Genomic DNA, 288,358 nt, shown 5'->3' with positions numbered 1-288,358 from the left:
GGTCTTTGTCACTAGGTACAATTGAGGAAGAGTGGATCCAGAGACCTCTGCCCCAAAGAAAAATAGAGGTTCAAGCTGGACAGCAACTATCTTGTACTTTGAATTACTCTGAATTTATAGTTGCTGATACTAGCCCATAAATATCTTTTTTTTTTTTTTTTTTTTTTTTTTTTTTATAGAAACATCCATAATTTTAAAACCAAGAAAGAGCTATTATGATTATACCATTTGACAGTAACATGTGATTAAACCTCAACAGCAATTCCTGCATAAGTCCCAAATAATTTATTGAAATTCCTCTATATTTCAGAGTTATTTGTCAGTTATTTACAACAAAGAAAACCTCTGGCACAAACATTTTGGTTTCCATGCTACAGGATTCCTAGTATCATGAAATTTTCTGTTTCTGTTTTCAAAGTATTGTGGAATCTGTGTAAATTATTTAAACACTGGCAATGTCCTGAAAACAGAACATGTCTGAAAACTCTGGGTGTCCTTTATTTGAAAGACAAAGTAGTTCAGTCCAATAAAATAGCATCCCAAACTAGTTACATTGTGGCTTGAGATTATTACAGGAGATGATCTAGCAACCCAATGTCTTCTGAGCTGTGTCACTTCAAGATGGACTTCAGTTCTTAAACACAAAATAGAGAACAGTTAGCAGAGGAAAGGAAAGGAATGGCAGCTGTTATCCTTGAGGTCTTCCTGGTAAAGAGATGTTTTTTTTGCCATACACTGATAGGGCCCGGGAAAGTCTTGCTTGAGTTGGAGTTGACAGTTCACAGGCCAGGTTATGTTCTCGGCACTCACAGAGCTATACTCCTTTTGATGAGAAATATGAACCTTAGCATCTTCCAATGATCAGCTCCAATTTTTCTGAAGGGAAAGCATGGAGAGCAGGCTGTGGTAATACTGTGCTTTCAACTTGTCATTGAAAGGATTCCTGTGCAACACTATATGGATTCCAGACTTGTGATTGTCATGAGATAAAACCAGCAACAAAATATGTGTGTGTGCTTCATTCAGGAAGGAAACTCATTTTGCCTCTTCTCTTTCTGTGGACAAAGAAATGGACTGTCTGAACACTGTAGTCCAAGCCACACCAGCAATACATGCAGATATGTCTCACCCTCTCTCAGACAGCTTCTCAGATACCACTCATGGTGTATGGGGGGGCAGATATGAAGCTCAGCATGAGCTTCACAACTTGCCTGAGATGCTAGGTAAATCCTCAGATGACAAATTTAAAAAGAGATCCATGTTGCCATGGCTACAGCTCTGTTACAGTCAAGCAGTCTAGCTTGGAGATGTCTACATAATCTGTGGTGACATTTTTACCTTCTGTGGACATATATGTCCCTCCTTGAGCCAAAGGACATCAGAGCATCTCCAGCCAGAAGAGGTCTCAGACTGGAGCTGAAAAGATGCTGAGGTGAATTGCAGGATCCTACACAGATACTTAACTGTGCACTCAGTGCATGCATCATTATACTGCACAACAGTGTTCTAAAGTATACTGAGGTTGACCTGGGCATTAATTTTTGAAAGACTGACATACAGCTTTCATAAGGGCAGCTTTTTATCCTTCTCTCTTTATGGGTCAGTTGAGTTAAAAGACTTCAGCTACTTGCTTTCTCAAGAAGAAGCCATGTGTTCTTTTCCCTGCACTCCCTCTCTTATTTCTTTAGAATCAGAAATGCATGTCTGATCTGCCATAAGGCAAGCTGAGAATCCAACTGCCTTTAGGATACAGGACCAAAAAAAAAAAAAAAAAAAAATTTAAGATAATGGATAATGGCATCTTAGATTCTCAGCACTGTGTCAGTATGTTTTTGTCAGACCAACACCTAAAAAATAATATTACTGAGATGCCAGAAATGAGCAAGAAATTCAAAAGAAATTCAAAATAAATTAATTAGTTAATTTATTTATTTATTTATTTTAAGGTAAGATTAATACATAAAAATCCTTCCTTTTGTTTAAAATATTTGGAAGTCAGGAATTTTGCCTGAACCACAGTATAATACAGGCATCAGCAAAGAAGCCAAAAGAGAAAAGATGAATTCAAAATCAAGTCCAAACTGAAGTAACAAGTGAACAGAGATGAGCAAATGCTTATTTTGTATTGTTTAAGCAAATAAGTTCTCTGACACCAAGCAGTCTCCTGAAGCTCCTGAAATATCAGTGGTTCAGGCCACAGAACCCTCAGTTTGATGCACATGGAGGTAATGGTGTAAAAGTCTGTGATGGGAAGACACTTTTTGCTCACCAAGAATAAATGTACACAGCTAGCAATCAGATTCCTGTTCAGTGCATGAACCTATTCAAAATATTCAAAAACTGTTCAGAACATTTTGCTGTAAAAATATAAGTCCTTATAAAATATGTATGGTCAAGAACATGGCAAAGCTCTGGCATGGGTAGGGACTTATTAAGGGAGTTGGTGATCATACATTGGTTCTCCACATCCATTTTACCACTCACATCTGTCCACACTTGGCTCAAAGTCCACAGTGTCTCATAATGCACATTTTTCTATCAAATGAGAAATGGGTAAGGGCTAGCTATTGTAAAGAGTTCTCCTATCTCACAGGGGTATTTTTGGAATTTGTAATTTGATTATTTAACTCAGAAACCATAGCATACTGTGAGTATCACACCTAGTATTTCCAATTCTGCTTTTTATTTCCTGTCAAGCAAAGTGCCCAGTTCAATCTCCACTGAAGCTAATGGGACTCTTACTCTTCAGTTTCATTGACTTCTGGATCAGTATATCCTATTCAAGAAGCCACAATCTTATATCATCTTTGAAACTGGTAAGGCACTGTTTAATGGATCATTAATGGCCAAGGGCAGAATAATTAAAGCAGCATCTCAGTGGACTTAAGGAATTAGACGAAAATGGAGATTTATGGAAAAAAATTCACTGGAAGAATGAAAACAATCTTCCTGCAATTGATCTGATATGCAGATGAGTGCACCTTTACTCAAATTCATCTCTCTGCTCTTACTTAACAAAGGACTTGACCCCAAACCCATTAAAACATCAGAAAGACAAGTGTAAGTATATCAGTAATAATTCACAATTTAATTCCACATTCAGCTTTTCTTATTTTCCCATCTTGATCAGATATTTCATTTGGTGAAAAACAGTAATGCCCAGAAGTGTGCATCTTTGACATGCTGTTCAAATATCATGTAATATTGTCCTACTTGTATTACAACATTACTTGTTAGGAAAATTCTAAAAACCTGAGACCCCAGCAGAATTTAGGTATGACAAGTGAAGAAACTAAAATGAGTGGAGAAATGATATGAACAGTAAGCATAGCATCCACTTGCATTGTTATCCCTGATGACATGAGTCTCAAAGTCATGGCAATACATGACATCACCGATGGTGTTACAGAACCTTCAGAGATGTGCTTTATGTAAAGTAGAGTCTGTAACTCAATTAATTATGGAGGAAAGGAATACCTCAGGAATGTTCACTTATTTAGATCTAGTGATTAACCTGACGTGAAAACTGTGGTGCCTGCTCAGTAACTAGTGGTCAGGTGAACCAAAGAAAGCCACAACTACACATGAAACGTACTTCCATGTTCACATCTGCCTCGATTACACACACTGTTGTGAGTAGATTTTGAATGCAGCCAGTGTCTTGACTCAAACTGTTGATGGGAACTTGAGGGGTCACCAACCAAGCATAATTCTCCTGCTTTGTGACTGTGATGTGGGTAGTCAGTGAATGACATATTATGGCACCATGTTATTCAAGACTCAGAAGATGGTGTGGTCTACTGGATACATTAGTTAATACAGCTTTCAAATGAAAACTGAAGAATGAAATCACAAACACGTGGGTTTCTTCCAGGGCAACAGCATTTCTGAGTGCCAGATAAACCACTTAAACCAATCTGAACTAGCCTAGAGGAAGTCGTTCAGTGCATCTGAACTAGGTTTTTGGTCTCTTTAATCTGTTTGGCCTCTCTAATCTACTACACTAAAGCTGGAACTTTCTGAAGAAAATAGTTTTTATTTCAAAGGCTGGAATACTTTGTGCTGCCAGTCATGCCAGCCATTATTGATTGATTTGTGCAGTAAAGAAAACTTAGAGTTGTTAATTGCTGTTTTCTGCTTGTGTGTATTTTTATAGTGTGAGCTAACAGCAGAAAGAAATGGGGATGGTTCTGCTGAAGGCCGAGAACAGTGCGGACTGCTAAGCAGTAGCATGTGTGAGCAGAAATGAATGACTGAGAAAAGAAGATCTAGCAAGATGTAATTAGCTTTGAACTACAGTTTCCTCTTCATTTTCAGTCAAATGTGTTCAGAGGAGTATGTGTCTTTTGTTGGGAAAATGCCAAATAAAGACGGGTGGTAGCATTTGCTCGGCAGTGGAGAATGAAGCTGAGCAGCATTTCTAGGTTTCATTCCAAGATACTTGGACAAACACGAAAAACATTTTGAAAGTACTTATGGGCAGAAATTTTTATTTTTTTTTTCCACATTATAATTTTGCTTATTCTTAGGAAACTTTTATTTTGTTCTAAATGATAGTCCATATCTTTCCTCAGGAAAAAAAAAAAAAAAAAAAAATCTGATAACCTCTAAAATAATGATTTTTCTGTTTTAATTTTTAAAAGTCCAGTGGCTTTAAATGAATGTCAACAGAGAAATATGCCGATGGTCATTCTGATTTTTTTTTCTCAAACAAACCCCAGAACAGATTATTTTTTGGCTTTGTAAAATTGCAGCTTTTCCTTCCTCAGCTTTTCCATATTCGAATCCTCTCCACATTGATTATATTGTACTGAATATTTCCCATTTTTCTCCCTTATTAGGGAGTTTTATTTCAACCCAGTGAATAAAATAACCCAATAAAAGTACATTTGACTATTACATATATACATATATATACATATATATTTGTTTCCCATAGGAAATTATTTTCTTTGCCTTGGGCCTAGGTGATTTTTTTATTTTGCTTTCTTTGATTAATCAGAACATCCTATTTAACCACTGCTGAATATGAAATCTTAAGCAGAATTCAGCCAAAATGATAACATTTTTCCAGCTGTGCTCTGTCTTTCCAAGTCCTCACAAAATGCCTTTTTTTCCCAGATACCATTGTATTCCCCTTTAGAGGGAGGTTATCAGGAATGGAAAACTGTTGACTCCTATTTAGTACATCCCCTCTATTTAGTACATTCTCAGCTGGAAAAAAGAGATGACAAAGACCTTTCTCCAAATCTTTTAGGATCTTCCATTTAATCAGTCTTCCCATATATGATGGATTCACATATTGATGTTATGAGTTGTAATAAATGCTCCAGCATCTTCAACCATGAAGATTTACAAATCTGGTTAAGCCAGTTGCATGAGTCATTATGCTCTTAAAAGCAAGTGGTAGCAAAGAAAAACTTCTGTTCAATTCCCTTTTGACAGCAAATCCATTGCTACGATGCACCACAATGTTCACACAGCCTCGGATGAGTGGTTTTACCATTCCAAACTGTTTAAAACACTCATTCTCATGAAATATTAAACAACTTTGCTTTCTCCTGCTGGAAAGTGGAGGGAACCTTCCTAATTCACTTACACAGGTCTGACTCAACTGCCACATTCATTACATTACTTAATCAATTCCCATACATGCAAAAACTTGTTTCCCGCCAAATGTGTCCAAATTAATTCTACAATTTGGTGTAAAGTACATAAAATCTATTGCATATAAAAGGACACAAGGCATGTGTATTCTGATACTAAATGTATTTTCACAGTATTTTGAATCATTTCCAGGAACTTATATAAGGATTTCGAACATTTTAAAGCCAAATGCTCTAACCAAGAAATTAATGTAATCTGGTTAAATAAAGATTTTAGAAAATATACCATCTAACTCCAAGCAGAGTTTGCCTCTTAGAATAAACTCAACATATTATATGCTGGCAGTAAGTGAGCTCTCTTATTGCCTGAGTTAGCTGTGTCTAACTTACCCACAGGACATGACGTTATGAGTCAGTGCCACAAATCTGATGTAGTTAGGAAATTCTCCATAAAAACTGAAGTGGAAAAGCATATTCCCTGTCTACATAAAAGAATTCATATACCTAATTCAGATTTCTGTTCTAATTTTTATGCCTGAATATTGGCTCCCAGGCCATTTTCTGTGAAGGCTTACTGGCATTTGGATATATTATCCTACAAGGCAGCAAAACTAGGGCCTTATTCTCATTGACTTCTGTGAACTAGCCAAAATCAGCAACAGGCTCAGTTTCAGTCTGGAAGGCTCCCCAGGTGGTCATCAAGTTTTGTCCTTCCTCTTTGGCTTGTAGTGCTGTGATGGGTTATGGAGGATTTGAGCAATGTTTTTAATGAAATCGCCATACCTGAAATTTACTGTCATCTGTTCATTAGTAATGCACGGCAGTTTTGGCTTTACATTTCATTTTGCTGTCCTGTGAAAATAAGGCTCATTTCTGCTTCCTCCCCAGTTACATTTTTTTCTACCTTATATGATTTCTTCTTCCTTTACGCAATAGATTTTTTATTTCTTTGTATTATTGGTATTCATTAAATATTTTAATCCAACATTACTAGCAAATTTCAGGAATCTTTCTCTCTCTCTCTCTGATCCTTCTTCCTTTCAGAATAAAATGTAGATTAGGCTGTACACCAGATATTTCAATATCTGGCATATTGAATGAAACCAAACTCTTACCCACATTCACTTGAAAGAAATAAAGGAAGTAACTCTAAAATTTACACTTTTATTAAATGTTCATTGTTGTTGGACATAAGTGTTTAAAAGTGTCAGTCAATTTAGTATAAGCAAGTTCATCTAAGTTAACAAATATTAATAAGAGATAAGTGTGCCCAATCCATGTATCTCGTGAGACAGTAGATCCCAACAGCAGCTCTAGAGTCACCTGCCAACTCAGCGACCTCTGCACAATGCCAGTTACCAGTTACATGCTTCTCTGCTCAAATACACCCCAACTGCTGCCCATACTGTGCTTCTCCATGCCTTCTGTTATGCCAAGTCTACCCATCTTGCAAGGAGAAGTGGCCCTGCTATTCCTGAGGATGCTGAAAGATGATGCACTGCTAGTCCCACAGCCCTGATACAGAGCTGACCTGGTGCAGGCATGGCACTGGGCTCGAATTATGCCACTGTATTGCTGGTTTGGCATGAACTCATACCAAAGTCGTTATGTATGGTGTCTTTTATGAAGTTACTCAGCAGGAGGTGAACGAACTATTAATAATGCTTTTTTATAGGGCTTTACTGGGCTTTTTTATGAGTCCTGTTTTCTGACAGTCTACTATAGAAAATATTTCACTTATTTAGAATTCAGCCTAAAAAAATGATAACATTACAAAACACAACAAACATCTGGCCTCCTTTCACTGAAAAATGTCTGGCATATCTGTAAATTAAAAACAAACAAACAAACAAAACAACAAATTAACAAACAACAACAACAAACCCTACTTTTGTGAACTTACTCTCCGTTCTTGGTTATTCTTGAATAACCAAATTGAATGCCCAGCATTCAAGAATTCCTATGGAATTTGCTAGGACTCTATCCAAAAGTAATCATTCTTTTAAAAATAAACTCAAGTTAATCATAATCCTTTTAGCTTTGCCACTTTTCAAGAGCAAATATGTAGCAACTTTACAATTAGCTGCCATTTCTTCTCTGTAATATTAAAGGAACTCACAGATCTTCAGTTGCCATTGAAATATCTCTGTAAACTGTGCAACCTTTCACACAAAAGATAATTATGAAAGCGTTAACATTCATTTGACCACAACCAATAAATAATTTATGAACTGGGTGTTTGAAATTATGCAAATATTATAAATACTTTTTGTTGCTTGTACATCTAAGTATGATTCAGAAAAAAAAAAGTGTGTTATGGATTAATAGATTCAACATTTAGCAGATTTGCATTTTTACAGTGTTCTTTTCCTTGCTGTTTCCTACTATCTTTAGTATCATAGCTCAGAAAACAACTCCTGACAATACTGTCTCTAAGCGTATTTGAATATCCTGGCTTCCCGATTCATCAGCCACTTTGATGCTTAAAATATTTTTGCCTTTGTTCCAGAGCTTTTTATAAAGGGAGAAAGAAGTGTTAGCATCAAACTCCTTAAAGGCTTTTGGCTCCCATACCTTTGGTACTTGTTTATGCTATTATTTTTTAATATTTGATATATTTGCTGTTTTGTGTCAAAGCTAGTTCTGGTTCTTCTGTGAAAGTAATGTTAGCCTTCAGTAGTTTGGCTGTTATACTTATTGCTTAAGTACTGCAAGAACATTGATTAATATATTTTAAAACCAGGATAGACCATTAGGGTCAACTGGTCTGACCTTTGGCATCACACAGGTTCTGGAGTTCTGCCCCACAGTTCCTGCAGCACACCCAGTCATATATGACTAATAAACTGTGGTTGTACTAATGACAGTTTTTGGCCACCATCCCATAACCCATGGTCATGCAGAACAAAAGCCCATGCCAATTATGTCTGCACAGAAGAATATTATAGTTGAGTACTTAAGAAAGTTTAGCAAATTCATTTGTGCAGCTTGGCCTATTGCAAAAGTCAAAGAGCATCTTTTATGCTTCTGCAGTATTATGGATAATTATTATTTCATCTGCTGGCCTTCAGTCATACTGACACAGTGGAGTTTTGCATTCTAGTTGTCAAACACAGGAAATATGCAAAAAAAAAGTGCACTTTCAGTGCAGTTTGCTAAGAAATCAACAGAGCTCATGAGTATTATAGTTTTTTTTTTTAACAGATTTGTAATTTTTCTGAGTGAAATGACCTTCCAGTTCCAAGCAAATGCTCAGAACTGTCTACAAAGACTACATATATTCATCGTCCTGCCTAATGCTTTTGCTGCCAAGCTCCAAATCACAGGAAACATATGTAGATTTATCTTCTGTTATAGTGACAAAGAGTATAGCTGCAAGAAACACTAAGGCTTTAAAAAACTACTCAAGTGAGACCGCACTCTCCTTCATGTGGCCACAGGTCTGTTGGTTCTATTTTGACAAATCCATAAGAAATTAATGCCTCTCTTTGGCTGGCTTCCTGTCCCTAGCCCAGCTGGATCCAAGTCACAGTGTGGAAGTCAGTAAGGATGCAAAACGGGCTGTCATTGTGAGAATAATTCACACAAGAGCTGGAGCACTCCAGCTTGTGAGGTCTGCTTCCCAAGAAGCTGGGTGACAGGGATGTGGTGCCTCTGCTTGACACAAACCTTCCAGGGCACTCCTGCTCTGGTGAAGGGGGGTGTCAAAGGTTTTTCATGAATAACATGCTCTGGCAAACAGAAAAATCAGTCCATAGTAGTATGAAATTCTTGTGCAACAGGAGCTCGTTTTTTTCCCAAATCTTCTTGCTGACTCCTATAGAAGCCACCACACTTCCCATACACAGGAGATTTGGTCTTTCACTTAGCAAAGGTCACCGCTCTGTATGGAGAAAAGTGCTGAGGACAGAGGCGGGCCCGACAAGTATAAATAGTTTTCAGCACACATTGGGCAACTATTTGGAGAACAAAAATAGTCTCTGTGCATGGCTGTGGGGGTGGGTGAGGGTAGCACAAGTGCCAATTCAAAGCCGGAGACTGGCTGACCTAGATGGGCTTCCTGACCTTTTTCCATCCGAAAAGCCTCGCCTTTCCTCACTGGACTGGAAGTCGGCTGGCTCTAATTAGGGGCGTCTGCTGCTTTCTCTGGCTTCCTTCTTGTGCATGTTCGTTGTGCTTGGCGTGGAGCAGTGAAGCTGGAGGAGTGCTTGCCCAATTCCAGCATTTGGCTGAGCCAATCAGTGGAAAAAATGACAATACTGTCTGGCATGGAATACAGGTGTTAAAATACCTTTATTAAAATAGAGGAAATAACACCTATTAGGAAGTGACCCTGAACTAACACGTTTTTATTATGGGTGGAAGGAGGCATTTTCCTTTCAGCATACTGTAAATGCTCTTGTTTCTTTCATGATATTTAACAGTAGGAATGGGTGCAATCTATTTTTATTGCATATGATTCTTTTGGAGACTTGTGCAGCACTGAGCAATGACTTAGCAGGATCTTTTTTTTTTTTTTTTGGGGTGGGGGGAGGGAGGAGGGGGATTGAAAATTTAGCCAAATCATAAAAACAAACTTTAAAAACTCCATTGGCCACTTTCCAGCAGCAGTGTGTGAGGTTGTTCCTGTAGAGCTGGAGAGAAGAGGAGAAGAAAATCATCTGTTAGGAAAATCTGAGCTCGACAACCTTCTTTGGGGTGTCTTCATCTCCTTCTGAGAAATGACATTCTTTGCTATTGAGCAGGAATGACGGCACCCAGAAGGAGGGAGAGGAACCTCACTCCTGCTCTTGGGAAACATGTCTATACGGCTGGCTGTGCGCATGCTGAGCTGAGGGTGCAATCATGCATATCAAGCACCCACAACCATACAAAACCGCTTCAAAAGCACAGCCAGTGCCCGCTCCTCCATCTCCAAATGAAAAGCACACTGGGTGATTCAAGATGCGTGTTTCTGCTCTGGGCTTAAACAAGAGAACATTATTTCAAAATGATCCCAAAAATATGTTCCTAATATACAGAGATGAAAGAGTACTTCACATACAAGGAGAAACATTAAAATGTCCATCCATTTTACTTCACGTTGTTAAACACTCAGGCTCTGATTCAGGAAAGCATTTCTGCTCGTCCCTAAGAGCTAATGACTGGCTGGGAGGAATTAGACCTTCCAGGAAAAGGAGACGCAACTTGCAGACACTATCTAGTGTCTGCATACAGGCAGGGGGACGAGTATGTGCATATGTGAGCTCGTACAGATATTATTCAGTGAGAAAGTGAAATGTGGAAAGCAGTGATCCTTAGAAGGCTAGGAGATGAGGTAAATACCAAATTAGGTGTTTTTTTTTGTTGTTTTTTTTTTTTGTTTTGTTTTTGTTTTTGTTTTTTGTTTTGTTTTGTTTTGTTTCAAAATATTTCTAATCAGAAAAGAGAGACTACTTTTGGACTGTATGGGAGATAGAAAAGGAAAAGAAAATAATTCTGTTCTGCATTCAAGCTATTAAGACTCCTCTGCAGAAAGAGGAATAATATTTAGTGCTGCACACAAGAAAACATTGGTGAACTCAGCAGTATTTTAGGAACAGGAAAAAAACACCCAAGGCTTTTGGGGGCAATTTTTTCTAGATAATGGAGACATATACAGCATAGTGCTTGACTTGTATATGGTGACAGGAGGGCAGCAAGGGTTAGCACAGCTGCCCTGCCATGGGCTGTTGAGGGCCAACATCAGGTGTGAAACAATAAGCACAGCTGAGATCAGCCTGTCCCTGAGACATAGCTGGGGTTCAGTAAAATGGTGCTACAACGAAAGGCCTCAAAGCTTTTCAGGATGTACACATTATATATATAAATATATATTTGAGAGTATTTTCACACTTTTGCTTCTGTAAATGGAAACCTTTAATGATAATTAGTTTGTTTATTTGTTTGTTGTTGTTCTGTTTTGTTTTCCTGTTTTTATTAATACTGCTTACCACACTTTTTGGTGCAAACATCTGCTTTCAAGGGGATTTTTAAGTTTATTTTTTCTTTTGGTAGAAACCATGCCTCCACTTTGAAACATCAGAAAGAAACATCAAACATTTCTCACTAAGTATGAGAAAGCACTGGTAAGCACACAGGGTAGGGCTGAGGCTGTAATGCTGGGCACTGGATGTGCTGGTAAGTATTTGTGTCTCTAACACCTATCAGTCTGAGAGATTGTTTTTTGTGGGCTGGGGGTTGGATTTCTTTCGTAGGGAGGGATAAGAAAAAAAAACTCATTTGGAGCTTAGAAATACCAACCTCTGAGTGACCCCTTCTTGCCAATCCCTGTTACTCTGGCACGATTATCATCATGTTTAGCTTAGTTTTTAGAGCTTATCTCTGGAAATGTAATGGAGAAAAAATGATTTAAGGTCAAAGTTCAGATATCTCTACGTGTACCAGATTTGCAATTCAGTATTGCTCAGTTTTGTCTCCTTAACTGGTTTCTTTAAGCTGACATCTCCCCACATATTTCAGTGGATTCACTTCAAAATGTAATACATAAGTAGAATAGTTTTATGCCAGCTGGGCTTCCAGCCTTTCTACAGCTAACCTAGCTGTGCAATGACAAAAAACATTTTCAGGATAAAATATTTCCAAATGACCCCACTCCTTCATTTAGCCAAAAGGATCCAAATTTTGTTTATGCATTTTCAAACACATTTCTATCTGTCAGAGAATGATATTATATCCTCTTTCCTTTAGTAGACAAAAATAATGAAGATATGATACAATGTAAAATTTAATGTAAATTGCAATACAGTCCGCAAGTAAAAAAGCACCTCTGGGGAAGTGGAATTTCCCTAGATTTCAGTGAGATAAAATAGTCTTCTGAAAAATTGACTAGCATGTTTTGGCTGTGAGCAGCAGAAAAAATACCACAAACAAAATATTTGCATAGCTTATAAAACACTCAAGTTGAATATTAAAAGCATCTGTTTTCAAGGAATATACTGTAATTAAAAGGACTTGAAGTGAATCAGAAGTTCAGATTCCCCAAACATTAAGCATGTCATAAACAAGTCAATTGATCGGTTCAATATACAAAGTAATGGATGGCCTGCTACATTACAAGGAAATCATTCTCTCCTGGGGCTGTGTGCCTCACATAAACCACATCAGTAAAGCAGAAATGGTTCACTGGCTTAGCTGACCCTCGAAGACTGCATTAAGCTAGATTACTACTGTAGCATGGTATGGAGGATTACTCTGTTTTACTCTGTGTGGGTTTGTGTGTGACTATGGGTTCTGAAGCTTTAAATATTTCTATCCTGAAGAGAAACCAATATAGAAAATAAAGATCTACCCCATGCAGGCATTATTTCCCATAGGCAGTGGAGATAGTTTGGTGTATAAGACTACAGAAAACTAAACAAAACGAAACAGAAGAAAAGACAATAATAATAGGGCAGCGATCATTACAATACCTTTTTATTGTAATGGGACTTTGGTTTGCACCCTGAACCCCTGTTTTCTTACAAACTCAAAAACAAAAACAAAAACAAAAAAAACCACCCTGTGGATTTTTCATACAGCTCTGAGCAGTGACATTTGTGAGCATCTCTATAAGCACAACTGGCAAATTATATTGGCAATGGAAAGTGACTTGTCGTTACACCACTTGTTACCTGTGTGTCTTCTCTGGATACCCAGAATCCAATGTTTTTTTCTGCCTGACATATTTTGTGGAAGGAAAATTATGGCCTGTTTCCTCACCCCTGAAAAGTAGCCATCCTTATATTCAAAGTAGTCTCAGCTGTGTGAGGTCTGAAGAGGGAGTCATGTTCTTCTACAAAATCTCCAACACTGAAAAAAAAAAAAAAAAAAAAAAAAGAGATCTGAAAGTGGTTTGGATTTTGTTAGGATTTTAGAGTAATTTGTGAAAGGATGAATCCTGAACACACACAAAACTGCATACATAGTTTCAAGAAAGCACCCTTCTTTTATGTGCAAAGGGTGGGTAAACGTGCAAAGGGTTTGTTAGTCACCTGGACAATTCTGAGTCTGCCTTCTTTACCTTCTCTTTCCACTGTAAGCTTTTCTTGTTCGGCTGTAAAACATCTTGGCACTGATAGTTGCAAGTATATTTGGAGGACACAAAGGTAAGTGGTTGCAGTACAGCAGCGTATGTCTAATTCAGGCTAGAGAGCCTAGGGGCTTTCCAGAAACAGCGACTCCAGTTTATAATCATGCCATGACTTGGGCAGTCTTTCTTGCAAGAGTTTTGCAAAGCCTCAATTCACTTTGAAGGGATCTGCCCTCAATTTTCTCATCAGAGCAATCTGAGCATTCACGCAGTGAGAACAAAGTGTCGCTACTTGTAGACAAACTGTGAAGTGTAATGGGAAAAAGGCTGCATCTTACAACTGCCATGCTCCCAGACCCAGTCCTGACAGCAGCCATTTTAAGAAAGCACTGGAAAAGCAACCATTTTGCAGAAAACTGTTTTCTGTGGCAAAGGAGGTAAAGAGGAAATTTTCATTCTTTCTAGGATTTGCAATTAAAGAAACAGAAGTGTATTGAAAGCTTCAGGCAGCTCACAGTGCACGTACAGAGGCTCTTTCCTTTTCAGTGAATTTTGGAAAGAGTCATCAGATAGTGTACAAAGAGAGCAGCTAATTCCAAAATCTGTTTAAATTGTTAAACTTATGTTAAACTTGAAGGGATTCTGTTTCGCACTGAACTCATCCTGCCAGTACCGCAGTTTTTATGCTGCACTTCTAAAGGGTTGTAACCAGCTGTGAGATTATAATGAGTCCACAGTGATTATAGACCTGGATCCAACTTCTCATTGAATTTAGTGGCAATCTTCTTGTTGACTTCAAAGGCAGTTGGACCAAGCCCTAAGTTATGACTTCAAAATGTCAAGTCCTGTGAAGATTCCATTGTAGAAACCAATGATAAATGCAAATGCAGATAATGCACCAAAGAAATGTTTAAGTTGAAGACTTAAACCCCCCAAAAGCAATAGAACTGTAAATTAATCCTATCATAGCAAATTATCCCAGCCCTCCTGGGTGGCACTTGTAGGCTATACTGCAGTCACTTGCTTTTACATTATTGAAATTTTAATTGTATTTCTCTTTTTCCTATTTTCCCTGATATTAAACAATACATTAATTGGCTGCTGAGCAGAGCTTTTGATCTGGCTGACCTTTGGAGCAAACTGACATGTAATGACAGCAACCCTTCACAGCCCAACCAAAATCCACCTGAAATTCTAATGACAACTTTGAGCTCCCTCTCCCTGAGCTTCTTTGATGGCTTTAGCTTGACTGCCAAAGGGAACAAAGCCTTTTTTTTTTTTTTTTTTTTTTTTTTTTTTTTTTTTTTTTGTGAAATACTATTCCCTGCAGGAATAATGGGGAAAAAAATCACTCTTGAAACTCAAGTTTAATTTGATGAGCAAGTATTTACTCCAGAAATTACTTTGAGAAATAGATGACTACTGTGAATCTGCTGAGACAATTAAGGGCTAGTTCAGTCACTATCTGTCTCACAGCTAAACCAGGACTTTAACAAAAAGACACGGAACTACATTTTATGAAGAAAGCCTGTAACATAATATGGCCACTCATTTGACTATCGTCTGCACTAGTTTTGGTGGTACTATAAGGATCGTGACATGGGGTAGTGTAGCCTCATATCACAGGGTTCAGAGTGACCCGAGAGGCAAGTGCCTGCCCTTCCAGGTGTGAAAACACATCTCATCATCTACAGCTACCAACGTACCACCTACACAGACTTCTTGCACTTCAGTTCCACATCCATACAGTGTGAGAAAGGCACAGTCCTGCTCCTCAGGAGGCTTGTAAGATCAAAGAATTTGAATCTTATATATTCCTTGATATTATTTCATAGAGCTACATTAGTAACTAAGATAGATTTGAGGCTTCTTCCTGGAGGTTTTGGAGAAGAGAGCACAGCATTTCCGTCTGTCTTAATGCACTAAACGAAGGGAAGGGTCTTGTCCTAATGTTCGTTCTTATTTGAAAATCTGTTCTTGTGGTATATATCAGCACAGTATGTGCCATTGATAAATAATTTTTCTTGGCAGTGAACCAAAATGTTCAAACTTTTCAGGTCTCTCCATATGATGTAAGTATTTCAACAGGCTAGAAAGACATGCTGTTAGAAGGGCATGCATGACAGGACATATTAGCAATTCATCTGCAAATTATTTGATTTCATCTGAACCCTGTTCTGATTAACCAGAGAGAAAAGCATTGCATTAGATAGAGCATTGCTTGAGACTTGAGCAAAGAATTGTATTAGATAAAATCCTCTTATGCCTTTTCTTTTTGTTCCTTACTAGCTCTTTCTAAAGAATATTAGCAACTACACTGTTATATTATGTTCTTCTGACTCTTTTTGTACTTAACAGTGTGCTAAACGGTGTTACAAATAAATCAAAGGCTACCAGATTCATACCTTTTAACAATAATAACTTATATTTGTCTTCTCTTCTATCGTTTTCTGAAATCTAGATCAATTGACATCATCTTTTTGTAAGTATAAAAGACATTCTGTCCTCCCTCTGGGCTTGATGTCCTTAGGCTATTATTATTATTTATTTGTATTACTGTGGCTGTCAAGACCATGTCAAAATCAAGACCCACCATAATACACACTGAACACAGCACTGTATCAAACACTCCCTTTTCCCAGAAATTTATATTATAACAACTAGAAGAAATTATATAAAATATTCCCCTTTTTAAAAGTGCTATAATAAACTGTGGCTCCTTTATGCTATTTAGGCATTTAATTCTCTTCAGACAAGGATGATGTACTTGATGCTGGGATCTTAGTTGTGTGCTACTGGCTGTGAATGCTGGGGGCATAGAGGCAACTCAGAGCTGTTGCTGGGTAGTACTTGGAAATATCTTAGATATGATGATTAATATGTATACTGCAGCTCAGTAATTTCTGATTTAATGAAATTCTTTGCTCTATTTTCAAAATGACACACTGAATGAAAGGCTTTTTTTTCCTGTTCTGTCTAAAAAGCAGCTGGATTTTAGTAGTTTTCAAATACTTTCAAGAAGCCTGGCTGTCATGTTTCATCGTTTCACAGGAAGGCTGCAGCTAGACTGGACGTGAACCCCTGCTTTATCAGCCCATGTGACAGGAGCATCTTCTTAATATTTTCATGAAAAATATTATCTATTTAACTGACTCAAGGTTAAACTCTTTATAAAAGATTGAATTCAGACTGTCATGGATAAGTAAAAATTTCCACCAAAACATTCAGAAACCTGCATGTCTCCTTCATGTTGGTGGTATGTTATTCTATTGCTACTTTTGCTTAAGAATCCCAGTTGCTGCTGGGCATTTGTGTAGTTCAGCTGTTGCAGAGCTAAGGTGGAAGACAAAAAAGCATGCAAGAGCCAAGGTTTAAGGGCATGGAGCACAAGAGCAGGGGCATAAGGTTATGGAATAACAATGTAAGCCATGTGGCAGCTATAAAGCACACAAAGTACCTTTCTGCCACAGTGACACAAGAACAGATGTAGTGTATACATATCCTGCTGAAGTGGGTAGTCACCTGCTATTGCTGAAGGGCAAGTGTTGCGTGAGGAGTCACTGCTTACATTTGTTAATCAGGATTTTTGATTTCGTATATTGTTTCCTTTGAATAGTTACTTTTTCAAGTAGTCAATAGTTACACGTGGGAACTGGATGTGATTCGGATGGACGGGAACAAGTTCGCCAGATCTCACACATGAAACTCACAGGATAAATTTTCCTCCAGCTCCATCTAACAGAAGCTTCAAGTCTAATGAGACCTTGCTAAGATTTCACTGGCAGGTACTTAAACTCAGAAGGCAAGAGAAAAGAAGTGGTGAGAGCAGTGTAATGTGGAAACTTGATAGAGATGTTTCTGAATCACAGAGGCACAACACTCTCCATCCTCTAACATTTCCCACAGTGGAGGTGAAATGATCTCATGCAAACGTCTGTCAGACAGAAAAAGTTGACATGGTGTACATCATAAATCTGTCCTGCAAAAATGTGACTGCAGAAGGAGTATGACCAAATATATGCAAACTTTTGTAGAAGAGGAATGAGCAAGCAGGAGTCAAATGTATTCAAAGTCTGTTCATTGCATCCAGACCTTCGAAATGCAAATGCGCATCCTTACACCAGCTCACCAACTTGTTGTATCACATTGAATGGGGAGCTAAGGAATAGCACAGAGCATCCTGGCTGCCACAGAGCTCCCTCAGTCCATCAAGATTACCAAAAACATTTCAGGATGGGCATGGATGCTTCCATGTGTGCAGGCACTGCTAATGAAACTACTGGTTTTCAAATTATCTGTGAGCACTGCACTCATCCCTCAGACCTAGTTAAGCAAATAACTCCAAAACTGAAAAGAGGTAATTATTTGTTTTGTTTTGTTTTGTTTTTCCCACAATGTACTATTTAGTTCTCTGACCAAAAACATGACATTTAACATGGTCTATATAATATGCAGTGTATGAGCAAGCTGGTCCTTTTATATAATCACTCCAAAGAATGTATAACACACATGAAACTTTCCCTTTTAGGCAAAGTCTCAGCAGGAGACTTTGCCCAAAAAAATATGTTTATATAAGAGAATAATGCAGGATAAAGAAATAGAACAACCAGAAGACCTTAAACTAAGATAAATTACCAGCACCTTGTAGGTTATACATGGTCCTAGGATCTTGGAGGTTGGACATCATCTCTTATCTTTATCCATAAGTCTCCTGGAGACATAAGGAAAGACTCCATTGTTTATATAATTTTATCACTTTTAGTGAAATAGCAATGATGATAATGTTCTCCTCATCTTTTGTCTTGAATGTTTCAGCTGTGAAATCTTTGGGCCAAATACCATTTCTTCAGGCTATTAGGGTGGAACTCCAATGTACATTCCTGTTTCTAAGAACTCTAGTAGTTTTACCATTTCCTTGCTTTTTCTGTAGATCTTTATTCAGTATGAAGCTTAGCTTATACATAAACTCCTGTCATTCTCCCAGTGCTTCCAAAATATACTAAACACTATCGTTAACATTTTTAAGACCCCGTGAATTTTTTATCAGCATTCAATTTTCTGAAAGCCATCAAAGTACTAAAATATGATGCACAGTATCAGCCTAGATTGTACTAGATCAGAATTTTCTTGAACTGTTTGTTTCGAGCAAAAGGCTATGTAAATGTGATCATTTACTGTTCAAGATACTAGTTTTGTTTCGCCATAGTTACTATAACATGTATCCATGAAAGAAATAATAAAAGATGGGCTAGTGTTAGTTAATTTGTAGAATCATACTGATAAAAAACAGTCAATAACAAAAATCAATTTGGAAAAAGACTCTCTCTTTCAAAGAGAGGATGTGGATATTAGTGGATACTTCTGGATTTTTAGATTACTTTCTCAAGCCCCTGATCTACTTTAAAGGGATCTTAAGAAAATGTCAAAAGAAAAAAGATTTATTTTTTTTTGCTTGTTTGTTTATTGTTTTGTGGAATCTGACTTTGTACCTCCAGTACATCACAAAGGAAAAATGTCTGCTATCTATTTGAACCTTTTCCCTGCCATGTCAGTCTGATGAGAAAAACTACATCTTGAAGACAAAAAGAATGGGGGGTTAAGAACAACACAAGAGATTGATTAACCCTGTGTTGTTATCTAGCAAGTGTCAATAACAAAATGCTACTGGGCTCCTGCATTGTTTCTTGCTAAATTTCTAGTCTCACACCTGTCACATCTCAAGATAACTATCCATCATGGAGTCAAAGTGGCAAACAACTGTGTGGTCCCTTGATAAGGAATAGTGACACAATTTGTCTCCTTCTCCTCCCACAGATTGCAACTAATGGGCTAACAGCAGGTTACAATAGCACAAGATGGATTTGAATGACTGTCAGTGCTAGAAAGCAAGCACAGCTGCAGAATAGCCTAAAGAAACACCAGTTTAGATGAAAATCTGAAGCTATGTACAAAATTGAAACCTAATCAATCCGCTTTAAAAGGATTTAATGGTAGTCTTAAAAGTTAATTATTGCACATATTGGAGGGTTATTTATGACATGCTCTACCCTGTTTAATGGCAAACTATTGCAAAAGCCAAGAGATAGCTCCTGTACAGCAGATAATGTTACAGTAGAGGCAAGCATAATAAGACAGAGAGTATTAAAGACTATAAAATGCCTGTCTGGGATCAAGTGGCATTTTCCAAATGGATTCCACAACATGACATTTAGAAATGTAACATTTGTTATATGAAAATATGAAATCAAATGCACAAGTAACTAAACTAGGAACCTGGAACAAATTCAACAAAGTTTTGTTGGAGTTTATTTTTATTTAAGGTTAGACAATACATTTTCAGAACAACAACTTTTCAAAATTTGTTCAAATCTTCTTCTTTCTCCCATTTTCCATGCCAGAAAAAAAAAAAAAAAAAAAAAAAAAAAGTACATATAAATATGCATTCATAATGAGGAGTGGGGTTTGTGGTGTTTCAGTCAAATAGGCCCAAGGAATAGTTTTAAAGTGAATTGAGAGGTAAAATGTGTATTTGTTTTTTAAAAATGTATATTTGTGTTTTGTATTTGTATTTGTGTTTTAAAAGAAAAACTGCTGCTATGATAGTTATCCACAAACCAAAAATTACAGATGCAGTAAATACAGCCTCATTGTTCTAAAGAGAAAGTCAAATACCTTACAAGATGACAAATACAAAATCAAGGAAGTCAGCCTTAACTCACCACCATGATAAAATCATGAGAAAAAAAATAAAACACAGTCTACCTTCAGGCTCACTCCAGAGCTAATATGATGTGAAGAAGCAGCTGGAGCATTTGTGCTGGTCTCCAGATTCATTAAAATGAGTGCATCCATGACTTCACCCAGGTGAGGATATGTCCCTTAGCACCTACATAAGGGAGGTGGGAAGGGGTTAACTTCGGGGACAAAAGCGTGACCACTGTTAACACAGGAGCTTGGTGCTGCTGCTGGGTCTGTCTCTGGTCCTCATGTTCTCTGTGTTTGGAGCATCCTGTTCACCTGTCTTTTCAGCCTGACTTCAATTTAACACCTTCCATTTCAGACAGAGACACATTGAACAGAAGCCAGCAACATCTGGATTGCATGATACTGACATCCATGTAGGAAGGTGGGAGGCTTAAAAAAATCCCCAGGATAGCTTCACACCTGAAAATGATTGTCCTCCATTTACTAGTCACTCTGATGCCTTTTGTTCTCAAACTACCAAAAACTGCAAATGAAAAGGGTTTCCTTGGTGAAAACAATCTAGTTCAGTTCTCAGAAACATTCTGTGTACAGAGGCAGAATATTGCCAGCTATGAGGTAGGCAGTTGGTTTGAGCATGAGGCTCAGTTTTTAACCTGTTGTGGAGAAGCAAACTAATACAACACCATCTTTCATATTTTAACAGGAAGAACTGCAGTAAGCTGGTACTTTTGCAGTGTACAAAGAAAGAATTGGATGACCTTGAAGGCTGATGAAATTTAATAGTACAAAATGCAACAATATGATCTTGGGGGCTAATAACAGGAATTTGTGCTATCAGCTGAAGTTCATCAATTGGAAACAATGCAGCAGGAGAAAGACCGGTATACTAATTGCACACAACATGATTATGAGTTAGTAATACTGTGGCCATAAAAATTGCTAGAGTGATGCATTTCTGTAGAAACAGAGAAGTCATACAAAGCACTGATGAAATTGCATTTGGGCTATCATGCACAGCCACACAGATTAAAGGTTCCTTGGGTCTGGCACTTGGACAGGGAAACAGAGAGCCTCCCTCTTGAAGGGGAAAGAAGTGGGTCTGACTTCTTTACTCTGCAACACAGGGCGGAGGAGGGTTATGACGGTACCCTATAAATACATTACCAGTAAAGAACAACTTATAGCAAAGTTCAGCACTGGCACAAGAACAAATGCACATAAACTGTAATGAGCAAGTAAGTGTATGCTTTTAATCAGAAGAGAGTTCCCAGCCATTAGAGGGTTCTTCAGACTCTTTCAGTAGGAGTAGGGAAGTCTGGAAACGGAACTGACTTCCAGACAAAAGTTTTTTACTGTTTCCTAAAGCATCTAAATGACCTAAACATTCAATTAGGCTAGGGCTGCTAGTCCGAGACCTGATGGCCCAGTAATTCCTTTTCCAGGGACAAGTCGAGTAGCTGAGCTCTCACCCCTCTTGAACCTCACAAGCAGGAGGTTCACCCCTTTGTCCAGCAATGGGAGTACATACATACACACATCAAGGTATGTCCAGCTCTGTTTCACAGCCTCCACTGCCATTTTTCTTAAGGGTACTGTGTTTCAGATTTTCTTGGTGCTTGCACTTAAAAGTGACAGTAAGACTGTTGACCTGAGCTCTCTTTTCTTCACCTAGTCAAGGTGGGACAGAAGTGTGACAGTGGCAAAATGGGAAAGGAAAAGGTGTCAGTTGGAATTAGATTTTAATAAAAATTGGCATTAGTGGAATGAAATCAACAATCACTTTCCTGTGTGCACTTTTAACACCATGCAGAATAAAATTCTACCTTTTATAGATAATATGATAGTATAATTAGGTAGTGTAAAATCACCAAAAAGCTCAATTTTATTGTGACAAATGAAGTAAACTATGTACCGATTCTCAAAATCAGTATTAATGTTTCATGTAAAATGTGATAATATTTCTCTGATAAGTGGCAGAATCATAATAAAAAATACATCAGAATTTTGGGGATTATTGTGCCAATTTGACCACCTGGCTTTGTCACAGTAATTTCTACTATTCTGCTCATAGAACAACTTCAGACAGACAGCATTTTTAACTGTATGCAAAAGTCATAAACAGCTCTTTTTCCCCTTTTAGAGTGTCCATTATTCTTCCCCAAAGCTGAAAATAATCATCAAATGATACTGAAAAACTACCACTATTAAAATCTGATTTATCCCCAATTTGCATAGTTAAAGAAAGTATTTTAGATCATCAGGGAAGGGAAATAAGGTGTCCTTTTATGTATATTTTTGGGGACCTGGAGCAGCAGACTTCTTTTTATTATTTTTTTATTATTATTTTATTTCCACCTCTATTTGATTTATTTTGTTGGAGTTTCTTTGAGTAGAACTTTAGGATGGTGTTTCCAAGGCAGAAATCCTTGCTAAAGAAGAGCACTTCTATTTTTTTGTGTGTGTCTCATCCTCCCTGACTCTGTGATTCTCTTGTCTCACCTGAGATTGGGGAAAGGATATAAAATATATGAGGCCTATGCAGAATACATAGTATGAATGAGTAAAGATAACTTGTAGAAGTCAATTGCATCTTAGCTATATGTGACTAATGCAGCTATCTATCATACCTTCTTTCTGACAAACTTTTGTATTGCACCTGCTATATTTTTTTTATTTTTTTTTTTCCCCCAGATATTTATGCCCTTAGTGATAGCCAAGTGGGCAGCAAAATACAACAACTACAGTTATGGGTATTATTCTTTGCACATTGTTTGATCAGCTACCTGTTTTATAGACATTGGAAAATTTATAGTACAGTCTTCCAATCCCATTTTATGTTCCGTTTTTCTGCACAGATACTGAAAAACAATAAAAAGTTTTGTTTTGTATTATTTTAAGTGCTATTACCAGTTGCACTGCTAATATCTCCTGTGCCATAGCAACAGAAACTGGAGGAAAACTTATCCTTCTACCTCTTTCTCTCTTTAAATTGTATTTATAGCCTTGTAAAGAGCTTGCCCCCACAGAGCCTGCCCTCCCTGGCTTCCCTGAGGATGGATGATACCATGGTGCTCTCGAGAGCAGCAAGCTTCTTCCCTCTCACATTTGGGAAGTGGAAGGAGCCACACAACATTGGCCTGCATGGTTGGTCAGTGCTTCCATACCTTTCTCTCATGGCGTAGAGAATACAAAACACAAACTGGGGAGGCTAGAAGGGGAAAAGCTCCCTGGAAATGTGCTGGGTGCTGGCAGTGCACAGAGCTTTTTTGTGTCCTGTGGGAAGTATGCTGACAACTGCACCCAATGGCAGGCAAAGCCTAAGAGCAGGTCCCAGGGCACCTTTCTTGAGAGGTGACATTGGTTCTTGAAGGGTGATTAAGCTTCGTGCAGCTTCTCTTAATACACCTGAGCAGTTATTTATTTTTTTTTCTTGCATTTAATTCCTTTGCAATAGCACGGTTGGTGCAGTTTTTCATTTTTGCTCAACCATGAATGGAAGGAAAGTATTTCCCTTTTGCACACTGATAGTCCTGTTCTTTATTTGTGGAGGTTTCTTTCCAGTATGTTTGAATGGTTTCCCTCTGATTTATTTTTTTTTTTCTCTTCCCCTGTCCTCTTCTTTGTTGTGAACCTGGTTCCAGTTTCTGCCTATCTCTCTCTTGCTACCTTTGACCTTTTCCTCTCTATTTCTCTCCTCTCTTCTTTGTCCATGTTGGCAATAGTCTTTAGTTTGTGCTCTTTTATGAATGTTCTGCTTTTTCTCATTTCAACCCTCTGGACCTGATTTGCAGCTGTTGTGGTCTTCCTGCAGCCGTTTACACATGTGCAGCACAGGTGTAAAATACTACCATTTTCATTTACGCTGCTTGTAAATGTCAGCAGCAGAGAAAGAAGAACCTGTCCTTCCCAGAGTGAATCAGCAGACTTTCGGGAGTGTCACATACATATGAGCAAAACCTGTGTGACTCACTGATCACTGTTAATCCATGTCCCATCTCTCACAAACACTCTCATGCTATTGTTTAACTCTGCAGTTTTCCATTCCTCCCAATGGTTCCTTTAATCCAGATCTTTCTTTAAATGAGAGGATGCTTCACTTTTTATTTTTATTTTTATTATTATTATTATTATTATTATTATTATTATTATTATTATTATTATTATTATTATTATTATTATATTTTGTTATTACCTCTTCCAGACCCCAGGAGAACTGATTTAAAAAAAACAAAAAAAAAAAAACAGACGGAGCAAGGTATCCATGTGTTGTATTTACTCCCTTGAGCAGCAAGCAACACGAGAGTGACTGGAAATGTGGAAATGGAAAGAGAAAATGTATACCTACAATTCTATTTAGCAAAAGAAGCTACATTCCATTTTGCTTATTCAAGAGCTTTCCTGAATTCATTAAAACACCTTAAGCCTGATGACCTATTACAGTGAGTCATTTGGGTGAAATTCTAACGATATTTGGGATTTCAGTTGAGTCAGACATACTCCAACTGTTTCTCTCTCTCTTTCTTCTCTCTTTCTCTTTTTCTCTCTCTCTCTCTCTTTTTTTTTTTTTTTTTAATTTATTTGTTTATTTTTCCTGTTCAGCTCAGAAATCTTTTCTGCAACCCCGAGAAGACCACAGGAGAAGGTGGCACACACAAGCAGGCATAGCAAGCTCGTTTTGCCACCATTTCATTGTCAAGCTGTAACATCCTTTTAGATACGTCACTCTTACACGTTTTACCACAGGCTGATTATTCATATGTGTGCCCCTGTGATAAATATTATCAGTGCTCTGCTGGACAGCTTTACATGAGGCAGCTGCACAGTGGCTTTTTATCTGTCAAGTCACCCCCCACCCAAAACAACTTTCTCTCTCTCTTTTTTTTTTTTTTTTTTTTGACTTAATTTATGTTGTGGCATTCCTGTCTGTAGAGGTGGAGTCAGCAGATTGTGCTCCCAGAGGAAGCTTACGTGGAAACAGGGAGCCTGGCCACAAAGTAAAATATGTCTGGGATGAAAGCAATAACAAATTGTGATTAAAAAGTATTAGTGGCTGTCTACTTTTAAACAGCTAAGAAGATTTGATATCTGTTTTCTCACTAGTCTCAATGGTCATGGTCATGGTATATGCAGTTATATTACATGGCAGCTGGACCAATTTTTTCTAATTTTAATTCACTATATCTAAGTGAAAACTGCTCTCAATAACAACTTGATTTAAGAGGACTGCTCTCAGTGCAGAAACCCAAAACTTTGTAATTTTTTTTTTTAATAGTGATGACTTAGTATTTATATTCTTGTATCTCCTATTTTTATATGTCTATTTGATTTTGATCTTTAATGTAAAACAGAATCTTTCCCATTAACAGCAATTTTCAGAATGTTTATTTTGTGTTTATTTCATTAATTATTCATTTCTATAGTTCATACCTCAAAATATCTTCCTGCAAAGTTCCCTGAGGTTTGTCTCCAACAAGGGTGTTTTAACCAGGATTAATAACACTACATTAAAGGTTCTCAATGTCCTTAACAGAGATATTTTTTTAAAAAGCATCTACAGATTTAATTTCACTTTTTTCAAATTATGTTAGTTGTCTTCTAAACGAAAAACTTTCAGACATTCTGTGAAAAGATTTTAGAAGTTACAAATGATTTAAGTTTCCTAAATTTTATTAGCCAAGAAAAAGAAAAATACTAAATATTTGTCTATCCTTCAGATTTTAAAACAATGATTATATAAAGGAACTTAGATATTTAAATAGCATAATATTATTTCTATAGGCATCAACCAGATGAACAACAGTATCTAATTTTTTGAGATTTCATCAAAGTTATGAGGTCATAGGTCTCACTGAACTGAGAAAAGTTTACAATTAATGCACTAAAGCTCTGTAATTTTATAGATATTTTGTTATGGTTTTCTCAATATTGATTTTCAAATTAGATTCCTCCAACCACCAAATATGTACAGCCAAGAGGTGTTATGGCTCTGAAGTAGTATAGCAAAATACATATTCTTCAGGTACCAATATGTATGTATGTGTATACATAAATATATTTAACTCAATAAATATTCCTTTAAAATACCTCAATATTTAGCCTATCCTAGATATGTATTTACCCAGTCTACCTCCTATGTTTACCTAAGTGATTAGAAAAGTCTCTCAGGCAAACAGTGTAGGTTTTATAACCTTCCATGGATGTTTCTGTAAATTTGCTTTTTGAAGAAAAAGTTAACTTTGGCTTCTTGCTCTGATAATTTTTTTTCTTTCCTTTTTTTTTTTTTTTTTTTTTTTTTTTTAACATATAAAATTTTCTTCCTTGTCCTTCAAGTCAAACAGGAAAAATAAATAAATAAAAACTATTCCTCTGTCAGGTTGGTTTTGAACCAGGATTCAGCAAGCAATTTAACAAAATAAAACAAAGCAACAATCAAACAAAACAACAACAATTAAAGAAAAAAAAAAAAAAGAGAGAAAACAAAACAAAACAAAACAGCCCTTCTAACTGCACTGGGAATTGTGATATGCACTTAGGGAAGGCTTTTACTCAATTACCTCGCTGAAACAGGAGCTACACCAATGTCTTCTGCTAGTGGACAGCAGGTAGGTTAAGAGCATGACACTAACAGCAATGAAAAACTAGGAACATTGCTCAAAAAGAGGAAAAAGGTTTCTTTATCTAAGAATTTTACTCCCCTTGTTGAGGGACAGATGCTTTAGACACAGAGCCTAAGTTCATGTGGCTGATTTTTGACGCACGGCATCCTGGAACCATTCTTACTTTCCTTTCTAGTGAAAGTTAGGCCATACCCCGTGGGGAAGAACAAAACCTAAACAAAACAAAATGTCTCTAAACTAGCACCAGATTGAACAAATAAAACATGGGGGCTTGCTGTTCAAAGTATGCTTCAGCAGGAACTGTGGGGAAATGTGAACATATATAGTAATGAACTTATGGTACAAAAGCGGGGCTTACCACAACTCAGTCTCCAAACAATAGCATTTTTTGTGGGCTTGATCCTCAAAACTGCTAGGCACATTAGGCAAGGATATTTCCACTGACTTCTCAGGGAGAAGAAAACCATCAGTACTTCACAGGACCGAGCCACATGTGCAGAGCAAGTATGCAAGAGCCAGCCAGGAGCTCCAGCCAGAAATGCTGGCTGTATCTTGTTAGCCTCAGCAAGAGCTTGGATGTCAGACCTTGAGTGCCAAGCCTATGGTGAGTGTGGAGAAGTTATGGTATTTATGGAAATCAGCCTGGAAACCTTCCCCGGGTTCACCATCAAGCTCTACCAACCTGAGTAATACATGTCCTTTAATGCACTTTGAACAATTGTGGACAATTAGGGACTATGAGCCAAATCTGAAACCTTTTCTTATTCCTTTCTCTGATAAAACACTCAACATAGCTCAGACAGAAAACAACAGGGGGGACTCGGCAACTTACGACAGCCTTGTTTGTTAGTATGCCTTGGCAAAGGGGTTTTTAATAATTTTGGCCTTATCAACCTTTACAAATTGTAGCAGGAAAGGTTTAAATGTCCCTAAAAAATGAACTTAGTGGAGAAAACAAAATTTTGAAAACATATTTGTAGAAGCCTCCAAGAAGGCATTAAAAATGGGTTCTTTTTGTGTGTGTTTGTGTGTGTTCATCTTTTAAAAGGTACAGTATCTATGAGCAATAAAGGAGCAGTTCATGAATCAGGGATATATTGGCAAACTTAACTCTCGGTTATGCTGTCTCTCCGCTAGACATCAATAGGCACTCCGCAGCTCCTGAAATCAGATTATATCCCTTGTAAATAAAAATAATTATATATATACATATATATATATTTTTTTTTTTTGTGAAACTAATCTACAATTCTGCCCTTGTTCAGAACAAGCAGCAAGATTTTTTCTTTTAGTAAACTTTGAGTTACATTCACTGAATTGACAAATATGAAGAACATACATAATTCCAAGTAGAAACCACTGTCTGAGAGCAGAAAGGTCCAGTAAGAACCCTGCTAAGATGATTGCATTTGATTCAGGAAAAAAGTATGATAATATGAATGGTAAGAAACTTACAGACTGTAGGAATAGATGTCAAGCATGTATGAATCTTATTTTCAGAAATATTTTGAGACTTAACCCACTTATGTTTGTAAAGCATTTGTGTGATCCTTGAGTATCAGAGATAAAAGAATACGAAATATTACAGTTAAATGTCAGATATGGCCAAAATGCAGAACAAACATAACACAGAATATTTGCCCTATACTTGCCCCTCTGTAACCAGCCATCTATTTGTGGATTTTTTTATTATTATTATTAATATACATGTGGAAGCTTTCTTCAACAGTGTTTATTTGCAAACCATCTACAGCCTATGATTTCTAAAGCCTAGAAAAGCATGAGAGAGAAAAACTGCAATACACTGATTTCATGGCTTTTGTTAAATTTTCTAACTATGCAGCACAAGGTCTTCAAGTGCATACAGTATCTCAGATGCATCCTCTTAAAAAATAGAAGTATATTATAAACAAATGCAGCTGTGTTTGGAGCCCCTTCTGAGCTGCATATGAAGTCTATAAAGCAGCCATCTTTCACTTCTTGAAAATTACAATGCTAATTAAAAACTGCCTGGTTGATGCCTGGTTGTATTAATAAATGAGGAAGACTTTATTCCACTGAAATGGTTTCTGAGAGATGGCATATATACTCTTGCACAACAGGATCCAGATAGAAGACTCTGAAGTTATTGTCTGTCTTTCCAATATTTCTTTGTTGTTACTTCCAAGATTTTCTTTCCAGTTCAGGACCTTGCAACTTCTAAAACTTTTCAGCAGCATTTTAAAGATAAACAGATTGATTCCAGATTGTCTGCCAGTCATGCTATATCCTGTGTTAAAACTGATGATATATGGATGAGAAGAGTTTCAGGTAGGACCTAAAGCACATATGGTCAACATATCCTGTATTCAAAGGAAATAAGAATTCAAAATTCAGTAAAACACTTTTGCCTTTTGAATCTTTTGGCTTCAACCATACACCCTTCCTCCTTGAAGAACCATAACATTTTATTTATTTATTTATTTTTACCTGCAGTTTTCTATCTGCACAAACAGTGAAGAATAAAAATCATTTAAAGAAAGGTCTGAACATGGGAACTGATGCTTAGTGGTGTTATTGCTACAAATATTTAGGTGTCTCATCTCAGATACATCTCATACAGATATTAGGTGTCTCATCTCTCAGTCTTAACCAGACAGATCTACTCCTTGGAAAGTCACCTGTAGTCATCAGCAAAGCCTATTGGGTATGAGACATTATAGTTTTGCCAAAGTATGTGATCTTGAACTTGTGATCTCATTCCTGCAAAAAGCCATCATATGTCTTCTCTATTAATGCTCACTGCTGTCCATTCAGAACTTGCAGCAGGCCGAGCTCCAATGTACAAACTTTATAATTGCTGTTAATGAATGGATACATATATTTCTATGACTGTTAGAATAGTAGCTATAATGTATTTCTGATTTTATTTATTTATTTTAAATTACACTTCCTTCCAAGCAGGAGCATTTAAATGAATAAGTTCCCAATAGCACATCCGATTTTGAGCACTCTTACAAACATGTTGGGTAGCAGTGGTAACACGTTTACTCTTCATTCACTGATATGTAGGAATAAGAGAGTATGTGGATAAAGAAACCTAACTTTCCACATGAAAAGAAACAGTGGAGTGACTATTTTCCCTTGTCAAAGTACCATGACATCTTCTCCCTCATAATTGAGGCCACAATCATACTTCTTCAAGTAAAAATCATCCACTGTGAACATATGAGCTCATCTTTGACAATCTAAACCATGACTGCATATTTGTAAACTACTATTGGGATGATGCTAAAAGTAACAAATATTATGACTATAATGTCTGAAATAATTGATATTTCAGGCAGAAATGAATTAAAACTTTGTTTCTAAACAAAAGTTCACGAAGTTCATTCCAGAAAATGTGTATAAGACTGAACTGCTTCCTCACGTGGAAAAGGTTTGCTCACATTTTGTCCATATGTTTGCACATTGGTTTTGTTAAAGCAAATGATGATATCATTCACCTATAGCAAGATGAAGCTCTGTTGTATGACAAACAGCTGCTTTTGTGTTAAATCATTCCTAACCTCTCAGAATTTATTCCTGTTGTTTCAAGCCTGTTCTGTTTTCAGATCCATAGCTACAGCATTTCATTCATGAATTTAACCTCTCTAGCACAGCAGAAAGGATGAACTTCATTCTCCTTGCCTAAACTTCCATGAAAGGAGTTGGCTCACTTCCATAAAGAGAAGTTGACTTCAGGGTTTTAGTCAGCAAAGGTTCTGAGTGTCACAATTCACCATAGTCACTGTCTCTCTAAGAAGACTGGGGGTAAACAGCAAAACCATATGGATAATGTTTTGGGGGCAAGCTCTTGCCTTTTCATTAAACTGTCTGTCTGTAGGAAAGGTAGTGATCTTTTCTTCACAGGGTTATTTAGTATTTCAGGCCCCTACTGTGACTGCTGAATTTGGTAACTACTGACTAATGTGATTATTTTTGTCAGTCAGTTCATTTCAACCTGAAGAACACTGGCTTTGTTCTCGTTTGTTTGTTGTTGATTTTTTTTTTCCTCCTTCCTGCAAATGGATCTAAAGTTAACATGGCCACCTTTGTTTAACTGCTTCTGTTTGCCAAGAGAAGCTATCTTAGTACACCAAACCCCCAGTATTTTCATTTCAGAATCTGTGACTATGTTACTGAAACTGTGAGATTAGCATTCAAAAATTGGATATCACTGCAAAAACACAGACTTCACCAGCCATGGTTTTTATAGGTCTTATAAAAACAACAGATTTTTATTAAATATGTTTGAATAACAATAGAATAGATGTTCAAGAATTTTGGTATTTGGACTATCAGAGGTTTCCCATAGTGTTAGGAAAAATAGACCAAGGCCTTTGCACTACTTACTAATATTTCCAGGATTCCTAGTGCATTGACTACATATCATTGAAGTATTCCTTTTCATTTTCCAAGGCTGAAAACTGAACACAGAGTTCTTAAAAGCCAACTTTTTGAACTATGAACTGTGTGACCCAAGCAAAAGATCTGAAATACAGAGCCAAGACAACATTGTGTTTTTTGTTTTGTTTTGTTTTGTTTTCCCTCTTTCCTAATTGTCAATCACCCTGTTCTCCAGAAATTTCCAAATATAGAATTATTTTGTCTAGTACCCACCACCTTTTGGCCAACAAGACAAATTCCTCTCCTTGTAGCAACATTAATGGAGAATGCAATCTTGGCATGTGATGTCAAGTCCCTACCTCATTCTTCTTCTCTTTTAAGTTACTCTCCATACACACTCCAGAATTCAACTAAGTCATTGACAGAGCAATTAAAACCCTTCCAGATAGGCTGAAAGATATCCCACATGGGTGGACATTTGAAAACACATGCTCTTTGATACAGTACCTCTGCATGATGTTTGCTCTCTGCTAGCATATGTATGAACCGGAGCCAAATTTTTCTGCAGTTACTAATCATCTCAAGGGCTCCAGTTTTCAGATGCCCAACTTGAGGCAATTAAAGGTGAGCAATTAAAGGTGATACTTTCTTAGACTTGCTTGTCTAAGAAAGTATCATGAACTCAGCTCCCTCAAAATGGGTCCTTAATATCATTTTAGTTCCTTATAATTATTGAACTGTTGGTTGTACCTGGTGTAGAATTTTGAGGACTCTTCTAGAGAAAAAAGTGGCAAACAGGCAGATGACATCTCTGTTTTTCTATGAAATAAGTGTTTGAGCAGAGAAAAATGACAGAAAATCAAAAATTTGTGTCTTAAGACACACCCTTGATTCCAAAAGATATGAAATCATGTAACAGTTGAATAAATAAAAGGCATTTCTTCTACTGTGTGATGCCTTTTGGCAGCAAGTCTAGTCTCAGGGACTGAGCATTTTCTCCATTCCCTTTTCCAGCCAAGGTTATGCTCTAGTAAAGTATAATTTTAGTTACTTCAGTAGAGATGTTTCAGTTACTCATGTTCACTTATTCTAACAGGCTCTCTGAAGACACTTGAAAAAATAATTAAACAAAAGTTGCTTCTTTGGGGTTTTATTTGGTTAGTTGTTTGGTTCTGTTTGTTTGTTTGTTTGCTTGTTTGTTTTGTTTTGTTTGTTTTTTGTTTGTTTGTTTGTTTTAATTACATCACTAGGAGCTGATTTGGAGAAGAGCCACTGAAACAGCCAAGCCAGCACAACCTTTTCCAGGAAGGTTGGGTGGAGAACTCTTAGAGTTAGAGAGAGGTTCAGGAGAGAGTCCTCATCCTCCAGAACACATCCACCTCAATATCAGCTCACTATCTGAGTTTCTGTTTCTGTGCTCTTACATCAGGAGAAATTTTTAACTCAGGGTCTTATAACAGCAACATACTTATAATAAAGTGACATATAATCTGACATGGTAGAGAAAAGGACATTGAAGAGAGAGGGATCTGTGCATGTCATGTGTGCCAGGCTGCCAGCAGCAATGGATCACAGATATTTCAGACCAGAAGGTTCAGGTCTTTTGCACAGCCATTTGCACTCTCCACTATAATGACTAACATGTTATTCCTGAAATTACAACCTGTTTAATAAATGTTAAGCTCTGGCCCAATGTTCTCTGAAGGTTAAACTTTGCTGGTCCTTCATTGGCACTGGAAATAATCCTTGCTGGTAGGCTGTTTGACAGTTTGGGGCTGTTGCTGCTGCCAGCAGCTGCTAATGGATCAGGCTGATAGGAAGACCACTTTTCATAAATGACAGGTTTCATGACCGTGATGCTTTCAGCTAGAAAAATCTCTTCCTTCCCCAGAACTTTAAACACTGATGGAAAAAAATATATATATTATCCAGAGAGAAAGTATTGGAGCAACTTTCCGTTTTAACTGCCATGAAAGATGACATGTACTATAGACTCTAGTATCAGAGAACATAAGAAATGTTTATGTTCTTAAAAATAACAAAGAAAATCTTAAATGTGTAAAAGACAGATACAAGTCTTGAAGGCTACCCACTGAGTTCAAAACGTTATTTTTTTTTCTAGAAATGTGGCTACTGTACTTTGATTCTCAAGAGAAGGCCCAAAAGGCCTTTCTTCAAAAGTTACTTTTTCATTAACGATTTATTGAGTCAAGACCTTTCCATCACAAACAAGTGTCTATATTTGCTGTACCTGTTGGAATCCAAAAGAATAATGCAGGTGATGCCTTTGAAACTGAAATGTGCTTATTAACACTGTCTCACAAAGCCAGTGAGTGTTGTTAGTATGAAATGACAGTGTATGGCTCAACTGCACATATTCCACTGCTGTCAAATTACTCAGTATAAACACATCGGGCAAAAATGGGCACCCAGCTAAGTGAATTCTTTGCTGATAGGAGTTTCTCTTTTTGTATTTTGTATTGTATTTTTGTATTTATTTATTTATTTATTTATTTATTTTGCAACATGATCCAAAGCTCATTAAAATCAGCAGAAATGCACCCCTCAATTTCCATCCAGCCTCAAGAGCCTATAAAAATGGAGGGCATCAAGCACATATGTAGGATCACATCCCAACAGCAGCAAAGCAAATTATAATAACTGATCTTTTCAATCATCCACCTAATATAGCAGGAGGTAGGCAATTGGTTATTTGCTTTTAAGATAAATCTCCAGTACAAACGGTCAACATCTTTTTGATTATTCTTTTTCTGAAGGAAAAAAAAAAAAAAAAAAAAAAAAAAGAGTACTATTATACCTCTTCACAACTGCAATATAGTCAGAAACCTCGGTATTTGCAGACTGTTCCAACTTGGAGAAGAATAACTGTGCTTCTTTGTAAACAATGCATATTTCTGCTAGATTAAAGGAAAGTGAACAAGAGATAGTAATTTTGATCAAATGCATAAGCTCCATCTTAAGGCATCTTCCCTTTCAACCTGGAATGGTTGCAATACCTTAACTAGGCCATGGAATATATCCTTTTGGTGGCTTTTATTATTCCAGTAGTCACTGTACTGAGGATCAATCCAGCTAGATCATTTCCCCCACTTCCTCCAAAATTAAGTTGTAATAACACAAAACTTTCAATTCTGAACCTCAAAAGGATATAGATGTATTGAATCTGACAAATTCAGTCCTTATGATGGCTTTTTGGGTCTGTTGGGCTTTTGTGGAGCTGTAAAGAGTCTTCATTCATTCTCTTTCCGTTGAAATTATTTTCTTTACTCCTATACAAAAGAAAGAAGGGGAAAAAAAAAAAAGGAAACTGACAGTTTTTGCACAATCAAATTCTTGTTTTCTGTCAAGACCCCATTCTCCATCACTTTGTACTCAAATCAATATTTTTTTCCATTAAGTAAAGGTAGCTAGAATAAGATCTTTTTGAACTATGTACTAAAAGAGATTGTAGCCTTCAAAAATTCTGATAAGACTGCATTGGCTACCACCCAGTTGAAGTACATATCAGAAAAGCAATAGAGCTTTAGAGAACAATAAAAGAACAATTTGTAAGTGTTGTTTTGAAACATGTAAATAGTGCTGTCAGTCGGTGAGGATTTTTTTTTTTCATTTTGTACATTTACATTTTCCAACTGCAGTTTTAGAACATTTCACTGCATGCTACTATCAATCATCCTTAGCCTAGAAATGTACTGTACATTAGTAACGCTTAATTGGCATATTTAAAGTAAATAGCTACTTAGTTTTGCTGTAAAATCTTTGGGAACAATTTTATGATACCACATGGCATTGTTTGTTCCAACAGCAAATATCCAAGTCTTGAATGTTAACTCTGATAGCAGACAATTATAAGTATTGAATAATCAGCTTGCTAGGCTACCATACAACTAAATATAGGTCATTGGGATATTGCCTGCCAATGAAATAAAGGTCTCATACTCTATGCCTAAAAATGATTTGGGAAGTAAGAAGGAAGAGTTAGATTAAAAAAAAAAAAAAAAAAAAAAAAAAAAAAAAAAAAAAGTTTGATTGATCTTTGACATGACCAGTGCAAAAGATAAATATTTATAAAATATGAGACAAAAAAAAAATTGAACAAAAAGGAGGCAGTGAGAACAGTGAGTGGCAGAGCAGGAGAAGGCCAGTTCCTGCTCTGTTACATCCAGGCAATATCATGCACAGGACATGCATGGACCCAACTATGAGCAAAACATGCATCCTGGGCTGTTTCTCATTTGCACCCTGTCAGGTATAAATGTTGCTCCCTCCACATGCAGTTTCAGCATTTTCTGCCTTTTATTCCACATAACCACTAAGCAGGGGTTTTGCCATAAACAAGCGATGTGGAATGAATTTTTTTGGAGCATATAGCCAGTCCACCACCTTTTACGAGACAGATCTTGGCCTGACTCTCCCGTTAGATGTCTTGTAACCAATCCATGGACTGCCTCCCTCCCTCCCTACAAGAAACCCCGCAGCTCTCATGCGTGCTTCGCCATGGACGTGCGGCACATGCAGCGATGTGCACTGGCAGCCGGACCACTGCACGACTGGCAAGCCGTGGATGGCACTCTCTGTACTAAGTGGTACGTGATGTTTCATTTATAGTTGCCAGCTGGCTAATAGTAGCCGAATGTTTGTTGCAAAGAGCAAGTAAGAGAGAAAAATAGCCATATCCTTTGGCACACAGAATAATAATAATCCTCCTCCAGAACAGGCTGGCAGTGCTCGAGCCAGAGCCATCTTTTCGACTCTGAGACACTATTAGATTCTCCACCCTTCTTTTCTAAATTCTGCAGCAGATTGTTTGGGCTGGAGAGAGATGGAGACAAGAGGTCCCATCTGGTACCAGTTCCTCATTTCTTTGTAGCTCTATAATAGCTCCAGGTCTTTTCACAGTTCATTCAGTGGAGGATGTAAAGAGTTGGAGAGGGGAGGCAGTGCCCCAGGTACAATGCAGGCCCATCATCTTTTTGTTTTTCTTCTGTATTTCCCATTTCCTCTCTTATATTTTTTGCATATAGATCGTAGGAAACAGGCAGCTGCTGTCTGACGTTCATGGCTCTGTAATGCAGACCTATCAATAGTTTCCAGGTTTGCTGGGATTACTTTATGGGCAGGACACAACATGGGTCTAGACATATCTGGTGTGAAAAATAAGTTCCAAAGTTAGAGATTAACTTTCTTGTGCCATTTTTGTTTTGTTTTGTTTTTGTTTTTGTTTTTCTTCCTCCTCTGCCCCTCCCCAAATGCCCCTCCTCTCCACTTATGTCTAGGTGTCTTATTTTTTTCACATTGTTTGGAACAGAAGTGGTCATTCTTTTATGTTTTCTGGTCTGACTTTCCCAACAACCTGACTCCATGGAAGACTAAGCCCCATGTCTCTACCACCTCAGTCTCAGGCCCATGACAGTCAACTTCTCCTGCTTTATTGCACATGTAAGGCTTTTGTTCTGCAAATCTGTTTTAACATCAACTATTACCCCACAGGTGGAGGTGATAGAGCAGACTTACAAAATATCAGTGTAAATACACAGCTGCTTTTTCATCCCTCTCTGTTCCAGTGCTGATATTCATTGGTCCTGAATGAACCTGGAGTTTCAGTAACACTGAAACCTGTCACTGCCATTAGACAAGAAATGTCAGTTCCAAAGAAACTTTGTGGTGAAAACAGCAGGCTGTGGGTCCCCGGCTCTGCTGGAAAGCAAAAAACTAGGACCACTACCACCCAACAAAAAACAGGCACAGCGGTGAGGATATCTCAGATTTCTATCTCAGATTTCACAGATGAACTCACAGACACTTCTTCGATGTACACCAGTTTTTAGATTGAATATTCCCTTTTGTTATTTCCCCCATTCCAATGGTTTGAAACAGTGTTGCTGTTCAGACGAAAAGGCTAGACAGACTGGGAATTAGCAAGATTGAACAGCAGATGACTTGTTGGGCTGGAGCTGCTGTTACCCTGCACGTGATCCCCTCTCTGGGTCTCTGGACCATAGAACAGAAAAGAAGAAAGGCTGCACTGTTCCACAGTCTCCTTCTTGATTTCTGTTTCTGTTTAAAACTGCTTTGTGTGGTGGGGAAAAAAAAAAAAAAAAAAAAAAAAAAAAAGTCAGAATCTATTTAATGTGGCAGTATTTAATTACAGCAAGGCATAGTTTCGATATGATTTCTTTGTCACTTAACATTGTGCACTAATTATTCATAAAGGACGTGAGACATCACTTAGATACATTTAAATTAAAAGATGAAAGGCTGAGAACATACTTTATGAACAGGAAATCTAAAACTCTCGTCCCTCTCACATGATTTTATCCTTGAAAAGTAGAAATTTCAATTATTTATAAGCATCATAACAAATATTTTGGAAGAATAAATCATTGCTGCAGTAAGAAAGGATACAGAAGCAAAACAAACACATTTATGTTACAATTCAAGGAACTAATCTGAAAGATGCTGTGTGCATCCTGAGTCAAGCTGAGTGCCCTAAGGATTTTATGGCTTGGACAGGAATTGAAGTTGTTTACTGCACTGAAAAATCAGACTCCAAAAATATATTAATCCTGTGATCCTTATTTATTATCCTTATTATTAATTTAATATTAAAATATTAATTTCTGTGATCCTGATTTGTCAAAAGTTTTACATTTGAACCCCAAATAGTTTCCTTTGATCAAGTGTTCAGCTACACGTGAGATTGCCAGAAAGTGAAAGTTTGAAGGTGACTCCAAATTCTGATTTTAAGTCAAGGCTTTTCTGTTTTCTTGGTTATTAAAAGTGGGGGAAATACAAGCCTTTTATTGTTTTCTTAATTTGTAACATGCATGGGACTGCCATTTATTGAGACCCTGGACAAAGGTAAGAGAATCCATAAACCTGATAAAACTCATGACATGTACATGCCTTTTGATTCACAGCTAGCTTTGCCTTACTTCATGGATAATATTGACTTGCATGTCATTTAAATCATGAAATTTAATTCTGAATTTAAACTCTTATTAAATGATCACTGACAATCTATTAGTGACATTTGCATTGTTAAAGTGAAATACAAAGTAAGCAGTGAGAATCTAGCAAAATTAATATTGTATGAAGCAGCCTAGAGAAAGGAATGAATCTGCATTCATCCTCCAAAGGTGAGTTAAAATCCAAACCAGTTATTCTCTGATTCATAGACACTTTTCCAATGTACCTAATATTCCATCAAACATATCTGATCTAAAATAGTTGAGAATGTTTTTGAAGTGAAAAGGCTAGCTATTGATTATTAAGTGTGCTGTAATGCTCTAAACCACTGAGAGAAAATATTGCTGGGAAACAATAAGAGTCAGAGGGCACCTGGCTTGTGCAAGGGAAGGAGGAGAGGTGTGCCTTCTGCTGCTATCTGGCTTAAATTGGCCACTTAAAAGCAAGGTTTGGGATGCTTTGCTGAAAGGTGTGAAAGAGCTCTGGGGAGAGTAAGGAAGGTGAAAAGCAAGAATAACACCTCTAATGTTCAAAGGGAGTGAACGTGTTGCAAATTGTATAGTGGATATAACTAGAAAGATTTTCATATCTGAAGATGAGCTTCTCTTAATATCTGCTGGTCCAGACGAAACTAAACCAAAATTTAGCTCTCTAAATACTAGCTAATAATGAGAATTTGTTGAAAAAATACTTCTTTTTGGTCACCCCAACTTCATACATCACTCCTTATGCCCCTCCCAACTGGGGAAAAAATAGAAATTATGCTTTCTCTTTATTGTGATTTATGTATGATTGTGTAAGTTGAAATAATATTCTGATACCTTATCAAACAGTTAAAAATGAGCATTTTAATGTAGCATTTAGAAAATTTCAAAAGCTATTCAGATCAAAATAAGTGTTTGTTCTATGCCAGAATTTTGTTACCATGGCACTGATGTTCTTAATAATATTTAAAATCTTTGGTCATTTTTTTTTTTCCTCTGCTCACCCTGGACTGTACACGATCAATGCCCTGAAATTCCCACTGATGTGAAGTGTGCTGAAGTAGGCTAAATTGCAGAAAAGGGCACTTACAGGAGGTGCACAATGCAATAGTACAATTGTCTAAACTGCTCCTAATTGCTCAGCAGATAGAGTGAAGCTATCTTTCAGTGCACACAAACACATTTTAGCTCTAGCACATCTGATCTCTTCTTGCCTCTAGCCTCTGTCAGGAAGATTTGCTAACTATATCCCATGGGAAAAGTCACATGAGTTTGACTCAACTCTAGCTCTGACAACTGGGATTCCCTGCAGTCGCAATTGCTGTCGCTCAAGTCCAGCACTGTGTCTGCCCTGAAGAAAAGATTCACATCTTGCTGGAGAAGTATGAAAATTGCTGACTGATTAAGTCTGAACCTTAAATGGTATCCAGAGAGCCAGTTAACAATGCAAAGTGAGTGATAATGCATACATCAAATGCATGTGCAGTTACCTTCTTACTGGAGATGGACAATGAAAGAGAGAGTCGAAATACAGGTTTCCAACAATGGAGAGCCTGTACTTCCAAATCTTAACTGCCTTGTCTAGACGGCAGTTTATTTACTTCACTGTTTAGAAGCACTAACAGCAGAGTTGTGCTGGTGAAACCCCAGGGAGATCAGTTGGACTCAGCTATGACTAAAGGTTGTCATTCACTGTGAAATGATGAATTGATAAATGCAAGCTAACAATCAAAATTTTAAAAGTTAGTGCTGTACTTTGGGTGAAGTGTATTTCACTCCTCAGAGTGGTCTGTGCAGAAGGTTTCAGAAAGGAGATCTATGAATTACCTTCCCATGAATTTCCCTGTATTTATATATGTATTCTGATATGGTACTTACCCAGATCTCTCTAACCACCAATTTCTCAGACTCAATATTTTCCCTACTTATTTTTCTGTATAGCGTATGTTTTAATCTTTTTTCAAGTAGCCAGGTAACGGTATGTGTCTTTTCTAGAACCAAAATTCTTATGGGGTGTTGATTTTTTTTTTTTTTTTGGTGGTAGTGGTTGTGACTTTCGAGGTCTTTTTTTTTTTTTTTAGCTGAAAAAAAATAGGTATGTGCTCAGTGTTTCACTGTGGTGCAATTTTATTACATGTGTTCCAAGCCCAAGTTAGTATCATACATAGGTTTTTGGATCTTTCCAGATTTCAGTTGTGTAACATCAGTCCTTAAGTGACTCTGCAGTGCTATGTCTGGTGCAGCTGTTTGTTAGGATCATTGGGATTTCAAGTATCTTTCCATATTAAAGTAAGGGGAAGATTTAAAGGGAAAAAAAAAAAAATCCTTGGCCTAATTAAGAAGAGTGAACTAGATTTAATGATGAACAATTTATTGGCAGTTAATAGAGCTCATACATGGTAGCCAGGAGCTAGATAATTTATCATTATAAAGAATCTCCATTACAAGTAAAATCCCTTTTCTCTTGTACAGTTAGCAACTGCACTTCACAATTACCATTTTTATAAGCTTGATTCACTGGCAAACAAAGCTGTATTTCACAGAGCAACAGCAAAACTTGTAGGTGCTGTGAATATTTAAATACATAGGATTCAGTTCTTTCCCAAGCAGTTTATGTACTTCTCTTCCCTCAAAGCTTCTGTGCAGTCATGACCTTGATTTTGAAGCTTTCATAGTTCAGACTCCAGTAACTTTTTTATCTATCTGCAGATCTCCTTAAAATGCTTTTGGTTAATACAGTCAATAAAGTACCCGGTAGGAAAGCAGACAGTGAGCACCCAAGAATGCCCAAGCTGTTTGATCATGCTGTGCTTGCACAAGAGGAAAACTACTGCTCCCAAGACCAAAGTGTCAACTTCCAGGAAGCCGGTGGGAACTGTGCTCACATGGTTCAGGGTGGGTTATGACCAGAATTAATTTGGTTACTTGTTATGTCTTTGTTAGTCAGAAATGGAGAAATTCGTGCTTTACACATTTGTTATCAAGGTTGTACAAATGCAGATGTATCAACAGAGCTGAGTACGAGTCTGCAAGGGTGTCTGTTGGCAGCCATGCAGATACAGACCTGAGCCCTTTTTTTTTGGCAAGCAAGCTCTGGGAATGTGGTTTTAAACCAACACAGAGGGCAGAATCACAAAGACTTTTTGGTGATTCATTAGATGGAACTTTTCCCAGAGAGTTGTAGTCAGCTAAGGCACCAGCATGGTGTTTTGACTTGAGTTCCAATTTGAAGAATTGCATTCATTTCAGTATATGCACAGCATAGCGTTCCTTGCTCTTTTCTTCCACCCCAGAAGTGATACACTTCAGCTGTTGAAAGCTCTGGATGAGCTTCACAAAGTGTCTTCAAATCACCCAGCATCAGGGGAATTATGTACAGAAGGTCATGGGGAAGATTTCCCACTGGAAAACCTACACAAACAAAAAAACAGACACCCAAAGGAGCAGGACTGGGTCCACTGTCTGTGGTATCTGCATTTATTTTCATAAGGCAAAGACTGTTGAAGCTGGAAAGCTGAAGCATTAGCTCACTGTACTGTCTACAGTCCTTATGAATGGAAAATGAAAACATAAACAGTGAAGTTTCTCTGGGAGAAGAAACAATGAAGAGAGTAGTTCTCTTGCCCTTCCATAGATGAGAAGGAGAAAGCAATTCCTAACTTTCCTAGCAGGGGAATCTGCAAATCATTTGAGATTTGTTGACTTTGGGATAGACCTCTTGCTGTATAACAACTTGTAGGTTCAGCAAGTTTTCTGGCATGGTTTCTCCAGGTATTGTCCACCTCAGTGCAACAAAGAAGGCAATTTTACTCTGCAGCCTATGTAAACCTATGTAAGAACAACCTAGGTAACCTATATAAAAGCAATGTAGAATGGTGGATGCTTGTTTTATGTGGACTTTGGGAGGCAATGCCTGGGACAACAGCATACTCCCTGAATTTCATACCATCCATCAGCTTCAGCAAAAGCAACCCAGTGCCATAGTAGAACAGTAGCAATGCCTGTCATTTCACAGTGCCTGTCATGGCCATGGTACAAACAATAGACTTCTAAAAGGGGAGCTAAGGTGTTCAGAAATCTGAAAAATCAGAAACCAGAAATCTTTCTCTCAGCTCTTTGGAATTTATAAGGAGGTTTGCAAGATTAGATTGTATTTTTAAAATATTTCCATACTGAATTTTGAAATGAGAAATAATAATTATATATATATACATTTATATATATATATATGTATATATATATAAACCCTTCAACTCAAAAATACAATTTTTCTTCATTTACTTCATCATTTCCTAAAAATTAAAATAAAATTATCTGTTAATAGGCCACAAGGTTGTTTTCAGAGGGTAACAATTCTAACTTCCTCTGTTATACAATACTGGCAGAATGCACATTTTAGAGAACTAAAATAATCAAAGATAATTAATCTCATCAAGGTAATAATGAGACAAACAGCTGCGTTGATCTATGCAGAGATGAATGATGCAACAAATGAGGTGAACACAGGTCACTCACAAAAACAGTCAGCAACAGCACTGTCCCAGGAAAATTCAGATCTGGAAACATCTGAATCTAAATTTCCAAACAGGCCACATTTTCCCTTTTGCTCTGCATTTAAAAATCTCACTCTTTTAATATATAATTTTACAATAATTTATGAAAATGTAAAGCGATGTAGAATGCAATCAATCATTCATATTTCTGAATGAAAACCCAGAAATAGCAATGCTGTTCTGCAACTCTGTCAAGAACTGCTGCTGACATCATGTTCGTCCTGACATCCTGATGAACTTTTTGCCTCATCAGCAACTAAAATAAGCTTTTACTTCACAAAAGCTTTACATTTAATTGTGGGTTTCAGCCATTTTTAGAAAGGGAGGGAGGAAATATGATTTGAAAACATATTATAAATCTATGATAATTCCTTCCTTTGATCCAGTTCAACACTGCCTTCAATGGCAATGGAATAAGGAAAAAATATATAATACTACTACTTATATTAATTGAGAAATAGATAAATAAAATAAAAAGCAGGTTACCCTTAAAAAAAAAAAAAAAAAAAAAAAGAAAAAGAAAAAAATTCTTTTCCCAATCTTCTTCTTCTTCTTTTTGGAAAACTCCAGAATATTTTCTTCTGAAATTTGTAATTGAGATGTCAGAGAATCACAGAATCATTTAAGTTGGAAAATATATCTAAGATCATCAAGTACAACCATTAACCTAGCACTGCCAAGCCTACCACTAAACCATGTCCCTAAATATTGAGAATTCAGATAAGGTTAAAGAGAATGTACATTAAACTGTTAGCATTAAAACTGTACACTGTAAAACTGTACATTAAGCTATGTTTAGGAGGAACATTAGAAGAAACAACACACGAAGAAAACCCAATAATAATAATTTCTTTCTTTTTCTTTTCTTTTCTTTTCTTTTTTTTTTTTTTTTTCTCCAAATTTTGACCAGAAAGGAATAGGAAATCTTTCATTTTGTTTTGACTCAGTTCCTTATTTTGCTGTTTTTTTTTTTTGTTTGTTTGTTTGTTTTTTGTTTTTTGTTTTTTGTTTTTTTCTTATTTCTTCTACCACCCAGAAAAATGATATGTACTCTCTTTTATAGTTAGTGAAGAAACATAGATGCCATAATCCTACTAAGTTTCCCTGACGAAATCCAACACGGCAAAGAAAAGTTTGAGGAACATCCCTGACATTTGCAGGAAGAGATCAACTGCAGTGGTGAAGAGGTGAATAAAGGTGGAAGTGACAGTAATCCAAAGATGACATGTCGGCATGGACACTTTACAGATCTCTTTCCTTTTGTGCACAGCAATAAAACACATGCTCTGGAACAGATTTGCCATGTGTTCACATTTCTCCATCAAATCCCAACCCCTGAAATATGACTAATGGACACCTCACACAGCACCATAAAGGAAAAAGGTACTGTGGTGAAACATTACCAAGTGTCTCATGTGAGGCAGGCACATCACCCATACAGCACCCAGCAGTTAAGACAAACCACAAGGACATTTCCTGATGGATTTCATGCTGCAGATGAGTACAGATGAGTACAGTTTTCAGACAGCCCAAACTTGGGTTGGTTTTGAGACCCAATCTCAAAATAAAGAGACCTTCTTAGATAACAGAGCTCTGTCCTTCAATGTATCCTGTCAATCTGAAGCTAGTGAAGATTTTCCATTGGCAGGGAGTTGTTTTGAAACAGGCTCTGCTTGAGAGAAAGAAAATCAGAGCCTTTGCAGTTCAGGGAAAAAAAAAAAAAAAACAATCTGTCTGAAAAGTAGTGCACTCGCATCTTGAGAAATGCTATAATCCTTTCGCAGTTTGCTTGGACTGATGCCATTTCATTTCACTTAAAATCTACCATTGGATAGACGGTGCTCATGTAAACAGAAGTGGGTTTTTTTGTTTGTTTTGTTTTCCTGCATATTACTATTGATCTTTTTCATTCACAATTTTCAAATCGTCTTAGTTGAGTAAATTACTTTCAACAGTCTAAATTTTCCTCATATTTCTCCGGCTCTATAGAGATTTGGCAGATCAATTCTTCATAAGATCAGTGTCTTGCCCTAACTGACTTCCAACTCTATATATTAGGTTAGTGAATGCCAAAAAAAGAAACATTCACAAAACTCTTTTGTTGATGATCTCGGTTTAGGAGGTTGATGGAATGAAGATGTGATACATGCTTCCAATCTTACTCCTACAAAGTAAGCAAATGTATCAGCTTTTGATGAGCAGTTTAATGATGTGATTGCAAAGCAAACATGGTTAGTTTGAGTTAGTCCTTACATAAATGAAGCTCTGCTTTCTAGGGAAGAGGGAAAATAATGTTGTCTTTTTTTGTTGTTGTTGTTCTATTGTTGTTTTGTTTGTTTGTTTGTTTGTTTTGTTTGTTTGTTTGTTTTTCTGGGCTTTTATTCATTTATTTATTTGTTTAAACAAGTTAGTTAAAGCTAACTAGCTTCAAATACTAAGCCTAGGTATACAAATAGGGCTAGCAGAAAATTCCCCATTAAATATATAAACTTAATTGTAAAATTGTTTAGTTCTCAACCTTTGGTCAAAACCCCCTGAAGTTATCTAAACATATATGAAGTCAATGAGAAAGAGAAGAAGCAGGGTCACTGGCATTATAGAAAGAAATTTATTTCACTAGATTTTGACAGGAAATTTTCTATATCTCTTGTCACATTTTTCAAAGGAGAAAAAAAAAAAAAAAAAGAAAACCCTATGGCCAATTCTAACTACTGTAATATCTTTATGTTAAGAACTCCTCATGAGATAGGTAAGTGGAATGATTTGGAAGCAAGATGGTATATTTTCTTTATTTAAAAAATAAATTGTAACAGAAAAAGTTCTTTGCCGCAGAGTAGTGCAATAGAAGCTGGGATCAGGGTAGTATGAATTTCTGTGCATCCTTTCTTCTCTAGCACTAGCATTAGACATGTGACACACATGTGACACACTGGCCCTGGAGAAAATATATCTTGCAACACTCCATGATCTCAGAGAAATCAGACTGCAAGATGGTAAAAGCTATGAAGTGGATAGCCATGAATGGAGTTCGAATACCCACCCCCAGAAGAGAGTTATATTAGAAGCAGGGAGATACTGAAGCTGTCATATCCGAATAAGCATCTGGTCTGCTTCCTCGATCCTTTTTGTGAGAGTCTGGAAATCAAACATGCTGAGACAATAAAATCCCTCATTCCACCGGCTTCTGTATAGGAAAACTGAAACCTTTCAGCATGGAGGAGAATAATGAGCAGATCAAAGGGTGACCTGTTAGGAACAGAATGGGGATACAAGACACGTATCACACGGATGAAGTCTTGCCATGTAAACTTTCACTGTGCTGTGCTGTCATGAACTGGCCTGCTGCATAGCACAAGTTCCAGAGGAAGCTTTTGATCTGCATCACTGAGACTTGTACGCAGTGGCCATCTGTAAGGAAAAAAAAAAATGCAAAAAAGCACTCCTTTTTATGGACATATACCAAGGATCTGCAAAACTCATGCTTGGCAAACAGTTATTCCTGAACTCACTCAAATTTCTATGTGAGTAGATATTCAGGGAGCTGTAAGTTCCTTGTTAACTGTGAATTACAGCATTCAACTAATACCTCTTCAGCAGCATCTTACACAGAAAACAGTCGGGGTGAAACAGCTGTCTGTGCCTGTGTAAGGGTCATAACAAAGGGAAAAGCAACTGCATTTACTACACAGTAAATTAGGGCATTGATCCAGGATGGTGTAACATGTGACTCAATTTTATTCTCAGAGTTTTCAATAGTGACTCATGGTCAATGGCATCAAAGACTGGGAGTATAAGAGTTATTACATCTTACTCCATAGCCAAAAAGAGATGATAAACCACCAAAATAAACCCAATACTGAACACCAGCAAAAAAAAAAAATAAAAAAATGAATGTGGATAGAACAAAAGACACTGGTCAAAACTTTCTCAGTCTTCTTTAGAAAGAATAACTCAAAAGAGGAGTGGAACCTGAAAGCTTGAAGAGACCATTTCTTCTACAGGCCACTAGTAATCTCTTACTTTATGGAAACCCTTAATGTATTCTCACATGACATTTTATTCCTAAGAGCATATTAAAAGACGCTGCCAGTAATGTAGCTTATGTTCTATGACTGGAATGAGGAGGCAATGATTCCTGACTCCACCAGTCTACCAGGAGGCCCACAGGTAACACTGGCTAAAGGTCCTCCTGTGAAATCAGTACCTGCAGAAAAGTCTCACCTATTACAGAGGTGGAAAACTCCACGTTCTCTGTTCATATATGGATCCTTCTTTCATGAAGTGTAACTAGCAGTTAGTTTTGAATGTGCCTTATTGGAACAATGGCAGCAAAACTTAGCTTCCCATGTTTTCCAAACACTGACCTCAGATTTCTGATTATGCTGAAAACTTTCACCAGTTTTTAGTAGATCTTGGGCCAGTGTCTTTCAGCTTATAATTGTTCAAATTGTAAATAACAGAGACTTCTTTTTCTTTCTTGGGATCCTGTGGATGCTCAAGATCATGGATGGCAATGACTGGATGAGATTATACAATTTCTTCAATATAGCTCAGTTATCCAACAGAGACCAAACACACCACATAGACACTACTCTCCAAAGCAGTTTGACAGCTGTGTAGTATTATTGTGCTTCTCAATTTTAATACATGTTGTGCATCAGAAGATTGAAAAATAATGCAGCCAGTTGCTGACCTACCCAGTCTCTTGGTTTGCCATCTGGGACTCTAACGTCTGGCTCTTTTACTCTTTCTGAAGTTATCTATAAAAACTTGCAAAATAATCCTAACTCTGACACTACCATACACATCTGCTTCCACTAGAATGAAAACCTCTCTAGGAATCAATGAGGCGCACACAGAGGGTCTAATTAAATCCCTATGCCATTTCCTTTGAAACTGTCAAACTGCAGTTCTTATCTTGTATTCATTCACCCCCAGTGGTGGTGCAGTAATTTTAACAGGGGTGTACTTAAGCAGTAAGACAGGGCAGCATGACAGTCATGCTGAGATTGCACCATACATTGAATTGTTAGATTGAAAACTGAAGACCAGGGACACCAGATCGTCAAGAAGTTCTCGTGCATGTTTGAGAAAAGTTGAAGTGCCTGAAGGAGATTATAAATTAGCCCTGCATGTCAGTGCTCTGTGAAGTTGAAGTCAAGGAGAAGAATGAAATTGAATAACATGAGGTTAAGATATGTTAGCCCAGCACAAGCTTTAGAATATAAGAGGCCTCCCTGGCTCTGAGCAGAGGTACACCTAGCCTGTCACCTACTCTCCATCAAAGACAGGAAATAGGCATGCAGACAGCTAATAAATATAGATGAACATGAGACCTTAACATCCCTGCACACTTCTCCAACCTCAACAGGTGGTGGTTCCAAGATCTTCGGAATCATATATAATGTTCTAGTGACTATTGATCCTGGTCCTAAAAGCCCTTTCAATGCATACATATAACAAAAGTGTTCTGAGACATCTATTTGACACAAAGAGAACATCAATGTCATACAATAATTCAGGTTTAATTTTACTTTTTGTCTAGAAAACTGGCATAGAACCATTCTTTACTAGAACTTTTGAGGAATATTTCCATGCTGACTGTGTTCTGTGAGTATACCACTAATTTATGTTCACATTGCTGTAAATGCATTGCTTTTTTAATGAACTCAGTATTGGAGAACCAGAAGTATTTGTTTTTAAGACAACTCATAGTGTGTTTTACTTTCTTTCCCAATAAAGGTGATATGGATATAGCCATTTTTTGCAGTATTACAAACAGTCATGGTTGTTCTTTTATCCATTGTTTGTGAATCCAGGTGCCTCTTGAGGACAACTTACTACTATTATTTGCTTTATTTTGAATTTTTTGTTTTACAGTTTTATCTGGTAATTTTGCAATACTACTTTTTTAGAACCTCAACAGGCTATGAATTGAAATTTATTAAATACCATTCATAAGCAGCTGACACCTGTTTTGAATGCTCTGTATCATTAAAATAACCAGTAAATTATCTAACCATGTAAGTAACCTGTAAAGCAAATACTATATACTAAGGACTCAAATGTATATTTCTGCGTTTAATATGAAAGCCAAAAATGAGGAAATCAATTTTAGAGACACAACCTGTACTAGAAAATTCGTGGGACTGGCAAGCCTGAAATTTTCTATTTTGCACTGCTTGTTCAAGAAGTCCTTCAAAATTTCTGCCTCAGTTTCCTGCTATGTAAAATTAAGTTATTATTTTTTATCGACCTTAAAAAAATATTGTTTGGATTCTTTATTTCACATATAATACTTTGATAGCCTCATTTAAGGCTATTTAGATATTATAATTGCAGCTAAGGAAATATGGCTCTGAAAATGTTATTAGACACCCTTGACAATTCTGACAGAATAAAGAAAAAGTTTCCTGCTATCCTAGCAGGGAAAAACAAACAAACAAACAAAACAAAAACAACAACAAAAACAAACAAACAAACAAACAAATATGCATACAGGGGCTTTCTAGAAGTACTAGGCCACAAGTGCTTGAAGTTTTGAGAGTCTCACTATGCTTCCAGTAAAGTCAAAGTTAGATTTCACTGTGAACATACTGCTGAAGACTTTTGAGAATTCAGCTTTGGAAAAATAGAAACTAATTGAAATCCTTATAAGGAGAAAATAATAACTATACAGCCATGCAGCCATCTCACATCAGGATCAGTTGTTATTGTCTGCGGCATCATGTGGAATCCTACTGCAAGGAGACATTTGCCAACAACCTCTAAAGCACAGCTCCTAGGTTTGAGGTATTTTACATACCTTCTTCTACTAAGGATCCGTGTATGAATATGGAGTCTAATTCACTGCCACTGTCCTGCAACAGCCTGACTGTATGGAGCTGAATTTGGTGAAGAGAATGTTAAAAGCCTTAACAGAAAATGAGCGTACAAAGATGTAAGCTGGTAATTGCTTAAAAATAATTATGCAATTAGTCTTGGTTTGCCCAAAATGCATGCAAACTACATGCAGATCTCAGCATTTTAGATAACACAATAATTACCTACAGAGAGGTAAAATAATGCAAAACTTGTTAAAAGATCTGTTCTTCTAATAAGAATGTTGTAGAGTACTGAAATATTTTTGGTGTGTTATTCTACTTCTGGCAGAAAAACATGACTTCTTGGCTGAATTCCCAAATATTAAGTTAGAAAGCACTTGACATCATGTGTGACTGGACTCAATTTCAGCACAGTATAAAAGTATTCCAGTACTTATTTTTGCCATATTAATAAAATAACAGCATTTTAAACACGGAGAGCAAATGTCTCTGCCATCTAAAAGGGCTTCTATATCAATAACTAGATTTCACAGAGAAGTTACTGCCTAGTCCTGGTAAAACAAGAGTTTCAATAAATAAATTGAGTAATTAATTAAGTTATTTAGCACAGCTTCAAAAGGTCAAATTCTGACTGATCTATGAGTTTACAGGAGCCGAATTTAAACTTCAAAATAATTATAAAGACTCCCAATATCCATTGTGTTAAAAATTAAAGAACTATTCTACAAAAGGATGAGAAGAGCTCTCAATAATTACTTCCATAATTTTGTTCTGGCTGATCTCCGCTTCTTTAAGTAGTCACTCTCTACCTTCAGACACTGTGTAATTCTACAAAGCAGGATCAGAGAGCTATTTCAGATGTACTACAAAGTGCAACACAAAGAGAGAGTAAAGCTTTAACTCCAAGTAGGGGTGAAGTTTCTCTACCTTTTTTACACCTGGTATCCAATGAGACTGGAACCAATGTGGAAAACAAAACCAAACAAACCCAAACCAAACAAACAAACAAAAACAAATGAGGAAAAAAAAAAAAAAAAAAAAAAAAAAAAGATCTGTGAGGACCTAGAAATAAGAAGGTTCTCCATTAACACTCAACAACTACCTCCTGGGGCAACTGAACAAAATGATTTTTCATACCTTTCACTGAGGGGTTAAGTCACATGTGCTGGACCATGAGGAAAGCAAGGCTAGAGCTAAGACAGTTGTTAAAATGAATCTTCTGGAGTCTTTGAAGAAAAAATATTTCCTGAGACAGATACCACTGTGACAGAGTATTTCAAACTTTTCTGTCTCTGTAGAGTTTAATGTCTATGAGCCACAAGACACACTCAGATCCTAGAGATGATGCTAAAAGTCAGAAGTGCTCAGCACCTCCCAGGAAAGCTTAACACCACAGATTCCATCTTTTCAAGTCAGTTGTACGTTTTTTCACTGTGCATTGATTTAAAGTATAAATATCTATGAGCTCTGACTTCTAATCATGTAAATGAATCAATGTCCTGGGGAATACAAGCTTTCTTCTTTCCACTTACATTGTTTTTTACTGCTGCACATCTATTATTTGACCTTAAATGGGTATAATGGTAACAGGAGAAAAGCAGAAAATATTGAGCTACGGTTACTCCAACAGTACGTATCTTTTGCCTTGGAGGATAAGAAATATTTACCTCAGCTATATTACTACATGATCCTTTGTTTTATGCAGTCACTTTGAAATAATTCCTTCCAAACAAAATCAATTTCTAATCTCTGCAGTTGCCTACTAGTCAGGGTTTGGGATGCTGACAGACTATGGACACTTCTTTGTTTCTACCTCACTTAGCAACAGCTCTTTAAAAAGACTGCTGTATACTCTGCTCCTAAAAATTAAAGTGCTTATATGAGTAGAGCTTTATTTTTGTTTTCAAGTTCCTGTAGTTACCCAGAATTCTTCTGATGATATTTTAATTCAAGTAAATAAACAAGTAAATAAATAAGCACTTTCTTCAGGGAAAAAAATAATAATAATAATAATAAAAAATGTGTGTGTGCATATATTTGTTCACATGAAATTGCTGGGTAGGAAAGACTCTGATGAGCTTCTTGCATCCACCCATGTCTTACACTGTCCAAACATGAATTTTGAGTCCTACTGTTTCGCACACTTCTCTGCCCTTCTTTGAAAAGATTTATGGACATGTCCTATTGTTTCCTTTGCTCCAGAAATGCACTGGAAGAACAATGATGCTTGTTTTCAGATGTTTGGAGGAAATACTGCATGCATGGCATTCAAGTCCCCTGGGGACCTGACGCACATTTGTTTTAATATTGCTAGTGTGTTCCCCATTATCTTAGGCACTCTGCAACGAAAGGAAAAGCTTGCTCCACATCTTTCAGGGAAAACATAAATCTTATGTCTCCACAGAATATCATTGATTTAGAAGATTAACTTTAAAGGAAGAGGAAACAGCAGAATGGGTAGTATGGTGGAGAAGCGAACATACCGTGATGGAGACAGGCTCTGGAGGGTCCCCTCCACCCACAGAGCTCCTTGAAGAAACTTCCCCACAACTTTTTTTCTAAGGCAGAAAGAAAAAGTGTCTACTCTCCCTTCTTCCTCCTCTAGCAGAGATCAAAAAGCCAAATTTTTTTAGATGTTTATCCACTGGGGAAAAAATAAAAAATAAATTTAAAAAATGGAGAATGGTGCTACCTCCAGCAGCTGCTCTCAGTTGGCTTTCCTTGGCTGGAGGTGTGCAGCTCCACGTGGAGCACCGCTGCTGCAACAGCTGGGCTGCAGCATCCGCCTCACACTGTAGTAACACTTCATTAAAAAACATGGAAAATGCTCAAAATATTTCCATGCCTCACAGCCTGTATCTGGTAAACTGATTAGAAAATTAAATGATCTGTTTTCTTTATTTTTTTTTTCCTTTGGATTAAATATCCATCATAAAGTGTGCAAGAACCACTTGAGTGACATTCAGATCCCAAATTCGGCACATGAAGCGTAATTAAGTGTGATAGTTATGAACAGTGATAGCGCTGCATGTTACAGTCTGCATTTGAACAGATAGGAAACAAAAAGAAAAATGTGGCTCGTGTCCTAATTTTTTTAAAGATATGTACAACATCAGATTACATACCACACAGCAATGGGAATGGTGCGAGGGCGTGAAATCCCGATCATTGCTGCAGTCCATGGGATAGACATTTCTCTCTAATGAGCTGCTACTTAACTCACCACCAGCTGAGAATACAGGGTTAAATGTCAATATACTGATATTTCATCCTGACTGAAACTGTAACCTCAAGTTGGTGGATAAGTCCTCGCCAGCACTAATGGAGCCACCCCTTCTCATAAGCAGCTTGCTGTGGACAAGGGGCCTCTGCCCCATTTTTCTCCCAACACAGCTGTTCTTAGAGCCATTTAAAATATTATCTTTCAGTGCAGCAGGTTGGCCTGCCTGCATGAATTCATTCATTTAATATTCACCAACTACTTAAAAAATAGTTTAGAAGAACTTCTGGAAATACTTTTGTTTGCTATTTTATCTAAATAAGATATAAAAATGAAGTGCATCCTCAACGCACTGTCAAGGGCTAAAGAAGGCAATTGTAATAGGGATGGATCTCTTAAAATGACTAAATCAAAAGTGACTTTAATATGCAGTTCAGCTTGCCAAACAGAGTGTAGCTGATCTTTCCAATTTAAATCAGAAAGTCTTTTCTTGGTTATTGCTGAGATCTGCACATAAAAGATGCACCGTTTTCTGAAGGAATAGAGATGCACGTCCTTAAAGGTTGCAGTAATGGCAGTCTTGAAAACGAAGATCTCCTGTTTCTAATAGCAGAGAGTTACAATATCAGCTTGTCATGTCCCCGTTACTCAGCCAGTGGCAATCTTTAGGGTTAACAGTAATGCAATGCTTATGCAAACTCAGCCTGGTGACTTGTATCAAGCAGGGCAAGACAAATTGCTACTGAGCCCAGTCGCTTACAAGCCAGATATGGAAAACCACTCCAGTTTCTGTATCTTTAAGGGCAGATACGTAATTGTCCCCAGTCACATTTCTGTTAGTGATATAAACTTGACTTAATACTACTCCATTTCTAGGAGTAAGGGTTGTATAGATATAACAAATAAAGAAATTAAAAAAAAAAAAAAATAGTGCCCAAAGTTTTTTTTCCCTTTGTTTCTCCCTAGATACAATACAAGATTTAGGGAGGAAATCATCACCAAGAAGTTTTGCAGTAGATCATCCAGTCCCCAATTTGGCCCAGTGGTAGGACTCATCTGTTACTCCACTCCCACAGAGCCTGGTCATTTCCCCAAAATATCCATCCCATCAGAGAGTGGATGGGGACAAAGAGAGCTGGGGACCAGTTTCCCCACACTACTGCACCACAGCCCCAGGGGCAGAGCCACTTGCTGACAGCATAGCTGTCTCTCCATCCAACAGCCCCCTGAGGCCCTAAACCCATTTTGTTCTGGACTGCACATGGGACATTTTCCATCCAAGTGATTTCACACCCAGAGCATCAACCTGTGCACGTTGTTTAGAAAATGCCCTGAAAATAATGAATAATTTGGGGATGTTTGTACTCCTGAGCCTGACAAGACTGCAAGGGTAGAACCCTTAAAGCCTGTGTTACACTAACTGGTGCTCCTTCCACAGCACCATTTACATTATTTTTAAATACCATAAACAAACTATTATCTGAACACACTTCAACTGGCTTCTTTTGTGTGCGATTGAGGTGTCGCACCTGCCTGACGAGGGGTAAAGGAGCGCAGGATGGATCCCATACCCTACATTTTATGTATCTGCATTGCATACAAATTGGCACAAGTATGAGGAAATATGAATATCTCAGCATCCTTCAGTGCCAAATACAGACATGATGCAACATAGTCATTTTCTCAATTCAACGTAACATACAATATGCCACTCTCCATTATGCTACAGCAACTGAAATGTGCTGCAGGCCAATGGAAAATATCCCTAAAAATAGCTATGCTGTTTCTGGGCAAAAAGAGAAGTATTCGACATTTCCTTGAAAATGTTCCCACCTGGATTTGCTGGAACAGCAACACGATCATTCAGTGACAGGAAGCTCTCTGGTAAGGAGCTTTCTCCTCAATATTACCCTGCTTTCCTGAAAGCACTGCAAACATGGCATGTAGCAGTTCTTTAAAATACTGTACATGAAAGCTGTACTAAACTGTTTAAGTGCTCCATTGTGAAGCACTGTATTAGGAGCTTTATGCTGCTCAAGCAACTTCAGATTGTAATGTATTATAATAGTGTGCTATTCTCATAGAGATCATTTTACAAATACAACACAAAAGATTGTCACAGGAGAATCTTCTAAATCATATCAAGGAAAATAAACACCCAGTGCAGAGGGACTTGCTTATTTTGCTAAGACATTTTGCAGCATATTAGCATAAAAATACTACTTCAGCCCTTCAGGTTCACCCACAGGACTGCTTAAGAGCATTAGATGTGTTATAAATACATATTATTTTGGCAGCACGATACTTTGTTAATGCAGATTTGAAAATTGTATATGCTCTTATTCAGCCCTGACATACAACCTGTGTAAATTACAGAATTTTGCCTAACAGAAAGAAGGAAACTGGGGGAAAAAGGTCCCATTGGGTCTTTCACTTCACATACGTGACTCTAGCAAACAAGCTCCAGACACTAAAAGAGCAAAGCTTATCTTGCTAGGCCTTCACTCCTCTGCAGCTTCTGAGGGTCCTGAAGAGGCATATCAAGTTGTTGTCCAGCTTTAGTGATGGATCAACATAGGCCTATAAGGCCACAGCATTCCCAGGGAACCCTCTTACAAGGTATGGGATAAAGTTAATCCATATCTCCTTCCTTTCTTTCTTCCTTCCCTACTTTCTTTGCAAATGTCCTTGCAATTGTTCTCATCAGAGCTGTTCTCCATATCATACAGTCAATAACCTTCAGCACAAAGTAACTGGTATGTCTGGGGTTACAATTGAAACTTCTTGTAGGAGAGATGCTTGATTTTCAGTCAGAGTCTCTTTCAGGTTCATATAGCTTTACTACAGAATGTAAAAGACTTGCACGAGATTAACGCAAAAAAAATATATATATATCCATTTTTATGGTATTTTTAGATTATATTTCATTTTCCAGGCTGCAGTTGGCTTGAACTGGAGCCACAATGCTTGTGACGCTCCAAACACAAAAAAGAATTACAAAATGTGATGATTCTTAAAATGTGTTTCTTGTTGTATAACAAATTCCCACTGTTGTAGATTAAACTAGAGAGAACAGGAGACATAACATGGGGATTATGCAGAATTTCACTTTGTTCTTTGACAAAAAGTTAATGCCTGCCTTGTTCTAGTCAGTAAGTATCAAAGATACTTTACAATGACATAGCACACAGCTTAGCTGATTGGAAATTGCAGGCATGTATAAATCAAAGATTTCACTGCACAGTTTAGTGAAAGCTAATTACACAGAAGTGTGAGGTAGTCCTGCCCCTCATCCACTCTACAGAATTCAAGGCAGGATGACAGCAAAATCCCTTTAATTTTACCAGCTTCCTTCTATTCAGTGTCCCTCCTGATAGCTCGTCCTAGGAAACCTGCCTGTGTACCTCAAAACAAATAATTGAAAATCTCTGTTATAAGCACATTTTCTGTGCTGGTTCCTTAAAACTACACCTTGTCCAAGTTCCTACGTGTGTTTTATACGCAGAATTCTGTTAACAAGAAATTGGATCAAGAGCTGGAAATCACACTTTTTCTTATTACAAAACCAGTCATTTCTCTCATTTAATAGACAGAAGTGCAAGTAGGTAGGAAAGCTGAAAGAGAAGGGAAAGAGACCAGGTACATTTAGCAAGGGCTTTTGGATTTTTACTGGAATGAACTTAAAAACACAGAATGAAGTTGGACTACGGGTGGAAAGCTAAAGCATAGGTTTAAACCCACCCTGCCATGAAGACCCCAAGTCCCTCTTCTCATACTTACTTGTGGGTAGATTCATCTGTCCTCTGAGACTCCCACCAGCTGCCCTACGTGTGCCCACATAAAACAGTCTTCAGAGTCTGGAGCAACTGAACCAAACAAACAATGTTAAATTTTATATTGAATATGGGAATGTTGTCTAGTGTCTTAGACTGCAGGATATTTGGGGTTGAGGCCACTCCTTTTCTGTTCAGCGGTCATTTTGGTTCGACCAAGTTTCTAGCTTGTGAGCACTGGCATTTTCAGCAAAAAATAATACAGCTGGCCACCTCCAAAAGTACCTGGATCCTTTGTTTTGCATCAGTGAAATGAATAAAATAAAATAAAATAAAATAAAATAAAATAAAATAAAATAAAATAAAATAAAATAAAATAAAATAAAATAAAATAAAATAAAATAAAATAAAAAGTGTCTTCAGCAAACAAGTCTCAAACTGCAGTGTTTTCAGTACATGTACTGGTTACTGGATGGGCACAGAGTGAGTTAACAGAACCCCTCCTGAGCTCATTTATGTGGGAAGACAAACTTTAATAAGCTTTTTAAATTCTTGTCTCCTCAAGTCTAGTAAAATTGAGGCTGAGGTGAAACAAGGTGGAAGAACATAGGTTTGACTTATCTTTTTTTTTTTTTTTTTTTTTTTTTTTTTTTTTTTTTTTCCGTCACATAACTGTGCATTTTCTTTAGGAAGCTCTTGTCCCTCTCCCTCTTTAAAGGCATTCCCTGTGGAGGAAATTCCTCAGGCAGAAATATCTGGCCTCTTGGTAAATGCCAGAGGACAGCATGAACAACGTTGAGGTTGGTCTGACCTGTGGTTAGGCTGTTGATGGACTGTCTGGGATAAATCTGGCCACCCATCTAGATTTGCTCATTTTGTGGGTGCTTTACTGCCCTTGTGTTTTTGAAGGTTTGTTTGATTTCCACTGCCCTCCTGTTGTGCTGATCTCTGAAGTCAACAGGCAGCTCCACCTCACATGTTCAGCGTGCGGTGATAGAAAAGCAAATCAAGTGGTTGGGAGGGAAGGGAAAGGCTTTCAGCCTTTGAGGTGTCAGTGCAAAGTGGCCTAGCAGAAAACAAGGAATTGTGCAGGGACCCTCTCTAGGACAGAGAAAACATCAAACCACCAAGGCAGGCAGTCACTCTCAGCAATATTTTGGCTGAATTTAAGTGTTTGTTTATGGAAAAGTCACTCAAGTACTTCTTCCTCATGGAGAGCAGCATTGTATGTTCTTGTAGGCAGGACTTACGTTTGCAGCCTCCACAGAATACAGAGGATTTAATTGCTTTGTTCTGTGGGATCATCTCAAAGCTGTATTCTTTATGTATTCAGCCACTTATTCAATATGTCATTTTAATAACATAGAGAATGATGCAAGTAATTATGTCTCTATAACCCTGATATAGGTTAAAAAGTAACCTTCATTTGATGGAAACACTCAGGGACATATTTATGGTTTTGTTATTATTCTTCTCGTAAGTCCCTCTCCGCTCTTATTTCCTAACAAGACTTAAGAAGCCTGAAGCCTGAATGTTTTTGAAAATAGTTAAGGAACTTAACTCCAGCTGGTGTAAGTTACTGAGTCAATTCAGAAGTGTCTCAACACACTTAAAAGGTGGACGTGTAGGTGTGATGTCTGCTAACAACAGTAAGAGCGAATCTATGGTTACTGTATTATATACCGTCCAAGTTTCCTTGCCTCTAATTTCATTCACGATCCCAAAAGCTGAGAAGTATGTATGTTTCTCAAGAATTTCTGGATGCTGGGGTTTCTGGATGTCTGGCAACTCACTTGGAGCAGAGCTGCACTGATAGCTCCAGCAGGATTACAGGACATGGACATGCAGAAATTTTAAGCAAATGGGCCAACAGCAACAGCACAAAACTAAGGCTGTACCTATAGTGCTAATGCAGTTCTCCCAGGACTGCATTTACCATCCCTGCACAGAAACATGCACGGTGATTATTGCAGTGCTTCCATGTAGCCTGGGACTCACTGCATTTGGTGTGTACACAGAAATACAACCAGGTTTGCCTCCATGTCTGGGTTTTATATGTAATCAACAGTCTCTAGAGAGATTGACACACCTATAATTTTTCTCTGCATTTTGTTTGGAGGGGGAAAAAAAAAAAAAAAAAAAGAAAGAGTCCTTGAAATAGTTTTGGCATGCACCGCAATCAGGAGAAGCTCAATACCTGCCTGAAACTTCTCATTTCTCAGACATTTGTAGTATCTCCTCTCCCACACTTATGTCATGGGATTGGACAGATCTCCATGCATTTTTAATTTGGAGTCCAGGAAAGTTCATGCAGCCATGGAGCAGAGTGTGAACATGTTTCTACACTACTAATTCTATAATCTCAACAACATACATTTGTTATGCTTAAAACAGACTGTAAATGTGCATTAAACTGGGTAGGTATCTTTCTACACAGATGCTGCATTTACCTGCGTGCAGCAATTTTGTGATCTTCTGTTGCATCAAGCAATCTCAGGAGAATATAATGGAGAAGACAGAATAAATTTGGTGCTATAAAATAGTAGAATGACACAGATGGTGCTATTCCTATGGGTTTGTATGAAAACCTTACTTTCAGAGTGACCTTTGAGAGTTTCATAGGAAAATTCCCAGTGTTCTTCCAAAATAGATGTAACAACATGTAAAACTTAAAACAGAAATTTTTATGCATGCATACCTGTTACTCTCCAGTCGATATATAAGTTCCTTTGTGTGTTGCATAAGGAAGGGATATTTCTTCAGGTAAAAGGCAAGCTTTTGTTGCATGTTAGCAGGTTTTCCATCAGAGAACTGTCAGACAGTTCCTAAATCTAAACAATTTCCTGTACATTGCAAAGTTTTTGTAGCTACTGTACATGCAAAAGTTTTGGATAAAATAATAGGTTATTTAACATAAGTAAGTATTAACCTAGAACTTGCTGACACCATATTGTGATTTATTTAGGACCTCCAGCCTTTAGCTGGTTCATAAAATTCAATCAAGAACAACAAAAAATTACCCCTGCTTAGACAGCCAAAGTACTGCATAAACTGGCTACTCTGGCTGCCAAGTCCATGTAAATAATTTGTTTAAGTGATTTCAGTTTTCCAAAGCAAAACAAGTGAAAACACAATCAAATTAATGTTAAATTCTCTGTCCTGCGTGTTGCCCTGAAAGCTTTCAAACATGAGCATCAAGGAGCTCCAGTGCAGGACTTTCGTACTGTAAGTGCCTGGAGTCTTCCTGGAGAAGTCCATCCCAAAAATCAGTCCTGTTGATAACTGTCTTGTTGTGGCCATCCTATGCCCTTGGAGACATTGCAATAACATTGTAAAAGGAAAAATTACAATACAAGTTTGATGATTAACTTGTAAAAACCCAAATCTCTCTGGTCAGGCATTTGCTAAAGGAGTTTGGAGAACTTTAAAAAACATGACACCATTAATCATTTATTATTTCTTACATGAAACTGTTGAAAACCATGTAATCCAATCCCTTTGCTCTTAATCAGATTGGCTAGACTCTGAGCAGGGTCTTATTGAAATCAACAGCTTTCGAGAGCTGTAAAGGTTAAAGATGCATTGATTTAGATAATGAACCCCAGCAGACAAGCTTTCTCTAGTACAGTACAGAATAACTTCATGTCTCATATGTATCACTACAATTTTCTCCATGAGCTCTCCTTTGTCTTAGAGACTGCTTTTGTTCTTGAAAGCAAATGACGTGGTGTACTGACATTGCAGACTAGTATCAGTGGTGACTGCTGTCGAAATATTTGTGGGATCTGTCCTCTGTAGCATCTTTATCAGTGGAGTGGAGGAGGTGCTGGAGTGCTTTCACATGCATTTTGTAGGTGAGACTGAGTGAGGGTGACCACTGAGGCTCAGGGACCTGAGAAGGAGATGGAGATAGGCCCTTGACAATTGTATATGGTGTCTGTACAAGAGGAGGTTGCACTGCATAGGAGAGAATTTCTCTCCATGAGGACACCAGGCAGTGGGGCAGGTAGCCCAGAGACATTGTGCAGTCTGCAACATACAACATCAGATGTTTTGGGGATGGGTCTGGGAAAATCCCTGAGCATCCCTGTCTCACCTCTGAGCTTGTTCTGTTTTGAGGAGGAGGTCAAAGAGGAGACCTCCTGAGGTCACTTCCAGCATGAATTACTTTGTGTCTGCGTATACGCTCAATAATTCAAAAGTCTCAGATGACTCTGATTAATCTTTTGCTGATCACTTGCTTTAAAGTTGCATTCTGTAAGACTTCATGAGATATAATTTGGTTTTAATTTGCTGTGAAGAACACTGAGAACTTGGGGATGCAGAGAGTAACAGGGCTGACCAATCTTGACAGTTGTTGAGCCTGTTGTTACCCTCAATTCTGGATTATGTGTTTGGTGCCAGATCACTGGATGTGGGCAGGATGGAGTCCTACACTTCGCTGCCAAATCCCACTTTCAGCAGTTTTCCAGATTTTGAAGACTGAAGACACACACACACCAATAATAATAATAATAATACAAAATAATAAATAATAATAAAATAATAAATAATACATAATAAATAATAAATAATAATAAAAATAATACAAAAACAAACAAAACAAAACAAAACAAACCCTTACCATTCCTGGTAGCTCAGATTGATGTGAAAATATCATAAATGCAGTTCATATTACATAGGGACCCTACCACTGGAGTCTCTTATGTGTACATTCAGAATGACCCAGAATCTCTACTCCGTTTAAAATTAATAATAATAATAATAATAATAATAATAATAATAATAATAATAATAATAATTATTATTATTATTATTATTATTATTATTATTATATATATTTTACATAAGTGAGCTGTCTTGTGACCATATTAACCTTTGAAAAAATCTCGTGTCTCACATATTTGTTTTCCACCTCTGATCTGCAGGACCCAGTGGCTCTGCTGGGAAGACTGACTTCTGTGTGGTCCTGTTCCACCTATCCTGTTGTATCTGTACTTCACTCAGAGAGGCAGCTGTCCGTGATAACAGATCTTCCTAATGTCACGGGTCACATCACCAGGAAAGTGGGAAGGCTCAGGATGACAAACTGAAAGTAATCTGTCACTGTCAAATCCATAGGATCAAAGGAAAAAACAAACTGTATCTGTTTTGGCAAATGGTGAAGGGACGAGGAAAAGCACAGGCTGTTAGGTTAATGTAGACAGACAGGACTGACCTCTACAATCTAGACTAGTTTATGTTCCTGCAGCATTTTGCATGCTGAAATTGCTTTTGTCAGGGAACCTCCAAGCACTTTGCAGACGATGTAATTAAGAGCTGCAACACCCCTGGAAGATTACGGTCATCCTGCAACACGGTGACCCTAGGAGAGGTGGTAGGTGACTTGGGTGGATACCCAAGATGTAACCTCAAGTGTTTTGGTCACCAACAGACACAGGGTAACAATGACATGGACACAGCAACAACACCGATGACAGTGAGCACCTGACCACCCATCTCAGGGCTATGAGTGCACAATTCAGAACTGAGGGGAGGAATGTTCAACACTGGTACAGAAGTCTGGAGCAGGACAATCTCTGTCTCAGGGGATCTACAGAGAAGGTGAGGAAATTCTGGCATCAGTTTACAAGCAACTGGCAGACTTTTAGTGGTGTTTAAGATACTCTTAAAACATCGGCACGAGAACTGGAATAAATGTCTTCTTTTTGCCCCTTCTAGCCCATGTGAGTAATGCGTTCACTACATCTGCTTCAGCAATTTCATGCATGTGATCACCACTAACTGCTACTGCCCAGCGTTAATCACAACTAGTGAATTCAGTTCTCACAATACAATCAATTCTTGTTCTCAACTTCTGAGAGTTCATAATTCAGTCTTACTGTCATTTCTTTCCTCTTCCATGTCCTTTCATGAAAGGTAGACCTGCAGAGAAAGAAACCAGAGTCATTAACTGTTGGAAACTTTAATGTGCTACAAAACCAGAATTAGAAGTGATAATGAAATTTCCACTGCTGAAAGCAGACTTTGTTAACTGATGTATGTAGTGAGAAAGGTGGCCATGTAACCAATACAAATAAGAACCGTGTTCATTTTTAATATGCCTCATTCATCTTTGCTTGATTTGGCAGGACACAAAATCAGAGTTTAAGTTAAGATGTTCCTTTTAATTTTCAGTAATTAAAATAAATATATGTTTAACCACTTCCATTAGACCCAGTTAATTCCAATATTTTTGATTAAACATTTTTTAGAACAATGTCTACCCAACAGCATAACATTAGTATTGTACTTTGGAGCAAACAAAATAAATTAGCCCTAAAAATCTAGAATTGATTCTGCAAAAGCAACCCAGTCGTAGATAACTTCTCCTTCCATGCAGAGGCACAGTTTCTACTAAGTTTTTTTCCTTCCCTTGGAGCCAAGTAACGGTGAGCAGGACAAACTTAAACTGGGAAGGCTGATAAGATTAGGACTTACTGTCTGTCCCATCCCCACCGCACAAGCAGCTCTGAACTTCTCCAGGCAGCCTCTATTCACAGCCCAGCAGTGCATACTCCTGCAGCTGTGAGCTCCTGCAGTTCAGGAGAAGTTTTCAAGTCCCCACGTTTAAAGCTGTTTTCAAGGCCTAACGCCGTGGGTATAACACTGCTCCTGTTCTATCAATGGGAGGCCAACAGATGAATTCAGAGGCAACAGAAGAGAGTGCAGAAGGATTATTTCCACAGAGGCCTTGGACATAACAATAAGAAATTCTGCCACAACTTATCTCTTGTCAAAAGAGAAAATTCTCTGTTTTGGTCCCAAATTCCTTTTATTAGTGACAGAAAACTTTAACTGAAAATACATCTTCTGTTTTCCTGAGCTGTTGCTGTTTCCAGTTTTGTTAAAAAGTTGAGCAGTTGCTGTTGTTGCTGTTTCCAGTTTTGTTAAAAACTCAGAAGGCATTTTCTAATCCTGTAGCATGATGAAAAAGTAATACAGATTTCAACTTGGTTTCCAAAATGTCTAATGAAATCAAATTTTGGAATTCATTATGGAAACACAAAAGCAAGTAGCTGTATTTGTACAAATGCATTATTAACAACAAGTGATAAGAAAGCTAAGAGAAAAGAAAAAATAAAGGAAAGGAAAGGAAAGGAAAGGAAAGGAAAGGAAAGGAAAGGAAAGGAAAGGAAAGGAAAGGAAAGGAAAGGAAAGGAAAGGAAAGGAAAGGAAAGGAAAGGAAAGGAAAGGAAAGGAAAGGAAAGGAAAGGAAAGGAAAGGAAAGGAAAGGAAAGGAAAGGAAAGGAAAGGAAAGGAAAGGAAAGGAAAAAGTGAAACTTTCCAAAAAGCAGACTAAGAAACAGGGAATGACCAGAGTGACCAAGTTATAGGGAAAAAAAGGAAACTGGAAAAGAGAAAGTGGGTCAAAGCAAAAAAGGTGGCTTAAAAAGTCCTGTCCTGAGGAATGGATACTCTGGAAATGCAGTAAAAACTATGCAAAAAAAGACGATATATAATAGTCGAGTGGATGAACTATCTTGAAAAGGAAAAGGAACTGGCAGCTAAGACAAAAGCTAGCAGATAAACAAAAATAGTGCTATGAAATCAAAGAAAATGAGGCATACACACACAATGCTAAGAGAAGAGAGAAAGCCAAACCACAAAGCTTTGCCAAGGGATCAAACCCTGGAAGATTCATCTAGCCAAGATTTGTGAGGGCTTGTTTTATTTTTGCTTTCTTATTCCTGCCAGAAGATATAAACTATATCTATTTACTTAGGAAAAAAAAAAAAAAAAAAAAAAAAGTGTTGCAATACAGCCAATTTCTCTTGGGGAAAAAAAAGAATGTTGTAACAAAAATGTCTGAACTGTTTTTCACAGTATTTCCAGGGATACTGCAAGTGTTCAGTAAAGCCATGGGGTCTACAAGGTCTCTCTACAAGGATGGTCTGCAGGGGAAGGCTGGAATCATTACGGCCAGAGGAGGATATGCTTGTGAAGACTGAATATCCTATTTCAGAGTCAGCCCCACTAAAATCAATGAAACTATTCCCAATAATCAGTTTGACTGAGGAAATCTGGCTCTGGTCCCAAGAAGAGCTATGAGACTAATAATATAGTGCTTGCTTCTTACTAACAACCTTAAGTTAACTTTGTAAATGTAGGCCTTTTCCAGACTCTCATAAAAAGGTAAGGCAAGGAAAATGGATATCGTATTTTGTGGAAGGAAATTTCGTTGATGGCTGATGGTAGCTTGTCAGGATCTAAGTGAACATCTGTTTGCAGATCTGCTAGCTTTGACAAAATACTGGTGAAATTCTTTTATCATTATAATTAAAAAAAAAAAAAATAATAATTTAAAAAAAAATGAAGAAAAGAAAGGAAGAATCAAAATTCACCCCGGTACCCTGCATGCTGTTCCTCTGCAAACAGCAGCTCCCTGCAATCTGGCTCAGTGCATGAGGAGATCTCACAGTTCAGTCAATGGCCGTGTGGAACTTTAGCTTTTGATACGTAGGGCATGGGTCCTCTTTCCACTTTAGCCATCATTGAAATTCATGGGACAGCACTTTCCCTCACCCCCACCTTCCCTTTTCATCTCAAAGCAAAAGAGGAAGCAGGAAACATTGCACCAAGCAAACTTCATGCAGTATCAGCAAAACACTGACAGGCCTCGGAGGCTGCTCGGTGGCACTTGGAGCTCTGCTGCAGTTTTAAAAGCCTCTTCTTTCTCTTCCCTTTCTGCCCTCCTCTTTCACTTTTTAGATGTTGCCTGATCCCTGACCAGCCATCATCCCTCTGAAGCTGGCAAAAGGCTTTTGCTTATGCTTTTATTTTGACTATCCAAAGTTATGATGTCAGTTAATCTACTTTTATCAGAAAATAACTCCATTGCAGTAACGAAACCCTTCATTTGAGGTGGCTGTACATTTTCCAAAATTTAGAGATACTTCATGTTTTCCTGCCTCTTCTAGCTTACTCTCTTTTCTTATGACCACTCAACACGGATGCAAATTTTAGCTCTGCATCATGCCTTACTACATCGCCACAGTACACAGAGATATTTACGACGCAGAAGAGTGCTCAAATACCAATAGCCTTTCCCAGCTATCTGCTGACTCCATCAATACCTTGTTACTGACTGATCTGGAATAAAGTGATGCCAAAGGACCTGGAAAAGAAGTTAATCAACACACAAGCCTCAGGCAGAGACTCCAGGAGAAGTAAAACCAAACCCAGTTCTTCTTAAAAGGCCTTTACAAGCATGCTGCCACAAAGAAATTGCTGCATTTTAATGAAATACTTCCTTTATATACTTTAAAGGGATGGGAGGCCAAAGGAGATTGACCATGACAGAACACCAACAGCTGAGAGGAGGAGGACATTCCTGGATAAAGGCTGGCACTTAACCTCTGCATACTCTTCCTTGTATAGTGGAAGAGCTGGTCTCAGGGTAAGGACAGGATTAACTGGAGATGAAGCTTTACCAGGAGCTCTATAAAGTTCCATATCTCAAACTTCATATATAGTTATTGTATGTATGTGTTGCCTGTTGCTTTCTGAAAGTGCACATAGAGAGTAAAGCAATTTTATTGACCTGGAAATGCAAAACCTTTTTTTTTTTTTTTTTTTCTGAAGCCTCAGAGACAAACCCCCACCAAAAAATATTTGATACTCTTATGTTTTTATCATCTCCACTCCAAAACTTCAAGTCAGGCAAGACGTGATCACTGACAGGTATTTGGGCAAAGAGCAGCTCTGAGGTTTGACCATGTCTCATGGCCACCAGTAGGATATACATGTCAGAGCTATGTTAGGAGGTTACAGGAAGGGAATACTCAGATGTAGCAGAGGGAAGTAAAGAACAGCCTGTTACTTTCTCAGACCAGTGAAACCTACTCCCGGGAGATGACTGAATTCCTATAAAGTAAAGCCCTGCCAACACATGTTGGCATATCAGGAGTCAAGGACTGGGAGCTGCCTGCTCTGTCGTTGCTTGGGGGTGGACCTAGGAGGTATGCAGTTGTTGTGTGCACATGGACAGATATCTGAGAGCTGTGAGCTGAGTCTTTTTCCATGACCTAAGCAATGGTTAAAGATTACCATTCCTGCTGGCTTCAAGTCTCACTCCAAGGCTAGCCTTCATTGTCTCTGTGCATCTGCATACAGCCCAGCACTCCTGAAATCCCTGTTCTTTGTAAGGGTGTAGTATAGAAGATTGTCCTTGCAAGGTGGGAATAGATGAGCCCGCTCATTTACCAGAAGAGTATCGATTCCTCATTTTCACTGGTGTAGTACCTCTCCACTTTTAACCTAATTAATACTTTAAATACATTAACTGATGACTTCTACATTAGGTGGTACTAAACTATACAACAGTAGCAAGTTTTTCCCTCACAATAGCAACCCACGGACTCAGAGAGGGAGCAGGACAGTATTACGTTACACAGCACGTGTTCCTGAGAAATTCCTATGGGAAAGCAGAGTCGTGTCACCTGCTGAGAGAGCTGCCAGGAGCCAGCAGGCACGTGTGGCTCGTAAGTCACCCTAGCTGAGCTAACCAAGGACTCCAGTGGCTGCGAGAAATTTGATTAATGCCCCTTTGCAGCCCGTGTAATATGGACCCTCTTTCTATGTAAAAGTGCCAAGCAAAGAGCAGTTCTTGCTGTGGTCCTGCCTGTCCCACTGGGAACAAGGTGGGCTCAGCTGTAGAACATAAGAGGGATGCTCAGAATCCCATCCTGCAGGTGCATTGTGGCAGCTGAATGCAGCAAGCCAGCAGTTCCTTGGAACATGGTTACAGGTATAACAAATGAAGCCCTGATTCCTCCAGCCCTGCTGGTCATAGAGCTAAATTGCTTTAGGGATCATCTTCTTTCATCACAGCTTTTCAGAAACAGAATAATAATATCACTGTGATAATTTAACGTGTTTGTATGTGTATGGCCTGAGAGGGAAGCATCAAGACAACATCGAGTGGCGTTGGTCTCAGAAGGGATAGGACTGAATGGAGAGCTTCCCTGAATGGTGGGAAGACATGAGGAGATGCTCTGAAAAGAAAAAAGGCAGCAGCACTGAAAGAATACATCAACTGATTTAAAGAACGCAAGCTGACCCTTTTGTTTTTCCTTTAAATTAAGTGACAGTTGATATTTTAAGATAAAATTAAATTTAAGATACTTGTTTTACAAAATCTACTGCCTTGTAATAGCATTAGTCATTTTTCCTCAAAAGACAAAAGTCAAAAAGGCAGCTCATGGTACAAAATAAAGTCAAGACAGGGCATTAGACCCTAAGACTCATCACAAAATGGGAAATTGTAAATGTCTTCCCCAGAATACCTGATGTCATGCATTCAGGAAGAGCAGGGTTTTTGTAACCATAGGAAGATCTGTGGGTTGTGCTTGTCCTGCTGTTGAGCAGATGATATCTGCTAATGGCAGTCACATCTGGTATTCCTCTCTGGGGCTCACTGGACTGATATAAGTCACCTTGTAACAACACAAAAGTAGTGTGGGAGATAAACCCAACTCCTTCTCTTTCAAAATGTGTGAAGAGGAAAACTTTTTTCTTCCCCAAATCAGTTGACAGCTTCCAAGCAGCCATTGCAGAGCCTCTGCTCATGATCACATATCTCTGCCCATGCCAAAGTCACAAAGAAAACACCAGCAGACAAGAGCACAGCTCTTATACTTATTCCAAAATTCCCCCAAATTGGGTTGGCACCACATGAAAGAGGAGCACCATTACACCTCATGACAAAACTATTAGGAAACATGCCTATCTTGTTCACAGAAGTCCTCAGAAAGGTCTGAAGATTCATTTCTCCCAGCATGATGAAATGTAGATGAAACACTAGTGAAAACCAACTGTGCATCAGCGCTAAAATATTCACACCTCATTGAAGAGCTAAATGGGGACAGTAAGCTAATCGTTGTGACACTGTGTAACTCTGTTTGTGAGGGAACCCAATGAAAAATAGTAATACAGCATCTGAAGTTTCACTTGCAGCCTGTGGCAGGCTACATGTATGTCTTCCAGGCATGTTTATGAGGATTTCTTTTGCAAGTGATGTTTAATACTGCTACAGGTCAATAGTTCTATTTAGAAGGCATTTGGTATGTTTTATCCTCCAGCCTTTTGCACCAGCTTTATTATGAGAGGATACGTGTGCTGTGCAGTCATACTGGCTCATCATGCCATGCTGGGGGTCTCCTGAGCAGCACTCAGTTCACCCAACACAACCACACATGATGGTATATCCTTCTGTGCAACTCATGGTTCCTCTTTTGCCAAGCAAGCAGTGATCATGAGGAAGCAGCAAATGATTTTGTTTTCCACTGTTCGGTGTTGTGGCACCTCACTCATCCTGTTTCAGGGATGAAGTCCCACCAGTATCCCTTCCTGAGACCACAATTTGTCCATGGCATAAACAGACCCAGAGAAGTCTTGTGGCTTTGAGTCACTCCAGCCTGCCATGTCCAGCTGAAGAGTCTTCTGTTTTGTTGATTTTTGTGTTTCTTTTTTTTTTTTGTTTGTTTGTTTGTTTAGTTGTTTGTTTATTCTTTGTTTGTTTGTTTGTTTGTTTCTTGTTTGTTTGTTTGTTTGTTTCTTGTTTGTTTGTTTGTTTTTTTTTGTTTGTTTGTTTTCATTCAGGTAAGAAAAGACCCATGAGATCATCCACTCCAACCTTTAACCTAGTACTGACAAGTCCACCACTAGACCATTGAGTTCTCAATGGAGACAATGGGAGCCAACATTTGTAGAGAGGCACTTCACCCCACTGCAAGTCCTGCCACCCTCACTTATGGTGTCTCTGCCTGTACTTCTGCATGGGACCATCTGCTGCAAAAGCTATTCATGATGGGATATGGGGCCACAGCCCAGTGTTCAGAAGATGATGAAGCAGCGCTCAGTTTTGTATTCTGTAGGCTTGGATTGTGAAGATAGCCAATGCTGGCTTTTCTTTTCAAGATGTTTTAAAAGCATGGGATGAGTTGTCAAAATGGCAAATTTCCATTTTCTTTGGCACTAATATTATTCATGTTTCTAACGAAGAGAATGGCTGGAAATATTCCTTTTATTTTTTTCCATCTTGTATAGTTGCCACTCCCTCAGACTCAAATGACTCAGACATTTTCTCTGTCTGCTTAACAACGATGATTTTGTGGTGAAAGTGCTGACACCATCCAGCCCCTGGTAAGTTTTACGCTGCCCAGAAATTAGTAATTCCCTGTGTATGGCTCTGGAAAACTGCACAGGGTTCTCAGCTGCATGTACTGAAGGTGTGTCTCAAAATAACACACTTAACCATCTCCCTGAGCTCACAAGAGGTATTGTAACACCTTTATTTGTGTCAGGTGCTACAAATGGAATTGTAAGCAAATAGTGACTTTGGGCAATTCCACAACTCACTATTCTTTCATTTTCTTTATTACATATATTTGTTTGGAAGTATTTACTTCACTTTATCATGGTAAAGTTCTGAATTTTCATCCATTCCCAATTTTAACAACATGAGTGCTTTGAGATCTCCAAGTGAGAGAGAATGTGAAAGGATATCCTGAAAAATAATTTTTAATAATGGAAAATTGTTACTTTTGTGACATTTAGAGGTTATTCCAGTCCTGAACTTTTGGTATAACTATTGTTACGCATGGGGTTTTTGCTTAATTATGGCAATACCTTGCCCGGATACAACTTATGTCTTCAAATGCAGTACAGAAATATTAAGTTCTAGTTCTTCCTTTGTAGGAGGTTATATGAGGACAAGGTTATACTAAGGTTCCAAATTCAAAGTTGACCCTTCACTACTCCAACCTACATAAAATAATGTTGAAATAAACTTGTATGTGACATGTACAATTTCCCCTTGAGGTCTTTCCATGGGTTCTAAATCTTGTATACACCTGTTTTATACTCGTTGTCATTTTAAAGGTTCTCTCTTCTTACAGAATATCTCCTCACTGCTTGAAGAGGGAAGAGTCACCCGTCTTTTCTAACTCTCTTCATTTTTCCCCCCCTCTTAGCCTCCAAAAGTGCTTTTCTGCTGTTTCGTCCTCCCTCTTCCCCCTTCATTGAGCATGCAGCCCCCACACACTTGCTTTTCCTCAAATTCCTCCACAAAAGCCACCATTTCCTACAATCTTTGAGGGCATAATCATCTGAACACTGTTCTCTCATTCATAAAAGAGCAGATTAGACAAAGCACTCTCCAATTTCATAATCATCTTCCACTCGTTCATTTTTTATCAGACTTTCTCTTGACCGCAACCCACGAGACCAAGGACTGCTGATTTTGTGGCGCCCCACACAGCAGGTGTTATGAAGGTCACATGGAGCCCTTGGGCATGGACACCAGGCTGATCAAATAACCACAACAGATCCATAGCAGATAATCCAAACCCGCCATGGTCTGTAGCCAGCAGGTGTACCGGGCATCTTTGGCTTTACTATGTGACTGTGCAGGTCACTTTGCCTGGTGAAGTTTGGCAGAGGGCACAGCTATGCATAGAGCTACTTCTTCTAGTGATCAAGCCAGCTGGAGAGATTCACACTTTCTGTCCCAGGGCCCTGCATCCTGTGCCTCACTTCCCTGGGGTTTTGTTGGTGTAAACCTATATTTTTATCCATGTGAAACACACTTGAAACCATTTAGGTTGCAACTCCCTGGCTTGGGGTTGACTTTTTGACTTTGCATTTTGACAATTGACTTTGCATGGAGCCAAACCTAGGCAGCAGGAGGCCTGAAATACTCATGGCTCTCTTGAGTTTAGACTCCTCAGTGCTTGCAATGACACAGCTGAAGTGAGAGGTTTTGGGGAGCTCATCCCACATACCATGCCATGCAGTGCACACCAGCAATGCCCCTGGCACAGCCTTCCCCTCTCTGTCTTTGCCTCTCCCCTCAGCTCAGCTTCCAGCTGCTAATTAAGCAGAGTTCATCAAGGAGTCTGTGTCTCATTCTCCCTGCAGAGAAAACAGTGTTAAAGAGCAAAGCAAGGAAAAAATGGGAGAAAGTGAGATAAGTGACAATCATCTCTTTTTTGTTTCTGCAGATCTGCCACCAGAAGTGCTGACACTGCCTGCTGATTTCTGTGCTCTGGGCATAGGACGTGCCTTGGGCAAGGACTCTTTCTGTGCCATATTTCCCAAAAACCTGCCTCTGAGAAATACACAGGCAGGAGTGTATGGAAGCATTACTGAGCACCCCCATGCAACACCAAGGCCAGCATGTTTTTGGTTGCAGTCTGGACTAAATGCATGTGGCAGGATGAAAGACAACATCTGAAAGTCACAAAAGACAGCAAGTTGATGTCTTGTTTTCATAAAACTTTTTTTTTTTTTTTTTTTTTTTTTTTTTTTTTTTCCAGCACAACTGCCCTCAGGTGTAGCAGCACCTGGTACCAGCAATGCTATTCAGTGTGAGCCATTTCCTTTAGGAAAAGTGTGTGTGAGAATTCAGATTATTTTTTTTGCCTAGCACAGCTGCTGCTTGTGCTGCAAAACCAGAGCCACAGCTGATGACAAGGTAGTGCAGAGCATGACACCTTCGCTGGCACCACTCCAGCAACACCAAGCCCTGCAGCCAGGCTGAGGCACCCCATACACTTCTTAATTGTCGATAACGTGCAACTGGGACAACCTAAACCCTAGCTGAGTGAATGCAGTAAGTTATGCTGGAGTGTTGGGGTAGACCTTTTTGGTCCGGATGGCTGCACAAAGCCCTGCAAAAGGCAGTTTCCACTGTGCAATTCATGAGCACCCATGGATCTCTGTGCCCATATCACCCCCAAAATAATCCATCAGCCCCGAAGGTTTTAAAGGCAGCTTGTGCCAGGATAGCTCTAACAGCATAGGGGTGATCATCTCATGCTTCTGCTCAACATGCAGTGTTGGAGTCTGTAAGCTGCGGTGACTCAGTGGGGAGGTGAGCTCTGCAGCCACATTTCACCCTGAGAAACCTCAGCAAGGCAAATGGGAGGTGTCAGAGAAGATGTCCAGCAGGTGGGCGCACTCAAATCACAAGTGACTGGTCATGGTGGTGATAATGGCCTCCTTACAGTGACCTCTCACCTCATGACAGTACCTTTGGTAGATAATAGTTTTTCAATAACTTACATACCTGTGTAACTTAAACACCAGTGTAAATAAGAGTGGATGGCTTCGAGTCTTACAAAAAATCCTTTGAAAGAATGAAAAGGTGTTAACATTTCCAACCTGAAAGTATTTGTTTACAGTGCAGCAAAAATCATAATAAATAAAAAAAAAAAAAAAAAAAGAAAAGAAAAGGGGTGAAAAAGACCACAAAGGGGATAAAGATCTCCCTGTTTATTCATCACATACTTTCTAGGGCTTTTTGCTCTTTAGATTTGTTCTAATATTATCGGAATTGATTTTTAGTCTCTGTGATCCCAGAGGAAATGTCTTCAGTGAAGCTCTCGGTGGATAACTGTAATGAAGAATCAGCTTGCAGAGCTGTTACTATGGTGCTCTTAAGTGTAGAGCTTCTAAAAGAATTAACTGATAAGAAAATTCCTATGCACTATATTTAGAAGTATTTAATTTCCTAGCTTTTAACATAAAATAATTTAACAATTGAAAGTCTACATGGAAACTGTTTATTTTTTATTTCCACATGTATCATTTAAAACATGTTTTCGTTGGCTTTTAAATAAATCCTGAATTTAGGCACCTCAAAAAAAAAAAAAAAAAAAGTGCTTAAAAAAAAAGGGTGGGGGGAGGGGCGGGTGGGCAAGTAGAAAGCTTGTTTTCAAAATTTCCCCCAAATAAAATGGGAAGCAAGAATTATACCATTTCATTTCCTTGTCCTTTTTTTTTTTCCTTTTTTTTTTTCTTTTTTTTTTTTTAATGTTGTGAGAACTGAATTGCTTAAACTCTGCTAGAAAATATTGATGTACAAAGAGCTCTACTTGAATGTTTACCTTTATACTCTAGAAAGGCATTTTAACAGGGGTACTACTTTCTGACTCTCTTGGAAAAAGTCCAGGTCTATTTTTAGATGCCAGCGTCCTAAATTGTATGCTATATCACAGGGCAATGCAAGCAAAAACGGCAAATTCAGTTTCCTATTATTTTTGAAAGAGAGCCAACACTGGCCCATTTCTGTAGGACAGCCCAGCTTAGAGCACTGTGTAATTACTACTGAAATGGTTATGAGGAATATGGGATTATTACAGGCAGAGCTGCTTCTATGTACACAGTTTGCACCACCTGAAGAAGACGAGAGAGTTCAAAATGACTCAAAGTAACACCAGTGCACACATGCACATTCACAGAAATTTCTGTACTGTTATTACAATTCTCTTCACACTAAAACCTTCAATTGAGACTTTTATGTTAAAAATAATAATAATTAAAAAAAAAAAAAAAAAAAAAAAAAAAACAGCCCTCTTCACGCCGCTCATAATGAGCTGCCTGCTGCTGCACAATTAATTTCCTGAAAACCTGCTCAGGGTGTCCCATCCTGGGGCCTGCTCAGTGTGCCTAAGGACTGAGGGCTTCGTTGCCGTGTTGTCTGCCTTGTACCACTTACAAATAAATAAGCTAAATGCTCAACAACAACACTATTTTGGTGTTGATCACCTGCAGTTGTCTGCAACCACTTGAAACTCCACTTGTAGCTTTGACATTCAGACTCCACTCTACAGATGTTTCCCAAATTGCTGGTGAAGAGTCACAGAGACAGCCTTTGGGCAGCACAAGGAAAAGCACAGAAATGTAGCTACTTTTGACGATTAGGCAAAGTTAATCTGGTGAAAAAATATGCTGTCATCCAAAAGACTCTCTGCGGTCATTCAGTCATTTTACCTTTGGTTTCACAGAGAGAGGAGGACCAGTCGTAAATGATGATAAAATAATATCAGTAAGGTTTTGCACTTCTGCAGGGGCTTTATATTCTTTGAGTCCTGTGGAAACACAGATTAACTAAACTTCATAATATCCAAGTGAGTTGAGCATTAGCTCTGAGTCAGGATCCTCCCATGAGTAACTCCTGAAGGGCATCTGACTGTGTGGCTAACACAATGCTACTTACCTCCTCAGCAGAGACCAGAAAACAAGTAATGGAAAGTCTTACAGAGAATCCAGCTATCATTTTATTACATTATCATCACTATCAGTACTCTAATCCAAGTACAAACTATTTTATGGCACTGTCCACTAACTTTTCAGTAAGGGTACTGGAGTGTAACTCACCACTGTGTAAGTATATCATTGAGGAGTAAATCCACCAACTGTCCCCACTGGCTGCCCAGAGGAAAACAGTCCCAGGGTGAGTAAGAGCACCGAGTAACATCTTTCTGGGGTCTCTCTTCAGCTGCTGGCAGCCTGGTATTCCTGTGACAGGGAGCATCTCGCCGTTTGTGTCATTACTCCACTGCACAGGCTGTGAGCTGGAAAGACCACAGGTCCCCGTGCTGCATTTTCCAGGTGCACACCCTATTCCTGGCCCTTTGAAAAGGACAGTGTTCATAGAATCATAGAATATCCTGAGTTGGAGTTTCATTTTTTGGTGTCCAGATCCTACTGCTTTATGTAATGAGAAGTCAACAAGTGTAGCCAATTGAAGGTGTAGAATATAGTGGAGTTATATAATGGGGATTTTAATGAGGTTTTAAGGCCAACACTCCTTCATGCAGATGCATATATACATTTATACATACATATAAACAGGTATATATTTATTTTCTACCACTTATTATTTTATTTTAACATTTCTTTGTATTTAATATGAAGACAGAAAAGAGGTTGTCATGGCTCCTTCCAACTTCTGTTCCCACTTTTAACTGTTCATGAATAATCTGAGTTCTGCAGAACTACTTACAGTAAGTATTACTAAGAGTGCAAGCTTTAAAAAAAGTAGAGCCCTGAAAGTTTCAGCACAGTATTGCGAGTCAGGAGTGCTGAAACCTACTGTCAGTTTCCTTGTTGAATTCCTGAGAGTGGTTGCGTAATTTCACCTCCCTGTGTCCCTAATTTCCCATCTGGGAGTAAAGAAAAAAGAAAAAAAAATAAATAAATAAATTAAAAAAGAGAGAGAGAGAGAGAGAGAGAAAGAGAGAAAGAAGCAAAGAGGGAAAGAAGTAAAGAAAGAGAGAAAAATAGGAAGGGAGGAAGGGAGGAAGGAAGGGAGGAAGGAAGGGAGGAAGGAAGGAAGGAAGGAAGGAAGGAAGGAAGGAAGGAAGGAAGGAAGGAAGGAAGGAAGGAAGGAAGGAAGGAAGGAAGGAAGGAAGGGAGGGAGGGAGGGAGGGAGGGAGGGAGGAAGGAAGGAAGGAAGGGAGGAAGGGAGGAAGGGAGGAAGGGAGGAAGGGAGGAAGGGAGGAAGGGAGGAAGGGAGGAAGGGAGGAAGGGAGGAAGGGAGAGAAGTGTTATGAAAATCAAAGTTTTAGTTCTGAAATACCAAGGCAAGAGTACGAGTTTGACAAGTGATTTTATGGGTGTTATTGTAACTTGGAAGAGCCTGAAAATCAGATCCTTAACAAGGATTTTTCCTTCATTAGTCTTCCATGTTATTTAAATATTGCAGGGAGCACTGAGGTGTGGCCATCAGTGGCTTTTAAAAGATAGCTTTGAGATTTTTGTGAGGGCGAGGAGGGAAGACATATGAAGTTACAGCTTTATAAAAAAGACAAACTAAATTTTTTTTTAGGGAAAGTTTTGCCTTTATTAAACATAACATTTCTTCTTGTACACATAAAGTATTCTGTGGGGCACGCACGTACTGCCACTCATTCTTCTTCTAGCTATGGAGAACCAGCACACCGAGAACAAATGCTCAGCTCAGAACACCCATTTTTAAGAAGACTTTTTTCTTAATTTATTCACCAAATAATATTTTCCCCACCACAAGAAGCTTGAATGTTAGTCCTGTGTGAAACTTCCTGCTGGAAAGTAGAAGATGGTTTTCTCTTGCTGTCTTTGAGAAGTGAAGATTTTCTGAAAGATATTGTTGCCTTATCCCCATTTTCAGCGACCAGGCTCCACAGTGCCAGCCCTCCATCCACGGCGTGCTCATCTCCCACCAGCATCAGCAGAGGCTGCATGCATCCAGAGGGAGGAAAGGCTCCCCGGTGTGTAAGGTCATTGTCTGCTTCCTCCCCTTCGAAATATTGCATTTTTAGAACCTCGGTTTTAAACACGTGGTATAAATCTGACGGCGAGTGTTACTGAAGTCTCAACTCTAAATAAATAGTTTAAAATAAAAGTTGTATAAATACCCATCTGTGCCAACAATACAGTTTGAAAGGGAGTGCTGTAAACACAAAGTAAATTAGATGGGATCCACTTTTGTGGGGAAAATGGCTACTTAAACCAGTCATTATAGAGAAGATTTTGTTGTGTGGTGCGACAGCACGTACCCATGTGGCTAACCAAGAAATGGTTGAAGAAACAAACCCCACCCATACCTAGGAGCTGTGCCATGACCAGACCACAATTCCTGTGAGGCATAAATTTAATTTGCTGAAAATGAAGCACAGGCACTGTCGCAGCTCATTAGCCAGCAACAGACATATTGCAAGAGAAGAAAGTGGAATTTGGTGGATGGTCCAACTTCTACATGTGCTGTGAATAAAACAGACTATTGTTTTTTGATAAAGGAGTATTGTTTTGAATGAGCCGGGTAACTAAGTAAAGCCAGCAGAATTTTTTGGCCAAATATAGTCTCTTGCTCACTGCTAAAAATCCTAGCTTTTAAATTAGGAGCTGAAGTCATTGAAAAAAAGTTTACATTCCTGCAGCCGGCTGCAGCAAAGCCAAACAAATGTTTGGCTTAATATTCATCTCTTTCATGAGCCTTTCTTAAACATCTAAGTCAGAAAATACCATTTCTATTATTTAGTAATTTGATGCTTAAAGCACTGGTTTTGTTTCTTTTTTTACAACTTACCCTCCTCCTCTCCCCACCCCCTCTCCCCTACCCCCCCCCCCCTTCTATTTTTCTAAGTTGTTCAGAAAAGCCCCAGTAGGGTCACTACTGTGGCATTAGGCTATGCAAAGCATTTCATAACTTAAAGAAATCATGGTTTCAGTTTCTGGCACCAGCTCCAGTTGTTGGTCACAGTTACTAGCAGCGTGTTGTTGTTCCCCCCACCCCCACCCCCCTCTTTTTCCTCTGTCATATCCCAAGCCACTGGAAAAGAGGAAAAGGTGGTGTTGTTTTTCACAGCAGCTAGCTGCAGTTGTGATTTGGGTCTAGAAAGCTATCAGTGTTTAGGAGACCTTACTGTAAAAATCAGCTAGAGCTGCTACTTTTCTCTAAGGCAATGCTGTGCAAGCGACACACTGTAAAATTATGAAAATGAGTACAGTAATGGCTGGAAGCCTGAATTGTCTTCCACATCCTTTGATGGATTTGGTGCCTGCTGCTCTAAGCTGCTGCAGGGAGGGTCACCAGTGGATGCACGAAGGCAAAGTTGAGACCACACTGGGGCTCAGGTGCCACAGATAAGACTGCTACTTGAAGAAAGAAATTACCTCCCTCCTTCCCAGACTTCTTGGAAACTGTATTAAGACAATATTCAGACCAATGTGTCAGTACACACACCTTAGGACATTACAGGGGTATACAGCCTGCATTTGGCCAGTGTTTGTGCTTTGCTTTGTTCTTGACTGTATGTGGAAGGTTTGAATTTCAGGTAGTGTGTATCTTTGAGCAGCTGAGTGGAAAGGGAGTAGAGAAAGTAGAGGTGCATGACCCCATTCAACGGGTTGCATAGGCCCTGCCTTTAGAGGACAAACTCAGCCACTGCAGCAGGCAGACATGTTCCCTGAGAAGAATGAACAGGCATGCACCATCAGAGAATTGGCTTTTTTTCTGGCTTTTTTTGCTCAGTGATGTGGCTGCAATCACACCACACATAAAAAGGGTGTTTGCAAACATGTGATAGCTTGTGAGCAAAGGTCCAACACCCGATCTCGCTGCCCTTTGCTCACAGTGAGAGATTGGAGATAATGCTGTGTTTGCATGCTTAGCTATTAATTTGTCTGTGATTGAGGTGCACAAGTATGAACGACTACTACGGTGCTCATTATGGTACCAATTACATTCAGCATTTCTTTAACTTTTTGTATTTCCTGTATATTTGATGTTAGATGTTTAACTGGACATGCATTCTAGGTAGGAAATCTACTGTTGGAAAAGTGCGAAAGTGAGACACTTCTGTTAAGCTTTGCCTAAGCATGAATTTCCAAAATATGTACATTTGACTCACCTTTTTTTTTCCCTTCCTCCCAATTTATTTTCTTCTTTGGGATGTAAGAAGTTAGGAACAAAGAATCTATATTTGAAAATCTTGTTTTAAAACCATATATTTTAAGGTCGCACCTTGTAAAGGACCTTTATCTCAGACCTTGCATGCATGTTTCTTCATCAGTGTTTGATGGCTCAGCTTGATGTCTTGAACCTCACAGTTTTTGTCCCTCAATATATTGACACTAAGGTGCAATAAGGTGGTTTTAATGGACAAGATACTTTATGCATGTGCTTACCTTTATATCTTAAAGACAAGCACATGCATAAAATACTACAGTTTTAAATAGGTACCAAATCAGAGATAACTTACAGACTGAGTAGTTATATATTATTCTCCTGTAGGAAATGCATTTTTTTTTATTATTTTTTTCTTTCCTGCCAGCTGTATTTCATCTTTAGAAGGTAAGATGCATTTCAAGGCTTAGTATTTTCTTCTCTTTGACACTTGAAGGATATAAGAAGTTGCTAATCACAACTTTGGCTCAGATCCACAATTAGGAGAAAACAAATCTTTCAATCACATACAACACTAATCAAAGAAAACAAAATACTCAATTTATTGAATTAGGTTAACTGAGTTAACATCATAATAATCCTACCCCAATCAGTATTGCCAGCACTTGCAATTTTGTCACCAGTCACAGGATATTTGGTGGTTTCCATGAAATCCTTACTCTTGATCTCAGGCAATTAGATCCAGTATTTTTAAGTCTCAGTCCTTTATAACTACCGTAAAAAAAGCATGAGTCCTAAGTGAGAAACCAGAAGACAAATGAAAAAAAAAAAACATATAAATATATTTGATTACTGGACAGAATGAAATACTGATGACTGGCTTTGACTTGTGTATGGTAGAGTCTCTTTCTCTCTCTCTCTTTTAATTGAGAAGATGATCTCATATTTGTGATCTGGTTCATTATTTCTGAAAAACTGAGCTTCAGACCTCATAACATTTTACTGGGCTCCAGCCACCTTTTCCTTTTCATTGTTCCTCCTCTGCTCACCCCAACCCCACCAGCCCCAGCCCCAGGACAGGCACTGGAACTTCCGTGCTATGCTGGGAATGTCAGACCAAAGCCCAAATGAAAGGCACCAACATCTTAGAAGCTAAAGCCCTCTCAGATTACAAGTAGCATGGGGGTAATACCAAATGCAGGCTGTGCCACCCACAGCCACTGTCATCCATGTCAAACTTTCACTGACAACAGGTGATCTCTGACAGACAATGGAAAATTCGGTCAATTTAAAAAATTAAAATAAAAAATCCTCAGTTAAAAAGAACAAACAAATTGGTAGTAATAAGGGTCACTCATGTTGACTTGATAGATCATCCTAGTCCTTCAGCATGGATGAATTTATGGCCACTGCTACCCTTGTATAACTGCTGCTGGTTGTGCTGCTGTGCACTTTAAGAAAAGTAAAACTTCAGAAGGAAGTGTGGTGGAAATTTCCAAAATATAGACAGCCTGTTTGGGTAAAGACAGGCTTTTTATACTTAATTGCTAGTCCTGGGGAGCTTGGCTGCCCTGACCACTGACTCTGTCTGGGTACACTTGGATGGATTCACACTGGAGGGATCCCCCGTGAATAGGGGCACTCCCTGCCCCCGGCATCACTTACTGCTTTCTTCTTGCAGCAGGCGAGGCTGAGGGAGGCTCAGGCTATTGAAAAGGCAGCACATTTCCATCAGCTTTGTTGTTAACACACTACAGTCCTGTTTTTCTTTTCAGGGCCAGGAATGATTTTACTGTCTTGAGAACGACCTAAATCAACATATTTCCTATCAGTTAAAACTGAGCTGTGTTAAATATTTAGATACTCTTTAAGTATTGTCTGAAAATAATAATAATAATAATAATAATAATAATAATAATAATAATAATAATAATAATAATAATAATAATAATTGTGCCATAAACAGGGATTGTCTGAAAGGTTCTGCAAAGAAAAAGGACCTTTATCCATCAGCAGTTAGATACAGCAGCAGGCAGACTCCTGAAGACTGTGGCATATTTGCATGCAAAGGTTTCACTACTGTATTAAAATTATTTTATATTTTCAATCAGGTTAGAGCTTTTTCATGAAGACACCATGGTAGGTAATATGTTTGCAAGGATTCTATATATGGCTACTCTAGGTTATCTAAAAATAGACCATTGGGCTCTATTTTTAGCAACAGAGACACAAATCTGAAGAAACCTCACTAACTTCAGAGTATTTGCCTTGGATTTACACATGAATTAAAGAAGCCAGAATGGCCTCTAGTTTATGCTGCACATTACTAAATATGAACCTCTGATTCTGCAAATAAAAGCTGCACTAATGCACATGACTGGAAATGTCCACATTAATTCCCTGTAACAGTCAGCAAGCGAGAGTTAATATTATCAGGAAGAAAAAGGCTGTGAGTGTCTTTTACTACCAGTCTGCTTTAATACCATCTTGTGGATTGGGACAGCTGAAACATCAATCATTCAGAATGTTTTTAAGCCATGATTTTTGGTTACCTCACTTATCACCATGTCAGAATATTTTCTTCAGCAAATTAGAAACTGATTTTTCCTTATGTACTTTTCAAGTACTGCAAAGATTCGTTCAAAATGCCAAGCTGCAGTAAAACCCAGTGTAGTGTAAATCACCCTCTTATATTGCTTTTCCTTTTTCTTTCTGGATGGAGTTATAAATGCAATGAAAAATAAATGATTTTGAAAAACATAAATACAGAAACAAGTATCACAGATGGAGATTAAAAGTCAGATCTTCTTGCTAATAGCTAAATAATATATTTCCTAAGTTAGATTCTGGCTACACAAGTTTGAATGTTTGGACTTTTTTAATTATTATTATTTAATTTTAATAAGAAGAGTGTTTTAAAGTGCTGAAACTGGGATAAGGTAACATTATCCTCTTGGCATGTTTAATAATGCGTACTAGTGCAGTCTGTATTTCCAACCCCTCTTCCCTGCCTAGCATTAATGCTGCAAATTGATGTATTTTTCTGAACAGCAAACTGAAGCAGTAATGTGGTCATGGGAAACTGGAACAAATGACCACTTGCTCTGGAAAGCAGCACACTGTGAGTTTGAAGTCCTTCTTGTTTACATAGTGGCTTGACTCTCAGCAACAGGTCATAGCCGCAGAAACAAGAGCTGCCTGAAATATCATGTAGGGCCTGTAAACCCAGGAATGTGCTGTGTGCTGCCAGCAGTGCCCTGTATGATCTCAATCAGCCCGTCTTCCTGAAACCTGGGAGGATTTCAGACATTTCTGACCAGACCTGCTGGGCTAAGGTGACTTTGACAGAAGTCAACTCATTAAGCTGAAAGTGAAGCTTGTCTTCAAGTATCTCAGCCACTGAATATTGTAATAACTCCAAGACAAAGATGCTGCTCAGTATATAGAGCAATACTAAGAGTGTTACATACATAAGAAACAATTTGAAATGCAGTCATTTTGTTTGGATGTTTTTTAGGAAGGCAAGGAAAAAAAAAATCTACTAAGTTGATCCTTAAAAAACATGAGATATAGGTCTACATTTTCTCTATGAATTTAAAGACAAAAGTCCACCAAGTTTTATTTAATGTGTTATAGTATGCATAAGTGATTCAAAGATGGTAGTCTTTTCTCAGCAGCTTACACCCTGGGAATAAGTATTTTGAGGGCGGTGTTATGTGGAGTCTTTGAATTAAAATTCCCCATTTTTAGACTTCTGACGTGCCTTTCTTTCCTGTTCAGAAAGCGAAAGCATAAAAGGCAACACACTTCTGTCCCAACGAACGACCTCCTATGAAAACTGTGCCCCCAACACAGCATCACACAGGTTAACTGGTAGGTTTGGCTGACCAGCGTGAGCATCCCTATGTCTGTGCCCCAAAAGCCCTATCAGAATCCTTGACAATAGATACAAAAACTGGTCCTGGCTGATTTGTAAAGCATCCTTTCTCATATTATGGTTCCTCCTAGAGATCTTAGTAGATCCATTTTACTTGAGATATTTCTACCTTCTCAACTCACACATAGCTCTGACTTGTTATGGTTAGCTATCAATTGGCATTTCCAAAAGCACCCATCTCCACCCACCCACCAACTAGTCCAGGATAGCAGGGTACCTATTACACAAGCCAAACCAGTCAATCTGTTCAAGGGTGTGAAATTCTGAGCTGGCACTGAGTAGTAGCAAAGAATTATTCAGAAGTACCACAGTGTACACATTTTAAAATACATTTAACTTCTCAGTTCTTAAACTGCCTGTAAACTTTTTCAGTTGCAGAGGCTACACTGGGATGTAATTAAATAACAAGGCTGCTGTCTATAATTATGACTCTTTTAAAGGTTTTCATTTAGAGGCCTTACCACATTTCATGTGGTGGCCTTAAAACAACTGGCAACAGTGTACATGGCTTGATTTCAAATTTCTATACTTACATGAGCAGAGATCAGGAGAAACAAGGAATCTTGCCACTTTTTTTGTGCCAGATGAAGACTGTCCAACCTCATTTCCATAATAAAATCAAAAAGACACTTTCAATGATTTTTCATACTTGGGATTACAAGAACAAACTAAATGCCATGGGCCAGTCCTGAACATGCCTATCTTCCTTAGTAATGTCATTGCAGGAAGCAGTGCTCATGATCCACTGCAACTACTTTAGCTTATATATATCTTCGAAGAACTGGGCTTTCAAAACTGTGCCTGATCCTTACAGGGAAAAATAAAACAAAATAAATAAAATAAAATAAAATAAAATAAAATAAAATAAAATAAAATAAAATAAAATAAAATAAAATAAAATAAAATAAAATAAAATAAAATAAAATAAAATAAAATAAAATGACTTTAAGAAAGTACTTTCAAATGGTTGCTGCTATGACAAAGAGCTGATTAGTTTAAATTAAAACCATTAGTGTCACCATGCAAAGAATTCAAGCTTTGTTGTTGATAGAGAATTTGTTTTTTTCCTGTTAGGTGCCACAGTTCAAGATAGATATACTTTCTAGATTCAACAACAGAAATTCTGAATTGTACTCTCACTAACAAAATGCATTAGGCTACAGACTAATAAAACACCTTACTTTAGGTTAGCCAAGCTTCTATTAAAACTAAAGGATGTTTGTGCTGTAGAGCCATAAAAAATGCTCTTCACACAGGATTCTTTCAAACCACGGTGTAGTGAGATGCATTGACATACTTCCATAGGCTTCAGTGAGTTTTATAGCAGGCACTAAGACAGTGTGTACATTACATCTTCTTAATGGAGATTCACAGGTAAAGTAGAAAAAAAGCAAATTTATTATATATGAAGATGTTCCAAAAGGTTACCTATGTTAAAAAATTAGTAAGTGGAAAAAATGTTTAGTGTGATGTGTAATTGGTTATCTTATTCAAACCAGCACGGTTGCCTGATTCTGCTAGCTGTTGTTCCTTCTGTCCCTTTGAAATCTTAACTGAAGACACAAGGTCTTGAATTGCCAACAAAGAGAAAATTGTAGCATGCCAACTTTAACAACAACAACAACAACAACAAATTAATCATCAGAAATTTCAGACAGTTCAAAAAAAAAAAAAAATCTCTATTCCTTTTGTCAGAATTTCACTTTTTTGTAAGGCAGGCATTTGAAAGTAGATAATGCTAAGTTGCTGGTAAGCAACTAAGTTGCTGGTAAGTGCTAAGTAACCGGGTGCAGCAACTTAATCGGGGACTGGGACCCACCACTCCCTGCGATGCTCTGTGTATGGATAATGAAGATGGAAGTAACAACAGCACTCAGGAGAAAGCACATCATCAGTTCACATTGATCCCCAGCTGCAAAATAAATACAAAAGTATAAGAAGACAGAGAGGGGTTGATGCCTCAGAAAATGACTGTTCCGATCTGCTACACATGGGGAAAAACAAGGAGTTAAACATATATATAACACCTCTTTCTGAGGTCAGAAGCAAAAGACTTAAGGTTAGTGTTCCACCCTAATCCTTCCGGTGCTTATTATTCACTCACCTATTAACTCATAAAACCACTCTGTGTTGTTGTTATGACTTCAGGCATCTGTAGGGTGCTTTGTTGTTTGCTGCTGGAGATCGATTTACATAGATCAGAAAAGCACCAGATCTGTTTGCATGAAAGGCAAGATACGTGATGTGTGATTATCGACCCCAGCAAGCTCTGTTGCCTGCAAAGGGGACCAGTGATGAGTCAAGAGACTTGGTGAAGGTCAAGGGACTCAGCTCTGCATTTTCCTTAACATTCTATTAGCTGGAATTGAGCTAAATGACTTGTCTATGGTCCTAAAATGGGCTGAATTCTGACTTGGATGTAATCCCCTGAAGCCACACATCGGAGCCAAGACAGTGTAATTAAGATTATCCTCCACACCATCACCAGTATGATGATCAGCCCCCATTCCTGGTGTTGAAGCCTTTTTTTTTTTTTTTTTTCCTTTCCTAAAAAAGCTGCTACAGCAGGGTGTAAGTGTGTAGCCACTCTGAAAAGCATTGAGGGACACATAGACATGAGCACCCATGAACAGAGCACACAGCTACCCCAGCCCTGATAAATGCCAGGAATCAGCAGTGCTTTGTGTTTTGCAGCTCTGTCCCCAAAACCTCTCTAACCTCTCTCCCATCACTCCCATGGGGCTGCAAGCACACTGTGTCCCTGCTGCCTTCCAACACAGAGCATCCCTGGCAGCCCAAAATGAAGATCTCAAAATATCTCACCATGGAGATATTTTGCAGGTACAAACAGAGCTAGGTTTGGCTCCAGTACACCCTCTGATACCCCCGCCAAGGGTTATTGTCTTCATCTGAGTGCAGTCAAGATATTCAGGGAAGCTGGCACCAGCAAATTCTGCCCGTTGTGCTAGGCTGTGTAACAGGTCTGGAACTGCTTTATACATCTGGCAAGTAGCATGTGAAAAAGGGGATACTTGAGGAAGAAAGCTTCTTAAGTTCTTCCTGTGAACAAGCTCCTGCCTATTTCAAGCACAATTAGGTCTGAGGCAACACAGAGCCAATTAATTATGCAACCACATAAATAAACACAGGTACAACAAATGCACAAGTTCGCAAGGGCATGTGCTCACATATACATACACAAAATCCAGGTTGTCTCTGGAGAACTTGCAATATTCAGTATTTGGTGCCTAACAGACACATTTTTGCTAGATCACACCCCCAGATCTTCAGGTGGGGAGCAGATATACACTTCAAGGCCTGAAATACTGCCTTCCACAGTAAATATTTTCCTACACAGACCACAACTGTGTTGTCTCAAGATTTAAATGAATCAGTTGAGAGAAAGAAAACACTGAAAATTTGCCTAAAAATTGATACTTCTGATTTCCTTACAAATTTGGGAAAACAAGTTTCACATCCAGCTTCCTCTTAAAAACAAAATAGAATTTTTTATCAGTTACCTCATTATTTCCAATAGCAGCACATACTCACACTCATGCAAAAAGTTGTTTTGGAAAGAGCGTTTTCTCATATCCTACCAAACAATACCAGCAAGAAGATCTGCTCCTCCATCTGTTCCTTAGGAGTTATCCTGAAAACTTATCACACTTTCCTTGATCTTTTTGGGAAAGAATGATACATCCTGGGCTCTCAAAATTAATACCATAGTGAATCTACAAATGACATGTCCACAACACATTGGTTTCATGGTCACTTAGTTCATTCACTTTTGACAGACAACAAATCTTCATTATCAGTGTCTTAAAGATTTCTTGAATGTGTGCAAAACATTTCTTCAGCCTAAAAAAGAACATCTCTAGATCCTCTTTCTTTCACATTAGAATATCTGTTTAGGAGTTGCTAAATCTAACAACATCCATCTTTACCAATCATTTTTTAGAATAATCAATATTAGGCCTATATTGTTCATATATATATGTATAGGTGATTCTGGCCCATACCAGGTTCTTTTTCTGTCTTTTTTTTTTTTTTTTTTTTTTTTTTTTTTTTTTTGGTGTATAACACTGAAAGGAAGTAATATGTCCTGAAAATGGATTTAGAAACATATCTAGATTAAAACTTGTAGAATAACTATCAGACCTTCTACATTTGACAAAAGACCAGAGGTTGGTTGGCCTACACATTTGTCATTTGTAAGATTGTTGTGCTGTAGAAACCTAGGTTGTCTATATTATGGACATTATAATAGGCTTTATATTAGTTGTGTGCGTGCATGCGTGTGTGTGTGTGTGTTTGTTCAAGGTGTGTGGAAGGGGAAGTGTAGTTGAATAATTTCAATTATTTACAGTGTTTGCATGTGTCTGTGCCTGTCTGATGAAAATCCTAAAATGTAGTTCAAAATACATCATGCAGATTTTCTGAACTTATTATTAAGCCTTAAATTAAGAGTGCCACTGATGGAAAAGTGAAACATCTGTAGAAATGCAGAATAAGCTTAATTACAGAAGTCCTTCCTTACAGAAGTCATAAGAGAGAGGAGTCATAGACAGTATATACAAGATATACCCATAGCATGACAGGGCGTGGTAGTTGTGAGTGTACTCAAATTTTCAGTAAAAATCTTTGGTACCACTAGTGAAAAGGCCAGACAGCATCTGACTTTAGCCACCTGAAATCTGGCCACCTCACCTAAGCAAGCTGTCTGGACTTGCTGGACAGTCATGGGACTAGTGGACAGCTGTAGGGACAGGTTCATCTATTCTAAATAGGCACTGTGATGGTGTCCATCTCCTGCCACTGACTGTGAAAGAGCTTAAAGTTTTGAGTCTAAGCTTGCCATTTATCAGGTGAGAAACCATTTTTAGCCATTAGGTGCAAAACACCAGCAACAACCTATCTGCGTTTCCAACATCTCTGTGGCTTTTGCTAGTGGAAATGAGCTTCAGGGCAATATCTATGCTAGCCTTGTGCAGACAGCTCCAGTGACCTCTTTCCTTTGTTCTGTATTGCAGGGCATAGATTCCATCCCAAAATACATAAAGAGATTTGTTCTGAAGCTTTGGAAACACAGTTTATCCAGTGCACAAAAAGTAGAAAATCAAAGAGAAGTTTGGCTCAATTATCAGCTGTGGCCACAAATTCTTGAATGTTTTCTCCTGCACTGTTTTCAGCTATGGCAAGGAAATAAATATTTCCTTTTTTCTTTGCACACTGTTTTTTCATTATCGAGTGCTATCAATGTTATGTCTGTTAGCCACTTGACCTTGAATATTCGGAAAGTTAAAGCTCAGGAAAATACAAAAATTCAAGGGCAAAAATATTTTTGTCTGACAACTGAGAACAGAAAGGGGAGTTTTTGCCTGGACAAAGCTGCTAAAGGATCAGAACCTTATTTATTGTGATGTGTACTTATAGTTGCAGTTGCTGTGAGTCAGTCTTCAGTGCTCACCTTCCCTGTCATACCTAGGCATGATGCTTTTGCGAGAGAACAAAAGGTTCTGAGCCAGGCGGTGCTCAGGCTGTGAGCCAGAGCTCGCTCACATTGCGGAAAGAAGACAGAGATCCAGGTGGACTTCATGTCATGTGACTCAGAGTTGTTTTCTCCCTCTCTTACTGAGAGAAGGCAACAATAAATAAATATGTTTTTAAATTAAAAAAGAAAAAAACACCTTTGTGTAGAACTTCAGTTCTTTAAAGCGTTTAATTGATAATGGAAGGGAAACAATGCATTTAAAGGTTATTGTAATTACATCTACTTACTTTTTTGTTCCACAAACAACATTTTGTTAACTTTCCAAATTATGCAGTGTTGCTTTGACCTATTTTTTTTTTAGATGCCTGAAAGGATAATAAAGAATCTGAAAGGCACTAATTTGGGACTTAAAGTTTGAACCTTGAATGCTTTTATTTTTAGTACATAATGTAAAGAATGCTTAAAGAAGGGGGAAAAAAAAAAGTAAACCTAGGTCAGGAATGAAAAAGCGTTGCTTGCAGAAAGGCAACTACTAGGTCTTTTGTTTCAGCTTATTGCTCATCTTTTATTTTTCAAACTACATTATTGCTTTTTCAAATGAATCATCATGCAATATCATTTACAGTCTGACCAGCAAAAGATGTTATTAGTCTTAGATTTAGTGGGATTTCATAGCATCATTAGATCTGATGAATGCTCTTAGAGCAACAATGACACTATACATGTAACAAAGACACCAAGTTGACATAAAATGAAATAATCACTTTACTTCGTATTTTCAGAGCTGTCTGATTTTCTTTGCAACGCTTATATTACCAGTCTAAAGATTATCTGGATATTCTTTTGCTAGCCACTTGAGAAATATTTGGGATTCAGGAGACACAAGACATGCTGAAGTTCTTGGAAACTATGTGTCAGCCTCAGTGGCTCTAAATGGAAAAAAAAGGCTGCAGAGAAATCTGACCAACACCAAGCAACTGTTCTGAAGAATGCGGCTTAAGATTTTCAAAGCAAAGTCAGCCTGCTCATGCATGCAGCTGTACTAGAGGAGCACAAAAAGCAAAGAGCGGACCACTGCAGTGAGAAGCATTCCTGCTTCATCAATTCTGTGTGAAAGATTTTCGTTTGTAATATGCTGAGATTGAAACATTCTTCACTCTAATTGACCTTAAAGAATAACCACTGGTACAAAGATTTACTAGCTGATAATTACAGCCCTTCATTTATGAGATTTAGATTTTCAACCAGAGTCTGAGAATGACAGAACATGAGTCTTACAGCTACTTCCTGAGTCCAGAGTGCCTGGGTACAAAACCTTGTCTGAGACTGTGGGAAGGGAGAAGTCAGCATGAATTTCATAGGGTGGCATCAAAACAAGGACATCTTCCACAGTGTCTCTTTTATTACAGCACCTCATTTAACCCAAGTGATGTGAAATGCAAAACTAATAAGGGTTTCTGTCAAGAGCTCTGTTTGTTACACTTTTTATCATTTTATGTTGTATTTTATTTTATTATCATACACCATAACTTTTATTTTAATCTTAGTAATTATAGGAGATATAGGCAGTGTTGCCCATAGTTAAGGCTGCCCATAATTTCTTAGAATAAGATTATTTTTTTGTAAATATGTTATTCAAGGCGTTTGCTTGACAACACCAAGTCTTAAAATGCAGGAAAATACCAATGTTAGGGTCAGGAGTGTATCTTTAAATTTTCTTCTTCCCCTTGGTTGCAGGTATTATGCCATGTTCTTTCAATACCTTATCGCAAGTCCCTTCTTCTGTCAGACTCCTGCCTCATTCAGTGCACAGAGTGGATCATTTCCTAGGCTTCAATTGGGATTTATTACTGAAGGGGACTTTTGTCTGAGATGTTTGTTTCAGGGTTTAATTGAGAACAGAGAACATGTCACTGTGTTGCAAGAAGAGAAAGGATGGTTTCATAATTAAAGACTATGAAATGCTGCCCTTTAGTACCACACTCTGTCACTGTACAAGGTTGTCAGAAAGAGTCATTACCAGATAGCTTCAGTTCACAGATTCTTCCACATAATCTCAGGAAGGCATAGAACCATCTGCGACATTCCAAGATTTGCAGCATCATATTAGAGGTTTTGGGAAACACGTAGCTGGTCACACTCAGCCAACCTGAAATCCACTCCTTCTTCTCCTCCAGGCTTTTGTCAGAAAACCAGGCTCTTCAAAGGCATTTTTAGCAGATACTAAGTGGAAATCTGAGCATGTTTAGACTAAAAAAGTCTACATTAATTTATATGAGAAAATCCCCATGGGTTTGTTTTAAGATTATGCTGTTGAAATTGGCTTATTCCCATTATTTCCACACCCAGACATGACAACAAATCTACTGAGTCCCATGGCTTTGACATCTTGCATAAAAAATTCAGGGTCAATAGGATGGAGGATATGACTGTGTTAACTCAGGCTCATTTCCCTTGACAAAGTTTTGGCTAAAGAACTGAGTTTTCCACTCCTTTCATCTACTTGATAGAGAGAAAAAAAAAATATGGAAAGGATGACTGATGTCCTAGGTAGGGCACATGCATTGATTTTCATATATAAATATGAAACAGTCTCCGAGTAAAAGACGATATAAATTATTTATGCAAATTACATTCAACATAAGGTGGACGTAAATTGCAGTGGTAATTGGCACGAGAGGAATGGTGATACTTCACCACTTTATGAAATTGTATCACACTTTAAACTGCTGTCTAGATAAATCCATTCTTACAAAGATACTTCAGTAATCTCCTTGGAAGAACATCATCTAAACTGAGTAATATCAATTTGAGTTACAAATATGAGCTCTTTTTATCTATAACTTAAGGTCAGTAGCAGATGTTACAAATTCCTATATATGCATGCCCAAAGAGAAGGATTATTTATTTATTTATTTATTTATTTATTTAATGGCAGAAATCTGCTAGCTATTCTTGCCTTATCTGCAACAGCTGAGCAATCTTTCAGTGCCATGAGGAGATTGAAAACTTGGCTCATATCTAGCATGGACAAGCTTGCCTTAATCACATTGCTCTTTTACATGTGCACAAGGACATCAACATTGACAGTGCTACAGTAAAGCAGCCATTTGCTGAAAACAACTGTCAACATTGTCAAGTTTTTTGGAACCTTTTATAATGTGATTTGTGTGACAAAGCTTGTATAATTCTGTTTATCAGCTGTAGCAACAATTTTCCATAAGGGGTATATATGGAGAAATACACTGGAGCTGGATTTTGTATTACCTGACACTCTAAAGTAAATTAATTAGAGAGCATTACAAAGTAAACGAACTGCAACAGCCAGAGCTTCTAGTCCCACTTAAAGCAATTTTCAGAGTTTTCACAAAAAGTTACAAAAACTGAAGTAAAAATATTTTTGTCTTTCATTTAAAAGTCAGGCTTTTTATGAAACTTTCATACATATTTCTTTGTACACTAATCTTGCCATTGTGCCTGCAAAGATATATTTGAAAAAAATATATATCCAAATTAAATTGTGTGTGCTGCTAACTGATGAGAGAGATTTTTTAATGGACAACATGAAGAGCTTGTTATATTATGGTGTAAGAAAATAGCAAAAAGTATATGGTAAAATGCTGCAGCAGGTTGAAAAGAAACTGTGTTTTGGATTAGGTTCATTTAGATTTGGGATTGCTGCCTAATCTATGTGTATACCATGGGTAGTTCTCAGCTCCTGCAGCACGTCTCAAGCCTGGTCTCTTAGCAGCTGCCACTCTGCAAGTTACAGGACCATGAACACAAATCTGCAAATGGCCCTTGGCATCCTTGGCACCACAACTCTTTCAGCTTGTTATATTCAGCTCTCATCCTTTCTGAGGTATAAGCATTTTACAAAATTATAAAACAGAACAGTACTGAACAGTCAGCATTTTGTTAATCTGAAAGTCTCTACTGTTTTCTCTAACCAAATTCAATCCCACTGGTTTAGCTAATTCCTAATCCCTCTTGCCTGTTTTACAGAAGTGCTTTCTCTCCCATCGACCATTCATACTAATGAATTATGAAATAGCTTGTAAAGAAGAACCAGGAATGTTTGTTTAAAAAGACTCTGCCTCACATCTCAGATACAGTTTGAGGAAAGCTTTGAATTTACTTCTGTGAGTCTCTTCAAACATTAATGCTGCAAGAGCTGCTGGGCCCCTAAACTGCTGCCTGGTTCCCTTGGAATACTAACAAGAGAAGACTGGTGTTCTTCTAAATAATTCCACTACTAAAAAACATTCTCTATATCATCTTAATCACGTTTTCTAAGGATGTGTTTTATAGACCAGCTGTAGCCCTGTTGACTATCTGAGCTATTCTGATTGATTTTTCTAACACATACTTGCAATGCCTGAGAGATATCTCAACACAAGCTGTACAATTACTGGTATTTATCTTGAATTAAAGAGAGAGCGAGAGAGAGGAGGACTCTGGGCATAGTACACATGAGGCCCAGAGAGTTTCATAACTCCCGGGAGAAGTCAGAGCATGCTGTCAAAGTGAATGGTGTCTCACAGTTAATTTGGTTGGTGGCCAGGGGCTACAGATAATTCTCTTGCCCACAGCCAGGGTTACTCAGCTGTATAATAAGGATGAAAGCCCTAGCTTCTGCAAAGACTCAGAGTCACGGAGAATAATTTTGCCATGCAGGGAAAGCATAAGTTGCATGGAGTTGTCTAGGTGTTGCTCTGGGCTTACAGCGTAATGCATTTCTAATTGTTTCTAAAGTTTAGGAAGAATAAAATGGTTAATCTTCATGATGACAAAAGGAAGCAGGAAAATAAAGTGACACACTTGAATGAACTGTGAGGAAATAAAGTGCACAACATGTGATAATGCCATGACTCTGTGTTACTGCGCATTTCTGGGCTGAAAAGATACGGCTTGATGGGTAATTTGTCACGCTGTGCAATAGAGAACAACAGTAAAGAGACTTCAGACAGAAGAAAATTACACAAATAGTAGGGTGGAAAGGTATAATTGAAGATGGCAAAAGACTGAAAGAAAGACATTTAAAATTACTGTACTGACCTACTAAATGCACTTGGGCGTGGAATCCCGGCCTCACAAGAAGAGGCATTAAACGACTGCAGGCTGTGACACTGCTACAGGATAATGCCAATCTTACAGAGCTCTTAGAGGAAAAAAAAAATCATCCAATGTGAGATGGAAAAAAGAAAAAAGGAAAAAGAAAAAAAAAGTCACACCGTGCTTTGGCATGCATGCATAGCCTGAACAAGCAGAGAATTTACAACAAGGGAGAAGTTACCTGCAGTCAAGATGGTATTTTTGCCATTGCTACAACCCACATGCTGTAGAGCACAGGAAAAGTGATGAAAACTAGTTTTCAAATAATTTAATTATTTGAAATTAATTTATTACTTAAAATGAAAATAATAATTTATTATTATTATTATTATTATTATTATTGTTGTTGTTATTATTATTATTATTATTATTATCTTTTAAATAGATATATAACAATATCAAAAATTCACGCACCTCCTGAGTAAGCCAAGTACCTGGCGTCTGGATCCATGGAACTAAAACCTGTCTTTTTGTGAACTGCACGTGGCATCATCCTCCTTTCACTGCCAGTATTGGTGGTATGCCATACCTGGAGAAAGCACCAGAGATCCAAATATTTGCTGCTGCTTCAGCTGGTTTGTCCTCTTGCCATTGACAATACCCAAAGGTATCGAAAGATCTGTGCTCACTTCAGAGAAACTAGCAGAGACAAGGGCCACCAGAAAGGTGTCCTTCTCTGTTCTAGATATCCACTGCTACTCAGACTCCTGGTTCTTGAGAGGAGTTTGACTTTCTGAGGTAATGTCCTAGGCCGTGAAATCTTGAGCTGTAGATAGAAAACAAGATGTCTTCCAACAAGGCATCTGCAAGTAGCCTTCCTTTTGTCCTTTGTGTACTTCTCGTACTCTCTAAGCACTTTAGTGGAATTGTACTAGAGGGGGCGATCTTATTTTTCTGTTTGATTTATTATTTATTGCTTACTAGTATCAGAAAGATGATGTGAATGCAAATCAAAGGTATTTGAGCTCTTCACAGACATCACAGTGAAGAAGACTAATAGAGATTGAGATAAAATCCATTCCTGACTTCCCCACATTAAGACACTAACACAGATAGTGGTAGAACAAGAGGAAATGATACTGAATTATGGGAGAAGAGATTTAGATTAGATATTCAGAAGAAATCCTTCACTCAGAGCAGTGAGGCCCAGGCCCAAACTGCCCAGAGGAGCTGCCCCATCCCTGGCAGTGCCCAAGGCCAGGCTGGATGGGGCTGGGGGCAGCCTGGGCTGGTGGGAGGTGTCCCTGCCCAAGGAAGGGGGTGGCACTGGATGGGCTTTAGTGTCCCTTCCAACCCAAACCATTCTAGGATTCTATAAAGTCTCTATAAGTGTTAAATATTGACATTAACTAATGAATTTTCTTTCTGTTCACTGAAGCACTTCTGTATAACATGAAAAATACCACCAGCACATTAATAGTGTTGTCTTTTCTTTCCTTTAGGAGGCTCTTGAATTGCACCTTTGTATCTGTGTCCTCTTTTATTCAAGAGAAATCACATAATATCTCTCTTTCTTCCCTTAGGATTACCTGAAACACTAGAAAGTGGTCCTTAAATGAGCTTCCCAAGGTTTTCCCATTGTGGGCACAATACTACTGGCACAACAGGGAAGGCATTGCTGGCTAGCACAAGGCTGATTTAACAGTTTGCCAGGTTCCCAAAGCACCCACTCTGCATGAAGCCTGAACTAAAGAAAGCCAGAGCAGCTGCAAAATGAGGCACTATTCCATTGCAGAGATACACTAAACCATTTTGCTACTGTACAAACATTTTGACCATAAAAATAAATGATCTAAATTGTGAAACTGAAGCTAGCATGCTGTCAAATTAAATAAACAATGAAGCAATCCAGAGACTCCAAGAGCAATTGTTGCTCCATGACCTATGTTTTTCAAAAGGCCACTTCTAGTGCATTTAAGTACTAAATGAAGAGAATATTTTAGTAAAATAAGTTTCTGTGTTTGTTTATCACACACCATTTGGTAATAGTCAGGGCCCTGTGTGATTCTGTGGCAATTAAATTTGCCAGAGAATCCACCCACTGCTGCAGACACACACTGCAGGATGCAGACTGTCATTTTTAAAACTAGAATAGGATGGTGGGTTTTTTACTGTTGTTTTTTGGTGGTGGTGGTGGATTTTTTTCCCATTTAGTGGCATAGAAAATCTTCCAGATGTTAATGAAAATAAAGTCAAGAAGAGATACATGCCCAAGTTTGCAGTTTGCCTCAGTAGCCTAATGCAATGGCTCTAATAGGCATGAATTGCCCCCTTTATTCAAATTGGTAATTAAACCAGAAAACTTGATAGACATTATTTAAACGGTCTGTGATGCTAAGTATTTCACAGATGGTTGTTATCCTAATCTCTGCTTCAAAGACTATCTTCCATTCTTCCCATATTCAATACATGTCAATTTCCCCGTACGTACTTCCCAAACTTTCTGGTTATTGTGTTCACAACTCTTAGTACCAACATTATATTCCTGGTACTAATACTGAATTCACTTAAAAATAGAAAATTAAGTTTGGCATAAAATAAATAGGAGGCAACATATGATTAAATGCCATACAATTATGAATCCATCATACCATTTTGGTAAAGAGTTCCATTTTTCTAATTTACTTGCAGCTCTGCCTGAATTTTCAGTCTTTTGTAAGAAGAAACTGCAGCAGAATTTAGGTCAAGTGAGCTGCAGCATAAGATAGGGCCTTAAAGAAAGCATATCATAGTATGCCAGCCGTAAGTAACAGTTCTGTTTCAAGTCCATATGTAAAATAGTTATGTTGTGGTCATGTATCTTATGCATTTCAAAACCTGCATGCTTTATTGACATTTCCCAGACTATAGTATATGAATATGAAAGTAACATAAGATCCAGGACCTCAGCTGCTGTAAATTAGTGTCTGTTCTGTGGGAGTGATGCCAGTGGTGTTGGCTGAGGATGGGTGCATGGAAAATGACTGGGAAAATAGATGGAATTGTGTATAAAGTTTCCTGTTAGTAATCTTACATTCAAAAATTCTCAAAGATGAGATGCTGTCTCCTTTCCACCACCACCACCCCTCTCCCCTCCCCCTCTCTGAAAAAAAAAAAAAAAAAAAAAAGATTAAAAAAAAACTTTTTCTGAATTTCCTTGAGGTTTATTTATTCTCAGTCAGCAATGAAAATCATTGTTGATCAGTCAGGAGCATTGTCCCATTTTCTGCTCTTAGGATACGTCATTACTCCTCCACCTTGAGAAAGAAGCTAGGAATGAGAGAGGGAGTGGATCTTTGCCATAGTGCAATCCTTCCCTTGGCAAGGTGAAGTTCCTGTACTATTCCCCTGACACAGCTGTGTAAACAGGTATGCTTTAAGCCTGATTTATGCAGCCGTAGCTTTAGGAAGAAGTTCATGGAATGAAGCCTTGGACAACTCTCAAAAGAAAAACTTTAACTTAAAAAATTGTTCTTCACATTTAAGACTGAAGACTTTATTCACTGTAAAGTAGTCCTTCATGCCGGCTTTAATACCGGAAAACAAATTCAAATAATTGACAAAAGTGGTAGGAACACATTAGTGTTCACAGAACAGCTCTGCTTGCTATTGGAGATTTTGGCTTATTCTGTTATTTGCTCTTTTTATTTTTTATTTTTTTCTTTTCCAGAAACAAGATAGATTTAATTTGAAGAAATCCTATGCTACTTAAAAATTCATGCTACTTAAGAAGAAGAAGTTTGAAATTATGAACTGCTCGTACACGATGTTACCGAAAAGTCATTCAAGTCAAAAAACGGTGCCCTCATTTCTCTATATTTCAACTATACTTATGGTTTAAATAGTGGTATTTTGCTCTTACCAGAGTGGTGCAGTGTGCAACACTATTAGTTTTTATTTGAAAATGAATGAGAACATGCTAAAGTAGATGGTTAGAAATCAACCTTATGGCTTTATACTATTAACTGGATTAAGATGGCAGAATCAGCTATCAAAATATTTGCATTAACCAGCAAATTCTGTCTGTGAAGAGATAGCACCTACAAAGCATACTCTCCTGCCTGAGGATTTAGTCTCAACTGATTTTCCCAAGAGCATTCCAACTCTGTTTCTCAAGTAGCTACATCTATAGCCTTTGCACAGACCATCTACAGAAGGAAGATAAGCTGAAGCTACTTCTTTCCTGAACAGATGTCCTATTATATTTCATAACCTGTGATCTCAGGGACAGAGAATGGAGTACTGAAGCCCCCACAGCTATAGTTACATTTCTTTGGTAGCTCCAGGTTTGTATTCGCTGAACCAAGTGGGTCAAACCCGTCACTCTATCCTCCCTAATTCATGTGAGACAGGAGTGGGTATATCCAAGACTTACTTCAGCAAATCAAATTTATACTTGATAGCTTTCCTCTCACCCTGCTGCCCCTCATTGCACTATACTAGAAGTCATATCAAATGATTGGCCTGGCTGACGTACAGAAATTGATGGTTGTGCCACCTAGCACGCCAAGGAGTAAGACAGAGAGAATTGCAATCAGAAACTGAAAGCCCACTTCAGGCATCATTGACCATTGGTCTCTACTCTCATCACTGTAGGCCACAGCCAAGAAGCAGTTTACACTTTTTATCCAGGTCATGAAATACCTGGATTTCCATGACAATGGAATTGCACTGCCTAGTAATGGTAAAGTATGGTCAGCTACAGGTGCAGGAGTTACCTGTTTGAAGAGTCACTTTTTGGTGCTCCATCCTGGGAGACACCCTTTGTCCACCATTGTTGAAACAAACATGCCCACTCCTTCTTCCTTTTTTTTTACTCAGTTGTTTTTTTCTGAGTGCTATGGCCAAAAAATTCCCTCCAAAATTAATCCTTGCACCTTTACTGATGTGCTGGGAATTTATGATTAAAGGGCTGGTACTGGCTGTCTGCTACATGTCTCAGTTTTTCATTCTGTCGGTATCTCTATCTTGCTGAAACAAACCTCCTTCTGGCTTCACAAAGTTGTACAACTACAATATCAACACACATTTTAGTTTTTCCTAATTTACTGATGAGGTGAACATATACCTAAACATTGCTGCCATGCATGAAACAAGGTGGAGTGAGGACTCTTTACCAAATGCATGCCGTTCCTTCTATGCACCACCACCCCACATATCACAAAAATAAATTAAAATATATATATATAAAAGTAAACAAACACCAAAGCCATAGCATCTTCCCTCAAGTCTGCATGTATGATAAATACTGCATTTCTATGGGAACACCTGTGAGACAAGCGTTTGCCACTTAACATTCATAACCTCAACCTGAACTCATCCCTAAACACAATGTTTCTTACCATAGTCATGTGGAAAAAAGACTTAGGCAGATGCATTTTTTGACCTGTGATTGGAAGAGCTGATATGGGAAGGAGATGGGAAGAATATGTCAAGGCCCTAATTGTACTTACAGCCTTTACCTTCATTTCTTCATCTCTTCATTTTTTCCTTAGAAGGTGCAAATAGGAGTATTACAGAACACTCTACTACCATTTTTAACTGTCAAGATTTCTCCAGTGAAACAGCAAAGCTATTCAGAGTTGGAGATGTAATGAGCTAAGAACAATAACAGCCTCTTCCATGGTTATGGGAGAAAAACACAGTCTTGCTTCCTTTGCAATCAGTCATCTTATCACAAATCTCAGCCAAACCCCTCAGACAAATTCCTTATATTATCAAGTGTTTGGTATAAAGGAAGAAACTATGTTCTTATGAAAGAGAATGAAGCAGAATGAGTCCTTCTGGATTTCTTTTGCAAATTCTCAATTGAAAAATATAAAACAGGAAAAAAAAATATATATTGCATTACCAGATACCAAAAATGAAAGAGAGTGAAGTAATCCCAAAGCCCAGCAATGTCATCCAAATGACATCTAAAGAACAAGCACTGAGTTGCAGGGGCAAGGCTACCCATCTTTCTTTAGTTAATTACAGTCTTCATCTTGGACCGTATGACATTCCCATAAAATCTAATTGGACCAGATCAGTCTATACTTATCTCCTCAGAAAGTTGGAAGTGTTAATGGCCAAGATATACTAAAAACATATTTGCCCAAAGTCATGAAATGACCAAGTGAGATGATTGTAACAAGCACTCTGAGTTTCCATTTTATATATCTTATCTGATGTTTTTTAAACTGTTGTAAATACTGTTATAATCACTTCAGCTTCATGGCAGCTGATGTGCTATACATGTTTGAGAGGGTGGTATCAATTAACCATGTTATCTATAACACCATGCTTGCAATTACTACTACTTCACAACTTATCATTAATGCATTTGACAGGGTTTTTCCAAAGTAACATTTATTTAGAGGTTAATCAAAATTCTTAAGACTTCCATTTATTATAATCTGATTTTGGATAATTGTCCAAATCAGTGGCTCTGAGAGGCAGCAGTTTTCCCAGTCTCAGTGAATGTGGTACATTAATGCCAAAAAAACAACAGAGGATCAGAATTACACTGTATGTACATGTAAGTGGCTACTGCACAACTCAGTTTTTCCTTCTCCTAGTTGGAAAGCCAGACAATGCTTGCAGCAATACTAAAAGTAGGAAAGGTAGGACACCTGGTAGGAGGTAGGACACCTGGTAGGTGAAGTTAGGAAGTTAGTTCTCTGTGTCATTCAAGGAGTGGAGGGGGAAAAAAAAAAAAAAAAAAAAAAAAAAAAAAAGTAGAAGAGCAGAGACAACCACATTCATCCTCCTATATCAAGAATTGAGGCTGAGCAGATAAGGTGTGGGCAGCAGCTGACATATCTGCCCCTACACAGAGCAAAGCATACATAGTTTACTATATAGGAAACCTTAGGAAGCCCTTAGATTCTATGGAAAAAGAAGGTCCACAGTACTTAAAATATCACAAATATCAGAATTAGTTGCCATGCAGCTCTTAGTTGGCTCCATGCATATAGGCATGCCAACAGCTTTTAATCACTTCCTCCCACTCTTTGGTGCCAGATTCCCAGCTGAACTCTCAGACAAGTATACATGACCTGGTATTTTCTTGGCAAATTTCTCTTTGGCAGATAGGCTATTTGGGCAGGCTTCAGGTACATTCCTAAGACTGTCCCCAGTGAACTTCTTCCACTATTTCAAAATCTGTAGGTGTTAGAGATTCTCAGTGAAACAACTGTAAATGTATTTTGTTGTTGTGTTTTTTGTTTGTTTGTTTGTTTAACATATCTGGAATACTTCTACTGTTAAATTCAAGTAGCTGCTGAATCCTTGCAACCAAACCAGGATAAAACACATACCCAAAAAGGTTATCTTTAAATCTTAATGGTTGAAATTTTGGAACTTACATACAATGAAAACTTGTATGTAACAAAAATTGTATGCAACAGTCATGCAACCTTGTGCATGGCTGTTGTATCATATCCACCTAAAATAATAATTTTAAAATCAACTCCTCATGTAGTATTAAAAGGCATAAAACAAGGAAGAGGCCCATTTACTCATTTATTAGTAAGCATCTTTTGTCAACATCATGACAGTTGTAAAACAAACCTCCTACCTATTGAACACAATTTATTTATAAAAATGGATCTTGCAGGAGTTTGGAAACAATAGCAAAATATGAAAAATGGCTTGCAAGAAAAAGAGTTATATCATTTTACATGAAATAAGGAATGTTTAGCAAAACTCTTTATCCTGCCGATTCTTTCCAATGTTTATTCTAAACATTCCTTTTCAAATAATTAATTTGACAATACACCATATTGCTGATTTGCACTAAAATGTTTTAGTTCTAAAAGATTGTAACATTTTGAGGTTTTTGGTTTTGCTTTTAGACACCATCTATGAATCACTCCTTATCGTATTTATGTTTCAGTTCTTGGGCAACTATACTGGCAATTAGCATGTAAAACAGTTACACAAAACAGCAGATCAGTTTGTAATAAATCATACTTTGGCAGAGAGGGTCACCATTAATTTATTACTTTAAAATAACTTATAATCAGTGTTACTGTTCTGCAGTAAACATTCCTGGGTAAGTTCTCCTCTCTTCTCTCTGTTGACAGAATCCTGGAGCACATTTAAATTAATGGCATATACATACCTGTGTTCCCACAGGCTGCAACTGTTCACACTGCTTTCATTTCCCCAGCGCGATGGCATAGATTTATTAGCATATATCCCAGAATGACTTTCGTTGCTTATTTCTCTGTTGTTGTTTGTTTGTTTGTTTCCTTGTTCTTTAACTCAGACTAAATCCAGTAAGACAGAGGTTTTGTTATGAAGTTACTTATTTGTGCTTCTTGGAACGGGCCTTCTTATTTAATCAGCCTGTCATCTAATACTTGTGTGTGAACCTGATGTGGCAGAGGCAGTGCTACACATGGCACTGGGCTGCAGAGAGTCTTCTGTGCATGAAATGTCAAGTTTGGGCCCTACCATGTCATTTCATCCCCCCATGCTTTTGTGCTTTGCATATTACATTACACAAGCACATTGGCTACTCGATGTTCATGCATGTGTCAGAAATTACTTCCTCTGCCTACATTAGCAACATCTCACCACACACTTTCTTTTAAATCTTTTACATTTAGAATTTGGAGAATCTGATGCACTTGTATAGGTCTGCATACAGCTTTTTCAAGCACAGTGTTTCAGAAGAGCTGGTAATTCATATAAGATCAGAGTCTCCTTTCTCTTCCACCTTCCCCATCTGTGGTTTGAATTTTCCTTCTGAAAAAGTTGCTTTCATTTTACAACACATAAAAGAGAAAAATAGAGACATACCCCAAAGTCTTATATTTTCCCCACTCTCAGAGATATTATCTTTTTCCCTGCCTTCAGTTGTATTTTTGCCAAATCTGACTTCATTTCTGCAATATTCCTAGCATATCACTCTGGCTACAGGCAGCCTCTGCTACAGACTGAAATTTCCAACTTAAACACCGTCTCTTCCTTCTTACTCCTTCCCTACCTCCTGTCTCGGTCTTTATTAATTACTCCATTCTTGTTCTTAACTTATGGACCTACATATGGTGCATGTACCAATGTACCTACCTGGGGTGCAATAACCCCAAGCAGAGCTACAGGCTGGGAGATGAGTGGTTGAAGAGCTGCCTGGCAGAGAAGGACCTGGGAGTGATGGTTGATAGTCGGCTGAATATGAGCCAGCAGTGTGCTCAGGTGGCCAAGAAGGCCAACAGCATCTTGGCTCTTGGCTTGCATAAGAAACAGTGTGGCCAGCAGAGCTAGGGAGGTGATCATCCCCCTGTACTCGGCTCTGGTGAGGCCGCACCTCAAGTACTGTGTTCAGTTTTGGGCCTCTCGCTACAAGAAGGACATCGAGGTGCTTGAGCAAGTCCAGAGAAGGACGACGAAGCTGGTGAGGGGCCTGGAGAACAAGTCCTACGAGGAGCGGCTTAGGGAGCTGGGATTGTTCAGCCTGAAGAAAAGGAGGCTCAGGGGCGACCTTATCGCTATCTACATTTACCTTAAAGGAGGCTGTAGCGAGGTGGGGGTTGGTCTGTTCTCCCATGTGCCTGGTGACAGGACGAGGGGGAATGGGCTTAAGTTGCGCCAGGGGAGTTTTAGGTTAGATGTTAGGAAGAACTTCTTTACTGAAAGGGTTGTTAGACATTGGAACAGGCTGCCCAGGGAAGTGGTGGAGTCACCATCCCTGGAAGTCTTCAAAAGACGTTTAGATGTAGAGCTTAGGGATATGGTTTAGTGGGGACTGTTAGTGTTAGCTCAGAGGTTGGACTCGATGGTTTCTTCCAACCTAGAAATTCTGTGATTCTGGATGTTTCTGAACTTCATAACCTTTTCACTTGCAACTAGTTTCCTAAATAATTTTCTTCTAATTTGAAATTTGGCTCCCAAGCACTGTTAACATCCACACTTCAGTGGAAAGACATCTCACTTTATTTACCTTTACCCTATGCCACCCCTCAAAACTGTTCAGAATGCTGCTGAAGTTACTTTTGTTCAAACCATACCCTACTGTTAGATGGCTCTTGATTTACTTGCTCTTCAGGAACAAAATCCCAGTTACACTTTTGTATTAGGAAAACCTACATAACACTGCCCTTCTTGCTTGCCAAATGTGTGTTTACATTCTTTCTTCTATCAGACTATGCATAATGAAAGATGGAAGGCCACGTGCAATTTCACATACAAATGTTTGCTCCTTGGCTTAACATTACACATATATATCAGCACTTATGAACTGGGGATTTAACATTCTATCATATTACTACTGTATTCCCCTGCTGGCAACTGTCTGCTCCTATCAGTGGAAGCAGTTTCTATATTTTCAGTTTTCTCAACCCTCTTTTAGAGCCCAAATTTGAGCCAATGTAACTGTATATAAGCTGTATAGGCAGCTACTTTTTAGTTACCCTGTTTTATTACTCAGTCCTTTTCACTTGTGTACATTTCAGGCTTGGAAGGTTCAGCATTTGGGGCCTGATTTCACTGTGATGTGTCCAAAAGTATAGGAAGTCTCCTTGGAGAATTCCTTGTCTACATTTTAGCCTGCTGATCATCTTTAAAATCCTTCAAACAACTCAACCCCCTTTTCTTTCCACAGCTGCACTCCCTACATCTTTGCCATACACCTCAACATTTTTCTATTTTCTTCCCTGCTTATTTGTATTGTTATATTTCATCTATAAATACAATGAGCATGTAATGAGCCTTTATGCTTCTGAAGTACCATGTAAGTTGATGGTGTTATAAAAGTGGTCTGTAGCAAAAACTAAAGTAGTAATAATAAGTTGGGCATATGATGATGATCTACAGTTGTATAATATGCCCATTATCATACGATCTGTGCAGTTTTGTCATAGCTTTTTAGCACCTGAAAAACTGAATATAGGCCAAATGTTGTATCTCTATTTTACGTGATGGAGAAGGGAGACAGATTTTATCTGCAATATGCTCAGGCTGACTTTCTAGCATTTTGGAAGTGATTCTTTAACAAATGCTAGGGAGAAGAAGAAAAAAAAAAAAAAAAAAAAAAAAGACATCTTGGATTAAAAAGCTAAAAATCATAAAGCTGAGAACATATTACTTAGATGAAGATTTATGTGCCCGAGCAATAACACTAGCATTTTTCCTCATCCCTTTCTTTCCACATTATCTGTGGCTAGGGAAATTCAGATTTTTGCCCATTTCATAGTGGCAACAAGGCAAATCATGCTTCCACAATTTCAGTGTGGCAGTGTCAAGTCCAGCCTTCACTGTATTTTGCAGTCAACCCTGCAATCCTTCAAGTACATAACTGAGATTTTATTTGCTTAGGTTGACGAGCAAGGTCAGAGCTTCCTTATCCATATCAGACTGAACTCACAGAGGGCTGAGCTGAGACTAGTCTCTGTTTCTACTTTCCCAACTTGTACCCCAGCAACCTTGACCTTGTAAGCAAGGACAGGCACATGATAGAAGGGAAATGTACAAAATTGTCATGTGTGCTGCATCCTTCCCTGGAGGCTGAAAGTTTCACCTCTCTGATATGCTTAGTTGGCTCAGAGTACAAGTTCTTGAGAGCAAACACAATCCTAGGTCTCATATGGCAATCTGCAGAACAAGTGAGCCATCCCACAGACAGAGCACCCACTGAAACTTTCAGAGAAAGTCAAGCACGTTTAAGTGACCCACACTGAAATTACAAAACTTAAATTCTTTACTTATTTGTAAACACGTGCAAACAAATAGACTTTTATGGAGAATCTAGCATGTGGAAAGCTATCAATTTTCATTAGGTGTTGAGGTTTTACACTGAGTTTCTACAAAGGCTGTTCCAGCCTCATCAGTGGAGAGATCGTTTGTGCCATCTGCACTCAGCAGGTACTGGGTTGTCAAGATGAGGTGGCAAATCATAAAGGTAACAGGAGTAAATGAAAATAATATGCAGAGATACAAACTTAGCAAACCAAGACCCTAAAGCAGTTGGGTTTCAATGAGAACTACTGGATATTTCTAGACAGAAATGTGTTTTTCTGATATCACTCGTAATTAGCAAGACATTTTAGTGTTTTAACCTGACCCAGGTGGATAAAATGTTTTCTATCAATAAAATTAAGACAGGTTTTGAAAAAAATGCATTTAGAATTTTAACTGAAGACAACCAATATTAATCATATGCATACCCTTTAATTTAAACTACATTTAAAGCATGCATTAGTTTTTCCAGCTAATAGGTGGAACTCCAAAAGTTTTGAAATTGAGCCAAGCCAACTTTGCAATAACTACATATGATTTGCAGTGGATTTCTTCAGAACAATAGTTTTGAAAATAAATGTAGTTCATCCTTATGCTTCTTTCTTTGCATGGAAATAGGAGACGGGAAAAAATAAAAATAATAATAAATATATATATATTAGCTCTTTGGCTTGTTATTTTAAATAAGTTGTAAGACAGACATATCTTAATAGGAAAATTATTGTTTTCTGTTTGACTTATTTCTACGCTAATGCATCTCCTTTATTTTCAGTCTTTTGGTTAGATTTCAAGCTGATTGTTAAGCTCTTAATTTCTGTGACCTACTAAACAGATATATAGGTAGGTATAGCTGTTTTCAAATGAAAATACAGACTATATTCTTATTTTTTCTACTATTTTTCTTTCAAAGAGATAAAAATTCTAGTTTATGCAATTACAGCTATGCCTAAGTCTGAAGGTAATATGAACTATGATCACTGTTTTTCAAACATTAATGGATCATCAAAAAATTCAGAATTCCCTTTCATTAGGACTTTGTGAACATTATTTTTAATCTAAGAATGAGAGCTGATGGGAGGCTTGAAATGAAACACATGATTTTATCAAATATGATGAAAACAGAAGAGCTTTATTATGACAGATACAAAACCCAAGAACCTGTTCCCCTCACCAACCTTCCACAAAGTACGTCCTGTATAATTATTAAATAAAAACACTTACTTATTCAGCACTCAGCTTTTAAACCCTGAATAAGAGAAGTACATATTGAGAGAGAGGTACTTAAAACGTTTCCATGGATACAGGATGATGCCAATCAGGTCCATGTTTTTATCTGAAAGGGTGCCCCTGCAGAGACATACAGCTTGGTGAGTGGTTGTTTATACAAGTAAGTAAATAGGAACCTTGTTTATTTTACAAAGAGCTCCTGACCCACATTTTTTCTCCTCACGTTTTTAGAAGGAACATTTTGCTACTTTTAAACAGCATATTGTAGTAAACACTTTTCAAATTTTTCACTGAAGTTGTCTGAGTTTATGACATGGTTTTCAAGCAGAAAATGGAGTACCTAGGTATGCTACTACTGATCTTGGCAAGCCTATATTGACAAATCTTTTTTTGAAACTCTCTGATAAGGCTTACATCTTTCTATCACCAGAAGCCACTTCCAGGAATAAAAAAAAAAAAAAAAAAAAAAAAAAAAAAAGGTGGGGAGGACAGATAGAAATGATAAATACCCTTATCTTAATGCAATAAGGACAACAACATGAAGCTTAGATGGCTTCACTCTCAGAAGACTCCCATTTACTTTAGCTCCCACTTTTAAAAGTGGTTGGTTCCTAGATACCCACCGCATAAGTGCTACGAACATGTAATTTTGACATCCAGTCTCTCAACACTGCATGCTTTCTAATTTTGGGAATGAGATTAATACCTCCTATTTGAGAGGTTTTAGTCTTCTAATATTTCTTTGGATAAAAAAGCACAATGAGTTAGTGAAAAGAAAGGCAATCAACTTTAATACTTAACACAGTTTAATAACCTGAATTGAAATATGTGTATGCTGTATTTCCATTAAAAAAGTTTCCTTCCAGCCACAATTAATAGAACAAAACCCAGTCTTGTTCAGAGATTATTCTTGGAATGTAATTTTAATATCTATATAAAGGAGGAAAGTTTTGTGCCATGTGAAAGCAATTTGTCCTTTTTTTCTTCACGAAGAAGCAATTCCTGGTTAAGACGACCAATTTGATATTTTCCACTTGAACTCGCAGCGGACTTTGAAGGGGGACAGCAATGCTGTGTTCGTTTGCCAGTGCTGACAAAGATCTGCTTGTCAGTGATACCTTTTACAGCTAAATTTACTCAGGAGTGACAGAGGCAGGTGCACCTTAGCCTGCCAGACACTTGTGCGCCCGCATCACACAGCCTACAGGTCAACAACCAAAGGAGAAAAAGCCCAGGGCTGATGAGGAGAGGGTGAGTGAGGCAAACACAACCCAAACTGGGGGGTTTCTCTTCAAAGCCAGCTGGTCTGGCTTTATTCTACGGGATTTTTTTTTTATTTTTTTTTTTTTACCTGCTGGTTTGATCAACGAAGCCCTCAGCAGGTGCTGACGGGTACAACTTCCTGGAGAAGCAGAAGAAGGGCACTGGTGAGTTTTAATAGAGAAAATTATTAAAAAAGATTTTAAGTCTTTAGAGTGGTTCTGCTTGCCACAGCACTGGGTGACTCGGCTCCAGGCTTGTGGCTATGCTCACAAAGCTTTCTTCAAGAGAAAGCAGATAAGCTTTGTAGCATGATTCTCATTTTATTTGATATGGTGCTTGATTTTAGCTTCTGTTGCCAAGAAAAGTTTCTTGAAAGTGACTGGATATTTATAGTCTGTTTTTTTCAAATTGTTTCTATGAATCTAAAAGCAAAAAGCATACAAGATTACATACGGGAACACCAAGAGACGCAGCACTGGTGTTGTACCCTTTCCTCCTCAACCCCTCCCCCCCCCCCCCCCCAAACTGCCTCCTGTAAAATACAGGAATTATAGTGGTAATTTCCAAATAAATAGGAAGTCTTTGTTTGTCTCCAGACGGTTCCCAGTATCTGAAGCTTCAGCTGACATTCCAGAGCCTTAGAAACTCCTTCTGGACATCAATATAAGATTATTTGGTAATAGGAGGAGTGAAATTTAGAATACTTAGAACATTGTGTAAAACTCAGTCACCAGAAGATTATCAGAAGAAACTGTTTCCTTTCATTAAAGTGGAAAGACAAATTACAAAATGGTCTGTATGAGAGTACTGCCTTGGCATAATGCTTTTTATTATGAATTTACACAATTATGCTTACTTTAAAACCACAAATTATGCCCTCGTGTGTATTCTTTAATTTCTGTAAGAGCTGGGAAACTAAAGGAAGGGAAGAAGGTTTATTCTTCTAGAACAATAAGATTTCAATTAATGTGAAAATGTAGGAAAATGTGACCACATGTTAAAATAAATATTTTGGAGGGGAGAAAAGCATTTTCATTATGATTTCTATTTCAAGAACTCATTCTTTTAACTTTGTTTCACAGTATTCATTACAAATTGTTGTGTTAAATTGAAAACATTTATTTAAGCAAGTAAACAGAGAGAAAACTTGACCATATGAATCTTTTTGAGGAAACATATTCCACATCCACAATTCACATGCACATCATAGAAGACACTAACAGGAGAAAGAAAGGAATTGTATGTCAATATACAGTTATACTATTTCTGTAGTGGATATTCCCCATATGTCAAAATAATGATTTATCGGCAATCGACAGACTAAGATTAGGCCAGATAATAATATCTGAAGCCCTTTTAAGCATCCCCTGATTTATTTATTTTTTTAAGCTAGATTACTTGGTGTGGGACCAGTAAAACTGACAAGGAACTCCAACCTCTAGAGATAGATCAGGCGTTTCTTCATTTTGGGAGACAGAAAAAGACCGGCAGAGATCATTTTTGTTTCTGGAACATGCTGTCTGAAAATCATCACAACTTTGTTTGGTACAAGAATATCCTACTGAATCTTAGGATAAGAGACCAATAGAATAAAACATTACTAGGCAAAGTATAAAGTAAACCTCTAAATATCCAAGATACTTTCTTGGATGAAGTATGAAAGGGACTGCCTTCGAACTAAGCAATGCCTGTAAAAAATTGCTGTTTCATGAATAACATTTGTAGTATAGATACTAAATCCCCTAAACAGACATTAAAACCATGCACTGTTAAATCAGAAGATTGTAAATAGTAAGGGCAGTTTCTAGAGTTAACTAGGCATTGTACATGCTGCACTAACCAAGGAAAATTCATAACCTTTGCTTTAGAGCCTTTATTTCCGTGAACTGTAATCTCATCAGCATTTTACTGTGTTGATTTTAAAGGCTCAGAAACAGTAATTACTGTGAAAAATTCCTGGGTAATTTCATATATATTCTGCACTGTATTTGGGGAAAAAAAATAAATTAAAAAAAAAAAAAAAAAAAAAAAACACCATAAAATGAAACTCCAAAACAGAGTATTTTACTTTTCTTGAAAAAGGTTGTTTAACATTGCAAAGGGTGGAGATTACACATTGGCAATCTAAAGAATCAAATTTATATGTGTGCCTTTTACTAGTCTTTTTGCTTCTTATTTTTCTCATTGTCAGGGATAAGCATGTTCAATGAAGTTCTAAAATACTTCTATTATTAATATGAAATACTGAGAGATTTTTTTAAAAATAGAAAAAAAAATAATTATTTTACTAAAACTTCACAATTATTTCAACTAGAAGCAGAATCAACCCTAAAATATGTGGAAAATGTATTTATTTCCATGCCAGACCTTCCCTGTTAACTAAGAGATCAACATCCCATCCACTCCCTGGTTCTTCTCAGTTGTCTATTTTGTTAACTACTGTAATTTATTCTTCAACTATCTTTTTATCTTTTTTATTTTGAAAAGCTACAGTTGAACCCAGCTTTCAACCACGTTAGTTTTTTTCCAGTAAATCCAAAGTCTAGTGTCAGGAAGACGTCTATATTATAGCTATTCCACAGCGCATGAAAATATTTAACCACAAAGCTTTGCAAAAATATGATTTAGTGACTCTATGTTGCATTCTTCAAAAGTTATTTCAAGGCTTTTCATACAGTGCTGCGTGGTATTTTCAAAGCATATTGTGCCTTGTTATCCTATACTTACACTGGTGAAAACAGGAAACTTTCCACTGAAGGCAATGAAGTTGCACTTAGAAGTTAGATACAAAGATGAAATTGCATGGTAGAAATGATAAAAGTAGGCTGAGTTGCCTTAGAACTGCTTTATAAGTCCACACTTAAAACATGAGTATTTTCCATTTTATATTTCTTTTATGAATTTGTGTATGTAAAGCGTGTGTGTACATATATATGTGTATATATACGTTTTACATTTATAACGATACCCTTTTTATACCCTTTGCAGAGTAAACAAAACCTAATTCTACAAATGTATACAGCTTTCTCAAGGCCTTTTATTAACTCACTTTTTGTTCAAAAATCCAGTGGTAATCATTTGCACAGCATCTCCCTAAAAGTCAGAGGAACAGAGGCACGTTAGGGAGCAACGGAGAAGGGAACTCTCTTCCTTGCCAGTTCAGGAGCAATGTGAGCAGTCATTGCCTCCCCTGGCTGCCTCATGAACTCTGAGGCTGCTGCAGTGGCTGCCAGCTGGCCCACCCCTGAACCCCTCTGTGGTCCCTGTGGGACACATGGAGACACCCCTGGCATCCCCATGCCACTCCCCACGGCTGCTCACAGCTCCTCCCCACTATTCCTTTTCATCCCAGTTCACCCTGCACAAGGCTGGCCTTGAAACCTGCCCCTTGTTGAAAGGTACAGATGCACAGACCCTTAACTGAGTTTTCTTCTCCAGTGCAAGTATAAACAATTTATTTCATGGTTAAATCAGATTTTGTTCCTTTGAAAGCAACTAGCATTATGTAGCAAGTTCTGGAAGTACCATTAAAGAAATTTTCAAGAACGACAGATGCACAATGCAACTCTACACACGCAGGGTTCTAAATCAAGTTCAATAAATGCAGTTTACTAAGATAAACATATAGATTTAAGCTAGGGCATATCAGTTTGATGGTAACATGTAAAATAACTGCACAGAATGAGTGAAACAGAAATTACTGCTTTATTTGTTAATATAAATATATATGTATAGTAATGCTAGTACTACATACATACTTAAAAGCTGTGCTTGCAGTATATGAAGTTCAACATAATGTTAATGTACCCAATGTGCTGTACCTTGAAACATGACAGCATCTATCAAGGCAAAAAATTAAAAGGTGATTAGTATAATACCCAGCAGTTAACCAGTAATTCAGCAAAACAAACCTTTCTGTATTTGTTCTTAAAAAAAAAAAAAAAAGGAAAAATGATCTCCCCAGTAATTTTTTTTTTCTCTCTCTACTTTAACAATGATACAGAAGTATACAGAATCAATGGTTTGTATGATTTGTGCTATAGGTATCTGCAGCATTTTTTATTTATTTTTTTTTCTTTGCTGTCTTATGTGCTGGCATAAGAAAGCAAAGGAAAGTATATCCAATATAACTATACACAAATAGTTTTTTCCCCAGTATCAGTCCATCTCCTGTGTTTGAAATAATGTAGAAAAATATTTGGTAATAACAAATTAATATCATGCGCAATAATTATAAAAGTTAATGAAGAGTCTATCAATGCTGAAAAAAATAGAAGAGGTTGTGAAATAATCTACTTCCATATTGGGAGATAGTCCCTACCCATGGACTGACATGGCTACCCACTTAATTATGTGTCCTTGCACTGTCTGACTTCATTAGCCACTCACTCCTCAACCACTATGCTTTTGATAGCATTTAGATCTCAGGCACACAGAGCCTCACTGAAATGAGATTTTGATTTGTATTCTGGCCAAGAAACACGAGGGAACAGTTTCCCACTTTGAGTAAAGAAGCACATGTCCCTCCATTCCTGAGAGAAGCTATTCTGCAATAGCTTCTGGGTCTACAAAAAGGATGCAGGAACTACTCATTGACTCTCAGTTTAATCCAGAAATTCTTAATCTGTCTATCCTGCTTAGTGATAGTCCTTCTGTATTTACACCCACATGCCCTTTTCCCCATCTTCACTACTTCTAAATACCTGGACCTCCAAAGAACCTCCACTCTCATTTACATATAAAAAAAAACTCCTAATTCCTGACCAAACACACTCCTATTTTCCAGGCCTTACTCCTTATCTCAGTCACCACCAAGAGGACAACAATGTCTGGAGGTACTGGAGAAAAGGGGCTCCTGTAGATACCAAACATAAGGACAACAGCTAGTGCTACCAGAATGGAAACATTTAACTTTTATTTATTAAGAGTTCAACAATGGAGGGGGGTAGTGACACAGTTTATGGGTCAGTTCAAAAGATTTCTATATATATATGACTGGAAATTAACTGACTAATTAAAAAATCGAAGGACGTTGGCTCTATATGGTCTGTACTTGGCTGACAAATACAGCAACCCCTAGTCCAGAAATTTCCCTGATTTAGCAGCTAGGTTTCCTCTCCTTTAACCATGTCAGTGTAGCTGTCCATAAAATTATTGTTGAAATCAGGTGTAACTGGGCTGATTGGCATAGGCTTGCAGAACATAACAGGACAGAACTGGGAATTTAAACCTGTCCATATCATCCAGGAGCTGTGCAGAGATGCTCAAACTAGATCATATGACAGCAACAATAACTTCAGATGAAATACATCTAAACCAAAGTACATATCCAAACATGACCTCTGAGGCTTAGTTTCCTTTTAACCTCAGTATTTAAAATGCTTCCATGGGAAGAGTTATAACCGATGACATCACAGCTGGAGGCTCATGGAAGTTTTAATATAGACTGACACAAGTGGCACAAGCGCATCTAAAGGCTGACCCAACTATTCTGCAATTACATTTTACAGCCATGGAGGTTACAAGTTCTTCCTCACATATCAGCAAGAGCTGTCAACTTTCAAATGGCCTCTCTGAAACAGCTAATAAAATTTCATATTAATTATTATCTTGATAATAGAAGTATTATCAAGATATTACACCAGCACTTAGGAAATGCTTAGAAGATGCATTTATAGACAACCCTTGTGCCTGGAGCTGCTCAAATGCAAAACAAAAACAGGAACTTAGTAGTGAGGACTTCTACAAACAAAATAGAAAGTGGATTTTCTCAAAATATCCACAAACTAACATATTACCTCTTGATAATCTTTATTACCTCATTCCATAAACTAATCCATTGCTTTTCTGTGCTATACTCAATTTGTGCTGCAAATATCATACGGCATATTCTGTTATAACAGACAGGATGATTGACCTTTTAAATTTGCATATCATTTACTCAAGCTTCAGTTACAGAAAGTGGTAAGCAATTTGCAATAGATGCAAATTCTCAGAGAAACGTCCAAAAATCTGGGTGCTTATTTGAAATACATCTCAGTCTACTCTAGAAAACTCCTGAGAATTTTGCTTCTCAAAAAAAAGTATACATCTATGTTATTTTTTTTCAAAAAAGGCATTTCCTCTTCTAGCTAGGAATGCCATAACAGCAGCCTTTCTTGTGGTATGTTGGAATCTGCATCTGAAGCCAGGACGACGAACCACAGTGGCCTTCAGCAACAGGAGATGAAGTTGACCACTGTTTTCCTATACTTAGAACAGGTTTGATTTGAATTTTGTTTGAATTGTGGCTAGGGGGCCTATCCAAAACAAATCTCTACTTTGCTTGGCCCTCAAAATTATCATGAATTTCATTGTCTACACAGATGCAGATGCTGATCTAATTTGTAGCAGCTGCAGAATACTTAATTAAGCGTTTTCTAGCCATCTATGGCTGTCTGCTTCTGTATCGCATCATCATGCAGTGCAAGATAGACAAATGCTTGAGTATCACACAATTAGTAAGGGGGTGCAATCATATTTTTTGTTTTGGGTTGAGGGATTTTTGGCAAAATATTTGGAAATATCACAATACCTTAGGCAATACCATTTCATTAAAGGATAGGGAATAAATAGCTGGAAAAAAAAAAAAAAAAATCTTCCCCCCACTCTTTTTTCCAAAATGAAGGGAGATCAAAGGAAGATTCTATTTATTCCACTGGGGGCAATCATGTGGGCAAATAAATGTGTCAGTAGGAATGAAAAAAATGGCAGTTACAAGCATTTCTTACAGTACTCATTCTGAAGCTTATTTTTCAGGAAACTTTCTTCTTAGAGAGAGGCAAGGGGAACTGTCCTAACAGAAACTTTTTTAAACTCAACTAATGGTGAAGAGGTTTAAACCATCTACTACCACATCTATTAAAAATGAAACACAAATTTATCTTCCACTTCATCAAGCCTAGAGGTTGCATGTGATACCAAAAGATAGATGGGGAAGTTTAGCAATAGGTACTCTTGGTGTCCTTTGCAGTAGGCAGCAATCTACCTGGTCCCTACAGCACATTAAGGCATCCCACAGCTGCTCCAGGTCCATCTCTGTTTGGTTCAGGACAAAGACCACCAAAGCACAGCACGTCTCCTTGGTTTACCATTTGCCTTTAATGACAGCAAGGATACTGCATCTCATGGTGGGGGAGGCTTTTTGCTAATCTAGGTAAACTTCAGTCACAGTTGTATTAAAGCATATGAATTACATTTCCACCAAATGTCTTGTTAAAAAAAATAAAAATTAAAAAAAAAAAAAATCTAATGTTTCTGAGGCATATGAAGATGCAGAATAATCAGACTGATGAACAGCAGTTCATGCAAAGTGACAACATTTCCAAAATTGTTCTTCAGATACATTCCTGTACTTAAACACTATTAAGATGGGAAAGTGACTCCAAATTTCCACTCTAAGCTTATATTTAATCTATTTTTATATTTTTGCTTAGGAAAAAATCCCATTTAGCTTGAAATTTCACCTAATTAACTTTATGTCAGAAGATATTTCTGAAAGAAAAAAAAATAGAAAAGTTGAAACTTGTTACAGAGCTTTTCAGTTTGCCTGAGACAAAAGTTTTGTTCGTTACTTCTGGCTAACACTGACGAACTTCAAAACCCTTGATACATTTCTTCCATGCAAGTCTAGACTCACATTTTTGGAGTCCCTAAATCTCAACAGGGGAAAGGTTAGTAGGTTAAATTCTTCCTTTAGCTACACTTAAGTAAGCTCATTGACTACAACTGTTGTCCCCCTAAAATACATATGTGTATATATAAACTTTATACATTTGGTGGAATGCTGTCATAGGATGATGAGAACATTTGAATACCTTATAGAGAGGCAGTGCCCAGTATTGGAGTTCAATCGTTTCCAAAGATTAAGTCTGAGGCAGGAATAGGATCTGTGTGACTGCTGATGTGGGCCTGAGCTTCCATTTTAGGGTCTCATCTAAAACCCATCAGCGTGCATTGGATTTCAACAGACTTTAGGGGAGTTTGGATCTGGTGCGTAAGCCCCACAGCATCCCAGTTCCACATAAAACACTAAATTTAACTTTTCCATAGAGTTGTTAACTCCTTTGGATGCAAATGCAGCCTCATTTTCAAAGAAGTGACAGGCCTTAAACCTATTTCTAAAAAGTATGTGTGGCAAACTGGAAGACTGGCTATCACTAGCTCCAGATCTCTGCTGTCCAATATTAGTCTGTGTTGTCATTCACAATGTAATAAAGCTATTTTTACACTTTCGGGACAATTTTAGTAATATCTAATCTTTGAAAGAAAGTGTATTTGTCAACAGAGAAGTTTCTCTTTATCTGTAGTTTTAAAACACTGTTAAAAATGAAACAAAGCAAACACTACAGTAAAAAAAAAAAAAAAAATCACAGATAAAAATAATATTTGGACAACTGTTTGTGAGGTAGTTAGAGGACAATATCAACTTGCAAGCTACAGCCTCAGAAACTGCCTTTTGTAACAATGTAACACTTCAGATTACTAGAACAGGATCAATTTAACAAAACAAACAACCCCCCTTTTCATTGTTGACTTAGTGCATTTGGCAGCCTTTTCCCCTCTGCAATCAGTCTCTTCCCCACTAAAGCCCTTGAAACTACCATCGAGGGGAAAATGCCATGAAAACAAATCCCGCTTTTTGTAAAAAGGGGGAATTTAAAAAAAAAAATAAAAAAGCAACTTTCTGACAGCCTGGGAAGTCAGAGATAATGACGCCGATGAGGCTACCTCCAAGGTCCCCGCGGAGGCCATGAGTTTTACTCCAGGGTAAAATAAGGGGTGCAAGGGCCACGGAGCCTTCCAGGAGCAGAAACACACACTCGCACACTCACACACACTGCACGGCGCCCTCCGGCGGGGCTGCGGGGACCCAGCACCGCCTCCTCGCTCATTAGGAGGATAAATAAACTCCAAACGTTAGGAGGGTACCGGCCAAACGCGCACAGGGAACGGGGATGGGGTGGGAGCGCAGCCGCCGCTGCCCCGATGCACGCCGTGGAGCCGAGTGTTTGCTGCGGGCTCAGGCGCCCCCCTCCCCACACGTAATCACACCCACGTTGTCCAAAAACGGGCGTTTCTGTTGTAAAGCCACCATTGGGGTGCCGGGTGTTGCGTTCCTGCAGGGGGAACGTTCTGGGTCAGCGGCACAGCAAGCAGCTGTGGGCAACAGGGAAGGAATTAACAGCCTGGGCTTTAACATTTCGGCGTGTTTTCAATTGGCCTTTATTAAACAATGGGACAACTGCTTCTTTTCAAAGTGTACATCGGCGCGTAAATTATTGTCTAAGTACCTGCTGGAGGATTAGTAGGGTCCAAGATCAATGCTTTTGTAATTTTATGGGTAGCGCAGCATCCCTGAGGTAGGATTTAGATGGAGTTTATGACAGTTGAAAACTTCAAGTTACTTACAAGTGATGCTCCTTTTAGTCCTAAGTGCACATCGGTAAAGGCTTGTATTCTTTTTATAGAAATTGTTTCATAAATCTCTTTAAATATATTTAAGTACTATGGGTTTGCATTTTAATAATACACTACTTTTGTGCTTTTAAACATCCAAGGTGCCGAACACGAATTGTAAACTGTGAAGTAACTACTATGGAAAAGATTAAGTAAAGCATTGGAGGCGGATGATTTTGACAATAAAGAGGGTGTATGTGGTGAGTGTTTAATATTTATTGCATTTGGTATTACAAAGTACTATTTATTGTTTTCAGATTTAATGTTAAAAGCAAAGCCTGGAGAGCAAGCTCTGCTGTATTATGTACTTACAGGTACACCTGTGACAAAGGTTTTCTGTAATCATTGCCTGATGTATATAACACCATTTTAGTAATGGCATGCCATTTTATTTAAAGTTCATGTGTCAGCTGTGCCTATCTTGCAAATATTTTTTGCAATTAAATGATTTTGCAAAGAATCATGTACATTTCAGCTCTGTACTGTGGTTTGCAAAGCATTTAAATTGTGCTCCTGGAATATGTATCCTTGAAATTATCCGAGTTTATATCTTTTGATCGTCAGAAAAGAATATGGATTGAGGGAATATTCTGAATGAATGAAGAACAAATACAGTACTGTTGAATAATCTTATGGGGTAGATTAATCTATAGCCTCGATTTCTCTCAGGGTGGGTTGCTGTGGCAACCGCCCCAGCTCACTTTAAAATAATTTTGTAAAGCTCACTTCAAGCGCTGCACCCAGCGTGGGCCAAGTTTAAAAGCAGCCAGACATGGGAAGAAGTGTTATACTGCGTTGCTCTTACAAGATAGGGAGGTGGTGGAAGAGAGCGAGGCGTGGAGTGGAGTGGGGTTGAGCAGAACTTTGAACGGAAAATAGAAACCAAGCCACCCCAGGGTTAGGATGCAAAGGAGGTGGATCATTTCATAGTAACCTTACCTCTTCTCAGTTTAAACGCCATTAAAAGATGTTAGCTGGCAACCTCATTTCTCCTAAGGGAAAGGTATGTTTAGCAGCCACAAAAGAACAAAAATGGACTTTGATAATCATCTTCAAAGGAGTGTTTTCTAAGCCCACCTTGAGATAATCATACTTGTAAAGGAAAGAGATACTTGGGCACGTTTCACTCTTAGATAAAACTTTGGAGGTCTGATTTTATAATTATTGCATTTTGACTGATGTGTCGCTGTTTAAGATGGTGAATGCCTCAGGTGGTGGACTGAGGGAAAAAAAAAAAAGTCAGCAGACCTACACACGACCTGTCAACAGCAGAAAGAGTGGATTTGAGTCTCCTGCCAGAAATTTGAAAAGGTTGCATTTGTGGAACATCAGTACAAGTACAGACACCAGAACAAAGGTTTTTCACTGTTTGAAATTACTCCAGATTTTAAAATTAAATACAGCAAAATAGAAAAAAAAAAAATCCTAAATACTTCAAAAGATATTGCACAAATTTATGCCTTATCTAACCCTGATATGAGTGAGAAAGCACAATCCCTTTCCTGATATCTGTTTGTCCATCTAGCATCTGAGCCCTGTTTTAAAAATTGAGGTGTCCTTTACATGCATTTGATGAATTGTACTCATGACAAAAACTTGGCATGGCTTAAAGATACTCCCAATAAGTGAAGGTCACAACTATTTAAAGATTAGGCCACCAGTGCCCACATGAAGGTGTTGTAAATGTGCTAAACTGCTGTATATTTTATTTTCTGAAATACTTGCCTACTCTGATAATTGCTTTCGGGACATAATAGTACTCAAGTTCTGTCTTGCCACTTGAAGGGCTGTGTTATCAACTAGCCAAAAACCTGAAAACTTACATATCCTGCACAAAATAAAGCAGATGACAGTCATTTTCAATTAGAGCACAAAAGTGTGAAGTCTTAACACAGTTTTCTATTTTTGCCGCTAAGAAAATATGAATATTACTGGAAAGTTGGGTGCCGCGCCGGGAGACTAAAATTGCCTGCAGAAGAGGCATAGCAAGGCGATGTAACCCATGTAACTATTCGATATTCCTCTCCTCCTGCACTTCATGCCAGACCTGTGGCTGAGAAAGTTTAAATTCCCAGTGTTACTTGGGCTCCACTGCTGACCCTGCCACACTCCTGTGCCTCTCACCTCCATACACAAGGTGTTTGGCTGAAGTCTAGCTGCCTGGTGGTTCAAGGCACATCGGCACTGCTCTTGTCGGGGTATTTTATACCACGTAACTGTCTGCCGGTTAAAAGTTGTCTATTCTCTGTGTCTAAATCTCCTCACGAGATTTAGGGCACCCTGAGACCTGTAGTCAGTGGAGGTCAGGTCTCCAGGAATCTGAGCTGAGAACGATCGCAGGGTGCTTGTTAGAGCTTCATTTTGCTCTGGCCGTGCTTTGCGCATCCGTGTTTTAAGTACAGTAGAATTTAGAAGACATTTATTCACTGTCAAATATGGAGCTTCCAAAGTAGGTCAGTGGCCCAATGAGATGTTTATAGGGGAAAAGACTGCAAGACGAAGAACTTGTATTAAAACAAACCAAATATATATTTATCACTGCTGTTTGAATTCAGTGTTTTGGTTTTATCATGCATGCTGTTCCTATTTCCAGTACTGTAATCTATCATAAAAATAATGGTCTGTGCCTTTATAAACTCCCCTGCTCCCTGCTGCTCTCAAAGGGTTGTAGAAGTTGGCTATCTACATGAAAATAAAAACAAGTATCTGCAAAGTCCAGTTTTACTCGCAGAGTATTACACGCGCCTGATTTGGATTCAAGCTCACATACAGCACAGTCCTGGTTGTAAGACCGAATGCAACTATTAAAAAAAAAAAAAAAAAAAAAATGTCCTGCCCTTTTATACGGCATGCACGGCCGTGGATCAGTCTGAGCCGAGACCATCCCTGAGAGACGGCTGTGATTTGGGCTGGGGCACGGGGAGGAGAGCAGGGTTTTAAGGCTGAGGGATGCTGCCCCAAACTTCGCCACCGCTTCAGCTTCGCGCCCGGGGCCGGGTGCGGAGCCCGAGGACTTTTGTGTGGCTTTGCAGACAGAGGGCTCCGGAGAAGGAGCCCCGGCAGGCAAGGAGCAGGGGACGGGACACGAAGCGCAGCGGGGGCGCAAAGCGGCGTCCCCGGGGCGCTGCAGGAGCCGGCTGGTGACAGCGGCGATGGATGAGGCTCTGCTGCCCCCCTGACAGCGCCGTCCCCTCCCGAAAAGCTCCTCGCCGGCCTCGCACGGCCGTCCCTGTCCGCTCGCAGGGCTCGGACGTGCCGGGGGGAGGGAGGGAGGGGGGGGAGGATGTTCCCAGCCCCTCGCCTGGCTCGCCGCAAACTCGGCGTGCGCAGCGTTTGCGCTGCCGCTTTCGGAGCGGCCCCGGGATGTGTTTCCCCACCACCACCCCCCTGGTTCCTCGCAGGGATCTGCGCCCTCACGCTACTGTACCTCGCCAGAAGGGGGAAAATATGCACTGGCTCGCCGCGTTGTCGTGGCGCGGTATAATAAAGGATTGTCATTAGGTTTGCGTGTGGCATATGCCATTACCCCCACCGTAAAACTAAAATTAGCAAAATGTCAGGAATGGAAAGATTGATTCGCCCAAGATGCAATTATCATTTAAAAAGTGCTTGATTGAGGTGCTGATGTTCAGTGATTTATTCTGCATACCATATACATAATTAAAGTAGTGTAGTGGAGTAATTTATCAATCTAGTTTAGACTAGAGGGGCAAGGAAAGGAGTTGCTGCTGCTGCCGCTGCTCTATGTTTGTTTTATTAAAACGCTTTCGGGATCTGATCCCGCCCCCTTTTTGCAAGAGTGAAACTGATTATTTCTCCAGCTCGGGAGGAGAGAGTCACTCGGTTGGGATTGTGGGAGAGAGAGAGAGATAGAGACGCGGAGAAGAAAAGGGAGGAAGAGGGAGAGCAGCACACAAGGACAGACACCTCGTCAGGCGTGTAGTTTGAATCCCTTCCTTGCCTCCCCCTTCCCCTCCGCGATGTTACAAAGGCTGTGAGCTGCTCGGCTTTTCCCATTCGCCTGCTGTCACTTCCTTCCTGGACGCTCTCGGGACGAGTCCGGTTACTTTTAATCCGACCAGCAGCTCAGCCACTTTCTCCTCCTCCACGCTGCACACACGCACACACGCGCGCACACGCACACGCGCGCGCACACACACACACACACACACACACACACACACACCAGACGTCTTCTGGCTCCTTATTGGATTGACTTCGAAGGTTGTGTGTGTGATTCAAGGAGGCTGCATGTTGAACCAGGTGGCGAATATTTAAGGCTGGAAGAAGTAAGGGGATTTTTGCTCTTTCCTATGAAAGGAAAATATCTCCAGGACTAGTCTGATCACCCAAACAGCTAAATGTTTATCATGTAAGTACATGTGAAATTCAGCGTCGGAATAAAATAGACGGGGCATAGGGCAGAAGCCCTACGTACGTTTACTATTGCCTTTGAAGAATGTGTCAGTCAGTGCATGCAGACTGGGAGTGAGGTTGCCTGCAGACTTTTTAAGAGTATGATTGTTCTGTCAATTGCTTACAAGTAACTTTTCAGACAAGTAATATAGTTAAATCACTGGCTATTCAAATTACTGCAGACTTGTCTTTGTCCATGTCATAACTTTGATGAAGTTAGTTTATGTCATTTCTATGTTTGATACCGTGAAGTGTTTGAAGCTTGTTTTGTTTTAATAGTTCACCAAATGCTATGACCTTGTAGTGCTTGCACCCTGATTTTTCAGACTAAGGAAACAATCCAGTTTGAGGGAAACGCTCTTGAACTTCATTGCATCATAGGCTCTTCAGTTCTTGAGTTTAGGTAATGCATGCTTGCAACTGTTTAAGTTTGTGCATCTTTCCTGTGAGTACTTAAGTTTGAGATGGAGAGACCCCTTGCATCGATGTGGGTACATAAGTCATAGCCAGCGAACCTCTTTGGGAATAGTATGTTTTAGTCTTTACATAGTACTTTCAGTAATTCTTGTATTTTTGAATACAGGGGAGTCACAAAACTGGCTATTCTAGTTGATGTACTTATAGGCTAAGATAAAGTTTAATGTAAATAAGAGACTTGTAAGGCTATTGGTACATTATGTAACTATAATACTTAGCATTTTCCATGAAACTTAGTGTGACCTTATGTCAGCCTGAAAAGCAAAAGAAGGATAAATTAATCATGAATTTTCTCAAGGGAAAAAAAAATCCAAATAAAACGTAATGAATTATTGTGGGAACTTAAGCATTGTCTGTTACAGAAGAGTTAGAAGAGTTCTATTTTCTTTATTGTCTGTAATAATTATTATTAGAAAATACCTGTATCCTAAAATCAGATAGTGTTATACACAATTTAAGAAAAAATATTTAAGAGAATTAGTAGAAAAATACAATTTGCCTGTGTTTTACTGGTGATCAGAAAAGAATTGTCTTGACACAGAATGCATTTTCATAGCACATATCCGTTGATCAGCTTAATGGCAAATGCCCTAGTTTCATATCTTTACTTTAAAAGAACTACAGGATGGATGCTAAACCAAATATTTTAGATGTAAATGTGACTAGTTTTCTTTTTTACTGGCACTTTCCAGGGTATTGTGGTTGAAAACTACTGTTAATATGGAGTATAATAACTCTAATCCCTAGAGGCTTGGCAGGGCATGGAAATAAAACCACCTGTGAACCAGTTTTAACCTCTGTATTACATATGGATTTCCAGTTTAAACACTAAATGCAATTGGCCACTTTGGGATTCGTTATTTCGTAAATTATTTTTGTTGCATGATTTTAGGACCCTAACCCCAAGTCAGAAAAAAATAATCACAAGAGTTTCTGTCCTTATCAATTTTATTAAAACACCTATTATATTATTCTTTCTATATTAATGAATACATAGTTCATATTGGGTCTAATTCTGAAGTCTCTGCTAACACTTAAGTCCCTTTGGAAGTAATGGAAAATTTCTTTAGGGATGAATTTGAGTGAATGGCCCTTAATTTGTGGCTTCCATGTTCCTCGTAGTATACATCTTTTTAGTTTAAAAACTTGTTTATATATTTAATTTATATTTATTATACTTATATTAATATACTTATTATACTTATATTTATTTTATATTATCAGTATATATACTGATATACCTTATGTAGCTAGTATCAGAAGGTAATGTGGGGACCTGACTATGAAAACCTTTCCTGCAAAAAGTACTTACACAGCTTGTCCCACTGATAAAGCTGAGACAACTTGTGTGAAAATGAAGAAGTTACATAAAAAATATTTTGCAGGGTCAGGTCCCTAAAATACTTAAAGCTCTTGCCTGTCCCATAGCTCTCTTTGGAAAAAGATGAACAGAATGCCACTTTTGATGTCCTGTAAATGAATTTGGGAATCAGATATGTTTGAATCCTCTTAAGTTTACTTGACCAAGAAAAAAAGAAACTTAGTCTTAAGAGCCTTATAGAAAGAGGTATTAAATAATGTGTGTGAGATTAAATATTTTAGCATTATGTTTCTCAGCTTCCAATATTGGAGTGTCAAAAGAAAATTCACAAGAATGCCGTGAATTTTCTTTAATGACAGGGTCAGAAAAATGTTCTTGAAATTTCATACTATTTTAATATCTCTCTTTATTTGCATGTCTGCAACATGTATAAAAAAAAAAAAAAAGCAACAACAACAAAAAAAAAAAACAGATACTTATCTTAAACAGCTGTGCTTTCTGAGATATATAAAGCATTGCAGACAAAGAAAATGAGGCTTTCTTAAGCTTTTTCTAAAAGTTACCTCTGAAAGATTTTGATACTCATTATTTAGTAGATAAATGTATCTTTATAGAAGATAAAGAATTAAGCAGCAGTTGTGAATTGAATACTTTTTCCGTCTTCATTTATTTTAATTTTACTTTTCTTTATCGCAGGTTAATTTCTTGTTCAGCAAAATAGTTCAGTTCATCTTCAGAGACAGCTAAGTAGTATTTCTACATCTCATTGAGCTAGCAGTCATAAGCAAGTATCAGGTGTTTGAAAGAAAAAAAAAGCTTTTTTTTTTTTCTTTCTTTTTTTTTTTTTTGATACGTAGACTCCATTTTACCTGTTGGACATCATTATTCTAAATTACACACATTTTCTAAAAATCATATATATAATGTGATGGTGTTCTTTTGAAAACACATATTATAAAGATAAGCATATATAGTTGTCGTATAATTTCAAGTTTATACTCTCTTCTTCAGCATTTTGAAGAATAACCAAAGCAGTTATATTTGTGATGTATTTTGAACTTTTAAAATCTTGGTATTTGATTTCAACAGGGAAATTTTTCTATGCCCATACTTAGGCTCTGTAGCAACTGAGACATAATATACTAAGAATTATCTGTGTAATTGCAAACAGCTAGAAGACTTCAGCCTTAAGAGTAAGGATATAATTCTGGTATTTGAGAAGTCTTAAAATACAGTTTTGCATCTTATTTCAGAAGCAAAATGGGCTTAGAAGAACAATTCAGGTTTCTTGCACTGGTTGTGCAAAAGAAAAACTGTAAAAAAAAAAAATCCTGATTTTCTGTTTTCCTTAAGTATAGGAATTGTTTTGGTCTTGTGTCCAGCTTTAAGGTAATTTTCTCAGAACTGGTGCACAATGTTACATGTGGACAGGTGATTAAAAGCTAGTGTCTTTAGTCCTCCACCTTAATCTCACCCTCTCATTGACTGCAGTGCAGCAGAGCTTGTCTATTCACCGGGATCTGTCATCTTTAGGAAATCAGACCAGCTTATAGAAGCGATTCACAAAACCAACAGTGACAACAAAGTCTTACGTGCCTTACAAAAGAAGGATTAGGCAGTTCACATGTCATTTTGATTGGGCAGAGATAAAGGCTGATTGCTGCAGCATGGCAAGACACACTTCAATTTCAATTGATTATTCTATAAGACAACTATAATTCTCTTGCTTAGTCATTGTTAATGCAATTAGAAGGAAGTAAAAATCAGTTTTGACCTTACTGGTTTTGTATTACTTGATCGTAAAAGGTATAGCAACTTGTGGCATTGTTACACAAAATTTTAAAAGTTCTGTTTATTCACTGTTCTGAGGAAATATAATATAGGAGATGATTGTTCTGGGATTTTTAAAATCATTTTTGCCTAGATGATATCTTGAGGTAGCAATTAAAAGTTCTTAAAGTGCTTGGGACTACACTAAATTCACAGCATTTACCCTGTTAAGAGCTTATGTGCAGAGGAGAGTACGTACAAGATGTCAGTTCTTTGCAGATTTACCAAAAAGTATAATATTGAGGAATACAAGCAAGTCATCTTACTTTGTGTTTATTCTGTTATTTTTAAAATACTGAATATAAAGTAAAACTATACTTTGTGTTGCACATGTGAACGCAGTAGATTGGTTTGAAAATAGTTAAGAAATAAAATGTTGTCCATGTATTATTAACTATGTCTGTGATATGTCCGGGACAATGGAGAGTTTTGGCTATTTGCATGATTTAATTATAATGTACAGCCTTTAGCATTTGGACATATGAAACTTGCAAGCTGATTACTTCTATGTTAATTTCTTAGCATTAAAAAAAAAAAAAAAAAAACTACTCTTTTTTTTTCACCCAACTGATGCCTCCTAGTGTTTCACATAATAAAACACTAATGAGTCAACCATAAATGTAAACATTGTTTTTTTCATTGCCTTCATCTTATGTGATACATAAAATTAATATTTATGCATTTAATTTTGTATGTGTTATTATAATCAGACAGGAAACTCCTGTAAATTGAGACGTTTCATCTTAATGGACCCTAAAAGCACATTTTTATTTTCCTTGATTCTTGCTTTGTCTAGCTGTAGATTATATCATACATATACATACGAATATATTTTCCTTTTCTCCTTTTGTTTCCCATATGCATTACAGTAACTTCTCAATGACCATATTCTGGGGCTCAAATGGAAATTTAAAAAGTTTTCGTAGCATAATATTTCCAAAAGTAAGCCCCTGGTAATAGGCAATAACTGCAGTTATAGAAATGTTTGAAATATTCTGAACTACCTCACAGCCAAATAAAATGGAAAAGAAAAAAGACCAGTCTGAGACATGTTTGCTTAATATAGTCCTTAAAGAATTGTTAAGTTGTCGCATTTTGTAATTGTTCCTGGTTATTTCAATGTTGTATTAGAAAAAATACTGCATTAGGCCAGTTTCCCAATCTGTGAAACGCTCACTTCATAGTTTTGTTTCTAGATGTGGATGACCAGTACCTTTGAAAAGGAATTTGTGTGTGTAAAATATTGAAACAGAGCTTGGAGTGCTAAAGACTGAAATATACTGTCCTTTCTTACAAGTTTAGTCTGGCCATATAACTTATGAATACCTTAAAAAAAAAAAAAAAAAAAAAAAAAACAAACATTCAATTATATTAGATTGATATCATACAACAGTGTCATATTTTATTTCTTTGACAGGAGGGTATAATTTTCAAAAAGTTACCCAGCATCAGTGTGACAAAATATAACTTATGGGGCCCAGCTGTATATTTGAACTGTCAGGTACTGTCTTACAATGATAAAGCAGCAGCTAAAGCTGAGAGCACTTTGGCACATTTTAATGTCACGCAGTTTTATGTAAAGTATGAGATCAATTTAATGATGACATTCGAAATATAGCTTGTTATTCAAAGAATTTCAAGAAAAGCTGTGAATTTGCAAGATACTTGTTCTACTAAGCAAAATTCAAAGAAAAGAAAGTGATTTTGCAATCAAAAACCGTAAGTTTACCAGTTAATAAAGGTAATGAAAATCTGTGTCTTCTCAATGAACATGCGGAGTTAGGTGCCTGTGGTGCGTAACTTCAGTGAATAACTAATTATTATAACTATAAGTAACTAGTAATTCACTAACTAGCGAGTACGGCAAGTTAAATTTAGACATGCAGAATCAGTATTATTTTTAAAATATGTAAAAAAAAATGTATTTTTTAGCGTTATGTTCTGCCATCAACCCTGATTGTATTACATTGCTTCCCCATTAGTTCTAAACTGCAAAGAGGCAATTCTGGGATCTGTCAGTAAACATTGAATAGTGTCCTAGCCTTTAAAGTTCCATGTATCTTGAAAGTATTTCAAAGTATGAAAAAGCCATCTATTATTCAGCAAGTAAAGTTAAAATGCAAAAGTGATAGAATTTTGTCATTTTCTCATATAGTTACATTGCTTCTTCACTTGCAAAGAGAAAGTAAATTTGAAAGAGAAATAGAAGGAAGCATTGAGAAGAATGTTTAAGAAGTGTAGGACTGTTACTCATTACTCCGAAATACAGCTAAACAGGACTCCATTGAGGTGGGTTTTGTTTGTTGTTAATGTTGTTTTTCCTTTTCTTGTTTATTTGTTTTATTGGATTTGGTTTTTGTTTTGTGGGATTTTTGTTTGTTTGACAGCTAAATATGTTTAGATTACAGAAATAAATCCTAGGAAATTCTAGAAATACATTATCTGACTTATTTAGAAACTGGTCTGGATAAAATATTTGAGAACTGTTAATTTTTATATCACATGGAATAAACTCTCTCGAAAGCCAGGTCTCTAGCCTAGGCTGCTCCTTTTGCAATTTGCTGAAGAAGGTGATTTAGCTGTCACCTGTTTCAGCAGGGTAGAAGTACTTATCTCTGCCATCTGCCACCTTCCTGACTGTGGAGGGCTTCAAGAGTTCGAGCAGAGAAATCTTCAGAGATCCTGGCCAATGCAGCAGGTCCTGGAAAGTCAGTATCTACTGCCTTAATTTAAGGTAACCATAAGGCAACACGCAGATTAGGGATGGAACTGAACAGATGGCATAAAGCTCTTCTGCCTCATTTTCCCAGGTTACAAAGCACTACTGATACGGGACTTGGATTCCAACCTAACAGGTCTTTCCTGGTTCTTTTTTTTATTATTATTATTTTTTTTCCAACTGTATAATTGTTTCAGTAAAGATTATCATGAAAATTATTGTTAATCATTTCCCATTGAAAGAATTCACCTCTGCGATTACTGTCTTTCCTCTCTTGTCCTATAATTACAAAATATACACTTAAATAAACTGAATTAGAAATAACTTTATTTATGGTTGCTTTTATAGTCACCGGGACCATGCCATTTTTCGAGCCCATGCTCAGCTAAATTTTACTATTTACTTTTAAGTAGTCAATCAATAGCCGTTAGCAAAATCTGTACAAAGGACAAGGGAGGATTGTGAAATTGTTTATAAAACACATCCGCGAAAGTAAATATAATGTTGTCCACGTGAAACTTTACTTCTAGTGATATAAGTAACAAGTAACATAGTATGTGTTATTTATTTGATTTCTAATAAAATCTTCCTCTTACTGACAAGTACATTGTGATATGACATCATATTCAAAATACTGCATTATTTTAATCTAAATAAATTAGTTACCGAAGGATCATCACAGAAATTAAAATGTTCTGGAATGTATCCACCAGCACAAAATACTGGAGGACGTCACTTTTCATTTAAAAATTCCATATGGAGTTCTCAGTAGAGACTATTTTAAATCATTTTCTTGGAGTTGGGTCCCTAAAGATGGTGGAGGAGGGGAGCTGTAGAGAAACAACAGGACACTGAGGTTCTGTGGTCCTCTTGTATAGCTGGCCCTTCTATCCCTTTCATCCAGGAATTTTATCTTGTGACATATGCTGCCAGGGACTCCCCTCTGGTTGCAGTAACCCTCGGGAATGCCTGGGCACTCAGTAGAAAAAGTTAGTACAGTTGGAGAATATTCTGTGAAACCAGCAGGAGACAGTATGTTCTGTTCGCTTTTGCTCAGGCCTGCTTCATCTCCGTCCATCTGTGTCCTGAATGTAACTTCTGTCTGTACTGAATAGGAGAAGTAGGAGAAACAGCATAAAGGAAGGCTTTTAGGAAGATGAGGAAGGATGTGGCAATGGACTATTTGGAAAGATGTGGAGGAGAGTGGACAATCCACAGTAGTTGTACTTAAAACCTTAATCTTGGAGACTTCAAACAAATTTCCTACTGAAGTATGTAGAATTTGTCTTGTTATGAGTAATACTTAATTGCTGCAGACGCAGGACAACAGTCTTAACAAAATAATACTTCTTTAAATGTGTTTTATACATAAAAGAAACTGATTTTGAATCAGTATTTGATGAGAACTTTTCTACCCTCCAAATATCAAAGCAGCGTTCTTTCTTTTATCTTCTCTGTGTGTATAGGGTGTAGATAAGGAATTGATATAGCACCAGAACACGAAAAAGCCAACTTATTACTCCACTGCAATGTATGAAATAAGTGTGAAACTGCATACTTACCCAGACTTCTACATGACACATTTTTATATGTCAGAATACTGAGGCAGGGAATGCATTCTTTCAGTGGTATACAGAATGCACAACTTTATCCAAAGCACACATACATAAATTTTTAGAGATCAGAAATATGACCATAAATGTTAGTAAGAGCCTATGCACTGGCATGCACATTTAAAATTAAATAGAATGAAGCAGAATTTCATTAAAGTTCTTCGGAGCAGACACTAAAAATATAGCCCAAGCTTGTTGGATTACTAGTACTTTTATTTACATGTGATGCGTTGGTAGCAATTTGAAATAATTTTCAATTGATTTTAAAATGTTTATTAATTGGAAAATAATATTCCATATTTTTCTCAAAAGGAAACATGATGAAATGATTGGCATGTTACCTAATTAAAGCAAAACTGCCCGTGATTACATGTACAGAAATTGAGACTGCCTACCTATATCCTTGGGTCGGTAGAAAGCTGCATATCTTCACTGGAGTAACAATAGATTTATTCCAGCTATGGATCTAGAGCTTCTGTTTTACTGTTAATGCTGCAATAAATATATATATCTATATATATAAAGAAGTTTATGCATAGCTCAGAAACAGTATTCTTCTTTGTTTTCTTTTGGTATAGGAGTTGACATCTGCAGTGATATTTTCATGTTTTTTCCAAAAGTTGATATTGATAATGCAAAATGAGGATCTATCTTCAGTACAAGTTCCAGTACTTAAATCCCCACCCAGAACATTGCATTTAGTTCCGTTCTGCTTCAAGTAGATATTTGTTGTAAGCTCCGTATTACATATTTTGGTGACCAGCAGAATAGTCAACTTGATTGCATCCTTACTGATGATCTCTGGAATTTCATATTTAAATAAATAAATAAATAAATAAATAAAAGGATTCAGGGATAGGATATGGTTGTTAAAAGCAATAATGCAAATCCTTATGACAAAGAAAGAAATAGAAAAAATGGTATTTTTGCAAGGTGTTTTAAAGCTTTTAGGATTTTTTTTTCCTTCTTTTAATGCTGTGGAAAAATACTTCAGTCATCACACCAGGATGTTTCAATCGAAGTAGACTACTTTTTTATTATTTTTTTTTAATTTATTTTTAATCTGAATAACAATATGAAGCAATATCTGATGCACCAAAGAGGCGTGACATGAAAGAAAGATATTCTGGTCTGTTTTGAAGAGTAGTACTTGTCATGAGTTTGGACAAGTGGTGATTTTCTGGCGCTGTCTTCTGTTACAAGTCACTAAATGTTGTCTGTAAAGCAGTAGCACTATGTTCTACCACATTTTTCTATAGGAGATTAAAGAGAAACCTGTCGTGAGACCAAATTTCTTGACTACACCAAACAGGACATGGAATAGCACTTCTCCAGATTTCTGATAAAAACTAATTTTGAGGATGGTCAGGAAGAAAGTATTTGTTCTCTCCTTTCACTCTACTGTTTTCCAGATGTGATTGGAAGGAGGAAGCTGTTCCACTAATGGATCAGAAGATTGCTCTGTAATTTAAACATCATCCTAAAAATAGAGCTTCCATATTTGATAGATATAAGTTCAAAATACAAGGTAGCTATTTCAAAAAGGCCTCTTGAAAAGCTCAAGAAAATCTGTAAGTTCATAGTTTTGTGAAATTCCCCTGCTGATACTTGCAAAAAAAAAAAAAAAAAAAAAAAAAGAATGAGCAACATTCTATTTTCATATATTAGTTTTTTGGTTTAAACGGTAATCTTAAAAGCAGAATGGTTAAATTCATTATCATGCCTGCATACAGAACACTTTGAATGCATGGTGATCTAAACTAGATTTCTCAGAATAGAGGTTTTGTATTAACGAAGTAACCACAGTAAATTCAGTTCTGTAGTGTGCTCCAAATTTTAAACAGTGTTCTTGAATATAATAAATTGCAGTGCCACATGAAACCCATCGGTGATGATTTTCAAGAAGATTGGGAAGTGGAATCCTTCAGTATGAATTACACAACAGAATAATTAAAGGGTATTTAATATATATATATATTGTATATCTAGAACATATAATTCATGAAAGATATATGTACTTCATCTGAGGTAACAGAAGCAAGAAATAAAAGTTTGCAAATAATGAGCAGAAGCTAGTCAACAGTCTGAAGCATGCATTGTAAGAAAGGGACTCAAAAACTTAGAGATTGTAGAACCTAACCTTTTTTACATTTAGAATGCAATTCAAAATGCAGCTGCAAACCTGCTTTGTGAAAGTCTGATATGCAGTGTCTCAGTTCTCCAAGGACAAAACAGATGAAAATTGGAAACTTTACTGAGATGCTGTAGAAGCTAAAATCTGTTCGGGATGCTGGAGTGTATGTGCATGGATTAGAAGTGACTTAGAACAGCACGAAAAAATGGGAATTTAAGTTTTAGTTTGCAATGTATCCCAATTTCTGCTGGAGTCCACATCCCCAGATTAAGTCTATAAATTCTGTATAAGCGCTGGTTTAACTTTTACTGCACAAACTAAGGATCTGAGAAACCTGATTTGAATTACTTCATACCCTTAATTTGGAGCAGTTCACAGAAAATACAGCTCCTTCTTTCTGGAATGGTCCTTAATCAGTTGACTATAGAGAATTCTGCGAGAAAGCTACTCTCGGTTTCCCTATGTAAGTCTATGCCATTTTTGTATAGATAATTAAATATTCATCAAATGAAGGGCTGTAATTGAGTCATATTTCACTGTAACGCCATAGTTCCTTAGCTGTTGAGTTGTTCTCTTGCGTTTTTTTATATCTCTTACTCAAAAAATAAGTCTTTCTATGTTTCTAGCCTGTAATATAGATTCAAACTAGTTTAAAAAGCTAATTTCCATGCAATGTCTTCCATTGCATTATCTGAGAAGTTTGATTTTACTTTATGAAGTACAATAGAAGAGGAAGAAAGTGCCCTGTTGATCTTTGCATTTACAAATATATTCATCTAAATATATGAAACTGCTTCTTTTATAAATACTTCTGCGCCAGTCTTCCATACCCTTTAGTGGTCTTATTCTTCCGAGTCTTTCTTGAATGGAGCCATACCACGTCTAGCAAAGCTCTGAAATCTTGGATAGGAATTAGAAACACGAAGAGGTGCTTAAATGCGGAGACAATGAACATTTTATAGGTAGGTAATGCATTGATTGTAAGTTGTTTGAGACAGGAAGTACGGAGTCAGTGTAAGATACATTGCTCAGGGTATCTAAGAATGTTTTAATATACTTTTATGAGAACAAACATTTCAAAAATAGCCATTATGTGCCTGTTGTCAGTCATCTTCAGTGACGCTTGGGTGGTCCTTTAGGACCTTGTGGCCTAGCATACATGCCTCTTCAGCCAATTTCTTGGACAGTTAATGTGACTGTTGAATATGTGGGTGTGAATCCAAACCTGACTTCCTGACCGCATTATTATGTTTGAATAAATGAAAAAGAATAACAACTCTGGTTAAACGTTGTGCTGATATTCAGTCTTCACTAGTATTTATCCAAGAGCTTGAAACAGCTTATAAATTGTAAAAATGTGGGGGGGTTTTGTTTGTTTGTTTGTTTTTTTATTTTCTTTCCACCATAATTGGGAAATTCTGATTTCATGAATGCAAAGAGAACTTATATCTACACATATTAATGTTTGATTAGCAATATTACAGATGTAACAATATATGAAACTAAATTCTTTGTTCATGTAGTATAACACCACTGACTTGATGACCTACTAAAAACTGCTCTATGTACAGAATTATTAACATTGTTAATTAACATCCACCTCATTTTCTCAATTCCACTCTGACACTTTTGCCAAACTTGTTAGAAAAAAAGGGTACCATTTGAACAGCATTTCAAAAGATCTCCTTATATTTTGTTCCAGACAAAATATACTCATAGTCATGAGAGTATGTAGAGATCTACCACTCCTTGGATCAAAAACATTATAAACAGATTTAGGCAGTTTTTCATCCTCATCTAGGGATTAAAGAAAATCCATGGGTGGCTGCCATTCACATATCCTGAAATGAGGTAGAACATGGAGGGGCCTTATAGGCTGTTCTAGGGCTTCTCTGAGGCTAGGCAAGTATGTTAGCTTCTATATGTTATGTTAGCTTCTCTCGTCTGGATGTTAAATATATGATCTATGATATATATGATTTTTATAAATAATAATTTATGTCATTTTGCTGATGTGATTCTGAAATACCATCAGCATATTAGATAGTCACTGCATATGGAATATATAACAGACTGTAACTGCTGGCCTCATGAGGCTTCCAGATGCTCTAAGTAGATAATGTTAGCTGCTTGGACCATTAGGTGCTATACTAATCTTTACTCATCTGGCAGTCATATCTTATTCCTGATATATAAGGCAAAACTGTGTGTAAAACATCAGTGTAAAGTCGGAAGAGTTTGTATGTCCTGGTTTCTTTCTTTCTTTTTTTTTTTTTTTTTTTTTTTTTTTTTTTTTTTATAGAAGAAAAAATATTTCCATGTTTCTTTTGTTTGTCAGTTGATAAAGCCAAAAAAGAAACGGGATAAGTTACTTTCCACATGAAATAAAAGATTTATTTTAAAGACTCAGCAGATTCCTGAATTCATTCCTGAACATAAGCATGTGGTTCTGCAGCCATGACGAGTCAATGTCTGGGAGTGTTTTTCAACTATCAGTGAAGATCAGGTGCTCTTTATATTTGACAATATACAATTACTATTTTGCTGTAGAAGTTTTGTGTTGAAGACTGTAAAAAATTGATCATTTGTAGACATCTTGGGCTCTCAATCCATATACTCGATAGTAAAACTTAAGAGGCTACAAGCAGCAGTAGCAAAGCTGACTTTGCCAATTTAACTTGTCGGATACACTAGTGCTGTAATGCTAGAGTACTAGAAGGGTGTTTGCTTAATATTAATTTTAGGTATAACCACATTTTTGTCTGAAAGCAGAACTAAACACAGGAAGGATATTCTAATGTTTAGGATGGCAGCATGCATTTGGGCAGTGTAGACTGAACTTTTCTTCAGAAGCTATTTAGATGACTATGAGGATTTCACTTTGTTGGTGCATCAGTTTTGTGTCTATAGAATGAGGATTTTCTGAGGCAAATTCTATGAGGCCCAGACAGTGTGGGAATGGTGGCCATATGAATACCATGGGGAGTAAACAAGACAATGCATAGTATAAATATGTAGTTACTTTTGGAAAGTAGTAGTGTAAAGCAAAGCAGTCTGCAGCAGACTTGTAGATAACTTCACTTTTGCTAGAGAGCCTATTTTAATTAAAGTTTAGAACTTTCTGCTTCTTTCTGTCCATTTTTCTTCCACTTCTTTAGTTGTTGTGCCAAGGTATCCATGTGTATTTCTTCCACTGTCATCTGGCCCATTCCCAGCAGATGCACACAATCTGTTTTGCTGTCACTGACAGGGCTCAGTTTATGGAAAGAATGTGACAGAACATGCTGCTGTAGTCACTTATACAGGATCTCTTTTCTAAAAAGTAACTGAGAATAAATTTGATCTTTTTTTTTTTTTTTTTACCGATTGTTCAGTCATAGGGGTTTATCCAGGCTACTCTACATCAAATTAAACAGGGAATTTGTTTAATATCTTAGCTTCTTTTTAATGCCTACTTTGTAAAACATAGATTTTCCAATGTTTCCAATAATTTGTATAGCAAATCATCAAAGTAAGTCAGCAGACCTCTGTTTCAAGTGGTGGAAATCACTCCTGGCCATTCTGTAATAAATGCTGTAACTTTTAGTTAGAAAAATACTATAGTGTTTCTTTTAAATTTTATATTGCAATTTACAAATATTGCTCAACATTGAAAATGAAATTAAGATGAAACATCTTAATCATCCTGCAAGCATACAAAGAACACAAAAGGATATTGGATAAAGGAGTGTGAGTTCCTTCTAGTGCAAAGTACTTGTCCAGTAAGAGTTTGAGGAGATAGAATAAAAAATAAAAATAAAATAATAATAAAAAAAAATCTTTAAACATTGTTATTGTTACCTTGTATTGTTGTGTTAACAGCTACAAGTTCTAACAGATTTAGGACCATATAGTGCAAACACATGTGAATGGACAGCCTCTGCCTCAAAGAATTAATGGTGTGAACAAACCAGGATAAACAATGATGATGGTGGAAGAGAAACACAGGTCCTTTTGCTATCAAGAATGTCTTGCAGTTCTTCTCAGTGTTCAGTAGGAAGAGTCAGTGTCTTAATAAAACTTCATGAAAGATGTCTAACCAATATAATACTGTTTATGATGTGATGGGGTTTTCCCTTTATTTCTTTGATAGTGGAAAATAAATCAACAGCTCAAATTTTATAAACACAACTTTACCTTACTACTTCGCTGCCTTCTGCCTCTGTCCCTCTAAGGGCAGGGATGACAATAAAAAATTCCACACTGGGCTACGAAGGTTACAGCCTGAGCTGTTAAAAAACTGGTGACATTAAATATGTATGGGCACATGAAATGTTTATTAATGAATAGAATTAGTTTTACAAACTGATGTAGCCTGTAATCCTATGAGTTTCATCCTTAACAATCTAACATCTATTATTAAATTGTACTTTGTTCAGAGGTGTTGATGTCTCTGAGTTGTTTTGGGTTTTTCTTTATCAACAACTAAAAAATTAAAAAGTAATTCTTTGACAGTGAAGATCTCCATAAATTCCCCAAAATCTAAGACCAATATAATAAGCTTAGTGATTTGGCTGAATTTGAAGTAGCTACATAAATGAAATATATTTAAAGAAATGTTATCTGTATTTTTAGGATGTCTTTTTAAACACTATATCATAGTGGGGATTTTTTTTATATACCTAAACCTTTGAATTCTGGGTATCATATTTTTGTTTCTCAAATCATTTCAGACTTATGTTCTTGATTGGATATATTTAAAAGTCCCATCCAGATATACTGTACAGTGGAAGGCTGCCATGTTAGCTAGGTTTGTGGTTTTTCTGTAAAATCACTTCCTGTGATCATGTACATATATTTATGCATGTGTACATGTATATAGAGAGTTACGTACATATGTACATGTGTGCTGAGTTATGTACATATGTACACGTGTGCTTTATATACAAATATATATGGTTTTCAAAAAGTATATGCTTGCCTCTGGGTATACCTTAGAATGTAAATAAAACTGTCAAAATGTCTCTTCATAGTTAGATATCATAAAAATAATCAGTCCATAAACACACAGTGCTCTTTATTTGCATATGTAAAGTGAAAGTTTTTCTTCTGTTACTGCTCTAGACTTCAGTTCTTCTGTATTATGGTTATTTGTTTGGTTTTTTTTTTTTATATATATATACTTTTCTATTTCTTTGTGTATGCCAGTATGTGAATTAAATATATATACAAGCATCCCAAACATATCTTTTTTAGTTTGTAGACGAGTTGGATTAGAAAGGGCTGTAAGCTCCAGTTTCCATTACTATATCTTTAATTTTATTTTTTGTTACAAGCTAGATCTTTCTAGGATTTCTGCAATACTAATTACTTTTTAAATTAGTCTGTTTTTTGTTTTGTTTTGTTTTGTTGGTTTTTTTTTTTTTTTTTTTTTTTTTTTTTTTTGACAGGAATTGTTAATATATTTATCTCCACCAGACAAGCATTTTCAGTAGATCAATTATCAGACATAATGTGTGATACATAAAATGAATGATAAGAGGAAGTAGGGTCCTCAGATGATTTCTTATGCTTCCTGTCTGCCAGGCTGCTAATTAGACTCTAGAAATTGGTAGTTTGGCCTATGTAAAGTGAAAAGGAAAAATTAATACATTTCTAAACACGTAGATTTTTGATATGATATGTCACAAGAATTGACATTTCTATGAAGTGACAGGAAGAATGCCAAAGACTGAATGAAATACCCCTTCATTCTGTCAACTAGTATATACCTTATGATTTTTTTCAAAGCATTTTCCTGTAAAATTCAGTATATGTATTATACTTTGTTAAACAAACAAACAAAGAATGTATAAACTGAACTACAGGCCAGAATAGCAATATATTCCTTTTAGATCCAAATGCTAAGAACAGGAATCTCAAATCTGTGTGATTGGTGCTCCATGATCCTGCTGAGAACCTGATATGGTAAAAAAAAAGAATAAATTTACATACATCCAGTTTGGACAAAATATGATAAATTCTAAGTCTGAGGACTTACGTAGAACTCTCTTCATTTATAGGTGTCAGAGCATCATACTGAGCGTACAGGCATCACTACTGGTCTTAGCTGTAGATGTATTACAGAAGAAATTTAAGTGCTTTATTGTTGTTTTTGTTGTTGTTGTTGTTGTTGTTGTTTGTTTGTTTTTGTTTGTTTGTTTTCTCATACATAGCTGACAATGTCCATCTTTTAAAAAAAAAAGGTGATGAGGTGATTAGCATAAAAAAAAAAAAAAGGCTGAGAGCTGCTTTTCTACATTAGTTAACATAGAGTAGATCACTTAGCTTTGTATTTCCATTACTTTCATATGTATTGAATAAAGAATAGTATTTTCAGGCTCCCAATAATATTTAGGTAATAAATATTCATAAATTTTAATAAACACTTAAGTGGTAGGGTAAAGATATCTGTACAAACAGATATGTAGAATAAACTGGTAAGTCCTACACATTTATATTTTTTTGTTTTCTAACTGAAAAATATCAAGAGAGATATTAGTTTGTTTTATGATTATACATTGGAAATTAAGGTAAAATCAACACTAAAAAAAATTACACTTCCTTTCTGTTCTCAAGGTATGAACAAAATGGGCTTTTGGACTTGAAAACACTTTTCCAGTACCTTGCCAGTAGCGTTTCCAATGGGGGAACCACCCCTCATAGTGGTATGAGTCGTTTTTTTTCGTTTTATCAGCCTAGATGTGGGTCTTTCACAACCAGACACAACCTATTTTTTTGAAGTGACCTTGTCCCATAAATGTATTGCTCATGCAGTAGGGCTCTTCACTAATAATGACAGCTTAATTATCTTGGGCTAGTACCATCACTAGTGAAGGCACTGTTTGCGAAATTTATTCTTCTTAAACAGAACCCTAACCATTTTTATCTGTTTGCTCCAGGATATGGGACCAATGCATTTACTCAAAAATAAATTATACTTATCCATGATCTAAAAGAGAAGGGGACTGTCTGGTTAGAGTCGGAGTTGACTATTCACACTTAACAGAACATGGATTTGGCTGTTCTCTTCTATCCATTCTTCACTAGCATAGATCTCATAAATAGAAGTTGCATACCATAGTAGATATCTCCCAATCCTTCATTTTGAGCCGGGTCACTACATTCAACAAACAAAAATGTCATTAAACAATCCTCTGGTTAATTCTATTATGTCTTTCTGTTTCTCTTACAATTTGTCCTTGACAAAAATACAGACCCTATTTTTATTTTTATTTATTTATTTATTTATTTATTAGGAAAATGTTGTATTTTGTAGTTTACTGTTCACAGTATTCAGAGAAATTAACTCTGCTGTTACAATGGCTAAAGACAAAGCAGCCTTTTCATAATAACACTTCTTAAGTTATCTTCTTTTTTCTTTTTTTTTTTTTTTAAATTGGCAGAGTTATTAAGTTTTCAAATACACTGTTCCAATTTTTTGTTAGCTAAAAAATGTGAAAATAGACAGATAGCTTTATTGATTCCAGACCCATAACTGCCTTTTAGTTTGTTTGAAAACTTAACTGTTAAAATATGAATAGTAAATAGTGGAAAATATAACGCGTTACAGCTCTATGTTTGTTCATATTCCTGCTATATAGAAAGTGCCCATCTGATGGAACAAAATGGAAGCTCTCCATCAGAATTAGCAATATAAATTGCAATCCACAATATAAATCTACTTTCTTTATGTTTCTTTGACAAGGAATTAGTAGGAGACAGAACACCAGTTCTGGAAAAAAAAAAAAAAAAGTGTATATATATTATATTATATATATATATATAATTAGTGCACTATATATATATATATATATATATTTTTATATATATATATACCTAGTGCACAAAAACTTACTCAGAAGGTCTTTTCGGTACTTTTCAACACAATTAATGTCATGCATAGCCAGACCACTGAATACCTCAAGCAGCAAAGGATCTTGCCATTATGTTGAACAAGAAGATTTAGGGCATTTCTGGAGCTGAGAAGAGAAACAGTTCATTACAAGCCGGTAAAACAGATGTTAAAGAAATTTTTCAGTTTATCTTTTGGCAAGAAGATCATTTTCAAGCCTTCAATATTTGCTCAAATTTTGTGGAGTATATCCAGGGTATGAAAGGCAAAGCATTTTTCCTCTCCTGTACTTAAAGCATACTTCCTAGGAACAGAAGACAGTTCATGGGCAAAAAAAAAAAGATTGTACATTATTTGTATTTAAAAAATAAATAAATAAAACTACCAACAGCAAAATAAATAAATAAATAGATGAACACAACTGTAGCAAGCTGATCTTTCAGACCATATCACCAAAAAGATTAGACCCACTACAGCTTTCAGCCAGAAGTGCTGTATGCAATAGCTTCTCAGTAAATTATGAAACAGCTATGTGTGTAGCTATTTCAGCATTATATTAAGCTAATGTTTTCCTACCCACTGTTATATAATGGCACTGAAGAATCTTTTCAGCAAATTCAAAAATGCTCAGATCATTTAAATACACTTTTCTGAGAAATCTGTTCTTTCATGCTGTAAGGCCTGGTGATAGTGGAAGGTCTATCTGAGAGGTTAGAGATTGCATGGTGTTGGTTTCTTTGCTTATTTTCTTAACAAAATCTGTACATAAGCATACTGTTACAGTCTATATTCTGACTTGTTAGAGTCTGAGAAGCCATCCTGTGAAAACCATTTCTCCTAAGCTGAACTGATGTTACTAGTAACAGATGTTACTATTAATGATACTATCTCCTTAAGACTTTCTGCTCTTTTACAGAAGCCTACTTAGCTCAGGAGAATCTGTTCTATGTTAGAATATTCACCAAATATGTTCAGTGAATTTCCTGACATCCTGAGGTGCCAAGTTTTCAGTATAAAGCAGAGAACATTAAGGAAAATGCCTAATTCAACACAGCAACCTCAGAGCAGAAAGTTTCTTCCAGTTTATATCAAAACAAGATAAAGATCATGTTATGAAAATGTAAATTTGCTGTTTTGGCATACAATGCTACTCACCAAGATTAATGAGTTTTGGTGCACAAAGTAACCTGGGTCAATTTTGTGGTTATGTTAAGATAAACCACCAAATCCTTAGTAGCGGACCTTCATTATTTTCCCAACTCCTTCTCTAGACCTGCTGCATAACTCACATAAGTCTATTTGAAAATTATTCCTTTTTCTGCAAATCTTCTCTAGTTCACAGAATCACAGAATCACAGAATTTCTAGGTTGGAAGAGACCTCAAGATCATCGAGTTCAACCTCTGACCTAACACTAACAGTCCCCACAAATAAATGATTGTGGGGGAGAAAATCTCAACCTTAAAAGTAATGCTGAGCCCTGCAGACCAGGCTGGATGTCTCGGTTACTGTAAGTCAGAAGTAATAAGTGAAAAGCGGGGACCAAAACTTTATTTTATTATATACTTTATTTTGTAATTAGTATACTATTTTCAGAAGCTTCCAAATATAAAAAATAAAATAAAATAACACTTGTCATTTGAGAGCTGCAGCTGTTAGTCTGTTGAGACATAGAGGGAATGGGGCATATATTGAATTATTCATGAAGGCTACCACTATAGATGACAGAAGTTCATCAGTTAATTTCCCTACTCCATTCTAAACTTTCTTTCAAACCCAGTCAGGCTGTAAGGGTACAAGCTGTTACTTTTAATAATCATGTTACTAGAAGTTTCCTTTAGTGTGTACATCGCATAAGCTTTATCTTAAAAAAAAAAAAAAAAAAAAAAGTTCTCTATTTTTTGAAAAGTTTCTATTTTTTGGCTCACCAAAAGCCAAAAAAATTTTTTGATTTTGAATACGGTAATTCACAAACAACGTGAGTAAGTTGACATGCTTTCAAGATGTACCTGTTCTATATATGTTTTAGAAATTGTATTTAATTATGCTTTATTACTTTAATGTAGTTTGATGAAGTGAAAAAAAGTTATTGTGTAAATATTTAATATTTTCATTGTTTAAGATCACAAGGAGGTTCTCAGTGCTAATACCCCATATATTTTTCAGTTTATGGGTCAATTCAAAATGCACAGTAGCAGGGAACTCTTAGTTTGTACATGGGTGTGGAAATCAAATACTTTGTATTCCAAATACTAAACCTTATGCCTGTGTTAGGGAACAACGCTGTTGTATAGAATGTCAGATTTATGATAAAAGCATTTTATAGCTATTCAGGGCAGCGCTGAAGTTCAAGGTTAGCTTGCAGAGTCCTTAAGTGCCTGCTTGTGGTGAGTATTGTAGGAATGCTAAATATCAAAGGCTTCAGCCCATGTCCAGTGATAAGGAGCTGTGTCTCTCACCCCAGGAACTCCACAAGGGTAGCTCTGTTTTCATACAGGCAGGATTGCCAGCTACCTCTGTCTTAGCTGCAGTGAAAGCACACATCTCACCAGGGTGTATTTGTCATCTTTAAGAGTCTGCTCTCTGTTTACCTGTCATTACTGGCTGAGGGGATTTGAGTGCAGCAGGAAAGTGTAGCAAACGTTCTGATGTCCAGTTCATTCTCCTCTCGTCTGTGGAGATTTCTGCAGTGAACAAGATAGAAAAATGTCTTTTTAAGGGTGTGCTTGATGCAGACAGTGCCCTCATTTATCCTGTGATGGCCTCATAGCATCAGCACATGCCCTTTTGATGGAGAGGATTATTGTAATACCCTCCTAGAAAGGTTTCCAGCAGCTCAGCTCTGTCACTTGCAGCCTGCTCAGAATGCAGTGACACACTTCCATACTGTCTTGAGCAAATATGATCATCCCTCTTGCACCTTAACTCATTTGCTTTGTCTGCTATGAAGTAGCTGATTTTAAAGTTTGCTCTCTTAGTTTTGAAATCCTTAATGGTTTAGATCCTGGCTATTTTGAAGAACTCCTCCACAAATATCATCTTGACAGATATCACCACCCCCATAGCACATTTTAGGAATCTCAGCATCACATCTTAGGTTGGCAAGTTATGTCCTTTGCCGTGATAGGCCTTCAGTTAAGGAACTCCCCCAGGAAATCTGTCTCGAACTATATATCCTTATCACAAAACATTAACATTCAATTCAAATTTTGGCTACTTATTTTTCCCCATTATTATTTTCAGCACGCGTCCTATTAGGACCATAATTATTATGTTTGCTCTCAATTATTCTTGTTGGAGACATTAATTCAAATTTTTCATTCCCTTATTTGTACAATAACCTCAGCATATTAGTGGTGTAGTGTGGGAAAACGTTAAAAAGATCAGAATGTATATTATTGATAGTGACTTCTTAATGGTGAGTTCAGCATTGCATAATAAAGGTAACAGCTTTTCCATGTTAACACATGCAGAGTGTCAATATAATTGGTAACTAAATACACATGCCATTTGTACATTTGGTAACCAAATAAAAGAGTATTTACTCCTGTTCCTAACAAGGAATTATTCCTTTCTTCTTCCCACTCTGCAGTCTAACTCAATAAGCTTCTGCTCCAGTTTCCAATGTAAAGGAAGTTTCTCCTCTTTGTTTGTCTTGCTACTTCTAATTGTTGTAATTTTGGTGAGATAACCAAAGTTCTATAGGTGAGATAAACATAGGTCTACATCTATGTTTACGTGGTGTCTGATTTTTTCCATTGATGATAAAGAAAGCCTTTGAAGAAGCTTAAACTAGATGCCAAAAGTTGATGGCCACAATGAGTTCAGACAGATCCTGCACTTGTGGTCATTTATAAAGTATTTCATGCAACACGTAAGATGTTGTGTTTTTGTTTTTGTTTTTGTTTTTTTCTTCACTATTGCATGTGCATTTTCAGCTCAATAATTAATTGTATGTTATATTCCTGAATTCGGTGTTGGAGTCATCTGAGATGTTTACCAAATTGCTTTAAATGTTCTTCCATGCACTGATAATCAGTACTACTTCTCATGTCAGTAGTGTCTGTGTTCAGATGTATGCAGCTTGTACCCACTAAAGATATATGAGTGATATCAAGGATTTGATCTTGCATTTCTAACGTACTCATTGATTTCAGGTTCTCATTGTCTTGCTTCGCTCATTGGGACACAGTAACAACTTCCATGATTTCATTCATATTAACCATTACATGTGTACTTAATTTTAGGTACATGAACAGTTCTGCATCCTTCAGTGAGCTATTCAATTGTTTCAAATTAGACATATATGTTCATGCTTGTGGGTTTGGGGCTACAAGCCATAATACTGTAGAGACTCACAATTTGTTCAAGTTTACTATTTTTGGAAGTTGTACCGATGTCACAATTACTTTCACCAAGTAAAATGCTCTCCACTCTGCCCCCCTTCAGCTTTTGCGTGATTGGATATGAGTTTATAAATTATTTGAAATCCTTTGAATTTTAAAGTATTCCGTAGATGCAAGTTACATAAATAGTCTGATTAAAATGATAAGAATTCAGAACATTTTCTAAACTGTATGTATTATTACAAAGTACAAGCTATTCTTGAGAAAATGGAAAAAAAAGGCGTTTTTTTTTTTTTTAAGTAAAATTTTACAAATTAGTTATTTCCGTAAAAAAAAAAAAAAAAAATGGAGGAAGTTGACATGCATACCTGAAGCTAACTTCATTATATTTAGATCTTTCTAAATTTAACTTCAATACAACCTCCTTGTTCTGCTAGGTCAGCTAAATAGATGATTATTTTAACGAGTGAGTTTTTTTGTCCTGTTATTTTTAGTAGTTTTCTAATGGATTGCAGTCAGTGAGGAACTTTTTTAGCCCAAGTAATTCTTGAAACAATCTGAAAGTATTGCTCATTATTAATTTGGGATTTTACAAATCCTCATTAGTGGATAGTCTTTAGGGTAACTTAGTCTTAATCATGAGGCCTTTAAACACAGTCCCGGCAGAATGTGGTGGTTTTCAATAGCAACGGTTCCTGTGAGCAAATTTTATTGTGGCATCATTGAATACCTATGTTCTTTGGCTTTATGATTTATTCTCCCTAGATACAAAACTGTAAAAGAGATGTGTTAATCTATTTTTATTCAAAGTACAGAAATAGCTCTGTTACAGTTTAGGGACTGAATAACCAATATAACATACTACTTGTTCTTAGTCATGCTATACCTAATGTTCACAGTAAGGATATTGATCAATTACAGATAGAGATATGCAGCATATTTTACAAAGCATCACAAGGCATTACTAAATAATGCATTATTCTGTTTCAGGCTGTTTTTCCAAAGCACTGCTGTAAATCAAAATCATAAAATTGCTACATTAAATAATAGATAACATACTTCAGAGCTGTTTGCAAATACATACTAGAAATATCCTCACAGTGAGATGATTCAAAATTATCCTTAAAGAATTACATTATTTTATATGATTTTCCCTCTAGATTGAACGCTTAGGACACTGTTCTTGAGGGATTTATGCCCTACATAAGTCTGAATTTATACAACTAAAAAATAAGTGTGTCAGAATGCAACATTTCTATCTCAATTAAGGGAAAGAGTTTTTTGCTCACCTGTATTTCTTTCTGTGATTAGAAAGTGACTGTTTTGCAGTTAGAAAGGAGAATGAAGGCAGCTTAGCTTGCCTGTCTGGCACTTACAGTCCATGTCTGATAACCTAGGCTGACCCTGAACTTCACATTTACACAAGTAATCTTTGTATAAGGATGAACTGTTCTTGAACAATTTCTCTAATATATTTGACACCAAAAAAAATGCTTTTACTTTAACAAGAGAATGCATATTTTATTTTTCCTCTTCCTTCTTATCTTGAACAAATGTATTTAAAAAAGGCACTGCCCAAGATCTGCAATTTGATCTTGTTTGATCTCTCTCAGTCCTTTTTGTAGTACCCTGAGACTTGATGGAATGTGTCAAGGTAACTTCTGGAATCTTTTTCTGTCATTAATTTGGACAAGCTCACGTGATGTTGTTTAGTGAACTAAAAGTGAAATATTACATGTGAATTTATGGGGCTGGAGAGGGGGAACATATTTCTAGTCTATTGACATAAGAACTAAAATGATGAAATTTGTCCATCATCAAAGGAGATACATGACTTCAAACAAAGCAGAAGTTAAAGGAGTGATGTCAAGGGCATTAATGAGTGTTCAGGTACTGAGACAGAGGACAGTAGATAAGTCACACATCTGACCAAGTCAGTTACTTGGTTAGTTCTCTGTTACTTAAATATCTATATGGTCTAATGAAGAATTATCTCTTTAGGATACTGCATATAACATTGACTTGCATTGCAGTTTTTCTTAAAAGCATACATGAAAGCTGTGAAATTATTGCACCTTTAAAGTGTTTTTCTATTCCATTCCATTTCATATAACTAAAGCATTTAATTATTATGGATGGCAAAAGGGAAATAAGATACATGCACATGGATGAAAAAAGTCAGAACAGAGATTTCAGGCTGTAATCGAATTGGGGAACACTGCATCATCTCAGGTTAAATCATTAGTAAGCAACAGAACTAAAAGTGAACTGAAGTTGTAGAATGTTTTCTGAAGTGCTCTGCTTCAGTACAGATCTTTAAAAAACATCTTAGATTTACTGAGAAGTGCAAGGACAAAACATTATATTACAGATTTACCAAATTTTCAGTTACAGGGAATCACTGTCATTCTTCGAATGCAAACGAGGATTTTTTTTCATTATTATGTAACTGGCAGAAGAGGAGTGTAGAAATAAATTGCTTATTGTTACTCATCATTATTCCCTGAACAGGGAAAAAAATAAAGAGTAACAGGTACACAGCATTTCTGAGATTAGCCACCATATCTATGGTATGCATATATTAACCCTTTGCACTTCTTGTTTTCATAATGTACATGACAAGACTACTGTGTGCATATAAAGTCATGACAGTGGGCCTAATTTCAGCACTAAAAACTAGAAAACTATGCAGTTGATCAAAAACAATGTGACAGTTTATATTAATATTCATCCTATCATTTTCAAAGGATGTAAGTTTATAATTCTCATTAAAAATAATACTTTTTAATAATCTTAATGTATCAAGTATATTGCATCCTATTTTTTACAATCTGCTTTTCTTTCAGTGAGAATAGGCCTCTATAGAACCTACTTATGACTAATTTTCAGTCTTTCAATATTCCAGAATGATTTTTAGCCTGTCAGGAGGAAAACGCCATGCATTTGATTTGAAATATGACCAAAATTTGGGAAAAAAAATCCTTTTAATTTAAGTAAAAATAAAACCATGTCATCCTATGGAATTTAACAACAAAATGGAATATAAGGTGTCCTTTATAAATTTAATGATAAATGAATTTATACAAGCGAATCTTGCAGACTGTACCTTGGAAAATGTACTTTTTCTTTCTTTCTTTATTTATTTATTTTTAATTGTAGGCTACAGTTTCAGATTTTTAAAGTATCCTATTACTGGTACCAAACATTAAACAACTTACTCGAAGCCACCATTGGCATTTGACAAAATAGATTCAGATACAGCCTTGGAAAGAGCGTTTGCCCTTGGAGCTCTTCCAAACAGAATACTAAGAAATTCAAACTTGTGCTGCATCACCACCTTTATCTTATTTAACTACTTCTTTTCTTTTTAACCTATTTGAAATAAAGTTTAATGTGGTCAACCAGAGAAAAGTAACACAGTAAAATGTCTGTTTTAAAATTTGTGTTTTCTTGTTTTAATATGGTTCAATAGAAACTAAATCAGTGCATGTGCTATAATTTTTCCTCAGATTAGTCTCAGTTAATTTCAGCTTCTGCACCCACTGGAAGTTGCTATTTCTGATTATTGTGTCTGCCTCAGAATTAATATAAGGCATTTTTGAGAACTTTCAGTCCAATTGGAAACAGAATTTGACCACACCCAAAGCTGGCACTCATATGTTTTTGTGACAGACATTTAAACACAGAAGAAGAAGCTTCTTATATCTTGTCAGATTCAGAGTTGTTCAGTACATAATAGATACTGCTCTGTAAAGAATTATTCTTCAGCCTGACTTTAGGCTAAAGCATCGTTTGTCAAAAATTTAGGAATTGTTCAGAGTTAATGATGGCTATTATTCCCCCAATTTAAACTTAGTTTCTGATGTTTTCTGCCCACTCCCATGTCACTTGTGTTCCCTCATATAGGTTTCCTTATTGTGACACATAATAAAAAGGATCAGGTAATTTTGTTTGTTTTTGTTTGTTTATATTTTTATTTTTAATGTTAAAACACAAATTTAACAAGGCTAAAAGCCATTATTATATGCACTTTTTCATTGAATCTTTTCTTTAGAAGACTTGAATTGCACTTCAGATCTGGTTTATTTCATTATGTGTGTAATCTGGAATAACTGGTTTATGTTTTGGAAATTACAACATGACTTGAAGAGTAGGCAAGCAGATTTCATACCCACAGAAGTTTACCTAACTTCAGTGAGAAGCCATGCATATGCAGAAGAACATTTCTCCTAAACATTTTTCAAACAGTAGAATTTGAAGAAAATCTAGTTTTCATAAATTTTTCAACCTGTAAAATAGAGAATACATAAATCACCTCATCCAGCATCACTGACAAAATAAAAAATAAAATAAAAAAATCTCTACACCAATAGCTGTGTTGTACATGCCAGAATAGTGTTACTAAATAGTACTTATGAGTATCAATTTTTAAAAGTGCATCCAACTCTTATCATATAATAGCGCATTATAGTATACCTATAAATAGCTTCATTGCTGTTTATCAGTGATTTCTGTTCATTCACAATGTGAAAACTTCTGTTCTGAGAAGTTCTTGAAGGAAAATTTGATAACAGAGAGAGTTTCTTATTTATCAGACATATCTGTTCCCTGTTTGGTCTCTCCAGCTCAAAAATAGTATAGAGAAAATGGATTTTACCTATAAAGATGTTATAAATGGGTAGTGTAAAAAAATGTTATGCAATACAGAAACCTCCTTCTTAGACTGACTGTGTCAAACTTTAAATATGTCTGAGAAGAAAAAGTCTTGTTCTTTCCTGCCTCCATAATATTTTTTTTGATGTGGATTACTTTTCTGTGTAGTCTTTTGCATGATGCCAAGTCAGCAGCATAGCACGGATTTTCACGTCCTCAGTGTGTCTCGTGTTAATGCATTCTAATATTAATATGAATCTGTTTTTATGGAGACTGACAATACCCGAGAAATAGATCTGGAAAATATATTTACATATATTTTCTGGTAAATCTCAGTGGCCGTATTTACCAGTCATGCAATTAGACCCCTCCTTCCTGTCATCAGAATTTGGCTATTTTAAACATTTTCTAAAAAATAGGGAGATTTGACATCTCCATCTTGACATGAAACTGGGACATCAGTTTACTAAGAAATAAGTGACATGTTTACCATAAAAAGTAATCATTGCCACAACCATATTAAAAATTAGACAAAAATGGCTAGACTGCACTAAAAGTCTATCAAATTCCCCACAGGTATGACTGTAAATGCTGCTACTAAAGCCATTGTTCATAAGATATCTGCTTTCTGTAAGAACTCTAACTAAAACAGTTAGAAAGAGGCTCTTAAAAACACTGAGTACTAAATCCAGTTTTAAAATGGAAAATTTGACCTTTTAAAAATAAATAAATAACAAATTACATGAAGAATGATTTCTGCATTCCAGGGATAATATCATGATTTACCTTTTGGCCAATTTATGCCCACTGGTTTGATCTGTATCACTCTCTGTGTTAACTAATACAAAGAAGAGTATTGGCTGTAACAGCTTTTACAGGAACCTTTGTTTCTGATGTTGTGATAAGAGCTGACCTGAATGAAAAGAAGCTGTTCTTTCTCTTATCTGTTAGCTGTGTCCACATAAACCATATGATTATTAAGATTAACAATTGAGTTAGGTGTATTCAGATAGCACTCAAGAATTTTAAGTATTGTCATTCTTTCAGGTTTAATTCATGGTTTTCTTTCATAGCATTGTTATAGTCATCTATAAAATGGTATTTCCAAAAGCTCCATATTGCAATGAGTTACTTTTGAGAAGAGGAAATGTAGATATTAATTAGACATAAATAAAAATAGATATATGTATATGTGTAAAATGTTCATATGCTGATTAATCTTCACTAAGGAGGTTCTTGTATGTATTTTTTTCTTTATGCATTACTTTTTGTGAAAAGGCAGTAAGAAAGAAAACTTTGTTCACTTCAGACATGAAAAAAATCCTATTAATAAAAATGCTTTCTAATTGTGTAGTACAAATCAGGCCTCAATACAACCACTGAAGGCAAAATATAAGCAACAGACATATATAGTTTACCTGAATCTGAAAGCAAAGCCAAAGTGAAATACTGACACTTGTTACAGGACAAAACATCTCCAAATATGTCTAAATCAAAAAGCAAAAAATGCCTTGTTCAACTGCATTATAATTTATGTGAGCTGAATAATGATCCAAGATGTAATTTGGCCAAGAAGTTAGAAATAATTCATTTTATAAAGATTGTCGTGAAATCATAGAATGTTTTGGGTTGGAAGGATATTAAAGCCCACCCAGTTCCACCCCCCTTGCCATGGGCAGGGACACTTCCCTGCATCCCAGGCTGCCCCCAGCCCCATCCAGCCTGGCCTTGGGCACCGCCAGGTATGGGGCAGCCACAGCTCCTCTTGGCAGCCTGGGTCTGGGCCTCACCACCCTCTGAGGGAAGAATTTCCTCCTAACATCTAATCTAAATCTACCCTCTTTCAGTTTAAAACCATTACTCCTTTTCCTATCACTATAACCCGTGAGAAAGTGTCACTCATCTTTAACTAACATTCACGGTGATCGGAATCTTGGTTTTGCAACTAACTGGGAACAATCTCATTTCTGTTAGCCTTCAAAACAACATTGGCTGAAAAATGTTTCAATTTATAGATGACCTGTACATGTGTGGAGGTCTTCTGTCAGGTACAGGTAAATATGTGAAAGAATACAGTAATATCTGGATGTTCTAGTTATGAGTGAAGGCTCTTTATTTTACCTGTTACTTTTCTGTATTATAGGAGCTTGTAGGGAGAAACTGTCCCTATCCTAAAGAACGTGTGGTACATAAATCTGACCCAGCTTGACATTGATTAGCTTCTGAGAATCAACAGGATCACAGCACACATTGGTTTGACTGCAGGGACTCAGGAAAAAAGTATCTTTTCATTAAATGAGGTGACCATATGTCACAGAGGTTAAGAGAAGTTGACACCTGTTTAATTGAGGGTGACAGGTCTTTAAAAAGATGAACGTCTAATCTCACCTTCTTAGGTGGCAGAAGAGCATGACACTGACTTATGGGCTGAGAAAATAAGGGCAAATATTATTACTCTCCTGTATGCAAATCTATCTTGACGCAGAATACTTTTTGTCCATGGCAGGTGCAAAGCCTGCTCAATTTTGGACAAACCTTTACAGTCTGCTCCAGGTAGTATCAGACCACTGCTCTTGCTGCTCTTCTGCTTCTTGCCAGACCTTCCAGGCTGAGCAGGGTGGCCTGTGGTCCTAGAGCCTAACACCTGCCTACCCTGGGCACCTTGCTGAGTGTCATGGTCAGCACACTTCATTACCAGTGAAGGGAAGTGAGTGATGCTGTGGCTTAACTGAAATAGGAAAAGAATGCAGGACCTTGTGTATTTTTTATCTGGCAAGGTGTTGTACTGTAAGGTTGCCAAGTACCAGCCCATATACACCTGAATTGAGACCACAGACAATTTCTTAGATGTCTCTTGTCAGTGGCTATTTCTGCCCAACTAAGCAGCAGTGAGGTTTCTAGAAACAAGCTGGTGCGGATTTGCAACAGTCTCTGTTTATCCCTGCAAGAGGTTTCAGCAGGAGTTACAGACTTACTAACGCATGGCCCTCATCTGAAGAAACTACTCTGGGAACTGGAACAAATTATCTGGGAATCCAACATCAAAGGATCAACAGACAACAAAATAAATATAAAAATAAAGATTTTGGCCTAAAAAGCAGCCCCCAAACCACACTAAACTTAAAACACAGCAAGAGAGTTGCTTCCATCTACTGGAGCCAAGAAAATAATGACAACTGAACAGCAAGCTCCTCTAGCATAGGCTATAAATCAGATTGTTCTTGTCTCAAGCTGCTGGTGTTGAAAAGTAAATCCATGAGCTGGTATGGGAAATGCTGGATGATTAAAATGACTTGAAAGTATCCCTTTTAGTTTTCAGTAACTTAGAAATTTTAACAGAGAAAAGTGTAGTTGCAATTGAAGTTCCTAATTTATACTTGAATATTTTCAATAGGTTCTGTAGCTGTTTAATGCAAAACTGCAAAAACCTGCAAAAACTGCAAAATGAAGCCTTCAATTCCTCAGTGCTCATCTATAGCTTATATACACTAACTGCAAAAGTGTTAGTATTCATTAACATTACTATTTACTTATACATTACATATAACACTACATAACTATTACATATAACATTACATAACTATTAACACTATTAACATGACTGTACAGATTTATTTTTTTTAATTGTGAGAAGTACTTCGAAAGTTTTATGCTTCATTTTTATGATATTTTATTACTCTACCACATTGTTGTAGCCCGAGGATTTAGAGCCTTCTATGTAATAGTAACTCATCATCACTCCTCTCCAGAGCCAAGCACTGGACTCATCAGAGATGCTGAGATGCATCAACATATTTTTCCTTTATTTCAACAAGATAATGCTATAGAGATGTGTGTGCAAGAGTTTATATAGTCTGCAGGTTGGAAACCAGAGTGGTTTTGGACATTTAGTACAATACCCTCTTTTTTTTTTTCATCATCCAAAGTCTTAGTGTTAATATTAAAATAGACGGAACAAATGCTGCAAACTTATAGTTGCACCAAAAGAATCAGAAAGTATAGTGCTGTTTTCTGGAACTCTGTTTCCAAGCTGCACAATTAGATTTTTTAAATAACTGCAGAAAAAAAAAAAAAATACATTTTGAATTACGTTGTGACATGTCTTCAATAATTCCAGTTAGTAGAAGCCGTTACTGCCTTGGATGGTTTTCACTTAATATTCTGCAACATTAAATAGATAGATAGATAGATAGATAGATAGATAGATAGATAGATAGATAGAAGAATGTATATTTTGGAAGTAATTTTTGGAAATGTTTCATCATGCACACTCTGTTAAATCTAAATTTAAAAAAAAAAAAAAGGAAATTTCATACCTGGAGGTATCCCAGGTATGAAATAAACAGCACGTCAATTTCATAATTTTGCTTGAAATATGCATTACTTAATAGCATTTGATTGACACTTGTCATTAACTTCTAAAATTATCTGATTTTACCTGTGAAGAGAGGAAATTTAGATTTACAGAATAGGAAATCACTGACACAATATTTCCTTACCATGCAAAACTTGCTTTTTATTATTCTGTTATTACTGTTGGCAGTGGTTTTGTAAAGCACTTTTATAATCAGGAATAAATACTAACTTTGAAGTTGGCTTCTCCATGACATGTAGCCTTGTTCTTAAAGGAAAAAAAAAAATACAAACAAAATGTAGTTCTTGGCTAATTCTTATTTATTATATCTTTTATGAAGTACAAATTGATTTGCACCTTGAATTTTATTATTTCCACCCTTGTTTTCTAGGGCCAAAATTGTATTTCCTTGAATAGACATAACAATGTACTTGATGGTAAAATGGATTTTGTCCACTTTTTGTCTATTCATTGCAGAATGGAAATTAATCTCTTTAGCTTGAGGCTGTATAGTTTACTGTCATTAGTTGGGGACAGTCAAAGACATGGGAAGTTTCAATAGCAGAGAAGCTTTGGGATTTTCAGCTATTTCTGAGATCTTAATCAAAAATTTTACTGATTGCTTGGGAATCAATGAACACACTCTTGAGGAAAAGAAAGGCAGCATAACCTTAACATTATTCACCGTGTTTTGTTAAAACAATACAGTGATTCACAAGGAATATTTTTCATGTTAATATAATGTAATAAAGAATATTAAAGGATATTAGGATATTTTGCACCATGTAAGTGAATCAGAAACACGCAGTGCTTTTGGTCTTGGTCTTTAATTTAATGGAAACAGCATTTCTGAAACATTACAAGAATTCAAAGATTAAAAAAATATATATATATTAAAAATCATCATCACTTATGAATATTTTTTTTCCATTCTATTACTTGTTCACTTTGATTAAAATTTGTCCCTACTTTTATATTTGGCTGAACAGGAATTAAAGCAATATTAAAATATATACAGACTAATATCCAGTCAGACCACTGAGTTTCAAAACTTTGTTTTTCTTGGGTCTCTTTCAAACAGAAAAGAGGAAGCACTTCCTTTTACAACATGATGTCAAGACAAGGACATACACACTCAGACATACAAAATAGAATACCATTCAAATAATTTCAGTTTGTTGACTCCCACATAGAGCCCTAAATGATAGCAGGAAAAACAGATAATGCTTATAAGAAATAGCATCCCAGTTATGCAGTTTCAGTAATTAAAATATTGCTGTGCAAAACTTGAGGAATAAAAATTATTGTTCAGAATAGGTAGCAGTCAGTGTCACAGTCAGAATTCTGTGTTGATAAAGCAACAGGCTTCATTTTCTATGCACATATATGTGAAAACTATTTAATCAAAGTATTTATTTAAAAGGTGGTTGCAGGCTATATTCTATCTCACGTTCGCCAATGTAAATGTGAAATAATGGAACTGGCTGCAGTCCAGATTTACTTATGGCTGTGCATTTGAAGGGCCAGGATCACAGCACTGGCTGTGGGGCTATCATACACAGTGCTGTATTTTTTGAAGCAATAAGGATCTGCTGCGTTTTCAGAGGAATGTCTTGACAACAGAGTGCATCAATGAAGGCCATCTCTCTCACAATGAAGGTCTGTCTTCTAAAGTAGTACTAAAACAAAATAACTGTTGTGTTTTGGAAAGGGTCTTAGCTATTCACAGCACAACAGTCAGAACAGTAAATACTGCCTTAGCTCCCAGATCCCCCTAAGTTGTAAGTCCAAACCTGGAGGAAATACTATAATTAGGGTTAATGGGTTTTTGATTGTTTTGTTTTTTTGGTTTGTTTTGGTTTGCTTTGTGGTGTTTTTTTGTTTGTTTGTTTGTTTGTTTGTTTGTTGTTTTTATTTTATTTTATTTTATTTTATTTTATTTCCTATATTTATATATATATATGGTATATCACTGTAAATAAAAATTCAAAAACCCAGGCTGATATTTCTATTTAAAATGCAAAATTTTTATTTGTGACAGCTGCATTGGATCTTTAATCATATATTATCTTTATGGGAGCCTTTTTCTAACATATGTTAATTGGCTGTTTTCTGTGACAAATTATGAGCTCTTACTTTGATGAGGTTCAATTGCAATCATGTTGGAGTTGAGTACGTAGAGTTTCCAGCCCCCCCGGCTCTTTAAACCACTACAAACATCTGCACGTCACTGCAGTGCTGAGTAATGGCAGGATTTGGGTTGATCTGATTTCTGTACAGATTTTTTTCCACGGGATATTTTCAGCTCTTTGCACTAGTTTTGTTTCAGGGTTTGCTGTTTTTAGCAAAAGAATGATCTAAAATTAACATCTTGTAAGGGATTATTAGAATACAATGAGAAAAAAAAATGTGAAACAGTGTACTCAAATCTTTTTTACTTTTCAGAAATTTCAATGCTCCATTAGAAATTCTGCATCAACTGTTACTGCTTGTTGTAGTTCATATTTAGTGATGTCACATAGCATTCGTGGGAGTAAATCTGATTCCTGCTCTTCTAAGTCAATATTTTTTTAATTTCATAAAAACAACATTTGCAGTTATTTAGCAATTTATTTTACTTTTTGAAAAGTGGTTAGCATCACATTTTATTTTTATTTTTTTACAAAGACAAGTGTGTTTCCAAGCTGGACAGGAAACATGTCTAATTATGTTTTACATCTTCCTGCAAATAAAGGAGTTATTGCATTGAAATTTAGTACATTTCAATCTTCTTTGTGTTTAAGGAATATTGTGAATGCATTTGTTCAGAATGTAAATTACAGAAATATAGAAAACATTCACCATAATTGAAATAGTATTGCTTTGAGCTTTTTTTTTTCCCTTTTACTTACTCCCTTGATGAAGTCTGTGCCCATGATCTTATCTTATATAGCAATTCATTAGAAATATTAAGATAGAAAATGTGTGCTGTTTTTTAATAAGTTATTACTCAAAGCTGTGCTCAAGGTGAATCTACAGAAACATAAGATCTAAGATATTTTAGTACAGAGAACGCAGTCTGGTCATAAAATGGATGGAGCATCATCTTTTCAAAAACTGTGTCAAACAATATCAATTACATTGCAATTAATTTAGCAGAACATCATACAGCTCAGCTTTGACCTAAACCAAATGGCAGTAGATAAATCTGTCCCGTTTGTTCTTCAGAGAAAAGACAGGGGTTAAATTTCCAGGCAGGTGTTAGGGTTTAGAATAAGAAAAGCCAGATGTGTATGGAAGTTACTTCAGTCTCATGAGGCTGGTTTTAATTCAGCTGTATCCCTGGAGTATCACACAATCAATGAGTTCCAAATCCTGGGGCTACCTGCCTTTATGTGAAATCATGGGAACATTTTTTCACAGCATACTACTGAAAAAATGTGAAAAAATTAGAGCAGAAATTAAAGGTAAAAAAAGGTTAACCTCAGAAGTTAGTGTCACATTTCTTCAAGGTTTCTGAAATGAGAAGATGATAACCCAATGGAAACACTTGTAGAAGAGACTTATTTCTATAAGAAGAATTGTGAGTAATGTAAAACTCATAGCAAGGAGTTTTAATATATTAAAACATAGTGAGGAGCATGATTTATTCCTCTAATCACTGCTTTTTGTAGGCAGTGTTTTAAAAGTAAGTATATATAGGTCACGTGCACATGGTGAAAGGTGTTAAAGCATTTCTTTTCCTTAAAAGCTGGATGAATTGAATCGGGGAGGGGTTTCAAAAGGATAATTTGGGGCATGATTTTCTTACTTCAGTATAACTATAAAAGTGAGTTGATGAATTGTATCTTGAATTAGTCTACACAACAGCATTCAGTTCCACTTGATAAGATAAGCTTAATTGGCTTTCAGAAAAATAAAACAAGGTAAAGGAAGATGTACAAGTGAAAGAGAGGGCTTGGCACTTTATTGGATTTTGAGGCCTGTAAGCCATGTGTCTTAATTGGGGCCAGTTGGGATCATTTAATAATTGCTGTCAGAAGATCAAATTTAATTCTCTTTATAAAAAGACCACAGTGGGATAGAGTTAAACAAATTGTCATCTGAGGTTTCAAATGAACGAAGCTTTAATTAGGTTGATTAGGATGCTGTAAGATAAAGAGGGTAAGAAACAGGAAATTGATGAATCTGCTGTGTACCATGTTGGACCTTATATGACAGTACTGTCAAATATCTTTATTTTAAGAAGATATGCATTAGCATAAAAGGTTATAGTGCTAGAACAACTTGTGTATATAAATGTTTGAGATATATAGGATAATTATAACTTTCTGAAATCAGTGATTTAAATATGGATATTATTATTTTTGTGGTCGTAATCTTGCCCTTTACTTTGATAATTTTAAAATATGCCAAATGATTTGCTTACTATTTTAAAGGGAAATTACAGTATGTTTACTAAAAGCACTCAGAATTTTATTATCTTTTAATAAATATTCACCTTACTTTTCAGAATCTTTACGTGAACAAATCCCCAGGTTTCTTATCTCCAGGTTTCCAAGAGAAAAACTGAGTCAAAAATGAAGGTGACATGAAATATTTTTGGCAGGAAGAAGAGCACATCTCAGCTGTGTTTGTATCTCAATCTTAGATTCAATTCTTTATGCTATACTGCATGATAATTTAGCCATAGCCTTCTGTTTCTGAGAATATTTTTGTCAAAAATCACCTTGCATACCAATAGAGCTCAAAGAGTGTCACTTTTGAGAAAAAGTAATGCATATTCAAGGCCACAAAAAAATTTAGCTAATGTATCTTTGTGTTTATTGATTAAGGTTTTGTTTTGTTCTTCAGTATACTCATAAGACAACAATAATACAAGCAATGCTGTCAATGATTTGTTTAGAAAAAACTGTTCATTCAAAATAGAAGAGACTGTCAAGCAATTTGCACTGTATTACCCTCTGCAAACTAAACATGTTTTAGTATTTTCTACTAATATCTGACAAAGATGTTGACTTTTAGCATTGGCTATTACCAAATATAATGTATTTTGCTTGTGTAAGAAATAAATAAATACAGCTGTATGTGTTAATGGAGCGGTTACAGCTAGGGTTTGGAAGGCAGGGTATGATGTTCACATGTGGCTTTTGCACTTGTACAGTGTTAGGTGTATCTCTGTGGTAAACACCTTCTATTTCAGTAGAGAATTTGCTTCTACAGGTCTTAATGTGAGAACGGTTAGGCTCCAATTCTGTGAAAAATTAGAACAGATCTTCATGTGGACAGTACAAATTACTTACCTAATACAATTTTTAAAAACCAAAGGTGAACTGTAATGTGGTTGAATAGCACCATAAACTAGAAGGGGCTATTTACGTCTTTGTTTCTGGTTCAAGGCGTATCTTCAGTATCTAAACTGGAGTTTTTTTAGCTCTTTATCATATCAAACTCTGCAGTGTGACATGTATCTTCTGTTCCACCATTCTCTTTCTCACTTAATATTGTTAACATAAACACACGTATTGCTTTCCCTTTTCAGCACCAGCAAGAAAAAAAAGAAGAAAAAAAAAAAAAAAAAGAATATTCCATTAAGCCAGAACAACAGAAAAATTCTTCCTTAACAGATAATATAACTCAGGTTATCCTTCAGGCACCTTGCTTATTTCTTGTCTCAAGGAATCTTTTTTTTCCTGATATCTCCATCATAACAAATTCCTTGTTATCTTTTCCTATAGTACAGTCTGCTTTTGCATCTTTTCTGGTTCAAAACCAGTGAGAATCCAGTCTGGAGAGATGCTTCTTGGCAAGACACAGCCAGGAAGCAGAAAGCAAGTAGCCGCAGTGTATGAATGATGGGTGCTAGCAACAGCAGGTACAGCTAGTTTATATCATTTCTTGGCGGTCAGAACCTTACATTTTTCTAACGTATGTCTCATCCTAAACAAGCAAAATTCCATGCAGCAGACACTGGCCAATATGCACACATTTCTTATCATGTAGCTCATAAGAGGTATCAGATTTTCATAATGACAATGTAACTGCTGTTTTGCTATACTGATGCCGCAGTACTTTTCTTCTTTCATCTGTTATTTTTATTTTTATTTTTTTTTTAAAGAACAGGTGTATTCTGATTTCAGTAGTTTCTGCTTAAATTGTATGTACTTCGTGTATTTAAAAGCAGCAACCCATCCTAATTTAGGAGCTTTGTCATTAGAAAAAGATGTTTATTTCACAGAGACAGTTCCTCACTGTCATTCAGTGAAATACAGGTGCATTCATTTTTTTTTATTAGCCTTATTATGTACCTGACATACATTTCATCTCCTTTTGTCCTTGGGAAAAAATAAATAAATAAATAAATAAATGTCTGAGTGGGATTGGAAGCACTAACATAGACTTTTCAGCTGTCATGGTCATCGGGAAGGTTGATATATTTCCTTCTTTCCCTTGCCTTTATTTATTTATTTATTTATTTATTTACCAAGCCTGCAGCTGTCTCTGGGCAAGCAGTTCAGTCCAGGGAGTGTCAGAGCTTTTAATGCTCATATTTATCATATTAACATTTACACAAAATGTATGAAAACTTAGTGGTTCAGCAGTTTTCCATATTGTGCAGTCTACTTTAGATTTTAGAACTATATTTAATTCTTCACAATTCTGGGAAGGTCAGGAATTAACATGAAAAGAGCATGTTTATGGAAATGGATACACAAAAGAGAGAAGTAGGACATCTTTGTGTATGATCATTCCTGTCTAAGAAATAGATTGCTGGGGTGAATTACCCTAGGTTGCTTTAGAAAACTAATAAAAGTAATTATTTGTTAAAGTTATGTGCTTAGGTCTATTTTGTAGAAAAAAATCTGGTAATATAACTGTAGCTGAGATGGTGTAACATCGTAAATAGGAGAATGTTTGTATTAGATAATACAGCTGGAAATAAAGGTGAGTTTTGGGTACCCTGAGGATCTAAACAACTCGTACAGCCTAAAGATGATTTATTTTTTCCAACTATGTTACTCAATATAATCAATTGATAGATATTACCTCTGCCTGCAAACCTTGTCAAACTTTTCCAGTGCTAATGATGGATCATTCCTTATATTTACATTAGTATAAAGGGGTAGATCCACAAAAATCTAAGTCATTTTCTGGATTTAAAATTTCTGCCTCAGAAGCGGTCCATTGTGACATGTCAGTGATGGCTATGGGTGACTGGTTACAACAGAGTACTTTTTTCAAAAATAAAAGGAACAAAACCATTAGATATTTACAAGATTTGGTCAGAATTTGAGGATCGTCTGTGGCTTTCAGACACCTACTTGAAGTCCTTCACATTTGATTGCTTTGGCTCCCTGTCAGGAAGCTGAAATGTGCAGCCAGCACCCACATTAGGGGATATCAGTAAGAGATACTGCCCCTTCTGGGCTTGAATAGTTATCCAAATTCACAGAGTTATGAGTTGCTTATGAATTATGGGACAGGGAAACTTGCAAGGGACTAAAATAATTCCTTGATACTGCCTCTTTACAAGATTTTTTTTTTTTTTTCTCTAAATTTAGCAAGACTTGAGAATTAATGTGCGTTATCAGGTATTAATGCGCAGCTCACAGTATGAGCTCCCCTCTTCATCATTGGTATCTCCAAACATGTTTCTGTTTTAGTTTTACTTAATAGTTCTCTTCTTGTATTTTCTATAACTGAACTGTCTTCCAATATATCTCAGTTTTCAGCTTCTCTTTCATGGTCATAAATCAAGACTCCATAAAACAATACTGAACATATTTTATTTGTTGCCTTTTATTGAAGTATCCAGGTCTATAAGATCAGAGAAGTTATACTCACCAGCAGTAAGCTTATCCACTCTGTCTTCTTTCATCTTCCAACCATTACTTAAACAACACTTAAAATAGCAACACCACAAGCAACAATTTGCAGGCAGAAAAAAAAATAAGCTATACAACCATATCATATTTATACAGTTTATCTGTCAAGGTTTTTCCCATTATTAATCCAAAACAGTTTTACTTGAATCCAAGCTGTACCTTGATAATTTTTGTCACTTTTTTTGCTCAAGTTGCAGAGCGTTCCTTTTTATCAACCCCTTCAAAACATTTCTTACAGAATCTGTTTTCTGGCAGAGGCCCATATATTTTTTATAATGAGGAAGTTATTCATATCTTGGGTTTTGTTTTTCAGTTATGCACTTATGTTCTCAGCTTAAAGATAGTTTCATCCTGGTTTTTGTCTCCATTCTATATGATCCTTCCTAATTTTCAGTGTAGTCCTTCAGCCAAATACAGTGCTCACTCATTTGCTTGCTTAGTATTTTAAAAAGACTTTTGTTTCTTATGCTTTGGCCTTTTAAATCATGTCACAGAATTCCTGTTTATAAAATATTGTTTTCTCTAAAAATTAAATTTTTAATTAGCAAATGTGCAAGATATCACTTTTCTAAATGATTTTTGGGTTTCTACAACCTTAATCTTTGTTCCTCCTCACAAAGATGAAGTGGTGGTGCAGCACAAACTTAGAATAGCAGAACTCAGCTTTTGTTACAAATTGCCATGCCCTTTGAGTGAGAAAGGGAGGATTGAAATTCCTTTGGAGCATGTTGGATGAAGAAGGTCTGTGTAGTCTGAACAAGTCCACTTGTTTTACCCAGAATTCTCTTGTCTCCTCCATATATTCTCTCTATTGCTTCAGTACTGATCATTGATCACAGCTCAGACAGCCGTCTCCAGCTCTTTTGTCTAAGTGCATGAACCAAGTTTACTGCAATTCAGCAAATTATGAAGTACTCAAACATCTTTTCCAATAACAAAGAATAATTCAGAAAATCAGACCTTATTTTCTTCAATGGAAGTGTATCTAAAGTTTTGTGCCATCTGTATCAGCATTTCCAGGTACTTGTACCTGGGTTTAGACTCAAAATTACAGTACATAATTTCTTCAAGAAATACCTGGAATTGTCCCCTGTTTCTTAAAAGCCATTGTGGAGATTTGTGTTCCTTACCACAGACTTCCTCACATACAAGCAATGGTAACAAATCTGTAAATCTAGACCTTAACCACAGCTAGAGATTACTTACAGGTTATACGATGACTTAGCTCTAGAAATCTTAGACTTTTCTTGTAAAAAGCCAACACCCTCCAAAACTCTTTACTCCCAAACTGTAAACATGAATATCTTCTTTAAGTATAGCTAAATCAAGACCAAAGTAGTTCCAAGGCACCTCTGCAAAACAAAAGATGCTAAATCTTAGCCTGTTGAACACTGAAATGATTCCTCTACTCCTCCAGACAGTTCTGTGGAGGACTGAACTGGTAAAACACTTCTCCTGGTATTTAGTAGACATCTATTAGCTATAATGCCATGCAATCAAAATATTAGTTCAAAACTATTCAGACTTCCAGCTGAAATTCCAACAGTCCAATTTCCCTGCTTAATTTTCAGACAGGTTCACTTTCCTAGTCACTGTCTCCATTTGAGACAAATTTAAGTGATTCAGCTTTCAATCCTTTATTCCCTTGTACTATTAGTTTGTTTGATTTGATAAACTTGAGCCAGTCTCCCAAACACTTCAAGGATCCTATTCCATTTTTATTGGTCAGACTCCCATTATATCTGTCTAGCTACCCAAAGATTTACCATGAACCTAATCATGAACCTGTAAGCTTTTCCTTCAGAATACTTGTTTTTCTTTCCAATTCTGTGGTGGATAGACACTGAAATATCACCTGCAAGTCACTGTAGATTTAAAAGCAACTTTTTGTGAGCATGTTTTCTTTTAGAATTCTAGCATTTCACTTAATTGCTTTCCTTAAAATATGCATTACTGTATATGTTCTTTGCTTTTCAAATCCAATATTCTTCTTCACCTATTCCATTAAAAAAAAAAAAAAAAAATGTTGTAAACTAGCCAAGTCTTTCTTTCTTTTTCAAGCATAGCAGGCACATATCTCTTCTTGTTGGGCTGCAGGCAATCAGTTTTCATCTAGATTACCAGTGTTTGCTTCCTCTTTTGGTGCACTGCTGCAAGGAATGACTCACCGTCTGTAGCAAATTCCACAATCCTTCGGAAGGCCTTTGGCCCTCCTTCCGTGAATCTTTATCAGCATATCCAGGGCTGATATAGTATGTGTGCACCATTCAGAAAGCTATCCTCTGTGCCTGACGGACAACTCACAGCACAATCTGTGGAAGGTGGGCTAGAGTCACTCCTCTCCTTCTGACTTAGGTGTGGATCAGCTGAAACTCTGCAGCTGCAGACTCCACTTTCAGAATCCAGATACCAGTCCTTTCAGAAGCAGTGTCTGTGGCATGATGAGGTAGGACCACTGGTAGGGAGTATCATCTTCTCAGCTATTTTGGCAATGATGCTGAGTTTGCCCAGACAAGCTTTTCAGGCAAACTTCACAAAACTATAACAACTGAAACTCCTGCACCCATATTGCATAAGTTTTTGCTCTATGAGATAACTTGGTACAGTATTTGAGTTGTAGGCTACAGTGACCACAGCTGTCAGATTCAAGGGATCCAAAGTATTCATTTAACTCCAAATTTAAAAAATCTGAAAATGCCAGATATTCTCATGTCTCTTCCTCTTGGCCATACAACTAACTAATGGTATCAGTTACAAGACAACAAATCAGTTGAAAAAGAAGAATTTTCTGAAATTCATTACTAAATTTTCAGTATAATGAGAATAAATCAAATTATAAGTAAATACGAATGTCAATGGGAAAAAAAAAAAAAAAAAAAAGAGAGAGAGAGAGATCTCCTGAATACAAGACTTAAAAATAAACACATTCTACTATCATTTAAGCATAAATAAATACATAAATACAGGAAATATCTGTTAGAGAAAAAAATCTTAAAAATTCAGCAGATGATTTCAAAATCAGTAGCAAAAAAAATATGCATTCATATCAAATAATTCAACTTTTCAGTAAAACTTTCAATTAATAACTTAAATGCAGAGATTTATTTTGCTGTTTGCAAGTTAATGAACTTTTTAATCCTGGATTAATGCAGAACTTCATTGCCCTTGATTTGTTCTCTGTTGTAAATTAAACTTGCATCATAAATTAGAGGGAAGGCTGCGTTTGTTTTCCGAAGTTCCTTTTTGTTTTAGATTAGGTAAATGACAAGATGAATGAGCATTGGTACTTAAAGATTACAAATATTTTCTCTATCTGTGGTCTTTTTCAGTTTGACATACTGAGTAGTCAATAGTATTTCATCTGTTATATTACATTCATTATGGCCTAAATGTTTGCTTCATGCAAAATGCATGATCTCTTGAGAGTTAAATTTAGTAGATTAAAATGAACTCCCTTCCGCATCTTTTAATGTGGCAATCTGGCCATAAGATCAAAACACATAAATGTAGGTTATGTTTAATTTCTAAATCAGAATGTTGTGGACAGATGTTTGAAACCTTAAGATGACTCAGATTCATTTGTTGCATGGCTTTCTGCCTGGATAACCATACCATAGATTGTGCCATTTCTGCTTTACTGATGTATTACCGTGGTGATGACATATATAATTTTATCATAACGTTTCTGTTAATGGGCCAAACTGTGTCCTTTGTAATGACTCTGCAACCAAACCACATTAAATGTGAAGGACTACTTCTATCTTGGATATAATATCAGCTAATCTCAGTAGGATAACATGAGAGATGAATATTACTTTCGCTCTTTTCTGTATTTATTGCAAGTTTATCTGGCTCAAGGTGACAGACCCAAAATGAGCAGTGACTTTATTTGATGCAGTATGCCCAGTTGTTTCTTTACGGTCTTTGTCTGCATATGGGTCTTGGTCAGCTAAGGCTTTTACAGATAATATTTCAGTGACCATTTCATTTAAAGTATGTATTCCCTGCTGTGAATTTTCACAGTTATGTTGCATTTTTTGCAGCTATTTTTTCATTAAGCAAATAGCTGATGTATTCATGGTACATCTAGATTTTTATTTATAATCTGATTCAAAACTCTTTTGAATAAACAAAAGGGCTTACACACAAAGCTTTCATAGACTTTGAAGTGACTTTTGTCTTAAGTAAGATTGGAGAGAGAACAGGAACAGCATTTTTTGTTTGTTTGTTTGCTTCCTTACATGATGAAAATAAAAAAGATTTGGTTTGGTTCTTTAGTTTTAAACTAATCCATTCCGAATGCAAGCTACATAATGGAACAGGTAAATCTTGATGATGAGTTTGTTTCTTCTGTAAAGCAACCATGAAAATACTAAGCCCCCACACCTTTCAATTTAGCTGTTCTCTGGCCACCTTCTTGTTTATAAATTAAATACTGTGACTCTCCTGTTTTGATACTCCTTATTGCCCCTGGTGTGCCTTGTTCAAAGAACTCTATCTGGGGTGTTGCAGCAAAGCAGATTCAGACAGTTCTGCTCGGAGAAGGAAGTGGAGAGTTTTGGTTCCCATTTTGCACTTCTGGAACAGTTTAGGGAAGGAAGCACCTTTACACCTTTTATTGTTTGTGGTTGCTGACATCATATCCTTCCCTGCCCGCTCTGTGCGTGTTTCCTGCCATTCTATCAAGATTCTTCTGTGTTGCAGAGAAGGGATAGTGTGTGTGCATGTGTGTGTGTGTGCGCGCATGTGTATGTCTGTGCACGAGCATTCGCAAAGAGAGACAGGAGCAGTCGAATGGTCTGCTGCATTTGTCCATTAGTCTTCTTCACCCTTCTCAAATCTCAGATCAATATTCTGTCAGCTATCACAGCCTCTGCCAAATCATATAGTGAACAGAAGCCCGCCAAAAATGAAGTTCCTCTTTTTGTAAGCAGTCTGATTTTTTTTCCATGTTTGGGTTTGCAAAAAGAAAAAAATGCTGAAGACTGTAGCACTATAGCATGTAACTGTGTTTCTTTAAATACAAACTGCTTGCATGTAACCATGTCATTAAGTTGGAAGGTTTCTTTTATGTGGACAGTTACTTCAGCAAAGCTTCTGGAATTATTTTAAGTTCTTTTTTAGATAATGAAAGCTTGCAAGTATTATTGAGTCATGTAGGATCTTCAACTTTTCTAGCTAGTGTGCTTTATTTATATTAGGGAAATACAATTTATCAGTTAATGGAAACTGAATAGTTGATACTGTAGTGCTTAATCCTGCAGGAACTTTCAAAAAGTGTTAGGAGCATTGGTGAAGTCCTAAAACAGCCGTGGGGATTTGTTGGTCTCGACTGTTCTTTGCATTCTGTTAGACTCAGAAGTCACCAGCCTTTGAAGGTTATAACCCTTGAATCAGATGTCTAGATTCACTCATCTGAATCCAATTGATTTGGAATCAGACCAGCTATCTGCTTTATGTATGCATGTGTGCAAATGTATGTGCTGAAGACACAATTAGAACTATAGGCAAACACATATTAAGCATAGCATGTAGAGCAGTATGTGTTGGTATATATATACGTTTATAAAGAGGAGGACAGAGATACAGGAAACTACAGCATTCTCAGATTGTTTCTAGTAGCAGTATAAATAGCAGAAGTTATTGTTTGTTGGTTTTTTTCCTTTAAAAAAAAAAAAGAAAGAAAGAAAGAAAAAATAAAATAAAATAAAATAATAAAATAAAATAATAAAATAAAATAAAATAAAATAAAATAAAATAAAATAAAATAAAATAAAATAAAATAAAATAAAATAAAATAAAATAAAATAAAATAAAATAAAATAAAGGAAATATATTTGCCAGACAAACTGAATACCTTTCATTTGGAATTAGACTAGTAAGCAAAAAGCAAATGGAGAGAGACTTTTTTTCTGTGCAAGAAAACATAACCTGCTGCCTGTTAAAGCAGAAACATGTTTCCTTGCAAACTGTATGTCAGATACATATGATCTAACACATTCTGTTTTCTCCTTCAGTTTCTCTCAGACTGTATAATAATATTTAATAACAAAGACATCCTTGCTCCTACATCTTTGTCTACCTGCACATCCACTTTGCCACTTAAGATAAAGTTAGTGTGGTTAGTGGATTATTCCAGGCAATGAAGAACAAAATTCAACCATTCAACTGTTTTATGAATTATTTTAAGGCAACATTGTGTAGATTGTAGGACTTGTTATGGTTCTGACTTTAAACCCTCTATAAATGTTTTTGTTCAATGTGGAACTAAAATGTATTTTGTTGAATATGGAACTGACAAATGTGTGGGAAGGACTCAACATATAGCTCCTTCGCTAAAATTTGTCCTTCCTGATCAATTTTCTCAGCATTCAGTGATTTTCTCTGAACTCACTCAGCATCGGCATCTTGATCTAGAAAGCAGCTCTCATCCTTGCTAACCCTGTCACCACTGCTCTAATCTGTCCACTGTGACCTTCCACCTTGAAGTGAATAAGAGCTTAGGCAGGCGTAGCACTGTAAGCCGATAGTGCCACTGGCTTCAGCTGAATGAAAGGAGAGGAAATTGTTCCATATGCATTTGCTGTGGATTAGCGTATTGGCTTACCATTACAGAGAAAGCCTGTTAGGCTCCTTTGGGTCCTGCATGTGCATGGGAAACACCATTCTAACTTGCTCTTTGTATCAGAGGTAAGACTGGAGGAAAAACAGGAAAGAAACCCAGTCCAAGGAAATTCAAAACTGTTTCTAAAAATAGGCTGGTTTTGTTTGTCAACACTGAGTATCAGATAAGACTGTCTCCAAGTTTTGTTTAGAAAAAAAAAAAAAAAAAAAAAAAGTTTTAGAAATACATGTGATCAATTTTACTTTTTTTTCAAAGTTTTTTGTTGTTGTTGTAAATAGTTCCATTATGTTTTTTTTTAAGCAGTGAAAAGTTCAACTCTTTTCAAAAAGTTAAAATATGGCAAAAAATGTTTGCAGCATGTACTTTTTATAAAATTGGCAATTGTCCGTGTTATATGACACATTCTGCGTTATGGTAAAGATTAACGCATGTGTAAATATGCTTAAATATAAAACATAAATATAAAAAGGATTTGATGTAAAGAAAGGCAGCAAGTGTTACACTAGAAAGTTTGTTTTGCCCAACAAATTGTTTATATTATAGTGGATAGCTAGAAAACTCAGACTGACTGGTTACTTGTTAACTTATTTTTCTTTTTAGAGTGATAGAACATTGAGCAATTTAATGTTTAATGTATGCAGAGAAAAGCAAGAGAGAATTGAAGATTGAGTGAGGTCTAGCTTTTCTACCTCAGTAGCTTTGAATCTGAGCCAAATAATGGATTAAATGGCCAGGACATCAGTTTAGTGTTACATAACATATTGAGAGAATATATCAGGTTGGCTGCAAGACTATGAACTTATAAATAAGGAAACACCAGCCTCTGTTTCTAGTTCACTACATTTCGATTTCCAAGGTAATACTTTTAATACACAATGGAACAAATATAAAAGCACAAAAAATCATTTTAAATGATTTAGATGATAAGATTTTTTCCTCTTTTGTATTAAAAAGAACTCTGTGCTCTTCTGTTCAGAATATGTAAATGTAAAAATAAGTCAAACAAAGGTAGAAGAAAAAAAGAAAAAAGGCTTTTTACGTCAGAACTATATTGAACATCACTTCTGTATTTTCTTCATTTTTATCTAGTCTTGTAATGCTAAAATTTTTTGGACATGACAGAAATTAACTTTGTGATTTATGAGATTTTGTGAAGCAGGGAATGCTTACTGCAACATGTGTTTTTATCATATCTAAGTCTTCACTTTTGTGACAGAATCAGTATTGTAAACTTTGGTGAGCTAATAATGGTTTCTTACTAAAACTGTGAAAGTATTTTTCAAAACATTCTTAATTTATCATCTGTCCCTATTATTTTGTGCTGCATAGCTTCTGGTGCAAGAATTTTTATAAGGAAAGATGAACATATTTGCTGCTTATAAATCATTTGTCAGAGCCCTTTGGAATTTATGTTGAAATGAAATGAGGGAAAACACACTAATGTTTTCTTCTAGTATCTTGAATAATACTTGCTGTAATCTACATTCTTAAAGAATAAAGTTTTAAAAAGTTGGATTTAAACTAGCTGACATCTCTCATATATCAAATTGCACTTTAATAAAAGGCCATCCTATTTGCATAATGAGGGACATTATCACCTCTGCTGTCAAAACACAAGATTGTTTTCCTTTCAGAAATGAATTAGCTGGCCTACTTAGCATACATAGGTACAGAAAGGTTCATTAAGTCTCTGATTTAGCTAATTTTTCATATTACTGCAGTAAGTGATATTTAAAACCACAGGTTCTTAATTCTGTTGTTTTGCCAGTGTGTATTTCAGTGCTTTTCTTCATTTCTTGATATATTGATGGGTTTGTCCATAAGCAGGAGGGAAACAAGAGAAAAGGAAAGAAAAAAAAAAAAAAAAAAAAAAAAAGAATATTATTATGACTTCTGTAAGTTTCTTTCTAGAAACAGTACAAATTTACTATAATTTCTTGTACAGTACATTATAATTATGATGCGTAGTTGGCTCCATATAACAACTTTCAAGAAGTTATCAATTTAGTAGTAATATTTGATTTCCTTTCTGTGTTTAGCAGGAACGGATGCAGGGGACTGTGAACTGAGTAGTGCAAGTGCTGAAGAAGGAGGCTTGTTTTGAGGAAACGGGAAAGAGGAAGAAAAGAGAAGGGAAAAATACGTAATTTTAAGGAAGAAGGAGAGAAAAAAAAACGGGGACTATGGGGAGAAAAAAGATTCAGATTACAAGGATTATGGATGAACGTAACAGACAGGTAAGCAGAAAAAATACTGGCTTTGAGCACCATAATTTTACCTCCAGGATGACTCAAGCACTCTCATAAGTGAGTGAAAAGATGATAACTTTTTATAAGTGTATATACATATATATCTGTAAACAACATATACATATATATCTGTAAACAACATACTGCGAAAGAAAAAGTACTTTTGGAAACGACCAGAAACTTCACACACAGGTATTTTTAATTTTAGAAACATGTATACCTAGGAATTTATTACTCAGTGCCTTGACTCTATCAAAGATGAACATGTATCAGCAAATACTGAAATACTCTGTATTTGCTTTGACTTCAGTGAGTAATGTACATGGTTAAGCACATCTGCAAGTTCTTACAGGATTCATGCTTTTAGTACTATATTTTATGAACTATTATGCTATGACTTTATTTGCAGAAGAAAATTCTTCTGAATTCATAGATAACAAATTATTTTTCTACATCTTTTCAGTGTTTTTATTTTTACCTCTAGCATGTAAAAATGACACTACTTTATAAAAATCTTACAATTTATTGTCTGAACATGTATTTTATTGTCTGAACATGAATCTTAAAAAGAATTTGAGTAACCTAAGAAATTCTAAAATCAACATAAAATACTACTGACATGTATTTATAAAATAAAATCTCCCTTACTGATGTTATGGCTAAATAGAACCAACAGGATTGGTTATTTAATTAATATCACTGCTTCAGGTGAAATGACTGGGTAGCCATCACATGTTATCAACATTATCTCTGCTAGTTAAAATATGGTCATAAACTAGAGAAAGTGCTTTCCTATTTCAGAAAGATAAAATTCGACAACTGGCATCGTAAAATAAAGTCAGTGAAAAGCTGATGCTGTTTACATTTGATGTAAACAAATGGATGGATGTTTTGTTTCAAGTGGAGATTCACAAGTGTGAGAAGCTCTCCATAAAATTATGTAATGCTACTATTAGCACTCTTCATACACGTGCCTGCAATTTAGCAGTAATCTTCAGTAGCTTTTTTGTTGTTGTTGTTTTTTAAGAAATTGATACTATGTTACTATTAGTATATTAATTATTTTTATTTGTTCTATTAATTTCTTCATATTTCCAGGTTGTTTCTTAAGAGGTGATTATGTTGTCATTAGACTTCTAGGTTTTTATATAATATCATAATATCATAAAAATCAATCTAGGCATAACAACGAATTATTATTTTTAAGTATTCTTTCCTCAAATTTTTAAAACCTGTAGTGTGTGTACTCACTTGTGTTCATGACATAAAATCACACTTAAAAGCAAAAACTATGTGATTTTTTTTTGTTTGTTGTTTCTCTTTTTTTTTTTTTTTTTTTTTTTTTAACCCTAATGGTTTCCTATTGCTGTGGGCCAAGCCAAGAAGCAATAATTCTATCAAGATAAATACAGCACTGTTTCTGTTTTAATTATTTTATAGCTTGGAATTGAAATTGGATTTGAAATATTGAACTGCATTTATCATTAAACATTAAGACACCAGTTGTTCAGAACTTTGCCACACTGCCAGGTTTTCTTTATGAAGTGAATCTGAATTATCATATTGCAAATAATATTGAAAAATTTTGCTATTATGGAAAACTATTTACTCAAATATAATATTTATGGAAAACGTAATCCCCAGTTTTGCACAAGATATACTTTTCAATAGGCTAAATTTACTTTAAAAATAAATACAGCTAGTGTTTCAAGTAAATTACTGTAGAGTTTCAAGGCTTCTGTGACCAGCATTCAGGTCTAATAATCATCAATAAAACTAAAATGCTAGAATATGAACAACTGTGGTGCTAGTACACAAAGTGTTTATCTAGTACACAAAGTGTTTATCTTGCTAGTATTTGATAATTTCCATCATTTTGATTAGTCAGATAAACTGTCAAGCTGAATGTATAGATTTACCTTACTTTACTCTATATAATTGGCTTGACTCTGCTTCTCTGTTTCAATTAATATATTGAAACATAATTTAGAAAGAAATTCTACTGACTTTATCCTTTTTGCATATAGTTCCCTTATTTAAAGCTCAGTGAAGCCAGTGAAAAGATTTCCACTGATTCATTTGGACAATAGCATCAGGCTTTTCAGTTTTAGAGATATATATACGATTAAACATAACTAGCTTTTTGCTAATAGTTGGTTATACTTTTAACTATTTTTAAGATATGTACTGTTTCATAAGCCTCACTATGTCTTCAAATATAATGTATCCCATGAGCCATTGCTGTTTATGTTAGAAGGTCCATCAGTTGATTTGTTTTCTAACTTATACACATACAGCAACCTTAAAACAGTAACTGGTTTATATTGTTGTTGTTTTTTTGTTGTTGTTGTTATTTGATGACATAAGTATCCTGAAAGAACAGCACAGATTAAAAGTTGCACAAAATAAATAAATAAATAAAGGTTTTGATTAATAAAATTAAGGTACCAGCTAAAGCACAGTTCTGCAACACTTATTTGTAACTCCACTTACCTGAATATGGATGAAGGACTGTTCCATTTACAAAACTGTTCTGTTTTGTTTCCCTTCTTACCACCTGTCCAAAACATGTTCACAAAAGCAGCAGCAAATCAGTTGACTTGAAACTGTATTTTTGTTTGTTTGTTTGTTTGTTTGTTTAAATGCAAACCCAGTATGGGTTTCACAAGTATAAGGCATGTAAAATGGGAACATGACGTACATGACTGTGCATCCTCAGCATAATCAAGCACATGGATTCTCAATCAGCACACATAGAAATATGCAAAGTGTGTATTGAACCAGTGGTGATAGCTAAAGTTGAATTCTTCTGACTTCCCTCTCTGCAAGGATGAATCTTTTTAGATAACACAGTTTGTGCAAAAAAAACCTTTAAACCACTACAAGGCCTGTGGGAGATGATTGCTGTCCTTGCTTTTCTACTAATTTGCTCAGTGTCCTGACTAGCTCTTTAGGCTAACCATTGAATGGGGTCCTTGTTCTCTCAGTATAACAGCTGTTTTCTTCAACACTACTGTAGCAGGAGACTCCCCTACTGTTCAAAGGGCTTGTACAAGTGGATAGGGAAGGACAAAAATAGTGCTGACCTCCCTTCAAGAGGACTTCTAGAGCAAGTCCAGTTGGTTGGATTTGTGTACTTTAGTGACCAAACAAGTAATAAATATAAGTTGACACTGTGAAAAGAGTTATATTTCTCTGGCTGCAAATCTCATGGAAATGTGCAATATGCTGTGTGATCTGTAGTTTTCCAGAAACTATCTGAAAATTCAAAATTCTGGGAAAACTACTGCAACCTCAGTTAGGCCTCAACCTACTGATAGAGGCCCAGTCCTGTAATGCTGGACTGTGCAAGAGCTCTGTCATTGACTTCAGTGAGTGAAGAATTCAGTGTTTTAACTGGGAGGAGTCATTAATTTAACGTTGCTTCATGTGGGCTGCCAGTTGGCTATATTTTCCTGGCTGTCATAGTTACTGTGTGATGACAAAGGCAGCAAGGATGTTTGAATCTTCTGTGATTAACCCCAGTTGTGCAATTTTCATAAATGCCCATCTGAAAAAATCCCTCTCGCTCTGCTTCTAGCCAGAGAGAGAGAGAGTATAAATAACGGACAGGGTTAGAGTGTATATTTATTTGGGTATTTTGGTTACCATCATGGTCTTAAATGTAAATTAAAATTCTCAAGAGAATCCTGTTATAAATAGTCAATATGACTAGACACTTTCTTGTTTCTATTATGACACTGGGTATGTACTCTTCATAAGTATGGAATAAATTGCTGCTGTTGTTGCTTGGGCTCATGAAATTATGGTAATCTTGACTACCACCCACCAGGGTCAACTGTATACATGATATTAGTTGTACCACCAATAGAACTGATAGCCAAAAATTTTAGAACTGAAAATGGATGTTGAAAGCTCCTGACAGCTACAAGTTCAGTATGCAGAAATTGCCATTAAACACATTGGTGAAGGCTGCTATGAAGAATTCTGGATTACTTAAAAAAATAAATAAATAAAAAAGAGGAAGGGATTTGCGAAGACGTGGGTGAAAATTATTTTCATGGTTTTTTAACTAAAAAAAAAAAAAAAAAAAAGAAACTAGTTCTGTTGTTGTCAGCATATGAAAGAGAAATTGCATTCAGTCTCCTCTGAAAAGTCCTTATAAATTTTCTATTTATTTTTCAACACTTTGAAATTTTTTGTTAGCTTTTGTGAAGGCCTTTTGTGGTCTACTGTAGGCTGGGATCATCTGAAATTTCCTTCACAACAGTCCAGACAGGGCTTAAAATAAATATGTGTAATGACATAATGATATTGTATTACTACTACACAAGGTCACTTGCAAAATGTCTTGTTAAATCCATGGTCTGAGAGCTAAACCCAGAGGTACATTGACCCAGGAAAGAGGGCTGGTTAACCCATTGGCATTCTGGCTTCAGGTCTGGAATACCCTCTGATTTTAACATGCTGATTTTTCTAGTTTGTATCCAGAAAGATCTGTTCTTATATGGTGATCACTCTGATCACCTTGATCATTAGTTCTACATTTATTTTTCCTGCTTCTGAAGCACACTAGTGATGGATTCATGGTTAAAACTGAGTTGAACTTATCACACTGTTTAAAACTCTCCCAATTTGTAATGAGTTGCTGGGGTCTCAAGTTTTATTAAATACCATAGGAAGTGTATATTTCTATATCAAGGTACTTAAATATTTAAAACACCCTTTTAAAGTATCACGTCTAAGTAATTATACGCGATATTACAGTAATAAACACTCACTACTTAACTTTTTCATTAATAGATTTTTTTATCATCCTTTGATTCCAGCAGATCTGTAAAGTTATAAAACAAGACTGACTGCAGCTATCAGCACCATAGAGAACAAATTAAGGCAGATAAGTAAAGTGAGGTTATGGAACAGGGGAAGAATATCCTAGAGGGAAATGACCATTTGCAGGAAGACCTAGATTTGGTCTACTGACTTCGATACCTAATGCTGTTAGTTTCAAAACTAATTTCAGCCTCATGCATCTATTTTTATCTATGCTTCACTTCTATTTAAAAGCAAAGAGTAAGAGACTGTCAGCTGAATCAGAAACTCCCCTGTAGAAACAGAGGAAAGCATTGCATGTTAGTACTAACATGAATGTGAACTATACAAGAAACTTTTTTTCTATCAATTTCCTGATATTTTCAGTCTCAATTTTATTCAGAATCAGAAATTGTGTGATTTCCACACGTGCGCGCACACACACACACACACACACACTCACCCTAGAGAATGTTTCCATATAAAGCCATAGATGCTTATCTCTGCAACAAGCATCATTTTGTTCAATGAACCATTGTCTTAATCATGACATATCCTTTATCTTTTACATATTTGAATTACCTTGCTTGCTTGCTTGCTTACATTAAATTGTACACAGTAAAGCATGTCACAAAACATGTTTTAGCATTACAGTTAGACCACATTTCTGTTTTGTTGTTGTTGTTTTATTTTGTTTTTTTTTCAGGGGTAAATTTAGGCTTCCATTAGCAAAGAATACAATCCCAAGTTTTAATGACTCCAAAACTGTAGTGATCTTTAAGCACTGAGACAGCATTTTTCACATTGCATGAGACTACCTGAGAAGTAAAGTTGGAAGAGAGCTGCTGATCTGAACCATGAATTTCGAGAGTGCCTTATATTTCAGCTTAAGTGTGCTTGTATTGCAAATGTATGTTCTGAACATAATTTAAAGTGAATTAGCATAAGGTAAATATTTAGGTCAAATTACTTTCAATTTTAAGTGTGAGCAAGAAGCCTAAGGAGAGAGCAATAGTGAATGAGGCATCTGCCAGCACAGCGGAGCTGAAAACCAGTGCAGAAAGAGGCACGGCCTTGCTGTCTTGCAAGGAATGGCTTGGAAAGCCCTGAGGGAGAAAGAGCTGGAGGTGGGAAGCAGAACTGAAGCCATTGTAGAGAGGAAGAAGTTACACTCTTCCTGTTATGACAGGAAATGCAGACAAATGTGCTTCCTGACCATTTGCTCAGCAGGGAATGAAATATTCTTTGACCTTTACCTTATGAACATTTAAGCAGCACAGAACTAGTAAACATGTTTTTTAGCCTAAACATCTATTTGTACCTGCCTGAACTAGTGTAGCATACCAAAAAAAAAAAAAAAAAAAAAAAAAAAAAAAAAAAAAAAATTAGTTTTCTTGAATATTGTGTATTATCGACTGTGGTTTTGATAAAGATGATTATTTCATAAATATGAACTCTTTACCTAAAATACATATATATATGTACATCTGTATATAATGAAATTAATCTTATCTCTCTGATTCAACAAAGAAAGTGATGTATCAGAGATTAACTATTATTATTCTTGCTTCCCTGTCTGTTTTTAGATCTTAATTTGTAATTTAAAGTGGGAAGCATAACCTACTAATTTCTGAGTTGTGGTATCATCTGTTAATTAACACTTCTTCCAATTATCCCTCCTCTCTTGATTTACAATGGAAAAATTCATTTCAAAGATCCACCATGATGTGTAGGATTTGGGCAGACTGAACAGTATCACTATTTTAAGTTTTTGATCTGTTATTTATGTACCGATATACTAAAAATGGGACATAAAAAAGGAGTACAAAACCTTCTTTTTTGAAGAGATTAATCATGAACATTTTATTTGTTATAGCTATAATTTTAGGGCATCCTGCTTAGAACTCCTCTTTATCTGGACTATTCAGCAAGTTGTAGCTCAATATGCTTGAGGCTTTCCAAGACAATAGCTCTTTTACCAGCATAAATCACTGCTGTCTCATCCCTGTAAATTATGCTGGAGGGTAACAAGAATATGGAAGCAGGCTGCCAAAGGGTTCTTCACTGCTCTTTAAAGAGCCTTTCATTTAATACGACATGCCTAAGTGTTGCATAAAGGGAGGTTTGTCTAGAGTGAATCCTGCACTGATGCTTCTTCCCAGGCCCACTGAGTGCTGCTGTAAAGATTGTTGCAGCCAAGGCTCATCATATGACAAACAGCTCTAAACACAAATCGAATAGGAGGAAGTGGAAGAAAAAAATACAACAAGAGCTCTTGCCTCTCTGGTAGTGATTTGGGTTTTCAACATACGGTAGGATTAGGTGCCTGACAGTGCATTTTAGTCAAGAGCCCTTTGGTTTATATGTTGCCAGCTTAACTTTATTTTTTTTGAAAGTTAGGTAGATTGCTCACATAGTACCTCCCATTTGTTACATGTCTTTTATCCGCCATACCTACTCCAGCCCTGGTGTCAAAAATTTAGACATTCTGGATGAAATAAGGAGAAAGAGAATTGTATTTCTTACTGACCAGGCAGTATCTGTAACAGATACTTCTATGCATCAGTCGTCCCTGTTTTTCACTAGTCACTCACACATGTTTAATGGCAGGAAACATACATAGGAAGTATTATGTGCACAGTGCCTGTTTCTCTCATTTTCCTATGTCAGCAACTGTATATCTTTATAATCAGGATAGGAATAAGTAAGGGGAACACTGATACTTTACCACAGACTGGACTGAATTGCTTGAAAGATCACAGGACTGCTATTTTCAAACCAGAAAAGGTTAGCATATATGATATGATTGTTAGTGATGAATATGGAGTACTCATAATAGTATCAGTGTAATGGCTTGGCCATCTAAAATCAGCCTCTCAGAGTGTGTGAGTTTTCAGAAGAAGGACTGGAAGGGCCTGAATTTAAATAGATAGATAGATAGATAGATAGATAGATAGATAGATAGATAGATAGATAAACACATAAAGTGTCCCTGAAGGCTGGGAGTGTTTGTAGTTGTTTCTGTCTGATGAATTACTGATGAATTAGCATCTATAAGAAGCTCACTCTTCTTGTTACAGATTTAGCTGAATAAAGACCATTGCCAGTGACCACTGTTACCATTGACTAGTAGACTATGGTTTGAAAAACGGGATGGACTCATTCACACATGCACATATGAACACATTTAAATTTCAGGACATGAATGAATTCTTACTCATAATCAAAAAACATTACCTTCTAGTGTATTTAGTTTTAGTACATTTTAGTTACTAGAGATTAAGTAAGAAAGGCTGCCCCTGGGCCAAATTACCAACTAAATGGAACATATCAGAGTGTGTGCTCATGTAGCCATGTATTCAGGCTGTCTACAGTGACTAGTCCATCAAATATCCATCAGAAGACTCTTGCAGCTTTATGCCTGAAAAGCTAGCTGAGAAGTGTTTCCATCTTGCTAAAGAAGAGCCAGAGCTGAAGTGGAAAGATGTCCTCTTTTGTAAATGCCTTTCCTTTAGCACATACTGTAGGTTTCATCTTTAGCCAGAATTTAATCTGAAATGTATAAAAAGCTTACCTTGACTTATATCAAGGAAGTTGGAAGCTCACTCCATCACTGTGTTTTTAATTTTCCCAATATTTGAAAACAGCGTCTGTAAAGTCATAAGTATTTATATTTCTTCACATATAAAAATGCTGCAGGATTTAGTAACCTAACTTTTAGGTACCACTATTCCTGTTAAGACAATGGTTTTAAGTTTTTTAAAGTGAACTTTAAATAAATAAATGAATTATAGTGTTAAGATAGTGGTAATACTAGGCTAGTGTTTGTTTTTGTTGTTAATGTACAGGGTTGGAATTCAGTTATTTTTTCTCATGTTTAAGAGGCAAGTGTGGTACTCTCTACACACTGCTCTTTTTGCAATACATTTTAAACTATGCATAAAAAAGCCTCATAAAAGTATTTAGGAACAGTGTCACTATTGCAAACCTTGTGTTTTATATATACATGCTTAAAGGGTTTGAAAAACTGTTGAACACTGGTCTCTTATCTATTCCACTTCCTCCCTCCACTGCACTTTCATTCCTCCCAATTCTCACACCAACGTTATAAAATACTATAGCCCACAAAGAGAAGGACTTCATACATTGCCTATCACATTTCTAAAAATCAGAAAAGCTATAACCTGAAAAAGATCTGAAAATTATCAGTGGTTTAGACAGCAGGCATAATTAATCATATCTTAATTAATATTTACAGAAAAGAATATTTAAGTGTTTTGATTATTGCCACTGGAAAAAAAAAAAAAAAAAAAAAAAAGTTAAATATTAAGCAGGTACTATTGAAATGCATGCAGTCTTTTGGTTATACTTTTTTCAAATAAGTTGATGAATTGTCACATTGTACGTGTGTTTACTTTCAGTCTCACTAATGCTCTTTATGTCAAATGACAAAATTAAATTGTAAGCTGATATACGGTACTATCATGACTGAAAATTTTGAATGCAGTATAGGACATTGAGACCATGTGACCACTCAGATTTTTGGTACCGTGCAGCTACTCCAAAGCTCATGTGGACTGTGTGTGTCTTGTTCATTTTCAGCGCTGAATCAGTTCAAGAAAAAGTGAAGGATGAGCATCTTAAGAGATGATTTCATGCCTTCCACCTAGACAAAAAAAAAAAAAAAAAAAAAAAAAAAAAAGAAAAAAAGACCAAATGTTTTAAATAATTTGTGTTATTTTTTACTACTTGGATTTTTTTTTTTTTTTTTTTGCAATACTATAATACTGTATGCTATCATAAGAAAGTTTATTAGATACGTCTAGGTTACTTGAGTATGATTAACATAACAAATGGTTAACAAATTCTGACTATAGAGAGAAGCTAAGCAATAAAGATATTGCCTCCTTCTATAGCTCACCAAAATATTATGCAGTATGGAAGAGAAGTTTGTTCATCTTACTTAGGTAGCCACATAGAAGAGAGTATGAAAGATGGCCATTCGTTTCTATATGACTTGAAGACTATTCTTAATATTTTCTGAGGTTACGGACCTTTCTTTATACATTTTAAAATACAGGTTGACTCATAGAAACTGTTGTAAAATCAAGTTAATTTATATATATATGAATATGCAATATATACATAAAGATATGACACTATGAATAGCATATTTGAAAGGAAAAGTAATATTGCAGATCACTGCACAGACAGTGATTGCTTTTAATGCACCAAGCAGCAGTGGCTAAAATATTATCTGATAGATTTTGAAAATATTTGAAAGATCTGTTAAGTGCAAATCAAATTCAGAGAAATTAAGATTATGTTTCAAATAAAGGGAAAAAAAATACAACAACAACAACAACAAAAAAGTCTAGCTTATCTCATGTTCTTTTTTCAATTTCCACAAAAAGGAACTCTAACCAGTATCATTCTGGGGATATGTATTATGAAATAAGTATGTGCTATGCAGCACAGCTGTGTGGTTACTCTAAATGTTCAGGAGGATCTAACAGTAAACACAAACAGTGGCTTTAAAGATATTTCTGTACTGGAGTGTACTTTGATGGTAAGAAGCTGTAACATGCTAAATTCTGAGGTTTATGTGCAACAGAAACCATACTGTGTAGAGATACTCCACCTACAGCACTGTGGTCAAAAAGTTGATTGAAAGGCATTTTAGATGCAGAAAAATATGTTGAGTTAGTCCATTTTATTTTCTGTATGTTTAGCTTTTTCTAAATGTTAAACATATATATTTGTTTCAACAAATACATTGCAATTTTCTGTAATCACAGAAAACATTAAAGCAGTATTTGGAATGCTAGTCTATTTTTCAGAATTTGAATGATGTTTTGTTACCTATCACATTATTCATTCCAAATATCAAAAGCTAATGAGACAGACAAATTTAGATAAAATTTACAATCAACTATACGATCAACTATACATACTTGAGACCAGGACTGTGGAAAATGTGTTTATAAAATGCTTGAATAATTGTATTTAATAGCAGTCCATCTTTCTTAAGAGTACATTGACAGAGGCTAAAGAGATGGAAATGACAAGAAAAGGAATGATATTTGATATACATTTGGGAGAATACCTGTTCATACATAGAGTCTTATCTTTTTGGGATGGGCTAACAAATAGGGGTCACGTTTTCCAAGGCATGGCCTGGTGGGATCGTAAGGTAGGCTGGGGCTGCAGTTAGCATTAACCTGCCTTAGGAGTATGACAAGATAAAACAGCAGGCTTATGAACTGCATAGAAAGGAATCTTCTTGCCACAGCGTTAAAGTGCAGAGATACTACTCATTAAGAAACTGAGCAACAAGTATGGGATTGGGCTGATTTACAAACTTGGTTTGCGATCACCTGTCCTTGCTGTATCAAATAGCCTGTCTACATATTAAATTTGATTAGTTATAGCCTTAGCAAAACCATATTTTATCTGAAAAAAAATATTTTCACTCAAAATTATTGGAGAGGAAAATAGATGTAAAAAATTCACAGTTATTGCATGCACTTGGTAGAAATTGCATACATGAAGAAACAGAACAAAGAGAAACAAATTCAAACATATGATTAGCTAAAGCAACTAATGGACTTTTTTTATTCTAAGCCACATGTCTTCCTGGAGCTTGTAAGATAGTGCAGAAAAGAAAGAGGAAAAGCATTTATATGCTGTGCAGAATCTTTCTTTGTCAAAACAGTCTCTCTAGAAAGTTATAGTTATGTAGAGTTCAGATGTTTTTCCTACTGCCTAGGCTTTCATGAAGTGTTAGGACATGAGCTGGCCTACTCAGAACACTCAGCATATCCCTGCTTTTACCTCTATAACATGACCCAAAGTCCTTTGTACTAAAAAATGTCAGTTCGTATTTCTGAGCATCTAATTTGAAAAGAGATAAAGTGTGCTACATCTATGTATTAAAAAAAAAAAAAAAAAAAAAAAAAAAAGACCTTATTTAAAGATGGTATTACTTGCTGGAAAACTAATGTTCTTCATTCTTTCTTTATATTTTTAATTTTTTAAATAAGAACTTGAGCGTTAAATAAGGTGTTCTTAACTTTTTAGTCCTAGATATTTCCTCAAAACTATTCTGTGTTTCCATGAACAACGTATCTTTTTTACACTACTTACATTCTGTATGAAGTAATTTCTTCTACTAAAATTTAGTGTGAGTTGTGTGGCAATTGAATCTTAGTGAATCACTATCAAAACCAGAAACTGACTGCATGGCTTCTAGCTATTTGCCATTGCAAATCGAAGCTGCACCTTTAAGACATTGATGACAGAGATGTACACAGTATAAAGAGTGTTTAAGGGAAAACTACAGGAATTAAAAAGTTACAAAGATGTAGCATCTGTAGAAGTACAAGAAAATTAACTGTAGCCTTTATCGGTACCTTGAATATTTTGTAATGAGAGTAAATACATTTCCTCACTTACATAGTAAATACACATACTTATATTCTATTTTGGAACTCTCTTTGTACTTACATGCTTTCCTTCTGAACTTGCTCAATTCAAGGACAACAGCAGTCATGTATATTTCCAAAACAAATAAGAAGGACTACAAAGATTAACTTGGGGATTATTGACAGTTTTTTTTTTTTTTTTCTCTAGGTGACATTTACAAAGAGGAAATTTGGGTTAATGAAGAAGGCTTATGAGCTGAGTGTTCTGTGTGACTGCGAGATTGCTCTGATCATATTCAACAGCACCAACAAACTGTTCCAGTATGCCAGCACCGATATGGACAAAGTGCTGCTGAAATATACCGAGTATAATGAGCCGCATGAGAGTCGAACAAATTCAGATATTGTTGAGGTAAGATTTTGTGTTCTCTGAGGGCTCTTTTTTGACTTTGCTTTGAGACCAAGGTGTTCAAACTGACAGACCCAATCGTGTTTTCTTAAGGGTCACACCCTGGGAGTGACCTAGCAGCAAGAGAACAGAACATGGATGGAGGAGTGTTGCTGGGGGGGATGGAGATGGTGTGAGACATGGAAGAACAGCAGAGACTGGAGGGAACCCATATATTTTGTGAGCTGTGTTCTCCTGCTGAGCCTCAAATGCTCAACAGAAATTCCTGTGATGGGATCTCTTGCCCCCAGTTACTCAGATTTCTGTGCTGCTTTGTCCCTTGAGTCCTCTCCATGTCTTAGCCACTACCTCCCAGATGAATCTTCTCCTTGTCTCCTAGCAGCTCCTAAAGATGTGCTCCCCAGAAAACATTGCATGCATTGTCTCCTCATTCCAAAAATTATGATGTCCTCCGGCCAGGAGGAACAGAAAAAAGGCATTCTAAGAGACATGGAAGAAAATTTAAAGAGATTTAGAACCACTGTTTTAAGGCATTCAAGTGACTTTTTTAGAAGCTCTTGCTTATTTACAGAAATGGGAAGTTTAACAGATTGCAAGGAAAGTTTACTTGATAACTACACATAATAACAAATGTTACATCTCTCTCTCATACAGAATGCTGTAATGGTAATAATAATGATAACAGTACTGAAGCAACACTATCAAAATGATGGAGACACCTTATAATTACTTTCAAAAATTAATTTAGTCAGGGCAAGTTGTATTTACCATTACTGGAAATTATTCATTAAAATTCAGTATTTTCAATGTTAAGCTGTACTATTTACAGAAAAATCAGTTTAATATCTAATCACATTAAGATTCAAGCCATCCCAAGTAAATGAAGCTTTCAATAATTCTGTTTGAATAGCAAAATACTCAGAGTAATATCTGAAAAATTGCCTACGTGGCTTACACAAGTCCTTTTTTTCAAAGCACCTAATTGGTCAGGCATCTAGTGGTATCATTTACAGAGTTTTGGAAGGAAAATCAATGAAACTTTCATCATTCGCCTACACATTTAAATTATTTCAGATAATTTTAATGTTAATTTCAGATTTTTAAATAATCTGTATGTTGTCAAAAATGAGAGTTTGTTGCTTTTGGAATTAACACCTGCATCATCCCTGTATTTGAGACTAGCAATGGAGGAAGGAAAATGTGTAAGTTACAAATATGCTGTTTTGATGGAGAAAATATACTGCATAATGGGCATCATTACACTTGTTGCGAGATGTCACAGTCCAACACCTTGGTTTGCAAAGACTGTAACACAGTAATGTATATCACATTTCTGTGTATCGTCATGTCAGCATATAGGATGGGGCTGTTCATGATCTCCTAGCAGATTTTCTCCCCTGTTAAGAGAAGGTGATGTTCTGTCAGCAGAAGCAAAATTAATGTGAGTTAGGACTAAGAGGAAAGTACATAATTTCTTCCTCCTCTCCATCATCTCTTTTCCTCTCATAGTTCAAATCTCTTATATTGACATGAAGCCTTTCCTGTCACCCAAAGCTGGTCAGCCCATGTCCTGTTCAGCGGAATTCAAAATCTGTCCCCAAAATAATTCCCTGTCCTTTTTCAGTGGCACAGAGCCAGATTATTCTTAGCAGGAAAAGTTTCCTGTGATATCTTTACTTCTTCCTGCAGGCTTTCTTGTGGGAACTGGGAAAGTTAGCCACTTGCAAGGGACTCACTACTTCTTCACATTGGATGAAGATGCTTTTTCTTATAAAAAAAAAAAGGGGGGGGGGGGGCGGGGCAGTGAAAACAAAATGTAAGATAACGTCCATTCTGGTGTAACTGTAATTTTAAGAAAGAGTAATTTCTGCACCTACCAAGTCCATTTCCTGCATGAACAGTGTCCCAGTCTGGGTAGGCTGATAGGCAATTTTTCATGCCAATGCATATTTTTCTAGCTATATCCAAAATTTGTTGGGCATCCCTTTTCATTGCTCTAAAAGCAGCCAAATGAAAGTAAGTACCTGAAACAAACAGTATTTTATTTCAATAACCTACCAATGAAGTGCATTTTTATGTTTTGGGGTGGTTTGTTGTTCATTATTTTGGCTGCTTTTGTTTTGTTTTTTAATTGTTTTGTCAGCTCTAAATTAAGGCATTTGATTGTTTTGCTGTTATGGTTTTCAATGTTCTGCCTGTGATGCAAAATGCATAAGCCACACCATGTTTTCTGTTTCAGGATCAAAGGAGTGCTTGTGCAAGCACAGGTTTTGAACAAGTGTCCAATATTACCATGCCTTTACTTGATAATTAACAGTATTAATTAATATTATCACTTAACAATAGTACAATAGAGAACCAAGGCCCACAAAAGTATGCAATCTGAGAAATAGTTTGGATATATTTTTAGATACAAGATATAAATCTGCCACACATTTAAATATTTAAATTGATCAGTTAGAGTGACTACATTACACATATTTTCCATGTAAGTAGTCCATTTTTTCTTGCTTTCTGACAGCTAGATTTCACACTTACAGGTTTTTAATCATGTTCTTCTAGGGCAATCAACAGCAGCTGAGAATTAGACAGTGTTATTAAATCTGATCATTTTTAACTAAATGACTGTTCAATAACTATATTTCAGTGGAAGAAAAGGGCATAGCTGTGCTTTTAGATCTCTGCATAGAATTATAGAAAGAAAACTTTTTTAGGTAGACATGAAAATTTGAAATATAACTGTCAACTGTATAAAGGTCTTTAATTTAGAGTCCAATTTCTGTTCACATTGGACAAAATTAACTATTTAGTTACTTTCTCAATTGTGGTAGAACTGTGTTATCAGTCATTAGAATATGGTATCACTTTTTTGAAAAATCTGTATTTAAAATAAAAAAGAGTAGGTTTGTAATATGTAGTTAATTACTTTTAAGTTAAACCACTGTTACTCAAATAGAAAAAATACACAAATTTTCATGTAGGTTATTCATTTTATTAATCAGACATTTTCAATCTATTTACTCAGATTAATTATGTTTAGCATTTCCAAAAGAATGAGTCTTCAGGCTATTATTTATTATTTGAAATATCAGAAAACACCAACTGTTATGTATCTAACATGCACTGCACTGTTTTTCAAGGGAAAAATATTTTAAATTAATTTTAATATTTGTGTTTCTGCAGATCAAGCAATTTGGTCCTATTCAACCTATCTCTATATAATCGGATTATTGGTGTGATGTGAAATGAAGTGGTTAAGATTAAAGAGAATTCTAAAACTCTTTTTTGAGTTCAATTAGTGTTGTTCATTAAACTCTTTTTGTTTAATGATTTTAAAAAATAGCTTATACTTTCTTTACACATGTAGCAATTTTATTCACATGTAATATTAATAATTATAAGACTATGTAATTGAGATCATCTTTTCCAGTTGCCTCATTCAAAATTGAGATGATTAACATGCAATTTGGCTTATCTGAGTTCTTCAGCTCATAAAAATTATATATCAGCTGAATGTATTTCAGTTATTACCCAGTAAATAGACTTCTGACTTCCACTGGTAACCAAAAATCAGCTCATATTCTTGAAGGAGAAATAATTTGCTCCATTCTCATGTTTGTCCATTTTCAGCGACAATGACAATTATTGCAAATCTCACTGAAGTCTGTGTGGCAGTTTTATAAAATGTATTAGTTCTGGAAAAAAAAAAAAAAAAAAGTGATGTTCATTCTGAGAATTCTGTTTAGAGTTAACTGTATTCCTAAAATTGAAGCTTTTATGTCCTCACCCACAAAACCACAGACGTTCATTCAATTTTGCTTCAGTTAAAAAGTGCATGCTGGTTGCTGGATATAGTAACTTATTTTAGGGAATAGCAGAACCTGTGCCAGGTTGCTATACCCTTGGACACTGAAAAGGAAAGATTAATTTCACCTTTATGTTAACTTCCCAGTGGCATATGTATATACCAAAAACAATACATTCAGCAGCTCTCATTCAGAGTCCTGTCACACAATTACTAGAAGATTAGTAATTCTTTACTTTAAAATGGAACTACATTTTCAGTCATTACAAAATCCTGCAGTACTTACTACATACTTTTGGTGCAGAAGTAGCTTTTTTACAACTAGATTTACAATTTTCCTTAGAAGTTTTTCAATACCTCCAGCTACTATTCACTTTAACAGAAAAAAAAATTACTTTATAGGTCTGTCATTTAACATTATCAGCACAATTGTATTGTCAAGAGGTTTTGTTTTTGTGTGTGTGTTTTTTCTTTTATGGCAATGAGGAAATGGGGAACAAGTGTGTCAGAGTTTTACAACTGACAACTACATGCATTATGCATTTTTTGTGTTTATTTAGCATAAGGCCAGATCTCCTTTCTTCTGTAAAACCAAATTGGATGCAACACAACTTATTTCAGTGATATTTCTTTGTCACACTGTAAGTAAGAAGAGAATTCATGCGAAAGCACAGCAAGCTTTGGTGCTTAGGAGCTCAGAAAGGACATCCCATTGGAGGGGTGTACTTTACAGTATAAATACTGCATCTTGGCAGCAAATGTAATTACAGTCACAATCCTAGCCATGTTACAGAAATCTACTGTGGTTCTTCAGCTAAGCCATCAAGACTTTGCTGATTTAAGGTGAAATTTCCTGCCTGTTTTCTCTCTCACTGTCCTGTCTTCCTTGTCATTTTTTTCACATCAAAGCATCAGCCACTGTCTTGGCTTTAGCAGGTTTCCAGTGAGTTTTTACCAAGCCCTGTTTTGATTCTATTTATTTGACATTAATACCCTGATCCTTTCTCTGTGTGCACGTAAATCATTCCCCCACAACTCACGAACTGCCTCATCTTTCAGCTCTTTTCAGGTCGCTGATCTGTCAGTTGCTTTGACCCTTCTGCTCTTATCATCCCCATTTCTCTAGCTGGCTTCTATTTGTCTGCTGATTCAGTGGTCACTACATTTAACTCAAGTTCTCCTACTAGGTCAGCCCTTTCAAATTCATCCCATTAACCATATCTTCCGTTTTCTGGCACAGACAGATCCACCTCCTCAGTTCCCCTCTGCCATACCACTAATCACTGGTAGAGAAAAAAGAGGAACAACACTAACTTCCTCCGTTTTTTCTCTTTGCTAACTGAGCTTCTGTTATCAATGCTGATCACCCAGCAGATCTTCTCTGATTTTTTTAAGTTTGTTCCTTAAAACTGCTACTTTTCATGCATGCATAAACATTTGTCTGTGATCTTTGCAGTTGTCTTTTATCTTACAAGAACTCCTCCATGACCTCTCTGTCTTTTCCTTTTTTTGATATATCTGACTTCCTATCTGCCTTTGGTTCTGTCTTTCAGTGGCATCTTTCTTCAAATAATCCTTTATTTATCTCTCTTTTTTTTTTTTCTTATGTCTTCTAAATCATTTTTACACTTTGAAGGAGTTCAAGCACCTAGCTTTACAGATAGAAAGAAGTCAGCTCCTGCAATACACCATCAAATCCTTCTCCTTCAATAAAACCTTATCATCATTTGGCTTTTCAGCTGTACATTGTCCTACTCTGGTTTTGGTTTGTTGTTTTTTTGTTTTATTTTGTTTTGTTTTATTTTAGCCTTAATATTTACAAGCATAATATACCATTTCAACCACCTCTCCATTCACTCTCGCAAAACTGCATTTTACTGTATTTTAATGGACACTAACTGGTCCCACCTTACAGTATTTACAGTCCTATTTCAGACATGGCACAGTAAGAACAGGTAGCAAAATAAGGTGATAACGATCCTGTAACATGATTATCTTAGAATCACAGAATGGTTTGGGTTGGAAAGGACCTTAAAAATCATCCAGTTCCAGACCCCTGCCATGGGTAGGGACACCTCCCACCAGCCCAGGCTGCCTCCAGCCCCATCCAGCCTGGCCTTGGGCACTGCCAGGGATGGGGCAGCCACAGCTCCTCTGGGCAGCCTGGGCCTGTGCCTCAGAGTAAAGAATTTCTTCTAAACACCTAATCTAAATCTATCCTCTTTTAGTTTCTGTTTTAGTCAAAACATATTTCTCTCTCTCATGTTGGGTGAACTCTTAAAGACACCAAAGACTGTGTCAAGAATTAGCCTGAGCTACTTTAGGAGACCTTAATTAGCCTAGGGTTGTTGTGTTAGCATTGCTGGTTGGCCATGGGGAAAAAGAGAAAAAAAAAAAAAAGAAAAAAAAAAGTAGTTCTGATTTGCAAGAAGTTTTGAGTTTTTTTTACATGTTTTTGAGTAATTTGCCAATGATAAATTCTGTCTTAAAGATAATCAGAATCTGGCACTGTCATTTTAATTTGTTCTCTGTAGGTTCATACAACTTCATTGTTCTAGTAATTGTTGCATTTACCTTTTGTAGAGCATTTTCCTTCCCCAGTGTACTCCTGTGTTTGGTGCAGGAGAATGAACTGCACATAGCAAGAGAGATTAGTGCCAATCACAACAGCATTTCCCACCTAGGGAAAGAGCTAAACTTGTAAACACTTGAAACTCTTACTGCAGGTTGCACATCCTATGTGTTCTACAACACACAGAGACATCTTTACACAACTTATTGTTAAGATGTTAGGAAACAAAGTAATACCAAGGCTTGTAGGGTGGTGGCATTCATAATATTGCTTGTGTGTGTGTGTTGCTGCTTTCTAAGAAATGATTTTGCTCTAAAAAATGTCCAGTGAAAACATGCAACTAAAGATAGGTAAAAATGAATACTTCTGTGGCTTTCTAGAAGAACTTGCTTAAACTGAAAATCTGATAGATGTTTAGGTTGACCAGCAACAGAGGGGTAACATGCAAGAAATGCCACTGAGTCTCCAATGAGTCCCCTTGAGACATAAAACTTAGCACATCTTTAGCACATTGGAAGGTTGGAGATGATGAGAATAGCATTAAAGCGGCAAAAGCTGTGTGCATGTGGTAGGCTGTGTATTGTGCCTGAGAGGAATACCACAGTCCTGTTTTGATGATGGACTTACTGCACTTTATCTCACCAACAGGTGAGCTGGGGTCCTATAGCACATGCAGGATTAGTCACTTGTTGGGGAAGTTCTGAATGAGATGAAGGAAAAAAATATCATTCTGCCAATTATTTCTAAAGGTCACAGAGCTAATGACTAGCTGGGAGGTTAATTAGATTCTGAAAGCCTCTTCATATCAATTAAGACTCTTATCTGTATATTTGTAGTAAATAAACCCATATAACTCCCTAAATGTGCTCCTTTTAGGAGAAGTAAGGCAACTGTTGGAGTTTGTTTAATGTAATAAGAGTATTTTCTTGTCTTGGCATCATAACATAATACTGAATATAAACAAGCCAAGAAATACACACCAAGTCAGCTCTTCAGCTGTTAAAATCGGTGGAATTATTTCAGCTTACCATGGGCTGAAGATCTGGGACAGTATAGAAAGTAAACTTGAATGTAAGAAAGGTTATTCAGGGTGATCTAAAGACAGTACAGTCTATTGGATACTGCCCTGGACTAGGACTCATGAGACTTGAATTTTATTAATAGCTTTGCCAAATACTGTTGTGTGACCTTGGACAAGTTACATTTCCTCTTAATGCTTCAGTTTCCCTGTCTGTAAAATGGGGATAGCATTATTGATTTCCTCTGTAAATTGGTTGAAGACCAGCTAGATAAAAAAACAGCTACTATTACCAGTTTCCACAGGCCAGAAGATGATTGGACAGGGTCAACTGGCCAAAGAATTTCATTTAAATGATGATTTAGACTTTTTAAGTGCTTGCTTCTTGTTTCATTTTTAGTAAGTATGAGCCAAACCATTATTGCTAACCTCACGTATGACAAAATCATGGGATGGGCTTCAAGATCTTCAGCATTTTTGCAATACTACTTTGGTCTTTCTCTGCTTTCTGAGTTTTGAGCATTTGGAAAACATGTTTGTAACCTAATATTTTCATATGAGTTTTTTCCTATATTTTTCCTAACCATGGTAAGTACAAAAAGGTCATGAAGGGGAAAATATCCCATTTTCAAATAATGAAAAAAAAAAAAAAAAAAAAAAAAAAAAAAAAACAATTAAATCTTAATTTCATTAGTTTTTTCAAGCAAATAATTTAGAAGTGAATATTTTTAAACAAAAGATGATATTCTTACCTTATCTCATGATTCCAGCAATTTGGACTTTTTGTAAATATTAGCTACTACAAGACCACAAGAAAAAAATCAAAACTGAAAAATTGTGAAAGGCAACTCTATTCTGTCCAAAGTAGTCCCTGAATGGGATAGCTATTCCAGTCACTGGGACTGTCCAAATTAGTCTCTCTACTACACCCAGTAGGTAACAGTTTGTTCCATTCCAGCTATCCACATGAGATTTTGACTCTTTATCTTTCCATCCACAAGCTATTATTTAAGCTTTCCTTGATAAATGCAGCATCTTGTTAATAACTCTAATAACTGATAGAGTTTTGATGCTTTACAACCTGTAAGAAAGATAACAGGACAAATGTAGACTTTTTTTTTTTTTTTTTTTTTTGAGTATACCTCAAAAAATGAAGCTAAGGGAAAGTTGCATAATTAGTTGCTTTGGCTTTTTTGTTTTACATTCTCTCTCTCTCTGAATAATAATAATAATAATAATAATAATAATAATAATAATAATAATAATAATAATAATAATAATAATAATAATAATAATAATAATAATAATAATAATGAAGGCTAGTTTTCCACTGATTCATTTGCAACAAGGACTTATTTGGCATGAAACCTATTTTTTAATCCTAATGGATGTCAAATAAAGTGAAGTAGCTCACCTGATAGCTCATTTTTCCATAACTGGTTGTAGAGAATAGGGACAGAGAAAAGTGGAATAGATGCAAATTCAGTTGCTCTGAAGCACATGTTATAGCAAAAGCTACTTTTGATTATATTTTGAGGGGCCACCTTGGTTTTAATTATTGAGGATCAGTCCTTGTTTTTGGTCATATCCTCGTGTTATTTTTCTTTCACTCTTTTGTTCTTAGTAATCATTTTTAAAATATTTTAATATCTTTGGAAAGGTTTTGGCTGGATTGTTGTAAAAATAATGTGATAACAAGGGTAAAAATACGTACAGAGTATACATCTTTCAAACTCTGTTCATGTTTCCTTTCTTTGTCAAACTGGGAACTTAAATCTGTATGTCTTAAAGCTAGGTCTATTTCACAGATGACTGTTTCTTTCTCCAAAACATGATATATCTGGCCGAGAAACTGGAAAAATCTTACATGTCTGTATAACATTCTTATAGCTTAATAGCTCCAAAGTTTTATCCCAATCTAGTCATTGGAGAATGTTCTTTGTTTTTGTAGTCACTGTTTCACATAGTAACAGCTTGTTGTATTTTGGTCTGTTTGCCAGAGGGTAGGTTTATTTTTAAATCCCTGAACTCTGAATTTTCTTTATTTTTCCAAGATTGGAAGCAGCTGAAACGCCTGGAGTTACAGGTTGAAGGGCTTGCTTCACAATATGAGATGGGAAGCTTCATCCCCTCCCCCTTTTGTGTTTTTCTTTTTTCGGATTTTTCCTAACAAATGTCTCTTAACTGATATTTGTCTAAAAATAGAAAATTGCCTAACTAAAAATAACTTGGCTCTCAGTCTTGCCAAGGAAAATGGAGAGGAATAGGCGTGGAATAGAAGGCTGAGTAATCCAGCTCTATTCATTCACAGATCCCTTTGAGAATGCAGGCGATGATAAAGTGCCCTCAAAAAACCACAGGCCTGACTTGCTCTCTTCAGACTCCTAGGTGCCAATAAACATTTTAGCCCAAGGATATATATTTTTTTCTCATAGATCATAAATACTTTCTGAAAGACAAGGCTTTGTTTCACAGAAGCTGAGTTACTGTCAAAAATAGCTGACTTTCCTAAGGTCCTTTTTTTTTTTTTTTTTTTTTTTTTTTTTTTTTTTTTTACTTTCCACATGTTATTTAATTTGTTTTCAGATGAGCAATGGCTGCAATGTCCTGTCAAGAAATACCATGAAATGTCACATATCTAGTTTGAATGAATGAAAAAATAGATGCTTTTCATTGATCTCATACTCACGTTTTTACCCTCAAAACTTCATAAAGAAAAGTTTATTACTCTGGTTCTGAGCAGTAAAAGTGGATGAGTAGAGAGCTGACCAATTTAATGCAGAAATCAAAGTATATCAGCAGAGCACTTCTTGAAATACATTTAAGTTTTTTATTTGTAATTCTTCATTTACCCAAAGCTCAGATTTGTGCAAGGGGTTAGAGGACATGCAAATGGCAAGGGGAAGGATCTAATTAACTTAAAAATAATCCTATTAAGAACTCTACAAAGCTGAAAATCTTAATTTGAAAAGCTGTCATATTAGAGAAAGTCAATCTGAATTTGTGCTAAAAAGGTTTTTATATCACCTCACCACCATGGTATGACAGCAGAAAAGACACCAGGAAGGACTGAGCATGTTATTTAAAACAGGAGTGTTTGTTGTTGTTCTGTGTGGAGTTTTTTTTTTTTTTAAATCTGAGTAACCTGGTCAAACACAGCAACAGGGTGTGGAAATGTCAGCACAGTTCACAGGGTTATTTGGGCCTGAGTATTGTTTTGTTCAGTTCCTGTAATGCTGCTTGTGATAAGACTCTGGAGACAAAGGACGATAATTGATGGAAGGGGACTTAAATCACTCCAAAAAGAATCAAGGTCCTTGTATTTGGGTACATCAACTCTTCTGGTCTCCTTCCTCCTTGTAAAGCATTTTGTCTTCTTGCATGCCGGCCCCCTACTGCTCTTTGTAATGGAGGCAGACCACAAGTGATTCCTTTATGTGGTACACAGCGTGTAATTGTGTCTGTGTGGTGTATTAGTAATTACCAAGGCTGAATTCCCGTATTGTATCTTCTCTGCAAGCATGGAAAAATAGGACACACTACCCTGTATTACCATTTTCAACCTAGATAGTGAGCTACTTATAGCAGTGTTCCAGAGACAAAGGCTTTTGTGAGCAAACCCATTTTTCATTTTTGAGACATCCCTGCTTTGAAAGGTAAATAAAAAATGTGGTAATTTACCTGGATTCTTACACAGCAATATTAATAAGAAGTTCAAAAATGTTATGTCTTCTGTTAACTCACAACTACCTTTAGTGTAAACTGCTGGACTTGCCCTCCTGTCCCCCAAAATTTTTTGTTTTGTTGGGCTCCCATAAGCTGTCAGCTCCTTTTTTTCAAACCACCATTGAAGACTGGGTGTTCTGAGGTTCCTGCAAAATCAGCCAGTGATGCACAGTTCTCCATATGCTTACAACAGGGAAAGGTTTTTCTTCAGTGTATAAATGTTTCCAGATGTGGGCCCTTAGCCATTGCTCATAGTTGTATCAGTAAAAAGAGTCCTACTCTATCAAAAATCAAAAACCTCTGTGATGTAAACTCCACCATTCGGGTCTGATTACACCCCTGACTTAAAGCCTGAAGTGGTCAATGAGAGCCTTCTGACTGACTTCAAAACCGTCTGGTTACAATTTATACAGACACCAATTTCTACGGATTCTATCGCATTTTGTAGTAAGCAAGACTATGATAGGTTTTATTTCTACAAACATTTACAGAAGTTCTGTTTCAGGCAGTGAAACTATTTAGAAGGGGAGAGTTGAATGCTCCAGTAAAAATTTGCAGTATCGTAGCTTCATTTCTGAAGCAGTTTCCCTGTCAGTACAAGTGGCAGAATTGGGACCTACATGCTACTCATACAATGAGTAGCATTTACTCTCCTTACATTTGTAAGTAAATGTGCACATCCCTTCCGTGCCACAGAGTTAACATCAGTGAACCCCCTCTCCGAGCAACAAAGGCACTGAACAGGAGGTGCTTCATCACGAAACACCAGGGAGGATGGGGATACAAAAAGTGTGGCTAGCCCTGACTTTCTGTGTACTTTGCCTGACCTGTTATAGGGAGCTGGCCTGCTTACCTTACCCATCTGTCTTGCACTATGCAAAATATCTCACTTCTCTTCTCCCCTGGTCTGCACACAGGTAACGCTGTCAGTTCTTGAGATGTCTTCCCACAGTTTTCATAGTTCTGGCAAAAGCTTTGTTAAACTTCAGAATGTGCTGACTTTTCTTCCTTGTTACTGTAAGAAGGAATAAATTAATTATTTATTTGTGTACTATAAGATTTGCATTCATCCTTTATGTATTATGTAGCTCGTATTGATTGGACTCCATTTGCCCTGAATTCAAGGAGGCCACTATGTGTTTGTTTATATAAAAGACAATTGAAATTAATGTAAGTTACCAAATTTGCAAGGCTATAAAACCTCAAACACATCTGTTTTATTATTCTACATTTTTAATATTCACAAGTCTAGTGGTCAGCAATGAATTGAAGTCCATAGGCCATAACTGTTAAGCATCTGCAGTACTTAAGTACTTAAACATCCATTGTTCCTTGACCAAAAAAAAAAAAAAAAAAAAGCATTTAAAACAGGGTTTCAGTCAAGATTTTCCTTTCTCTTTTAATTTTGCCATGGGTGTTTTTACATATGGTTACCGGTTAATGAAGGAGTAAACACACTATTAAAAGAAGTTGCATCATTTGTGCTCTAAATTTTAATTAACTGCATTAATGCTCTTGCATGATAGAGCACTATGTTAAAGGGAAAAATCTGTGATATATTGAATAGGCTTGCATTAAAAAAAATCGCAAACCCATTATTTACATCGTCCTGTTTGATATATAGACAACTATAATTACATTTTATAGTGCACAGTTATAAAAAATGTGCATGCACTTTACTTTGGGTTGTTAAAGTATATGTTTATTTCTTTGATCAAATGTTAGAGCACACAGCCTGTTCAAAGAAAGCAAATTATAGAAGAGTCAATAAGAGTATTTTAAACAACACACAGCTGTTATAGATTGATTCAAAAGAGATCAAAATCTTGACAAAGAAGCAATTCCTAATGGAATGTATGTTGTTTAAAGTGTATTTAGATTACTACAATAGAATCATAGCTATAACATGACCAAACATAAAAACACATAATTTATCCTTTCACAGTTATAATCCAAGGTTTGGTTATTACATACTTCTAGCATGTTCAAACACTTATCAATAAAATAGAAGCTTTACACTTTTGTCTCCAGCAGTTGTAAGTGTGCACTCTAGCATTTCCTCTGTACTCTGTTATAACCTATGTGAAAAGAAGCTTTCCTTTAAAAGGGTAAATTCTCCTACAACCCACATATATTGTTTAACTTGTGAATAAAAAATGTAATTACGCTCCGTTCTTTCCATCCTATACCCTAAAGTGTTTCAGAGAAGCAGCTACGCAAAACCTTTAAAATATGGCAACAAAGGTCATTTAGCAAAAAGCCTAATTGGAGGCATATGAACTTTGTGAGAAACCTTGTTGTTCGATATTGAAGATTTGTAGAGGCCTGAACTGTGCTCACTTAGGATGAACCCAATCTGGACCAAAATGGAGAGTCTTTTCCCTGTTTAAGCCCCCAAATATCTAGGAACTCTCAGCACTCTCTGAATAAATTAACTCTGGCAAGCATTTTCTAGGTATACCTAATGCAATGCACAAACCAAGCTTTACGCAAAACAGATTCAGAAAATACTGCTGGTCCACCATAACAAAGGAACAGAGACTACAGTTTTGTTCCTTTATTTAAGCTTTCTTTCTGCATTTGAACAGAGTCTTTTTAATGCAAAATGCAAACACCACCTCTGGAGCAGAAATCATATTTCAACAGACTCTCCCCTCAGATGAAAATGCTGTAACAAGCCACAAAGCTCTGTTGCCTATTGAGTTCTGTTTCTCTGACCCAACAAATGATATATTTGTTAATAATAAAAAAAAAAAAAAAAAAAAAAAAAGAGAGAGAGAGAGAATATAACCAGGAAGTGCAGAGATTTAATCCATCTAGAATTGTACAAAGCATGGGAAGTTGTGTAAATCCTAACCTTGATAGGAACATGGGAGATAATAATAATTTGATAATAGTTTCAACACATTCACGTCAAGGAAGAAACCAAAAACAAAAACTGTTTCCAGTTTTGTATCAGGTTTCTAAGGGCTAGTTATGATATGGAAAATCATCAGCAGCTTTTTCTTAAAAGGAAAAGTGACTCTTCCGCAGATCTTTGAAAGACTGATTGTTGGAAAGAATGCTTGAATGCCCCATAGGTCTTCATGGGTGAAGGCGTCTCTGCATTGTAACTTCTGATGAGGAATGGGATTTCTGAAACCGTATTTGCTTGATCTGGGCCACTCACATACTAACCACATGCTGCTGGGCTTGGATCCTGTTCTACAGCACCAAGTTCATACTGTGTCCTTAATAGGAAGCCTCACACCCTAGCAGTGAGAATGCCTCTCTGGAGGTCAGGTGCATAAATATTAACTATTGCCAAATTGAACTTTCTATGTCCCTAAATCCTTTACTGGACATGTTCCATAGCCATTTCCTGTTACAAGGCCCTTTCTTGCGGCAAGGGAGTTACAGCAGGGTGTGGATTGCTTTTTATGGCTTCACTGTAAGCTCTTGGGTGCATGTCAAAGCAATGTGGCCAAAATGGAACACTCCTCGATGACCATTTTTCTACAATGTCCCTTTAAAAAAATGTTTATTTTCCAAACGACTCTTAAAAAGGTGTGCTCTCATTTCTCTGTCCCTAGATGTTTTCATTTATAGCTTTCAGATGTTGGCAGGTATAGGGGTGTGTTCTGTCTAATTGGCTTCATTAGCCAAACTGCTGAATTGTGAGGACCCTTGTAGATACCTATATGCAACAGTTCTGAGTTGGCTTGCATCAGCAGTAAGGAGTTCATTTTCTAGAATGAAACTTACCTGATGGTAACACCCATGAGGGGTTCACAGCTGAAGCTGCACAGACATTTTATGCTGTAGGCTGAACAAAGGTAAGAAGCTTCTGACCTTAGACTTCAGGTAAAATGCTGGGTCCCTGAGGGTTATACAAACCTCTTTCTCTTACAGAATAAATTGTTCATTCCCTTCCCATTAAGAAGTCTGAGAGTCCCTCTTACTCCTTCTGTATAATCTTTTTCATGGGAGAGATGGTCTTATTTCCACCTCTTCCTTAACTGACAGTGATGGAGCAAAACAGAGATGACCATTCTGCAGTAACATCTGCTTCCTACTTATCTCCATGACCAATTCACTAGCAGGAATAAAAGAAGTACTTATCCATTCCCCCCACTGATATTTTATTGAGGGATCTTGTGATCTAGCATACCCCAGGCAGAAACTCCTGCCAAACTTTAGAAACACTTTAAGTAATATGCTGTAGCATATTTGAAAGTTTCACGTTGTTGAGAAACTCCAAACAAACCTCAAGACTGTGAAACTGCCTGCAGAGACTAGGAACAGAATTGTGCAGTTCCAAACACAAGATGTTTCTATATGTCTAATTCATATTTTTTTTTTCTTTATGTGCCAACTGTCCTCTTCATGTAAAGAATCTTGTAGCAGTGGTTTTCACTGAAATTTTTATTATTTGGGATATTGCTTGTCCCATTTGCTACTGTAAGTGCTGTGAGAAAGTCTGGGCCTGCTGAAGTCAGTTAAGATCTGTTTGCCAGACTTTTGATTTTAAGATTTCTATAGTAAGAGGCAAAACCACATGTATTTTGAGGCAAGCTTATCTTGTCTTGTCATAGTCTCTTATTTCTTTTGTACAATCAGCTTCTGCTTGATTTTAAAATTTAATTTTCATATTCAAATTCAAATGTACAGAAAATATTAGAGACCCTGTAGTATTCCTTAAGAAAAGCTCAATTCCTCACACGCAACATGGTTTTGTAAGACTCTGACTGAGGCTGTCTGAGGAAACAGCTGTGACAGCATTATACCACCAAGTTATTTATTGCCTCTCCCCAACAGAGGTTACCAGCAGAGTCACAGGAGGGGAATGCATGCCCACCCCTCAGCTGCTCCACCTCCGCCACTTGGGTGCAGGCCAAGCAGCCTCAAGTTGCTCTTCTTGGGCAGCAATGCAAGGTAATTTACTCCACAGTGGCAGAAGACACCAAAGCTGGTCTCCCAGAGCCCTCAGACATCCTTACAGAGACAGCACTGCGCATGCACTCATTGCAGAGGCCTTCTTTCCACCTCCACCAAGTCATGGAGGCATGGAAACAGGCCTAAGCCTTGCTCTGTTGGTCCTCCTGTGAAGTTAGTGGGCCCAGGGAGAAACATCTTTTGTAGCCCACATAATTCTCTGTGTGGGAATACCATATGATTAAAGGCTTGAAGATTTCAGACAGCGGGGCTTTGGCAGGCCAATATACCAATTTTTCTTTACAAAACTGTAATTTTGTCCAAAAAAAGAAATCCAGTTTTACAATGAAAAACCCTACCAGTTAAAATATGCTTTAGCTGTTTCTAAAAGAAGCTGAAATTTTCACGGAAAGATGCTCAGTTTCTGAATGAAGACTTTTTTGTTACTTATTTGTTTTTCTTGTATATTTTACCCTCTCCACCATTAAGGTACTAGTAGGTCCATAAACTTTGCTCTCACATACACATTTCTGGTCAAACTGTTCTAACTGGAGTCTGCTTGCCTTTCTCAAGCAGTGACAATACTAGAAGTGCTCTGTTTCTCAAGTTTTTTTCCCTACCAAACAGAGTGCTGAAGCTGACCATTGTCATGTTAGTTCAACTTAGCCTGTACTCAACAAAGCTACAGCAGGTAGCATGTAAGCCCTTTTTTTGCAGGTATTTGTGAGGTTGTCTGAAGGACTGGCTTCCTGGGATGATCATCCAGTCTGGTAGTTTCATCCAGCTCCTCCACACAACTTCTCACTGTAAGCTCTCACTCCTTCTTTGGTTAGTATTTAGGTGAGATGTCTGTAAGGTTCAGCTTGAAAAGTTGCTGTCTGAATCTTGCTACCTCTGTAGGATTTTCCATGGGAAAACAGGACCCACTCCTTTGTTACTTGCAGATGACACTATGGTAAGCAGACAAATGTATATCACAGTCTGGAGATCTTAGCAGCTGTTTAATGATAGATACAATTTTCACAAATGTTTCTGGTAAATAACAGAACTCATATAAATTGTTGGTCTAACGAGGAAAGAAAAAGAAAATAAAAGAAAAAAAATATGTCTTAAATCAAGTATGAAAGTCTGCATCAATTGAGTCATCTGTTTTCACATTTAAAACTACGGGCCAATTTTTCCTCTCAAATAGTGCTCGCTCACTCTAAGCCTTGTGGAGAAATTTCCTTCTCTTTCTCCTTGGTGAAAACTTGACTCTATCAGCAGAACAGGGAGCTGATGGTTATTGCTTTGTTGCTATTTAAGACCTCCATTCTCCAAAGGAACAGAAGGCTAGAGTTTCAGAGATCTAACCTCTATTATAATTCACCATTTAAAATATATATATATTGATTTGAGCATTTTTACCAATGGATAAAACAATTATGGTACTATAAAAATAAAAGGGGATGTTCTTTTGCCTTTAAAAGGAACAGCTATTCAGCAACATTTGCTCATTGTCATATTGGTAGGGGTTTTTTTGTTGGTGGTGTTTTTTTATGTGTTTTTCTTTTTTCTTTTTTTTTTTTTTTTTTAATAACCTGCAATTTGATCTGCTGTAAAATAGATGTTCAAATTCTGGGAAGAAAAAAAAAAAAAAAAAGAAAAAAAAAAAAAAAGAAAAGAAAAAAACACAACCCTCTGTTCAGAACATTGATACATTCAAGGTTTTTATGGGAGACCTCCAAAGAAAACCCAGGTGCTGAAGGAAGTGGTGTTCTTGCCTCAGTGGGTGGCATTTTTACTGCTGCGTCAGTACTGCTGCACCAGTTCAGTGATGTTGGAGGTGCTCTGTTTCAGATGAAATGGAAAAGCAAAATGTTGTGGTCATCAAAGATTCCCTCGTCCCCTGACTAAGAATAAAGGTGTTTGCCCCTGGTCAAGGAAATATTCCATAACTTACATCCTATGTTACAGCTTTGTTTGTCAGAGATATTTGCCATTTCTACTCCTGGAAACTTCATTGCCTAGTATAGCTGACACAAGTTGACTATATGTTCACCCCAGAATGGCTGCATTTTTAATGATGTGTGAAGCAGTCCTAAAACATTCAATTTCAGAGTCTTTTTAGGATCTTCTAGAACATAGATAATGTTCAAAATGTATGCAAAGTATACCTCATTATCAGCTGCCATTCTTTCTTTAATAAGTTTTTTTTGTAACAAAAAGATTCTGTAAAATATGCGTTACTTTGTTTATCATGTTTCTCAAGTATTTTGACTATGGCATTTAGTATTAAAGGTTATCATTTATATCATGGAAAAACACCAGCTGCATTTGAAATAGTTAATTTCAAATTAAGTTAATTTCAAATTAAGTTTCTGCAGCCATTTATATTAAGGCCTGCATGTTTCAAATACTGTGTGTTTGAAGCGATAGCAACCCTGATGTTAACAGACTTGGTAACACCACTGTACATCTAGAATAACTCAACTGGTGTCTTTACAGCTGTTCCAGCCACAGATTTACACTAGTGTAAATGAGATCTGACTTCAGCCTTGCATTTGTGTATATATCTGACTAAATTAGACACAAATGAAAATGTTGAGGGCAGCGCTCCATCTGGAAGGGATGGAGTCAGTGGAGAAGGATTATAGATAGACAAACATAAAAAGGAGGGAAATAACAACCTGTTGATGATTACAGTGTTTATTTTTAAGTGGCCTCCTATTCCCTAAAGAAGCTATGAGGATTCTGCTGAACTACTGTAAAGTTTATTTTTCCATTCATACACTTTCTGTGTTTGGCAGCAAAACCTAGTACAAATCAAATATACTATGTCACACAATATCTTCTTCTGTTTTAAATATGCCCAATAAAGTTTAGAGAAAATCTGGCTTTTTTAATACTTTGTATATTTTAACTGTTTTGAAAAGTCAGTTAAAGACATAATGGACTGATACCATGCTGTGGCCCAGGGGCAAGAGGCAAGCCAGAGATGCATCTATTCTGGCTTGAGGCCATCTTTGCATCCCTTGGCAGACAGGCTGCTTGCAGGCTGGTGGTGTGTCTGCCTCAAAGCTTCTGCAAGTAGCCAGGATGTAGAAGCGCTGTCTTCACAGGGTCGTCCCACAAATACTGACCCTTGTGAGACCATGGAAGTCTATTTTCTGTAAACCCACATCCCAAGACAGAGAATGGAAAGCTGGGTATTTGCCACAGTGCTGTGGCGTTGACCTTCATTCTACAGATGGTCATTGAATCATAGGGTCATTAAGTTTGGAAGAGCCCTCTGTGATCATCTGGGCCAACCATCATCCTACTACCAATGTCACCCACTAAATCATGTCCCTAAGGTCATAGTGCTGTAGCCCAAGGCATACGTATGTAGACAGGGCAGCATGCATAAAGACTGCTGGCAAGAACTGGGAGCGGGATGAAGTTTTCTGTCCTAACCCACATCTTCCATATTTCCATTAGTTGAACACAGGGCCTGCAACTGGTCTTTGGGCCCCCAGTCTGAGGTTATAGTCACAGGGTTGCACAAGGAGCAGTGAGACCTGTTCGATCCTAAAACACAAATATCCTGAGAATATACCTTTGATCCAGGTAAATAATCTGCTAATTTAGTATATGAAGCACTAAAGTCAATCTCATGGAAGTTGTCTGCTTTTTTTTATTATTTTATTTATTTATTTATTTATTTATTAAACACAGCAGAGCTGCGCACGATTTTAATTTTAACCCTGTCTTTGGATGGAAAGGGTGCATTTGATAGTACGGTAAATTTTGACTAACATCTAAAACATCTAATTTTATTTTTTACCATTTCACTCTTATGTAGGGGTTTAAATCATCTGCAGGGATGATTTTATCAGAAGGTGTAATCACAACTAGATTGGCATTGCATTTATGTCACTAATCCCATCACCGTGACAGTGGTACACTGGTAAAGTGCTGGGGACAGGGCTGGGGACAGGGAGAGCCACCCATGGGTGGCAGGGATGCACAGCCTCACCCGCTGCTGCCTGTGCCTGTCCCTACCATCAAAGCCAGTAAGTGTGATCTCCTCCACTGAGGGTAGTGCAGGAATCCTACCTCAGCTGCCCACAGGATATGCGGGGTCTTCATACCTGCAAAGACAGATGAGGATAAGCTTGAGGGATAAGGAAATGACCCTGCTTATAGTCTCAGGAATTACTCAGATTTAAATTTTTAAAAAATAGTTTACAAATGTGATGACGGATGGGCATGTTTTCCACATCCCATGAAATAATTGTGAGCATAGCGGTGTGAGCTGTGTTATGTGCAATGACAGAAATTTCAATACAAAGCTTTAATGCCAGCATTGTCATGCGATTCGGTTTTGTTTCCTTCTGAGAAAACCCAGAAATATGCATGGTTTAGATTAGTTGCTATGAGATCTCTGAATTTGACATATCCATCTTCTGTCTGTACTTCTATAAAGCCAATGGTGTCCTGCATAATGCAAACCCTGGCAAGTTGAACCTGCTGGGCCTGTTTTAGGGAGCAAACCTCCACTCTATCCCCACCTCCAGCCTCCCTGTCTCCCCAAAAGGCAGTCAAGGCAGCAAGGGTGCACAGAAGCTCCCTTGTGCCTGAGTCACCTAGCAGACCTACAGGGAGGAGAAGCAAACACCCCACTGTCCCAGTGCTCTTTCCGAACACTGTGGATTAATTTGGGTTTGTACCTGCATGACAAAATATTATGGAGGATATGTCTTGGCCCGTGTCAGGAGCAGGAGTGGAAAGGAACAGGCTGAAATTTGCAAGCAGGTAGAAACCTTGCAGCCCAAGGAGCTTGCAGTATATACATAAAGGCATCCATAACATGCTGGTTGATCATCTGAAAGCAAAGAGAAGCAGATGCTACTGGCACAGGGTGTCGGCATTGTTTGGTTTCACAAGAGGTGTGATTAGAGAAGGTACTTGAAGGAGGAGAGAATAATCACTTGGCATGCAAAACTGAGCCACAAATCCAAGCTGAGGGTTGGTGTATTGTAGTGAAAAACATGCTTATGTGTATTCATTTGAAGAAGAGAGACGTACAGGACCAGACAATGGAAATTTTTTTTTTCTTTGAAACTTATGTGAAAATAAAATAGTAACAAAAAGGTTAACATGTGGTTCTAGAAGTTCAGCTATTGTATAAGCCCTGTAGCTTATCTCAAAAAAGGCATAAACCACAAAAGCATTTTACAATTTATACAAAAGAGGTAAGAAATGTTCCATTTTTCTCTGTTACTGGTATACATTTTTTTTTCTGCCTGGAGCTTGTTAGATAACAGTAAGTATAATAATGTTTTATCTGATTCTCCTAAACATGCAATTAAAGTGCATTAGTACCAGCATACTAGTTTATGTTCATTATTCAATGTAAAAATCTAACTCTACATTAATGGAACATAAAATTTCAGATTTTAGTTACACAGAAGTCAGGGAATTCAGATGGACGGTTCCCATAGCAACCTACCTCTTCCTCTTTGTGTTTTTCATTTCACTAGAATCTTTCATTACTTGATTGCACCATACATTGTACAGTGCAATTTCATCATAAAATTTCATCATTATATAACTGTGCAAGAGAAGACAGTGAAGGTTGTCTTCACTCCACACTTACTAACTTTAACGTTTCTGTTGCACAGAGAGCAAACAGATGCTTAAATGAATCAGGCCCATGATTTAAATATTTCCTGCATTTTAGAGGGTTTCCATAAATTTGGCTGGGTGCTTTGGAATGGCTATTAATGCTAAAGCAATTGAACACAATAGCATATGATTTCTTTATAATTGGTTATTTTCTGCCCTGCCACGTAGATATGTGGCTCCAGTGAGCAAAATGGAGACCAAACCATTTTTCATTTGTGGCTGGAAGATTTCTCCTATCCAGATAGAGGAAAGAGATAGTGGAAAATAGAGGGCACTTGTGGTTTTTGTCTCCTGACAGTTGAGTGTAATACACCAAATTACATCTTTGTGGATTCTTATGGTTGCTAGTGATGTTATCAGTTAGACATCATTATGGTAACCTCTAGACAACATAACAAATACGGGAATTAGTAAAAGCAGACCCGCGATTCTTAATTTTTCTGTAGTGGGAGTTTTGAGTACAGATGAAATGACAATGAGATAGTACTTCTCATAACACAAATGAAGATAGTGATTAACCTTGTAACAGATAGTTGAGTCTTTCATCCACAGGATATATAAATAGAACATGCAGATTGGGCTAGTCTAAACTTTTTGGGGACCTTATCAGCTGACCTGGTCTTTTACTTTGTCAGCTAATGTAAGCATTTACAGCCCAAGTATCTGTGGCTTTTCAAGCCTTACAGTGTTATGGAGATCAGCTCCCTGGTAGATAAAGCTATTAAGAAGAAATGAGAAACCCCTCTACAAAGATCAAAGATGAACACACTAAAAGATAGGATGAAAAATAAAAGAAATAAAAAAAAATAAAAGAAAGAAAGAAAAAAAATGAATTTCTGGCTTTTTCCATTCTTCATGTTAAAGAAATTCTAAAAGAAGATTGTACTGCACAAACAAAGAAAATGAAAGGCTTTTCCTCCTCAAAAGCCTTCAAATTGTGATGATTTCCATTGCCTTGATAAAACCACACCCGGCTGATAGTGCCATATTTTCTTTTGTGCTTTTGTAGTGATGATAAATTTTGCATGAAGTGCAAGTAAATAGTTGTTTATACTTCATTTTACAGCAGCCAGTATGTCACTAAGTCAGCACTTCTCCTCAGAGATTTATAGAGCAGGATTTAGGCTAAATTGCTGGCATATGAGATTTCAGCCAAAGGTTGTTTTCCTTTAACCATTTTGTTTTTCAAATGCCATGGCTTGTTTTAGGTTATTGGAGTATAATTACTTCTTTAATTGCTTGGAAAAAGTAGAGCCTCCATAGCACCAAAAAAAAAAAAAAATAAAAATAAAAAGGCTTATTTTCTTTAAAAATAACTGAAATCTGGCTTGGGGTTCTCTAGAATGCAATGCACTATACAATTGTGTAATTTTATCCTCTTAAAAATTCCCTGAATAGTCATTAAATCTTTGGAAACTAGCTAATCTCCAGGAGGATGCTATAGGTCTGGCTATTTTCCAGGGTTTGCAAGAGGCTATGACAGCTTAACATGGTAAGAAAAAATATTTCTAAGTCACTGCAAGACTGGGTCAAAGACCCTAGCCTGCTGAAACCCAGTTGGCCTTCTTAATGACTCCATTCTTCTCTGAGGTTCAGAATCAGCCTCTGTAATCAAGAGGTGACGCAGAGCTGAGCAGGAGAGGGAAAGTTTGACATGGAGTCCAGAGAGCTTGTGAATAAGGAGGAATCTGTTAGATATCGGTCAGTTCCACTTTTAGTTGTGTTGTATCAGATGTGTTGAAGCACAATAACAAAAGAGCTTTATGAGAGGTATGGGTTTGGTAATAATGTAGAGAGTAAAGTAACACACAATGCAGCAGAACAGACAAAACAGTATTGCATGTTGAGAAGCCAGAGATAATGATAAGATGCTTAGGATCATTATATTTGTCCTGAATACCACTCGTTACCTTACTGCAGAGGATAAGTATGTCACTTTTAGCGTGCTACCCTCTCCAGAGGAGGACTGTGCATTTGTGTGTATGTGTCTGCACAGTCTACTAGTCTGTTCTTCTGTCTTTTTCCTTATAACTTTTTCATTCTTTATTCAGTGCCAAGGTAATCTGGCACAAAAAGAGAGACAAAAGCAGGGGTCTTACAGACAATGAAATATCAACAAGGTTCATGAAAATGTGTTCCTGTGCAAAAAAAAAAAAAAGAGATCAGGAAAATATTCCCAGAAAGTGAGAAAGTATCCCAGCTGAAGGCAGGGTTGCAGCATGATTCCTTACACACAGAGGCAACAATGGACCTACAGAAGGATGGGCAAGGGGCAAGAGATGCCTCGAGAGACCCAGAGACAGGAAATCTTCTCTGTTCATTGCACTTTTCCCCAAAAATGCAATTCATACAGAACAAGGCATTAGTTCCAGCACTCAAAAAGCTAGAGCTGGGACTGAAGCACACTTGTGGATAATTATGTTGCCTAACCTTATCACATTGCAATTCAGGGGAGGTGGGCAGGGAGAAGGGCACAGGATCAGTGAGCTGGACTAGCCATGTCAGCCAAGGCACCAGTCAATCACACTGGACTGGGGAGTTTTGCAAGGGAAAATTTTGCCTCTACTCTGTTAAAGTTAATTTAGGGTAGAATACCAGCATGGTTTTTCTGATTTTGGTCTTTGGGTTTGTTGTGGTTTAACACCAGCAGGTAGCTCAGCACCACCATACCACTTTCTGATTTCCCCTCCACAAAAGGATTGGGGCAGAAAATATGAAACAAACAAACAAAAAAAAAAGCACATGGGTTGAGATAAGGACAAGGAGATCCCTCACCAATTACTGTCATGGAGAAAACAAACTCTGAACAGGAAGATTAATGTAATTTATTGCCAACTAACAACAGACTAGAACAGTGAGAACTAAAAGCAAACAAAAAACACTTTCCCTCCATCGCCTCCTCCCTCTGAGCAGTGCAGGGGAATGGGGAATGGGGGCTGCAGTCAGTCCTTGACTCTTCTTCTTTGCTGCTCCTTCAGGGTCCCTCTCTGCCCTTGCTCCCCGTGGGGTCCCTCCCACGGGATGCTGTCCTTCCTGAACTGAGCCTGCGGGGGCTGCCCACAGGCAGCAGCTCTTCAGGACCTGCTCCCACACGGCTCCATCCGACGGGGTCCATCCATCCCCCAGGAGCAAACTGCTCAGCACAGGTCCCCCACGGGTGGGCGGCAGCTCCCCCCAGACTCCCTGCTCCTGCGGGGGCTCCTCTCCACGGGCTGCAGCTCCGGCCCGGGGCCTGCTCCTGCGGGGGCTCTCCATGGGCCGCAGCCTCCTCCAGGCCACATCCACCTGCTCCACCGGGGGCTCCTCCACCCATGGGGGGGCTGCAGCGTGGAGATCTGCTCCATGTGGGACCCATGGGCTGCAGGGGGACAGCCTGCTCCACCAGGGGCCTCTCCCTGCACAGCCCACAGGGGAACCACTGCTGCCTGCCTGCCTGCAGCACCTCCTGCCCTCCTGCTGCACTCAGCTGGGGGCTGCAGGGCTGGTGCTCACTTCTCACTCTCCCAGGTGCTGTAGCACAGATTTTTGTTTTCCCCGTTCTTCAATCTGCTCTCTGAGGCCCAACCTACATCGCTGACAGCCCAGCTCTGGCCAGTGGCAGGTCCCTTTTGGAGCAGCTGGAGCTGGCTCCTCTCTGACATGGGGCAGCTGCTGGGCTCTGCTCACAGAGGCCACCCTGCAGCTCCTCTGATACCAAAACATTGCCATGTAAACCCAATTGGTTTACTGTGCCTGCTAAGTTTATGAATATAAAATGGATTAGTTTATATATATAAAAGGGAATTTTCATTTTTACAGCATTGTATTGTGTCTATTAACTCTGTAAAACAACAGCTGATTGCAGAAGTCCTCTTTATAATTGGCTTGTTTCAAGCTATTAGCAGTAGAAATCAAACATGACTCTGTCATGTAGCTAACATCTAAACCATAAAGGAGAGATAAGTGGGTGTGGAGAAGTGGAGAGAGTCATTCAAGTTGTCTCATCTTAAGGTTCGATTCAAATGCATTTATAATTTTTTCTGTGAATCAGAAATAGCTCATAGGATTAAATGTGAAGTTTTATAGGTAATTGAATTTTGAAAAGCGCTACACTGAGCTAGCCTTCCACAGTTACCAAAATGTGTTTGAGAGGTCCACAACATGGACTTGGAAGGCTCAGATCTCATAAGGGTGAACACCACCATTTTGTTGGTGTGAAGAAAACACGAGATTCAAGTCATGTGTCTCCACAAGTTCAGTAGCATTATGGCTTCTGCAGGACTAAGATGGCCTTTTTCTTCCATCTTGTGTAAAATACAGAAATGAAGTCTAATTTTTAATATATAAATGCAGTATACAAAATCAAAGTATGAAATTGTAGTACTTGGATATTTAACAGTGCAAAATTGGGCATTGCCATAAAGAAAGCAATTAAGGAAAGTACTTTTCCAAAGAAACAAAAAGCTCAGAGTAGAGGCAGCCTTTCTTAGGAGCCAAAAAAAAAAAAAAAAAAAAAAAAAAAACAAGGTAGAGCATCAGACACTAATCACACAGCATCAGCATAGCCACTTAACAACACAGGAGTGCTATGTAATCTATGTGTTGTAACTGAGATTTCTCAGCCAGGCTTCAGCTGAAACCTGTGAACTGTTTGATAATGTTTGTAGACAGCCAAATGGACTCTTTGAAGTGTTTTTGACCAAAGAACTCTTAAAGCTAAATTTGAGAAATCTTACGAATATTGACTTTGTGTACTGTTGCTTGTATTGGACAGTCCACAAAGACCTGTTTCTCATATTCTTTTACCTTAATGCAGTGGGTGACTGGTAGATCAGTTAAAGCCTGTTAGAGGCCAGGCAACATACCTAAATTGTTAGCTACTGATTTTATTTGGTTTTTATCTTTTTCATCTCTGTTATTTATCTTGGTGATGATGTTCATGGTTCTGAGCGTCAACTTGAGCTGCTGAACCTGAAATTCATCTGTTTTGACTCTTTACTAAGCATCTGTTCTAGCAGTGCTTTTTTCCTTTATGTTAAACTTCAGCACTACACATTTGTAGCATACTGGAGTCAATAAAAAGTAAACACTATGTCTAGAAGCTCTGAATCAGTATTTCACAGCCATGTTCACAACTCTCTCCTCCCACTTGTCCTGCCAAAAGCATGCATTTAGGAATGTCAGGGCACTGTTAATGTCATCCCTTACATCAAATTCAAAGGAAGAATTTGATTTAGTTACTACTTCTTCTGTGAAGAACATGAATTGCTGCCTGCTACTTTTTTTTTTTTTTTTCAATTTCTTCCTCCTATATCTTTCTTTAGAAAAAAAAAAAGGAAAACACAGGGTATTCCAGTCTAAACAGTATGTGTCCTTTGCTGTTAGTGTTTATTAATATGTGTAAATACGTTTAAATGAGTTGTTTTCTGGGTGGGTATCTTAACCTCTTAATGCTATCAGTTGTGGTGGGAGTGGGGGGTACTAACACAGACACTTTGCCATATTGCTAGCTTCATTCTTTATTGACAGCTTCCAGTTTCAGAGGGAGGAGGTCTGTATAGTCTTGTCTTGCTACTCATAACAGGAGACCTATAGCATCACTGTGGCGTAGACAGTTTCTTTCCCTAAATTATAATGTAAAACCTTCCACCTTCGGACGGTTTATGTTACTCTAACACTGCTGAGTCTTTTTTGCAGCCTATGTCAAGGATTGAACTTTCCAAATTATGTATTTCAGACATTGAGAAAGAAAGGACTTAATGGCTGTGACAGTCCAGACCCCGATGCAGACGATTCAGTAGGTCACAGCCCTGAGTCTGAGGACAAGTACAGGAAAATTAATGAAGATATTGATCTAATGATCAGCAGACAAAGATTATGTGTAAGTATTCTGAGCTCCCATTCATTTTTTTTACTTTTTGATATTTCTCTGAACCTGGCAGGCATTGAACAAGAAAGAAAACAAAGGTTGTGAAAGCCCCGATCCTGACTCCTCTTACGCCCTCACCCCACGCACTGAAGAAAAATACAAAAAAATTAATGAAGAATTTGATAATATGATCAAGAGCCATAAAATACCTGTAAGTACCAAAGGTTAGATGGCTGTCTGCTGATAACTGCTGCAGTAACAAACCATAACCCTTTCAGTTCTGGCTTCTTAAGGAAAACATTTCAGCTGGAAACAGGCTTTAATAGCCTGATATATAATTAAACACTGTGGTCAGAAAATTTCACACAACATATTTTTTTTCCAAGTCTCTACCTCTGACACGCAGACAAAGCCTACTATAGGTGAAACCTACAGAAGGAAGTGAAATATACATATATACATTATATTCACTTGATTTACAGAACTGTTTTACCACACCACTTGCACAAATTATACCTAAAAAATAACGATGGAAATCTTTCTTTGTGGACAGGCTAACAAACCCACAGAATACTTTCTGTGGTGATATAGAAAAAATGATGTAGAACTGAAATTCCTTTATATATAGCAATTAGTACATTCTGTGCGTGTCACTTCAGTTCTCGAGTGTCTCTGCCAAATTCAGTTTCAGCACTGAAGGGTTACAGCTACTTGCTCGCTGCAGAGAAACAGACTGCATGAGAGCCTAATGGTAGGATTCAGACATGTTTGTGTGTTGGGGTGATTTTACAGCTTTATCAGAGAATTTGCTTTGACCTCATCAGCATTTCTTTAATGCTTTAACATGAGCTAAATTTTGTTTTAACCAAGTCAAAATTTCTAACCATCAGTCATATGCCTTGCCAGATATCTAAGAGAAATAACTCTGCATGTGCTATTTTGTTTGCACAAGACATACAGGGGGAAAACATTTTGTCATTATGCTTAATACAAGATTTTAAAAACTGACAAAAAGAATATGGAGGTTATGAAGACTATATATTTGGCCCTTCTTCTGTATGGAAGAAAGGATAGCAGTCCAAAGATTTGCCCAGCTCCAAGGAAGCATCTGAATTTGGATAAATAACTGCTTGCTTCTAAGAAAGATCATTTGGATATGTTCCTTACTCATTCCCACATGAGGTTGTATGGTTAGCTACCACAGAGGATGTCTGCTCACCCAGAATGACAAAGTTGGTTCTGTTGTGCACAAAGTCTGATATCTAAGCTGAGAGTACCTCTTACAGATTCTGTCTCATACAGTGTAAATGTTCTTTCAATGAATTTTCAGGAGAAAAAGAATCACCCGAGTTAATTAAAATATGAAGTTTTGATATCCTGTCAAACATGTTTTTGCAAAAATAATAATAAAGATTTTTCAGGTAGTCCACAATGGCACCAAATTTGACAAATGAGTGTTGGGAATGACTTCTTAAGAATGCCCAACATGTATATGGAACATCAGGGAGGTATAAATGTATATTCCGTCTTTCTTACCTCCCTTTTTATTTACTTCATTTCTGTACGAGTTTTTCTCAACAAAATAGTTTTAAAGCTGTCACCACGAGTTTGGTTTCTCAGGGTGGAACTCAGTTTGACAAACAATGACTGCAACATTTAGCGTGACTACTATAAGCTAAAAGGCTTAGCCCTTTTTCACATCAAAATCTTAGCCATCACTATTCCTTTCCTCTTTCAAGAATGACCTTTCCTTTGTTCAAATAAAGTGACAAAAATTTCAATCCGATAGGATTTAACCAAGAAACTGTTCCACATTTGAATAGGGTTTGAGGTGATGATTCTTCAGATCATCTGTTTCTCTCTTGCATTCTCTCTTTTCTTTTGACAAAGGAGCTCATGTTATAACCATTCTAATTAAGATATGGAGGGAAAAAGAAAAACAATAAGAAAATTCATTTCTGGCTGCTAGTGAGTTCCACCACCTACTTTACCTTCTAAGCATTTGAGAAAATCACCTTCACAACAAAACTGAGAAAGTTCAAGGAATGAAAAACAGCATAGTTAATCTACACATAGTATGTCACATTCACCTTCCCAAAAAAATAATGAAATTTCTCTCTAGTTGTTTTCATTAAATCTCCCACTTCTATATCAAATACAGTCCTGTTTGGCCATTAATTTTTCGATTGTCTTGCTTTCCTGATCTGGATTTTGGTTACAATGTAACTACCTACCTTGCTGGGATGTTATCAGGTACAATGCATTATCTTTCTGTGAAATTGCTCTGAAGGTGCTTCAGAGACACAGAACTACAAAATGTCACCATTTCTTTTTGTGTAAGACAGGATATCCCTTCTTTGAATAATTCACACAGAGTTAAAGGCTTGTGTGCTCCATCAAGCTGCTCACCACAAAAGGAAGAGTCAGTAGGTGATTTCCCCTAATGCAACAGGAGCTCCTTCTCTTAGCATAAGCCTAGATTTTACGGGCAAGGTGGAGCTCAAAGCTTGTACATAACTGACATTTGTATACATAAGACATCAACCTTAACTGTACAATTCAGTATAACTTCAGGGAAGTCAGAGAAGTTATATTAATTTGCTTGTGATCGTCAAAGGTAGCCAAGAAATTTTGGGGGAAGAAAGCAAAATTAAACGAAAAGTCAACAAGTCATTAAATCACTATTTACAAAAAATGCAAAAAGATGCAAAGCCTATGCCTCATCTTGTAAGAGAAAAAATTTGCTGCCAAATGACAAAAAAATTGGCTTTTCCTCCTAACAGCTAAGGCCAATAATGTTTCCTCAGATAATTTTCTGGGGATAAGTATTTATATTGTTCTAAAACATCTGATAATAATTACACATTTATTTGTAGTTTTCATAAGTGATGAAAGCAGAGGAGACAGAAATAGTCCTCCAAAAGGGAGCTATAAGTATCTCTGTCTCTAAATAAATGAAAATCTAGTTGAACATAGGAGGGGAAAAAAAACAATATTTGACACAGAATGTTTGGCCCATGAATTTTCAAGGGTTTCGAGTCCCCAGCATTTTGCTTTGTACAACACTCTTCAGCTCATGGAGCTCACATCTAACATAGAGTGCTGGACACTGTCACTTCCCTTTCAAGTAAGCAATCTGCTTTTGTTAGCAGTTTTGTCCAAAGGAGAAAAGATGGGAAAAAGACTAAAATGTGGCAAACTGCATACATGTTAAGAGTCAGACCATGTCTGTGTTAGTAAATGAACAGCAAAGAGCACTCTGAGGCAGCAGAAGGCACTTATCTCTGCAGCGGATCGTTTGAACAGTCCCTGGCATGCTTTTGGCACAGGCCAAATAATGCTCTCCCAGACTGTTTCTTAGCTCTATTTGGTAGTTAGCCCAGGCCAGGAACACTTCCCAGTTGTTGGCTTATATGTAGCCATGATGTTGTCGAGGTTGAGAAAGTTTAATAGTATGAACATGTACTGCCCTGTGGCCTCAGATGGCCTTCGTTCCTAGGCACATTTAATTTACTAATATAGATATTACGCAAGTACATCGTAAGCTTTAAAGTCCATCAGGCCTAACTGGAATAGATATGCCCTGTGACTTACCACCAAGAATGACTAGAGGATCTATACTAGGTTGCACTTCTTGGTAAAGGATATACGAGACTGTAACACAAGTTGGGCAGCCAGAGGAAAACTGTAGCTAGACACATACCGCTTAATACCAGTGCTTATCCAGACAAATTCCCTCTCTAACCTTTGGCTACTGATAAGAAGAACAATGATACTCCAGAATATCATGTGTATTGCTCCGCAAAGCATAGAGTAAATTGACTTTGCAGTAATAAAATTGCTTCTTAGGTGTCCATAAACAAGTGTCAGTATATCCAGATAGTAGATAAAACAATAAAAATGAATCCATTACAGATGCAGAAACCAATAAAATGTTTAAGTAGTTTAAATACTATTTTAAAATGACAAAATGGAAAACGAAGGAACTGTTTCAACAATGTTTTGTATGATTCAGTGATGACTACTGAGTGGCAGCCACAAGGGAAACCAGGACTGGGGCTCTTTTGTTCTGTACTAACATAGGAAAAAGAAGGTTCCAAACTTTGAAGTGTCCAAATGTGGAAGAAAAAATAATAATAAAAGCAGATGAGCCTGATTTGCATTGTTCAAGGGTTTTATATTCGGTAGATGGACAGAAGTTGAGATTAGGAAAACAGGCCAGGGAAAACAGCTGTCTACCTTGTCTCTGAGTGCAGATTTCACAAATCTTGTGACACTGATGAAGAAGATACAGTGCAAAGAGATCTGCAGTGAGTGACACTCAATCTAACATAGGATGGCACTCAAGCAGCTAGGAATTGTTTGAAGCCTTTGGAATTGGACTGTGTGCTCAGAGCAATCAGGCAGAAAGATCTGCATCACAGCAATGAGTATTATAATGCCAAGAGGCTCTACATGGGCTTATTCAAGTCTTACATTAGGCTGGATGTGAAGCTAAGATGCCAATCCTCATGAGAATTCACTGGTTAAACTTTTTGAAAAGGCAGAAACCAGCAGCAGCAGGTATCTTTAAATTCCAGAAGCAGCTGGGCATTGAGAGGTCCAAGCTGCACCTCTTCTTTATGTGGAATTTGGGAACCTCTTAGATCCTTTCACAGTTAATGAAGAGAACTTCTCACTGCAAAATGTACATAGAGATTGATAAAATGTTTCAGATTATGCAGTCAATCTATTTCCAAGGAGCCTGGACTCATCATGACATAAACTGGTGCTCCTTGAGAAATGTGCTTTGTAAATTTTCCTTTGAAAGACAAGCCACACATGAGATGGAATTCAAGTGTAAAAATGTATGCAGAAGAAGAAGGTTGCTCCTAAAAGAAACAAAGAACAACTAGGACAAAAAAATCTACCTCAGCAATTTCACTTTTCAAGATGTAATCACGTTCTCTTTTTTTTTTTTTTAATTTGTGAGGGAAAAAATATATATATATATTTCAGAATCTCTACACAGACATAGCAGCACATGCAGTTTTTTTGCTTATCCACTGAACACACAGAGAATGAGATTGTCAAAGTAGTTACTCTTCCCTACCCAGCCCTACTTAAACCCACCAACTCTTCAGGAAAAATGGCCATTAGGATGCACCTCAGGTTCTCAGCCAAATGGAAGCAAGTTCCAGAGATGTGGGGTATCAGCTGAGGAGCCACGTCAGCAGGTCCATCTGGACAGGTGCCCTAACTGGTCTGAGCCATTACAGACGAGAGAAGCCATCTCTCACAAAACCAGGCCACAGGCCATGCAGAAGGTTTCAGAGCTAAATTAACATCTCGAAATAAGTCCCAAAGCATTTGTGTAATGCATCCTTCACATCAGGCTCTGAACTAAAACCTTGCTCTGTGTTTTAGTGGTTAAGCAGAATGGTGGCTATATACTTAGAGCAAAATTATGTCTGCTGACAGAAGGCAGAAGAGGGAAGAAGAAGAAAAAAGAAAAGAAAGGAAAAAAGAAGAGAAGAGAAGAGAAGAGAAGAGAAAAGAGAAGAGAAGAGAAGAGAAGAGAAGAGAAGAGAAGAGAAGAGAAGAGAAGAGAAGAGAAGAGAAGAGAAGAGAAGAGAAGAGAAGAAAAGAAAAGAAAAGAAAAGAAAAGAAAAGAAAAGAAAAGAAAAGAAAAGAAAAGAAAAGAAAAGAAAAGAAAAGAAAAGAAAAGAAAAGAAAAGAAAAGAAAAGAAAAGAAAAGAAAAGAAAAGAAAAGAAAAGGAAAAAAAAAAAAAAAAAAAAAGCCCTGGAAGGCTAAAAGTAATCTGACGACCAGTGCTGTAATATGCAGGGCACAGCCAAGAGATCTAACCACCCAGAGAAAATAAATGTGGGTGGTACAAGGTCAGGGTGTCTCTGCTGCCTGACATAGGATCTTGAAGACTTAGTGCTATCAACTGCCAACAATAAAATTAGAATGTGTGAGTTCCTTCCTCTGAAATTATTACAATTCTGGTTTAAAGATTTTCTCGAAGAGTTGAGACTGTTGAGGTTTGTAAGATTTTTAAAGGGGTTTAAATTAAATTAAGGGGTACTTTGCTTGCATAAAGGTATTCTAACATTTAAGATGCTGTTGGGAAAAAACTAAGATGCTGACGGAAAAAAAATAAGAAAGTTTTTTTCCATTCAAAAAGGAAGGAAATTAATTATTTTAAAAAAAAAATGAATATGGAGTTCTGGTGTATTTGAGTGATGCCAGAATCAAAGATTTTAAAGAAATTCAGGCACACAAGAAAACCAACCAACCAAAAAAGACTGAGCTGGTCTTTCTGAGAAGTTAGTAAGAATCATCTCATACTCCCTGTCAGATACAGGGTCAGAGTAGTCCACAATTTGCTGTGCTTTTGAAAGGGATACTTACTAAGGAAGGTGGCTCAGGAGAGGGTGCTACCTTAAAGGGTGACAACTTTATGTTGAAAAGACATCACCAAACACACACATAAAAATAAAATACAAAGATCCCAGGGAGTCATATATTTCTAAAATTCTTGCTTTTGCTAAATGTGCCTGAGTAGAACTTTGTTTCTTGTAAGCCCTTCCCAAGCTCAATTAGAAACTTTAAAAAATGTCATTTACTGTGTTGGTGGCTTTAACATAATTTGCGATCATTCTGGTTGCTAAAGCAACATAAGCTGAAATTAAAGCTTTCCTTTTTGCATTCCACCCCTTCTAATTTTTCTCCATGCAATGAAGTCATCATAATCATCCACCTTTGATCTTGCAGTCATCTGTGACACTAGATTAAGATATCACAAATGAACAATTACGACTTCACTGAATGAAAGAAAAAAAAAGCAAATTAAGCTTCATAAAAGCAGGGTTTTGTTTAAAAGAAGAAGAAGAAGAAGAAAAGGAAAAAGAAAAAGAAGAAGAAAAAGAAGAAGAAAAAGAAAAAGAAGAAACAGAGAAAAAGGATAAAGAAAAAGAAAAGAAGAAAAAAGAGAGAGGAAAAGGATAGGAGAAAAAAAATAGGAAAAGGGAAAAAAAAAAAGAAAAAGATAAATTTTTCCCAGTTATACCGAGTAAATAGGCAAGCTGTATTAATGGAAGATGGAAGTTTGATTTTTAAAAAATCATACTTAAAAGCTTTGGTAACTCTTTGAAACTATTCTCTTGACTCTTAGTCTGAGGGAGCTTAAATATTTTAACTACCAACTACAAAATATTTGAACTAAATATAGAGTAACTGTACTTGAAGGCTGTTGTGCTTCTGTACTATTCTCGTCTTTGTTTCCCTTTTTTTTGCTTGTACAGGCTGTTCCACCACCAAACTTTGAGATGCCAGTTTCTATCCCAGTGTCCAACCACAACAGCTTGGTGTACAGTAACCCAGTCAGCTCACTGGGGAACCCCAACCTTTTGCCGCTGGCTCATCCTTCTTTGCAAAGAAATAGCATGTCTCCTGGCGTGACACATCGGCCTCCGAGTGCAGGTAACACAGGTAGGCTCTACTCTGTCCCATCCCTTTAAATGTTCTTTTATTGGCTGCTTGCGTGCCTTGGGTCACTTTAAACTGTACTCTTACAGACAAGAATGCTGTTTGTACAACTCATAACAGTTTGTCCAAAATTGCTGTGTTGAAAAATCAAAAGAGCCGAAGAGGTTTCTATTCCCAATATAGAAAAAAAAAAAAAAAAAAAAGAGTTCTAGAAAAAGCTGAGTATTGACTGAGATTAAGGGAAATCAATAAAGGATAAAAGGGCAGACAATTTTCTGTTTCATAAAAATGCAGCTTGTCTACTTAATTCATGTAAGAGCTCACTACACCATAAAACTTAAGGGGGCAGAGGGAAACGTGGCCAATGCAAACAAATTGAAACAAGTAAAATAGGACACTCGTTGCTTAAATTTCAAGTTTAGAGGCTAAACACAGAATTTATTATTATCAGTAGTTCTGCAATGGCTAAATGATAGTTGAGTGGCTTGTGTAGCAAGAAGCTGTGCTTCACTCTGGTAATGATGAGGGCTCACCTCCGAATAGGATAAATGGGGATTAAGTTAATTCAATGTGCCTGGTTGAAGCAACATCAACACCCTTAATGGTTCAAAGAGACCTGTGAGGTCTCCAACTGCAAAAAGAAGTTTCAAAAATCCTTAGCATGGATGCCTATGAAAAGCTGAGGAAATTAAAATGAAAAACTGTGCAAGTACGTATGACAGTGTGTGAATTATGCTGTCTAACAGAAACTTTTAGTCTCTTCCTCCAAATCCTGTGTGGAAGCCTTGCTTCTCTGACTAACACTGACCTAAAGGCAATTTTCAAGTGAATGAATACTTAGCTTTCAAAAATAATTGACTTCCTGTGCTGTGGAAGTATGAAAGTAAAATAATGAATTGTTGGGTACTGCATATTTTATTTGTCCTTGAAAGGCAAATACCTTGTATGTGTGACATTAAACGTTATGATATTATGACTATGGGTCTGATCTGATGCCTGCTGAAGTAAGAGGAAAATTGTAGTGCATATTGGAGCAGACTGTTTGAAGTCAGAGAAAATGTTTTGCATGTTTGCCTGTTATAAATTATTGTACTCACTCATAGTATTTCATTTCAACCTCCTAGGTGGCCTGATGGGTGGGGACCTCACTACCGGTGCAGGCACCAGTGCAGGTAAAGAGAAAATAATTTGTATTTATTTTTTTTTAACTGAACAAAGGACTTCCTCTGAAGGCTAAATCCTAAAATAGCTCCATATCGGAGATGGGATATTGGAAAGTGATCAGTGTTGGTTTATTTCCCCCAGATGAGGGCCAGGGAGTTGGTATTTGTTGTTGTTTTTTTAGAGTATGCTTTTTTAGACTTGTTTTCAGCAGTGTTTAAAATCTTGCACTTCAACAAATTGCCTGGGTACAAGCGCTCGTTTTCCTTCACAAGAGCCTTTCCATAAAAACCTGAATCCATTGCATTGCCCTGGTCAGGCAAAACTCCTGCTGAGGCCAGCATCTGGAACCCTGATTCTTTTTAAGTCACAGGGAGTTCTTGCATTGACTTCACTGGACTTGCGTAAAAATTTTGCTATTAAGTTTCTCATTAAACTTTCATCTATTAAGCACATACCTTATTTCAGGCTCACACATAAAATCATTTATAGTAATCAAAATCTGTTAACGTTTACTTAAATAATCATCAACTAACTCAAGCTTAGTTGTATGTTTTTACTTAAGTGCTCAGGGACATGACAGGGAAAGGATTTTCCAAATGCCCATGCAGAGGAAGAGATTTTCCCCTTTAATTCTGTCCCTGTGCTACTAATGAGAACTGTACTTGTTAAGGTCGGTGTTACCAAAGCAATGTTGTCAGAGTAGTCCCCTTTGCTCAGTAAACTCAGTGGTTTGTTAGCAATGTCAGCAATGTTGCATTATTACAAATACAGATTACAAAAGACAATGGCAGGATTACTGTTTCAGTTGTAGAAGTAAACACATATGTTCAAGGAAAATAAGCTGAGTGGTAAAAACACAGAGCATATCCCATGTTACTGGATTAACTGCTCTCAGAATTGTACAGAAGATAGTTGGAAGATACATTTTGTGCATTGTAAACTGAGGCTGATATATCTGGCCATTCTGAACCTCTATCATAAAAGGATTTATAAAGAAATTCTGGATACAGTGATTTTTATTTTGTTTTTCTTGGCTCTTCTCAGCCTGCTTTAGACCACCCCCCTTTTATCTTCACACATAGATGAGTCACAGATGTTTGTGTGATGCATTTGTAGTAAAATTGAAACTGCACAGCATTGTAGGAAAAAGCTGCTTTAAACACATGCTGATACTTTGAGAGGTAATTTTGTATTAATTTAGCAGTAGGGTAAGCAGAACACCAGAACTTAGAACTTAGTGCCCTTTATCATTAAAAAAAAAAAAAAAAAAAAAAAAAAAAAAAAAGTAGAAAATTATAGTTTTGTTAATTATCTTTTGTTATTCTGTGAAACAGATAAAGAAAGATTCATTCTGGAAATGTTCGCACTTCATCTCGTTTTTTAATCTTATGTATAGTAGAAACTTCAAGAACGGCAGCGGAGGAACTCGGATAGTAAATTGATTGTCCTGTTAAGGAGCTCCCTCTACTGGTGTGCTAAGAAATATCATTCTCTCGTTCTTGGTTTCCCAATTTCTTTAAAAAGAGGCTGGAAACCAGTTAACAAAGGCAATGTCTTCTTCTGAAAGGGTCACATACTAAAACAATAGCTCATCAACACATGCATTTGGTTTAATAATTCTTGTGATTAATAAAATCTCTATATCAGTATGCTAGTTTAAAATGTATATTCTTTCTAAATACATTTTTTCTTGGAAATATGTTAAAAGCATATATAAGCATAGTAAGAGGGATAGTTTGATTATTTACTCATTAATTAAGAATTTGTATCTCCTGCATGCAATGCTATGCATTAAGCTCTCAAGTAATCTAACTTTGGAGTAGGCAATTGATTTGAGGGGCATGTATATGGGGGGCATTGCTAGGAATGCACCATAAATATTTAATCATATGAATAGTCTTTCTTCTTATCTGGCAATAAGAGCTTTAAGCACCATTAAAGAAGTGTTTTCTAGATCTCTTAAATGCAGAGCAGTAGGAAGAATTTGATACAGGGCTGAAGGAAGATGAAAGGTCACTATAAGGTTAAATCCTCTGTCTTAGTTGCATTATTCTACAATGGCACTATTTTGGACAGGCCTCTCTCTTAAGGGTGCAGAAGAATAAACATCAAAAGTTCTCTTTGTTCATCATTCTTCATAAGAAACAGAGACCTCTGTGTTTTTTTTCTAATTGGCATCTTAAAAGCTGGTAGCATGATCATGTGGTTGAATCTGTTAGGGTTCATATTTCTGGCCAAATTAGAACATTATAAATTTGCATTTTTCTGCAGCGTACAAAAATAGCATATATTCAAAATAACATACTCCAAGAAGAGGAGTCTAAAAAGTTTCATTTCTGTCACTACAAAATGAAACTACTTTTGATTGCTAACACCAGGCCTCAGTTTCTGCACCACTGTAACAAATTACATTATTGCAAATTGCATTATAACTGCAATATCACAAATGGAAAAAGATTAGTTAAGCCTGTGTTTTGAAAACTATGTTATTTTGATGGTTTGGATTATTTTAAGTAATAACCCTGAAGTCATCCACAATTTACCTTGGGAGTCAACCGAAGATGTAAATAGAACATAAGAAAGCTGACTACTTCTTTATTATCCTGCACAACTAAATACCAGCAGTGGTATGTTTAACTTAAACCTAAACTAAACCTTAACTTAAACCTTAACTGAAAGGTTATCTCAGGTTTGTTAAAGTAAATTTCTTCTAAGCCAAACACTGATTGAATAGTTTCTATCATGTGACAGTACCAACTGCCAAAACTTTTGAAGTGAACTTCACATTTAGTATATTTGCTAAATTACAGCAAAGTCTTTGGCACTATTCTGTCCAACCAGAAGCTTTTGACTGAAAGAGAGAACAAGCTCTTTTTGGACTCAGATTGGTTTGCTGGGTCACAGTCTCATTCTGGAATCAAATCCATCAGCTTACACTATAACATGAAAACTATAAGCAGCATGTTACCTATTCCCATAATAGACCATATGAAGTTCTTTTTAATTTTTGAGGAATGGATTTAGTTGTTAACAAAACTGGCTAAGTCAACAATAACTTTACCAGAAATTAATAACAACGGTGAAGTAGTGCTTTTAGTTCTGCAAATTATCTGAACTCCAGTTTTATGTAATGGCTTAATGATTATGCTGAATGCCTGATAAAAGATCACAACTTCAAAAATATTCAGTAGTTTTAAAACAAACTGCTACAGTATTGGAGGAAGTGTTTCTTTGCATCTTACTCTAAACTTGATTTTTAAACTGAGTTGTATTTTCAGATTGAGTCATATTTTTATTTTTTTCCATACGGTTTTCAGATTATGGCATTTTGTATTTTATAATTAACTTTTTTCTTGACTGAAATAAGTCCTCTTAAGTCAACAGAATTTCTTTAGATTTTAGACCACTATAAATAATAAAATCAAAAGAAATTTTTAATAGCAAGTTTTAAATCAGGGATGGGTATTATAATATTCACAAAAAAATCATATTTTTAATTTCTATTTTTTTTTTCCATAATTTGTTTCACTGTTCAGTTTCTGTACTGGCTCCATCTTGACATTAGTATTAAAGTAAAGGAGCAAGTGATTCAAAATTATTTGTGAGTCTAAAAATGCTGTCATTGTGTCAAGTACTTGTTCTCTGTAAATGAGGCAGCCTTAAACTGCCTTTAAGTTTGTTCTTTTAAATCATTAGACACTGAAAAGGTCAGTAGTGCATTTTGAAAAATTCATCCCAGGTCTCTTCAGTAATTGAATCTCATATTTACCTGTAAACCAGCAGCTAGTTATATTCTTCTGGAAATGAAGCACAGGCTAACAGTTATCTTCTTGTCTTCTGAGAAATGAGGACCTTGATCTGCCTGCCAATATCACAATTGTTTGTGATTTTCTGCTAACTTTTCTTTTCTTGATCATGTGCAGACTCTGGGTGAATGTATTCTGCTAACATTTCAAGAAACACAGGGATGTATTAGTTATAGTTATTAAAATAATAGTTATTTTTCTTCTCTCTCTCTTTTTTTTTTTTTTTTTTCTTTCTAAGCTGTTAGGGTAGAGGCAATCTGGGAGTGGTACCATCTCAAAAAAAAAAAAAAAATATTTACTAGCAAGAAACAATTATCTGCCCAAGTAAGCCTATTAGGAGTACCAATACAATTATAGATTAAAAAAAATAATAATAAAATAAAAAAAATAAAAAAAGGGTTTCAAAGGCATCTAGTTCTATTAGTGTCTTTTGAAGTCTTAAATATAAATAAAGCAAATGAGCACTAAACAATGAAAATTCAAAGTGTTACTTAAATATTCTCTTCTGTGCCCTGAAATCATGCTTGGCATAGGCAAGAGAAGGTAATTCATAGGCTACAAGTGTGGCATATGTTAAACAAACAAGTGAGCTTAGAACAACGATTCCCAAAACAGCTTATGGGCATCCTGCTGGGACTGGGTTTGCCAAGGAGAGCATTATAGTCATTGCCCTTCCCTTACAGCTCAGTCAGTGCACTTGCCCACAGACCTCTCATTTAAAGATTGGGCAAGATGTGGTACAACAGTGTAGTAAACAACAGTTCCTGTCCAAGGAAGTGTACAGTCCAAAAGAAAGAACACGCAGCCATTCATAACAGAGTTCATGATGCAACACTGCCAAATCCAAACAATAAGAAATCATAAATTGGCAGGTTGGCTTAAAGCTGTGGAGGGGGGTGACAAATGAAAAATACAACAGCTCTCTTTTTCTTTTGCCTTTTTCCACTCAATGTATGCCAGTAAGTATTGCTTTTCCAAGCTTTCATCCATATAGGAAGGATACATGCTGGTTTTTTAGTCCTGTATTAATCCAGGAGTTGTTGTTTACAGCGTCTATAAGTAGCAGATTTATGATGAAGCAGTAACATGGGAATGTGTTTTCTAATGCATACTATGAAGGAAACAGTCTATATAATTTCATACCCATGCAAGCAGTCAATACAGACCTTTCCAAAATTAAGTTATCTTCCTGCCCCTAGCAACTGATCTGTTTTGTACAGCTTCTTCAGACTCTTTTTCACACAGGTAAAAGTCACATTGGTGAAACTCTGAATATGGCTTTGAAATGATGGATACCTCTGTCCATGTAAAAGTCAAACAAAACGTTGCAGCATATGTCAGATGCAAATGTCGGGTGTATGTATTTTCAGCTAGCTCTTACTGATGAAGAGGTCTGCGTAGGCTCATTTGGAGTAGATCTCAGTGAAAATCTGTGAAAATTTGGCCTGCAGTATCTTTCCATCAATTGTGTGTTGACTTGGTAATTTATTTAGTTATTCTGTCTCATCATCTCCATTATCAACAGTGTCTCAATATTTGTATTTATAAAAAGACAGCTTGAAAGGATTGAAAGGGAGAAAGCCCTAAGTTCACATGTAATGAACAATTAAGTGAGTCATACAAACTGTGGTTCTTTGTGAGTAGGATTTCAAAGACAGGCATGATTGACTTCTCCTTTTCCTTTATGACAAGCAGTTACAAATATTCCTGTAGAATGGCTTGGATTCTTAGGAAAAAATCCTTTTCCTAGGGAGGTCTGTGGGAATTTCTTGCTTTACTTTTGTGAGACAGGGAATTCACAATTACTGGTTTTCTATGTGCATTCTTGCTCATTAGGACATTACACTGTCTGCTGTTGCACAGTGCCATCCCTATTCTCGTTCCAATCCATAAAACACAAAAAGGCATTGCAAATAAGCAAACATCTGGATTTCATGTCTGTCCCGAGTCCTGACAGGTATAGTAGATGCCTCCTGGATCTGGAATGCAGAAATGGTGTTGCTCTGAAAAGGAAAGCAAGAAATGCTTTTAAACTCCTGAAGCTGGGACTGCAGCCACATGTGGAAGTTCCTGGCAGTATTAAGTTAATGTGACCCCTGCCCTTTAACTTTTAACGTGATTCCACAATTAAAAGATTCGAGACATAGATTCCAGTTGTTTTCCAAACCTCTTGCAAGTTGATTTTTCCCTTAATAACAGTTGGAACAGTCTGCCGGAAATAAATGCAGGAGGAGACAGGTATCAGTGAGTTACTGATCTATTCTTTGTATCTACTTAAAATTTAAAACAAACTTAAGCACTATTATCTCAGTGCAAAACACTTTCCTTTTGTACGCGTATCAGTTGTAATAACATAGGGAAGTTTTTAAAAAATAGGCTGCATCATTTGTGTTTAAAACAGATAGTTTTGAAGTTTTCCTGGTGTTAAATTTTAAACTCTGCATTCATCATCTTTCATAATTGTGCATTTAACAAAAGCAGACATGTAAAGACAACTTTACATGTAGCTATATGCCTAAGGGAAAAAAAAAAAAAATCTTAACAGATAGGTCTTTGGGGACACAATAAAGTATATTTTCAAATTATATACTCATTTTGTAATTGGAATGACTTCTTGTCCTGAAATATTTTTTGTTGAAAAGCATTTTCTGCAAAGCGGTAATTTATTTCAAATATCCAAAAAAGCAAAGGATACATCATCAGCAAATATTTTTTTCAAAAGCAGATGATCTGTCAACAGCTCTCACTCAGGCAGTCAGGAGAAGAGATAAGTCCCCTTCCCAGGCTCATATATTTTTCCTACATGTCTTCAGATAATATTATATTTTCCAGCAGTGTAGTTTTCCATCTCACACAAGTCTGCTTTTGCTTTCTTCTGACACTAGAACATCTTATGTATTAAAAACAAACAAACAAACAAAAAAGAAAAAAAAAAAGTTTGCTTGTTTTTGCATCTTTTGCTTGTTTTGGTTTTGTTTGTTGTTGCTTTGGGATGAGTTTGGTGGTATTTTTGTTTTGCTTTGTTTTTAGACAGGACTAGAATGGAGTAGCTTTTCAGCTAGCAAACAACGTAAAGGAAGATTCCACTACAAGCACATTACACAGTATTTAATAGTTTTTCTGGAATAATAATTAAGTTATAATCCTAGTAGCCAGCTCGGTCCTGAAAATATACTTTGGAGAGGTGGTTATCACAGGCAGGTGGTTATCACAAGTGAGATCCATTTATGGTTTGTGCATACTACACATTAAGAGATCAAGTCTGTGATATTAATGCAAGATTTTCAGAAAATGTGGTTATACCAGCTAAATTTCTGATAAACATTTTTGCAAACCATCCTTGATTTTTTGTGTTGACCTAATCTAAGGGAGTGTAGTGCAGAAGATTGCTACATTCCTAATGGAAGGAATGGGCTAAGCCTTGCAGAAGTGAGCAGTCAGTGACACAGGAGCACTGTGCAAGGCAGGGTAACATTGAATCGGGGACATCAGGGGAACAGCTACAACTAGAATAACTTTTTCACCATGGCAATACACTTTCAAGTGTCAGTCTGATCCCAGAAATCTTGCTTGGACCTTAAAAACATTATGCAGGGCCCTCATTTTTGTCCTACAGAAGTTTAGTCTTTATAAAGCACAAAACTGAAGAACACTGTGATTTTTCTTGAAATTTTCGATTTAGTTACTGTGCTGATTAGGTGAAGATTCAAGATAAACAAGGTAACTTGAAACATATGGTTTTAGAGATAGACATAGATACAATTGTGTTAGAACAAATCAGTGTTGTAGAAGTGGAAATAAATGAATCAATACAATCAGAATTAAAGATATAGGAAACAGAGCATTTCTGCATTGCAGCTAATTGAATTTGAGATTCATGAAATGGGATACCTTAAAGAATTATGAAAGCAAATAGTAAGATGGTATCATCAGACAATTTAAGAACATAAGCATGGGTTACCCATTGCTTTCCTTCTGTGTTGAGGAATGAGGAATAAGGATAATTGTGTCAGCTTGAGGAAGGCAGAGCATGCCTCCCCCTTCTGTCAGTGTACACAGAGCTTGAGACAGACTTTTGCTGTGATGTATATGCTCCTGTTCTGAAGGTTGCAAGGAGGGAGTCCAGAGGTGTGCTGAAACACCTGCCTGCAGCTTGGGAAACCTCATTTTGAAATGTTTTGAAGGGGTGCTTGCTGTTCCTTGTGTGGGCAGAAACAGGGTAATTCCATAGACAGTCAGGTGACATTTTTACATGTACTCTATTAAGGTGTGAACTCCTAACAGACTAAGGTGGGAGAATATTTCATACAAGAACTACTTCAAAAATATTTAAATATGGATCTTATTATAGCAACAAAACATGACCACAGAATTAGTGATCAGGTTGGTTTGTGATGCACTTAGTTACGCAGTTGACTCAGCAGTAAAATATTTGCATGAAATGTAATGGTCAGATTTCTGTTCTCATCCTGCATGTAAATATACCTATGCATTTCTCCGCTTGGCTGAAACAGCATCTCATACTGCTAGCCTCCTAGATACACGGCATTGCCTTAGATTTCCAGAAATGAGTTTTTCAGTGCTTTCTCTGTCATCAGGTGGCCAAAGGGCCACTTCTTTACTTCCAGCTTCTGCCTGAGAAGCACCCTGTCTATTCTGAAGGAAACCTGCTGAAGTATAGGACACACGTGTCCTTTTTCAGCCGTAGTTACGTGTACCTGCAAACACTCCGTGCAGAATAGATTGTGAGAGCGTTCCAGGTTTCAGATGGCACTTGTCCCAGGGTCAGAACTAATTCTGACTACTACATCCGTGTAAACTATTCATTAAGATCCTCTGCATGAAGATACAAAGAGGAGGAGCTGGTGGTCTTTATCTCCTTAATGATGAGGAGCACACTGCCAGGACACCACAGGGGCAGGGGGAAGCTGAGCTGGGGAGCCAGGAGGGCTTCCCGGGGGAGGCAGGGCAGTCCCAGCCCTGGGAATCAGGCTCCTGGCCCCTGGGTGGGGATAAGGATCAGGCCCAGGGAGCCAGAGGACTGATTAGAGGGCTGTTAGTGACAGTCGATGTGAGATGTAGCCATAAGGCCCATACTGTATGTGTAGGTTCAGAGCCTAAGTGCTGCAACCTGCTCAGGGACACAGAAAAAGTGTGTTCTTGTAGAAATCTCTGCTGTTATACTTACCTTATTTCTAAATGGTTGGTTTCTAAAACTGTAACAAGAGCAAAGAGTTGTTGAGATCATTTTTCTACTGCTCTTCCAAATGTCTGTACACTCACTACACTTTTTTACTCTTTCCATCCAAAAAGCGGCTGATATTTCATAAAATGCCTGAGAACTCTTCCACATACAGTCCATAGATTTTATATACCACATCTGTCTCAGTTGGCTCCCAGCAATTCAGCAAAGAAGGTCCATTAGAGTAATGCTTTGGGAATAGGCAGCTACTTTAACATAAAGATTTTCTTTTATTCTGGGTGAGTGTATCTGCAGATTGGTTTTCTTCTACCGCTTGCAGCTGTTAAAGGTCTTGTACTGTGACATGACTAGCCTGCAAGACGTGAGTAAGAACCTCCAATTATCTCCTTTAAAAATTATGTGTAGGTAAACACCAGTACAGCTTCCTGGCATGAGTGCATTATTGTCAGTATCTATGTTGTTTGGGTCGTAAACAATAGCCTGTTCCAATGGTGTGTATGCATTAAAAAATACATATACATATAAGACATAAAAAGAGAAAAGGAGCACATTCTTTGTTTTTTAATTACTGTTAGGAACAATTATCATTCTTCTCGGTAGTGGGAAGCAAAATCAAGTGAAGAGTGCAAAACTGGATGTAAAATTAACAGAATGTTTATTACTTCATTGATTTATTCTTCCTTTCTTCTTGATTTATTTCTTCCTTCCTTCCTTTATTTATTTATTTATTTATCTTTTTCTTTTTTCTTCTTTATACATTTTCAAGTCCAGGGTAAATTATAGCATACTTAGGTCTCATATTTATATAGATTTATTCTAAATTTAACAATCCTTTTGGGAGGCTTGGTGGTCTATCATAATGTCATGTATGTGATGCGCATTTAACATAACCCAGTAAGAACCAGGAATCCTGCATGAAATGGAATGTACATATCCTTAGTGGAAGAATTATGATAATTTCCACATGTAAGAGCATATGCTTGTTGAGAAGTTGAAATTACCATTAATATTTATTAAGACTAGTTCAAGAATTTGAAAGCTCTTTTCTTATTAAAATTAATGGGAAGTAAGCATCCCAGGTGCCTAAAGATCTTGTAAATTCTCAATCCATATGGTGAGTGAGATGCTTTAGAGAAATGAAAGAAAGATCAAAGGAAGGACATATACATTGTGTGTCTTGCTCTTAGTTCTTCTAGGACTACTATAGTGTTTTTGTTCATTCATCATATTGTTATATATTTGAAATTACAAATTAAGAAAAAATCAAGTTGGAATGTGACAGGATCAAATCTTTAAGAAATCAGAATGTAAAAATTGTCCATTTTTTCAAGATTTTGAGACTTTGAATCATAACATTGCTGCTCTAAAATGCTGAGCGATATGGAAATAAATAATTGACTCCTGATTGGTTTTACCTTAACATTTGAGAAGCTTCCTATCTTAAATGTTCCCTAGAGAAGCATTGTCCTAACAGAATATCAAGAATTGCAGCCACTTTGCAATCACTGTCACACAAATGACACCACTATGAAGGAAGAGAGCTAAACTTTGCTCCCTGTCCTGTCCTGAATAAACCCGTGCCTTGCCTATGCCCTTAAATTCAAGATAGCATTGCATGAATTTTCAACATAGTTCAAATCATAGGTAGATTAATTAATATATCAATATTAATATATATTGATATTAATATATCAATATATTTTGTTTGTATTGACTAACTACTGGTGCATAAAAATACCTTTTCTGGATGTTTTTAAAAAGTGATCTTGTAGGGATTAATTATGCAGTGTCTACATGGACAAAATTCCCACTGAAGTCAATGGCACTTGTGCCTAATTGCAGAATGTGGGAACATACCCAAGAAGAGCATTCTATGCTCAGAAGGCATTTGTCTTTATATTCTGCCATTAGTCCCAGTACAAAGTCTGGCACTGCGTTTCATGATACGTGCTGCTCCACTAGTTCTGTCTAGAAACAAGCTCTTTTATGTGTAAAATATTTTTACTCTTTCAAATCAGTATAACAAACAACAAGTGGAAAAATAATTTTCTCTGAAAACTTCTTGAATTGAGAAAGCTATAAATTTACAAATTGTGACATATGCCCTTTAAAACTTGTACATCTACTGTTTTTATTTTCATTATGCATTACAAGTGCTATCAATAATGTTTAAAAATGTTCTATTCCAGAAAAAATATGGCTTTTAACCAAATAAAAATGTAAAGCCAACTTGCTCAAAAATCCATCTGTTTTTCATTTTCATATAATCTATAATCAGGAAATCCATTCATACATGACATATAATTTTTGTGCTTTCAAGTGGATAGTGGAATGTGATGTTCTGCATACAGTCACATCTAAATTGATAATTGTCCAGACAAAGTGTAATTTTAAAGTATAGGATGAAGGAAGGTTTAATTTGTATATTAGAAGTCTTATACATTTTTTTGCCTCTGCATGTAAATGAGACCATTCTCTTTGGCAGATTTATCTGAAGGTGGGACAGCTGCCTCAGAGCAGGCCACAGCTTTCTGAGTAAAGAGGATACGGTTTAAAGAACTGGTTTAAATGCAGACTCTTCTTAGCAGTAAACCGCATGCATGCATTCATCACTGATTTTCAAATGACGGGTTTCTATATCACTGGTTTAAGGTCCACAGTCTTGAATTCCTGAATCCACATGATACCAAAAGAATAACAATTTGGTGGCTGGAAAGAGGGGTGGTTATTATATGGCTCCAAAATGCTAGCTGGAATAATATGCCATGAACAGCAGAAATCTAGTAGTAAAGAGAAGATTGCAGCAGCGCTTAAAATAATTTGATGTTCCAAAAATATAAATGTAAGATGTGTTATCACTGTTCAAAATATTTTACATTTACATTTACATTAGTAAATAATATAAAGGCCTGGCTAAAGTTTCTGAAGACTGAAGTTTGATAAGGGTGCATTCTTTCTCTTAATTTTAATAGAAAATTATATGAAGTTGGTCTTCTGTGGAAAGTGAGAGTTTTTTCTTGTAAGGATTTATTTTCCCCAGAAGACACAACCATAGAAAAGAGTATATAAATCACACAATGTGCTGTTTATCATTAAGTATCTCAGGTAGTATATTGCAGAATAAAAGACATATATATAAAATACTTTAGCTTCATTTTCACTCTCTGAACCAATGCTTGTCATACAACAGATTTCACAAGGTAGCTTTACTTCCTGTTGTTAAAATACCTCCTGTATGAAACCAGCACCAGAGCAACCCTGCATCTGCTTCAGTTTCTTCTGTCGATCACTTCCTTGCATAACTGTTTTGCAGTATTCGGTTTGTGTACAATCACATTCTAAAAGGTGCTGTAGTTTCCAGAAAAAAAAAAAAAAAACTTTATATTCCAAATGCCCCTTCTAATTTCATTATCTCTAACAGTGCATAGCATTAATTAAAGCATAGTATGTATCAAGTCCATGCTGAGAACAATTGTTTGTTTAAAAAAAAAAAAAAAAAAGCCTACTGACACAAAATGGAAAACTTGCCAGCATTCTGCTGGTTTAAGTTGATAAGAATAAAATACACTTTTTAAGTAAATTAATTTTATTTCACTATCTGTAAGCTATTATCAAGGAAATAACAAGATTAACTGTAAAGAATATTTTTATTTTAAAATCTCTGAAATTATCTATGTTCTTCTAAGCTTTGATCATAATTCCACTTTGCCGAGGCTTGGGAGATGGTTATAAGAAAAATCAAGAGAACAAACAAGCCTGGCAAGACCAGTGGCTAAAGGTACCTAACGAATAAGGAAGTCAAGAGCTTTGTGATACTTTTCCTGTTGTCCAAAACTTAATGGTTACAGTTCAAGGTCTTCCAGAGCCTAAAGTGATTTTGTGGTTAATAGCCTTTGCAAGATTTTTCTTCCATGGGTTTTCTGTTCTGGTAAATACAATTAACTGATGTGCTCACTGATTCAAAATATGATTTAATGTTAGTCGTACTTGGACACACTTCATTAACATAACTAGAAAACAGGTTCACTTGCATTTACTGTCACTTTTATGACCACATCACAGATTTAGCAAATTTAGTTCCGTAATCCATTTATGTCCAGGAGGGCTATAAACCCCATTTTACATGTGAAAAGAGTGAGGCACTGAGTATCTCCCTGACTTCAGTACTGCAAAAGAAATGGTGTTGGTGCAAGGCACCTACCTCCACTCTCCCTAACTCTTCTTCCCACACTGTTCCTAGGTGGTGTGTCACAGCTTGCTAGCTGTGAATTAACAGTGAGCCCAAACATTTGGTCTTCCTAACACTTGTCTTCCCTAACATTTTTTCTACCAGTATTTGTCTGAAAGTTTTCCTTTGCTGTATTAGTTCTCATATGAAGACAGTATTATGACTGGGCAGTTTCTGTATTCCTCTTGACCATGTTGAGGCAGATTTTTAGTACTACACTACAAAGTTGTCTCTTTCCCCAGACCTTGTAGGTGGGAGATGAGACTTCATGGATGGAAAAGGAAGGTCACATTTTTAGTGCGGTGGTAGGTCAGTAGCAGTACAGATACACACTTGCCAGTACTACTTAGTGAGAGAAAGAAACCCTTTTATGAAAAATAAAAAGAGAGGAGGAAAAAAAAAAATAAAATAATGAAGCATTTGCCTGTCAGAGCTCCTGGGGTTTGCAGAGAGCAGCAAAGAGATGAAGATGAAAGATATAGAGGCATTCTCCAAATAAGGCTATGCTCTTGCTCTCATTGACTTTAGTGTTGACAGAATCGGGTCCAAAAACTGTGGTGAGAGAGTGCAAAAACATTTAAGAATCTTCCTAGTCCTACCCCTGCCTTTTCTGGAAATTATAGCCTCACTATACTCATCCTTTGTTTAAAAACAAAACAAAATCATAAACTGGAAAGGGCTGAGTCAGGCATGGCAGAACCTTCCGTAGTTGTCAAGAAAACACTACACAGCTTTGAAGTTTTTTTTTAAGCCAACTTTTTCTGACTCTTTTGTAAGGAACAAATAAGATCTTTTCTGTTCTGAGTGCATGGTATATCGTGCTATGTACTATACAATGGTAAACAGAGTCATGTAATCACATTGACCTCGGCACATCACCAAGATGTCAGCTACCATGACAGAAAGTGTTTTAAGAGCAGTTGTTCCAAACATGGCATGTGTCATACTTTATAACATGTCTTTTTTATAAAGACACATTATACAACACTAGCATTTACCTTGACTTGTTGTATATGAAAGTTTTAATGTTCGATCTTAAGAAATACCATTGTGCTTACAATCCTTCTCTCTTTTTTTTTTTTTCCTGGTTTTTCTTTTTCTTTCTTAACAGGAAATGGGTATGGCAACCCCCGCAACTCACCAGGTCTGCTGGTCTCACCTGGCAACTTGAACAAGAATATGCAAGCAAAATCTCCGCCTCCAATGAATTTGGGAATGAACAACCGTAAACCAGATCTCCGAGTGCTTATTCCACCTGGCAGCAAGAATACAATGCCATCAGTGGTAATGCATTTTCAAAGCTTTTTTTTTTTTTTTTTTTTTTTAAATCTCCTTCAGATAAAGTATTTAAGAATTTCAAGGCCTGCTAAGCCAACCAAAATCAGTAGAATAACATTCCACATTCTTGATCGTTTTGTCTTTCTATCTAGATAGCCTTAAGTCTTGACAGTGAGCTGAGGATGTAGGCAGATCCTTTTGACTGCATTTATGAAGCCATTTTTACTTCCTCCCTTTTTTCTATGGACTTGCAAAGTAGGAACTGTGTCCTGCACAGTCTGAACTTCTTCACTCTCCTTCCTAGTAGTCTGGGGAGCCTTCCCTGGATTTATTATAATCCTAAATTTAATCCAAAGTACTCCTAACCTACTATATTTTTCTTAAATATTTAGTCATGCAGACTCTCAGCAGATGACAGGTTAACTACAAATAAATGAATTTGAACTCTATCACTCTGAGCAACAACAGACAAATTTTAGAATGATGAGAGGTAGTACATAGATAAAGCAGGATAAGGCAGAGCAACAAACTGCTCTACCTCCTGCCAGGATTAACAAGATGTAAGCAGGCTATTATGATAGAAGGTTGAATCATGAAGGTATTATGTGAGTATTTTGCAGTTCCCTTCCAAAAGTGGGTTAGTGGTTGCAAGTAAATCTTTCATGAGTGTTTCAACACTAGAAGTGAGCTTGATTAAAAAAAGGATCTTGATGGTAAATTTAAGTGATGCTATAAACACATATTTCTGTTATGTAACAGACACTATTAAAACAACTTCCAAGCTGGCTGCTTTAGCCTGATGCATTATAAATTAACTTTGAACTTCAAACTAAACTCCCCACAAATGGGATGCTGGCTTCTGAGAGGTTAAGTAACAAATAATCTCCTACAAGGCAAAGCTCAAAGTCGACCAAGGCAGTGACAAGCTGTCTGCATTGAATGATTTATTCCAAGGTCCTTAAAAATGATACTTTCCAAGGGAATCTGTGAATGGTCAGGTCTCCTGAAACCAGGTATAGCTACACAGTCTGCAGCCACTCAGGCTGTGGAAGAATTAATGAACTCTTAGAGAAAGACTCGTTCTTCAAGCTGGATAGATTGTCCTCGCAGTTGAGAGAAACATCTCGGTAGAAGGACAAAGAAGAGATCTGTGTTATTTTTCCAGACTATGCTCAGAAATTATTTAATTTGCTGCCCCTCTCAGTTGAAGCTATTCACTAGGCTATAAAATCTGCACCCTGGTAAATATCTACATTCACTGATTTTTAATGCTCCTTTCCTATGCACTCAGTCTGAGGATGTTGATCTGCTCCTGGTAAGTGGTAGTGATGTTCATCCTAATAATGAAACCATAAAATAAAATTAAAAAAAAAAAATGTTATTTTGTATGTTGTATTGATGAAATGGTTGAAGCCAAACTGAAAACATTATAATAGCTATATCATGAACAAAAAAGGTTATCATAATCTTTGAAATCCAGCAATATGGAAGACAAGGTGCAGTTGTTGCACATATTCAAATTACTCGTGCCAATATAAAGCTTTCCTGGTGCTGATGTTTTGCTACCATGTAACCTGGTGCTGCTGAGGATGGCATGGCCTTATTACAACTTTTTGATGGCTCTCTGGACATTTTACCCTGAGACTTCCAGGGTTAGAGCTCTCTGGTGCAGGTTTTGCAGCAAAATGTGCAATGCCCCAGAGTTACAGCGGAACACGTTAGCTGCTGTGGCGCCCAGTGCTCTGTAAGTTTGCTTTATTTCTGCAAAAAACGAAGTGTTCAGAGCACCATCTGCTGGTGAGGGGTCACCACTCAGCAGCCCCAAAGGAGCACAGCAGCCAGGAGGGCCGGGTTTGGGGTTCCTCCCTCTGCCTCCTGTCTCTCCTTTGCATCTGAACAAAAGGGAAGACAATGGGGATGGAGCCTACATATTTCATCAGTTTCTCACACGATCTGTTCCTCTACCCACAACAAAATCAATCTTCCCCGTTTCTAGGGCAGTTACCTAGGAGATACTGATGTAAAGGGTTACTATGGTGACTGCTGGTCTCTCAGAGGCTTGCAAATGATAGGGTTGGCAGAGTTCATAAAAGCCACATGTTAAACGATTAATTCCCAGAAATTTGTACCGGCTTGTGTTTCTTATGCACAAAGCACACCCAGAAAGGTAATGCGCTCGGATGGCTTAAACCCGGTCAATAATATGTTTATTTTACTTACTTTAAAAGAATCAGAGGATAAATAACTCCCAGTCTGCTCAGTCATTGGCTACTCCAGTGGTTTCCGTAGCAACTCCTACTCTACCAGGGCAAGGGATGGGAGGATACCCATCAGCCATCTCAACAACATATGGTACTGGTGAGTATCGGAGCGCCGTGCGAGGGCTGGGGGAGGGAGCAAGATGCTGACAAGTGTCGGCCGCACTGGTAATGAATTAGCTTCTGTTCCTCGGGAGAAGCAGAAGGATTCATAGCTGATGTGCTTTTACACCTCATTTGCTTACTCTCTATCTGTCACTGACTCGAGAGATATCTATTTAAAAGCTAAGTTGTTCAAATAGAAAACTGCTAAAAAAAATACACAAAATAAACTTCTCAAAAAAATACTCAAAAGAAACTTCTCAATCCTCTTCATACAACAGGTAATTTCCTGTAGTTGGGTGCACCTTCCTAAAGTCACAAGGGTAGTGCTAGTGAGCAGTTTCACTGGTTTCAAAACAGAGGTCAGCATCTTTGTGGGCCGTCGCGTAATTACCTGGGAGACTGAAATGAAGCCTCAAAAGAGCCTCAACTTCCCGTTGCACATTGCTATTATATAGATCATGTTGATCTGCAGATTCTGTCCTTCTAGAGAAGACATGCACTGTTCAGACACTGGCTACGCACCAGGTTCTGCAACAAAGACTGTAACCAAGTGTTACAATATTTTTCAACTTTTTGACATTGTCAGAATGCATGTATAGTCACGTTGGTTATATAAAGACTAAGAATTCTTTGGATCTCGCAGACCCAGAAAAAGAGCCAGTAAATTATGGAATAATTATTAGTGCATTATTTGCTACCAACTTAATGAGTTGAGGGAAGAGGAGAGTCTACTTTTTCTGCTGCAACTGGATGTGATTGGTGTAATTAAGATAAAAAGGCTTATAAATTGTCATGTGAAAATTATGATGCAAGTTATTGTTTAATTGCTTCCTCCTTAATTCTCTTTTAATCATTTTCTGTTCTATTTTCAAATCTAGAATATTCTCTGAGTAGTGCAGATATATCGTCTCTCTCTGGATTTAATACAGCCAGTGCTCTTCATCTTGGTTCTGTGACTGGCTGGCAACAGCAACACCTACATAACATGCCGCCGTCTGCCCTCAGTCAATTGGGGTAAGCAGTGTTTTCTTTAAACTACTATATTGTTCTACAATGTCTTCAGTATCCCCAGGAGTCCCAAATATGCAATAAATCAACACAACAGATCAGCACATACTTACTATCTCTAGGAGCTCCATTTCCCCAGACTGGTACAACATATTTCATGAAAAGGTTGCCAGGTAGCTAGAATGGAATATTCTGTGTCTATGACATTTTCTCAGTAGTGGTTATGTTTTACTCTTTATTTTTTTAAATGGCATTTTACCTCACAACAAGGGCAAAACTAAACACTTACCTCGTGCTGTTGTATTTTGCCATTATGCTTTTTATTTCCAGTTACTATAGCACAAACATTTACAATAAACTTGGAATTTTTCCAAATATTTTTAATCAAGTAAGGGTTACAAAATGATTTGACCTGAGATTAAGCCTCAGCCTTATATAAGGCTCCCTCACGTACTCCCTTCTACTCAGTTCTGACATTCAAGTTTCGTTTCTTTGGAAATGTTTTCTGCAAGCAAATAACATAACTAGGTCTAAGAATCAGTAAACCCTTAGAACTCATGGTGGTTTGCCTACGTTGAGGATAGGTGTTCGTGCCCTCTAGTGGCTAATTTCGAGACATTTCTTCCAAGATTGGTGAAGCACACTGCTAAACTGTTTCAATATTTTTAAAAGTCTAAAACTTCACACGGGGAATTTACCTAATGCATTATTGAAAAATAAACCTAATTGCTTATTCAAGTGAATGAGACTAGTAAGATTTTCAAAAATCCTCATATCTGCAGTTTCTGTTGAGTAAGGTTGTAGTTATTCACCAGTATGCTTACATGCTTATACTAAGGTTTGGACAGAGATGTTTGGATTTATCGAGTTTTCATTGTAAAAATACAAACTGAAGCAACTAAAGTATATTTATGAGACAAATTTAATTCTCAAGCATTTGAAAAGCAAAGTTCTTTCCAGAAAGAGGCATTGCACAAGTGCAGTAATTTTTGCAAGACAGTTGCCATAATCTGAAAATATTTAATACTATAAATGTGGTTTAAATTTCAAAATTCGCCTTCTAATTTATCTGACCACATTTTATAACTTACTGTAATTTCTTTACCATGTACAAATAGGTTGAATTTTTAAAGAACAGCTATACAAGTGCCTTAGAAGAAGCATAGACTTTTTGAAACACCACATATATAAGCATACGTGGATACTTTCTACATAAAAACATAAAACTGAAATAGTTGGTGTGTTAGAAAAAGTAGTCTTAATACCTTTCTGCTATGTTTCTTCTATTTTCTTTTTGAGGTTGCAGTGTTTCTGGGGCAACATTTAGGTTAACTGGTCAACTAAAGACATAACATCTCAAATAAATTGAAAGCTCACATGTTAGGTATCAATGTATAACCTTACAATAAGCTGATTGTTTTCAGTGGTGTACCAAAGAATGTAATAAGGATATTTGGTTAACCAAAAAAAAGTATAAATTAAATCCTAAACTAACTACATGCCTTTCCAGATATGTCACACATCATCATCTGTTTCTAATTCATATCACAGAATGCCGAAGTGTAATGGCTGTGGCTGGTGGAATACATTCTGAGTCGCTACTTTTATTATTATTCTTTCAGTGATTTGTAAATGAATTCAGCTATAAAAGCTGCTTCACTGACAGTTCTGATGAAGCCTTCCATGTGTGCAGAAAATCACATGCATTTCTTTACTTTATTTTAGTCACTGAGTTGTACATGCAAAAGGACCTATTCTCTAACTTTTGGATTATTTAAAAAACTTGAAATTGTACAGATCGTATTTAGTCCATGTCAGCCTAAGCTAGAATTAGCAGAAAAATAAGAACAAACACACAAAAGTGTAGTAACCCCCAGGCATTTGAGAAAATGAATGTAGAAAGATTTGACCACCCATATCCTGAGGAAATCTTTCACATGTTGGAAAGATTTGGAAACAGTGAGATGTTTGTTGGTAACATTTAGCTGTAAAGACCTGCAAAAGAACAGTTACTGGAAGAGACAACCCAGTTCTCCAGCAGGTTTTGTTTTACACCGGAGTACAAAGGTGAAAACCAGCTCTACTTCTGCAAGGCACGGCAGAAGTATGTGGTTAGCAATAGAATAGGGGATACTCAGGTACGTTGGCTGGCTCCATATAAGTCCCCCGCTGTTTCAGCAGCACTCTCACAACCATCTTTCAGATAACTGCAGAAGATCTCTACAACCCAGGTCTAACCTGTCACATTGACCCTGCAATTAGCAACCATACCGGTGCCAGTGAGCCTCAGGGAAAGTGTCTGAGATGGGAATAGTTCACTTTCCGTGCTTGTACTAAGCCTGGTGAACAGGACAGAAACATAGAGTAACATCTCTTTTGACGTGACTATGATATTAAAACAAGTCAGACTCTTCAACATTCTAATTAAAAAACAAAGTAGTACTTTTGCAGCTTTTTAACTAGGTCTATGTCTGGAAAAAAAATACACATTAATTCTATTAAAAATCAAAATGTATTCCTCCCAAAACTTAAGGGTTTTGTCTGAATATTGCTTCAACATCTCTCATGTTACAGACAGAAGGTTACATCATTCCTAATTTTGAAATGAATAATCTAAATTCTTTAAACACCAGTCCATTAGATAGAAAATGTTCTCATTCTGTATTTCTCAGTTTAAGAGAGAATCTTTTCTTCCTCAAGTACCATCCACAGTTGAAATTTTGGCTTTCCTAAAATATAAGTGCAGGCATAGAAATGCAGTCAAAGTATTTAATTTTGAGAATCTTCAATATAAACAATTGTTTACGTAAGAGAAGTTTCTCCAAACTTCAGCCAAGCTGAATGAAAGATTTACTCAAATAAATTTATACTGTTGATTTGTTCTGTATTTCTTATCCAGCAAGCTACTTATCAGAGCTACTTTTGATTAGCTCATTGCCAGAGATAGATATGGTTAAATATTTTCTTTAGAACATTTTTACTGAAAAATTTAGATGCAGTGACATTATGTTTTGTGAATTTATGTATCATTTCTGCCAACTTGATTGTTTTGAATGAAAGCCTTAAATATTTCAGATAGAGAATTTTTATTATGCCACCATTGTAAATAAGATACTCTAGTGGTTCAGTTTCATAATATTCTGTGTTTAGAAACTTCCTTTAACAGTGTGGACCAAAAAGTGCGAGTGCTGATCAAAATATCTGGACACAGAAATCGTTATTCTGCTTTTACATTGATCAAAAAATATGAAAAACAAAATAATATAAAAACAAACAAACAAACAAACACAAACCCTTTGCTTCTACCTGAAAGGCAAACGGAGGAGGGGAGGGAAGGTTGCATTACAAACAGGTCAAAAATATCCAGTATTCTCCCAGGTACAGATATAACTAAATTTTACTGTGAATTTTCTATTTCCTAATGAATATATAAATTCATATATATATATATATATATATATATATATATATGAAGCAGAAAGGTACACAGATTTAGAGAAACAAGTTTATAAGGAAAAGGAAAGAAACGTGAGGTGCTTTCTTCCTTTAATTGTCACTGTATAATGTTGAACCTGGATAGGAACCAGCACTTCTCCCATGTGGCTGCTAAATCAACGTCACATTTGCGCTCACGCTGATCGGAGCAGAAACTGCTGTGTAAAATTTAAACTTTACAGGGACAATGAGGAAGAGAAAAGTTACATGTTTTCTTACAGTAAATATAAGGAAACAGATGATTACATCAACAATAACGTATTGTGTGGCACTTAGAGAGTGCTTGTAGTTATACACAATCCTTTAAAGTCATTTGCTTTATTTTCTCTGTGGATTTTCCATATTCAAAACCTGTTTGTTTTTCAATGAACTTAGTGCAGATTTCACGTGATGAAAATAGCACAAGCCAGAACCAAAACTGCGTATTTATATGAAGCCGTTTCTACATTCACACACATGCACTCACCAAAAATAAATAAATAAATAAATAACATAATAAAAAAAAATACTAGTAAAAAGAATTATATATATTTATAATACAGCTTCTATTCAAAATAGAGATCCATTCTCTGCTGAGAACACAGCTTAAAGACTGCACCTAAGTAGGCACTCTTTCACCATTGACTTCTACGTGTAGTAGCAGGTTTCCCTTGCCTGACCTTTCCCTCGATTGACTGTATCAGTTTACATGAGATTCTGGTAAAAACATTTCAGAAAATTTTAACCAAATATATGGATTGCAGCCAACAAAAACAACAAAAAGATAAAAAATTTCAAAATTTCAAAAACAGATTTATCAGGGAAAAAAAAAATCAGACAGAATTTTAAAAGAAAAATAAATAAATAATGCATAGCAACAGCTTAAATAGTTCTATTGTTTAAAACCTAGAAAAAAATAGTCCTTACCTGCCAAAATGTCTTCATAAACCTTTTTTTTCAATTTACAAAAAATGTCCTCAAAATGCAGACCTACCTGTAGTATTTTTAATACTGCCAAAAGCTTTCATGCCAGGTGTTTACATAATGCGTCTCAGAAAGCACAAGGAACCTAAAAAAGAAGGTCTATCAAGATGCATTCTCACATTCACTTCAGAAACACTGTTAAGAAATCAGCATTGCACTGTATCAGTACTAAATCTATTTGTTAGGTAATACAGCTATTCTATTTTTTTGGGGGGGTTGTCCCAGAATAGAATATGAGTAGGGTCCATGTGAACAAAATTGACTGACTAATGCTGTTTTTAACTAGCATGGGTTTTTAACTGTCCCCTGCTTTGCAAAGTGACACATCATCTGGTCACATCAAACACTCCTAGATCAAATCCCCAGGATCCACCATCCTGTATTAAGGCACTTGCAGGTTTAGCTATAAGCTTGACATCCAAAATCATATGTAATCTTATCACACTTGCTAAACCGGCAGCCTGTTTTCCCACCTGAAGTCCTAGCATCTCCAAAGGAACTGAAATTAAAGTCACTGGAAATGAAAAGCAAAAAAAAAAAAAAAAAAACAAAAAACAAAAAACAAAAAAAACAGGAATGTATTTTTGATTCTTGTTCTATTCTTTTCAACATTAATATATTATTTCTCTAGAGTGTAATAACCAAGTTTGATATTTACAGTTTCTTAAATATGTTAATTTTGTAGTTATAAAAGAAAAAGAAAAAAAAAAAAAAGTCCTCTTTGCCAAAAACTGCCTACGTTTGCTCCTGTGAGGGCTATTACTCACATACTGTGTGACGTTGCAAATGCTGACACACTTGTCTGTATAGGAATGAAAGGTAGATGAAAGCAGTTGGAGGCAGAACATCCTGTTTTCTCTGTTGTCTAACAAGACCCATCCATTATTAAACACTGAAATGATTCCTGAAAACAGTATCTGATATCATTTAGTAATAACGCCATAGAGTTCCACTGTAAATCTGTCAAAAAAAAAGAAAATGACATTTTGGCTTTCATCAGTTACAGTAACTGTTGCTTAAGTAAAGCTCAACTCGCAGTCAGTGAGATATTAGAAAAAGTGGAATACCTCAATAAATGGAAAAGACTGCATCTGAACTTATTTTTTGTTTCCTCTACATGTTTAAAAAAAATACTTCTGAATCCAAGTATTTTTTTCTGCTTGCACCTTTGGGTTTAGAGTCTCAGTGAGGCTGAGTGTCCTGTTGTCCCACTGTCTTCAGTATTTCTCACTACTAGAAACCTTGAAATTGTGTCTTTGGGTTAGACTGTATCTTCAGCCTAGCAGATGGTCCCTGAAGTGGATCAATACATAAGACATAGAGGGAAACACACATTCATAGCTGAATTTTATTTAAATATAATAATAATAATAAATAATAAACAAAGTCAGATTTTACCGGTAGGTGGCGACTTTGTACAGAACATTCTGCAGATGCAAGCGATCTCATTTTCTCCCATAGAACTAAAGTACTCACTGGTACCCTGCCTACTTCAAATTTCTTGTGCCGTTACCTGCCCACAAAGATGCACTGAAAGAGAATGAACTCAGAACAGGCATACAGTCTCTGAATACTTTTAGAGTATCAGTTTCTCTTGAATTTTGAACATCCTCTGAGCTGGGTTGTCTGACATGCAAGCACGGCAGCCCTCTGGCATCTTCCACAGCTCTTCAACTTCTCTTTGGGAGTTTATTCACAAATGTTCTGTGTTGAATTAAGAATTAATAGAGCTATAGTATAAAGCCATACCTAAATCCCACCCAGCCTGTGTAATTTTGTAAATGTTAGTCCAAGGACCAGTAAGTTCAACTCTGTTCTGAAAGAGATCAAATGTGCAGGGCCAAAATTTTGGTTTCCGTTTTACATCTGAAGTTTCATGTCAAAATGAACAGGGACAAATGTAATTGAATTGATCCCGGCAAGACTCCATGCCTCCCCTGTCTCACACAGTGCCTACACACACACAAGCATTAACAATAACGAAACCTGCAGGTGGTTCCAACAGTGCAAAGGCTCAGCTTCCCAAATTTGTTGTGACTCTTGAGGAGACAGAGAGAGAGGCCTACTCACAAACCTCAGGCATGCCCCACTCAATCCAACTGTTTTTGTCCCAACGTTTTGGCCTCTTTGTATTTCCAAATTGTGCCCGGAAAAGCGTCCCCGTGCTCTCTGGTACTGCGTGAGCCTTTACACTGGTGTTTTGTGTGAGTGTTTGTGCATTTCCGGGGGCTCCATGCCTCCTCCGTCTGTAACTGGGTTTCCTTTCCTCCTACAGAGCTTGCACTAGCACTCATTTATCTCAGAGTACAAATCTCTCCCTGCCTTCTACTCAAAGCCTCAACATCAAGTCAGAACCTGTTTCTCCTCCTAGAGACCGTACCACCACACCCTCGAGATACCCACAGCACACGCGCCATGAGGCGGGGAGATCTCCCGTTGACAGCTTGAGCAGCTGCAGCAGTTCCTACGACGGGAGTGACCGTGAAGACCACCGGAACGAATTCCACTCCCCCATTGGACTCACCAGACCTTCGCCGGACGAAAGGGAAAGCCCCTCTGTCAAGCGCATGCGGCTCTCTGAAGGATGGGCGACATGATAACATTATTATCTATTAGGTTTTCTTTTCTTCTTCTTTTTTTTTTTTCTTGCAGTGTGTGTGTGCTATACCTTAATGGGGGAGGGGGGGGTCGATATGCATTATATGTGCCGTGTGTGGAAAAAAAAAACAAACAAAAAAAAAAGTCAGGTACTCTGTTTTGTAAAAGTACTTTTAAATTGCCTCAGTGATACAGTATAAGGATAAACAGAAATGCTGAGATAAGCTTAGCACTTGAGCTGTACAACAGAACACTTGTACAAAATAGATTTTAAGGCTAACTTCTTCTCACTGTTGTGCTCCCTTGCAAAATGTATGTTACAATAGATAGTGTCATGTTGCAGGTTCAACGTTATTTACATGTAAATATACAAAAGGAAAACGTCTGCCAGCAATGGCAGGCCTTTACTGAGAGAGAAAGCAGCTGTTATGCAACATATAGAAAATGTACAGATGTTTTGACAGACCCAGCAGTTGGGTGGCCGTGAATCCATGCTAGAAAAAGACTGGGTCACCTAACGTAGTGAAAATGCTTGGAAACATGCAGGCATATCTTTGGAGTATGGCACTCAGTTTAAGAAGGATCAAAGCATTTACAGAGGACCATACTTGTAAAAAAAAAAAAAAGAAAAAAAAAAGAAAAAAAAAGTTGAGTTCGAGGGCTAACATATTTAATTTTAACAAATTCTGGGTCTGCATCACTTATTAAATAAAAAAAAAATATAAAAATATGTACATTACATTTTGCTTATTTTCATATTAAAAAGTAAGACAGAGTTTGCAAAGCATTTGTGGCTTTTGTAGTTTCCTTAAGCCAAAATGTGTTCTTTTTTCCTTGATAGCTTCGCTAATCTTTTAAACAGTCCTGAAGAAAACAGAGGACTTTTTGTATAGAAAGCACTACCCTAAGCCATGAAGAACTCCATGCTTTGCTAACCAAGATAACTGTTTTCTCTTTGCAGAAGTTTTGTTTTTGAAATGTGTATTTCTAATTATATAAAATATTAAGAATCTTTTAAAAAAAAAAAATCTGTGAAATTAACATGCTTGTGTATAGCTTTCTAATATATATAATAATTATGGTAATAGCAAAAGGTTTTGTTATCTTAATAGTGGGGAATTATATTTGTGCAGTTGCACATTTAACTATTTTCTTTCAGTTTTATTTTACTGGGCATACATTTTACAGATCGAAGTCAGCTGTTGAGAGACTGATCTGTAAAAAGTTTGAATTTACCCATGGTGTAACAACTTAAAGTCATTTTAATACAACATTTTACAATCAGTTGAGTGAACTGCGATTCATTGTATATACTGATTAGTTCTTTCATGCTGTTTTGTGCATTGTAACAAGTTGAGGGCCCTTCTACTACTTCACGTCCTGCGTATCTTGTAGATTCCCGTGGGGTAAATGACAAAGCGGCATCGCTTGGCCCTTCCTCACAAGCGAGGCTGGTATTCTGCCTGTTAGAATCGGACGTACAGCTCTCGCGGCTGCCAGTTACCTGAGCGCAGGTGAATGTTTCCAGGAGCAGTAGGGAGAGCAGCGGGCGAGGGATTGGCTCGGCAGTCCCACCTGTTGCCAAGGTGACTCCCCTCTCTCAGATTTAAAGCTTTCAGAGAGACCGACAATTACAGGACCAGTTTGCAGTGCGTGGCTGATGCTGGCGGCCAGGCTGCTGTGTTTTTCTCGGACCTCTGCAGTCATGTTGTCTCACAGCGGGGACGTTGCTGAACAGCGCTGCCCATGCATTTACGCCCTAGAAAGATTTGCTTCGGCATACAGCGCCCGCCTTTTCTCCTGCCTCATATCGTTTCTTCGACTAAAACAGCTTGACCAGAAGGGAAGTATTGTGGTTTTTTTAGTTCCTCTCTTTCCCTCTTGCTTATTAGAAGAAAATGGGATGTTCGCGTGTTTCAGTTTAACCTTTCTGTTGGAGGGAAACTGTGTTCGAGCAACATGTTAGTGCCATAGTAGGACTGTAATCATTCTCTTCTTTCTGAGAGCTGTTTCAGCTCTCGATCACGTACCTTGAGACTCTGATGAAGGACACAGATATGCTGCAACAGGTAAATATCAGCACAGAGCATTGTCTTAGGGGAAATCTACACTCTGTTTCCCTTCTAAACACACAGTTGCTGCACACTGCTCGATGGTAGAGTCTACCTCCCTGTAGCAGCAGATGACTAACAGACTGCAGCGTGCTTTAGGACATACGCTTTTCACTTACCGTGACTTACAGAAGCCTGCCTTACAGGCACTTTCAGCCACGCAGGGGCTTGTGCATTATCTGGAAACTATTTAAGCAGAATACTGTGCTAATAATGCATCCACCATATCTCGCGTAGCGATATGCAGGGTAAAAGAAAAAGATACGCATGTTAAAGAAAAATAAAAAATTTAAAAAAAAAATCGGGAGGGAAATGGGGCCCGTAATTAATTTTAAAACACAAAACTGTTTTTCAAAACCACTTTCTTCACCTTCAAATAAATCTATACTCATATTCTCTTATGAGAATTTTAAACTTTGGTGTGTCAAAAATATGCAAATATATCGCAAATGTACTTTGACATTTCAACAAGAAATACAACTTTATCAGTATTGTAGTAGAAACTTGTCAGTGGGGAAGGGGATTTGGTCTATTGAAATATGAAGAATAGCCATATAAATAGTTTACCTTGCGATTTGCCTCAGCAACGCATGAAAAAGAAAAGATAACATATTTAAGGAAGATGCAGTGTAATATATTACTGCAAGTAACTAAGCGGAAAGTAGCGTGAAACGTATTGCCTGGGCAATGTATATTAATTCTGACAGTGATTTTTATATAAACACAAATAGAATAGAATCACGTGAAAATTAACGCCAGTCATCCCTCTTGTTCCTGCTACTGAGGGCAACTAACACGTACTGGCGAAATTGTGGGGGATAATGCATATTTGCAAACTGATCTAATGATAAGAAGCACAACTTTGATTGTGAAGTCACTTTCTGTAAACTATAACTGTCTACCTTTCTCTGTTCCTTTATCTGTACCTTACCATTTATTGTATTTGCAAAGCTTATTTGGGTTTATTGTGTGATTCCTTTGTATTTAAGGAGTTTGGGGCAGAGCCCTGAAAGAGTATTAACATTTACTTTACCTTAACCCATGCTATATAATGTTTTAGGCAACATTCTTAATTGCAAGTTCAAACACCTGAAGTGGCATTCTAGACATCTGCAAGTATTGTTATAGCTAAGTTAACCTCTATTAAAAGGTGTTGTTGTTTAGTGTTTAATTGCTGGTGACAATTATATGATATACCCAACCTGCACAATCTGTATATTGTACGCATTGAGCCATTCACAGTAAAGCTTTTATCATTTCAGTGTTTTTCAAAAGTTGTGTTTTATAACAAAATGGCTTATATTTTTCCTGGAAGAGGAATTTAGCAGTTTTTAATGAATAATATAAAAATGTCTGTTGTCATCAGATCTTTTTCAGGTAAAGCTAACACAAGAATAAAAGAACTCATAGACTGTTTTCAAGGATGTCAACCCTTTTGTATTGTATGTGTTATCCTATATACCCTCTTTTATCTATAGTCCTAACAGAGCTGTTTTGTTTTCCTTTTTCCTTCGCCTTGAAGGTAAATGCTTTGTAATTTTTTAAAAGCCACTTGAAACCTCAATAAAGGCTGTTGCCTAAGCATGGCATACTTCATCTGTTCCTGTTTGTGCCATCTGCTGTGATGTCGTCAGTTATATGGCATTAATTTCCTGCCACTACAGGTCTCTTGAAGGACTGATGGAACATTGGTGTCTGTTAGAATGCTTCAGACTGTAGATGTAATAAAAGGCTTTTGTTAATATATTTTAACCAAAGATGTGGAGCAATCCAAGCTTTGAGCCACAGACCTTCTGCATCAAAAGGATCCATTTGATTATTTTCATAATCAGGTGTTGCATTTTTACCTTCCCTGTTCATACCTCAGACTGATCCGTACCTCAGTTTGAATCAAAAAGGTCAGTTAAGTAACTCATAAAAAAAAAAAAAAAAAAATTAAAAAAAAAAATTGCAGTACCAGAGTCTTTTGTGGAGTAACTAATGTCAGACCTGGGTTACCGCAGGCATTATACTTGGATTGCTTCAGATGGTTTGTTGTATCTTTTTTTTTCTTTTTTTTTTTTTTCTTCTCTTTCATGGGGATCTGCTTCCATAAAACAATGGTGATAACAAAATAGCTTGTAAATGGGAGCATACAAGCATTTGCAACAAATATTAAAGTAGAGGCTCACAGCGGCATAAGCTGGACTTTGTCGCCACTAGATGACAAGATGTTATAACTAAGTTAAACCACATCTGTGTATCTCAAGGGACTTAATTCAGCTGTCTGTAGTGAACAAAAATGGAAAAATTTCAAAAGATTCTCCTGCTGGAAATAAGGTATAATTTGTATTTTGCAGACAAATCAGTAAAGTTACTGGCTTTCTTAGTGATACGGTGTCTGTGGTGTATTTTTTATTAATTTAAATTATGTTCCGTTTTTAGTGTTTTGCACTGTCGTATGTGAGACAATCAACACTTTTAACAAACGGAAGTTTCTTGAGGTCTCTGTACCTGTCACTTGTGCTTGGCTAGAAAATCAAGTGCCTTTTTGTGCCGCCCTGAGCATCTCAGTGCCCCACCACACATCATCCCACCAGGCATCATCCCACCAGACAATCGGGGAAACTCCAATGGCTCTCACTTCGCAGGGAGGACTATGAACAAGGGAGTTCATGGCCAAATACCCTTAAGGGTGTGACATTGAAATCCTGTCTCATTAACTTCAATGAACCTGGATTTTAATGATTGAATTGTGTTCTTTGGGCCAGAAATCGAGTGATTGTAGCAGTGCTGCCCTGGTAGTCATGGCATGAGCGTGCCTGAATCTGGCCCTGATGTTTGAGCTAGAAGAGTAGCTAGGCAAGATACTGCCTGGCTTCTAGCTATTTAATCCCTGACAGGGACCCAGACTCCCTAATATTCATGTCCTGTAACTCCTACCAGTGCAGAGAACCATGCAACAAACACATAAAAAGCATGCTCATTGTCTACATCATTTATCATTGGACCTATCCCTTATATGTGTATTCTCTAACATGCCATAACTTCATAGGGACTGTGTCAGAATTGATCTGTTTGCTCTTGTGCATTTTTGGGGGGTTTATTCCCCACCCCCTACCCCACAACATTTATAGTTTTCAGTTCTGACAATACAAGGATCACTTTATTTCAACCAGCTGTTTTTTAATGCAGACAACCTATTAATATTTTAAGGTGCTTAGTGAATGTGGCAATTTCCATAATAGCAATACAAGGCCTAGTTTCTAAATATACTTGTGAAAGAAAACAGCTGTGCTGTTATTTACCTGTTGCCTGTAATGACAATTTTTTTTAAGCAGCAGTGTTTCTAGTATTGGAGTGCTAGACACAGCATAATAATTAGATGCTAAAACTGAGATTAAATGTCAGTGGTTTTATTATGTAATATGTTTTCCTCAAGAGAAACACTATTTCTCATTATTGGCAAGGATAAGCAAAAGATTTCTGGAAAAGCAATGGAAGTGTAATATTGTCTGAAATCTTACACAATTCACATCTGGGAGTACAGGCTCCTGCAGTCACTCCTCTGTGTGATTAGCAGTGATATAGCACTACACCTGTGTTGAAAAAGGAATTGCTTAGCAATTCTTTTGCATTCTTTGTTTTGCTTTGTTGTGTTTTCCTCCCAGAACATGATCATATATATACAGATTGCTTTGCTTTAGATGCTCTGAACATTTTTAAAATATGTGTGTTGCAATAAAAGTGTGGAGGTCACAAGTTCTTTAAATGTTTCTTACTTCATGCTCACCTATGTCACTTTGAAGAGCAATTCTGAAGTGAATGGTCTGTGGCACCTGAGGGTTTTTACATTATGCCTCCCAAGAGAAAGCAGAGGCTGCTGTTCCTGTTTATATTGTTGCTGTTATAGCTGTGACCTGTTCATACCCAACCCTTCCTCAAACACAGTGCCAAACATTTCCCAGGTAAAATACTGAGAGGTTAGAGGGTCCAAGGAGGAGGAAGGAGGAATGATTTTAAAACAATCAGGTCATGTACTCTGGAAACTGCAGAAATAAATTTGGTTATGCCTCTAGCGACAAGCATAGCCTATTCTTCATTAATTCTGCAGAGATTTTATAAGCACAGCAAGGCTTTATCTGTTCCGTGAATGTTCCCACCTACATATATAAATGGAACCCAGGTTTTCTGGGGTTCCTGATTTTGGGAAGCTCAGACATTGTAGCCATAGTAAAGTCACATTTATTTTGTACTCACATGCTGTGCCTGACACTTCATGCTGTGTATTCAGAGCACCTGCAATAGGTAAATCTACTTCGTTCCATGCAGATCATGTACACGTGTCCAAGATAACTTTAATTGTTGTTAGCAGGTGTTATGGCAAACTGCTATTTCTTCTGATGAATGTGTTTCTTCCTCCCCTTGTAGCAGATTTCAGAGCATGCAATCAGAGCAGAATGAGTCCATTCTGCCTCAGCTTAATTGCTAGAGATAGTTCAAAGCTAACACAGGGATGCTTTTGTGACTGTTGAATTTGAAATGAATACATCACTTAGAAAAGCTGTGAAGTGTGCCGTTCTAATTGTCTTTTCTACCTTGTTCTGTCCTTGTGCTTCTGGCTGTGATTCATTTGTATCCTGCACAGTTTTCAACGACAAGTACTTGTTTTTATTTCTCTGGACAGTGAACCATATGCTGTTTTAGGCTGGAAAACATACTGCCTCATTTAGGGTGGGAAGGGGAGAATTTGATCTCTGTTAGCTATGAAGGTTTCCTTTCTTTGACTGGAGACATGAAGTGGAATACTTATTACTGTATGGGAAAAACTTAACGGTGATAAAGGTAGTTTATTTGCCTGATAAGCATCATTGTGGTAAAACACTTTTTCAATGACAGCACTTTACATCACCTATTTTCTGTATTTGGGGGAGTTGCTCTGGATATGTCGTGTAGTCTCACAGTGAGAGCACAGCATCCTGTGACCAGCGTGTATGAACATGTGTTGTATAGCAACAGCTCAAAAGGAGGAAACAAGAAAAAATCATATAAAATTTGACTACAAAGAGTGGAGATGCTGAGGTAACAGCAGTCAGATCACCAAAATATCCAACGGAGTTGCAACTGATTGCATTTACCTGCTTACATTCTGAACCACATAAAGTAAATCACAGAGAAAATCATTATAAAGGAAACAATTTTATAATAATAATTTAAAAAATATACCTTCCTGTTTCTAAATATCTCCGTATATGTCAGAAGAGTGGTGTTTGAAATGCAACACATCGGTTTCTCTTTGATACTTATTTATTAAGAAAAAATTGCTTTACATAACCACAGAGTACTGTACTACATACGTATTAGTTAACTTGGGAAAGCTGAAAAGAGTTTGCTGACCTAAGTGTGCTTGGCTCAGAGTGAGTAGCCAGAGAAAAGCAGCCGGATGTACATCAGCAGTCTCAGACTGTGGGTACTGAACTTTCAGTCAGCAAAGCTTCAGGCAGCCTCTTGGAGGAGATTGCACTGCAGTTGCTGACTCACAGCAACACTCTACACCTTCAAGGATAAGGCTCTGAAAATATAATACATTTGGCACTTAGTCATCTGAAGTAAATTCGCCTGTCTTTGTGGGAGGCCCAAGTTACTTTTCTGCAACTTTTTTGGTTCGTTAGGAATTTTTTGGAAAGAAACCGAGAACTAAACTAGAGAACGTCATTACGACATTTCTGCAGTTATTTTCTTACCATGGGAAACCCTGATATATAACACAGAGGTTACTGCACCTCAGAAGGAATATAGAATATGAAGAGCTGGAGACAGATCTCCTTGGAAAGAGACATTACAAAAAATGTGAGTCTTCAGCTTGGAAAATAAATGAAATTGGCAGTATATCCTTACCTGAAGGGTGTGCAGACAGCAGATCTGCAAGGAGCTACTGTGTGTGCTCTCCCAAAAAATATGGGAACCAAGGGATGTCCAAAGAAAACATCAGGCACCAGGTTCACAAGGAAATGTGACATCCACATTGCATGTCATTACGTAGTGGGACTTACTGCCATACAATGCTGTGGAAACCAAAAGCCTGGGTAAATCCTTAAGGAGTCAGGCAAGTTCACAGGACACAGCTCCATCTGTCCTATAAAGCATGACAATACTTTCACAGCTACCCACCGAAGGAGAAAAGGAAGATTTTCCATTGCTCATTGCTGGAAAACGAGAGGTATTTTAAGGGAGAATTCTTACATGCCCTGTTGTTTTATGTTCTTCACCCTGAAAATCCCTCACAGACCTCTGTCAGGGAGAAGATAATTAGATAAATCACATAATGTAACCAACCTTTTTTTTTTTTTTTCTTTTTCTTGTAAACCCTTTTTCTCTGACTATGCATATTGACTTTGCAGTGAGAGGAGTTAATGCAGGACAAATGAAGAAATCAGCATGCACAATAAACCCAGAGCTAAGACTGTCAGACTTCTCCATTTACTATGGCTTTGCTTTTCCAATACTGTGGAGCACACACAGTTAAGTGTAAGCATGCACCTGCTAATTTATTTTGAAACAACAAGGCAAAAGGAGAAACTGTATAACTTACAGATGCACAGGTACAGTTAGAGATGAGTGATTGGTAGAATTAAGGTGTGCACATACAAAAAAAGATACAATATGAGATTGTGTGGGTATGGGGGTAAAAATGCAGAGAGGTGGCAGAAGAGCACTAGAGGGATTTTTAGGTACCTGCAAAGTGCCAGCTAATGCACTGGGACTATTCCCACCAAGAAAAAGAAATGAGTACCATATGCAAATATGCCCACATAGGCATTAAGCTTTAATTATGAAAGCATATAAATGCATAGGACAAATAATAAAAACTTTGTCTAGGGTCAGAGTACCCAGTTACGCCGGAAATTCCACAGAACATGTTAGAGAAAATGTGTTCCAGGTGTCATGCCAGGGCTTTAAGACTGTTTTTATAAGGGGTCTGCTAGACCACTTTACAGAGGGATACGCTGGACTAGCCAGCCCTGTGCAGACTTTGTTTTCTGTATCTAGACTGACCACCTTGACAAAAGACATGCTGCCTTTTAATTAAAACTACCGGGGCTTAGTGCAAAAGTTCCTGAGTGAAACTCCACAGATATATTATATGGATCACACTCAAAGACTTCCAGATGATGATTTCTAATCCATTATCTTTCGGGGTAGACTGAGGTATTTTGGGAGTTTCCAAAAATGCTGTTGTATCTGTGAGACTGTGAACTAGTCAAGTTTATTAATAGTCTAACCATGAAATCATTTAGTGGGAGTAATTTAACAACTCATGGAAAATGCTCATGACAGATGCAGCACAAATATAGCAATTGTTTTTAAAGGTCTTAACTTGTATTACCTAAGCATGTAGAGGCAGAGGCTGAGCCCTCGCCAAATGCAGTCTCCTGCAGTGACTTCTTCTCTCCTTTTGCCCTGTGAATACTAACTGAACAATTCAGTGTATCAAGTTTTGCTGAAAAACAGACTTTGTCCCAAGATCGTAGAAAAGATGGAAGAAGACAGTTGGACAAAAGAAACAGCAAGAGTAAACAGTCTGCGAACATCATTTCAGAGCCATCTTTCTGAAATCTGTTTGAAATCTCAGCTGTTCTAAATTTGAATGGCTAAAATGTAGAAGTTTCATTAAAATGCTTCTAAGGCTAATTCTGATCTAGCTTTCTATACAACAGTGCCAGTATTGCTCAGAAGTGTAAATAGCAATCACTCTGGAGTTTCCAGAACTAGAATCAACCTGCAGGTCAAGCCAGGGAAACTACCAGTGGGATGGCTTCTGATCCTTTTTCAAAAGTAAGGGAACTTGAAAAGAGTAAAAACAGCATGACACTGAACCAGGCTTTGAGAATAGCAAAGATGTCTGATCAACACACACAGGAATGTGATACAGGCAGGAATTTCTGATTTTTCTTAATTCCTGAATTTAGTAGAGGAAGTGCACACCCTGCCTGCTAAAAATGTAGAAGAGTTCATTCTGATCCAGTGTTATGCCTGATTCCTTCTATTTACATAAAATGAAATGTGGATATGCGTGAGGTATACACACAGATTTGATACAATCTGGGGGGCTTTTCTCCTTCCTACATGAAACCGATACCCAACAATCAGCTCCTGAGTTTTTCATTGCAACTTCTTTCCACTGATGGCCTTTCAGAGCCTCTCACTCCTAAATTCTAGCTACATATCACAATTAAACTTCTAAGCCAAAACTGATACCATTTTACCTTTTTAGTCGTCGTCATGTTGAAACACTTTCAGGACACACTCAAAACCTCCTCCTTGTCTCAATATGCCCCAGAACAAACAAGATTATTTCTGCCTCTGCAAACTCTCCGATGAGCAGCAGTTTTGAGCCACAGTCCCAACTCAGATATCGTTTTAGGGAAGGCTGGTTACAGAAAAGCCACACAAAAAAAAGTGCTGCATAGACAGGTAAAAGTGTGTGCATGTATAGTCAGCAGAGCAAAAGCCGTAACAAGCATTCTGCTGTCCTTCCATCCCTTTGGTGACAGAAAGCAGGAGAGGGAAAAAAAATCTCTTTCCTCAGCCACCTTCTGCTGTGTTGCCTCAGTTGTGCTCTGGCAAGACTCTGAAGCACATTTCTTTCATGCTGGACCTCAGAGGTTGCTTATCTCCTTCTGGCACATTTAGGATGGGGGACAGAAAAAAATAGACGATTTAATATAAGAGCATATCTGCATGGATTTGTATTCAGAACATTTCCTTATGCAAAGTGATATCCCGAAATTTTCCTGAGTTGTCATGATTTTTTATTATTTTTAATATCCCCTCTATATGAGGTGCCAATTTGTCCCTTTTTTATATTTCTGATGATGTTTTTATATTACTTACCAGAATGGAAGGCAGAGTGTTACCATACTAGAAAGAGAGCTAATCATATATTTCCAGAAAAAAAAAAAAAATCATTTTAGTTAGAAAATTTAAGCTAAGAATTAGGGTTCAGTCTACACAGTGCTGTTTAAATGTGTGTCTACACCTGCAAGAAGACTTGGCCATGAAGAAATGGTTTGTGGAAATATTGAAAATCTCCATTTGAGGAGATCTTTGCATGAAAGAGAGTTTCACTGCACTTCTGTAAGTGTGCAGCACAAGAGGACATCAAAGGCTGCTGGACTGGAGCAGAAGGAAGGCTGCAAGGTAGAGGGAGAGAAGGGAGCTAATTCCCCTGCATGTATTTGATACGTCTTCCTGAAGGCCTGAGAAAAATTTTCCTGTTGGAAATTTTTTCACGTGTGCAGCAATTCACATTTTATGAAAGTCTTGCTTGAGAGGTCAGGGATGCTCATGGTAAGTAAAGCTGGACAGTGCCACCCCAAGGCTGAGCTTAGCCCAGTCTCATCACACATTTATTTGAGGATATGGGGTTTTTAGGCCATTGTCAATGCACAAACAAGATGTACCAAAATGTTTGTTGTGCATTAAGCTGTAAAATTGCTCTCTGGTTCCTTACTTACTGAAATTATATTTCCCTAGTCAGAAGTTGGAAGATGGAATGTGATAATACGTTTATCCCATGGAGAAACAACTCTCCTCACAACACCAAACACTGGAATGATAACACTTTGTAAAAGACTGTAAATTTTCCTTACAGTAGGGCTCACTTTTCAGTAGGAAGCATGACCCTCTACATGTTTTCCATCTAATTCAGTGTCCTATCATGTAAGTTTTTGTAGCTGTGAGAGTACAGGCTGTCCACTCAGAGCTGGCTGCTCTTTATGTTGCCAGCTGGGGTCAGGCCATGAAGCCAAGCTTGGATGTGTTTTTGTTGTTTTTTGTTTGTTTGTTTTGCAAAGGCTAATAGCAGTCACCTTCAGACACCTCTGAGCATTAGCCAGACTTAGTCTTCCCATCTCCTGAATGGCTGCACACCTCTCAGGAAGATAACTGCCAGCAGACTCTTCTAAACAGCGTTTCAGTCCTGTTTGTGCAGACACAGAGTATGAGGCTTTAGAAAGAGCCTTCCTTTCGATCACCCATGCATTTGGTGATTTTGTCCAAGAGGCAGCCAGTGCCTGAGGGCAGCTACACTTGTTCCTCACCAGAACCAAAGGCAGTTCTTCTGGCTGCACACACACAGCACCCTCTAAACCTTCCCACACCCTCCTCCTTCAGCATAAATATGCTGCCTGGGGCCAGAGTGAGGAAAAACCTCTCTAGCCCTGCTGGCCAGGTGGAAGGAAGAGGCTTGCTTGGCTTTGTAGGGTGCGCATGCACCACGTCCACAGCAGGGAATATGAGGTGTGCACCGAGGCGGAGGGGGGCTAGAGCTGAGGGTGGGGTTGCCTCTGCTGAAACCTGGGCTTTGGAAGAGAAGGGGAACAGCTCCAGGGGATGGGGGAGACATTTCAGAGACTACCTAGGTCCTGGGCACAGCAGTTGTGGGGCTTTGAGGTGGCACAACCAGTTACTGCGCAGGTGTCTGCATGGGACCACCTACAGGGAGATGGTCCTTCTCTGAACCATCTATGCCACCATGGGGGATCGGGGGATGTGCTCTGGATCTCTTGTTTTGGACTGCTTACCTGCCTGTATGGCACAGGAGAGAAAAAAAAGTGTCTCTCTAACCGAGTTGTGCCTTTTTTCATCAAAATAATTAATGAAAATGAAAATGGAAATTAAAATGAAAATAATGAAAATAAAAATAAATTAAAATCAGATTTTAAAATAAAATTAAAATTAAATTCGGTGCTCAAAAGAGCTTCACAATGTTTTTAAAGAAAAAAAAAATAGTAATTTTTTCCACTCATTTCCAGTACCCTGTAGACCTTTAATTACAAAATAGTTCTCTTCTAATGAATGCTAGCAGGTTATAATCTTATTTTTAATAACAGAATAAGTGAATAGGCAGACAACCAGACAGAAACACTTTTAAAGGTCTTCATTAAAGGATGCTGCAGGAACACACCAAGCCAGGGCATAGGAGTGCTATGTTGAAGTCGAGGCCACACTGATAACCTTAACCTCCTGTCTGTTCTGAAACCTACATATATGATTTCGGGCTGTCACTCCTCTGGGCATGCTGCAAGAGACGTCTGCTCAGGAAGGGTTTGAGGAAAATGTTTTCCGGAGCAATGCTGGGCCGCGGCGAGGCCTTTGTAGCTGTCTGGCTAAGTTCCTGTTTGAAATCATTACTTCTGCTGCTGGGACCTTATAATGTTATTAACTGCGTGTTAGATGCCTAGAGTCTTGTCTAGGCATTTTTCCTCCTTAATTACGACTTAAATTCACAGGAATAGATATTCCTCCTGTGCAGTCTCTGACCATGTCTCCTTCATCACCTTGGCACCTCCCCAGGGACGAGTGTAGGCCTGCAGGCCATGGCTGGGGGAGGCGAAGCAGAAAGGCAGATTTTAAGGCTTCTTGCTGTGTGACCAGCTGCCCCAAAGCCTACCCTCACTGGAACCTTCTCCCTGCCCACGGCAAGGCCAACAGCCACCTGTTTTGGTCTGCCTGTGGGCAAAATCAATCACTAGTTGTGAACTGGATTTGCTGCTGCATCCTGCATGGCTGATGTTCTCTGTATCTCACAGAGCCTGAGTAAGGCAAACTAAGCATTTAGTTATGTTTAAGTTAGTTAAATTGTATATATTTTGTGTGTATAGTTAGTTAAATTGTATATTGTATTAGCTTAGGAATTGTATTAGCTTAGGGATGTGGTTTAGTGGGGACTGTTAGCGTTAGGTCAGAGGTTGGACTCGATGATCTTGAGGTCTCTTCCAACCTAGAAATTCTGTGTGAATTCTGTGTGATACATTTTATGCGTATAGCTAGTTAAACTTACTGTTTGTGATGCACAATAACGTAATATAAACTTTTAGGAGACTTTGTGAGCTTAGCCCCACCACTTTGTAAAATCAGTAGCTGATAGCAGGTACTGAAGAGACATCTTAAAGATGTTCTTCTAATGGGCCTGGTAGACTTTCCTACATGAAAATCTCTTTCCACTGCCTTCTTGTAACATTGTCACCACCCCCTTGTAAGCCACCATCAAACAAGGACCTGAGCAGAGGGTCTCAGGTGGTTTGGGACAGGAGCCCATGCTTGTTGGTCATTCATCTACCATGCTGCAGACCAGCTCCAGTGTAGCCACAACGAGTCCTCCCACTGGGTGGTGTCTCTGGCATGACCATGACCACCAAGCCACCCACATCACTGCCCAGACTCAGCCCCAAAATATGTGACACCAATTGGACAACACCATTTGGACGTGGATGAGTCAAAAAGGGAAAAGGGGCAGCTCCTGTGGTTCTTTATTTCATGGTTGCAGGAAATAAAGGGTGCTCACAGAGGGAGGCACATCCCTCTTCATGGGCTGTGTGAAGATTTATTGGGATGAAAACACAACGATTTTGCTCCATGAGCGTAAGCATGTTTTGATTCTCCTTACTGTGTAGAGGAGCATGTGGTTTGGCAGCTGGAATTTCTGCTTTCACAGGAACGTCATTTTGCGTCTCGCCTGTGCAAGAAGAGAAGCCGGATGCGTGCTGTGCCACCAGCTTTTGTCACCCTCCTCCCCTTTGGCTATCACTGCCTGTAGCAGAGTGCTACCTCTCCCTCCTAGCAGCAGGAGCAGATGAAACCCAGCCTCGCACACCAGCTGTCTGACGCTCCTGTCCCAGCAATGTATGCTACAGAGCTGGCACCCAAACATGCCACTCATGTTGACACCTGCTGCTGTTCCAGAGCTGAGCTAGTCCCTTAAATACCCAGTCTTCCTTCGCTTCAGTGCAGACGCCTCACCTGAAATGCCACACGCTCCTTGATCTTGAAGACCACTCAGCCTCTCCTTCTCTGGGGGGCACCTGCTCCAAAGACGACACTTTTGGGGTGTCTTCTTCCCACCGTGCCCAGGTAAGAGCTGCCTGCCCAGGTGTTTCCAGTTGCTGAGAAGCATGAGATGGAGGTGCAGTGCTCCCGCGCCAGTAACATCCCAAATCTGGAATCAAAGACAGGGCTCATACTGAATGGAGTCCTCAGACGCTCTCACAGAGGACTCTGTCTCCCTCCAGTGACTGCTGAGTGCCTGCAGGAAGCAGCCTCACAAATTAAGTGTGTAAGGATGGGTGGTTTAAGTGTTCCCCACAGGCTGGGAAAACAGGGAACCTGAGGTGGTCACAGCTGACTTCTTGTGCCTCGTGGGCCGCAAATTTTCACATGAAGCCCTGCACTGAGCTGGCCAATAACCTGCTAAAATACATCCTTGAGGAGAGATAGAAAGAGATAGGGAGCAATTCTCATCTCTGCAACAGGTTGTTAACCCCTGCTGGTTAATGATAAGTGTCTCTGCTTGGCTCACATGGCTTCCCATCCGTGATGTAGTTTCCTCATGCAGGGAAGACCCCTTGAGTACCCACTGTCAAGCTACCTATGTCCTGTAAGCAAGTCTTTTTTGGAATTGCCACCACAGCACAGGTGTGGTGTACAGTAGTTGTCTTGTGATACACAGCTTTGCGTTTCATTTGCATGTGCTAGAAAATGCCTTGACTCATCCTAATTAGGTACAAATCAAGAATGCTCTGTATGACTGCTCTGAAATCATCACTGTTTCCCTCTTGTCCAAAGCTGACTTCATCAGAAAATACGCCTGGTTGTGATTTTCTGCTTAATTTCAGAGAGTTAATAAAATATTGGAAAGAACAGTGTCTTCAACTGATTGATGAGAATCTCATCAGAAAAACACTTATTTGATAGTTTTTCCACTAAAACCTACTTTTTGAGGTCTACTGGTCAAACAGTTCTTAATCCATAATAATGTGTGCTTTACTGATAACCTGATAGTCTTCAGTCAGATAGTCATTTATGGCTAAACAAACAGCACTGTGCAGGACTGTGTGGTTACGCTTATCAGCCAACTCAGTTATCTCATAAAACAAAATGATGTCATGTTTGTTTGAATAAAACAACTTTCCATAAAACTGTGAGTTGGTACTAGTTGCACACCTTTTCTTCAATTTCTTATTGATTAATTGGGCATCAGTTTCTTCATTGTGCTGACTCAGATTGATGCTAAATTCATTATCTAATTTGTCCTGAGTTAAACCATATTCCAAATAAAATTTAGAATTGTACAGAAAGATAGAAAATTTACCAAAGCAATTCAGAATTGTTCTCAGTACTTTGGTTAGTACAAAGAGGATTGTTAGGGGCAGTAAGGTACACCTTTTGAGAGATGAAATTTAAGTGTGGTTCACAAAAACTCAATATTTGGTGAAAAATAGTCCTAACAACTTCAATCACAACCTGATATATTAAAATATACATTTATACAGGAAAAGCACTGAATTTTCAGACAGCCACTCTTCTATTATTTGCTGTTATGAGGCTGAGAATTCTGTGTACAAAATCAGATAGGTTTCACAACAAAGCATCAACTTTTGGTCACAGAGCATGATATCATGAGAGAAAATTACTTATTTCAAAATAAATCTTGAATGTGATTTTTTGTGTGTGTATTTGTTGACACAGGAGACAATAAATATGGTCCCAAAGCATAGCAAGCAAACAAAACTATTCAAAATTGCCTGTGTTCTTCAATAAATAACTAACAAAATGTGTCAACAGTTCAGATTTTGTGCAAGACTGGAGAATAAGCAACATACATCGGAAAAGAAGGAATAAATTGCCCTCTTTTCCCTAAGGGCACTTGCACAATAGTACCATCAAAAAAGATTCTCTTCAATGTACTGAAATCAATGATAACTCAAAGATAGTTAATAGATGATGTGTTGAGTGAAGTATAAATCTCCAGAACTGACTTTCCCAGACATGAAAGTTTGGATTTTAAAGAAATTTTGTGTGAAGTGAGGACATTTTTCTTCAGAACGCTTTAGATACAACATCCGCCAACTCTGGCTGCATTTTGACTCTCTTTTACAACTTATCATCTGTATTTGTTGTTTAGCAACAGATTGTTGTATATATGACTGCTGCATTTCCTAAGCAGTGAAACTGCAACATTCATCATTCAACATTCAATCAGCTGAAGAGAGGAAGAACTGGGACATCATGTTAAGAGAGTTTCTGGTAGCAGGGCAAGCAGATGGCTCTTTGCGTTGCCTGACACTCTATAGGTGATGGTCATGATAGTGCCTCTGTCCTCCATCAACTCCAGGATGCACTCAGAAAGCCATGCATTTCTCCTCGTGCTGAGGAATGCATGGAGAGAGAGCATCAGTCCAAATAACTTCTGGAAGCATGTTAACCCTGAGGAAATAATATTATCAGAGGACTACAGGGACCAGGGGTAAGTTTCTAGGCCCTAGAGCCCTACTAAATTTAATGACCTTTTCAGAAAGACACGTGAGTTTGGAAAGCCTTCAGTGACCATACTAGCAATTTTAACACTTGGTATGCATCCTTCCCAGGCTGCCGTTCCATAATGAAGCAAAATTAAACAGAGCGAGGTCACGTGAAGTGGGTTTTCTCTTCTCTCTCCTTCCTTGACCTCACGATCAAAAGCCAAGATCTGATTGTGCATTTTCATTTAGTGTGGTGATACATGACTACAAAAGATGTTAAGAAAACACTGTCTGACTTGATGCTGCTTCTATTCCTGCAATCCACACAAACCAGTGAGCTTTATGATATCGCTGACACCTCTGAAGAAACTCACCACTTTTCTTCTTTTAATTAATAGAGAGCGGTGTTTCTCCACTTAAATTTTTGGGGGCAAAGAGTAGGTCACTAGTAGTGTGAATTTAGTGTATTATGTACTTTATGTTGCTAAAGATGTCCCTCATGTCTTAGCACTGGGAGCTCATCAGGTTGGGTGCAGCTGAAAAGAAATGCTAAATAAAGGCTCTGTAAGCTAGAAGGAGCCAGAAAGAGCAGCATCTTCAGAGAATATGCAGTTCTGAAAGTGGATCCAGGCAGTGTGCAACAGGGGTTGTGGAATTCTTAATGAGAATCTGGTCGGTGACCGAGGGTGGATTTGGCAGAGTGGACAAGACAAATGCAGACTTAAGTAGTCAGGATGGATGAAGGTGAGGAGGGCGGCTGCAAGCCGGTTGCTGAAGAAATATGGTGCTGCATGTAAGAAGGCAGGAGGGTAAGCAAAGTGCAGATGTGTTTGGGACACACAGCCTGTGTCACCTTGAGATAAAACTGCAGGCAATGGGAAAGAAATCCCATGCTGGATGCCAAAGGAGCATGCTATCATAATCTAGCAGCAGCAAATGTGAGAACCAATGTTTGTACAATTGAGCAGGACAATATGCATAGCAGGAAATGGCTATGATTGTGAAATAAAAAGCTTATCCATAAACTATGTGTGTTTTTTTCTTTTGCTAATAAATAACAAAACTAACCTATTTAACTCAGCCTTGCTTTCCCACACTGCTGCCTATTACCACAGTGCATCAGTTTCTTCATAGCAAAAAAATGCTAATAATAACATAATTCTTTGACTATCTGGCTCTTTTTCATGTGAGCAAAAACTGAAAATAGAGCTTAAAGTTTGAATATTTACAGTTTACTTAATCACAATCTTCCTCCAGTTTTAAAGGTTGAGTTGGTATGGGAAAGTGAAGGAGGCAAGTGGTGGCTTTTAGGAAATTAAAGAGGCTATCTGTCTGCTGTTAAAAAAAAAAAAAAAATAATAATAATAATAAAATAAATATTTTTTAAAAAAAGAAGAGAACTGTATTTTCTAGGGACAGGTGCTCATTTCAGTGGATCTCTTTGGGCAATTTGATAAATATTGTTTTATCTGGTACAGCTATAAAAGTAACATCTACAGGAACACACAACTTATACTCCAGACAGTGACAAATTGCTGATTTCTGGCCTGGCAAACATTTGTAACCCTGAGTTGTATCAAGTACCAGGGAGCCGAAGAGACAACCTAAGTTTCTTACTTACTGTTCTGTTAAAAATATTTCCTTCCTCTGCTGAAGCTAATTCTACCCACAGAAGAATCCACCTCCTGGCCACCAAAATAAGGTGTAATAAGGCAGTGTGTCAGGAAGAGTCTTGATTTTGTGCTGGACATCATCTTCAGGGATAAACTGCTGCTTTCATCCTTATAAAATCACGAAACACACACAACCTGAATTTCTGAATGTGTGCTTAAAACATTTTTAAATCTCTCACTGGTTCCCACAGTGTGCGGATTACCATAGCAATGACTTCAGTCATGGTCTGTGCCCCTCACCTCTAGGACTGAAGCTCTTTTCCTGCCTTGGGGAGACTCAGTGAAGTCTTGGAGCTGGCAATTCCCTCCATCCTCCTTGGCCTTACTGCAGCAAGAGAAGCAGCGATGTTACAAGTTCATCTGCAGGTCAGAAAGTGAAGGTCTCTGCATGCCACTGTGCTGTGAGAGTCACCCACACGGGACAGCAAAGCTTAGGGCATGTTGGTTTTACATTGCAATGCTAAAATAAAAAACTTGTCAATGCAGGACTGCTCAATGTTTCTGAAAGTGAAATAGTCTAAAACACAACATTTTAATAAAATCAATGCAGAGAAAAAGGAATCATAAAGTTGAACTTGGTGTTACTTTTTTGCACCCTCACAATATATTCACATATTTGATTAGTTATTAAATACATAACAAAAAACACAGTATTGTCACTGTTCTGTGTTACAGTAACTCATGCTGAGAAAGTGAATGTCCATATTGCAGCCCACAGTTTGCTTTACCAAGAGAGTACAAACACAGGAAAAACCTGGGGATCCTCAAAACTAGACGTAGGTATAGAAGGAAGGGAAGGAAGCCCCAAGCCCCATTGCAAACATGTAACATTTAAAATATGTCTTTTACCTCTGTTGTTCTGAACACAGCAGGAATTAAAAATTGTTGTTTACTACAATCCATTTTATCTCTTGGTTTCAAAAGCATGTAACACAGAGAAAGGACTTTGGATTCTTCTTTATGAATTGTCCGTTTTCTAATTGGTAAAATTATGTCATTAACCTTTTGATACAGTTCCGGAGAGGCAGTTGTACATCTAACCATTGTATTTAGCAACTGTTAAACAAGAAATCAGAAAGGAAGACTACTGTACCCGTGTCCATGGAGGAAGAAGAGTTTAGCCAAGAAAATAATCTTGATAACATACGGCAGTGCTTGTAAGGTGATTGTGTTTGAGATAACTTGGAGCTTTCTTCTCATTGTACCTGACTTTTGAATTTCATTTGCTGAATACCAGAGAAAACATTTGCCATGCATCTTGAGGAAAAATCCTTCCACTGAAAATTCAGAAAATAAAAAAAAAAAGTGGAAAATATACATATTTTAGGAAGAAATTCTATTTTTTCCCTGTCTTTTGGGATGAACGACAACAACCAAAGCAGGGGGAGGAGGGCCGTGTGGTAGGTGGAGGCCTGGCAGCAGAAATGAGGCCACTGATCCATCCCCATGGCCCTGATGAAGGAAGCTGGCACCTGCAGCAGCCAAAATCCCAACCGTAGTGCTCTGAAGCCAGCATCACCACAGCCCTGGGCCCGAGAGAGGCCTGCAGAGCCAACCTGCAATGGAGAAGCTGCCTAGGCAGTGACTCCAAAATTTGGTCACTTTTCCTCAAAGGCTTCCAACCCCAGCACAATTTCCAAATTTTCTCCCTGCTCCCAGCTCTGCCCACCCAGTAGCAAAGTCTCATGCCCATTTCCATGCCTCCCACTGCTTTTTCCCAACTTTTGGAGAACTCCAAATCAGCAGAACGCCTCCTTTCATTGGCGTTTTAGGATTTTTCTGATTTTTTCGTACTCCCTTTTTCCTTTCTTCCCCGCACGGACGCGGCGATCCGTGCTCCCAGCCCCGCCGCTCTCCCAGGGCTGCGCGCAGCTCCGCGGGTGCGGAGCGGGGCAGATCCGCCAGGGGGCAGCAGCGACCCGCGCACCCGCGCCTCTGCGCGCCCCCGCCGCACCGGGACCGGAATGGGGCAGGGCAGGCCCTTGGGGGGGGTTGTGGGTTTTGCATCATCATCATCATTATTGTTGTTGTTTTGTTGTTGCTGCTGCTATTATTGTTGGTTTGATTTATTATTATTATTATTTATTATCGTTATTACCATTATTACTATTACTGTGTTATTTAAATGGTTGATTCCCACCTGCAGGCGGCTCCCCCGACCTCTCGGCTCTGTACACCTGGGGGCTTTAGAGGTTCTTTAGAAGATTTTTCTTTTTCTTTTATATTTTTCCCCTCCCTCGCCCCCGACTCGGGGTGCAGCAGCTGGAGTTGTTCGTCTGGGGAAGGCGACAAACTGGCAGAGAAGTCGCGCGCTCTTTTGGAAATGACTCCTGCCGGTTTTCTAAAGCCACTTGGGGAAAATAGTCCGCTTTGAGCGTGTCAGGGAAAGAGAAAAAAAATATATATATATCCCCCAAAACAGGAGGAAGGGAAAAACAGATAAAATAAATAAATAAATAAATAAGTGAAAAAATAAAATAAAATAAAATAAAATAAAATAAAATAAAATAAAATAAAATAAAATAAAATAAAATAAAATAAAATGAGTAAAAGAAAAAAGAAAGAAAAGAAAGAAAGAAAAAAAAAAAAAAAGGAAGAAAATAAGAAAGAAAGAGAGGAAGAGAGGAAGAGAGAAGTTAACGAAGCAAACCGGCAGACGTAGGCAGCTCCCCGCTCTCCTGCGGGGAGAGCGACGATCGCAGCCCAACTCGCCTTGGTACCGCCTGCTGCTCCTCGCTCCCTGTCGGCCGGGAAAAATCCCAAATTCTTTCGTTTTGGGGGCGGGTCAGGCTCGCTGCTTCCTTCCTTCGTTCTGACATAGAACAGGAAGGTGACGTCATGTCCTCGCCTAGGGGCTGCGTCACAGCCCCGTGGGAGTGGGAGCGGGCCTCGCGCTGTGTGTGCAGGAGCTCGGGGCTGTCACTTCTGTGCTTTTTCATGTCTAGGTCTTCTTTTTTTTTTTTTTTTTTTTTTTTTTTAGGAAATGACTGCCTGTACACGCACCGAGCGCGCTGCCCGCGCCTCGAGGCTGCCCCCGGTCCTTCCCCGGCAGAAGCGTCCTGCCCGGCTGCCGGACCGCAGCCTGAAAGCATCTCAGTGACTAAGGTCGAAAAGAAAAAGAAAAAGAAAAAGAAAAAGAAAAAGAAAAAGAAAAAGAAAAAGAAAAAGAAAAAGAAAAAAAGAATAAATAAAAATACGATAAAGTAAAATAAAGAAAGAAAATAAAAGGAACAATATAAGATAAAAATCCAAAATACAATATTAAATAAAATGAAACTAAGATAAAATTAAACTAAAATTAAATAATAATAATAAAAAAATTCTTGCCCTGTCCTTACCATGGACCTGTTCCTGTCAGGATCGCGATTTTTCAAGCTTGTCACGGATGGGATGGGGAGGGGGAGTTGAGTCGTGGCAAGTGGAGAATCAGGATTTAAAGCACTGCACCCCCGGCCGAAGGGCATCTGCCTCTTGGAGAGGCTTCTCCAGATGATAATAATAATGTCCCGTTCAAGTTTGCTATTGGGAAGGAGAAACAAGCCAGTAAGTTCGGGGGTTGATTGTGTGTGAGTTCAACAGTCCCCTCCTTTAAATTTCTCTGTAAAAGCTGTGTATTTTGCTTTCACCTGCCACATGTAAAACATGAGCTTAACGAGGGGTGGGGATGAGAGACGTATTTTAAAAAGAGCAGCTACACTCCCTTGTAACTTGAAAACTGGGCCAAATGCTGCCCGTTTAAAATCAGCTGTACCGATTTCAACGGCTTTAGAGCAGTTTGGAAATCATTCGATCCTGAACAACCCACTCTTTCCTTTTATTTTCCTTTCTTTGCTTTTTCGAGGTTGAAAACAGTTCGACATCACTTTAGCTGTTTTAGCCAGAAATAGCTTAGCTCTTATTTTCTAGTCGAAAATAATTTTCCTGTATTCCTACATTTACAGAATTATAAAATTAAAAAAAAAAAAAAGAGAGAGAAAGAAAATCAAAATACACGCTGAAGTTATCGTAGTTCCAGTAACTACTTTGAAGAAGAAACCTGGCTTTTAGCACATTCTGAAACTGCCGACAGCAGACAATACGTTGTTTGAACGAGAAAATGAGTCTGTGCAATCAAAAGCAATGTTTATAAACAATAAAAGGAAAAGAAAAAGTGATTTGCAAATTCCAGAGCTTGCGTAGTAATTGTTACGGGCTATAGCACCGGCAGACTGCTGTTCTGATGCCAACTTTTCCGATCTGAGAGGAAGCCACTCGCAACACGTTGTTATTTCTTTTCTGAAAATGAGTAAATTAGAAGGAAAACGTTTCAGTGCTCCTTAGAACGAAAATCAACAATCGATTGATTTTATTTAGTTAATTTAAATCATTTTTTTTAATAATTTACTCCGACGTAGCTATTTGTATTTATTGTGTTATCACTTTATACAACAGCAACCTAGATACAAAAACAGAGACAACTTCTGAACGTAACATGGGATGTTTACAACGCTTTTTTTTCCTTTTTTTTTTTTTTAATAGTAAAATATCAAAAAAAAAAAAATAGTTCCAGCCTCTTTGTCCACATAACTTAATTCCGGCTAATTCATTAATTTGACGCCATTAGCGCTCTCCCTCCCCCGGCGGCCTCGTGGAGCAGGGTCCGGAACAGCGCACACGTAACCCTAAACCCTCCCACGACACGGTGCCAAATTCACGCCCAATTAGCCCCGAGGCGTCATTAACAGCGGCAACACCCCCCTTCTCCCTTTTTCGTCCCCAAACTGGGTCCCGAAAGTGCAGGGACACGGGGCGGGGGGAGCTCCCCAGCTCCTCCTCCGCGTGTTTCTGGGGGCGGGAGAGGGGAGGGAGGTGGGAAACGAGGGGGGACAGCTTCCGAGGCCGCCCCCTTCCTCTCCCCGACCCTCGTCCTTCCCCAGTCGGGTCGGGATAGGAAAGTCAGCGACGGGGTGCGGGGAGCGGACCCAGCGGGTGAGTGCCTCCAGGGACCCCTAGGGACCCCCCCCCGCGGGACTTTACCCCCGGGCTTCTTAAAGACGCACCTTCTGTTGAATAACTCTGGATAAATCGGCACAAAAACAGGAAAAAAAAAAAAAAAAAAAAAGGTGGGAGGGCTGGGGCGGGTGGTCGCGCTGGCTGTCACGGTCACCTTGCCTCGTCCCTGGGGTGAGGGACACGGGGGGGACATGGGTGGAAGGAAGACCTCTGCCGCGAAGCCCCCCCTGCCCCTCACGAGTGTGATTTCGGGGGCGCGAGGGCTCGGTTGGGGCGCGGAGACCTCCCCAGCATCTCCGCCGTGCGCACGCCTCCGGAGTGCGCGGCGGACACCCAAAACTTTGTGTTATCCCCGCCCCTCTCCCGTTTTTAACGAAGCTGGGTTTTAACGAGGGTGCCAAGGCCCCGACGATGTGGGAACCGGTCCGAGCAGCGCCGTCTGTCCGTCTTTCTGTCCGTTCCGTCCTGCCTGCCCTCCCTGGGGAGGGAGGATGCGGAATGGGGGCTGGGAGGGGCGCGTCCGGGGTAAAAGGGGTGAGATCCGCGCCTGTGATTTCTGGGAGTGTCAGCATGGTAGGCGGCGGAGCGCCTAATATAATACTAATTTTTTAAAAAGCAGCCGAAATCTGCTCGCGGTTCCTCTTACGACAGGTTCTGGGGTTCCCTTCAGCACCTCGGGGTGCGCGTGGGTTTTTTTCATTGCTTCTACTCACGTCTTGCCGTCTCGCCAAGCACGATCGCTGTCCAGAGAGCACCCCGGTTCCTTTAGCAAACGTACCTTTACCTGTCCTGTCACGCCACGGGTTATCGTGGAATCTTTTGTACCTCGGTTTTATGACCCGTGAGGTGATGGAGAGAAGTTTTCTTTATTTTGGTACTGGCAACGGGCGCTGGAGGAGCGCGGAGAAAGGGAAAAAAAATAAGCATAAAAATAAAAGAGAGAGAGGGGGAAAAAAAAAAAAAAAAAAAAAGAGTAAAAAAAAAAAAAAGAGAGAGAGAGAAAAAATAGGAAAAAAGCAGTAGCATCACGCGTCCTGTTGCTGCCTCATGCAGCCGCCGCGCTACCCTTAAATACAGGTATTTCGGGGGGGGGGGGGGGTCACTCTGCCCTCACCGCAGGAGCTCGGGTGGCGGTGAGGTGCTCGGGTGGGACCGAAATAACCCCGGAGGCTCTCGGAAAAGTTCCTTGACCCCCTCTCCACACGCAGGCTGTGGAGAGGTTTCCCAGCCGAGGTGGGAAACGCGACCGAAATCCCTAGGAGGAGACCTCGGAAATCAATTACCGGGAGCACGCCGGGTTTGCGGAGTCGCAGCTAATGAGCTACCAAAATTAAAGTAAATAAATAATTAAGAGGCGGTTAATCCAATCAAACGTAACCTCCAACTTCTCGCCTGCCTCCTGACAGCCCAGTGCGGTCGATGCTCCCTCACCGACAACCGCGCTCGTAAAAATTTCCCCATGGCAGTATCGGTTCTACACTTCAGTTAAAGATTTTTACTAAAAAAAAAAGAAAGGGGAAGAAGTGTAAAGTGTAGAAACAGTAGTAAGGTATAGGGGAAGAGGGGCAAGGTATAGGAACAGGGGTAAGGTAAGGAATAAGGGTCAAGTAACACCTGCGAAGTCCTTCCAAGAAAAATCTCAGCACAGATGCAAGTCAAAATAAACCTGGTTTATTTTCCTGCCGGGACGAAGAGCGAAATTTCGCCATTCCTCGGCACATCCCGAATGACCTCTTCAGGCAGCAGCAGCAGCCCACGGGGGAAGCCCAGGGCTCGGTGCCGGCAATTAAACCTGCTGTGAGCCTGGCCTGGCTCACGGCCTGGACGGACAGCACCGTCGGATCTACAGTTTCTTATATATATGTATATATATATATAAAAGAGTGGATTATTTTCTTATATATATACATATATAAACTTTATAAATAAATATATAAGAAATTATAATGTGTATATATAAGATATATATCTGCACACACACATATATATACATATATATATGTGTGTGTGCAGATATATATCTGCACACACACATATATATACATATATATATGTGTGTGTGCAGATATATATCTTATATATACACATATATACATGTATATATGTGTGTTATATATAAATATATATAGTGGTTTTTTTTTTGTTGTTTGTTTGTTTGTTTGTTTGTTTTGAGGAAAACAGCGTGGGTCTGGAGGCGGGGGTCCAGGATGCCCGTGGAGCTGCGCGGCGCGGCCCCGCCGAGCGGCCCCCGGCAGATGTCGCTGTCCCCCCGTGTCCCGCTCCCTTCCTCCCCACTCCCCCCCCGCGCCTCCCACGGGGATGCCACGAGTGGGCTGTGGTGTGCGGAGGCGCAGGAGAAATAGCGCAGAAATTACCACGGCTCAGGGCTCCAAAAATGTCCGGCAAGGAGGAGCCTCGCCCCCCGCTCCCCTCCCCGCAAACCCGGCGGTTTAGGAGCTATCTGAAGTCTGGGTGAAAGTCCCAAAAGGCGCCGTTCTCGTCCCGTCACTCCCTGCCGATCATCTTGGCTTTCACCTGTCTACCTGTAATTAGCGGCATTATTAACCGGAGAGGGGCTGTGGTTTTACAGCTTTATTTTTTCCGAAAGAGGTCTATCATGAGGTGCATCCGCACTGGAAACCTTTGTGTAAGGAAATACAAATTATGATTTATATATATGCATATTTATGCGTGTAGGCAGAAAACACTAAACTTTTTCCTTAATAGGAAAAAAAAAAAAAAAAAGAGGATTTTATTTTTTATGACTTCAAATTTCGGTCACTTCATCTGAAATTATTAATTCGTCATTGTACACGTTTTCGTTCTGATACTTAAATATTTGAAGGAAAGGGAAAGGGAAAGGCAAAGGCAAAGAGAAAGGCAAAGGGAAGATATTTTTCTATACCTGCATCTCCACTCTTTTAAAATACTTCGTAAACAATGCGGGATCAGGTATGTTCATGTGCAACAAGTGCAGAGCGTAAAGGCACGGCTCTGACTGTGTGCGGTTTGATTACGAGGCAGACAGAGGAGGCGAGGAGTCAAATCCTAAGCGCAAAGTGTTGGGACCTCGGTTTAGAGGAGTGTGTCCCTTGAGTTGCAGATAGCAAAATAAAATAAAATAAAATCACGGAGGAAAGGAGATGTGATTTATTTGTTTGTCTTCAACCAGACGCCTTCTCTCACCTCTTCCGCTGCATTGGTCACCCCAAATGTGAGCAGTACCACTGCGGGCGTGGGGCTGTGTGTGGACAGCGGAGGAAGATGGGGAGGAAGAGAATGGAGGCGCTGTGCAGGAGCCGCCTGCACCGTGCTCTGCGGGGAGGGAGCGTTACACACCCCCCTCCCCCATGGGGGCACCGCCGGACAGGCAGACAGGCAGGCAGGCAGACAGACAGACAACAGAACACACAGCCAGGCCGGGCCGGGCTTCCCCCGGCTCTTGGCTCTCTGCATATGCTAATGAGGGAGACGCAAGTGTGCTAATTGAAAGCAGAAGCGAGGGAGTCCCCGGCACCGCTGGGCGCGTCCCGGCCGCTGTTCGTAGAATCGTGCCCTGCTAATGAAGTATGTGATGATGAGGTAAGGGATAAGATGACCAGACATAGCGTCTGCTTCCTTTATCTGGATTTTTTTTTTTTTTTTTTTTTTTTTTTTTGTCACGTTTTGCGTGGAGCCGCCTGATCGCTTTTTATTGGGTGGCACATGCCACCCCGGCACGTCACCGCAGGGCTGGCAAAGCTGGAGCTGGAGGTAGCGCTGCAAATACCAAAAGAACTCACGTGTACTTGTGGTGAAACAGACACTGAGCAACACAGACCGAGCATGACACCCTGCTCTTTATTAAATATATATATAAATATGTAAGCATGACAGCCTTTCGGGAGGGCTTCCTTTTGCCCTACACTTTCATGCAGGTAAGTCATTCACAGAGTAACTGATTATATATATATGCATGCACTTAGACGTTAAAAAGGAAAAAAATAAAAAAGTGTATATGGACAGGCGTTGTTATTATGGAAAATATTACTCGTTTAAAAACATCATATTTCTGTACTGGACAAAGAGAATAGCCTTCTGCTTTTAGTCAAGTTTAAATTATTTTTAATAGCAATTCAAATGCCCCACTAAGATTAATAGAAGTGGTTTTGATGTAATTTTGATGTAATTCAAGGCCTGTGCTATTTTCGGATAAAATAAATACAATGCTACCTGCAACGCTTTGAAATAATCCCTGATGATGCGTTTTTTTCTGTTAGGTAGGTAGGTAGAGGTAGGTAGTCGTTTTACATCTACATGCCTTAAAATAAAAGGCATCACATTTAATAATACAGAAGTTAGAGCATACAAATGTCTTCCTCGGAGAAAGCTCTGTGGACCGGGATCTACAAATTTTAAGAGTTGTTTGTTGTTGTTGTTGTTGTTGTTGTTGTTGTTGTTTTTTAAATAAAAGATTTCTGAAATCAGTGCAGATATAAATGCGTTCATAGGCCGTAATCCAGCAATGAGATATTACATATCGTTTTAAACAGTTTATGCTTAATCTATGCCGCCTGATACCTTAATTTTTTTTTATTTATTTATTTATTTGTTGTAAGACGAACTTAATTTGTCGATCAAACTCCCGGTTCAAGCTATCGGCATTACATCCGTGCACGGCAGCGGTGTGTCCCTCCGGTCCCAATAAGCGTGTGGTGCGCCTGGGTTTGTATCATTGCCAGCACTACCCGCGGTCTGCAACCTCTTGCAGACAGTAGCAGGGAGGAAACTGAGTATAAGGACATGTACACAGCAGTCTAACAAAAAAAAGGAAAAAAAAAAAAAAAAAAAAAAAAGAGGGGGGAGGAGATAGGAAAAGGGAAGGAGGGAGGTTTTTCTTTCCAAAGGCGAGATGAAAGGAAAAGCGATAGCCTGTAACATCCAGCAAATTAAAAAAAAAAAAATGCAAATATACCTTTACATATGCATCAGCATTAAAAATAACACACGGCGGGGCCACGGAGCAGGAGGAGGATGGCGCAGCGGCGGGGTCCTGCAGCAGCCTGCGCGGATCCTGCGCGCACCGCGCAGCGTAGCACGGCTCGGCACGGCACGGCACGGCACGGCCCATCGTGCTCGTTTCGGGGCTGTTTCTTTTGTAGCTGCCGATGCTCTTCGGCTGGAAAGGGATACCCGGATTATTATTATTATTATTATTATTATTATTATTATTATTATTATTATTATTATTATTATTATTCGTTCCGCTAATTGTGATCGATTCGCTGGATCTGCGGCGAGCGCGCCGGGACCGTGCGGCCGCTTCCGCGAGTAGCCGGATTTGCATATTCCTTCTCTCTTTTCCTTTCTTTTTTTTTTTTTTTTTTTTTTTTTTTTTTCCTTCCTTAATGCCCTAATTTCCTCGATGTATGCAAATGTGGCCGGACGTACAGTAAGCCCCCTGCTGACGTCAGTGGACGTGACCTCGCCGATAAACCCCGGGGTTTATCGACGCCTTCCTTACCAGGCGCCTTCCGCGGGCGCGCAGGCTGCGCGGATCCGGCCCCCACCCCATCACACACCCGTTGGCAGAAGCGGAACCCCCCCCAGGACCCCAAAACAAACCCTCCGCCCCGCTTCCCCGAGCCGCACCAGCCCCCGCCCCCTTTTTTTTTTTTTTTTTCCTTTTAACGGGACGTAATTTGATGCTTCTCTTCATCAGACGACGAGCGGGAAATAGAAAAACCCCCAATAAAAAAAATAAATAATAATGATATAAAAATCGCGTGTTGAGACGGGTCGAGCATCCCCGCGGAGGGGCAGCGGTGCGCGGTCGGGCACCTGCCCGCTGGCCCAGGACCAGGGGCGGTTTCCTAAATCTGCCTCCCCCCTCTGGATCGATCCCTGCGCTCACACCGCGGTGTGAGATGGTGCTGGGCAAAGTTTTATAGCCGGGCTATGCTGCAGCATAAAATGCAGTCGGCGGTTTGAAAAAGAAAGGTCTTCCTGAGGTCTATTTTAATTTTTATTTATTTATTTATTTATTTATTTATTTATTTTGCCGTGATGTCTTCCAGAGCTTCTCCCTACCTCTCGGATCTCGCCAGGAGATCCTGGAGAGAGCCACCGGGCGGCTCAGCTCACGCACACCTGCGCTGCTCCCCGATTCAATCCTCTTTCTCCGAAATTGAATGGCCAAGCCACCTGGGGGGCGGAAACACGCGTGTATTTAGGGGGAGGGGGAGGAGGGGATTGGGAGGCGTGCGGAATTTTGCAAATCCTCTCCGCGGCGTTTGCCCTGGATTCCTGCCCTGAATTCCCGTGGCTCGGTCTGGGCTCGCGTTTTCGGTCCTTACAGAGCTCCCTTTGTCCGTCGTGGGCTGCGGGGGGCTGTGGGGGGGAGTGGGGTGCAGGAGGGGGTGTCCCCATAGGGAAATCCGTGCCTGCCCCCTCCCTGTGCTGCGGGATGGACAGGCGGTGTAGCGCGCTGTGCATACACGTACACACACGTATGTAATCCATAAGCATATATATATATATATATATAAGGACCCCGCCCCTCCCGCCGCCCGCCCCCTCGCCCCAAGCGTACCCTGCACCCATGGGTGCCCCCCGCAGCCGCCTCCTGCCTCCCCCCCCCACCCCCCGAGCACCCCCGGGCCCCAGGCAGGGGGGTCCCGAGCCTCTCCCCGCCCGCCCCCGCGCCCTAAAACCAGGCTTTTTCACTCATTTTCGGGCGCCGCCGGCCTCGAAGCCCGGAGCGGTGGAGGAGAAGCAGGGGAAGGATGCGAGGAGCTGCGGGAAGCCCCCTCCGCGCCGGGGAGAGGTCACGATACAAGTTTGCATGACAGCAGGAATGGGAGGAAGGTCTCTCTCTCTCTCCCTCTCTCTCTCTCTCATTCGTCTTTTATTTATTTATTTTTTTTTTGGTAGCATTGTGATATTTTCCCCCGTTGTTGGCCGGTTGGTTGGCTCTGAGAAAAGTTAGGCAAAATGCCAGCGACTCCGCCAAACGGGACTCGGAAGAATCTGTTCAGAAGTTAGCCGGAGGAAAACACCTTAAAAAAAAAAAAAAAAGAAAAAAAAAAACTACCGATCGTTGCATTTATTTATTTATTTATTTTAAGTTTACAAATAAATGTGCGCCTTCCTTCTTCTCTAGGAAAATGTAGCCATTGCTCTTCTTTAGACGAGACATTTCTAATTTGTTCCGTCTGTCAGAATGGCACTAAGAGAGGTTTTGGTGCAAATTCATTATCTCTGGCAATGCAGAACGTATAGTAGGAACTGAAAAAGACCGTGGCAATGGACGAACAATAGGGCTTCAGTTCATCAGCAACAAAAGCGCTGGGGAAATTGGTTGAATTTCAGAGCACGTCCTCCTCAGCAGAGAGGGCTGGACTAGACCTTGGCCAACCCCCCCAAAAAACTTGCAGAGCCTCACATACAAGACTTCACTTTCCACTCCGGGGCGTAGGAGGCAATACGGAAAAAGGGAAGAAAATGAAAAAAATATATATAACTTTCTGCGTTTGTCTCCCGCTTTGGCGGGTGGAAGATCGCTCGACGATTTTACAGCCTTTTTGGCGCACCGTGGAGCTTAAAGCGGCACTTTCAAACGGGGATGGCGGTGGGAGAAAGGCGTGAATTTGGGGAGCCCCGAAGGAAACGGAGCCCCCCGCTCCATGGGGATCTTTTTTATTTTCCACGAGGCCCACCGAAGCCATGTGAGTACGGCGGGGGCTCGGCGTGTGCGCTATGGGGGGGTCGGGTCCGGAGCCCCCTGCGGGGACTGAGCCCCGCAGCGGGTCAAGAGGGGCTGGGAGGAGGCCGGGGGTGTCCGGGCGCTGTCCCAGCCCCTGCCAGGAGCTGCGATACGAGGGGGGCTCCTGCAGACCTGTTGGTCGCGGGGTGGGGGGGAGGCGTGGGAAGCTCTGGGTGTTTGCAGGGAGCGGTGCCGGGTGCCCCCCGAGGTAGTGCGGGCAGAGCGACGGCCGCTCATAGAGAGTGAAAAAAGAGTAAAGGTTGCGCTGTCACCTCTTTTCCACGTGAAAAAAACATCCTCGGGATGGCCGGGGGACGAGGTGGGTCGCAGCGAACAAGCATCCCTCACTTCTGGGCTGGGCAGAAGGCTGCCGGGCCGAAAAGATCATCCCTCGGAGCTGGGGGTGCTGGATCACCCTGTCACCGACTGCCCTCGGGCCGTATGGCTCGGCTCGGCTCGGCTCGGCTGGGCACGGGTGTCCACGGGTGTCCCTGCTCCCTCTCCAAATCAGCATCCCTCCCCCGGGGAAAAACTTCCCGGGGTTATGCAGTGGGGGAAACTGCTTGAGCACGGAGTGGGAGAAACAGCCTTTCGCTAGGAAATGTGCTTTTTCAAAAAAAGAAAACCTACATCTGATGCAATCCATACGATGCCATGGAAGCGTGAGGCTCACGCCGGATTTATTTACCCCTGCAGCTCTACAACCCGCGGTCCCGGCTGCAGGACAGCCGTGGTGTGGAGGACCCGGAAAAGCTGTTGGGGAAATGCCGGCTTAACGCGTTTTGCATGTTTTGAACTGAAGGCTAGGTGGAGCCTCCGTCCTTTATTAAGCAACCGGCAGCTTATAGTATGCAAATGTCACATCTCTCTGTAGTTCTGGCCACTTCAGTTCGTCAGCCCCAAGTATTCTTAATTTTTTATTCTCAGCCGCAGCTTCCCACAAGTAATTGTACCACTTTTGTTATTGTTATCCCTATTATTTCCTGAAAATATCGATTACCATATTTAACCCTGCAGATACCGGGGTGCATTACTCATATCTATTTTGTGCTGCATTAGATCATCTGCAGGAAATGTGGCTACTTATTTCCCCGTTTAATGTAGAGCCAACCTTTCCAGTGATTTATTTAACAATCTCAAAAGTTAATATACACAGTGCTTTCTGAGCACACACACACAAACGTTTATCTGTTAACATAGGTTCCAAGAACAAGAACCAAGCAGGAAAAGTGTTTAAACTGCGACCTTTTATGGCTCTTTTTCAGATTTAGACAACGCAGACAGACCACAGGGAATGGCAATCAAGACACGAAACGGTAATTTTTATTCTATTTTATCTTTTAAAACCAGACGATGCCATACGCGTTATGTAAAGATTTGAATATGAGGTCTTTAATGCAGCGTTTCCACGTGTAACTACTGTTTGCGGGTTTCTTTTCTTTTTTTTTTTTTTTTTTTTTTTTTTTTCCCCTCGAGACTTTGACCTCTCGATAGCCTGCATTTTCTCATGTCGTAGTTTGGGTTTGTACTGGATGTCCCTTTGCCTGCAATACTCTCAGCATAGCACAGACACAAGAAATGCAGCAGGCTTTACAGGCGGGTGCCTGTCAGATGAAATCGTGGCCACAAAGAAATGATGAAGCACTTTGTTGGGAGTCGAGCCAGCCGAGGGACTTACCTGGCTGCCAGGAGAGGGGTGCTGTGCGAGAAGCGCTGCCCTGGGTTGTACCGGCGTGAATTCTGCTCTGGTTTGGTACGAAGAGGGGATCTGAGTAGCGCTGGACCTTGTGATGCGCCTCACAGCAGCTTCGCTGGGGCTCGTACGCGTGCTCCTTGGCGGAAGGTGGGGACACCGGCATGAGACTGCGCTAATTAGAGAGTTCCTCTTTAAAGCAAATAGAGACTGTTTATTCTTAAGAAATCCACGCAGGATGTTACTTCTTTACGTCACAGCCATCTGGAGACCTATAAAAAGATTAGAAAACAAGCATGGCAATCACATACTAATCTACAGGCCATTAGCGGAAATTTATTAGGGAGGCAGGAGGAAAAAGCAAATGTTTGGAATCGGTAGCTTGCAATGTACAGATCGTTTGAAAAGGGATTTTGGGGCTGGGAAAGCGTGCGTGTAGTGTTATCAGCTGCTATTAACGTTTCAGACGGTGTTCGTGGCAGTAATTTCAGAACTACGTGTTGTACAAACTTTTCACTTGCTAGACAATGCTGCAGGCTTGGATGTGTATGTATGCTAGCAACTGCTGCACGCTGTTTTTTTGTGATATTTAGAATAAGCAGAGACTTCGTTGCACTTTTTTTCTGGACAGGTGTGGATTTCAAAGCCCTGCGAGGTGATTGAGAGGTAGAACATTCAGTTAGAAATGCGGCTAATGAACAGCTAGGTTGTAATTGTGGTGTTGGCTTTTTTGGCTTACTGAAGCTCTCCTGATTAGTCAACAAAACGCGGCAGATGTATTGCATTTACCACTCATGTCGGTGTGTGAGTAAATTAGGCGGTCTTGAGGAAAGGACTTGATGTTTTTAAGGTATGTCTTGCATCTTTGAGCATGATTATTTGGAAGAAAAAATGGACAAAATAAGCCTTGCTCTTAACTGTAAATCCAGTAACATGGTGATGTGTTTTAAATGCATGCATTACTGCGTAGTTATGTGTCTGTGTTGATATGTGTTACACATGCATCTACAGGAGCACAGACACACGCACATGAGGAGTACCTGAATGTTCATGCCCCTCACTGGAACAATTTAATGCGTTAGCTCATGGGCTTGTTGTGTGTAACACATGCCTGATCACTAATGCTGCTGCCTCTAGCTATTGCCAGGAAAAATTTATATATTTCTGTCTCTCTACCCATTCAGAGAATCTCATTAGAATTTTACATAATATCGCAATGATCATGTGCCTGCAGATGTGTAATTCAGCCGTCTCTGTTGTGTCTGAACAGCCTGAGAGGTAATGAGGGAGCAGGGTAACCAACAACGTGGCGTTACAGGGACCCTAACCCTCCCGTGCCAGACTCTGCAATACCCACTACGAGCACTGGCACGACTGGCTCCTTGACCCCTGGTATACAAAGCAGTGGTGGCAAACTGCGGTGCTCCCCGATACCGGGATATCTGACAGGCACTACATAAATAAGTAAATAGATAAATAAAGTATTAAATAATTCCGTCTCAGATTCAAGGGCTGGCAATCCGAGCGAGCCCCTGGTTAGTGGCATCACCGCTGAATTCAAGATCGGGCACTTCGGTGGTGTGTCCGTGTTACTTCGTGGTGGCAGCATTAATCTGGGGCCTTGTCTGGTAAATGAGACCGCTCCCCCGTTTCCGTGCCCTTATAATATTAACTCAGGGTAAAAAATGGGATGGTTGATGCAGGTGTCACTCTGCAGTGTAACCACACGCACGTACGTGTTAAAATAAACACGAGTGCACACTCGCATGCATCCATGCACCCAAACTGACACATGTATGTGTGTTCCCCTGTGCACACAGCAGCACACACACAGACAGGCTATGCAGCCAGTGCAGAGCCACCAGAGCTTCAATTTAACTCCATGCACTAAAAATTTCCCCCTTGAAAATAGCACCACATGCAAACACGGGTTAATTTACAAACAAATCCATGTGAGTGCGGTGTGGTATGTGCCCTACAATGCTACGGGAGGACAGAGCAGGGTGTGCTGTGCTTTATTTTACACCTTAGAAGAGCAGCAGCAACAGCACAAATCTCAGGTCCTAATTCCTGCAGCAGCCCGTATCGTGTGGGTGCCGAATTTTCCAATGCACGTCTTACTCCTGCTGCCGCTCCTGAAGCGCATTTATTAATTTCTACTGTAAATACTGCAGATCTCGGTGCGAGGATTCATCGCATCGCGTGCACCCGAGAGACCTGTGATGTTTGCACTTTGGACTTGGGAAAAAATTCTATAGGAATCATACCGTTAAATAATTCAGAGTGTAATCGTGTATTTTTTTATTTTTTTGGGGGGGTTGGGGGGTGGGGGTGCTGGGTGCGGAGGCTGAAATCCTAAATCCTCGCGTTACACGGGCGAACAGCCGGGGAAGACTTTGCCTCCCCCGGTTCCAAGGGGTAAAACGCGGTTTCCCCACTCCGGGTGCGAGGTCAATAAAAATCGAGGATAAATCGGTGTTTTTTTTATTCACGGGGTGTTTCGCCGCCCCCGGTGAGCGTCGGCGCACCCTACCGCGGGCGCGCAGGAGGAGAGCGAGGGAAGGAGGGAGGGAGAGGGGAGGGAGGGCGAGGGTATGGATGCTATAAAGCACGGCGGAGCCTGCTGCCCGCAGCATCCCCCGCGCACAGGCGGAGGGCAGCGCGCAAGGAGCCGTCCCGGTGTCAATACCTGCGGGGCGGAGAGAGGCAAAGGCAGAAGCTGCCCGTGCCATCCATCTCACGGCGGCTCCCGGCACCCGCAGAGGCCGGGCCCTGGCAGCAAAGTGCCTCCCTCCCCGCCAGCCCCGCGGAGGCAGGGCAGAGGCTGAGACAGAAGAGAAGCGCGGGCAGGGAGGCCAACCCATCCCCACTCCAAAAAAAAAAAAAAAAAAAAAAAAAAAAAAAGACCTGAAAACGCTTTTATCTGTCCTTAGAGAGGGCCGGCGGACGGCAGAGCGGCCTGTGCCGGCCGGCAGGAAGGTGAGGGCGGCGGGCGGAGGCTGCGCTGGATGGAGGCTGCGCCGGATGGAGGCTGCGCCGGATGGAGGCCGCCGCCGGGCTGATGCACAGCAGAGGTTTTCGCCTGGCATCCTCAGCACCTTGGCCTCCCGCGGCACGGGACCTCTGACCCCGGGCCACGTTTCGGCGCCGGGAGCTCCCCTTTTTTCTCCTCCTCTCACGCCGGGGGCGGCAGCAAGCCGGCAGGAGCGCGCCTGCCTCTCGCCAGCCCCGAGACACCGAGGATTTTCCCCCTAAAAATCACGCACGCACGGTGTTTGCGACCGAGCTGCCACCGTTTGGCAAAACGCTCTCTGCCTGCATAGCCTTCAGGGATCAGGAGCCGGATCCTCGAATCATCTCACTTTCTACTGGAATGGGATTTTATTTTTTTTTTATTTTTTTTTCTTCCTCCTTACACCGCGCTGGAAACTGCTGCTGGCTTTTACATCTTCATAGAGGCTATAAAGAGCCTTCCGTGAGAACGAAGCGATTTACAATGCAAATAGAGGCCTGCGAAGGGATAGATGCTTCTCGCTCTTAACGCAGCTTGACGCACCTTAATAGCTGGTTTTATTTTCTGGTGTGAGCAGACGAATTGTGGGCTACCGCTGCCGGAAATCACTGGCTGAAAGGAAAAGTTCGGAATAAACTTTGGAGGCAACAGATCTCTCTCTTTTTCTTTTCTTTTTTTTTTTTTTCTTTTTTTTTTTTCTTTTTTTTTTTTTTTTTGGATGTTATTAGCTGCACATGCACGCAGACACACAAACCAGGTCACAGTTGCATAAAAGGATGAATATTTTAAATCAGGACTAGTGCTCTTGGAGGAGACAACACGGCTGTTTGCCAGAAAGAATTTGGAGTCTAGCAAGGGGGAGGAAAAAATAATAATAAAAAATAATAATAATAAAAAAAAAAGCTTTGAGGGAAGCGAGTTGTTATCTTTGGTTATCTAGCTGTATGAGTGTTTTGGTCTTCATAAAGCTAGATAACCGAAAGTAAAAACTCCTTCAAGATCATCGTACAGCGCGTGAAAATGAAAGACTACTGCAAGAGACAGTAAAACCCGAGAAAGGTCAGGAATGCTTATTGAATCTAACATTTTTACAGCTGGAGGTGGGAGTGGAGGAAATTAAATGGCGTACTTATTCCAAAATGTGAAGTTGTCAGACGCCAGAATGGATAGCTAGCTGCTGCGACGAGGAGACGGTCCTGCTGGTAAACAATGCACGTGCAACCGCTGCTGTCATAACAAAACCAATAAGTAAGGACCCAGACCAGTTAACGTTGCGCTTATATAGGACATATATACCTATATATATACCTATATATATATATATATGTACTATATATATTTTCTCAGGAAACTATTTGGGAAGGCCGAGTTTCATTTCGCGTAGTGATTCGTTGCAAGGAAGTGGCCTTGCAAACAAAGCTAGTAGCTGGTGATGATGAAGATGGTGATACTGTGTGGACTGAACTGGGGGAAAACAAAACCAAGCCAAACAAAACTGTCTGCGTGCATCTGAGACAAAGCGTTGGGGCTTTGCTTCGAGCCATACGAAAGCAGGCTTTCAAAAAGTTTACACTGAGGTGTAGGCAAGCTTAATAATTTATATCTACTGAGGACTCGGTGGAGCTGCACAAGATGAAAAAAGTGATGGCCGATTTTTATTCTTCTATTCAGAACGCGAGCACAGATGCTTCTCTGTTCCGAGAGGGTTTCCTTGAGGAAGCTACTGAAGCAGAAAGACATGATGGAGACGAGACCGCCTCCCCCCTTGTCAAAGTGTTAAAAAATGTTCTGTGTCTTACTCCGCGCCTAGCATTGGAAATGAAAGTGACATTTACTCCCAAACCCACGTGTGCGCCTCCTCTCTTTTTGTTTAAGGATGATCAGATCTATCCGGGAAACAGCGCTGGCATCCCAAACCGAAATAATTAGGACGTATATAGACCTGACAAAAACGGAGGGGGGAGTGCTGAAGGGGGGTGGAGGGGGGGGGAAAAGGGGGGCGGAGGGGTGGGGGCGAGGCTCTGTCTTGCCTAATTGATTCCGCTAAACGCCGCGCAGGAGATGTGAACGGCCGGGCGCCCCCGTTCCCACGCTCGGGCCGGGCGGCAGCGCCGTGCCCCGGCTGCCCGTGACAGACAGCGCGGCGGGGGGCGCGGGGGGGCGACGGGCACGAGGGGGGGGGGGTGGGGGGCAGATCCCGGACCCTCGCCCCCCCACCCCACCCCCCCCTCCTCGGGAGAAAGGCGGCCGCCGCAACGGGGTCCGTGATGGGGAGGCGGAGGGGGGGACGGACGGACGGACGGGCGGACAGGACGGAGGCTGAGCCTCACGCCCCCCGCCTCCCCCAGGAGGGGGGAGGACAGAGGGAGCGTCGCGGTATTATTTATTTATTTATTTATTTATTTATTTATTTATTTATTTATTTATTTATTTATTTATTTATTATTATTATTATTATTTTCACAAGCGTCCGTCCTGCGTCTGCGGGCAGCGCCTGCGGTGAACACGACCCGGGGAGAGGGGGGGGGGTGAATGTTTGCGGGCGGCGTTTTTTGCTCTGGACTTGACCCGCGCGGCTCCCCGGCTGCGGTGTCGCGATCACAGCCCCGCAAGTCGCGATCGTGTTCGATACTTATCCCAGAAAAAAAAAAAAAAAAAAAAAGTTCCCGCGGCCCCGCCGCAGGTGCTCGCACGGAGCCCCGGCACCTGCAGCCGTGCCCGGGGGCTGCTTGCCGAGAGGCGTCGTCGCCGGCAATTAGCATCTGCATGACAAAAGTACGCCGTTTTCCTTTCTCGGGGAGCTTCAATTAAGGCAATGAGCTGCTTTCTGGAGAAAGCTATTGTTTACTTAGCCATTCAGCGGAATCAATGCACTCAAGCTTTCGCTTGGGTCTTGCTCTTTGGCGAGGAAAATACCCGAGAAAAATCCTAATATACCCGCCGCACGCTGGCCATTGTCACATCGGGTTGTTGTGTTGGTGTTAGGTGGCTGCCGGTCAGTAAAACGCACAGGGCTGCTGTCGCTAGCAGTGCTGCTACACCCTTCGGTTCTTTAGGAGCAAGGCTGTGCCCCCTTTTGTCCCGCGTGTCCAACTTCTGGCTCGGGGACGGGAGCGGGAGGGCGTGCGGCTCTCGCGGCGAGTGAGGCTCCAGCAGGATTACCTGGCTGGGAGGTGCTGCCTCCCGAAAACTGCGGGGGGGAAAAACAATATGCACCTTTATGTTAGATGGGGGAGAGGAAAAAGAAGCGTAAATATCATTCGAGCAGTTCTTTGAAGGCTCGTTTCAGCACTGGGAGAGCCCAGATCAAGTTTATTTAGCATAGTGGCGCATTGTAAAACAGTTGGAGTGGAGTTGCAGGCTGCGTGAGCATGCATGTTAACTAGCAGGGACCTGGGCTGCCTCTTTGTGAGAAGGGAGCAGCAGATTGCTCTGCAAGGCCAATGTTAAAAAGGCAGCTGAATTTAACACCATCTGGAAGAAAAGATCCCTTCACGACTTTCTCACACCGTCAGACAAAACTAGTGTCTCTTGTTCCGAGCCCTTGTCTATGCGGCCATACAATACTGGGTCATTATACTTTTGCTGAGAGAAAATTTGAGAACACAATATGGGTAACCAGTGAATGACCAAGTTTCATTGTGCCCGCTTAAGTCGATTGAAATCTACGTCTAGAGCCATGAATGGCAGCATTGTTTTCCTCACCGGGGCTGTACTAAATGTCAGCACAGTGTAAAGAAAAACTTGAAGTCTGCAAATAACTTACCAGATCTCAATTATAATATTTTCCCACACTAGAACTAATATCATTGCTAGGGTCTACAATGCACAAAATACAAAAAAGAAGCGGGGAAAAAAAATAATGAGTTCATTTACAAGTTATTTTAGCCAGATAAACATTTTAATTTTCTTGCGGGAGCTCGAGTTTGGTGCGTGAGGCTGGCTAATCGCTTCCCGAAAAGTTACAGAACTGATTCTTATGTAATTGAGAAAATAAACCGTGTAAACAAGCTTGTGTTCTGCAACTACTGCAGCCCTCCAGCCTGGCACCGATAAGATGCTAGTAAGCGCACTCTATATTACGAGGGTCGAATCTTCTGAGCTGGGTCTAGGGAAAGCTCTCCTCTTGAGCGTTTGGGAGAAATAAAGCTGAAATTCATAAACAAAGTTGTGGGAAATCTGTATCTCCAGGTGCTGGAGAAATCTGTCAGTGCAAATCAGTGTGGACTCAGGTACAGGACAAAGGTTTCAATTTTTATATTATTTTTATGGCAGTTAGCACTGCCATTTCCCCCAGCCCTCTGCTTAGCACCCACGCCGCTGGTAGGCTATCAAACCCGCTTGCCCTGAGACCTGGCTGTGGTCCTGTAACCCCCCCCCCCCCGGGTGAAACACCCACGGCTAGGGGCAGCCCACGCGTGTCGCTGCTGTCCCGGGCTGGGACCCTTGGGACAGGAGCTCCCCTGGCCGTGCTGGGGGGGAGCTGCTCTGACGCCCCCCTGGCCTCGGGCTGACGGCTCCATGTAGGCACTGGGAATGTGGTCCCATGTTGTTCATTGCCCTTTACCGCCCTCATTATTTTAATTTAGAAGAGAGAGAGAAAAAAAAAAAAAAAGTCAGTCTTTGGCTGTTGAATTTCCTAACTAAATAGCAAACGAGGTAAAAGGTAGTGCGTTTTGATGGGCCTTGCTGGAGGGGATGGGAGAGGAGAAAGGAGGGTTGTGGCGTTGCAGCTGGCCATCAGCAGTAACCTGTTTGTCTCTTTTGGATGTTCTTCCCTGAATATAGCCATGGACACACATACACACAGACATGCACAGTGTGGTGTAAAGCAGGCACAAGGATTGCCTGCATGACCAGTGTAACGCAGGTGAAGTTGCGGCACTATCTGCTGCGGCAGGAGGTGCCTCGCACCCAGCTCCTATCCAGCAGACACATGTACAGAGCACAGCAGGTGAAAGGGAGTGGGGTGTTCTGTCGGTGTCATTGCAGCTAATGTGATTATCCCCCTAATTTTATCAGATGAAGCTATTATAAGCCAAATCTCATGGTTTTATCCTCATCGCTTGCTCCTTCCAAAGACTGGACTTGTGGTTGTCCTCTCCTCTGGAGGAGAGCAGGAATGGCTTTGGAATTGAGTGAAAGAAGTTAACAAAGTGACCATTTTAGCAGGCCAGATCTCAAACTTGCCTTTATGACTTGGGATCGTGATCTCATACCACACCAGGCCACAGCAATCAAGGAAATTTACAATCAGCTGCCCACAGCAAAGGCCCTGTCATGGCCTCTCAGCAGATGAGCGCAGGGGGAAGGGCTCTTCCCATTCCCCATGCATGTTGCTTTTCCTCTGGCAACTTTTCTGCCCCCTTTTCCCTCAGACCCCAGCACACCCCAAGCCACCCATCACCACTGCCACCCTGCCCCTCATCCACCTGACAAAATGGTGGCTGGCACTGATTGGCATTTCCACGGAGATAGCCCAGCCCTGATGGGGCTGGTGGCTGCTAATTACCACTCTTAATTAGCGCTGATTACCCACACAGGGAGGCCTCCTGAGAGGGCAGTGGCTGTTAAGGCCTCACCAAGACAGCTGGGGGTACGGCCCTTTGGGATAAGGCCTAGCCTGGTGCCCCCAGCATGGTTCTCCACCTGGGATGCCCTGCCCTACTAAGAGTGTTTGGCCAACAGCCAAGGGGTGCTGCAAATTCATGGCACAAATGGCCTTGTTACCCCCATATGCAGGGCTCTCAGGGCATCTTTTCCAGTCCCTGCAGTAGTTGCTGAAATACCAAGTGTGCAGTGTTGGGGACTCCTGGCATCCCTCTTCCTAAACACTGACAATTTAAGTGTATTGTGCAAAGAACCCCAGTCCTTTTTCATTTGCTTAACAATTAGTGGCCTACTGTGGTTTCAACAGTGCCCAAAAGCACGTGGCTGGCATGTGAGCGGTGCAGGAATGAAGGAAACTACTGACGCACAGGGGCTTGATAAGGAGCGCTTTAGCCTTTTGACCTCCAGTTTGTACGCCAGCATGGAGAAAGTAGAGGATAGGTCAAAATGAACTTCATAAATAATGGGAAATAAATCAGTAATTTGTCTTCTTTTGAGTCTAAGAGGAGTTTGTTGGGAAAAATAAATGTCCAGTGTTTTGGGTGAAAGCTTGGTCAGTCTCTCCACACTCATATTGAATCATTTTATGCCCTTTCTAAAGAACCTGTTTGGTCAAACAGGGTTGTTATAACTCCAAAACAAACCCTGTGCAAACAAAAAAATTGTGTGTATATATATATATATATATATATATATATATATATATATATATATAAATTTTAATCACAGTTTTATAAGAGATGTCTTTTTGGGTAAGTTACATTTGCTCTATTAGTTATGTTAGTTCTCAGAAAGGGACATTAACATAAAAAAAATACTCCACTGTAATTATTGTTTGGAATGTTACATCTAGGAAACAAGATTTGGAGCTTGTTTGTTTGTTTGTTTTATAAAATACTGTTATTATCATGAGCATAAGGATAAACGTTTAATGTAATTGGAGTCTAACACAATAGCCTTGTATAAGAGAGCTGGAGTCAGTATCAGAAAATCTGCACAGCAAGGACAGAAAACACACGTAATTCTTTCTCAGCTGTGGCTCAGCAGCAGTTGTGCTACATCGTAAAAAAGTAAAAATAGCAAACTTTCATATGAAGTATGAATTACTGTCTTTAGCTTTTTTCTCTTTCAATCTGTGGTTGCTGTTGTGGCATCTCACAATTCTCCGCAGATGCACAGAAAAGTACAACCTTGTGGTGGAATGGCCTGAAACAGCCAGAACTAATTCTTTGCTGTCTTTTCTATGTTAAATATTTGGTTCAAACCAGACCAGTAACACCTCTTTCTCTATGGCTGTAGTTGGCTGCTGTCAGTTCAGCTGAGCACTGAGGATTTAATGGGTACCAGTATTTTACTAGTGGGCATAAAGGTATTGTTGGGACATATATGAATATTAATTTTTTGTCTTCCTGTAGATTCCCATAACTCTCCAGTGGCATAAATTAGGCTCCTATGGCATCTATGTAGAGCCTCTTTCTACTTCAGAAGCATTTGCACAGTCAGGATTAGCACAAGCAGGATTGTTTTTGTTTACACGTTTATGAATTACTCTGCCACCACTCTGGCTGTATGGACAAGGCACAAAACTTGCATTTCTTTCCTGCGTAGTCCCTCACCAATGGGACAGCCTATGGTGACTAAACAGAATCAACTGACCCTTCACATTGTGCTAGGTCCACCAGTGTTCCCTCTGGCAGTTGACAAAGAGAGACCTCAGGGTTTTATTGTAAACTGTCTTTAAATTCTTTTCCACCCCAGTAGGAATAACACTTGATTTGAAATAGTTCTTTTTTGTTGTTCTTACTTTTTTTTTTTTTTTTTTGGTGTGCATGTAAAAGTTGTCTTTTTTTTTTTTTTTTTTTTTTTTTTTTTGTAAAATAAAAATACGAAGAGAAAACAATATTTCCTTTTCCTCATTTAAAAATGATTCCTCAAATATAGCTATGTTAGATATTACACCATCTTGCGCATCACTACATTATTAAGTGAATCTAATGCCCGAAGTCATTAGGCACATTCCTGCATGTCATTCTGATATCTCTCCAGTCCACTGGATTTTGAAGAGTGATTATGTAAATTTTTCACTGATAAATAAATTACTATAATTGTAGTTGAAATACCACTCAAATTCTTAAGACTATTGCATCTAAATAATATATTATGCATTGCTTAATTATTTATCGAGACTAATTCAAAATAACTGTAGGGCAAAACATACATTTATTTTTAAATAGCCCCCTTTTTTTTTGCACCAGGTAAAAATGTTCCAGATGTCAGAAAGAAAAGGAGAGAGAATAAAGTTTCCTTCATTAGATGTGAGGTTTTTGTTTGGATTAATAATATTACTACAGTGATGCCATTCTTATTGCGATCATACTATCTATCCAAATATAAGCTGGCCAATATGTGTGATTTCTGTTAACAGGAAGACAGGAGAGAACAGTTAATGTGGGTGGAAGGTGAATATATGCAACAATAAGAGGAGAATAGCATTTTTGACTTACACAGAGAAACAGTGATGTGTTAGCAAGATTTTGGCAGCTTTAGACTTAGAGGTGAGTATTAAGTGATGTATCAAGCACTGCATAATTAAAATCATGGGCTCTGTGTATTTTGAACCTGGCGTTGATTTTGGATGTAGAAAAGTCTCAATGAACTGACTGTTGGTTATTAGCAGCACTTGGCCGCTTTCAGAGAGGCCACTTAAGTGCACTTGTCAAGGAACTTTATTTTCCACCTTGTGCAAATTCTAATTCTAGACTGGGTTCTAATCATCAGTTAGGAATCATCATCAGTATCAGAAGTTCACAGCCTATACACAACGGTTTTTCTCTTCCCCTTTCAGAACTCTGTCTAGCCACTAATGAAAT

At 38.0% G+C, this 288,358-nt stretch overlaps 1 protein-coding gene across 14 annotated transcripts; it reads left to right on the top strand.

Annotated features, from left to right (window-relative positions):
- The first annotated feature begins 107,595 nt into the window (after window positions 1–107,595).
- Window positions 107,596–247,063, top strand: MEF2C (myocyte enhancer factor 2C). 14 transcript variants are annotated; one of them, XM_082783651.1, is made up of 13 exons: window positions 107,596–107,630; window positions 107,752–107,806; window positions 117,242–117,340; window positions 169,405–169,602; window positions 182,059–182,262; window positions 209,660–209,719; window positions 209,865–210,002; window positions 217,082–217,268; window positions 218,390–218,437; window positions 232,778–232,950; window positions 235,173–235,302; window positions 236,186–236,321; window positions 243,049–247,063. In XM_082783651.1, exons 4-13 carry the CDS (start codon window positions 169,549–169,551, stop codon window positions 243,368–243,370), a joined length of 1,452 nt encoding a protein of 483 aa, XP_082639777.1. In that variant the 5' UTR covers window positions 107,596–107,630; window positions 107,752–107,806; window positions 117,242–117,340; window positions 169,405–169,548; the 3' UTR covers window positions 243,371–247,063. The 14 variants fall into 14 exon arrangements, with proteins under 14 accessions (XP_082639777.1, XP_082639785.1, XP_082639790.1 ...); XM_082783659.1 differs by lacking the exon at window positions 107,596–107,630 and having other exon boundaries at window positions 107,639–107,806; window positions 169,408–169,602; XM_082783664.1 differs by lacking the exon at window positions 107,596–107,630 and having other exon boundaries at window positions 107,639–107,806; window positions 217,082–217,259.
- The last annotated feature ends 41,295 nt before the right edge of the window (window positions 247,064–288,358 follow it).

This window comes from Aythya marila (genome assembly GCF_965140915.1).
Source record: "Aythya marila genome assembly, chromosome: Z".
In the NCBI taxonomy this organism is placed as follows: domain Eukaryota; kingdom Metazoa; phylum Chordata; class Aves; order Anseriformes; family Anatidae; genus Aythya; species Aythya marila.
This window is presented reverse-complemented; position numbering and strand designations above follow the sequence as displayed.

Coding starts and splice junctions, on each gene's coding strand:
- MEF2C (XM_082783651.1), top strand. CDS start 169,549: ATGGGGAGAAAAAAGATTCAGATTACAAGGATTATGGATGAACGTAAC. Junction 210,003..217,081: donor TCAAGAGCCATAAAATACCT/GTAAGTACCAAA, acceptor TTGCTTGTACAG/GCTGTTCCACCACCAAACTT. Junction 232,951..235,172: donor AGAATACAATGCCATCAGTG/GTAATGCATTTT, acceptor TTACTTTAAAAG/AATCAGAGGATAAATAACTC.